Consider the following 282360-nt stretch of genomic DNA (forward strand, 5'->3'; position numbering starts at 1 on the left):
CTTCTGAGGATTAAAGCTGGAGGAGCTGCGTGACATTTTCTGACCCTTTCAAAGGTAAATGCAACAGGAACACCTGTAAAAAATGAGAAGCCATTGTGGGCAAGTCCAACAGGCACTAATCCTGCTGCTGCCTTGGCTACAGACAGGCGAGGTGGAAGGAAAGAGGACCTGCAAAGGGCTAAAAAACAGAGAAGGAAAGAAGTTATTTTTCTGATTTAAACGTCTTTGGCACAGGGGGAAGAAGAGCCTTCTTCTCCGACAGCCTCCCCTTAATAGGAATGCGAAAAGACCAGCCTCAACAGCTCTTTAGATCGGGCCCCTCCCTCTCCGTACAAATTGCCCTCCCTTCTCCTCTTTCTCACTCCCCTTCCTTTCAAGTTGATGCAAAACTCTCCCACCAAAAATTGTATTTATTCACGGCCGGTGGTGCAACTCCGGGGAGGTTTCTGCCAGCCTCCAGCTGCCAGGCAAGGAAGCAAGGAGCTGGCCGTTTTTGGAGAACCTGCCCTGCCAAAGGCTCAGCTCAAGAGACAGGGGGTCCGTGGGACATTCCCCTTGGGGGAATGTGCTCTAGGGGCTGGTGGAGAGAGAGAGAGAAAATTCAGGAGAAAAGCTGGTTTGGAGGGGAAAGCGTTGAATGTCAGCTTGTTTCTTAGGTGGCAGAAAAATTCAGGAAGGATTTGAGAGGTGTTGGTTGTTGTTTTTTTCCGGTCTTGCTTTTATTTATTTATTTTTTGATCAGTGGGAAATTGTGGACTTTTAAGATCTAGGACATCCAGAAATGTGATTTTTTTATTATTAGTATTATTATTTTAAATCATCAGTAAAGTAAACAACTCTGCCAAATTTCCGATCTCTGGGTAGATTTGAGTGGACAGCTTCAGATATCTGCACGTGGGACCTCAAAAAGGCTAGCAGGAGCCCAGATATTCCCTCTTCCCTTCTCCTGCACCTGAGGCCCCTGTTTCGAAGGGGCCTCTGCCTGCAACTTTTGACTCCTTTATTTTTTTTGCCCAAGGAGAAGAAGATGAAACGGGGAATGCCGGTCGACCTTCTCCTCTGAGCTGGCAGTTAGCTCCAATTTTTTGTTTTGAAGAAGCTGCTGGCCGAAGGGGAGTGACTTCTCAACGGCGGGTCGCTTTGGCATGGTGGACGTTCAGCGGGCCAGACTGCTGGCAAGGGTTACATGTTGCTTGCAAAGGAGGTTAGCTTGGGGTGACTAGGAGAAAAGTCCGTTTGCAGAAGAGACCCAGGAAAGGCAAAGCCGGCATCCCAAGTCTGATCCAATTCCTGATTTCCGTCTTGAGAAGGTTGCCTCCATCTTGCTTGAAGATGAGGTCTCCGGAAGAGAGGAGACGATACTGGGGTTGGTTTGTTCTGGCGATGCTGATCTGCCAAGAGTTCCCGAATTTCCCGCTGTTGGCGGCGGCGGCCAAGAAAGAGCGGAAGAAACTGAAGGAGCCTAACCAATACACGGAGACTCTTTCCAACACCACTCTTTCCAACAGTGAAGAATTGAACGGACACGCCAAGGTAAGGGAGTGAGGAAATCCAGGGGATTTGGGTGGAGTTGCTTTTCCCACGGGGGACCCCCATGGGATCGGGGTTTCCCCAGATGAGACGAGGGAAGGTGGGGATTCCCGAGACTTTTCTAATCCTCCTAAAAGATAGCGGTTCTGCCAAACGGAGCCCCGGTGGTTTTCCACAAGGGCCTTTTCAGCACAACGCGGGATTGGAGGGGGTGACGTTTTTGAGGTCTCTCGTTTGATGACATTCAACTCTGCCAATATGCGGAGGGTTGTTTCAGCTGGGGTGGAAGGGCTGAGGCGGCTGTTAAGCTTGGAGACCAGGAAAGCAAGCTTCTTTTATCCAAGACAGCAGATCTGACATTGGCAAGACCTCCATCGTACCCTGCTTGTAGGATTTTCCCCGTGATAATCCCACCGGGTTGGAAATGGGGACAAAGGAAATTGCTCTGATCAACCCGAGCAATCTCGTCATAACTTTTGGAGAAATTTCCTCATGACCCAGAAACCTGAGCAGAAGAAGGGGAGGGGTGGAGAATTATAATTTCTATGACTCTCCTTTTGCCAGGGTTGTTGATGATGATGGCCAATAAAGAATTCTACTCTACTCTACTCTACTCTACTCTACTCTACTCTACTCTACTCTACACTAGTCTATTATTCTATTCTATTCTATTCTATTCTATTCTATTCTATTCTATTCTATTCTATTCTACTCTATCTACTCTTATCCTTATCCATATAGAATAGAGAGTTGGAAGGGACCTTGGAGGTCTTCTAGTCCAACCCTATACCACTTCAAACAAAGGGTTATCCAACATCTTTTTAAAAAACTTCCAGAGTTGGAGCATTCACAACTTCTGGTGGCAGGTTGTTCCATGGATTAATTGTTTCTTTATCCTTATCCTATTAGCACAGCCATTGGGGGCAGCTCTCTGGGTAGGGAGTATTCCATAACTACCAGCCCCCTCCCCCCCTCCAATCCCCATAGGCCAGGCTGTTAATTCTAGCCCGCTGGACTACAAACTCCATACTTGTGGGTCTGATGGGAGAGGGAATCCAAACCGTCACAAAAGGCAGGTTGAGAATGGAAGGGATGGGCGGCTTAGAACAAGTGGGATTGATTCAGGGAGGGAGAGGTGAAGGGGAAGATTTATAACATTACAAGCCCTCAAGGTTTGTGTTAAGCGTGCAAAGGGCAGAAGTAACTTCACCGTATCTTTCTGGCAGCCCCTCCCAAAAACCAAGCTGCCAAAAAATAATAATAATAATCAGAGTAGACAGAAGTGCTTATCTGCATCCAATGTTGTTAGGGGCTCCCTTCAGTTTACCTGAACTATGCTTCATTCACCCCCTCTAGTTTCATTTGCTTATATCTTGCTTGCCTAATCTAGCCGGCAGTCCCGTCCCCCCGTCCCCCCGAATCCTAATGGAAGTCCCAGCGAAAGGAAGCCAAGGCAAAACAGCAGCAGTCAGCAAAGAGAAATAATTGGCCAACGTGTCAGGGGCTAAGCCTGGCTGGGAAGAGAGTCCCTCCAATTTTACTCATCCAGGAAGAGGAAAACTATCCCCTTAATTACAGAAAAGAAACCACCTATAAGACCAAAATGAAGTTAAGAGGGATGGAAGCAGGAGGGGAAAAAAATATCAATCAATCGCAAAGAACTCGCAGGATTCAATCGTGCCTCTAAAAGTTCCACTCCTTCCTAAAAAGGAAAGTTTTCACGGAGCAGCTGGAGGCCCTCAAAAGGAAGATTCCTATTATTTTACTTCCATTCCCTTTATTTCAACTTCCCAAGGCGACTTGTGTGTTTAAATAAGAACAAAATTTACATTAAACTTAGACAAAGTTTAAATAGAGTTGGGTCTGTCTGGGGATGGATTGCTAAATGCTACGTGCATCCATGGTCAGATGCAGTCTATCTCTAAATGGGATTAGGAGATAGGATTCGAAAGGGGTTTTTTTTCTCCCCCCCCCCCCCACCTTGTCAAATAATTTTCCACTCCTGAAGTTGATGATAGCAATGAGTGTTTTATAAAAGCATTTCTTTTTTTTAAATAAAAGAGGATTTAACAAGCAGAGAAAAGTTATCCCACCCTGTTTGAGATCACTAGATTTCTGTTGCCTTTGTGAATGATGAACTGGCCTTGAATTGCAAACTCTAATCCTGCACTTAAGACCATAAAAGGCAAATGGATTTCTGGACGATTTGCATAAATCACCGAGGCTTTTTGATTTATCATCCCACACGGGGGCTACATTTATCCTGCTGAAGCTCTGGAAGAAGCCACTGCAAACCCTGCCCACAGTCATATATACACCGAAGAGGTCTTTCATTGATCTGACTGTCAGCAGAAAAGAGACAGGCGGTTCCCAAGATTGGTGGTCCTTACCCCAAAACTGGTACAACGGTTTGCAACAGGGGTGGGATTCAACCGGTGCTACAACCGGTTCGGTGAGAGTGCGTTGTGACCAGAAAGGTTGTCGCAGCGAACCGGGGTTTGGTTTCAGCTGCTCTTTGGAGCTACCGGTTCTATAGAACCGGACCAAACCGGTAGCATCCCACCCCTGGTTTGCAAGTGGCGATCACGCAACCCTGGGATGCTGCAGCCGGCATCACCTGGTTGCCGAGCGTCTGAATTTTGATCGTGTGACCTTTGGGAGGCTGCAATAGCCGTAAGTGTGAAAAAAACGGCCACAAGTCATTTTTTTTTACAACGCTGCTATAATTTTGAATGGCCAAAATGGTACCTAAGTCAAGAAGCACCTGCGTTCTGACCTGGCTCCCAAACACGACAAACCCTCTGTAATTAACTAAATGTCCCCTTTATTAGAAACACCAACAGCCCCGGAAAAAAAAGTCTGTCCCTCCCTCTCTCCACAGGCTAACAAGTCTGTCTGGCCGGAAGATGAATAGTTGTCTGCCACATCTCTTCATCTCCGCCCCGTTCCTTTTATTCCCTTCACTAGCAGCAGTGGCTCTTTCGTCCCAAGGGCCAGCCCATAGATTTCCACTGCCCTCCTCTCCTCTGCCTTCTGTGCATCCATGCGTCAGGCACTGGACCCAGCTGTTCCTCCTCTTCCTCATGAGTCACCTCCAGACCTGGGGGCTGTTGACTCTCCATCTGAGGGCTGACAGATGGCCCAGGTTCTGCCTCTGTCTCTCTCTCTCTCTCTCCGTCCTCTCTCTGTCTCTGTCTCTGTCTCTCTACACACACATACACACACACACACACAGAGGCTAACAAGTCTGTCTGGCCGGGAGATGAATAGTTGTCTGCCACACCTCTTTATCTCCACCCCCTGCCTTTCATCCCCAGAGCTAGAGTGGGGGCTTCGCTAGCAGCGGTGGCTCTTCCGTCCCAAGGACCGGCCCATAGATTTCCACTGCTCTCCTCTCCTCTCCTCTCCCTTCTGTGCATCCATGCATCAGGCACTGGACCCAGCTATTCCTTCTCTTCCTCATCAGCCTCATCACCTCCAGACCTGGGGGCTGTTGACTCTTAACCGGAGATGTGGGAAAAGCTCCGCCAACCAGGTGCTCTTGTCAGAGAACCAGAATGCTTTGATAAGGAAGGTTTCTCGTCCTCCGTTTGAAAGGCCACCTCCGTTTTATTGAACGGCACCACCCAACATTGCAAAGTTGCAGAGGATGTGGTGTCCCACACAACTTGCAGGTGCTGTGTCTCTTGGCCAGCATGGAACTGAAAAGAAAAGATAATTCCCCAGCTCCGAGGGGTGCGATCACAATAGTAGCAGTCTTTAAAACCCCTAATAGGTCCTTTGTTCTGACAAGAGTTTCGAAATACTTTAAAATGCCATTTATTGTTAAGCTGTGGTTGTCTGTGCAGAACTAGGTAATTATCCCCGGTGGTTAATTAACTAACTGGGGTAGGATTGGGAAGTAATTAACCTCCCGGAGGGGAAGGCAGGACGTATTCTCTAGACAGCCATGAAAGGCAATTTTGTCTACTGTACTTAGAGTTGTGGGTCAATTGCTTGGGAAGAGTGTAGTTTTATAACAACAACATACTTTTCCTAGATCAGAGACTGAGTTTTGCTTTTCAGGATGGAGCTTATACGTGCGGTGAAAGGCGCTGTGAGCCAATGGTTGGAGAGGAAAACTTAGCAATAACAAAAGGGCCTGGTTATATTTATTTTGCACTCGGGTATGGTACCATCAGTTGCAGGGGAAGCAAGGTTTCTGCTAGATCAGAGAAAAGAGCTTGTGTGAATTCCAGCTTCCACAAGCTTTCGCCAACATGTCAACATTGAAGGATGATGGGATTGGAGTCCAGGAACAACAGTTCTTGGGAGGCTAATCTAAGTAGAGACGAGTTTTTGAGAGGCACGAGTATTAAAAGTTTTTTTTTCCCTACCCCTCAATCCAAAGAAGAAAAACACACTGGCAGACTATAACTATTGGCTAAAAGAGTGTCCATCTCAGGCTTATCTCAATTGACCAGAGTGGGGTCCCCTCTCCTCACTTCTCTCTCCCTCTCTTTCTCTCCCTCTTTCATTCTCTCTCTGTCTCTCTCCCCCTCCCTCCCCTTCTCTCTCTCTGTGTCTCTGTCTCTTTCTGGCTGCTGAAGCCAACATTTGCCAAGATAAAGAGAGTCTGGCACATTTATTCACTGGATTGCTCATGCGGGGCCAAGAGGATTAAATAATACTGCCACTAGGGCAGAGCGATCATTTTAGCCATCCATCATGTTGCTGGTGGGGCAGTTGGGCAGTGGGCTGGCTGCAAGCAAAGGAAGCTAAGGACAGCAAAGCGGGCAGGCAGTCACCAGCCATCCGGGGTTCCCAAGCTCTGCCAGCCCTTGTCAGGGACACCCTTTCGGCGTGGCTCAGGAGCCCAGTTTTTGTTAAACAGAAGAGCAGCTGCTTGGCTCATTTTTGCTTGTTTTCCCAATGCTGTAACCCCCACGTTGTGTAAGGGAGAAGTTGTGTGGGTTCTTCCAACAATTTTGCAAAGAAAAAATAGAGTTGAGATGAGCCCCATACCACTTTCTTCCTTCTTCCAATTCCTTCATTTGTCTGAAATGGTACAGGTATATATTCTGCATTCTCTTTTCTTCTCCTCTTCTGCATTCTATTCTATTCTATTCTATTCTATTCTATTCTATTCTATTCTATTCTTCATTCTACTCTATTCTATTCTATTCTGCATTCTGTTCTATTCTGCATTCTATTTTATTCTATTCTATTCTGCATTCTGTTCTATTCTATTCTATTCTGCATTCTATTCTACTCTATTCTATTCTATTCTATTCTGCATTCTATTTTATTCTATTCTATTCTGCATTCTATGCTATTCTGCATTCTATTCTTCTTCTTCTTCTTCTTCTTCTTCTTCTTCTTCTTCTTCTTCTTCTTCTTCTTCTTCTTCTTCTTCTTCTTCTTCTTCTTCTTCTTCTTCTTCTTCTTCTCCTTCTCCTCCTCCTCCTCCCCACCCCCCCGTCCCCTTTTGCCAAGAAGCTCATTTCACGGATAGCAATTTGGGGTCCCAGGGAAAACGGTAGAGAGACTTGATCCCGTGCCAGCAAAATCTGCCTGGCTACAGGGTGTGCCTGACGGATCTAACATTGACACTAATTATTCAATTACCGTGGAATGTGCTTAACGCTCCGCTGGAAGTGACTTGGGTTCCCCTCTTGGCTCACCGTGCAGACAGCTGTGGTTCCGCAAACATCTGCCTGGGGCAACAGAGGCCGAGGAACCCGGGGATCTCTTACAATTGCCTCCCCCAGTGGCCCTTTCATTTATGAAAGGGGAGGGGGGACGGTGCCTGAAGGGGCTATCAGAATCCAGGAGTTGAGGACCGTATCCAGTAGTGGGATTAAAAAAATTTTTTTACTACGGTTCTGTGGGTGTAGCTTGGTGGGCGTGGCAGGGGAAGGATACTGTAAAACCTCCATTTTCCCACCTACCCACCCCACTCCTGGGGGAAGGCAACGGCAAAATCCCCATTCCCTCCCCACCCCAGTAACCTGCTTTCCGGCTCCGTTCTCCTATGCAGGGCAACCAAAGAAGAGCCAGCCGATCAGCTGGGGACTCAATGGGAGGCGGAGAATAGAAGATGGGGTTGGCGGGGCCAGTTGGAGGCGGTATTTGCCAGTTCTCTCAACGACCCAACATTTCCGCTCCCGGGTCTCCAGAACCGGTCAGAACCTGCTGAATACCACCTCTGACTGTATCCTTAGCAACTTCTCAAGTGGGCAAGATGACAGGAACTGTACTGAAAATGTGAAGAAGAAGCAGGATCTTTTCCCTGTCTCTCAGTGTCTGGCTAATCAAACGTAGGTTTTAAGATGACATTTGCACCCAAGATAGCAATAGCCCTTAGATTTATATACCGCTTCACGGTGCTTTACGGCCCTCTCTAAGCGGTTTACAGCGTCGGCCTCTTGCCCCTCAACAATCGGGGTCCTCATTTTGCCCACCTCGGAAGGACGGAAGGCTGAGCCAATCTTGAACCTTGGTGAGATATTTTTATTGAAGAAAAATAAATCTCATTTTAAGTTTTCGAGACTCTCCAGTGCTTCTCACTGGGGAGCTTCTGCCTTCTGGTGTCAATCCATTTGCCTCCATCCTCACTCGAGAACAAAATAGTAGCAGAGTAACAAGAGTTGGGAGGGACCTCGGAGGTCTTCTAGTCCAGCCCCTTGTTTAGGCAGGAAACCTTATACCATTTCAGGCAAATGGGTGTCCAATCTCTTCTCGAAAAGTTCCAGTGATGGAGCATCCACAACTTCTGGAGGCAAATGTTAATTGTTAATTGGTTAATTGTTCTCGCTGTTAGGAAATTCAGGTTGCTTCTCTCCTTCATTTCTTACCATCCATTGCTTCTTGGTTCTGCTTTCTGGAGAATAGATTGATCCCCCTCTTCTTTATGGCAATCTCTTCAATATTGGAAGACTGCTCTCGTCTCACTCCTAGTCCTTTTTCCTCCCCGTTAAACTAGACACCCCTAATCTCTCTTCTGCTGGCTCCCCTGTTTTCCCCAAGGAATGCAACCCTGCATTCAAGCAGGCGTCCTTTCCGCTCCTTGGTTATTTCCTGCACATCTGGGATTGCTGCTTCGTGGATTGTCAGCTGACAATTCCGTGACAGACATCCGGCGGGGAAACTGTGATTGAGTAGAGCCTGTAGGCTGGTCTGTGGGCGCATCCAGCTGGCAGAAATGGATGGGATTGGTTTGAAACCTTCTTTAAAGCAGACCCTGGCCTAGCCTGGGGTTAGCTTAAACAACATTCCCCAACCCCCCAACCCCAATTAGTAAATAAAATAGCAATAAATCAATTGTTGGACTACAACAACGCAGTTCTTCACAGAAGCCAGCCTAGATAATGGCCTGGATAATGATCCTTTAAGATAAAATGGGTAGCGATTTCCTGGATCTTTGGGACTAGCAGAGCCAATAAATGAACCAAAGACCAAATGCAAGAGACATTAGGTGCATTTGCAAAGTCCCAGCAAATTGATTGGAAGCCAAATGTAGTAGATGTTGAGAAAATGTTTAGATGTGGTCGGTTAATACGTTTAGCTGCACAGATAGTATCTTTTTCATCTATGCTTAGAGACTTGTGGTTGTATCTTATCTTTTCATTGGTTGGATTCTTCGGTACACCATTATATTTTGATGGCTTAATCAGAATTGCATTATGTCCTAAGGAAGCACATATGGTTTGCTCGTTTCTTTTCCTGGTCTGTGGTCCAGTGGTCTATCGTTCTCAAATCTTGGTGTTCCCCAGCTGTGTTTTCTTTTTAAGAGCACTGGTACAAATCGCTGTTTTGTAAATGGATACAGCCACTTCCGTACGTCATGGCTGGCTTTTAACTCCCATGCTTCTTTCTATGGAGCGATCGCCATCTTACTTTTCCTCTTTCATCACTGATCCTTTTTCATTCCCACGGAGATGCAATTAAAAAAAACAACAGAGAAAAAGGACAGGGGTGGGAATCCGCAGGCTATAAATTTCATAACCCCTTCTTCCTCTGTGGAAATTTTGCTTCTTGGATTTCAGATCCAGAATTGGGAACAGGAAGGTTCATAAGGCAATCAAGGGGGTGGAAAAATCTTTCTGCCAGCCTGAAGAATCTCACTGTCGCTTTTTTTTCACTCTTGCTTCCTTTAGATGCTAGAATCCCCAGACCCACGCATCACCGATCCACGCAAGACATGGATTTCATTTGTACAGCGTCCAGGTGATGGCAGCAGCTCCAAAAAGAAATGCAAAGGGAAAGATAAAAAAGTAGGTCCTTTCTGGAATCTTTTGGCTTAGCTGGGGATGATAATGGTGACCAAGATGGTTGAGGCATTAAAACGTTGCAGCGGGGAGGTTCTTTGGACTTTCTAACTAGCCAGATGAGCAATTGTTAGCTATCCGTGTTTCCCCCCAAAAATAAGATCAGGTGTTATATTAATTTTTGTTCCAAAAGACGCATTAGGGCTTATTTTCTGGTTGGGTCTTATTTTCGGGAAAACAAGGTTAATAATCAGTGTCAGACGGATGATGTAGGATCTGCAGAAAATGTTGCCGCAGTGAGTGATTGCCCTTAATACGACCCTCCATTGCACGCTAGAGCTCCTTCCTTAATTTTCCTTGCTGGTTTATTTTATCTCCACGATCTTTCCATGATCCAGGGTTTTCATGGGCTCCTTCTCTTGAATATCCTCTTTCGGTCTCACGTGGAAATGCATGCGCACAAGAGAAGAAGGTCCTTCCGCCTTTCCTGCAGTCATTAGTCAGGAGGCACTGATCTGATTCCCAAATGACATTTCCAATGTGAATCTGGTTTGTGGCAGATCTGTGAGGTCTCTTTTCTTCAAGGAGCTGTCGGCGCTACGCCAGGGTTCTTTTGGTCGATGCCTTTCTGCTCATTTTTCTCAGCCGTGATTTCAATCTGTCTCATTTCCGTTTCCATTTGAGAAAACCCCACACCTCCAGAGAAGCTTTCTTCCCAATACTGTATACAATTTCGAGGGATGCAGTTTTGCTTAATGGGCCGTGTGGACAATTTTCTCCGAAATGGGTGCTATTTTCTAAAATGGGTGTTTTTTCACCGTTACATACGTGTTAGTCTCCAAAAAAAAACCACTTTACCTAAAGATGGAATCAGCAAAAATAGCATGGATGAAGTCACCAAATTTGATTTTACTCAGATTAAGGGGAAATATGTTCAGAATGGAAGCTTTTTCATGAAAAAAAAAAAGAAGGGAGGGTTTGTATGCACCATTACTTTTCTTCCGAACATCTAACAAAGCTGCTCAAGTTTACACTTTTCTTTTCTCCGTTGTCCTCATCTTTCCCTAGATAGATAGATAGATAGATAGATAGATAGATAGATAGATAGATAGATAGATAGATAGACAGACAGACAGATAGATATATAGATGTAGGGAGGGAGGGAGAAGTAGGTAGGCAGGCAGGCAGAGGCAGATAAATAAATTATAGATTCAGATAGATAGATAGATAGATAGATAGATAGACAGACAGACAGACAGACAGATAGACAGATAAACAGATAAATAGATAGAGGGAGGAAGGGAGGGAGAAGTAGGCAGGCAGGCAGAGGCAGATAAATAAATTATAGATTCAGATAGATAGATAGATAGATTGATTGATTTTTGGTGTTGCCATGCTGCTCCATTATGCTATCGATCCCAGCTGAGTCTTTGGCCAACTCTATGCCCAAACAATCCCTGACATTTTGTCATTTTCCCAGCTGGGTATCCTGTATGCTGTGGGGAAACACTGCAGGAAGCAAGCAACGTTGACCGATTCCCTGGAGAATGGTTCAGAAGCAGTGGGGGATGATCTTCAAAGTCTTTGGCCCAGCTTAACAACGTCCCTTGATTTTTTTTCCGAACAGGTCCAAATCAAACCATGAATTTGGCATTTGACTAATGAAACGGCAAACTTCTCCTTCGGCATAAGAACGTTTCTGAACATCTTCTATTTCTCTGCGCTTTTCTTTTTTTTTTCCCTAGCGTGGTCTTGCCGGACCTCCAGGGCCGCCAGGTCCTCCAGGGCCCCCTGGCCTTCCTGGGGCTGAAGTCACCCACGAAGTCTTAATGCAAGAATTTAAAGACATGCTAAAAGGTAAAGCAGTTCTTTTCCGGCTCTTTGACTTTAACTAGAAAGGGAAAGATCAGTTCCGGAGTAATTGCAATTGCAATTTGCCATCCTTTTCCTTCCAGAAGCTACCGAAAGGCGGGCATCTCCAGTTCTCCCATCCCATCCCAGTGAGATGCCGGTGATGTTGGTGCCCCTGGAGGAGCTGTCTCTCTACCGGCGAGTGGAGGAAGCCTTCCATTGCAAGCTCAAGGGTCAAATCATCGTGGACAAGAAAACCTTGATGGAACTCCAGAATTTTCAGATGGTGAGGTCAAGCAGGAGCCCTTATTAGTTGTTTGGGGAACACACACACACACACACACACACACACACACACACACACACACCACAGGGCTTGATTACAATGCAAATAGATTTGGAGTCGGCTAGTAAGACTAGGGAACGCAGTGGCTCAGTGGCTAAGACGCTGAACTTGTCAATCAGGAAGGTCAACAGTTCGGCGGTTGGAATCCCTAGCGCCGCAGAATGGAGTGAGCTCCTGTTCCTCGTCCCAGCTTCTGCCAACCTAGCAGTTCGAAAGCATGTAAAAAAAAATGCAAGTAGAAAAATAGGGACCCCTTTGGTGGGAAGGGAGCAGCGTTCCCTGCGCCTTCGGGGTTTAGTCCTTCCGGTCACATGACCACGGAGACGTCTTCGGACAGCGCTGGCTCTTCGGCTTTGAGACAGAGATGAGCAGGGGCTGGGAATGAATGTAATTCGCAGCATTGAAATAAAAAGAGAGTTGTTGGGACTCAGCGTGGGCTTAATTACGGTCTTAGGAAGCCTTGGTCAGAACAATCCTAGAGTTGTAGACAAGACTGGGTGGTCGGAAGTAAAAAGTCTCCAAAAAGTCAGTGGCAACCAGTTATATAATGTTGCCAAAAAAAACACAACCTCTCCACTGTCTGCATATCCATGTGGTCATCAGCAATCAAGGTTGCCCAGAGAAGATTTGTGGTAGGACTAATAGGAAAGCTGTGGAGCTGTATTGAATGGTGTTGGCTTCTTCCAACATTTGTTCTCTTTTGTGTGCCAGTTACATTTTGCCCTCCCTTTGTATGAGTTCTTATGAAAGATAGAGCCTCTGTTCCTGGGCTCTATAGCAGCTTAGCCTTTAAAAAAAAAAAAAGAAATATATGGTGGAGTGGAGATTAGGGGGTGGGGGGGGGGGAAGTGTCTCTTGGAGTCCAGGCGGGGTCAAAGTTCTCTCCAAGGATAATGTTGGTGCCACTCTAATTGGCGTGGAGAAGACATCTTAATAGCCATCGGCGCACAGGCGAAGGTTGAATTGAGGCAGGCTGTGCTTTTCTAATTGGGCTTGGCAGATTTCTCAGACGCCTGCCCTGCCAGCCGGCACTCTTCGTGCCATCTTCGGCGCGGCTGAGCCAGGTGGGTTTTAGAGCATTTTTTTTTACAATGAGGTATCCGAGGCACGGGCTGCCTGTGGGCCCAGCCAGCCCGACGACAGAGTCCTGGCTGGTGGCGATGAAAAGAAAACGAGGCCTATCGTCACCCTTTCGTCGGGTGGGCGCATCCACAGCCATCACTGCACAGGACTCTTACTGGGCGTCTGATCCTCCTGCATCAGCGAACTGCCTTTACGAAGTGCAATTCTGATGGCTTTGAAGTATGTTTTCTCCTAAGCCACCGGGACAACATCCCTGCAAGGAGACCACCTGACTGCCCAAACTTAAGAGAGGGGTGACAACCTTCATTCAGGAACGGCGATCTTTTAAGTCACCAAAAAAAGGGAACCGTCTGAAGCACGCGGAGAGGAATATCGGGAACTTAGCAGGCACCCCAACATTGGGAAAAAGAGTGTTTAAAACCAAAATTAAGCAGGAAGGGTTTCATATCTGATGCATAACAGGGAGTTGGACTACTAGACAATCTTCTATATCACTTCAGGTTCTAGCATAAACGGCAGCCACCCTATTATACTGATTTAATACCACTTTATAATGTTAATAGCCGGTTAATACTACTTTATAATGCCTTGGTAAGATCACATTTGGAATATTGCATGCAGCTTTGGTCGCCTGGATATAATAACGATGTTGAGACTCTAGAAAGAGTGCCAAGAAGAGCCACAAAGAGGATTAGGGGACTGGAGGCTAAAACATAGGAAGCAGAGTTGCAGGAATGGGGGATGGCTAGTTTAATGAAAAAAGAATGAGGGGTGGTATGATAGCAGTCTTCCAGTATTTGAGGGGCTGCCCCAGAGAAGAGGGGATCAAGCTATTCTCCAAGGCACCAGAAGGCAGGACAAGAAGCGATGGATGGAAACTAACCAAGGAGAGAAGCAACCTAGAACTAAGGAGAAATTTCCTGACTGAGAAGAAGCAATTGGAGGAACGAGTTGCCTCCAGAAGCTCTGGTTGCTCCGTCCATGGAGATTTTTAAGAACAGATTGGAGAGTCACTTGTCTGGAATGATATAGAGTTTCCTGCTTGGGGGGCAGGGTTGGACTACAAGACCGCCAAGGTCACTTCCAACTCTGTTATTCTGGTTTTTTTTTTTCTGATTGTGCTCAGTTGTGAAATCTTCAGGTGGAGGAGGACGGGAAAACTGAGCTTGGTATGTAATGCTTTGAATAAGTGTAAGATAGCTGGTAAGAATTCTCAACAATGAATGTTATTCCTATTGTGATAGAAGAAGAATTAAATTGCATTCTTTCGAAGCAGCACTGAGAGAAGGAATCTTAGCTGACTTGGAAGTAAAGTAAAGTATCAGAATTCAGTAAGGGAGGTTTAATGCCACCTTCGCGGGACACTTTCAACCAGTCCTATAATTGAGGAAAATGAATATTTTATTCCACCCTCAGCATATTCTACCCTAGACCACTGGACCACCGATTCCAAACACCAACATGTCTTTGTCTCTCGGACATGAAATCAAAAGATGCTGGGGGTTTGACCCTGGGACAGATTAAGAGCAAAGCAGATAACAGATAATCAGAGTTGGAAGGGACCTTGTAGCTCATCTAGGCCAACCCCCCGCCCAAGCAGGAGACCCTACACCATTTCTGACAGATGGGAATCCAGCCTCTTCTTCAAAGTCTCAAGTGATGACGCTCCCACAACTTCCAAAGGCAACTTCTGTTCCATGGGTTGATTGTTCTCCCTGTCAGAAAGTTTCTCCTTATTTCCAGGTTGAATCTCTCCTTGATCAGTTTCCCATCCATTATATTTTACTCCTGAGCGACAAACCATGGAAAGAATAGCAAAGCATTCTGGGACAGAGGAATGAGTTAGAAGGCAAGGATGGCTCCAGGCTGAGATCTGATTTGTGCTTCACATTTTCTTCCTAAGCGCTGGGGAGTTCTTAAAGAGAAATCAGCGAGGAGGTGGAAATAAGGAAGAATTTTTGTCTTGTCCCTAGGCCAGAATTAAACAAAGGATGGCAACTCCTTGTTGTAGTGTTTGAACCCAAAAAGATTCGGTGCTCCAAATGCAACAAGTTGTGCACTTGGAAGTGGGGGGCGGGGGAATGTTCAGGGAGGCTCACATAAGTATCTCATGGCTGTATCCCCCTTCCCCAGCTATAATTAAACCAATTTTGCAATCTTTGAGGCTTAAGGGCTGTGTCAGGGAAACTGGCGGATTGTTCTAACCGGCGAGCAGTTTAACCTATTAGCGTATCACGATTAATTCCATTCCTTCCCAGAGCACCACATTAATTCTTTCTCTTTGTGAGTGTGTTGAGAGACCGGGAGCGAGACGTGAAGAAACAGGAATGTTTTTTCAAGCGGCAATTTACTGGTGCCGGAAAACTGCTTTCTGTTTTCAAGTCAGCGGTTTTGAGGGGAATTAAGTCACTGCCTTCTGATTTTTTGTTTAATTGGTTTTAATGAAACAGGCAAAGGAATTGGAACTGTCAGAGAGCACTGCCATCTCCAGAGAAGAAGGGAGGAGTGAACCTTAGACGGGGATCAAAGAACCGTGAGGAATATTGAGACGGAGAAGCCCGAGTCTAATTTCTTCCTCGTCCACTTTCTAAACCAGTATTTCTTTTTTTAAACTTGGCCACTTTTGAGATATGTGGACTTCATCCCCCCCAGAATTCTCCGTAATGGCTGGAAAATTCTGGGAGATGAAGTCCACTCGTCGTAAAGTTTCCAAGTTTGAAAAACACGGATCTGAGCTTAGGCCTTCAACGCAGGAGCCTTTCCTGGCCATCGCGCACATCCGTTGTAACCTTTTGGCAAACAGGCATTATAGATTGTTTTCAGACGTCTTTTCTCACTTTTTTCCCCAACAAAGCAAGCCCAGTTCAGTTCAGGATCAAGAGGCAAGGAAAAGAAATGGGGTTGAGCCCGAAATTCTTGAATACCCAACCCCGTTTTTCTGCTCCCACTAAAGTGCCCCCCAAGTCTGCCATAATGTCCTGTAATCTTCCCCAGTCTGATTGCACGCCACTTCATATAATGGCTAAACAGTAGTTAAGTAAATATGATCTAAAAGGATAAAGTGAGGGGTTTGGGGGGAGGAAAATAAGGGGAGGCAGAATTCTGCCTCTGCCTGCCAGCATCCATTGGTATTCATCTGGCTAGCGTTCTGTCAAATGTGTGAGAGAGTTGAGGGCTGCTGGGAAACTGAAACAGTATTTGCCGTGTGAGCAAGAAGGAGACAGTATGGAGCCTCGGTGTGGCTTAACTCAACTGTTCTGTACTAAAGCTGCTTGGTGCCCTCAAACTGAAACTGAAACTCCTCTCCTCTGCTTGTGTTTTGCATTTGGAAGAGATTTCTTTTCAGGTGGGGAGGGGGAGTAGAACTCCTTAGCATCAGAGCGTGTTAATAATAATAATAATAATAATAATAATAATAATAATAATAATAATAATAATAATATAGGAAATACTCTAAATGCTCTGATGGTCATTTTGAAAAATCCTTTCTTAGTGAGCAACGGTTCTGGAGATTTTGTGTTGATGCGTGAGTGGTCTTTCGCTTTTATATATATATAGATTATTATTAATATTACTATTATTGCCATGTCAGAATTGGCGAGGGGGCAGCGAGACTAACTTGGCAAGGTAAAATCATGCCTCTCTGCCGCCTTTCCAATTCTTGAGAGGGCAATCATAAGATGCCAAATTCATAGATTTCCACCACCTCCCCGCAAAAAGTTCAGTAAAGTTCATTTCTCTTCCCCACCCCCACCCCAACTCCCGAATTTGAGCCAAACCCGCATCGCATGAGCCAAAACTAACAATAAACATGCCACGCTGGGTTTATTTTAACTTAACTCCGATAATCTTCCCTGCACGCAGCCTGTCTAGAATGAGTCGCTTGTCGGGGAGTTGCTAAACCAGTGGCTTTAGGCCTGCTCAATTGCCCCAACCGCCTTTTATAAAATAACAAAGACCCTGAGCTTTAGGCTCTGCAGAAGAAAGCAATTTAGGTTGCTTGGGGGAGGTGTGAGATTGCCTGGAGCGCTTTTGGGCTAGTCATCTTTTCTTTTTAAAAAAATAATAATTTTTTTTTTTTTAAAAAAAGACTTTTTGGGGGCCTCCTTTTGAAATCCCACAGATGTTTTGCAGACATAAAAAACAACAACAGGTCTCCGAGTATTTGTCCATTTGGCTCTGCTGTTTTTCTTTCAAAGGTTTTTGGGGGATTTTACACCCCCACCCCCCTTTCCTTTCCTTTATCCTTCTTAAATTGGAAATGTTGGTAATTGAACCTGCAAACCTTTGAACATAAAGATGTTCAAACCAATGAGGTAAAAATCCCTCTCTGTGCGATGACCCAGAGTGTACCACCAACGTAACAAAATCCAAAACGTAAATAAATGTCCTTTCAGGCCTCCAACTTGGCCCCACTGTTCAATAATACTCAGTTGGAGATAAAACGGGCTCAAAAATAGTCTTCAAAAGAAACCAATGCAGTCTGAATTTAATGAGCAGATAGAGGTGAAATAAAAAACCAAACAAACTCCAATGATGAAATTTCCACAACGGAACAGAAGTATTTACCAAATTCAAAGCAGATAACAAGGCACAGTCTGTTGGAAGGACGCCAACCAAGATAACTTCAGACCAAAATAAAACACGCTTTGTTTCCAGCGTTCGCCAGTACGCAGGTCCAAACTCTTACGGAGTTCTCACACCTACAGCCCATGAAGAGGATCAAGGCCCTCTCCTCCCGAGTAGACCACATCTCTCCCTTATCCTCTCCTCCCTGCGTGACCTAGGATGGATAAGGGATGGGCCTGGGTCCTCCTCTGACTGCCCAGCCGGCCTCTGCCCTTCCCCAGCCTCCTCACAACCTCCGGAGCCACACTCCCACTCCCTGTTGGCTGTTCCTCCTCTCCCTCAGAGTCAGACTCCACCAGGGGCATGACACTCTGCGTTAGCTGAGAGAGCTCAAGGCCAGGCTACAGGTGATGACCCTTTTGTAACGCACAATAAAGATCTTTCCAAAGTTCTTCCAAAAAAAAACAAAAATTCACCTAAGAATGTGCAAAATCTTGTTTTCTCTGACATGTTATTGTCCTGGGTTGCTTGACTGCATGGATTTGTCAGCTTCTGAAACAATTTTTAGAAAACTCAGTAGATTTGTTGCCCTCAATGTCAACGCAAGAGCGAGAAGATGGATTGTGGATAGGAGACCACCCGGAAATCATCATGGAACAAAACAACAGGAAATCACTTCAGTTCTGTTGCTAAGAGGTAGCTCGACACCATCATCAGAAGTTGAGTTTCAGGGTCTTACCTGTTCATGCAACACCGGTTACTCTTTTCCCAAACAAGGCAACAGAAAACTGAGAGGAAGCACAACCTGGTTTTCCAAAATTCATATAAATTCTGGGTGGGAATTTGTGACCTGCTGCCATTCTGTCAAACTTGATGAAACAATAGAAGAACGGAATGGCACAATAAGCAACGACAGTTCTGCTAAAAAATATTTCCAGTCTTTTTCCTTCAACTTTACTGAACGTACATTGTTTTGCATTTTTTCCAGAGGACAGTTCTCATTTCTGAGGTTCTACTTATGTAGTTATGAAAGTGACTAGGAGGGGCAGAGAATCTCATGACAGGTTCTGTCAGTGTACAATTCTCTCTCCTGAATTTTGCAGCCTGCTAGTCTCCAGAGGGAAATATATGTGGACTTTTTTTTTTTTAAGATCAGGAAGCATAGAGACTAACAGAGAGCAGCCATTAGCAGTCCAGACACTGACAATAAAATAAACAAAAATACTTCAAGAAAATTTGAAAGAAATTTAAAAAAAACTTGCTTTAAAAAAAAACCCTCAGAAATTCCTTTTGCACAGGAATATAATTTTCAGGAACTTTAAAGGCATTTATTTTTTTGTGGGGGGAGAGAAAATTGGAAAGGCTGAAGACAGACACGATGTATATAAACCTAGCTGACTACACCTCTTGCATATTATGGAATGGGAATAAAGACTGGTTGAACTGGTGGGAATATTAATAGAATAATAATTCTGTTTTTCCCCTCCTCTTTCTCACACAGCCTTTAGCCAAAGGATCTTTTCTCCGAGGATCCGGCTTAAATTTAACAACTGGGAGGTTTACAGCTTCAGTATCTGGCATTTATCAGTTTTCAGCCAACGTCCATGTAGGTAAGTGATAGAATTTATTTATGGTATGGGTTCAAAAACTATTTTTTTTTTTCCATAGGCAATTTTCTGGTTTAAAAGAATGAATATTACCCCCAACCTCCCCCCCCACAAATCTATGCCGCTAAAGATCAATGGCCAGAAAACACAAGATGTCTTTTGCTCAAAGAATGGACAGAATAAAATCAGTGGAAGAGTCCGGTATACATTTTACACTCCAACACACATTCAAAATTCTTCTGCTGGTTTATCCTGCATCATTATTTTCAAATACTGATAATTATTGGCTGCTGCTGATAATCACGGGCATAAAAAGCCTTACTAGCTACAGATCCTAATACATTTAAAGCTTGGGTTTTTACTACCAGTAACTTCTATGTTTAACAGGTTGCATAAAGAACCTTTTGTGGACAAGAAAAGAAACAGTGGCTAAATTTGTCCACTGTTTTCCTTTTCAGAGAACAGTGAGGAAGCGTACGAGATTAATTGATGGCGAAGAGGGCCAAGCAGACCCGATTCATGCGCTAGCTTAGTTACACAATGCTGTGGTGCTGAATCTTCAGGACCTTGGACAGCTCCAAGCATACAAATAGCCAGGCCTGTTTTATCCTTCTTGGGCAGTTTATAACAAAATGGTTAACATGAAAAACAATAATAATAAACATATAAACATATAAAAGTAATAAGAATTATGATTAATAATACAAGGCAAGATTGAAATTCCAAAAGCCCCTGTTTGCAAACTGTTATTGTAATCTATATATATAAAAGCAAAATACCCCTCACGCATCATCACAAAATCTCCAGAACCGTAAAGCCTACAAACTTGAAATTTGGCACGTTATGTTCTTCTTGGCTTCTAGGTGCTCACTAAAAAAGGATTTTTTTGAAATGACCATCAGAGCCATTAGTATTTCCTATATTATACACGCTCTGATGCTAAGGAGTTCTACTCCCACTCCCCACCTGAAAAGAAATCTCTTCCAAATGCAAAACACAAGCAGAGGAGTTTCAGTTTTAGTTTCACAGCAGCAAGCGGCTTTAGTACAGAACAGCTGAGCTAAGCCACACCCAGGCTCCTTGCTGTCTTCTTCTTGCTCACACAGCAAATACTGTTTCAGTTTCCCAACAGCCCTCAACTCTCTCACACACGGACAGGATGCTAACCAGATGAATACCAATGGATGCTGGTAGGCAGAGGCAGAATTCCTCCCCCACCCACTTATTTTCCTCCCAAAAAACTAAGCCCGATCACATAGTTTCATAGCGAAGCACGGGTATCCAGTTAGTCAATTCATAGAACATTTGCCACGGCTTCAATCCCAAATCATTCCAAATATTAACCCCAATTGGTCCCAGATGGAAGATCCATGTTTGTTTCTTAATTCCATCTCTTATCAATTGCTGATTAATTCAATACAATAAGTCCAATCTCCAAAGTCCATCTATCAATTGGCTTTCATCCATCCTCAGCCTTCCATCCTTCCGAGGTCAGTAAAATGAGGAGCCAGATTGTTTGGGACAATATGCTGACTCTGTAAACCGCTTAGAGAGGCCTGCAAAGCACTGTGGAGCAGTATATAAGTCTAAGTGCTATTGCTATCTTTCCTCCGCAAAAAAGACAAATAAGATCATTCCTCAATATTACATTTAATTTCTCACTCTCCTTCAAGACCCTTAAAAAGAAGAGAAGGACCAGAGGAGACATGAGAGCAGTCTTCCAATATTTGGGGGGCTGCCCCAGAGAGGAGGAAGGGGTCAAGCTATTTTCCAAAGCACCCGAAGGCCAGACAAGGAATAACGGATGGAAACTGAACAAGGAGAGATTTAACCTGGAAATAAGGACCATTTCTTTCAACCGGGCCAAGAAATTGTGGTCAGGATGTAAAACCGATTGCAAGGCCAATGCTGGAAAATCCATTCCTTGTGCACTGAACGTTCTTGAATGCTAAAACAGAAATGCTTCCTTTTCAACCTTTCTTTCTTTCTTTCTCTCCAAGACCACAGTGAGCTGAAAAGTAAACTGCAGCTCCGAGCAAGAGATAATGTCCGAATCTTGATCTGCATTGAATCCCTTTGCCACCGATATACGTAAGTATATTGAAGTGCTTGAATTGTGGGTTTGTTTTATCCAGGAACACTGGAGCTCTACCACAAATTATCTTTGACATTTTTATTCAGTTCCTCCTGCCTCTTCTTTCCCAGGTGCTATGAGATCTTTCTTTATATACTGTTCTATTTTCGTAAGTGTCCTCTTCCTTATCCCATGATTCCAGTTTATTCCTTCCCTCCAATCCTCTGTTTTTCAGCTTTTTTTCAATCTCTTTAGCCTCTTAGCCGAATTCATTGGGCCTCTTTTGGCTCCATGGCCAAATGAAGGAATACATCACACACTTAAAAGAGTTTTATATTTCCGGGTTTTCACTAGCCTACTAATGTCTCTCTTTTGGATGCTGTATTTTAGTAAATACTATAGCAGCCATTATCTGGAAGTTACAGACAGGAAAATGAGAGCATGAGGCAGAGACAATCAAAGATGCTCTTTACAATGAAACTGAAATCTCCCAGTTAAGAATCATGGTTTAGAATAGAATAGAATAGAATAGAATAGAATAGAATAGAATAGAATAGAATAGAATAGAATTCTTTACTGGCCAAGTGTAATTGGACACACAAGGAATCTGTCCTTGGTGCATAAACTCTCAGTGTACATAAAAAGAAAAGATACATTCGTGAAGAATCAAGACTCATAAGGTACAACACTTAATAATAGTCATTGGGTACAATAAACAATCAAATCACACTAGGAAACAGTCAATATAAATCGTAAGGATACAAGCAACAGTCATACAGTCACAAGTGGGAGGGGATGGGTGATACGAATGATGAGAAGATTAATAGTAATACTAGTGCAGACTTAGTGAATAGTTGGACAGTGTTGAGGGAATTATTTGTTTAGAAGAGTGATGGCATTTGGGAAAAAACTGTCCTTGTGTCTAGTTGTTCTGGTGTGCAGTGCTTTATAGCATTGTTTTGAGGGTAGGAGTTGAAACAATTTATGTCCAGGATGTGAGGGGTCTGTAGATATATTCCCAGCCCTCTTTTTGACTCGTGACATATACAGGTCCTCCATGGAAGGCAGGTTGGTAGGAATTGTTATTTTCTGCAGTCCTAATTCCTCTCTGGAGTCTGTGTCTGTCCTGTTGGGTTTCAGAACCAAACCAGACAGTTATAGAGGTGCAGGTGACAGTTTAATAGCGACACGTACAGTATAGTGCTTATTAGCATCTTTAAATCTGTTGATCCTTGATTGGCCCACAGTAGGTGGCAGCTCCCGTCTATTCACCTTAATTGATTTCAAAGCCAAACAGTACCAGGCCTGACTAATATTTGGATTGGAGACCACTTGGAAATCTGAAGTTTAAAAGGGAAGGCCGAAAACGTTCCAGAAGAAGGCCATAGCCAATGATTTCTTTACAGTTGGCCAATAATCAAGATGGGCTTGTCTTGAAGTCCCTGGGAGCAGGGTTACTCTTCAACCCAAAGACCTGATTTATTTTATCCCTCAAAAACATTTCCCCCCTTGGCTGAAATGATCCCAGGGTGGTTTGCTAGATTGAAAGGAAATGAGGGGGAAAAAAATCAATTTGTTGGAAGAAGGAATGAAAAAAAAAAACAGCGGTGGTTTTTTTTTTTTCAACAGTCTGATATCTACTGTAAGGCTGCACTGAAGGTTGCAAATGCCCAGATTGCTCTTATGAGAGGAGAAAAATTGGATTGTTTCTTTCTTTGAACTATTTTTGTGCAATGTTGGCATCTTCTACCCTTTAAGACCAAGACAAAGACAACACAGCTTAACAGTTAATGTTGCCGAGTTTATACATCTCTGCTCAGAAACAAGCCCCAATGTGCATAATAAAACTTCTGGCCAGTTTGGAAGAGGCTCCGTATCTTTTTCCCCAAACGAGGCTTGTAGAAGCCTAGGGCAGAATCCGCTAAAGAAGTCGTGAAGGGGAGAGGAGAACAAGGGTTTATAGTACTTCAGTAAGTACTATAGTTTACCAGACTGTTGTAATCTGTGAAATATGGCCGGCTTTGTCAATCTGAGACCCTCCTTCTTACTTGATGTCATCTCAGTAGTTGGATCCTGGCCAGAAAATGACTGTCTCTTTCATTTTGTCCCTGCCTAGATCTTTGGAGGTTATCACTGGGCTGGAAAGCAACAGTAAAATTTTTACCGTTTACGTTCATGGATTGCTCCAACTCCAGGTAAGGATTATGCAACAGACGGTTCAGATTAATTCTGAGATTTCCAAGAATTTTGCCCCCAATCTGTTTTCTGTGTCCAGTTGTCCTGTCCAGCGAGTCCAGTTCCAACCAGGACATTCTAGGAATTTACACTAGCTTAAAGGCTGGGTGTCAGAGGACACCGGGGTGGATGGTTATGTCAGAGATCTTTTGTCACCAACTGAGTGAGACGTCATCAAGATTCAATTAGTTCTTCTGGGACACTGCGCAGGGTCCCCTGCTTGAGAAAGGGGCTGGACTAGAAGACCTTCAGGGTCCCTTCCAGCTCTGTTCTGATTGACCGTCACAAATATGAACCAGTTGCCAAGCACTCAAATTTTGATCCCATGACCAATGGGAATGCTGCAATGGGCACAAGTGTGACAAATGGTCATTAAGCCGTGGTGGCCCAGTGGTTACAATGCAGTACTGCAGGCTACTTCTGCTGACTGCCGGCTGCTGGCAGTTCGAGTCTCACCGGCTCAAGGCTGACTCAGCCTCCCATCCTTCCGAGGTGGGTAAAATGAGGACCCAGATTGTTGGGGGCAAGAGGCTGGCTCCGTAAACCACGTTGGAAAGCACTGTAAAGTGGTATATAAGTCTATTGCTCTTCCTTCCTTCCTTCCTCCCTCCTTCCATCGCTTCCCTTCCCCTTCCTTCCTTCCATCCATCCATCCATCCTCCATCCTTCCTTCCATTAGAATGCAGTATTGCAGGCTAATTCTGCGCGCAGCCAAGAATTTGATCCTGACTGGTTCAAAGTTGACTCAGCCTTCCATCCTTCCGAGGTCAAATGAGGACCTGGATTGTTGGGGGCAAGAGGCAGACTCTGTAAACCACGCAGGGTGGGCTGCCAAGCACTGTAAAGCGGTATATAAATCGAAGTGTAACTGCCATTGCTACTGTTATTAAGTCACTTTTCCCAATAATGTTGTAACGTCAAACATTTCCTAAATGAACGCTGTAAATTGAGGATTACATGTATACGGTTTTCTGCTTGAGGACTAGATGACCTCCAAGGACCCACCCAACTCTGTTATTCTGATTTGTTGATTAAGCCAACGGAGGTTTGGCACCCATGTCCTGTACGGCGCATTCATTTTCCCTCTTCCTGTCTCCCGTTTTCCTTTGGCATCCGCGGCACAGGCTGGACAATACACCTCCATCTTTGTGGACAACAGCGCTGGGGCCCCCGTGACCATTCAGAACGGATCTGACTTCATGGGCATGTTTGTGGGAGTCTAATTCCCAAGACAATCTGCAAGGGAGAAAGAGGGAGGGGGGGGAGAAAACGCACCCGGCCGCCTGATGGACAAGCTTGAACTCTGAACCCTACCTGCCCACCTTCGCTCCGCCATCAACGTTCTGCAGCCAAATGAAGCAAACGTCTTCTACCCCCCCCGCCTCCCCCAGGAGGCCTAGCAAACAATCCGAGAGAAAGGGAGAAGATCGTTTTCAACGCGGAACCCAAAAAGCCAGATCTACTTTCCTTCCATGGACAGATTCCAGATTTTCCATCTCAGTCCCGAGAGCCAAGGAAATCTCTCCCTCTCTGATTCCAATAAGGCGGCATCGGAGTTTATTGGTAGAATCAGTGTTTCTCTCCTATATTGCATGCTCAGGGGATCTGCCTGGTCCTTGAAAAGCTGCTGCCAATTCACGTCGACAAGTTGATGGACTAACACTCAAGTAACGTTGCTTATGTTCCCCAGCTTGTGTTCCAAACCAGCCAACCAGATGGTTGTGAGAAAGGCGTCAGTAGGACAGCCAAATCCTCTCCCTTTTCTGATCCCCAAGGAAACGAATAGTGGGTGATACGCTGAGAATGGCCTCAGAATTCTTCTCTGTTCCAATTCAAGGCAGGTCATTTTCTGATCCTCTTCTCATTAAGAGTTGGGACCCTTTTAGATTTACCTTAATATTTACAAAAGGCTTGCAACCTAGGGCCAATTTATACCTGGGCGAAGAATTCTTCCGGTAAGTCATTTTATTAGGAGCAGCTAATTTGACCTTGAGTGCTTTCTAAAGGGGTAAGGGCCTTCCATAAATGCCTTGGAAAGGAAGTGGCTTGGTTCTGCTACTTTGGTTGCAGAAAAACCCAGTTTTAATTCTCAGATCTCTGGAAGGGCTAGCAAAGCTTCTTACCCAAAATTCTGGAGAGCAATCAAAGTGGCTCAGAAAAAAAACAAACTGTTTCTCTCCAAAGGAAGTCTGAGATATAATGATTGAAATAATTATACCGGCCAAATCTAACCTGAAAAGGTTTATTTTGATTTTGGGTTAGGAGACAAGACCGTGTCGATTGAAAAATGACATATCCACGCTGGCATAGCTTAAGTAGCAGATTCTCTCTTCTCACATTTGTCATTTGTGTTACACTCTTGATACCTGCTTCCAGTGGTTTTTCACAGTTTACTCCCATGCCTTGGTACCAGGGTGGGCCGGCGTGTGTGCTTTTAAACGGACCCTCCTTAATTGTTATTATAATGGAAAGACGTGTATATTATTTAAACTCTTCCTGCTTGACCTTAAGATCCCAGCCTTAGCATCGGAAGGGTGTGCCAAACCAGATCAAAGCGAAGCTTCAACCCGAACTGATTTCTGTTGAGACAGAACCGCTGGCTTTGTTGAGATCAACTGCAAGTGAAGGGAGAGGATGAACACGATTCTCTGCCTCGCACAGACCCCCCAAAAGATGGACACACATGTGCACGAGAACTGCAGGAGCGAATAATCCAGTCTCCCTTCTTTAGAGAGGGCTGAAATCAAGTGTACAACCCTGGATTGTTGGAAAGGGACAACGATGCGAACTTGGGAGGGTGATAAAAAGAATGGCAGGCAAGCCACCCCATTTGGACTTTCGTGGGATTTAAAGGGAGTTAGGGAGCTGGGTATGTGTTCCTTTTCCTTTTCTTGGGGGCTGCTGGACATCTTGAGAAACACACACTGTTGTCAGGATAACAGACGGAATTGTAGAAAGAAGGATCCACGGACATTAGGGTCCCCGTTCTTTTCCTATGTTCGGTCCTGGACTAGATGATCAAAACAACGGACCTTTTTTCCTGCTGGCTGGGTGACACTTTTTTATTTGATTTGATTTCGAGGTTGAAGAAGATGTTAAAAAAAAAAATGGAGGCGGGGGGTGGGTGGGAACACATTTTCAAAGCGAGTGCGACCATTATAGCAAAATGTCTTGGCTTTTCTTTACTGTCTTATGTTTTAATAAGATGCATAAATAAATCTGTATATTTAGCCGCATTGTATATACACTGTAGTCTCCCCTCTTCCCCTCTCTCCCTGCCAGGGTGAGTCTAGAGAGTTTTTAAACAGATCACAGCACCACCAGGTTGTTTGCCAAGTGGTCTGGCACGATACAAGCCGGCTGGCAAGGTCCATGTTGACTTTTCATGTAAGGATCCAAGAGGGCAAGGAATTGCAATTGTGCTGCTTTCAAGGAAGCCTGAAGCTCCGCGTAGGAGACGGGATCCTGGCTAGCTTTCCACATCCCTTCCGAAGCCTAGAGATCCCTTGTGAGATTCAGACTGTGTCCGCTCAATGCCGCCTCTTGCGCGTGGTTCTTCCCTCACTTGAATTGAGACGGTAGCAGGGATTCCAATATCTAAGGGGCTGCCGCAAAGAAGATGGCCGGAGGGGCGTTCTCTCAAGGAGAGAAGCAGTTTAAAACTAAGGGCGAATTTCCTGACAGCAAAGACAGCAATTAATCCGTGGCACCGCTTACCTCCAGAAGTTGTGGAGGTTTTTAAGAAGAGATTGGACAACTGGAATGTACGGTTTCCTGCGTGATCAGGGGGGGTTGGACTAGAAGACCTCCAAGGTCCCTACCAACCCTGTTAATGCTGTTAATGAAAGACGAGGCTCTCAAACCCCACCCCACCAACAGCAACTCAGCTTAACAATAACAGAAAAAGTATTGAAAAGGTAACCCCGGAGAGGCAAAGAAGAGGGTTAAAAGAGGGATTTTAACTGAAAAAGAATTTCGAAATGAGGGAGGGACCACGATATCCAGGAAGCTACCTGCTCATTCCTTGTAAACCTCCTCCACAAATATCGGTGGGGAAACCCAAGTCACTTTGTCACCAAACTACCTTAAAAGGACGCAGGGCCTGGAGCCTGCTTAGATCACCGATGGCCCACGTGAGAAGGATCCTGTGGGAGAATGCGAACCTAAAATGCTGGGAGCATATCGGGAGTTGGTGCCGTTTGGGGTTGTGGGATTCGTGGGCTTTTCCCGTTTTCCCAGGCTGGCAAGGATCAGCAGCGACCAGTCTGGCTGGGAAGCATAGCCAGGTGACATCTCCACCTGCTCATCCGTGACCCGGATGAAGTTTTGTTTTTGTTTCAAGCAAAGGAGATATTTGGACTGAAGAAGGCTTGCCTACCATCAAGCCACGGATGGATTGTAGCAAATGAAAGCGAACAAAACTACAAGCGTGAGGAAGGTGCAATTCTTTTTTTTTTTTTTTCTGACGTTGCACGGATGCCTTTAGCATCTTAGGTTCCTCTCCTTCAAATCAGGACTTGCTGGCCATGTTAGAAATCAAATCAATACGAATACCGTACAGCTTACCTATTAGACAGTTCACCGTTGCTAATGCCACCATCAACCCATTTTAGTACTCTGACAGCTCCCTGGCTCCGCTCTCCTATTCTCCCTGGCAGAGTTTCGAACAAGTTACATCGTTTTTAAAGCCCTTCTTCAGATTTCAGGGTTTGGGGTTGTTGTTTTTTTTGTAAATGAGTTTGATGCCACGTTCCAGACTGACTCCATGGGTATTTATGTTGGATTAGCAGCGGTTTTCTGCCTTCCCTCACCAGAGAAAAAGAGACGAAAAGCAGTGGGTATATAAACTTCTTCTGAGTGGCAGCGAGTTTAACCCTTTCTAAAAAGAACTCTTTCCCTATCTTATTCATAGTTTGCAAGGAGCAAGTTAAGAAGTACTGATCCAAGATAAAACCGTGCATCCCCATTGGAAGAATTGAGGAGCCCCTAATTTAAAGGCACGCAACTTACACCTCTGTGCACTGGGTGTTGCAGAAACTGGAGTCGTGAGCTTCAGAATCAAAGAAACTCCCCAGATTGCTGGGATCTTTTAAGCCAGATTCTTGCAGTGGCTCACTTCACTACTGTTTCTTTAGCCCAGATCTCGGGACAATTTCCTCCCAAAGAAATTAGTCTCCCCTAATTGGCAATACTGCTTCCCCTGCTCCAGGCATTTTGATTCGGTTAAATTGAAACAACTAGCATGTATGTGTGAGGGGAACCTTTTCCTTTACATCTACCTTTATGCTGAAATCTAAGTGGGGAAATGCATGCGTTAAATTAAAACAAGCGTACATTTGCTAAGCTACAGCTGGCAGTTGTACAGACAACCAACCTGAAGGCAGCTGGCGACCTGCAGGTTAGCTTGCCATCTTTTCTCCCACGGATAGAGGCTCTCCTGCCAGGAATGCTTGCAGTTCAGGCAGGAATGTTAACACTGGCCAGCTCATTCTCCTGCTGTAGCTTGCAGGTTCCCAAGCTGCCTGCAAAAGAAATCAGACAACTATTTTTATCTCGGAGCTATAAAGCTAAGCATTTGTATATTGACTGCCGTCTGCGGCTTCCTGATTGATTGGAAGCCTCTGTTTGCCAAATCCGCCATTTTTCAGTGCTGAGCCACTCCGTGCAGGAAGCAGGAGAAAGATTATAGACTGATCCCTTTTTCTTTGTGACACTCCCTTAGATATTGGAACACTACTATCATGTCATCCCTCGGTCATCTTCTTCTTCTTCTTCTTCTTTTTCTTCAGCGTTTGTCTCGCGCTCGGGCGAGGTCCGCTAATGTCCTTGAGTACTGCTTCCACGCCTCTCTGTCATCCCTCGGTCATCTTTTCATTAAAACTAGACATACCCAGTTCCTGCAACCATTCTTTGTATGTTTTAGTCTCCAGTCCCCTCATCATCCTGGTTGCTCTTCTCTGCACTCTTTCTAGAGTCTCCACATCTTTTTTTATAGCGGGGACCAAAATATTCCAAGGGCGGCCTTACTAGGGCATTATAAAGTGGTACTAAACTTCTATTTCTCTGTTAATTCAGCCAAGCATTACATTGGCTTTTTCGGCAGCTGCAGCACACTACTGGCTCATATTGAAGTGATTGTCCACTAGGATTCCAAGACCCCTCCCACAATTACTACTATTCATCCAGGTCCCACCCATATTATACCTGTGCATTTTTTAAAATGTAGAACCTTAGTTTTCTCACCACGGCATTTCATTTCATTGATTCTTGACAAATGTATCTTTTCTTTTTATGTACACTGAGTTCATAGGCTTCAAGAAAAATTCCTTGTGTGTCTAATCACACTTGGCCAATAAAGAACTCATTCATTCATTCATTTTGTTAGTTAGGGCCCGGTGTTCACGTCTGGAACGGAGCAATGAAAAGGTGGAAAGAGATGGGCTTTGGTGTGGAATTGGAATAAGTGGCTTGTTGCATTCCTTGTCACTCACTTAGTTCCTTTTCTTTCACGCCCTGCTTATACAACACACTGCATGTGTGTTGCAACAAACACAACGATCTCCCTTCGTGTGCCAAAGGAAGGGAATGTCTCTTCCAAAATGACTCCTGCAACAGAAGAAGCATGCTCCCAGCATTTATTTCGGGATAAATGCTGCCTTCTTTCTCATCAATGAAATAAGGGGGTGTCTCTTTTATTGCAGTAGGGGCTTCGAAGGGGCATTTTTTTTTTTGTGGGATAAGGGGAAGAAATTCCTCTTCTACAACTTATGCCGTGGAAAACAACAAGCTGCCAGGCCTGGCTCTCTTTCTGACGGTGCCAAACGTGGTCTCTATCACCGTAAGCAGGTTATTCTCCTGGCAAGGAAGAATGGTTTTGGGAAGGGTGAACTGAGATGAACCAGCCCGGCAGAAAAAGTTGAGCAACCGCTCAGCTGGCATATCGTTTTTCAACACAATCTCATAACCGCATCTGGGTTTGCTCTCCACCTCTGATGACCTCCTTTGCAGGGAGTCCTTCTGCAATACGACGCCACCAGGGCTCAAGCCCAACTCTGACGGATCTTTGTAGGTTTGTTACGCGCGGAGACCATGGGAGTCAAAGCGGGATGCAAGTGTGGTGGCAAGGCTCGCTATGACCCGGTTCCGATTTCTCTTTCTCTGCTCTTGAAGACCTCAATATTCCATCTGGGACTTGGGTGCATTTATTTTTTCGGTCCTGTTGGATTATTATTATTTTTTTTACAGTTCAAAACAGACTTTTTAATCTGCCTGGAAGGAGAATCAGGAGGTGAAGGAGGAGGGGAGGAAAGATAGAAAAATATTGGCGGGGAGCGGGAGGGAAGAGAATAGGCCTTGAGTGAATTATTTGCCTTCTAAATTAGCAACCCTGCTGATATGTTGTTAAAAGAAGCTGTCTTTGCCTCCCAACATAACATTTATGACATACTATAGCTCTGAGGCATTTGGTGTGTTCTTGCTTACACTCTACTTACACACACATACATGGGCTTATTTCTTGTTCCTCCCAAAATTGTTTTTCTTAAAAAAAAAAAAAAAGGCATTCCTTCCTTCCAGTGACATGTCAGGACACATAGTCCCCAGGAATGACTCAATTATAAGCGGAAGGCTACATCCTCACAGCCAAAACAAGGTGCTTGAAATTTAGCTGCATGTTTTTCTTGCAGCGGGGAAATTCAGTTGCCGCTGATATCATCAAGTAGGAAATGAAGACAAACGTCCAGCCCTCAAGCAGATTAATTTTGAAGGCAGTAAATGACCACTTGGGGCCTGCTTTAGATTTCAACCTAGAAGGTGACTATTTTGAAACCCTGAAGGTCCTTCCATCTTGCTCTCGATTCTCACCCAGTTCAAGCCGCTTCAATCCAGCCTCATCCCAATTGAGCAGAATCTAACGATCAAAGAAGCCAAATGAAACAAGAGGAGGTCAGATCAGGAGGTGGCCCGAAAGGATGAGCAGGTGTGAAAGAACGGAAGCCTGCTATGTGGAAGCAGAGAAAAGACTATGCTTGTTGGAAAAAGTAATCCATTTGGAGTATAATGTCAAACCAGCATTCTGTAATTAGATGTAACTTAACCCGTGTGCCCAGTGCTGGCTGAAAAATTGGAAGATATAATCTCATTGTATCTGGAAACCACTAAACTGGGGAAAGACTTAAGAGTTAGAGGTTATTTGTTCCCTAACAAAAAATGTGCCACCATTTGTCCTTTTTGATGGTCTCTATTTAGCCACAAGAGGAATCAAATATGGTACTCAAAGATTCCTCAAAGTACAAGTCAAGCTAATCGGGAAAAAAATCCCTTCAAGGCAGGTCAAGAGAGGCAAAATCCAGTTCAGAACCTTGGTTAGCTCCCCATTGGCCCTTACTGACTGAGTTTGGGGGAGATGTTGGCTGGGTTTAGTTGCCACACCAGACCATCATGTGGCTTGCTTGGATTCTACATTCTGTGTTGTGTGAATCCAGCCATGGTGGTTTGTAAATTAAGATTAGGTGTGCTGTCCAGACAGTTTATAGTTCATTGGGAATTGAGGTAGTTAGTTAGGAATTGGGACTTTCAACTCCCAGAATTCCCTAGCTAGCCCATGCTGGCTGGGGAATTCTGGGAGTTGAAGTCCACATATCTTAAAGTTGTTATGGTTGAGAAACATTGGTCTAGCAGGTATTCATCATCAACTTTTAATGACCCTATAATCCCTTGCCGGGTGGAGTCTGGGCACTGAATGGAGCTGAGTGTTTACTGGCCGGATGCCCTTCCCTGTCGTCAATGTGGAGTTTTTTCCAGCAGATATATTCTCATTGTGCCCAGAAATATCTGCCTCTACCTAGGATCGAACTCACAGCCTCCTGATTGTGAGACGAAAGCTCCACCTCTAGGCCACCGTACCATGTTGATGTATCCAGCCGATATTAACACCTGATTCTTTTTTCCCTTCTTCAGATAGGTGCAAGGGAAAGCTCTCCCATTCATGACACATCAAGGCCCCATGCTTATACATTTCAGGCATTGTATTGTGTGTCATTGGAAGCCTCTTTCAGATTTTTAATATATAACAACCATAATAGCCTTGTGCCAAAGGCTTATTTACTAGGCTGCATCTAATTATCTAAAAGTCATTATTTCTTAAGAAAAAACAAATGAATTATTTCTCTGTGTGTGTATGTGAATCCATTTTAGGGGATCGCTGAGGCAGGCTTGTACTTTTTAAAAGAGAAAAAATCGGAAAACAAGAGGGGAAGGAGGGGAGAAAACCAATCTAAATTCATATTGTAGGCTCCAACCGTGGAGCGGGAGGGTGAAAATCCACTAAGGCCAGCATAATTGGGTCCAAGCCCTTGGCTGAAAATCCAGAAGCTGGATGGATTTATGGCTTTGTGGGTAAAATTAATGAGTTCCCTATAGCCTAGCTCCTAAGTGCGTTCTCTAACCAATTTTGCTTCGCTCAGAGCCACACGATGGAGGCCAACGTCTTCAGATTTCACAAGGCTCCCCTGTGCCCTCCTGGCTTGGCAAAAGGGTATTTTTTTTGTTGTTGTTAAGAGAAAGACACTTTGTGTTCTATTCCTATTCCTATTCCTATTCCTATTCTACTCTACTCTACTCTACTCTACTCTACTCTACTCTACTCTACTCTACTCTACTCTACTCTACTCTACTCTACTTCTATTCTTGTTCTATTCTATTCTATTCTATTCTATTCTATTCTATTCTATTCTATTCTATTCTATTCTATTCTATTATTCCATTCCATTCTATTTTCTATTCCATTCCATTCCAACCCATTCCATTCTGTTCTTATCCACCCTCACTTGGGTTCCCCGGCCAGTCCATTAAAAGAATTGGGTGGTGGGGGCAGACGGTTTAAGGCAGGGGTCCCCAGCCCCCAGTCTGTGACAGGCTGGCACCTGTCCATGGCATGTCAGCAACCAGGCCACGGAAACGAGTGAAATCCCATCTGGGGGATGCAGGCAACACACAAAACCACATCCACCAGTCTGCGACAAAAACTCTCTCTACGGAACCAGTCCCTGGTGCCCAAAAGGTTGGGGTGGGAGGCGCTGTCTTAAGGCCAAACACAAGAACTGGATTTGGACTTCAAACTTTTGGGACCCTCCTTATCTCGTAAGGATTGCCCTTCAATCAAAGAGGCGCGACCTCTTCTCCCCGGACTTTCCCCGATTTCTGTCCCTCTGTTGTATTTGCTTTGAGTTTCAAGACCCAACGAGACCCCTCCAAGCTGCGGTGGCGAGCGACTCCGTAGCTCAGACTGCAAATCTTTCAAGGGATTAGGGTTTAACTTCAAATAGAAGAATGTAAATGTGTCTGGCTCCACGGTGGCTGGAAACTTCTCGCCGGAGCCAAAGTTGGTCCATACTTGGCGAAGACGAGCCGTTCGTCTGCCTACCCCGGTTGCATTCCAGCTCTCGGGGCTGGAAAATGTTTTTTAAGACGGGCTGTGCCTGCCCACGGATGTCGTGCGACAGATCCACGGGCTGCAGAAAAACAGGGAGCAAATTCAGGTTTGGGAGAGCGGGCCTGGAACGGCGTTTCTGTGAAGCAGATTGATGGCTCTGTTAACAAGCTAAAACCGTAGGTCAGGCCACTGGGGATTCAGAAGATGGGGACAGGGCCAGCCTGATAGCGTGGCTGCCTGGAGAGGAGGATTTAAAATGCCGTTCACTGGCTTTCCCCAAGTGTCGAAAGCTTCACTTTTATTTTATTTTATTGATTTATTTGATTTGTCAATCGCTTACAAGATAATGGGTATAAGGATAAACATAGTTGTGAATACAAGAAATGAGTACATATAAGAAAAATAAAAGGACTAGGGGAGACATGATAGCAATGTCCCAGTATCTCAGGGCCTGCCCCAAAGAAGAGGGAGTCAAGCTATTCTCCAAAGCCCCTGAGAAGGCAGGACAAGAAGCAACGGGTGGAAACTAATCAAGGAGAGAAGCAACCTAGAACTACGGAGGAATTTCCTGACGGTGAGAACAACGAATCAGTGAAACCACTTGCCTCCAGAAGGTGTGAAGGCTCCAACACTGGAAATTTTTAAGGAGAGATTGGACAACCCTTTGTCTGAAGTGGTGTAGGGTTTCCTGCCTGAGCAGGGTGTGTGTGTGGACTAGATGACCTCCAAGGTCCCTTCCAACTCTGTTATTCTATTTCAATATAGGACATGCGGATGATGGGGGGGGAAAGATGTCGTTATATTCGCTTTTCAGAAGATGCATTTGGCCCTGGCTGTTCACAAGGGATCAAGCTCAGCCTTCTGTTCTCATTGATGGAGGAGTCTGTAACGTTTGGGACCACTCTAAAGAATCAACTCTCTTGTTAACTGTGAACTATCCTGGACAGGATTCCAGAACCATCGTGGACAGGATTGAGCTGAGTACCCAGAACAAGCATCTTGGAATTGTCTGCTTCTCGGAATTTTTGAAGGGGTCCACTTGCCAGCACGGAAGGGGTGAAGCTCCCCCCGCCCGCCCCGACACACACACACACACACAAACACACCCATCTGCATGCAAGTCAGCTCCAAATGTTGGACAGGAGTCTCCCATTTAGGTCAGGCTGGACAGCTTTACGAGAGGCTGGACAGAAACCACAGAGCAAACCAACTGAGACAGAAGCTTTGCAACCAGTGAGGCTCTATGCCAGCCTCCGCTTTGGGGGATCTGGCTGGACGAGGCTACCTGGACTGTTCCAGCTAAATGCAATTTCTTTCCCTTTTTTTTCGCTGCGATGAATCAGTTACAAATAATACCTTGTGACAAACCAAGTTTCGGGTCACGTGATTTTGAAATCAAGGCCAAAAAGCAAACAAACAGATCCATCTAATCCAGCTTCCTATTTCCCACCACAGCCAGCTAGCTTCTTTTAGAAAGCTTGCAAGCTGGGTTGTCCCCCTATCCTTTCTCCCTGACATCTGAGAGAGAGAGAGAGAGAGAGAAAGAGAGAGCAAGAGAGAAGAAGAGGGAGGGAGGGAGGGAAGGAGGGAGAGGAAATTTCTGAAGGTGGAGGTATCTCAAGGAAGCTTGTGATTAATTTAACTGGCCTAGTTCTCTCTTCACCACCATTCTGGTTTGTGGCCAGCATCCCTAAGTACAGATCTGATTAACTGTATCATGGGGTATATTTTTTCGTGCACGTGAAGGAACTGATTCTAAACTACCAGCACTTCGACCACCCTAAGCCAATTATTTTCTGCCAATGTAAGGTAGAAAATGTGTTTTCTTCTTGTCCCTCTTCTTTCTTTTGGTGTGTGTGTGTGTGTGTGTGTAGTTTTAATCAAATGTCTTCAGTGTTGTTTTTACTTCTATCTTTCAGTCCAATTCTCTCAAATCTTTCAGGAAGAAAACGAACCCTACCAAACCATATTTCAAACCTTGCAGCTAAACATGCGAGGATGGCTCAATTAGGATTTGGCAGACTTCCCTGCGGCCCAAGGCCTCCCCCCCCCCGCCCCCGCTTTCTCCAGCCACTGTCTCCTTTTCAATGAGGGAAAAGGGGGTTTGGTAACATCAGCTTCCAGCTGCCAAGGAGAAGCTGCCCACGGTGTGATGAGGCCGATAAGCCTTGGAGAACCTCAAAGAACATCTCCACTGTAACTGTGGAGATGCCAAACCTCAGTAGCATCTCCCAACTTTGGATATTCAATAATTGACCTGCTTTGCACCTCTGTCTTCTGCCAAGCCATCTGTTCACAGTGTTCTCTCAAGGCTAACTTCTGATATCGCTAATTTCCCAGGAAAGTCAAGAACAGAATGTTAGCTGCTTTTTTTTTTTAGTAAGGTCAGGTTTTTGGCTTGATTCTTCCTCAACGGACCCCTCCAAATTCTTCTGATTCCTGCCCAACGAAGAAAAGGATAGTCTGTGTTCTTCAACCTGGTGCCTGTGGTGTGGCTTTGAAGCCGATTCAGTTCCTGGGTTGGACCCCCCAAAAACAAGCAACGTGGGACGCTGCGCTGCTTGACCAGTTGCAACGCCCGAAGAAGTACGTACCAAGGGATGTTGGGAACGAAACTCTGGCAACGTCTAGAATATTCGCCGTCGCCTAGTCTGGTTTGGGATGAAGCTTCGAAGCATGGAGGGTTCCAGGGATATTGGGTGAAGGTCTTCAAAGGAAGATCCCCAGGGAAAGGGAGTTCTGGATCCAAACAGTTAGAAGTGTGCAGGATTCTAAGACTTTCTCCTATTAATGAAGTCTGCAAAGACTGTCTTCCTAGGCCAAATAGTCAAATTTGCTTGCGAGCGCAGACTTTTCTTGCTCTGCAGAGCTCAGTCTGCGTTTCTACAGGCCCCCTTAATTCTTCTCCTTTTACTGCCATGTGTCTGAGATCAATGGTGGAAGGGGGACCGAGCCTTCAGAAGGAGCAGCCCCCTCCTCAAAGCTGACAGCAAATCCACATTAAACAGGATTAAAAGTGTCTTGAGATGGCGTCATCCTTGGCTCCCCGAGTGCTGAAGTCAAGCTGCCCATTTTTTTTTTTTTTAAATGATAGCCTGGAATTTGATATAGTTTCTTTGTAAAATAAACACATCGTCTTGTTGCGCATGGCCTTCTTTTTCATCTGGGCAAGATCATCAAGTCAGGCATTTTGAGGGGGAGAGAGGGAGTTACAACACCGGAGGAATATCCTTGGGCTTGGATTACAGAAATGGCAGCCTGGTCTGAGTTTTCCTAATTTTTAAATCCAGGGGCCTTCATCAAGGTGGCATTACGGACTAACCTTGATTCAGATCAAAGGCCACTGCAGTCCATGCGCCGTTTCTCATAATTGTCAACCAACGGCTTCCATTGACTAAGCCCTCAATTGCTCTTACAGCTGTTGTCAATGACAACTCTATTGAGCTACAAATAAAAGCTGCCTAACTGCCAGGATCCTACATCCAAGAAGCACCTGATGCTCATTAGAATGTCTGAGCTCTGCTACCTGGTGTATCTCTGGAGGTTCTCAGTCCTCCAGATCAGGGTTGTCCCAAAGGTGCTTTTTTTATCCCAAAGGCAACTGGACTTCCTTGTTTCGTTTCTTTTGAAGACGTTTCACGTCTTCCGTACTTTATATACCCCATGGGAAGACCCTCCTCCACCACCACTGCACCCCAAACAGTAGCTTGCTACATGGAAAGTTGGCACCAGGAACACAGCATGGAGTGTGAAGACGGGGAGGAGATACAGATGGACCAACTCTCATCAAGGCCTTCACTATTCGGTTGCCAAGAACAGCTGCAGCGTCTGAGTGGTGTCTCTTGGCAAACGAGGTTCCCCCGTTGGGGTGCCGTCTTGGACATTTGAGCAGAAAGACAGCTGGCTGGACCCCCTGCCTCGGGTTCTTAACCTTGCTGCCAAGGCCCCCTCGGGAACACAAGCGTGGCTGGCAGTGACCAAATGCTGTAGGTGGACATTTACAAAAAAGGGAGTATTTTCGACCAAGAGAAGAGGACAAAATCCTGGCACTGCAAGTCTTCTTCATTTTTTTTCTCCCCCCCTCTGTGCATTCCATTTCTGCAGTCCGTTTCTAACCACGCAAAATCCACCGTAGCACAGATGCTCTGGCAAAGATCTACTGGTTACGTTTGTCCCCAAGTACTAGGTTCATCCTGGTTTGCATTTTTGTGGCTCCCGGTTGTGTGCTGAACCCAGAATAACAGACCTTGGAGGTCTTCTAGTTCAATCTTCCGCTCAAGCAAGAGACTCTGGCCTACATCATTTCGGACAACTGACTGTCCAGTCTCTTCTTAAAAATCTCCAGTGATGGAGCCCCCACAAGTTCTGGAGGCAAAGCTGTCCCACGGATTAATTGTTCTCATTGACAAGAACCTTCTCCTTAATTCTAGTCCTTCTCTTCATTGGACTAGACAAATCCAGTTCCCTGCAACAATTCGCCGTGTGTTTTAACCTCCAGCCCTCTAATCATCTTTGTTGCTCTTCTCTGCATTCTTTCCAGAATCTCAACGTCTTTTTTTGGTATTGTGGTGACCAAAACTGGACGTGGAATTCCGAGTATGGTCTTACCAAAATAGTATCGTTTGGTTGGGATTCAACCCCCCATTGTACAGAATCCGAAAATGGTTCAGTTTGGGAATCACTTTCCGTTGTGTGGAGCTTGTCCCAACTCTATTCAGAAATGAGTGCTTTCTTCCGGCATGGAAAGTAGGCACTGAAATTCTATCTCTTTTGCTCCCACAGAAGCTTTTCAGACAGAGGTTTGGGGTCTCGACAGTTTCTTATTTATGAGAACTCAGATTGCATGGTCGGGGTCCAGGCTGGGCTACGTTGGCGACGTTTTGCTTCATTTACATTAAGATCACTTGAAAGTCTATAATAATACCGTGAGTTTATGTTGCGTTTTTCAATCACAACAATCCATAGAGACTTGGTGGAGCCGCGCTGCTCTTTGTAGACGAAGGGCGAAAGGAGACAGATACTGCTGGGAGCCCACCAACTTCTCGGTTGATAACTCATTTGTTCATGCTTGAGAGGAAATTTGGATGAGTTGACTTGCAAACCAGGGGGGCTCATTAATCAGACCTGTCAAGGGGAGCCAGCAGAGCAGTGGTTCGTCCTCATCTAAACCAAGGCTAAGCAGCCTTCCAGAAGGCAGGGTTTTCTTTACTGGACTGTACGGCCTTGGCCTAACTGGATTCTCACATTACTGGAACTCAAACCTGTGGGTTTACATCGTAATTTGAATGAGAACAAGCTGGGTTTATATGAATGTAGCTGACAGGCTTATTTTGCCAAATCAGAACTTCTTACAAGTCTCTGTGCAGAAACTTGGTCTGTAGTCACATGTGATATATAGCTAACTGAGTTAATTCTCTCTTTCCCACCTGCAGACTTTCGTCTGTACACCAGCAGCACGCGACCCATTCAGTTAAGCATCCCAGACGTATTTAATAGGATAGCAGAGTTGGAAGGGACCTTGGAGGTCTTCTAGTCCAACCCCCTGCTCAAGCAGGAGAACCCTATACCATTCCAGACAAGTGGCTGTCCAGTCTCTTCTTAAAAGCTTTAAAAGCGATGGGAAGCCATTCCACATGGTTAAAGAGGATGAGAAATGATGTTTTTCCTTTCCTCTTTCTCCTTTAGTGAAAGAGATGGGGAAAGAGAACTCCACAGTGGTACAGCTGGAATCAGTGCCAATCGGAAGGCTTCCTTCAAGAGTGGTACGGTGGCCTAGAGGTGGAGCTCTCGCTTCACAATCAGGAGACTGTGAGTTCGATCCTAGGTAAAGGCAGATATAAAGGATGAGAATGTATCTGCTTGAACATAGCTCTGCACTGGCAACAGGAAGGTCATCCGGGCAGTAAACACTCCGCTCCATTCAGTTGCTCAGATTCCATCCCGCAAGGGATGATGGGGTCGTTAAAAGATGATGAGAAGGCTCCTATCGTGCCCCCGGTGGAGTCTGACTCTGAGGAAGAGGAGGAACAGTCAACAGGGAGTGGGAGTGTGGCTCCAGAGGTGGTGGAGGAGGCTGGGGAAGGGCAGAGGCCGGCTGAGCAGTCAGAGGAGGATCCAGGCCCATCCGCTATCCATCCTAGGTCACGCAGAGAGGAGAGGATCAGGGAAAAGCGAGGTCTACTCAGGAGGAGATTACCATGATCCTCCTCTTGGCTTGCAGGTGGGAACTATGTATATAAGTTTGCAACTGCGCAGTTAGAATTGCTGGAGTCAATTAGTGTTTACCTTGAAAGAGGTTGTAAAGCCGCCGTTCTTCCCATGGACTTTTCTCGGTTATTTTTCTGGAGTTTATGATTAGTTATCTCGGCTTGCTTCGGAACTCTCATCAATGCAGTTTGTTTTAGTTTTCTGTTTGCCTCCTTATTTACTTTTGTGACTTTAAACTGCTTAATAAAACAGTGAAGTTAAGTTGAAGGCTTTATCGGACTTTAATATATGGAGTTTGGAGTTATTTTGAAAGACTACGGGGTCATCACAGCTCCCTTCAAATTCTCCGCACTCTGGCTTTGAGATCTTCCAAAAATGTAAAAATTGGCAAAGTTTTGGATCAACATCAGCCTAGGAGCTGTCCAAGATCCTGCAACAACCCCAAATCTAACTCTTCAGGGTAAGTTTGTGGAGAGGAGGAGACTCCACCTGAAGTTACAAGAGCTAAAGATAGCATTGCGTTTGGCAAAGGAGTCCGATCAGACCATCCCCTGCAAAGTTAGAGAGACTTCACTTGGCCTGCCTCGGCTGAGAAATACGTGGCTTGAACGCAGAGAGAAAAAGGTGCAAAGAGTCAGGTATATGGAGTTGCAAAGAAAAACTCCCCAGGAGTAAACATCTATTCAACCGAAAGGTTTTGCTTCTGGGCGACCTTTCTATGAAGTTAGCTTTGATCAACAGTAGCTGACAGTCCGTGGAAGTATAGTTTTTCGAATTGGAAGCAACTTGTTTCTGGAGCTTTCTCTGTGATATTCTTCTTCCAATGATTCCTCATTCCCTGGTCTTTGGTTTGCCTGGTTTTATAAATAGTGTTTCCTGCTGCTAAATTTGGTCCTGGTTGCATCTCTGTTGCCCTAAGGCAGCATTTCTTCTAGTTTATAAACTTTTAACTGTTGTTTGACTCCTGAGTTTCTCATCCTGAAATCCCCTATAATAAAAATCCTCGCTGCTTTGAAATGGTGTGCAACAATTTAATTTTGAGGCCTTCTTTCTACACACTGGCTCTGAATCTGTTTCTTCCATTCATCAGTCACAGGGCAAAAAGTTGTTTCCTGGACAACCAGACATGTAGTTGTATGTCAGCAATGGAAAGCATAATCGCTGAGCTACATCTTAATGAATTGTACACCTACCTCTGCCTCCTTTCAAAAGCCTTTTGAAAAAGATCAGTTCGGCTCTCTGAGAAAAACTGTGGTTCTGTGGTCAGAGCAGAGGTGGCCTGCAGGAGGTGAGAAGGGGCTATGTTTCTCCTTCAGTGGCTCATTAAAGTTGGAACAAGCTCCTTCTCTGTGTTGCTTTTAGGCAGTCCAACAATGGGCAGCTTGCATGCATATTCGTCTGCTCCTCAGCAGATCTGTAGGGGTCGTGCATGAGCGCACCAACGTGCCTACCGCCCCTGTCCTATTGTTTCTCTTATTTTTATTTTTATTTATTTTTCTTATATGTATCCATGTATTTATAACTATGTTTTTACTTAGACCTATTATCTTGTAAGCAATTGACAAAAATAAATAAATAAAATAAACTGCTTGAACCGGTAACTACAATTGCTTTGTGTGCCAAGTTTAGTCAGAGATGTTGAAGGGTATGAACAACTTTGGACAAGGCAAAATTTGCTGTTGAGATGGGTATGTTACAAACCCTTCCAGCCTGTTAAGAAACACTTTGGAAAGAAAGCAGCAGTTTGACAATGGAATGGATTACTGAAGAAGGCGGTGAGTGTCAGGTCATGAATCGGAATAGACATGGTAACAGGTCAGCCAATGGAGATTGTTTGGTGACCCAGACAGTTTGGAGCCTGGGCGTGGCTTAGCTTGACTAATTTGTATATAAGAGTTGCTCTGTCCTTGCAATATGGCCTCTGTATTTATATTGCTTCTGTGTTTATATTGCTTCTGAGATTCTGAGTTCTGCTGGTTCTGGCTTCTGCTGCATGGGTATTGTGCACATGCATCATGTTTCATATTATTGCATATAAACAAGTTTCTTCTATAAATGAATCCTGAATTATTTACTTGTGTGCTGGTTTGGATTGCTGCAAATGTCGACACTGAGTTCCCCTTTATTGGGTTCGTTGAGTTTTTAAATTTGAATCTCTACCCTGAACAGGAGGTTGGGCCTGATGGCTACAACAACCCCTCTTGATGCTGTGAAGAAAACTATCCCACCAACTCTGGCCAAGCAAGACTGGTGTCAATATTCAGACGGCTTCAACAAATGGGACTTTTTTTTTGAGATTGAGTTGAAGTCTTGCCACTTCCCTCCAGTAACATACTTTTTGGCGTCAACCCTGGTCCCGTGGCTGATAGCAGAGCATCCAATTCCAGACATTGTTAAGCTACACTTCCCAGCATCCCTGGGGACAGTGTTGTTGTTTTTTTTAAAATGAAACAAGTACTGGCTCTTAAAGTTATGATCAGAATGGTGGTGGTGAGGGAACAAGAATTTGAAAAGAAGGGTACTAGTTATCAGTTGAGTGAAGAGAAGAAAAATCTAAATACTTTCATTCCTCCTAACACAGCCTGATGGAATCATGGCAGCTTGAGGAGGTTCCCCCGCAAACCTGCTGCCTAGAGATACAATCTTGACATCTTTGCTCTGCTTAAAGTCTCTTTTTTGACATTTGGTGAAGAGAGACGAGGGTGGGAATGGGGGGAGGGGGGACACACGATGAGATGGAGACGATTCTGGGACAGACATTTGGTGTCACAATAGATATCCATCCTTGAGTTGAGCCAGGAGGTATCTTGCTTCACTGCTCTTTCAGCCAGCTCGTCTCCAATCATCAAGGTGTCCCGTCTCTCTGTCTGCTGGGGAGGGGAGGGGTGGGGTGGGTGGGATGAGTCATGTTTACACAAATTAATTTAATCCCCTGCTGCTTCTGGAGATGTCATCGGGCCAAGTGGAATGCAAGTGAATAACGGGGGTCTCTAAAAGTTTGTGCAAAGACAAGAGTGAAAGCTTCTTCTTTTGCTTCCAGTGACGGCTTACGTAGGATTTCTTCTATCAGAAGATGCATTTCCAACACAAGCAAGATGTCAGTTCTCTCCATTCTCTCTCTTTCTTTCTTTCTTTCTTTCTTTCTTTCTTTCTTTCTTTCTTTCTTTCTTTCTTTCTTTCTTTCTTCTTCTTCTTCTTCTTCTTCTTCTTCTTCTTCTTCTTCTTCTTCTTCTTCTTCTTCTTCTTCTTCTTCTTCTTCTTCTTCTTCTTCTTCTTCTTTTTCTTCTTCTTCTTCTTCTTCTTCTCCTTCTCCTCCACCTCCTCCTCCTCCTCCTTCTCCTCCTCCTCCTCCTTCTTCCTTGTCCAACAGCTCATATAATGTGCAGAGAGGTGCTCTTCAGTTCAAGGACAGCATCAATTCACACCAGAGGCACCTGCGTGAAGGCCCACACGTCCATGTAGTAGGATTCTGTCCAACTAGATGTGTGATGTGAGGGATCACACCTGGTGGCCACATGTTGATCCAACAAATGTTGGTGGTTGCAACTGGGGAGGTCTTTATTTGGGATGATAACACCTCCAGAGGACTACGGAGATGGGCAGAAGTGGTAACTGAAGTCTCCTTGTTGGTCTTCCTCAACAGAGCAGCTTTGAATAGCCTCCCAAGGTGTAAAGCTTTTCTCCTCCCCCTTGAACCCAAACAAGCGACATCTGCCCCTCTGCAAACAGACTTGTGCTTTTCTGTTATTCAATTATTCTTGGCAGCTCATATGTTTCTCTTCATTAATCGTCTCAGTCAGCTAAGAAAGGTCAACACTCAACACTCTTGACGTTTTCACCCCAGCGTGGAGGGATTTGAGCAAGTTCTGGAGAAGGAGAGGATCACGCTTTATTTATTGGCTAGAAACTTAAACCTGAACAGTTCGGTTTCTGTTTTTGTCTGTGTTTGCGCATCTCAGCCATATGCCCGGCCTCAAATATGGCATCAGGAGGGCAAAACACCAGCTTCTACCAAGTCACAAATATAGACAGCTGCCTTAGTGTCTTGTTACATCTAGTATGATGAAGCTCTTCTGCAGAAAAAGCCACCTGCTTACTAGCATTTTTAGCTGAAAATGATGGGGATACGCTAGCATCCCCTCCATGTATCGCTGCATTTTGATCCGTCCCACAGGTGAATCAATCCCTCTGCTAGAGTTTACATCAATAGTAGAAAGTCAATGGTTCTCTAGATATCGTTGACCTGTAACTCTACCGTCCTTGACATTGGCCATGTCCAATGGGTTTACTGTTCAATGTCAGCTGGAGAGTTGAGTCTTTGCTTTGAGTTGTCCAGTAGGCATGGAAGACGTTCTAAACATTGGATTCTACCCAGATGATTCATGGACCACTCTGGGTTGCGAAGGCCACTAAAAAGATTTCATGGGTGACAATGCCATTATGTGCAGCTGTGATCACCTCACTCAGTGGCAGGACCAAGGCGATATCTGGTATCGTCATTATCCCATCAACCTCATGCTGTGCTATTTTATTTTGGTTAAATGACTTGATTCCCATTATAATTTTGCATGATCGTTCTAAGAAATTAAAAAGGGAAGTGGTGCAGTGGCCTAGAGGCGGCGCTCTCGCCTCACAATCAAGAGGCTGTGAGCTTGATCCTAGCTAGAGGCAGATATTTTTCTCCCTGGGCACACTGAGAATATATCTGCTGAACAAAACTCCGCATTGGTGACAGGAAGGGCATCTGGCCATTAAAACATTCTGCTAGCTTCATTCAGTGGCCCAGACTCCACCCCGGAAGGGATTATGGGTCACTAATAGATGATGATGATTCCAAGAAATTAAAAAGGAAGCTAAACTCAGCTGTCCAAGCTATTTGGATCTCCTTTGTTTTAGGCAAGCGAGACCACTACTTAGTGGAAAGTCTCACTAGAAAAATGTTTTCTCTGTAAGGAAAAATATCTGGGTGAGAGGATAGACTCTTTGCGATATTATTCATCTTTCCCAAGGATTATTAAAAGAAACAGTTCTGCTCCGCTTTTTCTTGTGTTTTTTTTTTCTTCTTCTTCAAAATTTTCTCCCTTTCTATATTTGTTTCTATCTAAGCTGGTTTGCAGATTAGTTAAGGGGGAAAAGATATGTAAGCTTCTCTAATCTGTGGGGTTTTGCACAAGAGGTGTAAACATGTACACGGGTGTTGAATTGCGAGCTAGATCTTAGCATTCAAAGGCGTTACTGATGTTCCCTTTTGCGTACGTGTTTTGTAAATTACAAAGAGAGTTTCTTGGTGTTTTGTCGTGAGCCAAAGGAAGATCATTTGTTGACCTCACCCCGTTCCTAAGAGGCCTGCAAGGGGCACGCATAAGCGCACCCACCTGCCTATCGTCCCTGTCCTAATGTCCCATTATTCGTACCCATTGCATGTACTCTTAATCATGTTTCCAATTATATCTGTTACCTAAAACATGCTTGACAACATAAAGAAATAAATAAAATAAAATAAAAATAAATTTGCTCAAAGGGACCAGAAATGCACAGAAAGATCAGGTGAGGCGTCTTATGTCATTCCTGTCCTTCATCGACAACCCTGCACTAGCGATGCTCTTTGGCGATACTTGGCCTTGTGTGAAGCCGAGGGCTCACTCTGCAAACCTGCCTACGTTTTCTACACCATAAACGTTAAATTGGTTCCACTGTCCTTCCCTCCGTCCCCAACACACACTGAGAATTCCCCAGTTACTAAGCAAACAAGGGTAAATTCAGCAGCCCCGCTGTGCTAGAGGGGTGAGATCACTGCTTCCTCCAGTGAGCTGTTCACAGTCCTTCTGTTCTGTGCCCGTCTTCAGCCAGGGTGGGTTTTGCAGCCAGACATCTACCTACTCGTCTTACGCAGTTTTCTAGTCGGTCAGCCAGAAACGGCTCTGCCAGGAGTTTTTTTTTAAACCGATCTCCTCTGTGAGCTTTTGGGGGGAAAAAAAGCAGCTCTGTAATTGAAGGCGAAAGTGTTGGCCTATGGCAACGGCCCATGTAAAAGCCATAAAGCTCAAAAAACCAGCAGGGACCTTGGCCACAACACCGTGGGTGTTTGCCTTCTCCTGCCCCACTTGAAATATTATTTTCCAGTCTAGTGCTCCTAACATTACTAATGGATCTCAGGGTGGGAATTATTTTAAGTGCAGCTGGGCCCCAGACTCCCAGGGCCACCCAGAGCCCTGTTTGGACCAGTGGAGAAAGTGAACAAGGAAAGGGCGTCTGAGCCAGAGATCTGCTTAAAGAGGGATCCCGGACCCACAAAGAACCCCTATGCAGCGACGCAGTGGGACCCGCTCATTTTAAGACCCAAATTGATGGGTTGGGTTCTCACTGAAGCACAGCAATTTGTAACCCACAAGGACTGGATTTATTGGTTGCACCGAGCCAACAGCCAACAAACCATCTTATGGCTTAATGCAGCCCTGCACACAAACATTATGTCTTAACATGCATTTTGCTTTCCGTGTCTGCATATACGCTCCTTCAGGTGCGGATATAAATGATACGGGAGGCCGTTCAGTGTTGTGGTTAAGGCAGCAGGCTAGAAACCAGGAGAGGGTCGAGTTCTTGTCCCACCTTAGGCCGAAAGCCAGCTGGGTGACCTAGGGGCGGACTCTCAGCCTGAGGAAGGAGGCATTTTTGAAAAACTTTCCCAAGAAAACGGCAAGGGCTTGTCCAGGCAGTCATTGAGAATCAGCACAATTGAATGGAAGGGCGGGGTGAGGGTGGAAGGGTATGGATAGGAATGCACACATGCATTCTCCTCTCTTCTCTCTATCCTATTTTCTATTCTATTCTGTCTATTCTATTCTATTTTCTATTCTATTCTGTTCCGGTTTCTATTCTATTCTATTATCTATTCCATATTATCTGTTCTGTTCTACTCTACTCTATTCTGTTCTCTATTCCATATTCTATACTATTCTTTAATTCCTCTCCTCTTCCGTCCATCCTATTTTCTACTATTCTATTTCTATTATCTGCTCTATTCTATTCTATTCTATTCTATTCTACCTATGGTATTCTCTATTCTATTCCCATTCTATTATCTGTTCTATTATCTGTTCTGTTCTGTTCTACTCTATTCTGTTCTATATTCTATATTCTATTATTTAATTCCTCTTCTCTTCTATTAATTCCTCTCCCCTTCTCTTCTTTCTATCCTATTTTCTAATCTATTCTATTTCTATTATCTATTCTATTATCTGTTCTGTTCTACTCTATTCCGTTCTATATTCTATTTTTTAAATTCCTCTTCTCTTTTCTTCCTTGCTCACCTCTGCTCTGCAATGCTATTGGGTTTGCCCTGTGGAAACGTCTCAGCCCCTGTGTGCTTGGCAGCAACTTTAAGAGATATATTGTCATTGACCCCCCTCCCTCCACACACACACACCACCCCCTTTTCCTCTGGAAGCAACAGGGTAAGAAAACACTTGTGAAAGGCAGCCAGATCCCGGAGGAAAGAGCACTGAGAGATGCACAAAAGGAGCTCTTGCATTTGCGCAAACCCTAAATCCGCCGACAATCATTCCAGGAAATTTTGTTTGTGTTCACCGGATAACTTAATTAGCCATGGAAGAAGCCCTAATTACTCCCTCTAAAAAAAGGAAAAAGGGCCCCCAAAACATCACCCACAGCCAAATTCTTGTTCTGTTGTTTCTAAAATAAACAGGGAGGATAGATGGATGTGCGTTTGTCCTTGTTTGCGCGTGTGTAAAATATTACAAAATCTAGATGAAATACCTCAAAAGGAGAATGACAATAACTCATTAAGCAGTCCTAAATATTTCTGTTCTTTCTCCCCCAGGATAAACTTGCAGGCCAGTTTCTGATGTGAATCTAGACTTTAAAAAAAAAAAATTACAAAGAAGCATTTTAATAGTGGAGCAGAAATAAAAATAAACTTCTTCCAGAAGGCTTTTAAAATTTAATTAAGATAGCACTGTAGAACTATTTGCGCACTCTGATTTTAAGATAATTTAAATCTTTGTTATAAATTGTTATTATTTTTGCACCATTGGATTATGGGCGGATTGAAAGTTTTTAAGTCTAGATTGCTGGAAGGACCCTTTGCAAGATGTCTCTGGAGATTCTCAGTCATCCAGGTCCAGGTCGTGGTTGTCCCAAAGGTGCTTTTTCAAGAGGCAAGTGGATTTCTTTGTTTTTCCTTGAAGATGTTTTCCCTTCTCATCCAAGAAGCTTCTTCAGTTCTGACTGAACTTCAGTTAGAGCTTGAAGAAGCTCCTTGGATGAGAAGCGAAATGTCTTCCAGGAAAAAAACAAAGAAAGTTCCATTGCCTTTTGAAAAAACACCTTTGGGGGTATTTTTTCAGGCTTTCTCTTTCCCTATCTTACCAGATCTCTTTCTCTGCTGGCTTTGCACACATTACTTGGTCTCTCTCTCTCTCTTTTTAGTATGGTTGGACAAAAGGAACTGAAGTGTAAGGAAGGGTGTTGCGTGTAGAAGGCTGAGTCCGCCTAAATTCTGAATTTGGGAGTGTGTGGACTGTCAACTCTGCTTCAGTCTGGCACCTGTTTTTTTTAACCATTCATTTTATCATCCCTCTCAGTCTGTTTGCAGAGCACTAGAAGGCGCTTCATGGGATATCATTTAAAAAAAACAACAACCCATGACTCCCAATTAGTTGCTTAGCTCTGTGATAAAGCTATGACGAAAGAAGAAAGGCACTTACCGGTGAATATCGCAACAGGTGCATGTCCACAATGGCCAGGCTAAAAGTTATTAGCCAGTTACTCAATTCAATCTTGATTCGGTGTGGAAAATATCACAGCACAGGTCCCACTTCCAAATTAACTGGGGTCCTCAGAATTTTTTGCCACGGTTCTTGAGGTTCTGCAGCCTAAAAAAGGGGAGGGAGGAATATTTAGAACCACTCGAACACAATGGCCCAAATATTCCCCTATCCAGCCAGCAAAGAAGAGAATCCCAGGTTTACACTTGACGTGAGAACCAAATAAACAGGAATAGCTTCAGGTGGCTCTTAAAAGTTTGGAAGAGGGAAGCCATCCGTCTGCCAGGCCCTTTAAGATCAGCCTTGTCTACATGTTTCCCACACTGGGAGCTCTGCAGTTATGTAACCATTTAGTCACCCACTAATTGCACAGAAATCCAGAATGATGAATTTGTTTTCTAAAAGGTCAGGCTGTGGTCTGCTATCAAATTGATATGGATGCCCGCCCGTCTCACAAAAAGCAGTGCCTGGCCCGGCTAGGCCATTCATAAGCTGTGGCTTTTTGTGACAACTGCTAAAACAAGCCCTCTGTGTGTGTGTGTGTGTGTGTGTGTGTGTGTGTGTGTGTGTGTGACAAACCAGAGGTTCATCTAGTCTAGCCTTCCATTCCCAAACAGAAGACTCTAAAAAAATGACCCCACAACAACAGAGTTTGCTATAGCCGCTTCTATAAACTGCCTCTTATAGTGGAGCTAACACACAGGCAGCAGAATTACTAGTCTGAATGGAATTCTGTATCCCATCGCTTGTTGCTAATTGGTGATGGTGGTGGTGCGGGAACTGGGTCTCAGTTTTGCCTGTTGTCCAAGATGCACGACACGGTCCTAACACAGTCCTCCTTTCCGCGCACACACACACACACCCAAGCATTCAGTGTTCAAGCCCACGAGCTCCCTCTCTCGTTCAAAGTGAATCTGATGTGACGAGCCCCTCTTTTTAATCTTACGACATTTTGAAAATGGAAAACAACATATTCCGATGATGGTTTAGGCGAGGAGCTTGAATTAGGGGGTCAATTTAATGGAAAGAAGTGGGATTTCTTAAACAATGGCTGGGGATTATTTGGGCGCGCCTATTTCCTGCAGAATGTCTTCAGGCTACCGCCCTCAACCTTTATGGAAATGTCGAGAGAGGGCCCATCTCGTGAAGCCATATGGTACCCTATTATGATGGACGTTACTGTTATACGATTCAGCCTCCTGGTCTCTTAGGGAACTTCGAAGCTAAGGGTACAACATCTGTTTTCTACTCTACATCTGGCCAGTAGAAGCTGTGCGTGAAGGCTCAGGTCTCCTGGAAGAATCTGATAGGTTGAGCGGAAGAAAGCTGTTAGACCTTAATAATGAACTTGTTTTCTGCAGGAAGGGAGAACGCTGATGCAATCGAAACAGTAGGGGATATCCAAATAGCCACTGACAACAGAAGGAAAACATGAACAATGAAGTGTCAAATCCAGAAAGAGGACAAGGAGTGGTCTTATCTTTAAATGTTCTTAAATTTTTGAGTGTAGAAGTTGGCATTAGGCACCCCTCTTGGTACAGTAGCGATTGATTTTTCCTTTTGTGCAACATCCTTCTTTCTGAGTGTGGATAAAAAAGGCTGCACACCCTTCCAAGTGCTTCCCTTTTTTACACACTTAGAAAGAAGCGTGTTGCACACAAGACAGGTCAATCTGATGAAAGGAAATACTGTTTCTAGACTGAGGGTCACATCCTTACTCTTTGCTTCTATGCATTTCCTCCCACTTGAATATTCTTATTCTCTTCTCTGTGGTTTCTGAATAATATACCTGTTCTGGTTAAGCCAGAGCTGAAATTCAAATATCCTAATTTTCAATTTGGTGTTGCAAGCAAGAGGTAGAGTGAAAGGCTTACAATTCTGAGAAGTCAACTAAATTAGGGCAGATAAGCTGTGCAGAATTTCTTTTTCATTTTCTTCCTCACATCATCACCCCTCAAAACTTATTTTACCATTTTTTTAAAAAAAGCAGATAGCACTGGTGGTCGCTACTCCCATCACCAGCCCCAGAGCCTCCCAATGACCCAACATCTGGGTACTTTTGAGGAAAAAAAGTAAAAATAGCTGTCAAGATTTCTGCCACCAAACAAACTGCTAAAAATGGAAGTTTTTGCTCGCCTGCTGCCCCCACCCTTTAAAAACACCCGTTGTTCTTTTCCCAGAAATAGATCAACAAGACGGGAGACATTAGAATTACCTGATAGTCAGAGCTAGTAAATATATTTGTAACCCAAAATCCCAGCATAGGTGAAACCAGAGCCAACTCAAATGCTGGAAACATTCCACAATAAACTGTTTGTAGTCTGGGGAACATTTTGTTTTACAGTCTCAGATGCTAACCATGCAAGGCAATGAATCCAAAAGATTCATAGATGCTCCAGTACAATATCTCTTTGGTGGAAGGCAAAATAAAGGCAGCCGTAAAATCAACTGGGAACTTAATCTTGGGCCAACAGACAATATTTATGTTTTATTTACTACTCTCCGGGATTTGTATTTTTGGAGCAATTAAGCTACTTGGGTGAAGCAATCTTTCAAATTTGGTTTGCCGGATGATTTTTAAATTACATAAATATCTTCTCCTGGAAGGCATATTTTATGCACACTTTTCTCCAATTCCCGAAAGTTTTGCAAGTGTGTATTTTATGTATCTGTTACTGCATTCAGGGTTCTTTTTTTAATTCACTAACCCAGTGAAGTTGCAAGCTGCATGGCTAGATGTCAAAAAAATTGGTTTTTCTTATTTATGTACGATGGTTTTCCAGAACATTTGGATGGAATACCTTTTTCATAGATTGCTCTGTAAGCCCACTGTTTGGTTAGTTAACTCTCTGGTTAAATAAAAGGGGCAGATTGCACCTTTCCCTGTGAAGTGGCAGAGCAGAAGAAGCCACCAATCTGAAAATCACATTTCCTCACTGATCAATTTTGAGGAGGTGACGGGGGAAGCATATCTCATGGATGCCCTGAAAAAAACAACCCGGATGTCACTATTTCCTTTGTTTTCAAGTCTCTGTTACAGCTCATTTAGCTGACCAAAGACAAGAAAATTGCTCTTTGATGGCTATAAGGAAATTAAAAAAAAAAAAAAAGCCAGAGGCCAAAGAGGAAAGGCATAAACAAACTCTGATAACATGGAAGTGGGAGACGATAATGTATTTGCTTAGAGAGAAAGGTCAGTGAATCACAAATTGGCTTCAATCAGCAGGGAATGAGCGTGTCCAGAACCAGTTCCATGGAGCCGATCCACTCAAAAAGTTCACCCAAGGCTGAATGACTAAATATAAGACTTGGACTGGGATAAATGAAGACCCTGGAGTCTTTCCTATTAAAGAGACCAGGCCCGGTTTCAATATTCTTTGAGGGTGCTCTTGCCTTCCACAAAGTGAAGCATGCGCCAAGCATACATTTTGGTGGGATTGCAACAGCAATCTTGAAAGATCCAGTTTTTTTGGAATAAGCTGTATACAGGTAGTCCTTGATGTTCTCAGTCCATTTAGAAATGGTGTGGGTCTGCTTGGATAAGGGGGGTGGGGGGTTGGAGTAGATGACCTACGAGGTCCCTTCCAACTCTCTTCATCTATATCATTTAGTGACCGAAGTCACAATGGCATGGAAAAAAATGACTTATGACCATTTTCCACACCGCATCCCCACGGTCATACAGCTTACATTTGGATGCTAGACAACTGTTTCATACTTATGACCGTAGCAGTGTCCCAGGGTCATGCCGTTGTTTTTGGCGACCTTTGACTTTGACCAAGCAAAGTCAATCGGGAGAGCCAGGTTCGTTTAAAAGAACTTGTTTCTAATTTAACAACTGCAGTCATTCCCTTAACAAACGTGGCAAGAAAAGCCGTAAAACGGGGCGAAGCTCACTTAACAAATTTCCCCACAACATAAATTTTGGGCTCAATTGTAACAGTTAGTCGAGGACTATATGTATCCACCACACCAGGGTTTGGCTGGGTTTGTACCATGTAATGCCAAAAACCATGGTCCACCAATCGTTACATGCATTTGCAAACCAGACTAAGCCATCAAGAGCTAAGTATCCATTTGCAATGGAACCCCATGCATGTGAAATATGGGGAGCAAATGGAAACAAATATATAAAAGAATGACATTCCTTCCTTCTTTCTTGGAATTGCACCTGGCTTACCTGGACATCTCCGCTGCTTTCCCAAATGATGCAATGGCAATGTTGAGAACTGAGGAAAGAAAAGTAGAAATGTGTGTTTGATGGGACATCTTTGGCCTCCAGTACCAGAAGGTCTCCTGCTGAAGCAGGGGTTTGGACTAGAACAGTGGTTGCCAACCAGTGGGCTGGGGACCACCGGTGGTCCGTGATAAAATTTGAGTGGTACGCAGAGAAATGTTAGCCCCAAAGCACCCCGCAAAGCAATTAATCCAGGCAGCATGGGAACACAAGGCTTGCATCACTTGCATTGTGAACATGAGGTAGTGAGGGGAGGGAGAAGGGGCAGAGCGGGGGAACTTGCCCCACTCACCCCATGCGCCTCACCAGGCCACTGGGCTGCTTCTTTCCACTTCTTTCTTCTTCTGCTTTTGGCTGCATACAAGGAAAGCAGCAGAAGTCTTTCTTTCTCTCTCCCAAATTCCGCCAGAAATGAGTCTTTGGGATCCTGCAAGGCATCCTGTTCCAAGAGGCTGCGCTAGCATGACACATCTCACAAAGACTCATTTCTGGCGGACTTTAGGGGAGAGAAAGAAAGACTTCTGCTGCTTCTGCTACTTTCCTTGCATGAAGCCAAAAGTCTCTCCCCCCCTCCTCCCCCCCTCCCAAGAACGGAGCTGGAGACGTTATCCTGAAATCCCAAATAAAGAAAGATTGATTGGTAGGAAAAACGGGGTGGGGAATTTTCCTGCAGACTTTTTTGGGGATTTTTCCCAGGGTCTGTGGTCTGCAGGATTTAAAATTATGTGTTTGGTAGTCCCTGAGGTTCAGAAGGTTGGCAACCCCTGGACTAGAAGACCGACCGCCAAGGCCCCTTCCAACTCTGTTAATTCTATGAAAGAGAATAAAATCAATCTGGAGGCAAAGCAAGAATTAAGCTGTCTTTCTCAGGCTTATACTGGACCTCACTTGCATACCTAGGACAAACACTGGTCCAGGAGGATAAATTCAGAGTCAAGAAAGTGATTAAATGCTCATAGTGACATCGCTGAGTTTTTCCTTTTTATACAATTTAAAATTTGGAAGCAGGCTAGAACCAATGAGGATTCAAAACCAAGAATGTGCCTTTTTGAGGTCTGTCTGAACCTCTAGGACTAGCAGGGCCCTACTGACTGAATTTTCACTGATTATACTTGAGTTTTACAAATGAGGCCTAGTAGACAGAATATGGCCAATAACCAAGCCTGAGGCCTTAAAGGAGACGTTCTCGGTGGCAGCTTGGAAGATAATAAGATAATAAGCAACATAGAGCCGCTGTAGCCTGGGACCTAGCTGAAAGTAGGAAAGGAGGCTGAGGACTAGATGGCAGGCCAAGCAGGTTGGACGACATGACTGAGGCCTAGTCTACAGGCCTGAAACCTGGTGGGCTGAGAGACATGATTGAGGCCTACTCGGAAGGCTTAAAGCCAAGGAGGGCTGAGGGACACGACTGAGGCCTAGTCAGCAGGCCTGAAACTGAGTGCGCTGAGGGAAGCAACCGAGGCCTAGTTCTCAATCCTGCTGCAAGGTTTTGAGGCCTAGTCATGAGCTGAAAGGCTGAGCGAAACCTACTATAACGGACCACTGAAATATCCAAAGGAAAGGAATACCTAATTTAACAGAAGAGAACAAGATGAAGCCATTTCCAGTAGCTCCGCCTCCAGTTGCTTGAGCCCATGGCGTCCCAGGTTTTCTGAAGGATTTTGGTCTGAGGGCCTTGAAAGGGATGGCAACTGAGGCCCTTGCAGGCTAAAAGGCCCCAGTGCGGCCTAGATGATTTCCCCTCCTCTGAGAAGCCCTTGTGGCTCCCCACAGAAAACCTCAAGATTTAAGTTGGGACTTAAACCTCCCTTTATTTCAAGAAAAGCCTTTTTTTTTTTACCACCACCACCACCACCCTTCTCAATTTTTCTTCCTTCTCCAAAGCTGCTTCGGAAGTTGGTTTTATTCCTCAGGCTCGCTTAACATTTTTTTTCAGTGCAGCGAGAACCTCCATCCCGGCTTGCATCTCCTTCGGTCTCTTGCAAAAAGGGCTGCCCCACCTGGCAAGGCAGATTTCACCTCACCCACCAGCTTTTGCGAGCCGCGGCCCTTAATTGGTCTCAGCTTTTAAGAATTTATTTTCAGGGCCATTGGCGTCTGGCCCACCACCCCCAAGTTGATCTTATCGGAAACCATTACAAACACAGGCCGGTCTGTTATTTCTACGAAATCAGATCCAGGTTGTTTTAAGGCTTCTCTTCGCCCCTGGCTCCTCTTCACATCTCATAAACTTTGGAAACCCGCCTTTGGTGAGGCTTTATACGGGAGCTCCCTCGGATTCTTATTCTAATAAGGCCATAAGTGGACTTTCAGCTTAGGGGAGGCTCGCACACATGGTGAATTATCCCAGGCCTTCCACCGCTGCCCCCCTGCAAATGGCCGCCCTCTGGAATCCGTGGGAGTTTTTGCAAAAAGCTTTTTAAAAGCCAATGATGGAGGAGATTTGAAGGTTTCCCAGTGTTTTACAGCCCTCTCTAAGCGGTTTACAGAGTCAGTTTTATGACCAACAATCCGGGTCCTCATTTTAATACCCTCGGAAGAATGGAAGGCTGAGTCGGCCTTGAGCCTGGCGAGATTTGAACCGCCAAACTTCTGCTGACTGCCGTACTGCACTCTAACCGCTGCATCACTACAGCTTTTTAAACAAGTTTTATGGACAGTCACGGATGGGCATGCATATATATGCACATCCTGCATCAAGTTCTTAGCACAATTCACGAAAAGCAGCCATCAGGGCCCCAAAGTGGATTGCAATACCCTGGCGTGGCCTCTAGAGGGCTGCAATGGGTCTCATAGGGTCTCTTTGCAGCCATCTGGTGGTGATTTCGATTTTTGCAGCTCGGGATAGCATGAGTTCAAGAGAGAGAATGATGGTTTGTCTTCTTTGCGATTGTAGGAGCTGAGCTAAGAAGAGGAGGAGGCATGCACCAAATCAGATTGTCTTCATTTTCTCTAACCTGGTTCAGAGTCCTAGGTCTTGTTCTGGGCACCCCAGTTCAAAAAGGACAAACTGGAACAAATTTAAAGGAACCCCATCGAGATCAAGTGCCAGGAGGAACGATTGAGGTATCTGGGGTGCGTTAGTGCGGTGTTTTTCAGACAACCTTAAGATGTGTGGACTTTGATTCCCAGAATTCCCTATCCACACATCCTAAAGTTGACTTAGTCTGAAAAACACTGCACTAGATAATGCTGAACTATAAAATTCCACCAAATGTGCATGTAGCACTCTTCTATCGCTCTCTGCACAAAACCCTCATATTTCTGGGCCTAATTACTAAGGTTGCAATTAAGCTTCCACAAAAGTACAAATTTATTATTGCCAAAAGTTTGTGGTGCTTCAAGTCAGTGCCCACATCCGATGCAAATAGTTGGCTACAGAAACATCCCTCATTATTGGGTACTCTTATTTTAATTTATTTTAAATGCTCTGTTCAGGTTGTCTATGGGCTCCCCCCGCCATCTCAAAGTCAGCATGTGTGTACAAAAATAAGAAACAGCCACAAGAGGGAGACCGCTGTTTAAAATGAAACAGATCCATCAATTATCATAAAAATGGTCTGAGCCCAATATATATATATATATTTCATGACAAAGATGGGATTTAAACTCAGTCTCCTGGCTTTCTAGCTTGATGCCTTAACCACTAGGCCAAATTGGCAATATAACTGTAAAGTCTAATAAAGAGTTCCAAACAAATTGTATTCCTAGCCATAGAAATATATTATTATACAAAACATATTTCTCCTCCAAAAAGTAGATCTTGCCATTAAAATACTTTTGGTTTCCCATGAAATCCAGACCCAGACGTATATTTTCTCATCCAAATCTCCACAGAATTTAACGTGCAATAAAATTTAACATTAAAATAAATGAAGGAGGAAGTGAAACGGGTTGGTTTATCTTTTTTTTAGGAGCCCAGCAGTTCAGAAAACGACAGCAAACGCCTCCTTTGTGATTTTAGAGGCCAAAAGTAAACCTCTTAAAGTACAGCAGTGTAAATCAACTGCTGTGTTTTGAGCTATGTTGATAGGAATAGAATAGAATAGAATAGAATAGAATAGAATAGAATAGAATAGAATAGAATAGAATAGAATAGAAATGAGTTGGAAGGGACCTTGGAGGTCTTCTAGTCCAACCCCTTGCTTAGGCAGAAAAACCTATACCACTCCAGACAAATGATTATCCAATCTCTGCTTAAAAACCTCCAGTGTTGGAGCAGTTACAACTTCTGGAGGCAAGTTGTTCCACTGATTAATTGTTCTAAATGTCAGGAATTTTTTTATTTTCTCAACATTTGAATTAATATGTTTAACAAAGAGAGAAATTAGCTTAGTCGCTTACGGAGTGAGAAGAGTTGCTTTCTTTATCATTTTTCAGCCTTTTCCTTTTTACTTGTAGTCCTCTATTTATGCCGACAATGGAGCCTAAAGTTTCCATGGCTGGGCAATCCAGCTGTTAAGTGAGTTTCACCCCATTTTACGGCCTTTCTTGCCACAGCTGTTATATGAATCATTGCAGTTGTTAGGTTAGTGACTCCGAATTCCCTATTGAGTTTGCTCGTCGGAAGGTCACAAAATGTGACCCTGGGACACTGCAACCATCATAAATATGAGTCAATTGCCAAGCTTCCAAATGTTGATCATGTAACCAATCATGGGGATGTTGCAATGATCGTTCTTAAGTGTGCAAAACAATAACAAGTCCCTTTTTTGAGTACAGTTTATAACTTTGAATGGTCACCAACCAAATTTAGGTAGTCGGGGACTACCTCTATCATATCCTACACCTCCAGCCCTTTTTCATGCCAGTCCCCCCTTCGTCTATTCTATTGTCAGACATAAGACACCCCCCCCAATATCACTTAGAATTGCTTAAAATTCTGTGGCACAGAGAAAGGGCCTTCCCTGCTTTCTGCAAAAGGGACAGAGGTGTGTTTAATTAAAACCAATCGTAATTGTCAGAATAAATGGGATGCCCAGCTTGGCCAGCTGCTGCAGAAGATGGAATTAAAATTTAATCTCCCACTGAATTATTGAACCAAATGGAAAGCTGATCTCATACCTGGTACAATTGCGGGGCTCCGGGGGAGTTTGCCTGCAGGCGTCAGGACAATGCTGCATTATAAATTCCTAAGGCACCGTTCCTTATTTCTCCATTCTGGGGTTTTGCTCTTCACATTTTTGGAGAGATTTTTAAATCTGCGTAACCTGGGAGTGCTGCTGCAGATTAGTTCATTTATACTGAAATCCTCTGAGAGCTCCATTCAGTTTAGACAAGAGAAGGAAGACAACACACAAACAGCTTATTTAACACATTACTTCAGACTGCCAAGGTTTTCACTTCTATCAAGCCTCAAGGCTCTTGGAGAAGGGGGGAGAATTCACAAGTAGGGGAGGAACATGGGCCAGTCCTGGAGTATGGGAAAGGCTCTGAGGAGTGCTCTGAGTCGAAGGCAGAGATGGGACCAGGGCCGTTTGACAGTTATCAGCTGCCTTCGGAATTTGGAAATCAGTGGGGCAGAAGAACAGCTGGAGCCTGTTCCCAATGTGCGCATGCACAGAGCTGTCAGGAGAAAGGAACAGTTAAGGAACAAGGGTCGACTCGGGAGTAAAAGCATAGGTGGATGGTGAATGGCCCCTCCCATAGGGAATAAAGAGGAGCGAAAGGGGAGTGGTGTTTGCAGGAGACAATTAGTTCCATTCGTTAGGGTGAAGATCTGTCCCTGACTTTTTGTCAAATAATTTCTGCTACAGCGTGGCGTTTGCAAGATATTGGCCCGGCAGCTCTCCAAGCCGGATAAAGGTCTGTAGTTGTGAAATCTCATGAAAGACTGTTTGCCGGGACTTTGCTGGAGAAGAATTCAGTGTAATCTAAATAAAAGGGGTTTTATCAAAACGAGGCGTCTTGCTTCATGATCTTGGAAAGCCTAGATCAGAACACCTTCTAAGGCTTGGCCTCGTGCAGACTGTTGTCCGTGACGATTTGGAAAAACTGGAGATATTTTCCACCTCATCCTGTTTACTGGAAGTGGGGGCTCAGAGGAAGCACCCAGGCACCTTCCTAACGGGTACGGGAGGCGGGGAAGCAAAGGGCTCTCCGTGCATTATTCATCCTGCCTTCTAGCAAAGCCTCTCTTTTAAAATACGAAATTGAAAGGACATGCCTCGCCCAGGAAGGAGATGCGGTGAGCAGATTTGGAAAACCAACTCTTTTCTCCTTCCCCTAACCTTGGTTTCCTGAAAAGAGGTTGAGAAAAAAAAGGTTTCGGGGAAGGACCGGGCTTTAATCTGCATCCAAACGTTGAGAGGAAATCAAAGGTATTCGTTTTCCTCTCTGCTCTTCCCAGCCTCAGGCTATCGAGGGCTTGCAAGAATGCACTTGGCTGGGACTTACGACTCCTCCGAGTTTGGGTGTATATTACATTTGCAATTCTGAACAAAAGCTCTCTCTCAAAAAAAAAAAGAAGGAAAAAAAGTACAATAGATCGGAAAAAGATGTTTTGAACATTCCAGGCGTATTCAATATCAACGTCTGGGAAGATTCTCAGTCATCCAGGTCTTAGTTATCTCAAAGGTGCTTTTTTTCCCCAAAACTTCTTCCAAGGAAAAAAAAACTGGACTGTTTTTTTTTTTTTACCTTGAGGAAGGAGGAGAAATTTCGCTTCTCATCCAAGGAACTTCATCGGTTCAGAACCGACCGAAGCTCCTTGGATGAGAAGCGAAATTTATTCTTTTACTTCCTCAAGGAAAAAAAAATAATCAAATTGCCTTTTGAAAAAGCACCTTTAAGGTATCAAGTCAACGGCAAATCTGCACTCGCATGAAAATTCGCAGCTTTTGCATGGCTAATGGGGAAGATGGTGAAATGAATATACGCCCAGCCGCATGCACACTAATACGTTAATTAATTTGGGCTCAGTTGCTCATGAACTAGGTCCATTTCGGGGCGTGGTGGGGGGGGGGAATTTAAAATTTGCTATGAGTAAGGAGAAAACCTGTGGCATTTCTGTGTTAACACTTTCTCCCCCTCATTCTGCTGAGGCTTAAAGTGGGTAGCAAATTATGCCCAAATCTTTGGCATCTCCTTGATTAAGCAGGTGGAAAATGGCATTTGGGTCTCAAGGCAAAGCGTTGCTGAATTATTAATTTCTTGGTTTAAAGTGATAGGACATGGCTTTTATTTATTAAAACAACTCTTCACTGACACCACTTTAGTTCAGCAAATTCTTCAGCAATTATAAGTACTTAATACAGATGTCTAAACTCCCCTGAATGGCTGATCTAATTAGGCCGTGGCTATTCATAATTGCATTGCTCTCTCTTTTAATGCTATTTAGGAATCTGGTTCATGGATAAAAGCGGCTTGAGAGAACTTCCTACTTGCTAGAGAAGTTGTCAAGGTTTTTGTTTTTTTAAAAAATAAAGCTTATGGCTTTATGCTTTGCTCCTGCTAAAGCCGATGAAAAATATCTATAGCTTGATGCTGAAGCTCTTTGTATTCCAGAATATAATATATTCATTGGCCTCCTTTAAATGTAGTGAAATAATGCCAGTTTGTACATAGGTTTATTTGGTGTGTGTGTGTGTGTGTGTGTGTGTGTGTGTGTGTGTCAAATCTGCACTCCTTTTGCTTAGAAAAATCTTAAAATTTCATAAGCCCTTGTGCCCAGAACGAGAGGTCTGCTTTCCAGCTTTGAATCAGTTATAAAAACCCCTATGAAAAGTCACGAGCAATACCAATATGAGCTTCCCACTGTCATATTTCATTTGGTATCTTTTCATTTCCTTCCCCCCCTGACGTTTAAAAATCCAATTGCCGTAGAAGAATTAGGATAGTGGTATGTATTCTTGCGCAGGCCATTGTGTGCAAATATATGGAGAACCGGGCAATTATAAATCAGAATCAGCAATATTTAAACAGCTTTCAGAAGCAGTAATATTTCAACTGAAAGGATCTATCTATACATTCTTTCATGCGAGTTCCAGAGATAAACGCAGCAGAGTCTGAATTAAAAACCAGCACCAGAAATTTTAAATTAAAAACGTGCAGCAGAAAAGAATGGCATTTGATAAAGGACCATTCTGAGCTTCAACACATTCCTTTAATAAATTAAAATTACTATGACATTCAACCATTTTCCTCAGGCCTGAAACTATACACAGTACATTTACAGTATTTATAAATAAATTATCACTATTATAAGCACATAATTTTACATGTAATACTAACTCCCCTGGGAGGGGACAAATATTTTCAATTGTTTCCGGTAACTAATTTCTCAAAGGAAGCTTGGACAACCAGTGAGCTGCAGCATGGCCAGCAGTCCATTGTTAAACTAATTTTGCCCCCTGTAGCAAAGTAGCAGCTACTGTTTGGGCTAAAGTGATCTCTGAAAAAAACGAATTACGGTCGGTCTTGATAGAACTCGCATGGGAGACCACCAGAGAAAAAAAATAAAAATGTAATTCGGCTACTCTTTCCTTAAAGCATGATTGGATCATAATCTTCTCTCAATTCAATCTAAACATAAATAGATATGAATGTCAGATTCTCTGCTATGAGTGCTTTGAGAATGAAAAGCAGATTAAGCCCTAAGGTTCTTTTAAGCTTTCAGGAGAGAAACATAGTTCAAATATCTATGGAAAAATGTAAATATTTAGAGCCAGGATTATTGTAGACATTGTAGGAAAAACAAACATAGTCAATCGACCCCCAACAATACAAAAATTAGGAGTCCCTCCATCCAACAGGGCACAATTCATCCCTAAAAAAGAAACAATTCCATCCATCTATTAGATCTTTCCAAAAATCCTTTGGTCCAGAACACTTAACACCTTCGGCCTCATGGTCACAATGAAGCTTTTTGAGGTGATTTTGACTGAAGGCTCTCCATACTATCATCACCAGAATGGAAGTGACAGCTCATAAATTCTGGGTGAATTAAGTCCTGCTTGTCAAAACTAGGCCTGCTGCAAACAACCAGGGCGTGCAAATGAAATTATCATTATTTGCAACCTACTTGCTCTCAAATACTTCTCTTAAAATAAATTGATCAAGGAAGGCATCCCAATTTAGTCATCTCCCATTTCAGCTCACCATAATCTAGAGTTATAGCTCAAATGCTTGTCCCCAAGAAAAGGACATAATCCCATTTTAATCATCAACGGTATATTTGAAAAAAGGTTAACAGCCACAATTTTAAAAACATCAAATTCCCTCAGGGACAAAGCACCGTGGATGTTCACAATGAAGCTTCTCTTCTTCAGCAATGAAGCGACCACTTAAAAAGTAGCTGATCTTCCCCAGCCATCCAATAGGCCATTCGTAGTGCATAATGGCGGCTCCAGCATCCGATCAAGTGGATCCCCCTGAAATGCTGTTCTTACAGATTAAAGCATCCCCCTTTTGAGTAAAGGGAAAGATGATTCAAAGAGCAGGCTGCAGCAATCAGGAAGTGGAAGATGTCGTAATAAACGGACATTCAAGAAATTATCCAAGTGAAACAGAAGTCAGTCGAGGACGTGCCATTTTTAAAAAATTTTAGCGTGGGAGAAGTTGCTACTTCAGTTCAGAAATGACATATATGATTGCAGCACCTAAATTTGTAATTCCATTGGGGTTCATGTCTCAATTGCTTTCCTGATAAGGGAAACTTTTCACGCATCAACAGCCTTGGTAGGGAAAAAAATCTACATCCTTTTGAAGTAAGGAATAGGAGAGAAACGGTCCCCAGTACCAGCATTTTCCCAAAATGTACATGTATTGTCATGGAGAAGGGCTGTGTCACTTAACACAGGTTTTTTGGAACTCTTTTTAAAAAAATGTTTCACATCCCATCGAATGATGTCCCCTTTATGAATGCATAATTTAACAGTCCTAAGTTTTGGGGAAGCGCAGAAGGCTCAAGTGTTCTTCCATAACTTTTTGTTAAGTCAAATGAAAATAGGATTACTCTGAAGGTTTAAAAACGATGAAGTACGATTAGGCATATTGGGTGTAAGTTCAACACAGGGAGAGCTTGGAGTGTGACACCTGTCCTTCCCTTGCGACCCGCCCCTCCCAGTTCAGCTTCCCTTCCTCCCTTCCAGTCCAGGGTTTCAGGGTATGCCATCTTTTCTCTGGCAGCACTGGGAAGGAGGCACATTCCAGTCGTACACGTACGAGAGTCGGAGTTTCACTTCCTCCTTGCAAAGCTTCCCTTCTTTGGCCAGAGTCTGATGCTTCTCCAGCATGTCCTCCAGGCTCTGCTTGTGCGTCACCACGTACTTATTGTTGCAACCGCGCGACTTGTACTCAGTGTCGAAGCGAGGGTCATGAATCCTCTTGACGTCCACGGGGGCCAGCCAGGCCCCCAGGGAGACATCCTCGCTCTGCCAGAGGTTGAGATAGTCCTGGCTCAGGCGCAGGTAGTGCACCAGGTCGGCCGAGATGACGTAGCCACCGCCCAGGGCGTAAGGCAGGTAGTAGTCACACAGGAGCCAGGCGTTTTCTTTCCATTTCCCGCCCGACTTCACCCGTCCGCGTCCCGAGAAGAAGCCCCAGTAGAGGCGGCGCGGCTCCTTGGACCGCAGTTCTTCCGCCAGGACGTCCAGGCGGACAAAGGTGTCGTCGTCGGCCTTCAGGACGAAGCGGAAGTCCAGGTGCTGGTCCAGCCAGACGTACATGGCTAAGACTTTGGCGGTCAGGTTCTCGTAGGAGTCCCACAGGTCAGGGAGGAGGAGGAGGTCATGGTGGCGGCTCTGCTCCAGTTCCAGGCCATGCTGCTCCTCGCTGCTCAGCCCGCCGGTTCCCACCACGAAGCGGCACCACAGGTCGTTGTGGGGCACCCGGCCGGCCGCCGAGAACCAGGTGCTCCGGATGATGCTCCGCCGCTCGGTGTACTTGGGCCCACTGACCACCAGCACCGCCAGAAAGGTAGCCTCCTCTGGAGGGGGCGGAGGAGCTGCCGCAGGGGGGTGAGGGCCGCCCAGGGCCCCTCCCCGGGCAGGCGGGGGCTGCTGCTGCTGGGGTAGCCCCCACCCCGGGGAAGACTTGAGGCCCTCCGAGGTGCACCTGGCCAAGTAGAGCAGCACCATCCCAAAGAGGGACAGGCCCCCCAGCAGGGTCTTGTGTCGACAGAGCAGGCGCACCAGCTTCATGGCCCCCTCAGCGCCCTCTAGTGGGCGGGAGGAACGGGATGCTCCTTTTGCCCCCCACCCCTTCTTGGAGAGGTGCTGAAAAGTGGCTCCTCCCCCCCAGAAGGCGGCGCCAACGCCTCGGGGTTTGGTCTCAAGGCTCAGCCCCGCCTCTCCGCGGAAGCGATCCAATCCCTCGGCGACCGCTCGCCAAGGCTGGGTGGCGATTGGTTCAGAGCGGGGTTAGTCCCCGCCCACCGTCCCTGCGGGGCGGGCCGCAGGCTTGGCCACTCCCCTCGGCCAGGCCCAACTCTGCCTCGTTCCCCCGTTCTCCCCCTCCTCCGGCACTTCGCCTCAGGTTTTGGGGGGGAAGGTTTTTCCCCCTCCCGGCTACGGGCGGCGGGTTGGGACACACCTCCTCAGCCTGCGTTCGAAGATGCCGCCGGGTGCCTGCTGGATCGCCTCCAGCGGAAGGTTCATTGTCTTCTGGCGGCTGCTTCGGGTCAGCCCCGGCGAAAGCGGTGTTCTCGCCTGCGGCGCATGCGCGCTCGGGTCCTGACGCGAGTCTCTCCTGGAAGGCCTCGCTGCCTCTGAGGCGGAGAGAAAATGCGAAAGAGCGGGGTCTTGCAGCGGAGGTGCGGGGGGCAAGCACGATCGCACCACGTGACCACTTCTCATTTCCTTCAATCGTTCCCCTGCGAGGTGGGGGACCCCGTGTTCCTCACGCCATCCCGTCTCAGGGCACCTGAGGCTGACGTCAAAAGAGGGCAGGCTCCCCGCCATGATGAATTAGGGCAGCGCAGGTCTGGGGGTTTTTGAGACGCGGTTAATGCCAGCCAGTAGGATAGCGGAACGGTGCTGGAGGGAAAAAAAGTCCCTTTTTAAAAATGCCCGATTGTGGTTCCAGATTTGGGCACGGCCGCCTAAAAGATAGGGAAAAAGAAGGGGTTGTGCCCGAAAGAAAGATGGCTGCTCCGGGTTCGCTTGCCGCCCAGGACCGCTTCCAACGGCGAAGCTCCCCGTCTCCTTTGCCTCCGTTGAGGGTGTCTAGCTGAGCGCCTGCTGGTTCCGTACATTTTAACTTAAAAGATAAAACGTTTCATATTTTTATTTATTTTATTTTTATTTCGTATTTTATTTAGTGAGTCGAGGAGGGGGAAATAAAACCGACCCGCTGCCTGCTGGGACTCGCTTCCGCGGGACGGGCGATTAAGAGCATCCCCCGGGGGCGGAAGAGGCGGGGCTCTGCCGGTCCTCACAGCGCGGAGTGAAGCTTCCGGCTTCCGGTTTGAAGCCGAAGAAAAGTCGCCGCTGCCCCGGCGTGGGGTCAGGCATGAGGAGGTTCGGCGGCCGATTGAGAAGGTCAGACCCCTCTTGGACAGGAAGGGGGCGGGGGGAGGGAACGGCCGTCTCTGAGCATGCGCAGAGTACATGGATCCTGAAGAGAGCGCTTCCCTTGGTGTTCGGGCGAAGGTTCCTCTAGGCATATGCGGAGTGCCGCCCTTTCAATGTCCCTTTTCACCTTGCGGGGAGTTCCCAGAGCTTCTTCGAGGGGTCCCTGGGGGCTTTTCTGCCGGTGGGGAGGGAGGGCGGAGGATTCTGGGGCCTATCTGGGGAGCCAGGTTGGATCCATTAGGCAGTACAGGTACTCCTCGACTTACGACCGCCACTCAGCCCTTGCAGGGGGTGAGTTTTTTCCCCCCGTTTTACGACCTTTCTGGCCACAGTTGCTAAGTGGACAACTCTCCGTTCCTTATAGTGAGTAACAATGGCTTTCCCACCATTGACTTTGCTCGTTCAGGTCGCCAAAAGGGACATGACCCCCAGGGAACGGTCATAAATATGAATCACTGTAAGGCAGGGTCTTATTTTGGGTGTCTGTTTCTCAAAATGGGACTATAATGCTAATCGTCTGGCCCTTTTGCCTCTCCCCTGTCCCCCCTTCCAGGTTATCCAGACATCACACGGGCCCTTCCTCCCGCTGACCTCCTGAAGCCATGGTTTCCAAGCGGGTCTTCATCTGCAGCCTGGGCTCCATCTACCTGTCCCTCCTCTTCGTCTTTTTGCTCATGGATGTCTACGCCCGGCCGGCCAACAGCTCCGTCCTCAAAGAGAAGGCGGCGGCCGACAGCAAAGACGAAAACGAGATCCTCCCTCCGGATCACCTGAATGGGGTCAAGATGGAGCTGGACGGGCACCTCAACAAGGAGTTTCACCAGGAGGTCTTCCTGGGGAAAGAGATGGAGGAGTTTGAGGAAGACTCAGAACCGTGGAGGAACCGGAAGAAACTGGTGGTGATTTTCTCAAAGTGAGCCCCTGTTCTTCTAAAATAGAGGGGAAGGGAGGCCAGCATTAGTACGTGTAGGATCAATCCTGATTATGGCTTATCTGTAAGCTGTGATTGCTCTAAGGATCTTAGAAAGTGCCCTCCATTTTCTAGGAAAATAAAGGGAGGAAATCTGCCTTGGATTCTCGCTGCTTAAGTGAATATGCTCTTATTTATTCCTTCCACTGCCACGGGGCTTACTGCAAAGGTTCAGTTAGAATGGAGCTGGAAGGGACCTTGGAGATCTTCTAGCCCAACCCCCTCCTCAAACAGGAGACCCCATTTCAGACAGATGGCTGTCCGGCCTCGTCTTAAAAACCTCCAGTGGCAAGCTGTTCCACTGGTTAATGGTCCTCCCTGTTAGTAAATTCCTCCTTAGCTCTAGGTTGCTTCTCTCCTTGATTAGTTTCCATCCGTTGCTTCTTGTCCTGCCTTCAGGTGCTTTGGAATATAAGTTCTTTGGGGCAGCCCCCTCAAATACTGGAATGCTGGTATCATGCCTCCCCTAGTCCTTCTGTAGACTTGCCATACTCAAATCCTGCAATTGTTCTTCGTACGTTTTTGTCTCCAGGCCCCTAATCATCTTCGTTGTTCTTCTCTGCACTCTTTCCAGTCACAAAAAAATAAAAATAAAATGTAATGTGATATTGTGGGATTGGCAACGGCCGAGCCGATATCTTGCCCGCAAAGAAAGAAGAATTCTTGTTAAGGGCATATCAGGGAAGCAAGTGGCGGTAATAACATGGAAAAGCCATTGGCTGGGTCGATGGTCTTCCTTCATTGCTCTCCATCCTTGATCACCTGAACATGTAGGCTGGTTGTTTCTTGGCTGAGCAAAGGCAGGATTTCTCCCTTTTTGCCGGACACTGGGGATTGGGAATCCTTTTTTTTTTTCCCCGCTGAACTTTTGCAGGGTTGACATCAACCGGGACAAGAAAATCAGCGCCAAGGAGATGCAGCGCTGGATCATGGAGAAGACGGAGGAGCACTTCCAGGAGGCCATGAAAGAAAACAAGATGCACTTCCAGGCCGTGGACCCGGATGGCGATGGTAAGAGATGGGGCAGCCATGGGGAAAGAATCTCTCTCTCTCTCTGTAAAAGCGAAAGACCCCTCACGCATCATCACAAAATCCCCAGAACCGTAAAGCCTACAAAATTGAAATTTGGCACGTATGTTCCTCTTGGCTTCTAGGTGCTCACTAAGAAAGGATTTTTTGAAATGACCATCAGAGCCATTAGTATTTCAGATATTATTATTATTATGAACATGCTCCGATGCTAAGGAGTTCTACTCCCCCTCCCCACCTGAAAAGAAATCTCTTCCAAATGCAAAACACAACCAGAGGAGAGGAGTTTCAGTTTCACAGCACCAAGCAGCTTTAATCCAGAACAGTTGAGCTAAGCCACACCCAGGCTCCTTGCTGTCGTCTCCTTGCTCACACAGCAAATACTCTTTCAGTTTCCAAACAGCTCTCAACTCTCGCACACTGACAGGATGCTAGCCAGATGAATACCGATGGATGCTGGTAGGCAGAGGCAGAATTTTCCCACCCACCCCCTTGTTTTCCTCCCCAAAAACTGAGCCCGACCATGTACTTTTGTAGCTAGTCTGACTTTACGATTGACTGCATGGAGGTTGTTGAAGCTTCTCCTTTCGTTTTAGGCCACGTGTCCTGGGATGAATATAAAATCAAATTCCTGGCAAGCAAAGGCATGAACGAGAAAGAGGTGGCGGAAAAGATTAAAAACAACGAAGAGCTGAAGATTGACGAAGAGAGTGAGTGTCTTTTTTTCCTGAACAGGATTCAAAGCCCACAGGGGTACTTCCCTGTGAAATTTAAAATATATATGCATATCTATCTATCTATCTATCTATCTATCTATCTATCTATCTATCTATTTTCTCTTGGTTTTCCAAGGAAGGCTTCCTAATTCTCGCTTGGCACAATGTACAGGGTCACCCACATCCCTCCCCTCCTTCACCCTGGCAACTGTATTGCTGCTATATTTTAATCTCTCAGGGATTAGTTTAATCTAGGTCACACAACTGAGATAAAGGAAGCTTTGTGTGTCCTTCTGGGAGGCCTGGGGTAACGCAACCGGTTTAGTGGTGTGTTGGCAAGAGCTGTCATGCCCTTGTTGGAGTCTGACTCGAGGGAGAGGAGGAACAGCCCACAGGGAGTGGGAGTGTGGCTCCAGAGGTTGTGGAGGAAACTGGGGAGGGGCACAGGCCAGCTGGGCAGTCAGAGGAAGACCCAGGCCCATCTTCTCTTCCTCCCAGGGCACGCAGGGAGAAGAGGATGAGGGAGAAACATGAATGGTGTGGTCTACGGGGGAGGAAGGGGCCCTGATCTCCTTCATGAGCTGCTGCTGCTGCTGTCAGGACTGTTTATAAGGACAAACTGCGCATGGCCCACTGCTGGAAGCAAAGTGTGAAATAATTCTAGTCTTTCAGTTCTTATCTGAGTTCTGGAGTCCTTCCCAGTGTGTGTATTTTGATTTCTGTGGGTGTCTTTAAGCCCTTATCTTGCCTTTTCTCGCTAATTGAGTGTGGTTTGTATTGGTTTATGAGTGAAGCAGGGCATACATTGAATTAAATTAAACTGTTGAACTGCTTTTGGGGCCTTTAAAATTTGCCTGGCCTCCCCATGTGTCTGGAGCCAGGATTGATAAAAAAAATTATTGAATGGAAAACTGAGATTTTTCTAAAGAGTTCTGCAGAAAAGTGCCCCATTCTCTTATTTTAATAATCCTCGTGGGTTGTTCTCAAGCCCTCCTCACTTCTCAGGGATTAGAGTGTCTCTTTCCATTGTTTTTCCTGACTTTACCAACCTGACAGAACCATGGTTCTTTCGAATTGGTTCTGTGGTCCTGAAGAGGACAACCCCTTGGTGGTAGCCAACAGAGGTGGTTTCCAAAACTCCCGGCCCACAAATTCTGAAATCTGTTTTAATCATTGGTGGAAAACAAACAAATAACGTTATGTCTTAATTGGCCAAAATCTCCAACCAAGTTCTCTTCTTGTCCGTTTTAACCAGGATGGTAAACACCTTTTAAAACCTGGACGTGGGAATTCGCTGAACCTCTTTTTTTTTAAAAAAAAAATCTTTTCTACCCCACAGCCCAGGAAGTGCTCGATAATTTGAAAGATCGCTGGTACCAAGCCGACAACCCGCCGGCCGATCTGTTGCTGAACGAGGAAGAATTTTTGTCTTTCCTTCATCCGGAGCACAGCAGAGGAATGCTGAAATTTATGGTCAAGGAAATCGTCCGGGATTTGGGTACGTCCTTCCTCCCCAGTTCTTCCAACTCGGATCGTCCCAAGCAGATAAGATGGCACCGAGGCTGGGTTGGCTTTGATGTCACTCACCCAGGGGGGAGGCTGGGGAATTCTGGGAGTTGAAGTCCACCGTCTAGTTTGCAAAAAAGCCTCTTTTGAGTTCAGATGTTCTCACCGGGGGCCTGTATGACTTGAGTTGGCCTGAGGCTTCTCAGCCCAACTCTGGATTGCTGGGATGTTGGTGCCCAGGAGGGGGTGCTCTGAACTCACGTTTGATTGTGAAGACTGGCAATCAAACCCAAGATTCGTGCCAGGAAGTAAAAAAAAAATGAGATCTTTATCCAGTTGAAAGGGGAGGCAAGCTTGCTTCTCTCCAGCTTTGAAACCTTAAAAATGGATTCCTCTTATATTTTATTGGAATTCCCCCTGAAAGAAAAGAAGGAGAAGGAAGGAAGGAAGGAAGGAAGGAAGGAAGGAAGGAAGGAAGGAAGGAATGTTTGCGGGAGATCGGCAGTTTAATTGAATGAATGAATGAGGAGAGAGAGAGGAAAGAAAAAAGGAAGAAAAAAAGAAAGAAAGAAAGAGGAAAATAAGAAAGAAAGAAAGAAAGAAAGAAAAAGGAAAGATAGAAAGAAAGGAAGGTGTGTTTCTAAATGTTTGCCAGATTTTGATCACATGACCTTGGTCATAACTGCAAGGACCTTTAAGTCACTTTTTCCAGCCCTGTTGTAACAGCCACTAAATGAAGGCTGGTTAAGTCGAGGACTACAGATACGCTTTGACTTATGACCACAATTGGGCCCCAACACTTACGTTGCTAAGGGAGATATTTGCTAAGTGAGTTTTGGCTCATTTTAAAGCCATTTTTTTTTCCAGCGCCGTTGTAACTTTGAACAGCCCCTAAATTGAACCGTTGTAAGTCAAGGACCCCCTGTGCTTGTAATCGCCGAACGGATGCAGCTTGGGCTAGAAGACGTGCCCGGCGGAGACAAAAGTAGAAGCGAGAAGATTTCAAAATCGTTTCCCCCCTGCAGCTTGTTTGATTTTGATATTTATTTATTTTTTAATCTCCCGTCACTTCTCGCCCCAGATCAGGACGGCGATAAGAAGCTGACCCTTTCCGAGTTCATTTCCTTGCCGGTTGGCACGGTCGAAAATCAACAAGCCCAGGATGTGGATGACGACTGGGTGAAAGACCGAAAGAAGGAGTTTGAGGAAGTCATCGATGCCAACCGTGACGGTATCGTTACCATGGAAGAGTTGGAGGTAACCAAGCCGCGGCTTAATGTGTCTTCATTTTTCCCCAAAATTACATGTATTTTTTTTTCCTCCCTATCCTGCCGCGAGTGCCAGGCTAGCAATTCTTGAACCAAGCTGAAGCTTGCTAGATCAAGCTGACAATTGTCTGGAAACGGTCCAGACTTGAAGAAAAAGAAAGAGAGAGAGAAAGAGAAAGAAAGAAAGAGAGAGAGAGAGAGAGAGAGAGAGAGAGAGAGAGAGAGAGAGAGAGAGAGAGAGAGAGAGAGAAAGAAAGAAAGAAAGAAAGAAAGAAAGAAAGAAAGAAAGAAAGGGAGAGGGGGGGACAGACTGCATTACTTTTTAAATTTCCTCCTCCCACGCTCCGCTTTCTCACGGCAGGTGAGTAAACGGATGTGTGGGCACGGCCTTCTTCTGCAAAGTTGGTTTGCCGTTTCATTTTTTTTCTTTCTTCCAAGTTAGCAAAAGGAGGAGTGAGCGAGAGGAAGGAGTATTCAATATGTTCTTCACTTTGAGTTAAAGGCTGGATGGTAAATAAAATAAAAACTCGAAGGCTGTTTAGTCCTCTCTTGTTCCGCAGGATGGAACACCTCCTTGATTAAATAGAGATACTGGCTGAATGTTAGGCAGTTGATTCAGACAAAAACATGGGTGGTATATAAATGTAATAATAAATTAAATAAGACAGTGGAAGCCCTTCCCTGGAGAGTTATTAATGTCTTTTTGAGGATGGAGTGCGTGGATTGAAAGCTGAACACCCCCCCACCCCACCCCCCAATGTAAGATAGTTTTACCTTGAATTGCTGGTCATGGATTCCTCCGCTCGCTTTCCTCTTAGGAGTACATGGATCCCATGAACGAGTACAACGCCTTGAACGAAGCCAAGCAGATGATCGCCGTGGCGGACGAGAACCAAAATCACCACCTGGAGCTGGAGGAGATCTTGAAATACAGCGAGTATTTCACCGGCAGCAAGTTGATGGACTACGCGCGGAACGTCCACGAGGAATTCTGAAGGCGCGGAGCCCTCGGGCGCCCGTCGCGCCGCCTCGTTTCCCCCAAACACAACAAGCGTTTTCCTTTCGCTGCCGGGCCTGTTGTGTTCTGTGCATCTATACAGTGTGGTGTTCTGGACTTTTTTCCTTTCAAAAGCCCCGTCCGTGTACACTTAAAATAATGCCAAATGTTTTTTTTTTCCTGAACTCGCCAGGATAGAATCTGGACACGTTCTTGATTTTTGCAGTGCCGGTTGAACAGCATTCACTACGGTCTCCGAAGACTCCCTGTTCCGATTCTTTGGTTTTTTTTCATCGGCGAACACCACAGGGGAAAGCTGGCAAAACCCTGGTCCTTGATCCCTGGAGAGGGAGGGAAGGAGGGAGGAAGGGGGGAATATGTTAATTTTAATATCAAGTTAAATCATGGTGCGGTTGTGTAGCTCTTGTGATTGCTTGAAAAAGAATGTTTCGGAAAACATCGATTCACTGGAAACTGCTCCAACTGTGGTGTCTGTTTTGGAGGGGGTGGCCTTGACAGGGTTACTGGGAGTCTCCAATTGGAACCGGGAAATTTGTTGTTAGGCAGCGGGGTCCTAAAGGGAGCTATTTCATGACCCTTTTGGGAGCATGGTCATTAAGCGAGTCAAACGGCCGTTGAGTTTGAATTCCTGGAAACAATGCCAGTGATGATCGCATGGCAGAAGGTCTGGGACTTATAATTGCAAGCCAGTTGCCAAGCATCCAAAATGTGAATGTGGGAAAGTATGATGGGCGTAACTTGGAGGAGGGAGACGGGATAAGTTAGAGCCATAGTTAAATATTCATAATGGGGGGGTGGGGGTGCGTGTAAAAACAAGACCAAATCTCAGGCAAAACCTGCCGTCTCTTGCCATCTCTCTCAGTCACTGTGGCCTCCAAGGAATAACAAAGGCCATATATACACAAGGGTGTCAAACTGGCAGCCCACCGGCCAGATGTGTCACCTGGAAGCCATGCCCACCCCACCTGCGGAAAGGCAAAAAAATATTGTGCTATGTCACATGACGTGATCGAACACCAGTGATCCTATAGCACAAGGTATGAAAAGAGTGCCCTCAGGTGGCCATTTGGGATATTTCAGCCTGGCAGGGACTACAAAGACCATCTATAGCAAAGGGAATAAAAACAGTGCCCTCCGGTGGCCATTCAGGGTATTTTTGCATTGCAGGCAATAAATACACAATCTATAGCAAAGGAATGAAAACAGTGCCCTCCGGTGGCCATTCAGGGTATTTTTGCGTGGCAGGCAATAAAAAGACCATCCATAGGAAAGGGAAAAAAAACGGTGCCCTCCAGTGGCCATTCAGGGTATTTTTGCATTGCAGGCAATAAAAAGACTATACCACAGGAAATAAAAAACAGTGCCCTCTGGTGGCCATTCAGGGTATTTTTGCATTGCAGGCAATAAAGACACCATTTATAGCAAAGGGAATAAAATCAGTGTGCTCTCAAAATTATAAAATGACAATGTCAACAGCATATAAAGAAAATTTGTATAAGATGTTTTACAGGTGGCATCCCCCCCCCCAAGAATAGCAAGAATGTTCAAGAATAAATCCGAAAAATGTTGGAAATGTCATCAGATACCTGGCTCATATTACCATATGTGGTGGACTTCTGTGGATGCTAAAAATACTGGACTAAAATCCACACGTGGTTGGAAAAAATGACAAAAAACATAGATTTGGAACAGAGATATTTTTATTGGGAATTTTACCTGAAATATAAAGACTTGAAATACCTGATTGTAAATGTATTAACAGCAGCTAGGATTGTATTTGCTAAAAACTGGAAAAGTAAGAAAATACCATCACAGGAGGAAATCATTAAGAAAATGTTGGAATGTGCTGAAATGAGCAGATTGACATTTGAAATTAGAGAACAAGATGATAAACAATTTTATAAAATTTGGGATCTATTCTATCAATGGTTAGACAATAAAATATACTAATGAAATATGTAGACTTTTAGAAAATAATAAATATATAAAGATGTATTCTTTTCTTATATCTACAAAATGATTCTAGGATAGATCTGGGATGATAATATGAATTGTCAAAAAACAAATTAAGTAAAATATTTTGTAAAACATGAATGAATAAAAGCATAGCCAAATGATTAATAATAATATTAATGTATTTAATATTTGATTGAAAATACAAGATTATATACAATGTAATCATAATTGAAGACTATGAAATGGAAGCACAAAACATACATGGAAGATGACTTGATGTTTTTATGTTTTGTTTGTTCATGTTTGTTTTAAAAACCAATAAATTTTAAAACAATAAAAATAAAAGATATTAAAAAAACAAAAAAACCCACAAAAAATAATAATAAAAAGATAATAAAAAACAAAAAAACAGTGCCCTCCAGTGGCCATTTCTGCTCGGCAGGCACTAAATAGAGCATCATAGCAAAGGGAATAAAAACAGTGCCCTCCGGTGGCCATTCAGGGTATTTGCCTGGCAGACAATAAATACACCATATATAGCAAAGGGAATAAAAACAGTGCCCTCCGGTGGCCATTCAGGGTATTTGCCTGGCAGACAATAAATACACCATATATAGCAAAGGGAATAAAAACAGTGCCCTCCGGTGGCCATTTCTGCCTTGCAGGCACTTAATCAATAGTTAAGCCACGCCCACCCAGCCACATAACCACCAAGCCGCGCCCATCCTGTGACATGGCCACCAAGCCACGCCCCACCCGGGCACGTGACCCCCCGCGAGCCACGCGCGCCTGCGCAGGGCGCGCCCGGCCTTCGGCGCAGCTGCTGGGCGGTGGCGGTTGGTGAGGCGCCTCAGCGAGCGGCCTCTGGCTGCCTTCCCGGACGGCCCCGAGGACGGTGGAACTCGGGAGGCGCCTGGAGGGTTTCCCGGCCCCGGTTCCGGTAAGGAGGCCTCCTCCGTCCCGTCCCCTCCCTCTGTTGGCCAACCGGAGCCGCTTCGGGGTGGCGGCCTGGGAGAAAACGGCGCTGCCTCGCCTGCGTCGTTTGGGGCTGGCGGGGTTTCTCTGAGGGGGGGAAGAGAGAGAGAGACGGAGGGCGGGAAGGGCAGCCGCGCCAGGAGGAGGCGGAACGGGGCCGGTGGAAGAAGGGACTCTCCCCGTTTGGCCGCCCCTAAAGGAGGGGGGGGGTCCTTGGGGCTGCTTCCCCTCCCCCCATTGCTTCCTGGGGGAGAGGAAAGGAAGAGAGGCAGGAGGGGCCCCCGTTGTCCTGCAACAGCCGAAGCCTTCCAATGGGTCGGTTTCCATCCATCCATCCATCAGAAGGGTCCTTGGAGGTCTTCTAGTCTGACCCCAGCTCAGGCAGGAGGCCTTCGACCCTTTCAGTCAGAATAGAGCCGGAAGGAGGTCTTCCAGTCCAGTCCTGGGCAGAACCTGGGACCCCCATGAGATCTAGTCACCTGGCTGGCGGTTTTGTTTTTTTTTTTTGCAAGGGGGCCTGATGGAGTTTGGGTACATTGGCTTTGCTGGGGTGGGGGGGGGACAGAGAGAGAGGGGGGGCATGCACAGGGGTGGGGCTGGGTGGTCTTTGCAGGAGCTCCCATGCCAGGTGGACGGTGGTGGGTGAGGTGGACCAGGGGCCCTGTGTGTGTCTCTGTGTGTGTGTGTGTGTGTTGGGTCATTTCTTCTTGCAGGCCTTGTCCAAGGGATGGTGGGTTGTGTGGTGGTTGTTTTTTTGCAGTTTATGGATCATTTGGCCTGTTGGAAAGTTGACTTAAAGGTATTGTGTGTGTGAAAAGCTTTGCAAACTTGGAAATTGGTTATTTTATTAGCAGTCCTTATGGAAACATGGCCTGGGAAGGGAGTGTATCCATTTTAAAGTAGAAGTTAATGTCATATAGCAAGTCCTTGACTTATGACCACAGTTGAGCCCGAAAATATCTCTTGCTTAAGCGAGGGACCCATATACACTTAAAGAAGTAACACCCTGGCCCATTTTAAGAGGGAAGCGCATGCTTCTAAATTCACCTCGGTAGATTGCAACAGGTCACCCAGAAACATTTGGAAAGGAGCCCAATTCCCCCCTTATTTCTAGGATGTGAGTTTTGGAAGCCTTTATAGAGTTGTTGTCCCCCGTCCCCCCAACAAAATGGGGGGAAAGGGGAAATAAAAATTGTCTTCTCCTTGATCCTCCATCCCCATTCTAAACACCCAAGTGCTTTGGTTTATTTATTGCTTTACTTATTAAACTTGTATCCTGCCCATCTCCCCATTTCCATCTTGCCCCCTCCTGCGCCCTGCAGACAATCCTTTAATTAGCACTGGTGATTAACTAGCACCCTTTTTGTGCCCCTCTTTGAGGTTGGATTGACACCCCTGTTTTTCTTCCTTCCTTCTCAGGAGGCGAGAGGGCCGTGCCCCAACGGAGTCACCGCCATCAGAAACCGCTGCCTCGGCTGGCAAGAGGAGAAGAGGACGTGGTGGAAGACTTGGATTTTTCCGATGGAAACTGATGGATGGACAGATTTTGGGGGGTGTAACTGGACAGCTGTACCCACTTGTGGAGGGCCGAGGAAGGGGCTGCATTGTTCCAGCTGGCCCTGAAGCCCAGTTGATGCACTGAAGGGAAATGCCAGAAAATTTTATCCTCCAGCAGGGAAGCCTATAAAGATGATGGCTGCAAAAAAAAACCCTGCCTCTTTAGAATAAATAATATGGATTCTTAAAACCATCTCAAAACAAAACCTTCTTTAAAAAATAAAAAGCCAGGCCAGCCTTCAATGCTGCCCCTTCCTCTTCTGGAGGCCAATCCCACCCACCCAGCGCCGGAGACGCAGAGATGGAAGACCAACGTGCCACCACATTTTGTGGCTTGGCTCTTTTCCTGCCAAGTGACCTTATTTAAAACTCTTGGGACCAAACAACAGCAGGAAGAGTTGGACTGGCGGCACAATGCATGCTTTGAATCCCCACTCCCCCAATTCCCTATTTCGATTTCTGTACGGGAAGGGATCGTGTGTGTCGGTTCTCGGCTTGTAAAACAGCCTCTTGTGCATTTCTTTCGGAGGCCTGGATCGCTCTGCACCGAAGCCGCAGCGGGCAAAACGGCCAGATCCCGGTGGAGAAACGTTCTTCCCTGCGGCTTTTACTGCACTGTGACCCACGCACGCCTTTCTTGGCCCCCCTGGGTGGTGCCCACCAGGAACTGAGACCCCCCAACACACACACACTTGTTGCTTGAGGTCACCAGACAGATCAGGTCTAGAATAAGGAGTTAGTCTTATTGTTGGTCGTGAGTGGATAAGGAGTTAGCAAGTGTTACTGTTGGTTGTGAGTTTATCCCCAGCCTAGCCAAGATCTCTATGTAATTTGCAAGTTAGGTGAAGGGAGTCCTAAGTCTTCAGATTGGCTAACAATGTTCGGTGGTTTGTGGAGATACTCTTGAGGGCCAAGAGCCCTTAAGTGGTAAATTTAAGGGGTAAGTTTTAAGCTGTGGCTGTTAGGGTCAAGGAATCGTGGCTGTTGTCAGCCTTTGCCTTGGATAAGGACCATGAGGGTTTATCTGGTAGGATCGTGTAGTTCAGATGGTAGGACAGAGTTGAGGTGTCAGAGGAACTTAGATCAGCGTTTTTCAAACTTGAAGGTGTGTGGACTTCAACCCCCAGAATTCCTGAGCTAACACAACTGGAGGAGGAATTCTGGGAGTTGAAATCCACAAGTCTTAAAGCTGTCAAGCTTGAAGACCCCCATTTTAGGGTCTCCAGTGGTTCTTGGCCTTGGCAAACTTGGGTGGGTGGACTTCAGCTCTAGTTAGACGTCTGCACAACTGAAAACTTGTCCAAGTTGAAACCTTTTTATGTGTAAGGTCTTCTTTGTGCTTCATTGGGTGTCATGCATGCTCCCTCCCCCCAATCTTCCCAGCAACTAGGCAGGTGAGCCAGAAAACCCAGGTGAGTCAAGTCTGCAGTTCCTCCCCTTGTTCTAAGCAGGTGTGCACAATTTATTCCAAATCTTGGAATTTAATTTCAAATAATATATGTGCATGCCTACTTAGAGCAATGGGTGCACAGAGAACATCTCTCTGTGCATGGTGGGTCACCCTCAGGAGTGGGGGGAGGAGAAAGGCCAGGAGCAGCCATGGCAACAGGGAGGCTGGCAGGGAGGCCCTAGGAAGGCCTGGGGCATCCAAGCCCCCCAGGGCAGCCCTGGGCACCCCCAGAGCCTCTCTTGCCAGCTTCTCTTGTGCCACGGTTGAAGTGAAGGGTTGGTGGGGGCTGGGGAGGCCGAGGGGGGCTGGGCAGGGCTGGGCAGAGCGGCTGCCCCATGTCCTGGGCTCTCAGGGTGGCAGTTTGGCCACTCCAAGCCGAGGGACATTGGGCGACTGTTCTCTGGCCCATCCCACCCACCCCATGTCCCATGGGCCTCCCTCAGCCCCCACCAATGCCTTTGACTTCAATCCTGGCCCAAAAGGGGCCTGGGGCGGGGAAGGGGGGGTCCTGGGAGGAGGGGGGAGCACATATCCCCCCTTCCCAGGACCTCCCTCCCCTGGGCCCCTTTAAGCCAGGACTGAAGCCAAAGGGGGGGGCAATGGGAGGGGCAGGGGGAGGAGGGGGTTGGGGCGGGGGTTCAGGGGGGGGGGGTGGGTGGGCTGGGGATCAGAGGGGGTGTATTGCTTGTTTTTTTGAACTTTAATAAAGTTTTTCTCTTCTGCATTCCTGGGTGTCTTTTTCCCCACACCTACACCCCTCCCCCCCCCCACCCTTCCCCCTCCATTTCCCTCCCTCCTCTGGCCCCTCCCATCTGTGGCCCCAAGGGGAGGACCAGGGAGGGGCAGACCCTGGGTGCCCCCCAGGTCTACTGAGGCTGAGAGGCCCCTCCCCATCTCCCCAGGGCTTTCCTCTCTCTCCCCCCCAGGAGGGCTGCTGGAGGTGGTGGGCAAGGCAGGCCCTGGAAGGAGGTCAGAGGCCGGCTGGGGAGGGGCTCCTTGCCCCCCTCCTCTCCTCTTCCCAGCCCCCTTGGTGCCATGCTGGCAGAGACTCAGCGGGGAAAGGGAGGCCCAGGGGGGGGGGGTGATTGGCAGGCTCTCCCCGGCTTTTCAGGGGAGGCCTTTGCCCCTGGCCTGCCAATCTCCCCACCCTCCAGCCCAGGACCTCCCATTCCCCCCATTGCCTGGCACCAGGGGAGCTGGGAAGGGGAGAGGGGGGGCCTTGGCAAGGAGCCCCTCCCCAGCCAGCCTCCAACATCCTCCCAAGAGCCTTCCTCTCCCCACCTCCACTTAGCCCCCAGCAGCCCTCCTGGGGAAGAGGGGGGAGGAGGAAGGGGATGATGGCCCTGGGAAGATGGAGGGGGCCACCCCAACCCTGCAGACCTGGAAGGGGGGCACCCAGGGCCTGCCCCTCCCTACCTCGGTCCCCCCCTTGAGGCCAAAGATGGGGGGGGGCAAGAGGAGGGAGGGAAATGCAGGCGCTGGGAAGATGGGGGCTGCAGGCAGGCCAGCTCTTGGGGGCTCTTGCCCACCCACTCTGGCTAAGACCTGCCTGCCCCCATCTTCCCAGCACCTGTGCCCTCTACTTACCTCTACTTACCTGTTCTCACCTGTCCTCGTTGTCCTCTGGTGGTTCCATCAAGTGGTTCCCATTTATTCATACTTACCTTTTGCTGGCTGATGAGGCCAGGATTTCATCTAATAAGCTGGGCTGTTTACCCACCAATACCTTAATATTAGTTTCCCCACCCACCCAAAAAAGGAATTCTAAGTTCCGAAGGATGCACCCCGACACCCAACCTGTTTTACAGAGTGAATTCTCTTTTTTGTTTTTTATTGTTATTTGAACTGCTTGGTGGAAAGCCTTGGGATGCTTTTAGCAAGAAGCTAAGGTACCAACTGAGCTATCTTGGATTAATGCACCAGGGGAGGGAACAAACACAGACACCGCAGGGGTGTCTTCAAAATTTGGCCCCTGCATTCTTTCCCCCATCCCAAATTGGGCAAACACACAAACACACACAGACACACATTGGTTGGAAGCTGGCAAGGGCTCCATGTTGGTTGCCTGGGTCTGGATTCCAGGGAAAATGTGCAATTCTGTATCCTCACCCAGGCTGCCCTGCCTCAAAATAAATCACTGCATCCTTTGGGCACAAAATCCAATTAAAAAGGAGCTTACCTGTGTATTGTATGCATACACACACACACAAGAATACAGTTCAGGGTTGAACTGTGGGGTCTTTGGTGCTCTCCAAACTTGGGTTTTCTGGCAGGCGTTTAATCACCCAGCTTGGTAATGTCATCAGTACCCTGATCACCCCATCCTCACTGCACTGATGATGTTACCTAATTGGGTCATGAGACGTCTGCAAGAAAACCAAGCTCAGAGAGCACCAAGGAGACCCCCCCCCACACACACAGAGACTTCCAGAAGGGAAGCAATGGGTTTCCCCCATTCCCCCCAAGCACAACAGCCTTCCTGCTTCCTTTCTGCCTCCTTCCCAACAACTCCCAGGCAGCCAAACCCGCGGCTGATGGGCCTCCCTGCAGCCTCTAAGCTGCAATAGCACTTAAAAAGACTTCTATGCCGCTTCACGGGGCTTTTACTCCCCGTCTCTAAGCGGTTTGCAGAGTCAACAATGCATTGCACCCCCCAAACAATCCGGGTCCTCGTTTAACCGACCTCGGAAGGACGGGACTCTAAGTCAACCAAATGCCCAGATGGAAACAAACAAGCGAGCGAGCAAACCAACCAACGATGCCCATCAAAGACAGAAACCACAGGAAATCAAAGGAGAGAACGAAAGAAAGATAAGAAGACAGCCCCACACAGACAGGCTGTGCTCTACCATCCAAATAAAAATAATAGAAATTTAAAAAAGGACATGGAGTTTGGAGACTGGATCACTTTGTCGGTCTCAAAAGCTGCTAGTGATGCATAGACCTCCCCCCACAAGAAAAGAACACTGTACCGGTTCCAGCCAGGGAGGTGTCCCCACCCCTGCAAAAAAGGAAGAGGTGGGGTCCTTGACCCCCTCCATGGCTGGTTTGCAGAGCCGTTTCTGCTTCCCCAAGTGTGTCTTTCTAATAAATAAATTTATAAAAAAAAACCCCATCCCACCGAGTCTTTATTTCCTCCCCCCAATACGAATAGTTTAGCAGATTTCCACAGGCCTCCTTGGGGAAGGAACTTCCTTCTTCAGTAAGATGTCCGACGGCGGAGAATCCAGGCTCCATGAATGGGGCTTGGGGGCATCGCCCAGAGCCTCCAAGAGAGAGAGGTCCCATTTTCCTGCTTGGGGGAGACCCGGCTGGGGAGAAGCTTCCCTCCGTAAGGGGACGAGGCCACGCTTCCGGTGGAGGGGTGGGCGAAGCTCCACGGGAGGAAGGTTGCACTGGGGAAGCCGCCGGGAAACTGGCTGTATGCAACACCCGGCCCACCTCTTGGCTACCTGGAGGAAAAAACAGCAAGGAAAGCAAATGAAGCACCTGGGGGGATTCGGGCCCAGGGCCGAGAGCCGAACCAAGCGGAGGGTGCAAACCATTTCAAAAAGAAAAGCTGAAATGCTACCTTTCTTCCAGAGCACAGAGGAGTTAACAGCCCTGGCACTAAGGAGGAGCCCGCGTGGTACGTGCCACGGGCTTTAAAGACTTACGCGTGGCCCCTGCAGGACGGGAAGCTTGATGGGAGAAGAGGGAGGAGCAAACCTTAAGGGACTCAACCTCCAAGTGGAGAATGAGAGAAAGTATCGATAGGACGTCGACAGAGCTGAAGAAGCTTCTTGGATGGGAAGTGAAACATCTTCAAATAATCTCTGAATCTCTGTCTGGTTTTGTTGAGGGGTGGAGAGGGACACGCAAAGGGACGGAGTGAGGGGGGAAGCGGGAAGAAATTTGGAAGCCGGAGCATTTAAAAAGAGAAATAAAGAGGTCAAAAACAACCAGGAAGCCCTTTTTTTGGCATGCAGAGATTGGCTCAAGGCACCTGCCCGGGTGGGTTTTAACAGCACAGAAGAAGAAATTGGGAGTGTGGGGCAAAGGCCTTGAAGATTTGGGGGGTGGCACCCTGAGAAATTCAGTCTTAAGACACAAAGGGAGGCCCTTCCAAGGTTTAAACCCAGACCAGACTACACCCACCCCACCCTAAGAATAAGAATAGAACTAGAATAGAATTAGAATAGAACAGAACAGAATTCAGGAATAGAACAGAATAAACTAGAATATAGGAATAAGAATAGAATAGAGCACAAGAGAATAAGGGCCCTTAATGCACTTGCCATGAAAAACTTTCCATTTCTTGCCTTTCTTCGATGACCCAAGGATGTCAACCATGGTTTCCCTCCCTTGTGTGTTTCCACCACCACCCCTTTCTAGTGTTTTATTTCCCTCCACCACCACCCCGTTTTTTAAAGGCTGCCCTGTGCATGCAAGCTGTTCACTTACCTCTATTTGGCCCCGAAGCCCTGGAAGAAGATTCATTCAATAGCGGGTTCTGGCCGAGTTCATTGCAGCTTTGCACCCCGCCCCCCAAAATAAAATGGCAATTTCGACTTGATATTCGCACCTGCAAAAGAAAAAAATAAAACAAAACTCATGCCCAGGGGCGGCAGAAGCGGCTCTGGCTCAAGCAAAAGAAGTATCGCTTTGCAAATGGGGAGCTTCGCCCCTAAAAAATGCCTTTTCCCCCCTTTTTGGGCCTTAAAAGTGGATTATGAGCGACGCCAGTCAAACTCCCAGCTGCTGCCTTTCCCCGTAATAGGACTTTTTCGACGCTCTAGGCTGCTGGAGAGAAAGGCCCCTTGCAAGGAGGTGTCTATCCGATTGCCTGTCCCGCTCGAATACACTTTTAGCTGGACCGTTTTCAAACATATTTCTCTCTCGCGTGATGCTGGTTTCCCTTCCCCTCCTCCCCGGGCCCGGCAATTGCATATTTTCCCTGCCCCAACCGGTTGCCCCTTGCAGGCAGTCAGCCGGCCGCCTCAATTCGGTTCTATTGGAAAAGATAGGGCGATTGCAAGGGGGCCTAAAGGGGGAGACGTCGCGCCTTGATTGCAACTTAAATGGCGGCCAGCTTGCGATTTCTTCCCTGCACCTGCCATAACGAAAAATGGCCACGAGATGGCAGGCTATTATTGTTAATGCGATTTCCCATAGACTTTGAAAACCGCCGTTTTCATGTAATTTGAGGTCTATTTTCACCCCGTTTCCCCCCCCTAGAGTTATGGGGGACGCAGAGTAAGACCCCACGTCGGATATCGCCACATTTGTAACCTGATTATTTTTATTTATATTACCTTTTGCGATTACTTCCCTGCACCTGCCGTAACGAAAAATATCCACCAGGGGGCAGGCTGTTATGGCGGTGCAATTTCTGTAGTTCACCTGCCATGCGCAAAATGGCCACGAGATGGCGGGCTATTATTATTAAGTTCTTTTCTCCCCCTGCCATGACGCAAAATGGCCACGAGATGGCGGGCTATTATTATTAAGTTCTTTCCTCCCCTGCCATGACGAAAAATGGCCACGAGATGGCGGGCTATTATTATTAAGTTCTTTCCTCCCCTGCCATGACGCAAAATGGCCACGAGATGGCGGGCTATCATTATTAAGTTCTTTTCTCCCCCTGCCATGACGCAAAATGGCCACGAGATGGCGGGCTATTATTATTAAGTTCTTTCCTCCCCTGCCATGACGCAAAATGGCCACGAGATGGCGGCTATTATTATTAAGTTCTTTTCTCCCCTGCCATGACGCAAAATGGCCACGAGATGGCGGGCTATTATTATTAAGTTCTTTCTCCCCCTGCCATGACGCAAAATGGCCACGAGATGGCGGCTATCGATTAAGTTCTTTCTCCCCTGCCATGACGAAAAATGGCCACGAGATGGCGGCTATTATTATTAAGTTCTTTTCTCCCCCTGCCATGACGCAAAATGGCCACGAGATGGCGGGCTATCATGATTAAGTTCTTTCTTCCCCTGCAATGACGAAAAATGGCCACGAGATGGCGGGCTATTATTATTAAGTTCTTTCCTCCACCTGCCATGACGCAAAATGGCCACGAGATGGCGGGCTATTATTGCCAATGTAATTTCCCATAGACTTTGAAAACGGCAGGTTTCATGTAATTTGAGGTCTAGTTTCACACCGTTTTTCCCCTAGAGTTATGGGGGATGCAGAGTAAGACCCCACGTCGGATATCGCCAGATAAAGGCCCCTTGTAAGGAGGTGTCTATCCAATTGCCTGCCCCGCTCGAATACACTTTTAGCTGGACCGTTTTCAAACATGATATTTCTCTCTCGCGTGATGTTGATTTCCCTTCCCCTTCCTTCCCGGGCTCGGTAGCTGGATATTTCCCTGCCCCAACCGGTTGCCCCTTGCAGGCAGTCAGCCGGCCGCCTCAATTCGGTTCTATGGGAAAAGATAGGACGATTGCACGGGGACCTAAAGGCGGGAGACGTCGCGCCTTGATTGCAATCTAAATGGAACGGCGGCCAGGAGCAGGAGGGGGCTGATTTTGCCGAAGGGACTCGTGGAAAATTCTCAGCTTCGCGGAAAAACGCCCAATTGAAAACGGGGTGAAAATAGACCTCAAATTAAATGAAACTCGCGGTTTTCAAAGTCTATGGGAAATTGCATTGACAATAATAGCCTGCCATCTCGTGGCCATTCTGCGTCATGGCAGGTGGAGGAAAGAACTCAATAATAATAGCCCGCAATCTCGTGGCCATTTTGCGTCATGGCAGGTGGAGGAAAGAAATTGCATAGCCATAACAGCCTGCCATCTGGTGGAGGTTTTTCGTTATGGCAGGTGCAGGGAAGAAATCGCAAAAGTCAATATAAATAAAAATAATCAGGTTACAAATGTGGCGATATCCGACGTAGGGTTTTACTCTGCGTCCCCCATAACGCTAGGGAAAAAAACGGGGTGAAAATAGACCTCAAATTACGTGAAACCGCGGTTTTCAAAGTCTATGGGAAATCGCATTGACAATAATAGCCTGCCATCTCGTGGCCATTTTTCGTTATGGCAGGTGCAGGGAAGAAATCGCAAGCTGGCCGCTATTTAAGTTGTAATCAAGGCGCGACGTCCCTCCCCCCTTTAGGCCCCTTTGCAATCGCCCTATCTTTTCCAATAGAACCGAATTGAGGCGGCCGGCTGACTGCCTGCAAGGGGCAACCGGTTGGGGCAGGGAAAATATGCAATTGCCAGGCCCGGGGAGGAGGGGAAGGGAAACCAGCATCACGCGCGAGAGAAATATGTTTGAAAACGGTCCAGCTAAAAGTGTATTCGAGCGGGACAGGCAATCGGATAGACACCTCCTTGCAAGGGGCCTTTCTCTCCAGCAGCCTAGAGCGTCGAAAAAGTCCTATTGGGGAAAAGGCAGCAGCTGGGAGGTTGCCTGGCGTCGCCATCTCGTGGCCATTTTGCGTCATGGCAGGTGGAGGAAAGAACTTAATAATAATAGCCCGCCATCTCGTGGCCATTCTGCGTCATGGCAGGTGGAGGAAAGAAATTGCACATTAATAGCCCGTCATCTCGTGGCCATTCTGCGTCATGGCAGGTGGAGGAAAGATATTGCACATTAACAATAATAGCCCGCCATCTCGTGGCCATTTTGCGTCATGGCAGGTGGAGGAAAGAAATAATAATAGCCCGCCATCTCGTGGCCATTTTGCCTCATGGCAGGTGGAGGAAAGAACTTAATAATAAAAGCCCGCCATCTCGTGGCCATTTTGCGTCATGGCAGGTGAAGTACAGAAATTGCAGAGCAAAAACAGCCTGCTACCTGGTGGAGGTTTTTCGTTATTCAAACTACCGAACTGCCAACCTTTCTGATTGACAAGCTCAGCGTCTTAGCCCCTGAGCCACCACATCCATAATTAAACTAGACAATACCCATTTGCCCCCTGGCATTTTTTCCAGTGCAGAGCAATAGCAATAGCACTTAGATTTATATACCACTTCACAGTGCTTTTTACAGCCCTCTCTAAACAGTTTACAAGGTCAGCCTCTTGGCCCCAACAATCTGGGTCCTCAGTTTACCAACGTCGGAAGGACATAAAGCTGAGTCAACCATGAGCTGGTGAGACTCGAACTGCTGGGAGCTGGCAGACAGCAGAAGTCGCCTGCAATATTGTGAGTCTGCATTAGTGCCGACAAGCCCCACACTGGGGGAGGCGCCAAATTGACGCAAACTTCTCACCTATGGTAAAGCACCTGATATTCAAAGAGATCTCAGATCTCTGAAGAGGCTCATGAAAGTCAGAGGAGATCCGGCCTTGCGGTGCTCACACAGGATTGTGGGTTTTTCTTCCTCCCCCTTCAAGCACAGCAGCGTTTGTGAGTTTGTGGCACGGGACATGAAGCGGAGTTTGGGGTTGATTTCACTGGCTGTGTCTCTTTGGTCCTCTCTGGGATGGGGGCTATCGTGTTCGAACAAGGAATATCTCCTCCCAAATGTGAAATGCTGCAAATATTGTCCTGCAGGTTAGTGACGCTGAAGATTTTGGGGGGCATTTGAACTCAAATCCTGTTTGAATCCACCCTTTCTGCATTTATGGGTTCCCGGGCTGTCACTTTAGGAAATATCCAGTTTTTTTTTTTTATCCTTTGCATTCTGGGGCTGCTCTATCCAAAATGGTTTTCAATTGTTTGCAAAGGGAAGAAAAAAAATTCAGATTTTTCTGGCTGGCATGGGGGTAAACTTGGAGGTGTCCTTGATTCTCTAGCACTTTAAAAAAAAAATACTAATTTTAAAATTGACATCCAATGCTGACTCTCCTGTACTGACATTGTCCTGGATGTTTCTCAGCCCTCCCAGTCTAGCTTACTCAGTTAGAAACTCCTGGTGGTCTCCCATCCGAAGACTCTTGGGTGGCAGTTTGAGGAATGGCCCCAAATTAATTGGATGCTGTCTCTTTATTTAATAATCAGGCTTGGTGTGGTTTGAATTGCAATGTTGATTTCTTCTGAAAGGTTCAGTCAAGGGGTACGTACCTCACCGGGAGGGTGTGGGGGAGAAATTCCAGTCTGGTCAACCCTCCTTTGTAAGACTCTATAAAATCAGGGAGAGGCTGAATTTCTCCATTTTTCCCCCCACGTAAATTTTCACTGTTTTGTCCTCATGAATATGCTCTCATTTTGAGTTTGGTGTGTGTGTGTGTTGTAAGAGAGAGAGAGGGGGTCAGACAGAGAGAGAGAAAGACAGCGACAGAGACAGAAAGAAAAGAGAAGGGAGAGAGACAGAGATAGAGACAGAGAGGAGGAGAAAGAGAGAGACAGAGACAGAGAAGGGAAAGAGGACAAAGAGAGAGACAGAGACAGATAGAGAGAAGAGAGAAGGGAGAAAGAGAAAGACACAGAGAGAGACAGAGAGAGAGAGACAGAGAGATAGAGACAGAGGAGGAGAAAGAGAGAGACAGAGACAGATAGAGAGAAGAGAGAAGGGAGAAAGAGAGAGACAGAGAGATAGAGACAGAGAGGAGGAGAAAAGAGAGAGAGAGAGAGAGAGAGAGAGAGAGAAACTGCTGGGCTGGGGATTACAATTCCCATCCTCCTTAACCATGATAACTGACAGGTCTTCAGCAGGATGTCTGGCCAAATAGTTCCGCTGTTAGTCAAAGTGTCCAGCTAGCTGAAGAGGGCCCTGAGTTCTAATCCCTCCTCAAAGGAAGGTTGATGACCACTCAACCTACCTTGCAGGATTGTTTGGAGGGTGACACGGAGAGGGAAACTGAGCTTCCCGGAGGATGGCCTGTCATTTGGGGGCGAGGGGGGGGTTGCATGAACGAGGCTCCGTTTCCATCTGCAAACATCGTCTTGCCTTTAGGAGAAGAACTGGTGAAACGCTGCACGGTGGCATCCCCGACCAAGTGCGAGCCTTGCGATGAGAATTACTACAACGACGCCTATACCTACTCACGGTGTAAACCTTGCACCGACTGTAACACTGGTAAGGCCCCGTCGGCAAACGAGACCACCGCAACCTCCTTCCTGGCTTCCTTCGCAGGAAAAAGTGTTGTTTTGTGGTTTGACAAATGGTGGCTTAGGTCTGGGTTGGTTTTGAATGGCTTTTTCCTGTGTTATAAATCTAAAACTGTATGTATGTATGTATGTATGTATGTATGCAGAGTTTGGCCCTGAAATGTTGCTTTCTGAGCTATCCAAACCACACTGAAACTTTTCCCATTTCCAGGAAGCTCCGCTAGACATGGTGCCCAGAAATTATCCGAAATCTCACTCTTTGCAGTCCAGAATTGATGTTTTATTTCTCATAGACCGAGGCCTCCAGGAGATAAGACCATGCCAGAGGACTTCAAACGCTGTCTGCACCTGTCTTCCTGGCCATGCTCCCAAAGAAAACCAACTTGAGGAGAAAAGTAAGGACCGAGGATGGCGTTTCAGGGAAGAGAGAGAGAGAGAGAGAGAGAGAGAAATGGGCCCATCCAAAGTCAAACCTAGTGGGATATATCAATCATTGCCCAGGGTGCTGTTTTGGAAAAGGTGATGTTTTTTCTCAAATTTGTTCCCAAATAGGCTTCTTGATCGGTCCTTTTCTTCCCTTGGTGTGGGGAACATATATCTACCCAAGAAAGGGCGCAGAGAAGAGCAACAGAGATGCTCAGAGGCTAAATTGTACGATTGCAGTGTGAACCTGGGTAGGTCTGGCCTAAAGAAGGGTCCGATGTCAACTCGTAAAGCATCCCTGGCCTGCTCTTGAGTTGCCATAGGCAGGAGGGGGCGGGAAAACTGATGGAGCGGCATGGCAGCCACCACCAGAAGCACATTCCATGCATACCTTCTTCAAAGCTGTATCCCAGGCTACCGGGACCAACCGCAGAGGTGTGAGCTCTACAGCCCTCGAAAGTGCTCCGGTTGGAGAATGTGATTTATGACACACCCTGGGGGCGGGGCGGGGGGGGGAAAACAGGGTCATAACAACAGGGTGTAAATTACATGAAGCAGAGCTGGACTTCATTTGGGGATGTGTCGATATGTTGCTCTCCTAAAATAACTGGATTTCTTTTGAAACTTGGCTCGAGGCTCATGCTTTAATTAGGGCATCCGTCGGAACCCTGACATTTGGGGGGGGGCATGAGCAGGTCTTCTGGTGCTTGAGGGGGCTGTCACAGAGAAGAAGGGGTCGACTCATTCTCCAAAGCAGCAGAGAGCAGGATGAGAAGAGAGCCAGCGTAGAACTAAGGAGAAATTTTGTGACCGTGAGAACAATTGCAGTTAATCCTTGACTTCCAACCATCCGTTTAGTGACCGCTCAAAGTTGCAACGGCACTGGGGAAAGTGACCTGTGACCCTTTTTCACACTTACAACTGTTGCAGCATCCCCCGTGGTCACGTGATCAAAATTCAGAGGCTTGGCAACTGGCATGTACTTGTGGACGGTTGCAGAGTCCCAGGGTCCCTTTCTGACAAGCAAAGTCAGTGGGGAAGCCAGATTCCGCTCCACAACTAGGTTGCTAACTTATCCACTGCAGTGATTCACTTAACAATGAGTGGCAAGAAAGGTCGTAAAACGAGGCAAAGCTCATGTAACTGCTTAGCAATGGAAAATTCAGGCTCAATTGTGGTCGTACGTTGAGGACGGCTTGCAATCAACGGAAGAGCTTGTTTCCTGAGGTTGTGGGTGTGCTCCATTACTGGAGGTTTCCGACAATAGACCGGACAGCTTCTTGACTGGAATGTTAATAGATCTCCTGCCTTGAACAGAGGGTTGGACTAGAAGACCTCTTGAGGTCCCTTCCAGCCCTCTATTGTTCAATTAAGATGGATTTCCTGGCCCAATTAGAAGGGTGTGTAGGAAAGCTGGGATATAAATCAAACACACACACACCAACAAAATAGCCACAGTGTCTCAGAGTTGGCTATCTGTCAGGATTCTGGCAGTTACTCCAATTAAATCATGAGCCTCGAGCCACACTCCCAAAACTAACAAAGATTTATTTGAGGGTAACATTCTACCTCCGGCATTTACCTGGGCGTAGCCAACTCTGAGATACGTAACTCACTGTCACCCTTGATCCCCCACCCCTCTGGGTGTATCACGTCCACAGCTAAGAGTGGAATGCTCTCCAATTAGATTTTTGCGCCTTCAGTCATCTAATCGGCGTTTGAAGAAAATATGAATGGAATGTACTTTCGATTCCACACTGCCGCCTGCTCTTTCAAACTCCCCCCGCCCCACACCTTTCTGTTGTCAACTATAAAACGTGTATACAAAATGTTTTATGAGTTGACACACAGGGGCTCCTAGCCAATCAGCAAATTTTGTTCAAAGCTTCATTCGTTTCTCCTCTGCGTCATTTTGCAGGATGCAAACCCTGTCCCAGAGGGTATTTTTCCAAAGGAGGGAACATGAAATGTCGCCCTTGGACCAAGTATGTATTTCCTTAAATGAACCTCGCGTGAATGGTGCATTGAATGGAAAGGTGTGTGTGTGTGTGTGTGTGTGTGTGTGTGTGTGTGTGTGTGTGTTAGCTCTTCCAGGTAGGCCAGGTGGAGAAACCATCCCTGATTCACCCCAATTGGAGTTTGTTGGTTTTGATGCATCCTTGGCTTGGTGGGACTTGTTCAGAAATAAGGAGAAACTTTCTGACTGGGAGAACAATCAACCCATGGAACAGAAGTTGCCCTCAGAAGTTGTGGGAGCTTCATCGCTGGAGGCTTTCAAGAAGAGACTGGACTCCCATCTGTCAGAAATGGTGTAGGGTCCCTTGCTTGGGCAGGGTGGGGTTGGACTAGATGACCTACAAGGTCCCTTCCATCTTTGATATTCTGTAGTCAGTGAAACAGGAGTTGCCTTTGGAAGTTGTGGGAGCTTCATCCCTGGAGGCTTTCAAGAAGAGACTGGACTGCCACTTGTCAGAAATGATGTAGGGCCTTCTGCTTGGGGTGCGGGGTTGGACTAGATGACCTATAAGGTCCCTTCCAACTCTGATTATCTGTTATTTGTTATCTGAAGTGCATCTTGGCTTGGTTTAAATCAGAGGTCTCCAAACTTGGCAACTTTAAGACTTGTGGCCTTCACCTCCCAGAATTCTCCAGCCAGCTATGCTCCTGCCAACTATGCTATGCTGGCTGGAGAATTCTGGGAGGTGAAGTCCACAAGTCTTAAAGTTGGCCAAGTTTGGGGATCCCTGGTTTAAATGGAAGTTTGAATGCTGGGGAGGAAATGCCGTTGGGTGCAGCTGTTCCTTCATGGGTTTAGAGGTATTTCGCTGTTGCCCGATGGCAAGAGAGAGGCCGAGTGAGATAAGGTGGGTGCCAGATGTGTGAACGCTGATGTCAAAACGGATTCAAACTTTCCCCTGTATTCTCTTCGCTTGATAAAAAATAGGAAGTGGGGGGTGGATTGGCAAGCAAGATGGGGGTGGGTGGGAGCAGGTGCCACAGCGTAACCGGCTGGTTCCCAAAACAAAATGAATGGAAGTGATTGGTGGACGTCATGGACTGTGGGTGGCCAAGCAGGGAAAGAGGGAATGAACTAGGCCTGCTTTTGCGTGGGAAAACCCAGAGCTGGTTTTGCTTCTTCCGTGCCAAAGTGGATTTATTCAATAAAGCTTTATACTCTCGGAAAAAAATAATGTCCCGGAGAGTTTCTTTTCCTGGATTTCGCCAACCGGGCAGGTTGATATCTGAAAAGAGAGCGCGAACGAAATCTCAAGCCCTTGGAAAGCGAGAAGTGTAAAGGAAGAGATTGCAACCTGTGGGGTGTTTTTTTAAAAAAAAAATCTCGGGGACTGTAAGGCCTGTGGATTTCAGCTCCCAGAATACCCATGCTGGCTGAGGGAATTCTGGGAGTTGAAGTCCGCAGGTTTTGGCCTAGATGTAATCAAGAAATCCTGATTTGAAACTAACCACCCTGGATTCTTTTTGGCACAAGACAGGACGAGTAGCAATTTCTACAAAGTGTCGTTGTTATTGTGATTGTGATAATGATGATGTTCAGTAACAGCACCGCATCCTTTTGTCTTGAAATCTGGCTGCAAATGATTCCTTCCATTTTGTAGTTGCACAGCCAGCGGCAGCCAAACCCTACGGCCCGGGAAGCAGGATGAGGATGCGATTTGTGACACACCATCCAGCAAGATTCCCACCCAGGGCACCATCCCGCAACCCACTCCCTTTCCAAAGACCCCTGTCCTCACCATGGAGCTGGATTCCTCTCCGACGGTTGTGCCTACAAATCCAGGTAAATTACCAGGCATGTGTGAAGGGGCGAGGAAGTTTACTCCTTAAAATTTAGAAAGTCCGCAGGGGGAAAAACAGCAGAGGTGGGGGCTTCCTAGAATGTGGAATAAGAGAGCTGAAAGGAACCTCGGATGTCATCTGGTCCAACCCCTTGTTCAGGCAGGAGACCCTATATAGAGTAGAGTAGAGTAGAGTAGAATAACAGAGTTGAAAGGGACCTTGGAGGTCTTCTAGTCCAACCCCCTGCCTAGGCAGGAAACCCTACACCACTTCAGACAAATGGTTATCCAATTTCTTGTTTAGAACTTCCAGTGTTGGAGCCTTCACAACTTCTGGAGGCAGGTTGTTCCACTGATTAATTGTTCTAACTGTCAGGGAATTTCTCCTTAGTTCTAGGTTGCTTCTTTCCTTGAGTTTCCATCCGTTGCTTCTTGTCCTGCCTTCTCAGGGGCTTTGGAGAATAGCTTGACTCCCTCTTCTTTGGGGCAGCCCCTGAGATACTGAAACACTGCTATCCTGTCTCCCCTGGTCCTTCTTTTCATCAGACTAGACATACGCAGTTCCTGCAAACTTTCTTCCTATGTTTTATCCTCCAGTCCCCTAATCCTCTTTGTTGCTCTTCTCTGCACTCTTTCCAGAGTCTCAACATCTTTTTTACATCGTGGCGACCAAAACTGAATGCAGGATTCCAAGTGTGGCCTTATATAGACAAACGGCCGTCCAGTCTCTTCTTAAAAGCTTCCAGTGTTGAAGGACCCACAACTTCTGGTGTTGAGCCGTTCCACTGGTTAATTGTTCTCCCTGGCGGGCAATTTCTCTCCTTGATTAGTTTCCATCCGTTGCTTCTGGTCTTGCCTTTTCTAGCTTGCAAAGAAATTGGGGGAAAGCAAGAGGAATGAACGCTTCAATCGGACTTTCCTCTTCGGTTTTATTTTATTTATTTTAGGATTTGTATGGATTCTGATCACCTTGGTCCTCCTGCTGGCCGTAGCTGGGGCCTTGGTCCTCCTGTTCTCTTATCGCAGGACGAAGAAAAAGAAACTGGACATTTTGCGCAACGAGATTTATGCCATCCCTTGCAAGGGTGAGTTTGGGGCTGGCGCCGAAAGGCGGGTTAAAAATGTGAGATTGTTGGCTTTGAGGGACTCCTTTCAAGGCCAGATAGGGCTGAATATAAGCCGACGAATTACTCCCCTTTCTTATTTAATAATGTTTCTCCCCTTTTTATATTATTAATATGAGGAGCAGGAGGAGGAGGGGGGCGTTTTACTGCAGTTGGCTAATTGTTTTCTAGTGAAATTTGTTGCCATTCCTGCCAAATGACGAGAAGTCCTCGATGTACGACTGTAATTGGGACCTGGCAGTTGTTAAGTGAGCCACAGCCAATTTTAAGACCCCTTTTTTTTGGCATGGTTGTTGGGCAAATCACTGCAACTTTTAAGCGAACCACGCTTAAAACCAGTCGTTAAGCAAACCCAGCTCCCTCATTTAACTTTGGCTTGTCAGAATTAGCTGGGAGGGTCACCAACGCAGGTCATATGACCCCAGGATGCTGTAACCATTGTAAACCCAGGCCGGTTTACTAAACGCCCAAATTTTGATCACGGCGGATGGACATAAGTGCAAGGACTGCCCCAGTCCCCCGTCCGTTGTGGGAATCAAAGCGTCTTTCCACGTTCGTGCATAAAGTACACTCGTTTCCATCAACACATATAACATCAAAGGTGAGCTCCAATTTCCCCCCACCCCCAAAGCCTCTTTCCATGAAACCCAAAAGAAAAGTTTCCGGTTTTATCTTTACTGTTCACTTTGACAATCTTCTGTATCAGGATGCGAACCTTACTCACTGTGGATATTTCTTTGATGATGAAAAAGTCCCTTCTTGGCATTTCCAGCTGGTTGCAATTGGCTGCAAAAGTTGAAGGAGTTAGCAGAAAACGGCTAGAGGGGGCCGTTCTGATGAAAGAAAAGAAAACAGAACAGACAACCACTTTTGTTTCTGCTTGGAAATTTTTGTGCCTGGGGTGGGGGAAAAAAATGAAAACTTTTGATTTGGGGCTTTGCTGGTTAGATAAATTTGTTGCTACAGAAATGACTACTTTACATGATTAGGCAAAAGTTAAAAAGTTGAGGTTTGGTGTTATTATCTTATTCTGCTGCACCCAACACCGTCTCTTTCTTTCCTTCCCTCTTTTGCTACACTTTTCCCTTCCCTTTCTCCCTCCCCTCTTTTTCCTATTCTTTTCTTTTTTATATATTTTATATTATAAACTAATCAGCCAAAAGCATAGGTACGAGAACTGGTCGTACGTCACTTTTTTCAGACCAGTTGTAACTTCTGGCGGTTGCTAAACAAATCTTTGCAAGTCAAGAACTACTTGCAGCTTCGTTACAAGCTGAGAAATGAGTCATTAAAGATTATGCTTAAATTGCAATTTTCATATCATCTTTTGATATCTTTGAAACGTAATTTTTCCCTCGTCTTCTTCTTTCAGAAGAGAACGATTTTCGAATGCCAATCCAAGAACAAGAAGTCGGGGATAAATCCGAATTTGTTCAGGGCTGACCTACGAAAAGGAACAACAGCGATAATAATAATTTTAAAAAACCCGAATTTTGACTTCTGAATCAGAAATAGCTCAGAGTTCATGTTTTTCAACCGTTTCTTTTTTTTTATTCTGAATGAATCAGCGTCTTTTCCGTATCATTTTTTTTTTCCGTTTCTCCCACCTGATACTGTTTCCATTTTTCTTCTTCTTCTTCTTCTTGTGGTTCCTTTTGAAGAACCTGCCCGAATTTATATATTCATATATTTTTTTCACAGCCTTCTTTGTTTTAAAAAAAGAATGTGAAAAACTGCTTGCAAATCATTTTATTCTTCCGTTTTTATTCATCCAAGGATAACAGGAAGACTCATAGTAACCCTTGATTTCTTAGGAAAGTTGAGGCATTATAATCAGAAACCTAAGAATTATAACAAGGAAGTTAGATGGGCCCAGCTGATATTAATATAATTATTACAATAATGTAATAATAATTATTATTATTAATATTTGTTGTTCAGCTTCTAATACTTCAGGCTGTAAATGAGAGCAAGCAATAGTGATTTTTTCAATTTACATCGCGGAATGCAACAGAATTCAATTAAAGCCAAACAAGCTTTGAAGTTAAAATACTTTAAAAAGAGAAGCTGGCAACAGATATCAGCTTTTATAAAAGCAATATATGCCATGTTGTATTTTTTTTAAGTTGAATACCCTTCAACTTTTCGCTCTGTTTCTTGAAGGAAATATTAACTTTACTCCCCAAAAGGGAGCCTGATAGGCATAAATATATATAGATGTAAGTCCTCAGTTAGATCCACTGGATCTCCATGGCTATTCAGGGGATTTTATTGGCACATAAAATGCCAGGGCTGTAATACAAAGATTGGGGTTTGATCTTGCAAAAGACCATCTTACTTGTAGGTGAAATGGTAAAAGAGGTTGTTTTTTAAAAATAAAAATAAAAATTAGATTTGCCAGGCTCTTGGTCAAAACTAAGAACAGAGAAAGTTTTCCAATTTAGGGCAAACTTGCCCAGGGAACTGTACAGTTCACAAATAAGGAACACTTATACAATTTGTTGCACTGTAGAATTTGTTCTAATTTCATTAGATGCTGCCTCCAAATGTCTTTAAGTATGACTTTCAAAGGGATCTGATTTTTGAAACGTCTGTTTGAATGGACTATTTTAAGATTCCGCCGATCATTTTTTTTTAATTCACCCACACCCATCTTGATGATACAAAATATTTGGATCTCCTTTGATTATTCTCTTGCCCTTCTTCAACGTTTTGAAGAGAGGAAGAGGAGGAGGAGGAGGAGGAAGAGGAGGAGGCCTGAGACCTGATGTAAAAATACTATTTTCTTTTTTATTACATAATGTTGAACTGTAAATGTGGTTCCTTTGCAAAATCCTACAAATGCTTTTCATGTCTGTTGGTCTGTTTCTGGCTAAGCTTGTGGGGTGGGTGCGCGGCCAAGTACACTGAAAAACAGGATGGAAATGTCCCCAAATGGAACATCTTCTGAGCTTTGGACCAGAAAGCAGGAGAATGTGAGTTCAAATCTCGCTTTAGGCATGAAAGCTGGCAGGGCCAAACTCCCTTTCTCTCAGCTCACCTCACCCCCACAGGGCTGTTGTTGTGGGGAAAATAGGAGGAGGAAGGTGCCCTGGATATGTTTGTCACCCTGAAATTATTTGTAAAAATAATAAATACAGGATATAAACTGTGTGAAATTTTCTGTGCTTCTTTTTCTTCGCACAAGCATAAAGGTGTATGTCACTTTGGCTAAAGCCAATCTTCTTTTCCTTGATCATCTGATTTTCATTTGCTTCTAGTAATGCTCCAAGCAACCCTAAAGGTTTGTAAATGAACCTCTGAGGTCATCTAGTCCAACCCCCGTGATTCAAGAAATTGGCTTCCCTAAATTCCTGGGCAGATAAGCAAATAACTGGCTTCAAACTTCTGAAAACCCATCACTTCGTTTAGCAGACCAGAATCTGTAAAGCCTCTGACTTGTTTAGCTTTAGCTCTTATACCCTCCACTGGCTGAGGAATTCTGGAATTGAAATCCACACATCTTAAAGTTGCCACGGTGGAGAAACCTTGCTATAGAGTCTTCATATCAAGATGCCTTCTGGGAATTTAGCTATTTTTGAAACCCATCTGGTGGCTGGGAGTTCCATAAGGTAACTTGGGTATAGAAAGACATTACATTATTGAATGGCTTAAATCTAACTTCAGAGAATGCCTCCACATTCTCCTTGTAAATCTGTTTTCCTCTACCAAGATTAGAGAGAAAGAAGAAAAAGAAAGAAAGGAGGGAGGGAAGGAGGAGGAGAGAGAGAGAGAAATAGAAACAGAAAGGGAAAGAAGAGAGAAAGAAAAGGAAGGAAGGAATCTATTGATATGGAAAAAAAATGTGATTTTCTTCCCCAGCTTTTGAGTTTTGACTTCTTCAACCTAAATTTCTTCAACTTAGCAAAAGGCCATTTCTCTCTTAAAATAAAGCGAGAATCGTCCGACCGTTTCTTACAGTTTCTTAAAATTGCCGCAAGCTTCCTGAAAACTGATGGGCCATTTTCCTATTTTATAACAATTTTCCGTTCTTCCTCCTCACACACACACACACACCCCCTTTTTTTTTTTTTTGGTACAAATGCTATTTGGTATAAATCTGAAAAGAATATTTTGAAATGTCAACAAACCAATCAATGGCAGAATATATTTTAAAGAAAATAGGGAATTCTCTCTCTCTCCTCCCTTCCTTTCTCTCTCTCCCTTCTCTCTCTCCCTCCTTTCTCTCTCCTTTTCTCTCTCCTCTTTCTCTCCTCTTTTCTCTCCCTCTTTCTCTCTCATTTTCTCTCCCTCTCTTCTCCTCTTCTCTCTCTCTCCCTCTCTCCTCTCTCTCTCTCTCCCTTCTCTCTCCCTCTCTTCTCTCCCTCCCTCTCTCTCCTCTTTCTCTCTCCCTCCCTCCTTCTCTCTCTCTCCCTCTCTTTCTCTCTCCGTCTCTCTCTCTCTTTCCAACGATTTTCACAGCCCCTTTCACTCCTCTGATGAATCATACCCATAGTCATTAAGTAACAGACAATCTTCAAGATTGTATCACCTGACTTCTTTTCAGACACCAAACAAAAATAATTTTAGAAAAATCTGCATATGAAAGAACCTTTGCATATTCAGAAATAGCTGAGGCATCAGTGCTCCCTTCATACTAATCGGTTTTCCGTAATTCATTGCAAGAAGAGGGGGGACGGGGGAGGGACTTTCCCTTTCAAAGATGCTGATGCTTGTAAAATCAATTCTGCTCTCCTAATCCAGTTTTGTTCGGGGGACCTTAGTTCCAAGTTTATCCTAGCTTGGCTCTTCATGTCTGAATCCAGTTTCTGGTTAGGATAACACTAATAAAGATTAAGACTGTATTTAATAAAGGGTAGTTGTTGTTTTTTACTGATCAGGAAGTGACTGGTAACTGGACTTCTTTTCTTCCATTTAGCTCTGCCTGGATGACTTGAGAATATTAATGGACAACTTAGTTATTGTTATAACTAAAGGAGTATTGGCAATACTCTCCACCCAAATCATATGTCCCTTGGCACTAATTCTGACCGATTGTGACTTTCTTTTGGTCAGGGTATGTTAGTAGGTAGGTAGGTAGGCAGGCAGGCAGGCAGGCAGGCGGGAAGGCAGAGAGACAGATAGATATAAGAGAAACAGAGACAGGGGAGGGAGGGAGATGGAGAGAGAAAGGGAGAGAAAGAGAGAAAGAAAGTGAAAGAGAGAGAAAGAGGGATAGAAAGAGAGAGAAGGAGAGAGAGAGAAAGGGAGAGAAAGAAGAAAGAGAAAGAAAGTGAAAGAGAGAGACAAAGAGAAAGGGAGAGAAAGAGAGAGAGAAAGAGAAGGAGAGGGAGAAAGGGAAAGAAGAGAGAAAGAAAAAAGCGTGAGAGAGAGAGAGACAGAGACAAAGAGGGGCAGAAAGAGTGAGAAAAAAAACAAACCAAACCACAGATCTTCCCCTACATTGAAACCCAGTGACAGGGTTTGGCTGGGAAGGAAACGGGTAAAAACTCACATGAAAAGCCCACAGGTGTGTGTGGAGGGGCACCTGCAAAGCCAAGCCTTGTGTTTGCTGCTGAATTCGCACAACTACCCCCACCCCCCTTTTTTTTTGGCAAGGTTTCGCAGCCCTTGTTGTATTTCCTGCCTGCTGCCTTTTCCCCCCCACCTACTTTCATCCGAAAAGTCAGCCTTTTCGTGGCCGAGCTCCACCGCGTCGCTCAGGGAATGTCCCTTGTGATGAGGGCGGCGTAGGTCCCCACGCTGCAAACCGAGAGATAGTTTGAAGGAAGATCAGGGAAGGCCTACCTTTAATGTTGATCTCTGAGGCTATTTCCAGTTTCCAGGATTCTGCAACCTTATTTGCTCCGTTGTGAGCTTCCATATCGGGCTTTGCATCGTTTCTTCCCTCAACTGGCTTACAGAGGCAGGGCCTCCCTTCGGTAGACGTTCCACAACTTCTAGCCTCAGACACGGTGGCTGGCCTTTCAGAGAATTAGCTCTGCCACATCTGAAGGGCTTGGGTTTGTCCACATGTTGCATGCTACCCAGTCCAGATGTTGGAGCGAATTGCAGCCCAGTAACTTTGGAAGACATTAAGGTCGAGGTGGTTATAACGGCGACTGCTGAAGATGCTACAGTTGAAGCTTCAACATCCTAGATTAGCTATGGAGTCCTGGGCAAACTTCAGGTTGACTCTGAGTGTTCCTTGCATTTTCATGACTGGGATTCAGAAGGTAGATCCCGCCAGCGATCTCCTTCTATATATTTTTGATGTGTTTCTCTCTTACAGAATCCAAATCCATTTATCCTCCAGACCTGCTAAGAACTCAACTGGACCCAGAAGATACCTTCAGCTGCCAGTTCCCAGAGGAAAAACGTGGGGAGAAGGTACTACGAGATAACTTCTCATTGGGCATCAGTGGTCCACTGAAAGCTCAGGCTAGTTGGCAAATGAGCGCAGGCGCCCAAGTATCACAGCTTACCTCTCTGGGACGTAAATCTCTTCTCCAGATTCGGGTGATGGGTGAAAACGAACGGTTGGCTTTTAAGAAGCTTAAGGAGGTCTCTGTGGACATTTTGGCCCCGTAGAGAAAATTATACGCCTGAGTCACAAGTGAGCCCCATTCCTGTCCTTGTTTTCAGAGATGAGAACATTGAATTTTTCTGTTTCAGAGTAGATCTGCTAATTGAGGATTTGAATAAACAAAACAAAACATCGATCTCCTGACTTGAGGCCAGAGTTGGAGTCACAGAATAGGGTAGATCTCAAGAAGAATCTGATGTGTTGAAGGCTAAATTAAAATGGTGTCTGGATTTTATTCTTCCCCCCCCCCACCCCCCCAACCTGGATTGTCTCACCGTTTTACCAGATAATATGTTCCCACAAAACCGTCTCCCTGTGCAATTTTCAACAGCACGAATATTTCACGTCCCAGTTTTATTTCTAACAAAGTTAAACAAGTCAGCTTGGAAGTCCCTGAAAGATGAATCAACCAGCTTTCCTAAACACATTTTTTTTGTTTTGCTCCAACACATTTCTTGAAATGGGTTGCATTTTCATACACACACACACACACACACACAAACACCCCTTCCGTGTTGGCCTGTTTTTTTTTTTGCTTTCAAACGTGGTCGCCCTGCCCCAAAGGAAATGCTAATTTCTGAAGCTTTGCAGAGCTACCCTTGGGACGAAGTAAGAGCCTCCTTGTCAAATAAACAGTAAAAAATGTTAAAAAAGGAGTGTGGAGCTTTGATTTTTTGTTTGTGTGCCTCCTTTACAAAACCAGACAGACTTTGATTCCTGAAGTCTTGTTTTGCTCTCCTTTGGGGTGGTGAAGCTACAAACAGGGAGATTTGTAGAGGCAAATTGTTCCTTTTCTGAATGTCTTAGCTTTGCAGGAGAAGGGCGGCCTTCTAGGAATAAAGAGCCTAATTTGCACCAATCCCAAATCCTTCAGGATTTAGCATTGCAAAGAGTTCCTTGGTGTTTTGGGTGTTTATTAAAATCACTGCACCCAATGGGTTATTGTCATGGGTGTAATAAAATTTAGGAGAGATGGACTCACAAGGATGAAGGAGGAAGGCAGTTCAAGGTTTTTAACCTCTTGATGACCGCAGCTGCTTACTTCGTCCCTCATGGATGATGTATAGAGAGATTTCTAAAGGTGATTGCGTGAGCTAGAATAACCACATACATTCTTTAGCGGGAGGCGAAATCTCACGGAAAGCTCATTTTCCCACGCGGGAGTTGGGAATCTTGGTTGCCTTCACGCAACTCTTTGCAAACTGGAACCTGCGGCTGGATTTGCAAAATCAGATTCCACACAGGGGCGGGGAAAAGGTGGAGAGGCCAGGAAGATGGTGCCACCAATCATGATCCTGCAAGGATTGGGAAGGAGGGCTGGAATCGCCAGTTGTGTGAACTGCCGCGAGTCTCTCAAGTTACGTCTGCCTGGGCATCCCGGAATAGTACCTAGCACATAGGGAGCATGCTGGGAGCAGGCCGAACCCTGGATAAAGCACCGGGAAGGGTGCCCAACCTCTGTCCCAACACTGCAGGGCAGGCTGTAGCCTTTTGGAAGCTGGCCTGCAAGATCTTTTTTGGTGGTGTTGGTGGTGCGGGAGCTGAGGATGAGGCAGAAAAAGAGAAGCCAACTCCTAGGTGGCACAGGAAGGAAACGGCCAATAATTAGAAGACAGTTTGTTCTGTTGGTGGCTCGTCCCACAGACTGGTCTTTCAACCCACTTCATGAAGCAGATGGTTGTAGCCATTGCCAAAAGGCCTACTGAAATAAACTGGATTCTGGGCATTTTGACTCCAGTTTAGGATACAGTCTATTATTATTATTATTATTATTATGGGCTGTATATTATTCATCCATAATGGTCTCCAGTATGTGACGTGATTTCCCCATAATGCATCATCACCTACCAAAAGACCTCAGTCTGGTATCTTTGGAATGTCTCATATCCAGAACTGGAGAATTGGACTGGAGAGAGATCATCGTCCAAAATCAAATCTTTGAAGCCACCCATTATTTTGGTCTTCCTTGGGAGGATGGGAATTGTTAATCGAGCCCATTTGTGTGGCCGTAAGTCTTGGGGTGGGGGAGGGGTGTGTGAAAAAAATAAGGGGCTAAGTGGGGGAGGGGTAGAAAAGCAGAACCCAGAAACCTCTCCGAGGCTCAACGGATTAAAAAAAAAAAAATTAGCTATTGGCTTTTAGCAAATACAGTATTTCTCCCTGTGGTTTTTTTTCTGAGAAATGTTTTAAGAGGCCCGGATAAAAATAAAAATAAAAGACGCCGTGCCCACCCACCAGACCTTGCCAAGAAAAATGCTGGAACACATCAGAAAGAAAGGTATTTTCTCTGGCCTTCTTTTCCTTCCCGATTTTGTTCTTTATAAGAAAAAGAGAACGAGGACTTTGGGGAAACAACACCAGCAGCGGTCCGGCGTTTTTTTAAGAGCCCCGGTGGGAGGTTTTTTTCTCCTCTGCGAGCGATTCCCGGCAACTGTGGCTGCTGGCTAGGACCCTGGTCTTGCTCTCGGCCGCGGCCGGCCTCTTGACGCTCACCACGAGTGGGGAGAAGGACTTGGGGAAGTCCGGGAGGAGCAGGCCGCTGGGCGGCAAGTCGGACTGTAGATGGAGGGAGACCATCTGGGAGCTGGTCAAAGGGTTCTCGGCGTCGCTGTGGTCGCTGGCCGGAGGCAGCTTGGTCCCAAAGGTTTGCTGGAACCAGGTGGTGTAGGACTTATCTTTGGCATTCCCGCGGGAGAGGTTGAGGGCCTTGGCCTGCTCCTCGGGGCCCTCGGCTTTATCCGGGGCGGCCGGAACGGGTTTGATGATGTACTGGTTGCCGCTGGTGCAGACCTGATGTCCCCGGAGGATGGCTTTGACGGAAGGGCAGCAGGTCAGGCTGGGGACGATGGAAATCTGGATCTGAGGCATGGGGAGGGGATCTCGCCGGGCGCCTTTGCTGGGGGGCGCAGCCAGCCCTTCGGGAGCGCCAGAGGGCTCCCCCACGCTGTCTCCCTTGCTATCCGCCTTTGGCAGCTTCTCGGGGATTTTGGCGGGCGGCTGTTTGTCCAGCGGAGGGCTGGGCAGGCCGGGGCTGCTGCTCCTGGCGGCTTTCTCCAGGCTGGCCCGGGGGATCTTGAGAGAACAGAGGGACGTCTTGCTTTTGGCTGGCTGGGGGAGCCCGTTGTTGGACGCCGTCCCATTGTAGAGGAGGCCAAAATGGCAGAGGGAGTCCAGAGGGAGGATGCTCTGGTTTTTCTGAGCCTTGGTGAAGATCTCGAGGGTCAGATCTGAAAGCGGAGAGGAAATCAAGAGGGGTGTGTGTGTGTGTTGGTCAGGACTGAACCTCTGCTTTGCTTCTTTCACACCGAATGCTTTTCAACTTGCCAAGGGAGGGGAGGGAAAAGGGATGTGGAGAATGTAGGCAGAGATCCTGCTCAAGAAAGAGGGGGACGGTTTGCACGACAAAAGGCCCTCTCATCATGGGGAATTTTAGAATAGAATAACAAGAGTTGGAAGGGACCTTGGAGGTCTTCTAGTCCAACCCCCTGTTTAGGGAGGAAACCCTACACCACTTCAGACAAATGGTTATCCAATCTCTTGTTTAAAACTTCCAGCGTCGGAGCATTTACAACTTCTGGAGGCAAGTTGTCCCTCTGATTAATTGCTCCAACTGTTAGGAAATTCCTCCTTAGCTCTAGGTTGCTTCTCTCCTTAGTTAGTTTCCATCCGTTGCTTCTTGTCCTGCCTTCTCAGGTGCTTTGGAGAATAGCTTGACTCCCTCTTCTTTGGGGCAGCCCCTGAGATGTTGGAAGACTGCTATCCTGTCTCCCCTGGTCCTTCTCTTCACTAGACTAGTCATAACCAGTTCCCGCAATCGTTCTTCGTATGGGTTTAGCCTCCAGTCCCCTAATCCTCTTCTCTGCACTCTTTCTAGAGTCTCCACATCCTTTTTCCATCGTGGCGACCAAAACTGAATGCGGGTTTGATCAACCAGGGGTGGGGGAGAAGGAGAAAGGATTGTTTTTAACAGGGCAAGCGTTGGGTGCAGGAAACCAGAGCTGGTTTCGATTCTTCAGCACCAACATGGCATATCCAATAAAGTTCGGCAACTTACCCAGCGTCTCGTTCACCACCGTGGGAATCACGGTCCTCAACGCCGTGCAGTTGCTGTGCAATGCAGGGTTGGCGTTCATTTCCAAGAGCCACACCTGTGAACGTAAATACTAGTTATGTCTATAGGGAGATTCTCAGTTGTCCAAGTCACGGTTGTCCCAAAAGGGCTTTTTTCTTTTTTCTTTTCCCCAAGAGTTAATTGGACTTCCTGGTTTTTCTTTGAAGACGTTTTGCTTCTCATCCAAGGAGCCTCTTCAGCTCTGACTGAAGGGTGGGGAAACCCTGACCATCCAGTCAGAACTGAAGAAGCTTCTCGGATGAGAAGCAAAACATTGTCAAAACAATGACGACAAAAACCCAGAAACTCCAGTTGCCCCCCGAAAAAAATCCCCTTTGGGTGACACTGGTTAAATTGAGGCCTACAATACCCTGAAAATATTTTGTGTTGTTTTTTTTTTTGCCACTGGGTGACGCTGGAATTCCACTCCAATTTCTGCTAAGTTTTTGTTTCTTTGGCTAGCAAGAGGTAAGTGGGAAGGGGAAAAAAATTAAGGGAGATGATGATCTTTGCAGAAACAGGTGGTGCCTTTGGGAAACCCCCATCCTTCGCCCCCGAAATGTCCCCATAGGGCCAACTTAAGCTGATAACAGAATGGACGTATTTTCCTGGATTTCCACCACACACAAGACAAAAGGCGCAAACCAGGCTGGATGGATGCAAAGCAAGCAGGCACCCCTACCCACGATTGTGTAATGAGTTTGCAACTCGGCGAAAATGAAACGGTGCTTTTTCATCGGTGGCAATTAATCCAGAATAACAAGGAGATCTACGATTACTAATAGATCTTGGGGAAAAAAAAGAGGACCGTAAAAGAGACAGATTGACTCTCCGGGGAGTTTGCAAAGCGATTAATTAACCACAGGGGAGATAAAATCTAGCTTATGCAGTTCACTTTTATATGTTTGAAGATGTAGAGAAATTGTCAGGGATGGGAGCTGGGGGGGCGAGGGGGGATCTTTCCTTCCCCAAATTGCAGGTGGGTACCTTAAAATCTTCATCGATTAGGAAGTCACAGCCGATGAGATCAAAGAAACCCAGTTTGCACTCCAGCTTGGACTTGACGGAGAGAAAACACTGTAACATGATTTCTTTCATTCTCTTCTGCAAAGCACAGGAGACAAATATTGGAGGGGGGGTGGTGCCCCTCAAAAATAGAGCCTCCCTTTTTGAAGAAAATATATTACCCAAGACTTCTTTTCCGGAGAATACATTTGCTAAAGGTAAGGGGTGAAAAAAAAACCCCAAACCCAAACCCAAACTGCAAGATATAGAGCAGTTATAAGATTTTTTCCAACTTGGCAACTTTAGGATGTGTGCACGTCAACTCCCAGAATTCCCCAGCCAGCGTGAAAACCCCCATGTCCTACATTTTGCCAAATTGGAGAAATATTTCTCTAAAACTGTCTGTTCCATTGATTTTTTTTCCACCCACCCACCCACTCCTGGGAAACGTTCATAGAGTCGGGATGAAATACGGATTTCAATATCCTCCACAAATAAAATGGTAAGAATAATCCTGGCTCACTTTGTAATTTTAGAGTTATACCCATTTTCTCAGGAAAAATCTGGGAGTGATTTTCTGTGGGGGGTTTTTCGGCCTTCACAATCTAGTTCAGAGGTCTCCAAACTTGGCAACTTTAAGACTTGTGGACTTCAATTCCCAGAATTCTCCAGCCAGCATAGCTGGGAGTTGAAGTCCACAAGTCTTGAAGTTGCCAAGTTTGGAGACCTCTGAACTAGTTTACAGATCTGGTCTTTTCTGGTGGTCTCCTTTTCAAGTATGGGATTCTCAGATTCTTAGGCCAGACAAGTTCGGCCTGAGGCTATCTTCTGTTGACACTCTCAGAAAATAATCATTTCTAGATCTTCTATTTAGTCTGGTTTCCCTCCTAACTCTACCCAGCTACCTAAACTAAGTTAATCCCATTCCCATTAGGCGTTCTAGGAGAGAACGGATGCACCTGCCTTTTTCCTCTTCCTTCCCCAGCCACCTTTCCTTGTGTGCTATGCCTCCCTCGCCACTGACCTTAACAAGCAGCCCAAGGGAAAAAGTAAGGATGGATTTAATCAACAAAAAAACTTACGGTAAAGCTGTTGAAGACCCAATCTCTGGGGAGCCCCTTGGCTTGTCTGAACTTCTCGTTGACGTAGTTGTTGAAGCGCTCCATCAGCCATACCGTCTCCTCCTTGACGTGGGAGTAGATGGGGCTCTTCTTTTGCACGTACTGAAAGTTGAGCGAGGGAGAAATTAAAATAAAAATAAAAATTGTGGCTCGGATAGGTGACTGCTCAGGTCAAGCCTCAAGGCCGAATTGACTCTGGGTTTTCCCCTTTTCTGCTATCCATTCATTTGTCTATATGGCACAAGCATCGCCGGCTTTAAAAAAAGATGTTTTCCTTTTTTTTCTCCTGTTTTGCCTCTGTTCCTTGATTCCAGTTGGAGGATGCACAACCACAGCAAAGAAAGAGGGTTGCATTTACTTTGGGTCTCTGCCTGGACACTTGCTAAAATTACACGAATTTCAAATGCTCTGGGTTGTGTTTTTTTTTTTTTTTTTTGAGGCTTCCCAGGGAGAGTTTGACTAACAGGCAGGCTAGAAACCAAGGGATGATAAGCCGGGGGAAGTTGATTGAAAAATCTCAGCTCTTGCAAAAAGAAAAAAAGAAAAGACAGAGAGAGAGAGAGAGAAAGAGATTGAGAGATGGGGGAAGAGATAGATAGATAGATAGATAGATAGATAGATAGATAGATAGATAGATAGATAGATAGATAGATAGAGAGACAGGGAGAGGGAGAGGGAGATATTTAAACAGGGAGACTTCTTCAACTAGCTGCATTTAATCTTATTAACTATTTAACTTCTTAATTGAGGCCAAATTTAGTATTTTCCCCTCTTGCTTAGACTGCTTTGCTAAATTCCGCAGAGGACAAAAAGCAGAAGCTAAAAAAAACCCCCCCAAAACCCAGCACTTTGCTTTCCAAATCCATTTCCACTTCCCTGGGCAAAGCATTCAGCCTCTGAGAAGAGAAGCCAGATCCAATTGCAGGGAAAGAGAAAAGGGATGGAGGGAGAGGAATAGGGAGTTTGTCAGCCGCTTGGGCAAGATTTCAAACCCTGCTGGATTCCAGGAGATAAACTTGGTCTCTGGGGAATTTTAAAAAAAGAAACAAATAAAAAAGACAAAATAAAACCCAGCAGAACATCTTTTTTGGGGGCAGGGAGCCAGGAGTCTTTGCGGAGCATCCGGTGCCAACGGCTGTCTTTAACGCAGAGCCAAACAACAAGCCGTCTGAATTGGGCAACACAAAGGCAATAGCTTGGTCACTGCAACAGGTGCCCAGAGACAATGCCTAGTGGGCAGAGCTGAAGGAAACCACACCTGCTCCAGATGGCTCTGTTTGCCAGTGATGTCTCTTTTTTTTTGATCTGGTGTCTCTTTTTTTGATCTGGCACCTGGCCCCTTCAGGAAAAATAGTCTAAAGCAGATATATACCTAATCATTCATATTATTACAGCTGCAAGATTATTCATTGCCCAAACATGGAAGTTAAAAGGAATACCAAACAATGAAGCAATAATAGGAAAAAAAAAAATTTTTCTATTTTTTTCCTATTCCTATGTTCTCTTCTGTTACGTTCTAAAATGGTGAGATTCCGTGGTTGGGTCCAAGGCAATTCCCACCTGGTTGGTCAGGTGAGAAGTGAGATCATTGGATTTGGGGTCGTAGTTGAGGCAGGTGAGGCGGACGTAACCGTGGCCGAAAAAGACCATGTACGGCATGGTGCAGGCGATCAACAGGTAAGAGCGGACGTCAAATTTTTTCCCCTCCAGCAGCAGCGGACGGTCGATGTACCTGAGGCGAAGGAAGGGCAGGTGAGCTGGCCGAAAACAAAACGGTTGTTTCTAAGTCACCTGGACACTTAACTCCCTGGATTGTGCAGGACTACAACCCCCATGGGGCTGTTCTTGGTGCCAGGTGCCCACCAGTTGGGTTCAGGGTCCCCGTGCTGTTTTTCCACAAGGTGCAATTTCTTTTTTTCCACAGCAGCGATGCCAAAGGATTTGTGGTATTATTATTATTATTATTATTATTATTATTATTATTATTATTATTATTATTATTATTTGTTCTCCCTTTCTCCAATGCAACCCTGGCTCTCCTTTCCAAAGGCTATAATTAACCACTAAAAAGGGTTTTCTCTGGAATCTAAAATAGCTCCTGCATCCAAAAGGGTTTGAGGCAGCTGCTGCTGCTGCTGCTGCTACGTTCAATTCACACAACGCAGCCCGTCGGCCTCTTTGAAGCCCTCCACAACTTCCAAGATGGAAATTATCTTTCAATTATCTCCTGCTTTTCTCTCCCTACTTTTCCTAGTCAACGTCAGTAATACTACTATTAAATTTGCAGGTGATACAATACTGATGGGACTCATCTCTTGGGGGGTGTGGGTGGGGGGGATGAGTCTGCTTATCGAGACGGACTGGGTGCTTTCGTGGTATGGAGAAAATAACTTGGTCCTCAACACCAATAAGACCAAGGAGCTTATAATGGACAGAACAGATCAGACATCCAGCCCTGGCTTATCAATGGAGGCCGAGGGGAGCAAGGGGCCAGTTTTAAGTTTCTGGGTGTTCCCCTAAAAGAGGACCTGACTGGGGTGCCCACATTGCAGCCCTGGTCAAAAGGGCCCAGCAGAGATGATACTACCTGAGACTGAATGAAAAACTGCTGGCGACCTTCTACCACTGCACCATAGAGAGTATTTTAATTTACTGCACACCTGTGTCTGGTTTGCTAATTGCACAGTGGCAGATAGGAAAGCACTCCAGAGGGTTTAACGTCATTGCCCAGAGGATCATGGGTTGCCCTCTCCCCTCTTTGGAAGAGCTTTATAGTTCCTGCTGCCTCAAGAAAGTTCAAAACATCCTTAAAGATCCATCTCATCCTGGGGACCCTTTTTTTAAACTATTACCATCTGGCAGGCGGTACAGGACAATAGAAACAAGGACAAATAGGCTGAAAAACAGCTTCTATCCCAGGGGCAGGAGCTCTGTTGAATTCTAGTGCAATATTAATGCAGTATCGGGGTTTTCAATTCAATTGTTTTCTTTTCATAGTTTTCTTACGTGCGATGTACACTGAAGATGGCACTTAGTTTCATTGTAGGAGGTGCAATGACAATACAGTAAAACTAAATAAAGGCTCAGCCCATGGGCCTCATTCGGTGACGTCTTTCCCCACCGATGGGCTGGGCTGCCTCAGGAGACGGCCCTGCTGTGTCTCTTGCCTGAATTCCCCCCCAACTCTGGGCCGAGAAGGGCTCCGACGTCGCTCACCAGCCGGGAGCTGGATAGCTGGGCGGGCTACGTGGAGGATGCTCTACCTTTGGACGATTCGTGCCTGAGGCAGTTTGTAAGGGAGCTTCTTATACGTTGGCTCGTCCTCCATGCTTTGGAGTTTGGCTTGCAAGGTTCGGACCTCGGCTTGGCTTTTCAGGAGGAAGATGCCTCGGCCTTGGTTGGAGCTGGTGGGCTTGCAGATCCAAATGTGAGGCTCTGCGGAGAAGGAGGAAGCGGCTTAAGTTGCTAGTCCCTGGGGTTTAGAGCCCGAGAAGCTGGCAGGATCACGCTGGGGGGAAAAGGCAGCCGCCCAGCCTTGTAAGAGAACAATGAGGTTGCTCTTTGGATGTCAAATTCGGCATGGGAAGACCCAGCTTTGTACAAAGGCCACCCAGGGGTGGTCAAAAAAGTCAAGATGGCAGAGACAACCACACCACTGAAGTCCTGGCATGAGTCAAAGGAGGTCACTCAGAACAGCGCCTGAATTTTTGATTGCGCGACCGTGGGGATGCTGCAACGGGTGTTAAATGAGAAATGTCTCTTTTTTCAGGGCAGTTGTACTTTGGACGGTCATTAAGCGAACCGCTGTAAGTCGAAGGCTACCTGTATTTTCTTTCCACCTGTTATTTCGTCTTCTTGTAACAAGAGAGGTTGGGGAGCAAAGCAGGACTACCTGTGCCTTTCCACCCGTGACGAATGCCTGTGACATCCCAGGAATCACGACATCATCAAGCAAATGACATCACCATGTAGGTGATGTCACTCCCTTGACTTGGCCCCTCCCTCTGGGCCACATTTGAATAACAAAATCCCAACCCGCTCCTGCCTTTGCTTGCAGAACCCACTGTTTGAGATAGAGTAATGATCTTGGAAAGGGAGACAGAAGAACCACTGCTTTGGTGTTCACCTTTGTAGATTTCAAAGAAGATTTCTCTCTCGTCTTTGGTGTCCAGGCGAAAAGTCTCGGGGAAAAAATCTTCCATTTTTAACAATCTGCAAGAAAGGGAGAGTGGGGTGAAAAAATTGAATAATAATAAGCTCACACACAGACATGCTTTAAAGAATTTATAGCAATAGAATAGAATAGAATAGAATAGAATAGAATAGAATAGAATAGAATAGTTGGAAGGGACTTTGGAGGTCTTCTAGTCCAACCCCCTGCTTAGGCAGGAAACCTTACACCACTCCAAACAAATGGTTATCCAACATCTTTTTAAAAACTTCCAGTGTTGGAGCATTCACAGCTTCTGGAGACAAATTATTCCACTGATTAATTGTTCTAACTGTCAGGAAATTCCTCCTTAGTTCTAAAGTCACTTCTCTCCTTGGTTAGTTTCCACCCGTTGCTTCTTGTCCTGCCTTCTGGTACTTTGGAGAATAGCTTGACTCCCTCTTCTTTGGGGCAGCCCCGGAGATATTGGGACACTGCTATCCTGTCACCCCCTAGTCCTTCTTTTCATCAAGACTAGACGTATCCAGTTCCAGCAACCAGCCTCCAGTCCCCTAAACAATCTTGCCAGAGAGGCCAGCCATCATTTCTGTCATGTGCACTCGGGATACCCGTGCCTCCTTCATATGGACTAACATTCTTTCTCAATCTAATTTTGGCTTGCGAGAGACAGCTTGGTGTTTTCGGCTGAGAACCGCATATCAGCTCAGCTCAGCAAGCCCCCAAATGGCTCATTCACAGTTTAGAAAGGGAAGAAGGTGGTTGTTTACCTTTTGAAGTACAGTGTTGATTAAAAAAACAACAACAGAATAACAAGAGTTGGGGGTCCTCTGGTCTGCCCTCTGCTCGAGCAAGAGACTATAGCATCCCAGACAAATGGTTATCCAACCTCTTTTTAAAAAACCTCTGGTGATGAAGCACCTACTTCTGAAGGCCAGTCGTTAATTGTTCCGCGAGGAAATTTCTCCTTAATTCTAGATCGCTTCCTTCCTTGATTATTTCCCATCCATTGCTGGGGGACATAATTTCAATATAATGTTTAGGACATAATTGGACATAATTTCAATAGTGTTTCGCCCTTCGTTAGGAATCTTGTTCATTCTCGGCGTGTGGATTATTGAGTTTTAAATTGTTATGTTATTTTATGACACTGTCAATAGCAGCCATGCCAATACATCACCGGCTCTCGGACGTTAAGAGAACAGGCACAGAACTTGAAAGAAGTTTTTCAAACTTTCCTGTTTGGCTTCATGGATGATGGTGTCCTTGGCCGTTCAAAAATAATGCAAATTTTCAATTCTAGCCTACGTCTCCGGGTGGTCTCCCATTCGAATTTTAACTAAGCCAAGCCTCAATTTACAAGCACAATTGAGCCTAAAATTTCTGTTGCTAAGTGAGTTTTGCCCCATGTTGCAACCTTTCTTGCAACACGAATGAATCATTGCAGTTGTTAAGGTCATAACCTGGATGTTAAGGGACTTTGGTTTTTGGAATGTTGCGAAAGGGAATTGTGTGGCCTCTGCCAACCGTCATAAACAGGAGTCAGTTGCCAAGCTCCTGAATTTTGGGCTCAATTGTGGTTGTAAGTCGAAGACCACCTGTATGAAACGTTGGTGAGCCACTGTCCCTGTTGGGAGGAGGCATCAAATAGGGAATTAGCCTGGACTCCTCACATAGACATTAGAGGGCGAGGTCTGGCCTTTGAGCCTTATCTGGATGAATCTGCCATTCTGCAAAGATTCCTGTAATATAGACACAGAACAATAAAGCGCAGAGTTTGAACTCTACGCATGTGGATCTGGTTGTGTATGCCTAACACTGAAGGGATTTTTTTTCCAGCTGAATATTGTGCTATCTCCTTTGTGTCAGCACATGGTGAGTTTTCTGTCCATTTTGGAAAATCTAACACACACACACACACCCGACCTTTGAGCTTCAAGAACTCTGCGATGAATGATGGCCGTCCTTGGGCTTCACGGGAGAAAACCAGCCGTGAAGCTTTCTTTTCAAGAGATACCCGAAAGGTTGAGAGAGTGAAGGGGCTCACTTGGCTGTCTGGCCGACCTTCTTCATCACCCGCTCATATTCCCGGAGGTTCATCAACAGGTTGATCTTTGTCGTCAGGATCTTGTTGTTTGGGATCTGGTAGAGAAGCTGCTCTCCTGAATGGGCAGAAGAAGACAGCAAAGAGAAACCAAAGGCTCGGGCAGCAGAGGAGATAAAGAAGGCATTCTAGGCCTGGCTTTAACGACCGGTTATGACGGACTGATGTGCTTCGAACTAAAAAGGTGACCTAGTTGGGTAATGAACGCCTGGGAGGAACACCGCTCAGCTCAGAGAGCCCCAAGGGCCTCCTCCACCTCCATTCCTCAAACCCCACTCCATTCAAGCCCTGATGATGTTACCTAGTTTGGTAATGAAATGTCTGCAAGAAAACAATCAAGGATGCCCCAATCCTCCACCCTGAAAACCTCACTCTCCCTTCCAGTACTGATGACGTTACATAGTTGGGTTAGGAAACGCCCGCACGAAAGCAACCAAGCTCAGAGAGCACCAAGGATCTCACAGTCCTCCTCCTCCACCTCATCTCCACAAACCCCACTCCCTTCTGGCACTGATCAGGTCACCTAGTTGGGTCATGAAATGTCTTGAAAGGAAACAGCCAAGCTCAAAGACACCAAGGACCCCAGCAATCCTCCCCACTCCCTTCTAGGCCTGATGATGTTACCTAGTTTGGTAATGAAATGTCTGCAACAAAACCCCCAAGCTCAGAGAATACTAAGGACCCCGCAGTTCAACTCTGAGCTACAAATATATATTTTTTTTTCTATCGGAACTCTGGCTCCTTGACCTCTAAAAATCCTGAATCTGCCATTGTTTCTTCCAGCTTCTCTTGACCGGTAACCTGCCCCATACCTTCTCGGAAGTTGCAATAGGTGTCCCGAAACTTGGTCTCGCACCATTTCAAGATGTAGTCTTCCCTTCGGTTGTCATGAATCCTTTGCCACCCTTTACTTTTGCAGTAATTACTCAGGCTGTGGGAGAGAAACCAGGAGGCCTTGTGGCGAGAGACGAAAAGATAATCCTCTAGAAATGCAGGCAGTCCTCAAACTTATGACCACAACAGAGCCCGCCCCCCTTTTTTTTCCCCATGGCTAAGCATTTCGCAGCCCTTTTTGCCGCCTTCCTTAAAGCGAATCGCTGCGGCTGTTGAGTGAATCCTGCCGTTGTTAAGCGAGTCGGGCTTTTCCCATTGTCTTCGCTTGTCGGAAGCCGGCAGGGAAGGTTGCAAAAAGCCCAAATTTAGATCACGTGATGTAAAATTTTAAATTGTGTTGCAGCACGAGGATGCTGCAACCCAATAATAAGTGTGTCAACAGGGGATCAGTCACGTTTTTCTCAGTGCTGTCGTAACTTCTGTCGCTAAACAGGTTGGCTGTAAGCCGAGGACAACCTGTAATAAGCCAGTCGCTCCCCAAACCTTTCTCTTCCTAAGTTCAGGCTCCTACAGCTGAGAGGGCTCCGCAAAGGCCATCTAGTACACCCCCCTCCTTGATGTAGCGTTCCCCACCCCCGACCCCTCAAGGGCTGCGGGTACCAAAGGCTCTCTCCTTACACATCAACCCCATTCGCTCCGCCGATGTAAAAGAACGGCCCCGATCCTGGGCCTTCTTCATTTCTTCTCTCTTCCAGGTGACTCATTCGGAGCGCTGCATTCAGGATGGCTCGGGGCTTCTTGGATCTGAATTCATATGTGAACCTCCCTTCGGCGACTCTGGGAACCCCTGGAAGGGAGAAAGAGGAGGTGTAAACCCTCTTAGGTCCAGCTAGGCCATGGGGAAGGGGGGGCTGGAGAGGGGGTGGTGGGGGAAAGCTAACTCTTTCCCACCCGTTATTCCTTGTCTGGCCTTCGGGTGATTTAGAAAATAGCTTGACAGCCCCTCCCTCAAATCTTGGAAGACGGCTCTCCTGTCTCCCCTGGTCCTTCTCTTCCCTAGACTAGCCAGGCCCAAGTTCCTGCAACCATTCATCGATTGTTTCAGTCTCCAGTCCCCTAATCATCTTTCTTTCTTTCTTTCTTTCTTTCTTTCTTTCTTTCTTTCTTTCTTTCTTTCTTTCTTTCTTTCTTTCTTTCTTTCTTTCTTTCTTTCTTTCTTTCTCTCTCTCGCTCTCTTTCTTTCTTTTTCTTTCTTTCTTTTTTTCCTCCCTCCCTCTCTCCCTCTTTTTCTTTTTAATATAGTGGTGACCAAAACAGCATGTGATATTGTGTGAGTGTGGGAGGCGCAAGGGATTAAGGATCCTTGGATCAAAGGTGTAATAGCGGGAAAGGTACAGCTGGCAGGTATACAATGGAGGACACCACCCCTCTTGCCCCACCCGCTATGCAGCTGAGGGCTAGGCTGTCTCTTATCTGACCGTTCCCTAGGCAGCATCTCTTCCCCAGGCTTCCCAAGGTCATTCTCACATACCATTACATCAACTGCAGCCCACCCTTTCCCCAAATATTAAGTGGGGCCGGCAGCTCAGTAAAGCACTGCTCACCCCTCCCCTGAAACCTGGGGGGGTGGGGGCTCTTTTCCTCCCCAAAGCTAGGTTAGTGCCAGACTGGAGAGATTTTGGAATCTCACTCTCTATCCGAAGCGGGTGGAAGGAGAGGGTGGTGGGAGGCACCAAATTCTTACCGCTTTGCTTGTATGACTTCCACTGCTTCAGGGCCTGGCTTGGAAAAAGAGCTCTGTATTTCTGCCTCCTGTTTTCTACGGCCTTGTGATCTGTGGAAGAGAAGACGATTAGGGTCCCGCCAAGGGTTATCCCTGGGTTGTTGTTTTTTTTGTACGTCGGTCGAAAAGATCAGGGAACCCTAGAACTGGGAATGTCCCAAGAGATCCTCTAGTCCAGGGGTCGCCAACCTTTTGGACCTCAAGAACCACCAAACTCATAATTTTAAATCCCACAGACCAGAGACCCTGGGAAAAAAAATCCCCCCCAAATCTGCAAGAAAATTCTCCACCCTGTTTTCCTACCAATCAATCATTCGTTATTTGGGATCGCAGGATAACATCTCCAGAGAGAGAGAGAGAGAGAGAGAGAGACTTTTGACCTCATGCAAGGAAAACAGCAGAAGCAGCAGAAGTTTTTCTTTCTCTCCCCCCGAGGAAAACCTACTGTTCCAGACAACTTGCTGAACTATCCCAGTGCTCATCCTGGTCGAGGCTGCTAGCTATTGTAGTTCAGTATTGTGTCTGGCTGACCAGCCATTTCAATTAATGCAGCATTTTTTTTCCCCCCAACTCAGCAAATTGAAAGGGTGTGGACTTCAACTCCCAGAATCCCCTAGTCAGCATGCTGGGAGTCAATTCCATGGGTCAGTTCACGATCTCCTGTCTAAATTTCCCACCGTTTTCCCCTTGGCTCTGTATTTTTCAGTCAGCCCAAAGCTTCCTTTTTCTGCCGTGTCTTTTCTCGCCCTGAATATTGAGAAAAATGCTCACTAAACAAAGCGGCAGCTTTGATACGGTTATACGTTCCAATTTGTAGACAGTCATTCCAAGCCTGTTATTTACAGTATTAGCTTTCCCATTATTCTGGGTGGCTTTCTATGCTGCCGTATTTATAATATCGACACAGCAGTACATCAAGTGCAATTATGGTTTAGTTCTCTGTGGGTTTTTGTTCTGAGGGCACAGATACCCGACCAGAAGTTAAAACATGCCCTGCCCTTTGAAATCTAGCCCATCAAGGTGATACGCTTTTCCCCTGAGCTGCTAGATTTCTCTAGCTTTCACATCCTGGCTCGCAAAAAAATCTTATTGGTTGGGGGAAAGCTGGAAATAAGGGAGAGAAGAAGGAATCCTGCTAGAGGTAGTCCTCAATTCACAACTACAATCGTGCCTAAAAAGTATGCCGCTAAGTGAGATAACTGTTAAGTGAGTTTTGCCCCATTTTGAGTTTTCTTGCCATGTTGTTAAATGAATCACCAGCAGTTGTTAAGTTAGTAACACGGTTGTTAAGCAAATCTGCCTTCTCCATTTGACTCTGCTTGGCAGAAGGTTGCAAAAGGGAATCATGTAGCCCTCGGATGCTGCGACCGTCATAAATATGAGTCGGTTGCCAAGCGGCTGGATGTCGATCACGTGACCATGGGGATTCCGCGATGGACGCAAGGGTGAAAAACGACCATAGGTCACTTTTTTCAGGGCCGCTGCAAGTTCGAACGGTCTAAACCAGCAGTTCCCCATTCTTTCCAGCTTTGCAGACCAGTGGGAGGGGCAGAGAGAGGATGATCGCACGCGAGAGGCAGGCAAGCGTGTGTATGTGTGTGTGTGTGTGTGTGTGTGTGAGCCGGATAGGTGTGCCAGCTGCTTGCGTAAATGGAGCTTCATGCGTGCCCGCCTACCACTTCTGCAGCCCTTCTCCAACAAATCAAACATAATCCAAAAGGAACAGAAACCTTTTAATGTTTCTGCAAAATAATTAGCTGTGATAAGCACAAGCCTTGCCAAACTGTGCAAGACTTGCCAAAGGATAACAGACAAGAAATAATTTGCAATACAAGAATCTTCAAATACAAACTCAGGATACTGGAATGTCCACGAGGCTGGAGTTTCAAAATGTCTTTGCCTTCTGCAAAGGTTAGTTTCACAGCTGGCTTTTATCTTCTTGAAGGAGGGGCCATTACCTTGCAGCCTTACTCCCGAGTCACCCGTACTGCTGTAACTGCTCTCTCCTATGAGCAATCCTATGCGCATGCGCACTTGCCACAGGCTCCTCGGGAACCTCCTCATCGCTGCTGCTAGCCCCCACAATCTTTGAAGGCAGCAGCCTACTCCCTAGGGGTCCTGGCCCCTCATCTGAGTCCTCGCTCTCCTCAGCCATCCGCACCTGCTGCCGGCTAACCACAACAACTGGTCCCAAATGGACCACAACCCCTGGTTTAAATGAAGTGTTGTAAGGTGAGGACTATCTGTGCTCTCTTTCGATCTATGGATTCACTCCAGCTTACCCAGTTCCCTTTTTGGAATCTACCCCCAAAACATGCTCGTGTTGTCAGCTCAGATTAACCAGGTTAGTTTACAATCATTCCATTCCTCTTTAGTCTCCCCGTGCCTTCTTTGCTCAAAAAACAAAAACAAAAAAACCCAATCAGCCTCACCTCCTTGCTGATGGGTTGTGCTGCTTTGAATCCTTGGATGACTCGGGCGTTTTTTGGGCAGCTTCGTTGCCCGTTGGGCCTCGTCTGCTTCGTTGTAGTATGGGAACCAACGGAAGCCTAAACGTAGGGCAGCTGCTCTTTCATTGCCATCCAGCGGTCTTTCGCTCATCCATCCTAAAAGCCAAACCATCCTCGATCAGTAACAGGGGGGTGGGGTGGGGTGGGGATCAGATTTTAATCTGGATTTCTCTCCCGATTGCACCCGAGAGAAATCAGCTCGAAAGCAGCATCTATGATGGAGGGAATCTGGAACTGGATTCTAAAATCAACCGGGCGCGTCTGCCTTCTCCATATGGAGAAGTGACCCTTTGAGAAAGGACCGACGCAGACGGATGGATGACAGTTAGAAGACTCCACCATCCGGGTCAAAGGGTGCCTAAAGGTTGAATCCTGGCAACTGGACCAAACGTGGTGAATCGGAGGCGTTGCGTCGCTCCTCCGAGCGACTCCATCAGTCGGAGCAAAGTTAGCTAAAATGCAAGGCATCTTCGGAGTTTGCCATGCCAACTTTAAGTAGTTTTTGAGAAGTGGGATTTGGTATCGTCTGGTCTGCCCTTCCTGAGGGACTTCACAACCGTCCTGAGATAGGGGCTCGTCCCTCGATCGCTAGCCCAGTTGCCCCTCGGCACAACAGGCGCCTGTTGACTGTCACTGCCTAGGCAATTTTGGGATGGACATCCCTCCCAGTGTTAAAAGTTCCTCCTAAGTTTCTCCAAGTCCCCCGTCCCTGGTTTTCTCCCTCATCTGGTTTTTGCACACTCGCCGGGTGTGCCCACAACCTCTTTCCTGCCTAGTTAAGAGAGGGGCACCTGAGAAGCACAGAGGTCTTCGGAGAGTCAAACGGGGCGGGAAGCTAAGGAGTTTCTTCTTGCAGATCCTTGGGTCCCAGCGAGTCGGTGTAGAAACTATTTCCTGCTCTGAAGCCATACTTCTGGAAGATGACTTACTCCCAGGTCACAATAGAGAGGCTGTGATGTCACGTTTTGACACGCTGGTCAGTTGGCCAACAGCTACAGAGCAGGGGCTTGTAGCTCAACAGGTGAAGCGCGAGCTCGGCAGGAGGGAGGCCTTTGATTCAATAGCCAGAACGTCTAAGGCAAATAGGTTTGGGTGGCACCTGTTGTGGTGCCAGTGCAGACGGCAGCGGAATCGGACAGTGGGGAAGAACGGGGACCAGTCTGGGAGTCTGGGGAGGACTCGGACGAGAGTCCTGCGCCCGATGCAGAGATGGGGCCAGGACCATCTGGGAGTTATGTGCTGACTCCGGAGCCCCTGGAGTCTGGCAGCAGCTAGGAAGAGGATCCAGGGGAGCCTGTTCCCAATGCGCGTGTGTGCAGAGCTGCTAGAAGGAGAGAGCAGCTGAAACAGAAGGGGCGACACGGGAGTAAGACTGGGATGTGATTGCCCCTCCCATAAGAGATAACGGACAGGCCAAGATTATGAAACCTTTGCAGGAAGCAAAGTAGTTCGACAGATTCCAAGTCCTCCTTGAAGCTCTGCGTACTGTGGTTGGTTTTTTTCTGGTACTTCGGTTGGTTTCTGTTATAATTAACTGGATAGTTTTGTTTTGGGCAGCATTCCACAGCACCGAAAGGCGAGTGCTTATCTTAGGGAACTGTTTAAGATAAGTTCTGACTGGGAATGAAAGCCATTCCCAGCATTGCAATAAAATAGGCTTTGCTTTTAAAACAAGTTTGTGTTTCATTACGTTTGACGAAGCCTGGGTCAGAACAGCAGCAGGAAAAAAAAAGAAAAAAAGGTCTCCGGATGCTGAATTTGTAAAGTGGAGAAGCAGACGTTTTGCATTGTTTGGCCACCAGTGTAATCTCACAACTGTTTCTTTCCCTTCTGCAGGACTTCAAACTATCGATTTCACTCTTTTTAAGCTTGGAAATGTGGCCTCAGGTGTCAAAAGAAGCAGCCACTTTCGATGTGAGTTTGGCTCACTTTCTAAGATCTCTCTCTCTCTCTCCTCTGAGTCAGCGTTCGGATTCAAAGCCATGGCTTGCACACAGCTTGGCAGGGGCTTTGACCAAATAGTCGCTTTGACGAAGAGAGGCTTTTCGGAAACCAGCATGGCTGCATGGCAGAGATTTGATTTTTTTAAAAAAAGTTGCAGTTTCAAGATCGAATTCAGAGCAGAAGTGTGAGGCCCCTTCAGAGTAGAAGTTGTGGCGTAAATAAAAATTATATTTTTTTCTGGAGTTGTTCTTTCCTCCGTGGACTTGAATGTCAAGAAGGATAAAATATAAGGAAGAGATTGTTGTGGAACTGATGAAGCCTGATTGCAGCCAAGCATCTCCGAAGAGATTTTTAAGAAATCAGCTATAAACTCTGCGGCTATTTAAACATATAAACATGCCACCTTAATCTTATTTAATTTAATATTGCTTCTTTGGTTATTTCAGTGTGCATTTTTAGATTAGTTGAGATTTGGGGAAGCTGGATTTTCCCTCCGTTTGAGAAGGCTAAAAAATGCTTGCTAATTCTGCCCTGCTGAACTCGCCAAGTTCTAGGAAAAGAGAGAAATGCATTTTGTGAGAGGCTGGTGGAAAAGTGGATTTATGATGGAAGACCCCAAATGGAGAAGAAACGTAACTGTCGCAAGATATAAAGATGAGTGTTTAAAATTTTAATGGGCTCCAAAGGGCATCACTGGAGGGTTTTAAGGATAATCGTTCCCTTCTGAAAAAAAGTCAGCCTTTGATTAGTTTATTTTATTTTTTCAAAAGTATTATTTGGGCAGCTGAGTATCTCAGGAGAAGAGGCAAAAAGACACGGAAGGATCGTGGCTGAGAATTTCATTCTTTTCGTTGATTGTTTTCAAGGGCTGGTAGCTTATGGAGTTTGTGTTAGGAAAAAAAACCCCACACACATTGCATTTATTTTATAGGTAATCCTCGACTTGTTGACTGTTCAAAGTTACAACGGCACTGAAAAAAGTGATTTATGGCAGTTTTTCCACACCTAACGTCCATCGCAGTATCCCTATGGTCACGTGATCACAATTCCGATGCTTGCAACCGACTCATATTTATGACGGTCGCAGTTACGATCCCCTTTTGAGACCATCCCTCTATTCAAACATCAGCTTTGCTCCATATGTACACCTGTTTTTGCCATCCCAAATTTATTGTTAGGGCTGTCATGGGACAATTACCAATTGGCAACGCCAGCAAAAAAAAAGAAAAGAAAAAAAAAGCACAGGATATTCTCCTCTCTCTAGCTCATATTTTTATAGCATACAAATATTTGTGTGTTTACCTTCCTCTTCCACTTAATTTGCTCTTATTTTATGCAGCTGAGTTTTGCCCCCAGCCAAATTGCCTGCTAAGGGAGCCAAGGTTTTTATAGGTCTTTCATTTCCCTAATTTCTTCTTTTTATGAGATTCGCCAGGATGAATTCACTTTAACCGCCTGCTTGCAAGAGAGAGGGAATGGGTACCCTCTGTTTGGCTGGCCGTGGAATCAAATACCTTTGGAGTACAGGCAGTCCTTGACTTATGACGACAATTTCTGCTGTTAAGCAAGACATTTGTTAAATGAATTTTCCCCCATTTTATGACCTTTCTTGCCAGTCACTAAGCGAACTGTTGTAAGTTAAGGACTACCTGTAGACCCTCTTCAGGTGAAATGTTTGAGGCTGACCTTAAATTTAATTTTTTTTTAAAAAAAAAATTAACCAGTGGACTAGGTATTTCTACAAATCCGGGCACCTAAGAAAAGTTGATACAAATAAAGAGATATTTGCCTTGTGCTTTCCATGTTTATTGTTCTGAAAATTCCCCAGCAGGACAAATAGTGGCATTCAAAATACCACGTTGATTTACAGAAGTGACGAAGCCAAGAACGGCAGGGAGAAAACTGTTGAGTTTTGCATGAAGTTGGAGGCTAAGGGGAGATTTATTTATTTTTTTTCCACATCCCAGACTGTTTTCAAAGACTAAGACTAAGCACCCGGCAGGATGGTTAAGTGGCTGGCACGACCAGATTGTAAAGGCCTGGAGAGGGGCAGGAGACAATCTCTGTGCACTACTCAGAGGTGCAGGAAGGGGGAAAAATGAAGTAGCCAGGGAGAAACCAGAGTTTGTTGTTTTTCCTATCAGGTCGTCCCAAAGGTGCTTTTTTCTCAAGAGGCAAACTGGACTTTCTGTTTTGTTTTGTTTTCTTTGAAGACGAAGTTTCGCTTCTCATCCAAGATGCTCTTGGATAAGAAAATGAAACATCTTCAAATAATAATAAAAAAACCAGAAAGTCCAGTTGCCTCTTGGGGCAACCATGACTTGGATGATGGCGAATCTCCATGGACTTTCCTACCAGGTGGGTTTTTCTGCAGTTGGACGTGAGAGCCAACGAATTCATTGAACATTAGGTCCCATATTGGGCTGAGCAAGAGGTGGACTACAGCTCCCAGCAGCCCCTCATAAACAGAGGGTACTGTAGATAGGGATGCTGGGAGCCGTAGTTTGGCCACATCTGGAGGCTCAGACATCTTAGTTGTCAACAGTTCTCAGAGGATCCTGCTCTTGTCAAGGCTTCCTTCCTAGAAGCTGCCCCTGTTCATTTTCCCAGAATATCACATGGATTAATGACTCTAGGGCCGTGATGGTGAACCTAGGGCACACCTGCCAGAGGCGGCACACGTGAGCCCTCTCAGTGGGCACAGGTGCCATTAATAGCTGCTCTTTGGGTTTCTGGCGAGCACGTGTGTGCTGGCCAGCTGGTCTCCCAAAACAGGGCATTTTTCACGCCGTTTTCAGGGTGTTCTTAGGTCGTTTTCTGGAGCATTTTTCAGGCCGTCTTTTGGGCTGTTTTGGCCGGAAAAATGGTTAAAAAACAGGCCGTTTTTCCGGCCATTTTCAGGCCAAACACGGGCTGAAAAACAGCCTAAAAATGGATAAAAACGCCCCCCCCCAAGGCATGCGCACACCCACTAGCTGGTTTTTGGTTTTCCGGCACTCTGGCATGCGCACACATTCTGGTTTGGGCAGTCGGGGCTGAGAAGGTTCGCCATCACTGCTCTAGGGCCTTGTGGGAAATGGGAAGGCAACAACATGGAGGGAAGGGAATGCGCGTCTCTTTCTCAAATAGGGAGAGGAGTTGGGTTTTGGTGGGCAGCAGGCCCACAAGTCAAGCCAGCCTTCTCCTAGCTGGGAGGAAGGCTGTCGGATTCACCTGAGGCTAGTGGTGGAGGTGGAGGAGGTCCATCAGGGCACAGAACGTCTCGAGTTTTGGACTTCGGGTTCTTTTTCCGTTTTCCGACGTGGCCCGTTAAGACCCCGCTGGAGTTTACCTTGCAACTGGAAGTCTGGGCCAAGTCGCTGACTGAGTCCGGAGTGTCCTGGCTCGGATCTTCTGGGAGGGTCTTCACAGGATCTGCCTCACCCCCTTCTCTCCAGGCCAGTTCTCCTCCTGCCACAGCCTCACCGCCTGCTTCCTGGGAGCCTGGGGCTTCCTCCCGACTTTGGCCGGACTCCACACCTTCATTCGTTTTCTCCAGGGTTGTGCTAGGGAGCTCCGAGCGCACATGAAGATCCGGGGCTCCCACCTGCTCGCTACCACTTGGTCCACAGGTACCGAGAGATCCTGCAATGGATGCCACCCTGACCGGCATGCCTTCATTCGCGGGGGGTGAGGGAGGCTGGCTTTGGGAAAGCCCGGCGTCCTCTTCTGCGGGTTCATCTTGCTCACTCGGTGGGTAGAAAATGGATTTTTTCTTTACCTCATCCCTGGCTGAAGCCCATTTGTGTTCTGGACAATGGCTGCAGAGGGGAAAAAAGCAATGGGAACCAGTATTTAATAGAATAGAATAGAATAGAATAGAATAGAAGAGAAGAGAAGAGAAGAGAAGAGAAGAGAAGAGAAGAGAAGAGAAGAGAAGAGAAGAGAAGAGAAGAGAAGAGAAGAGAATTCTTTATTGGCCAAGTGTGATTGGACACAGAAGGAATTTGTCTTGGTGCAAATGCCCTTGGTGTACATAAAAGAAAAGATATATTCGTCAAGAGTCAAGAATCATAAGGTACAATACTTAATAATAGCCATAGGGTTATATAGTCATAGGGTACATAGTAAATAGAATATAGTCATAGGGTAGCAATCAAATCATACCAGTAAACAGTCAATAAAAATCATTAGGATCACAAGGTTACAGTCATGCAGTCACAAGTGGGAGGGGATGTGTGAAAGGAGTGATGAGAAGATTAATAGTAATAGTAATGCAGACTTTGTAAATAATTGGATAGCATTGAGGGAATTATTTATTTAGCAGAGTGATGGTGTTGGGGAAAAAACTGTCCTTGTGTCTAGTTGTTCTGGAGTTGACACAGTTTGTGTCCGGGATGTGAAGGTCTGCAGATATTTTCCCAGTCCTCTTTTTGACTCGTGCAGGACACAGGTCCTCCATGGAAGGCAGGTTGGTAGCAATTGTTATTTTCTGCAGTCCTTATTACTCTCTGAAGTCTGTGTCTGTCCTGCTGGATTGCAGAACCGAACCAGACAGTTATAGTTATAGAAGGGTAGATGACAGACTCAATCATTCCTCTGTAGAACTGGATCAGCAGCTCCTTGGGCAGTTAATTCAAGATTTCTCCCAATTTCTTTAGACAACTTTAGCCAAGTTCTTCAGGGGAAACTCGGTCTTTTCGGGATTGGAGCGTCTGCATTGGGGCATGACCACGTTTCAGACTTGCAAGTGATTTCGCCCATTGGGAATGAACTTGGTTTCAAGGAGGCTTGTAACTAAGGTTAAAAACCAAGTGGGATTAGCAGTGGATAGATTTTTGACAGAGTTCAAATTTGTGTTGAAAGCTGAAATTGCGCTGGGATTTTTGGGGGGTACGCTGCAGCTGCCCCCCCCCAAAAAACCAATGCAGTCTTAGACTGCATCACCAGAGGGACAGAATCCAGATCATGTGAAATGTTAATACCACTTTATAATGGCCACACAGGGAATATCGCATCCAGTTTTGGTCACCACGATACAAAAAAAAAAAGAAGAAGAAGAAGATATTGGGAATCCTAGAGAGAGTGCAGAGAAGAGCAACGAAGACAGTTAAGAGGCAGGAGGCTAAAACATACGATGAAAGATTGCAGGAAGTGGGTATGTCAAGGCCCATCAGAGAAAGGACTTGGGGTGACATGATAGCAGCAGTCTTCCGGTACTAGAGGGGCTGCCCCAAAGAAGAGGGAGTCAAGCTATTCTCCAAAGCACCTGAGAAGGCAGGACAAGAAGCAACGGGTGGAAACTCATCAAGGAGAGGTCCAACCTACAAATAAAGAGACGTTTCCTGACAGGGAGGACAATTAATCCGTGGAATGGCTTGCCTCCTAGAAGTTGTGGATGCTCCAACACTGGAGGTTTTTTTAAGGAGAGATTTGTTCAGAGCGGTCTAGGGCAGGGGACTTCAGACATGACAGCTTGAAGACTTGTGGGCTTCAATTCCCAGAATTCCGCAGCTAACATGACTGGAATGAAGGAATTCCAGGAGTTCGAAGTCCGCAAGCCTCGAAGCTGTCCAGTCTGAAGAGCCTTGGTCTAGGGTCTCCTGCTTGAGCAGGGGGTTGGACTAGAAGACCTCTAAGGTCCCTTCCTCCTCTGTTATTCTGTGGATTTCTTGAAAGCACTAACTGCCACCCAGTTGCTCTTTGGGGAGGTTGTTTTGAACCCACCCTCACGCCACCCCACCCCAAGGAAGGAGGAAAAACAGAAGTAACCGAAGTCTAACCTTGGCTTGGCGTGACCTACATGCTTGGAGAGGGCTTTAGAGGGTGTGTTTCTCAGATCAGTCATGATGAAACTTGACAGGGCTTTCACAGCAAATGCTCTCCTGTCTCCTCAGCCGGGTCTCCAAGCATCCAGATTCAGACAGCTGTGTTTTCCCCCACCCGGGGAGGGTGCAGGCAGCCTTGGGTGCTGTCAACAAGAGCCCGTCTCCTAGTAACGGCTGCTTGGAAACCGTTGCTGGTGCCGGGAGAAATTCCCGCCGTGGAAGTCGGAGCCCGGTCAGGTAGAGGTGTGTGAACCTTCCCCCTTGAAGCAGCCGGAGAGAGCATATTCCTTCTCTGTCTCTCCCTTTGGCTCCAGTCCTGCCCCAGTCGTGGTGGGGCGTGTCTCTGCCTCTCTGTGGGGGCTTTCCCACAATGCTCCCGTTCTGGGGGCTGTCAGGGGCATTGTGGGAAATCAAAAGCAGAGCAGGGCTCTTGTGGATGCGCAGCTTTTAAAGGAGCCATGAATCCTTGCAGTGGGAGGTATTGAGCTCTAAATAGGCAGGGGGTGTAAAACAACCCCTTCGGTACAGGTGTGGAACCGCCTGGTATCGCCGGCATCGTTTCCATCTGGTTATTTGGCTTTATTTTTATTTACAGAGTTATATTTATGTACTATCAGACTTGAGCTGACGGGTATCCAGTTAAGCTAGGATTCTGGGGAAGTGAACTGCAGACCAAATCTTTGGAAAAGGAAGGGGGAATTGGATAAGGTCGTCCTGGCAGGACTCAAGCGTGTTCAAGTGTGCTGTCAAATAAGACCAGGGGGAAATACAGATGGGGGAAACAGGCACCTTAGAAAGGAAGATTGCCTCCTGTTTAGAGCTCCCTTGATGTGGAATTTTTTTTTTTACTCATTTCAGTTTTAAAAATCTCAGGTCACTGATCTGTTCCAAAGTGATTTTTTTTCTTTCCCAGTGAAAGATGATAAATAGGTAGGTAGATAGATAGACAGATAGACAGACATATGAGATAGATGATGGAGGGATGAATGGATGGATGGATAAATAGAGGGGGAGAGAAGGAGATAAAGAGAGCGGGTAGATGTTCTCGAACGGGGTGCCGAATGTGTTAAAGGGCCCCATTTCCTAATTTTATTACTAACTGGCCTCTTTGTGTATTTGTTTTGGATGCTTCTATTGTTTTTCATTGTTTTAAAATGATGTCAGGATCTTCGTTGTAATATATTTTGTGAATTTTAAGCCACCCAGAGTCATTGACTGAGTTGGATGACTATAGAAATTGAACAGATGAGAGAGAGAGAGAGAGAGAGAGAGAGAGAGATATGATGATGATGATGATACAGAGAAGTAGATAGATTAAATAGATGACAGAAGTGGTGATGATGATGAGATAGATATGATAAATAGATAGATAGATAGATAGATAGATAGATAGATAGATAGATAGATAGATAGATAGATAGATAGATAGATAGATGATAGATAGATAGATAGATAGATAAATAGATAGATAGATAGATAGATAGATAGATAGATAGATGATAAATACTGTAGATAGATGATACACAGCAGTAGATAAACAGGTGACAGAACTGATGATGATGAGAGAGATATGATAGACAGACGGACGGACGAACGGATGGATTGAGATAGATGTTAGATGGATGGATGGATGGATGGACGGATGGATTGAGATAGATGATGGATGGATGGATAAATGGCTTGCAGATATTCTCTTGATAAGGTGTTCCGTATTCCGTGCCTGGATCTCGCCCGCCTGCCTCTGACCAATCATTATTCACTGCTGCCTTTGTGAGTGGCTGTTCAGGCGAGGCCTTTGAAATCGTAATGATACCTTTGGATTTCACGCTGCAGATGAAGGCCAGGCGGAGGAGAAGGAAGGCGGGACGAGGACTGGCACATCTCAAATCGCCAGGAACAATGGTGGGCGTCAAACATTCCCAGAGGCGCCAGCAGAAGAGAATTACATGGCAGGGATGCCAGAAGAATGACAATAGTGACTTTCAAAGGGATGCCTCTGTATATACATGGAGACACACACATACACACACACACACGTAAAAGTTCTATTCTCGAGCTTGCGAATTCCGAATTTCTTTAGTACAACAGTCTGAGAGAGATGGAATGGCAGACGCAAACGTTCACCTGACACAAACGCCCTGCAGCCACGTCTCAATGGACTTGAAGTGGTATTTCATGTCTCCATAGGAGCTGGAGATGAACCTGTAGGATTCGAAGACCTGGGCTCGGCCGCGCTTCCTCCTGGCCCCCAGGCTGCGTTCTCCGTCCCCCAGCCAGATTTCTACATGGACGATGTCGTGGGGTTGCCTCTTACCTGCAAAGGAAGGGACACAGTGACACCTGGTCAGGCAGCACAACCTAGCTTGGCAAACGTTCCCTAGTTTGTCCCAGGTGTAGATGGGAGGGCAGGGAAGCGAGTGGGTCCCCACAGAAGGGCATTTACGTCGTGGGTCGAAGTAAACTCCCGAGATGAAGATGAGATCACCGGGCTGCAAATGATCCTCACTGGGTAGGGTCACAGGAAGGGTGTCATACTGATAGGCTTGGTTGCCCGAGCCCATGTAGAAGCCAAAATCGTCTGCCAAGTCTCGCACTGCTTTCCGGATGAACCCACAACAATCCAGGAAAAGGGGAGACTCGTATTCAGGACCTGGAACAGGCAAAAATTAAAGCGGGCGGGGAGAAGGTCATCAGAAACTTAACTAGAGGGGGAAGGTGAGAAATTCCCCCCTCCCCTCGCCCCCAAAAAACCCCCTCTAGGTTTTTCAACCAACTGTCCCAAAGCTCCTGTCTTAGAAGGTTTGGCAATGGCAGTCCCGCTCATTTGGAGGGCAGCAGCTTCGGGATGGTTGAGCACAGGATGGTTGAGCACAGGAGAAAATCGAGGGAGGGGAGAACTGCTTATATTCACCCTCTAGCTAAGGAGAAAAATAGCACAATCTAGCTCCGACCGCAATGGAGCCTGAAATGTACGTGACTAAAGGAAACATCGGTTAAGGAAATTTTTGCTCCGTTTTACGACTTGCTATGGTTTGTTAAGCAAATCCGGGTTTCCCCGTTGCTTGTCAGACGGTCGCAAAAGCAGATCACGTGATCCTGAAATAGGAACCGCTTGCCAAGGGCCTGAACTTTGATCACAGGGCCGTGGAGATCCTGCAGTGGTTGTAGGTGTGAAAAATGGTGGTTTTTCGGTGCTGTCGTTAACTTTTGAACAGTCACTAAATGAATGGCTGTAAGCCCAGGACTACCTGCATCTTGGCAAGGAAGACGGACGCTTCTCCAATGGTGGAGATCGAAATGCCCACCCAACTGCCCATGTTATGGGCATCATCTTTTGCCTGTTGACTCCAGAATATGGTTCTTACTTCCAGGCTGATGGTATTTCTTGGCATACGGTGTACCAACGTAGCTCTGGGCCTGCTGGAGGAACTTCATGCGAAGTTGCCACCTCTCATCGGGTTGCTGCAGCCTTCGGGCCAGCGTGTTTTTCTTCCTGGCTTGTCTGAATTCCTCCTACAGCCAAAGGGAAGGATGGAAAAAAGGAACCTTAAATAAATAAATATATATATATATATATTCTATTTGCACATTTTTCTTTAACATAAATGAGTGCTTAATAAATAGTATATTGTGTGGGTCAATTTACTTATACAAAATATCAATTATAGTAACAGTATTTACTTGTACATAGTGGTATTCCTCCGACTTCTAATTTCTACCTTTATTGTCTAACCATTTGTAAAACAAATGCCATGTTAAAAAATATTCTGTATCTTCTTTAACCTTTATCTTTAATGTTAACCTATCCATTTCCGTATAAACTAATATTTTTTTAATTATGTTTTCCTCTGTAGGAATTTCCTCATTTTTCCAATATTGTGCAAATACAATTCTTGCTGCTGTCAACAGATGTCATATTAAATATACAACCCCTTTGTCATATTTTTCTGGTAATATACCTAACAGAAATATCTCTGGCTTTAGATCTACATGTTGCTTCATCGTTTTCTCGAACCAGGTATGTATTTTGCTTTTGAAATTCTTGTCATAACAGCAAAGGAAGGAGGATGAAGAGGGAAGAGGAAAAATAAACCCATTAGACATGTTGGACAGAAAGTTATGGTAGGTGCCCATCAGGTCAATGTTGACCCTCCGTGAGGATCTATCCTTAACAGTCTTTATGGATCAGGTATTGATTGCAAAGGGACTAGTAGGAAGGCAAAGGGAGAAATCTGAAAAAAGCCTTTATTATTATTATTTATTTTTATATTTGCTATATATAGAAAGAGCAACTGTTTCAATGTCTAAATAAACAGCGTGTTATCTTGTTACAGTTAGTTGGAGCAATCATCATCATAATAAAATTCATTAGTAGTAGTCATATAATAACAGTGTTTCCTTGTCATGATATTAATTCTTGTTGATTATTGATACTAATTCATATTAATAATAAACATGTCATAATAAGCCCTCATAGTGAAGTTAACCCTTCTCTTATAATTTTAAACATTCTAACTTCCGATCCTAGTAACTATTGATAAAACGAATGCCATATTTCAAAATGTTCCATGCCTTCTCTTTAATTTCAAGTATTAATCTACCCATTTCAGCACATTCTAGTATTTTTTATTTATTTATTGTCTTCTCTTCTGTAGGAATCTCCACATTTTTCCAATGTCGTGCAAATATAATTCTGGCTGCTGTTGACACAGGTAATATTAGATATATAGTCACTTTATTATCTTTTCCTGGTATGATGTCCAACAGAAATATTTCTGGTTTTAGATCTACGTTCCTTTATCATTTTTTTTCTATGTATTGGACAAAGTCTTAGTGAGACTGAGGTTGCAGGCAGGAATTAATGATCTGTGTCTGGTGCCTGGCATTTTTTCAGTGAGACTTTAGAACAAACAGAAAAATGTGGCTCTGCGATTACCAACAGCAGGAAGAATGAGGAAGAGAATTCAGGAGTCCTTCCCCATCGCTGCTCCTTCTCTCTTTCTGGTCGGCCGCAATCTTGGGTGGGGCCACCCTCCCCGGCCTGACCTCATCCCAGATGCCATCAAGGAGCCCGAGAAACGGGCACGAGCTTGCCGCGGTTCCTGCCCAGGGCCGAACTGCTTGCAAAAGGCAGACACTGGACTCCTTTTGGAGAAACGGGCGGAGCGGTTTATAAAGCGGTGGATCATTGGTTGACTTTGCCGTAGGGCCGGGCTGCGGGTCTGTCCACCTCCCAGAAGGCTTCATGGGAAATATGGCTTGGCCCTTCTGAGGGATATAGAATAGAATAACAGAGTTGGCAGGGACCTTGGAGGTCTTCTAGTCCAACCCTTGGCTTAGGCAGGAAACCCCCTACCACTTCAGGCAAAGGGTTATCCAATCTCTTCTTAAAAACTTCCAGGGTTGGAGCGTTTACAACTTCTGGAGGCAAGCTGTTCCACTGATTAATTTCTCCTTAGTTCTAGGTTGCTTCTCTCCTTGGTTAGTTTCCACCCATTTCTTCTTCTCCTCCCCTCAGGTGCTTTGGAGAATAGCTTGACTCCCTCTTCTTTGGGGCAGCCCCTGAGATATTGGAAGACTGCTATCATGTCTCCCCTAGTCCTTCTTTTCATTAAACTAGACTGCAACCGTTCTTTATATATTTTAACCTCCAGTCCCCTAATCTTCTTGGTTGCTCTTCTCTGCACTCTTTCTAGAGTCTCAACATCTTTTTTACATCGTGGTGACCAAAACTGGATGCAGGATTCCAAGTGTGGCCTTACCAAGGCCTTATAAATGAGATCAGCCTGGAAAAGGCACAGCACGGAAGGAAAGTGGATGGGCACGGACGAGGGGGAGGGGGGAAAAAAAACTCCCTTTCACATGCCACAATTTTTAACTTGCAGGAGGTGAAATAGATTTGGGGTTAACAAACCAGAAGTGAAAAGACGGTCGGAGAGAGAAAGAGAAAAGGAAATGGTCCATAAGAAGAAAGAAAGAAAAAAAAAAGCAGACAAGGCTAACATAAAGCAGAGGTTTATCCTAGTCACCTCTTCATTCCAAATCATGAGATCTAGAGCCTTGCCTGGCTCCGGCAGCTCTCAGATTAAAACAGCCAAGATGATTTTTGTGAGTGTTACTTCTTACCTGCCAAGACCGGCGAAATCTTGACAGTATTAACTCTGAAGTTGGCAAAACAGGAGAAAATAAATATTTACAAGGGGGGAGAAAAAAAAAATTGAATGGAAGCGAGGAGATGGATCTCCACCATGCAACTAGCACAGACATCATCAGCCCCGGAAAGCCGAATTAAATAGCAAGGGGTTAAAAACAGGAAAGCAGACCAGGCATGGCGTCACTCTCAAAAGGGGGCCGGCTGGCATTCCTTAAAGTAAATCATTGGCACGGCTGAGTTCGGCTTACCAGCAGGCCAACATTGAGATGTTGGAAAAGAATGAAAGGTAGAGATGGATGGCCCTTTTTCCCCCCCACCCCCTTCACCAGGCTGATTAATCTCTCGATGAAAAGCCCATAGCCAAAGACCCCGCTGCTTGCAAACTTCACACAACATCCTCTCACAGGCTGTTTTTTTTTGGGGGGAAGCAAAGCCAGCCATCTGTGCCGGCAAGGGCCTGCAGCAGAGGGAGGCTTTTAAAATCGTTTTCCGTCGGCCCGGCAGGGAGAAAAAAACTTTCAAGGTAAAAAAACAAACAAACCTGCCCACTTCTGCGATCAATTGGGGATGATGGGATGCTGGGCTTTGAAGCTCTGGACCTGGGTCCCAAAAGAGGCCGAGTTATTGATGGAGAGTTTCCCACAGTCCTCAGTGGTTAATAACTAATTGCCAGCCAGCGTTGACTTCAAGCAGACGGCTGGCTTGTAAATGAAATTAAAAGCCCCCTGACCTCTCATGTAACAGTGGTTTAATGTTTCTCCCCGGGGACCTGGTCTCGGGTTTCCCAGGCTGGTTTTCCTTCTTCCCACCAAGGGGTGGAGTCCGAGCCTTTAGGGGGAAGTCTTTCCTTCCCATCTCGGTTTACAAAAGCAGCCACCATTCTTTGCAAGGCTATACAGTATAGGATTCCGCAAGGAAGGAAGGTGGGAGGGTTACCTGCTGTTGGGAGAATTAATCCAGTTTTTTCTTTTTTAATTTCAGCCTGGAATGGAGGACAGGGCTTTTCTGGGCAAGCCAAGCCAACCCACCCCCCAATTCGATCCCAGGCCCGGCTGGAAAACACCCCGCCCCCCACCCTTGTGAATTATTTGCAGGCTTCCTCATCACCCAGTATCATGGTTTGTTTGCACAAGCCCCAAGGGGGGCAGGTTCCCACAGTCTGTTCCCAAAGCCACCGTTTGCAAACAAGGGCGCCAGAGGTCAAGGCGAGGCACCTGGAGAAGGGAGAGTGACAAAGAACGCCCCTGTTTGGCAGGAAGCAAGGGCCATGGGATGAAGCCACAACGGGGAGGCGTTCAAGGGAGGCGGGGGGGTCACGTCTCCTGGAGTGGCAATCCCGACTTCCTGGCTGGCTTTTGGGGGCCAAGGACGGTCCAGGAAGGCCGGTCCATTGGAGGGTTTGCAAATTCTTTTGGTTCTTGTTTTGAATCCAAGGGTGTCTAAATTGCAATACGTTGGTGGAAAAGGTTTGCCCAAAAAGGACAGGTTTAGAAGAAGTGGGAAAGGGTGGGAGAACATCAGCAGTGCAAACACGAGTGCAAAGTCTGTTTAGAATAGAATAGAATAGAATAGAATAGAATAGAATAGAATAGAATAGAATAGAATAGAATAGAATAGAATAGAATAGAATAGAATAGAAGGAGAAGGAGAAGGAGAAGTAGAAGTAGAAGTAGAAGTAGAAATAGAATAGAATAGAAACAGAATAGGAATAGAATAGAAATAGAATAGAATAGAACAGAAATAGAATAGAATAGAATACCTTTATTGTCATTGCATTCCACGAATACAATGGAATTTGAAAGCTACTCCAGCACAGTGCCCCAAACACCACATCACAATCACACAAGAACAAGAACAAGAACAAGAACAACAACAACAACAACAATAATAATAATAATAATAATAAATCACAAATGCACTGTTTTATTCAAGACAATTACTGCCTTGGAAAAGAAACTGTTTCTCAATCTATTAGTCCTCATTTTAAGACACCTATAACGCCTCCCTGATGGTAACAATTCAAAATATGAATGTCCAGGATGAGAAGGGTCTGTGGAGATTTTTAGTGCTCTAGAGAGAAGTCTGGTCTTTGCAATCTTTTTCAAAGAAGAAAGAGAGCAACCGATGATTTTTTGTGCTGTGTTTATAACTCTCTGGAGCATCTTCTTATCCACTGCAGAGCATCCAACCTACCACACAGTCACACAGTAGGCCAAAATGCTCCCGATGGTAAACCAGTAAAAAGTAACCAACAACTTCTCACCCAGACCACTCTTTTTCCAGCAACCTCAGAAAGTGCAGGTGCTTTGGGGCCTTCTTTGCAGTGGCCATAGTGTGGACCGAGCAAGTAAGGTTGTCGGAAATATAAGTTCCTAGAAATGTAACTATGAACTCTTTCCACACAGTCTCCATTGATATATCGTGGGAGAGGCTTAGGGATGGGATGGGCCAAGAACAGAGTTGGAAGGGACCTTGGAGGTCTTCTAGTCCAACCCCCTTTCAGGTGCTTTGGAGAATAGATGCACCCCCCCCTTGGGGCAGCCCCTCAAATATTAGAAGACTGCTATCGTGCCACTCCTAGTCCTTCTATTCACTAGACTATACACACCCAATTCCAGGAACCATTCGTTGTATGTTTTAGCCTCCAGGCTCCTAATCGACTTTGTCGCTCTCTTCTGCGCTCTTTCCAAAGTCTCAAAGTCTTTTTTTTATGATGCAAAACTCGATGCAATATTCCAGGTGTGCCGGCCACCTGGACGATAAACATTTGGGGTTTTGTTTGCGGCCATGTCTACAAGAATAGAAAGCGCATTCAGTGTGAAGGATGTGTCTGACGTGTAACAAAGTGCATTTCCACCAACGTAAGAAGAATCTTGGGGTCGTTCTGAGCCCCGAACGGTGTTCATGAAGCCTCCTAGTTGAGTCATAACCTTTGCACTCCTAGTTGTGAATGTGAGGTGGCTGTAATATTAGCGGTGAGTGAAAAATGCCCGGTGTGGTTTTTCTACCCCAACAGCATTCACCTCCAGCCCTTAGGTAACTTTGAATATACTTGAATATGAATATACTTTTCCCCCACCCCATGAAAACTACACCCAGGTAGTCCTTGGCTTACAACCACAGCTGAGCCCACCATGTTCTGTTGCTAAGCGAGACAGGTGAATTTTGCCCCGTTTTATGACCTTTCTTGCCACGGTGGTTAAGGGAATCGCTGCAGTTGTTAAGTGAGTCACACGGTCGTTAAGTCATTATGTACATTAGGACTGTGAAAATAAACACAAACACACATCCTTCACATTCTATACAATTGAACTGAAACACACACACACACGATATTGCATTAATATTGCACTATACATTAGGATTCAATAGTTACTGCCCTGGGATAGGAGCTGTTTTTCAGCTTGTTTTTAATTGTCCTTGTACCGTCTGCCAGATGGTAATAGAATAAAAAAAAAGGGTTCCCAGGATGAGATGGATCTTTGAGGATGTTTTGAACTTTCTTAAGGCAGAGGGAGCTATAAAGCTTTTCCAAAGAGGGCAACCAATTTGATGTATAAATGAAAAATTATAGGGATAGAGACGCCCAACTGCATTGTATTACAGTACTTCTGCCAATCACCATCTCTACGCTCCTAACAAGAAGAAAAACAGCCTTTTATGTGGAGGTGTTTTTTTTTCCTGTTTGTTTGTCTGTGTGTGCATAAATAAATAATTCAGAGGCAAATTAGAAATCCACGTCTTTTTATTAACATCGCATAAACAAGAAACGAGAGCATTTTCCACGCAGCTCTAAATAAAGAAAGGAGGAGGAGAATTGAGGGAGAAAAAAGAAAGCCCCGACAACTTTACTGCGGTTCTGCCAGGAATATAAGTCAACACTGACATGTTTGATTTGCACAGCCTGGCAAAGGAGAGATGATAAAATATCGCTGGGGATCTGGGTGGCACCACGTTGCGGCCGTCCGTACGAAGGGTGGCAATTAATTGTGAGCAAAGACACAAAAAGGAAACAGGCGGTTTTTATGATTCCCAAAATGCTTCCTCAACCTGCCCGCTCACCTTCCCAAACTGGCTGGGCCAGAGGTTTTCAGGAGTCACCTGTGGGGAGAACGGTGGAGGTTCTTTAAGGTAACACACAAAGAAGAAATAATGTTAGGACAGGCAGCCAATTTAGAATAAAGTAGAGTAGAGTAGAGTAGAATAGAATAGTATAGAAAATAGAGTAGAGTAGAGTAGAGTAGAGTAGAATGCAGAATAGAATAGAATAGAATGCAGAATAGCATAGAATAGAATGCAGAATAGAATAGAATGCAGAATAGAATAGAATGCAGAATATAGAATAGAATAGAATAGAATAGAATAGAATAACAGAGTTGGAAGGGACCTTGGAGATCTTCTAGTCCAACCCCTTGCTTAGGCAGGAAACCCTATTTGCTGGAATCTTCAGGGGGTTCCCAGGGATTAAATGTGTGTCTGTGTGTGTCTGTGTGTCTGGCAATGACCTGGGCCTTTTGCAAGGTATGTGAGTGATAAAGGACATATGTGATATAGTCACCTGGGTGTCCCTGTTGCCCACCTGTCTGATTTGCATAGGGGACCTATCTTGCAAGCTGCAATGGAGTTGGTTGGCGTTAAACCGCCTGTCTGGCTTTTGGTGGGTGGAGCCTGGAGTGAAAAGGAGGGGCCTAAAAAAAGTGGGGGGGGGGGCAGGGTTTCACTTGCCATGAATGTGGACCCCCGCAGCATGCAGAGTTTGCAAAGGTGTCTCCCGTGACTCCCATCCTCTCCTGAGGGGTGAAAGGTAGACCTGGAAAGCCTCCTGCCTGAAGCCCAGGAGAGGTAGGGACCAGGTTCGCACACCCTATGGAGCCAAGAGCCATGTGGAGGAGGACTTGGCTTTGTGTGTTACGTCAGCCCAGCCTCTGGGGCTCGAGTTCAGGAGCTCCTGACTCACTTCCTGCTATCTTCTGACTTAGGCGGTTCTCGTGCTAAGTGTGGGAATTTGGAGTCCAATCTGAATGGCACCCATACTTTCTTCTCTTCCTCCTCCTCCTCTTTTTCCTTCTTCTTTCCTGACCACCATCCCTCCTTCTCCTCCTCCTCCTCTCCTCCACCACCATCACTCCTCGCCTCATCCTGCTCCTCCTCTTCCTCTTCTTCCTTGTCTTTCTTCATCCCTCCTCCTCCTCCTCCTTTTTCCTTCTTCTTTTCCTGCCCTCCACCACTCATCTCCTCTTCTTCCTCCTCCTCCTTCACCGCCATCCCTCCTCTTGTCTCTTCCTGCTCCTCCTCCTCTTCCTTTCCTTTCTTGTCTTTCTACGTCCTCTTCCTCCTCCTGATTAAGTGCACAATCCTGGACTGATTCCAAAGATCTTCAATAACCCCCCTTTTGACTCTCCCATTCAGGGGATGGCATACTTTTGTTTGGCTGCTCCTCACGGTCTGGGGTGCCCATACACGCTCAAAAATGCTTGAGGTTTTAGCCTGTGGGGGTGGGGAGTGTGTGTGTGTAGGGGGGGAAGCGGGACAAGTTTGAATCATGCATTTCTCGGGCCAAAGCAACCCCACCCCAGAGAGAAATGCCGGGAAATGGCCCACAAGCCGCCTTTGTTCCCAGGATAATGGCAGGATTCTCTTTTGTCTGATGTGCCACGCATACAGGGACAAAAATCACAAAACTCACGTGCTCCTGCTTGGAGTGGAAGGAGGGAGGCTTCAATTTCGGCCTAAATTCGCAGGTAGGGAGGAAGGCGTCTTCCCTGCCCTGCACCCTACTTCACAATTCAACAGCCGGCTGCCCAACCGTTGCAGGCAGAAAATAAAAAAAAATGGCCCTTGTGTTCTCTGTGGATGAGGCAGGAGACCGGAAGCTCAATCAAGACTCCACTAGGACTAGGTTAAGGATCTGCAATTCCTACCTCCCAAACAGTCCTCGGCTTATGACCCCCGTGGGCACCAGACTTTCTGTTGCTAAGTGGAGCAACTTGCCTTCAGAAGTTGTGAGTGCTCCCAATGCTGGAAGTTTTTCAAGAAGAGATGGGAGAGCCGTCTGTCTGAAACGGTTACAGGGTCTCCTGCCCAAGCAGGGGGTTGGTCTAGAAGGCCTCTGAGGTCCTTTCCAACTCCGTTCTCCTGTAAGTTCAGGGGGTTATTAAGTGAGCCGCCTCTGGTTGCACGATCCTCTCTGCCATGGCGGGTTAAGCGAATCACCTCTGCTGAGCGAATCCCGAGGGAATCCAGTTTACCCCCCCACTGATCTCTTGCATTGGAAAACAGCCTGGAAGCTCACACATGTCGGTGCTGCAACCATCACAAACACACGCCCGCCTTTTGCTCATGTGACCGTGAGGATGCTTGATTCCTGGGTCCTTTTTTCTCCCCAGTGCCGTTGTTAACGTGATCACCAAATGAATGCTTCAAAGTCAAGAACTGTCTGTGTTGTCCAGATACGGTCTACAAGGCCATTACTTCTGACCAGTGGTGGGATTCAGTTTTTTTAACTACCATTTCTGTGGGCGTGGGCATGGCAGGGGAAGGGTACTGCAAAATCCCCCTTCCCTCCCCACCCCACTAACCTGCTTTCCAGCTCTGTTCTCCTGCGCAGGGCAACCCAAGGAGACCCAGCCGATCAGCTGGGACTTAATGGGAGGCAGAGAAGAGATGGGGTTGGCGGGGCCAGTCAGAAGCGGGATTGGCCGGTTCTCCAAACTACTCAAAATTTCCGCTACCAGTTCTCCAGAACTGGTCAGAACCTGCTGAGTTGCCACCACTGCTTCTGACCCATAAAAGCCCCCTCAGATGGCCTTCTCACCAAGTCAGGTTTCTCCTGGTCCTGCTAATTCCCGCTGGCCTCTTTCAGACAACCCTTGTTCCCAGCAATACTTGGGAGACACCGGACGCTAAGCCGGAGATCTTGCGCACGAGAAGAAGGCGCTTTGCTGTTTGGTTAAGGGACTTGGTTGTTGGCCAACTCTCTTAATGTCCCCAGGAGGGAACCAGGAACTAAGTTCAGCGTGGCTGTTGACAGAGCTACATTTTGCCTTCCCGAGCAGGGGCTACGTGGTCGCAGCAGCAGCAACACGGACAGGTGTTAAACCCACGCAGCTTATCAAGGTTGATTCCTTCTCCGTAGGGCCAACGTCACGGCGATAAAAGCAAGACTTTGAACCGGATGGAGCCAAACAGGCATCTGCTGAGCCGCACCCAGGCACCCGACGAAACCACCCCGTCGGTCAACCTTATGGCTTTATGCAGAGAGGCCATTTTGGTGTGTGTGTGTGGCGGGGTTGTTTCCATGGGGCGAAGACAACGCCAGTGCAAATCGACGGCATTACCAGACAGTATTAGACAGTGATAGATTAAGATCTAAATTTGTCTGGTAAGACAGCGATCGGCCGGCAAGCAGGCAGGCAGGCAGGCAGGCAGGAAGGCAGGCAGGTGTTGGGCCATGCTTGGTCGCCATCTGGCTCAACCGTTGGAAAAAAAAAAAGATAGAAAGGACTAGCAGCTTAAGTCCAGGTCATTCCCTTTCTCTCCTCTCCCGCCCTGAGCCCCTCCAAAAGGCAACTTCAGCTCAGGGTGTGTCGGTGCTCACTGGATCCCATCTGCTCTAAATGCAATTTAGATTAGTTTTCACTTTAAAAAAAATAAATAAAGGTAAAAACACGAGTTAGAAAAAAGGAAATGTTTTATTTTAGTGAGATGCCCCTTTCTTAGAAGATCAGAAATGGCAGGTGCTTTGAGTGGGATTGAAATAATTGGCTTTGGGGGTGGCTGCCTGCTGTATCCCTGGGCGAGTCTTTTGAATTTAATCTCACTTATCTGGGTTAGTGAGAAGGATCTTGGTCAAAAAAGGCCATCGTTTTTACGGTGGAAAATTAAAGAAGGACACACACACACACCCAATTCAATTCCTGGCATTTGCAGGACAGGTGTGTTTGGAACCTGCATTTTAACAAAAACCCTTTCTCTGCCCAAAACTTTACTCAACTTCCCAAAATTTTGTGAAAATGTTCGTTCTTACGGCAACATGGTTGATTAACGAAGCACAATACAGAGAAAGAGAGGGAGGGAGGGAGAGAGAGAGAGAGGGAGAGAGAGGGAGGATGTTCAGCAGGTTGTGAGTTTTAGTAGCAACTGCAAGAGATTTTTTTTTTAAAAAAGGAGAGTGGTTTTCCTGTTTGATAGGGGCTGCCAACTGACCGGACCTCTTGAAGGCTCTTCTGCTCTTTGAAGCTCCAAGGCCAATCTTACATTGGCTTTCTCCCCCTCTCCTCCTTCTCAACCCACCCCACCCAATTCATACAATTCCCCCTGGCCTGGTCACCAGCATTGCAAGACAATAGCAATAGCACTTAGACTTATACAGCACCTTGCGGTGCTTTACACGGCCCTCAGAAGGATGGGAGGCTGAGTCAACCTTGAGCCAGTCAGGATCGAACTGCTGGCGGTGGGCAGAGTCACCCTGCAATACCGCATTCTAACCACCGCACCGCCATGGCTCAAACTCTGGCGAAGGCAAAGCTCACTGAACGTCGGGACCCCGAAGAGGACAAACTTTTCCGGTGCAAAATTGGAACCGGGGCCTTGGCTTGGGGATGTCCAAACACCCAGCAATGAAGCAAGGAAAGGCCAAGGGTAGGAGAGCTTGTAATAGGGGACCGGAAAAGGAGAGATTGTCTCCTCCAAAATGCCCAGGGGGGGGGGTTAATTTAATTCCAACCCGCTTTCCAAAGCAAGCACGCTCGGCCCGAGGAGTTCCCCTTGCAGCCCCCACGGCAAAAGTCAATTTTGCGGTTCCGCATTTCCTCAATCAAGTTTCTGCCCGGTTAATCAGTAACCCCACATCCCCGTCTCCCGCTCCTTGGAATGATGACGACCAAGATAATAAATCTAAGGAAGGAGGAAGAGGGAAGCCAGTTTGGTCGGCGGCAAAACCGTGGAGCGTTCAAGCGTTCACTTTAATATTCCAATTCGCGTCCGTTGAGAAAGCTTGGTTAGAGGACGTCAGGGGGGGGGGGGAACTGAAGAATTTCCCCCCCCCCTCCCATAACAGGAAGAGGAATTCCTCAAACTCTCTTATCTGGATCAGGCCTTCTTATGATGGCCGTTTTCTATGCCGTTCCTCTTGAATGGGAGAAAGAGCATCAAAGCCATCAGTGAATAATTATGAAGAAAAAGCTATCACCGTGAACATCGTTGCGGATCATTCATGGCTTCTCGATAGTGCGCTTTCTCAAAGGACGACAAGCAAGGGCTAATGGGGCCACGCGAATCGTATTGACCAGGATCTAGACTGTAAATCTAGATGACTCAACGCCTGAGGTGTGGGGTTCTAGATCTTCCAAGTCCTTTTTCCAAAGGGTGGTCCTGGTTCAGTTGGAAAGGTCCAACGGGAGGATGGATGGCCTAGCCTGGCTTACCCCATCTCTGCTTCTCGACTGGGCCAATCGGGACTGAGCTGGTTGGGCTTCTGGTGGGATGCGAATCTTCATCATCTTTGAATGACCCCATCACCCCTTGTGGAATCTGGGCAGATGAATGAAGTTAGCAGAGTTTTTACTGGCCAGATGCCCTTCTTGTCACCAATGCAGAGTTTTGTTCGGCAGATATATTCTCAGGGTGCCCAGAGAAGGAAATCCCCGCCTCTCCTGAGGGTTGAACTCACAGCCTCCTGATTGTCACCCAATGATGTACGAGAAATGCAGAATCCCTTCGTGAGGTTGGAGGCCTCTGTGAAATTGCCACGGGGTGAGAAAAACCCAATCAGGAGAAGGAGACCCACCATGGAAGAGGTTGTAGGTTCTGCGTTCTAGGTCTAGGCGGGAAACTACCCAGCCACCCTGTATTTTGAGGCATAGAGAGGGGGGGAGAGAGGGAGCCAGAGAGAGAAAGAGAGAAGAAGGGGGGGGGAAGGAGAGAGAGAAGGGGAGGGAGGGAGGGGGAAAGGGAAAGAGAGAGAGAGATGGGCCACGTGGCTCTGAGGTCAAGGATGGGAAGCACACGGTCCATGTTCCCCGTCCCAAACGGTTGCTTCTGTTCCAGAAACACCCGGCCGGATTCAGGCTAGGATGCCTGAGGATTCCAGGGTGGAAAAGTTGAAAAAGAGCCAAGCTATGGAGAAATCAACTTGGGTGTGACCTGACATGACTCACTGGGCCGGCCGCTGAGCTCAAGCTGGCGCTGCGTGCAAGACATCCCTTCGCCTCAAAAGTTAAACAAGGGTAGGGCAAAACCTCCCCTCCCTTTGAGGAAGGAACTGCGGGGGCAAGCCGGGTGAACGTCGAGGATTGTTATGAGGAGTGTGCGATTGTTGTTACTCCGTTCCTTGGAAAACAACAGAACAACAACAACAGCAACCCAAGGGCGCGTAGAGAGAGAGTCTCGTTTTTTAAAAAAAAAAATCTTCAAAGTAATCCCTTGCAAGGTTGCCTGAGCCGAGAACGATGATTCGATTACACCAGATCCCCCCGTAATAAATATAGATGTATGCTCGATAATAAATTCAGCGATCTTTCAACCACAGTTCTGATTCTCTCTCTCCCATAATCGCCAGTTTAAGAGCCTGCTGGTGCTTTGCTGCCTAAAACTTTTCGTTCCTTTTGCTGCGTTCTTCTCGAGTGCTTTCCTTTTACCTTTGATCTTTTATATGTTCTTTTTCATCCATAGACTTTTACTCAGCCTCCTTTATCTCCCCTCCCCCCCCCATTCTGAGGGGCCAGAAAATTTCCATGCACCAATTTCCCCTTCCTCAATCTTAAGGAGTAAAAGACGGAGCATGCATGCAAGTGGGAAGAGCATCAAGGCTTGCCAGCCAGACATCTCACGTAAGCAAGCCAAGCTGCGTATCAAACCAGCAAAAAGACAACCCTGCAACCCCTTTTCCAATCCTATCCTTTACCTCCTCCCGATGGGCAGTGTAATTTACTTTCCCCAGAACAATGTTTCTCAGCCTCGGCAATTGAAAGAGGTCTGGTTTTCAACTCCCAGAATTCTCTGGGTGGCTGGGGAATCCTGGGAATTGAAGTCCACACACCTTAAAGGTTGCAAAGCGCTGCCTAGAGCGACAGTCGAACCTCAGAGAAATTCGGCTCTGTGGCTCTCGCCAGCCTCTGGACCCGTTTGCACACATCTTACTTTTTTTTAGCTAGCCTGGATTCGGTTTCTTGCACTTTGAAGACTTCCGGGCAACGAAGTAGTTTGGCTCGCTCTTTAAACATCGTTACCAGACAGTGTTAGAGTACACTGACAAAATCCAGCACTGTCTAGTAAGATGTCCACAGAGGACCACGATCTGAAAGTTGTCGGCACACCGGCGAATTGGAAAGAAAAGTCCGTTGCTCGTGAAACAACAGCGTTCAGAGACGCCTTCCGAGGCTGTAAAAATCATATTTATCAGTCCGAGACAGTAAAGAAAAGAGCAGGTGGAACATTCAAGAGAGGCGGGAGAGAGAACGGCAAGATTTTCGAGGAACAAAGGGAAGGAATCTTCCCCGTTGAGGTTTTTCGGGAGGCGGCCTGGTTTCTGGAGAAATTTCAGGAGACCTTTTTGGCAAAACTAAAGTGGGCGAACAGCAAGAGTCTTAAGCAAGGGGTGTACATCTGTGTGTGTGTGTGTGTGTGTTTCTGTGTGTGCAAATATGCATAAAAAATAAACAGGCCAATTTTCAGCAAGACCCCACTTTCTTTGGCACCTGCCAGGTGTGTGCAAGCACCCCTATAATATTGAAATACCTTGCGGGCACAGCTAAGCTGAAAAGATACGGATGGGAACATTATTATTGTTATTATTCAGGTGATACAGACACCCTTCCAAAAATTTGGGGTTGCTCTGCTTGCAACATGCTCGTGTAGCGCATCAGTTGGCCGCCCCAGTTGAGAAAGAAAAGCCAATCGGGTGGGGCAGAAGCAAACCCCACCAAGGGGATTCTCCATAGGGACTACATCCTAAAGATGGAGAGAGCTTCAAATCTTGCCTCAAAGATTACGTTCTCGATCCCATCGTCCAGTCTTTAGACAAAAAAAGGAAAAGAATATTGGTTCTCCTTCCCGAATCCACACCGTTTCCTCTCCTTCTTCTCCAGTTTTGGCCACAAACGGACGCTTTTTTTTTCCCCTCCCCAAAGTGGGCCCAAGATGAACGGGAGGAGCCATCAACATCTTTACCAGGCAGTATTAGAAACAGATAAAACATCCAACGCTGCCTAGTAAGATGCCAATGACTTCTCAAAATGGATATTCTGCCTGAAAGGAAGGGAGGAAAGCAAGAAGAAACTATTCCCAAAATATCAGCCCTTGTCAGAGGGTGAGAATTTTCCCCTCTTCCTCTCCCTGGTTCAATACGAGGGTAGGCGCCAAGCAAAACCACATGGAAACAGAAAGAAACGGCAGCAAACATGAAAATATTTGGGGTGGATTCCTATTTTTTGATCGCAATCCATGTAGTCGGAGCCAGAAAACCGAGTTTTAAAGGGTTTTTAAACTACACCTGGTTTGTGCACTCTACCGGATGGAAGCTTGCTTAATCCTAGTTTAAATCCAAAAGGATAGCCCAAGATGTTAAACTTCTAAGCCAGGATTTATAAGCTACAGTGGCTCCAGAGCTAAGCCAGGTCTTTAAAAAAAACAAAAAAACACATGTTCTGGTTTATTCTGATATCTGAACGAGAGAGGTTGATTCTGTCAAAAGCTTGAAACTGGACCAAGAAACCCAATTCAGCTCCAATGAAACACTGCCAGCATTTTGGTGTGGGGGGGGGTGGGGGGCGGGGAGTCTATTGGTTTTTATTTCCATTGCTACCACGCGTTGGAGGCCAGGGAAAAACGCCAAGATGAGAGAGGGCTCCTTCAGTCGGAGCTGGCACGGTGAGGCTCACTCTTCAAAAATGCAAAACTTGGGGAGGAAAAACCCCCACAAAACACACCTTGCATCGTTTTCAAATCCATAGGAAACCTATGCAAAACATTCATCCCCTAAAACTACGCTTTGCAATAATACGAATTACGCTGCTAACTTATTAAACAAGGTCAATGTTTAATTTCTCTTTCTCTCCCACCCTCTCCCTTTTTTTTCCTTCCCGTCTCTCTCTCTCTCTCTCTCTCTCTCTCTCTCCAGATGGAGCCAGTGCTGGTCTTTGCTTCCAGTAGAAGAAAAAATAGGAGGTGGGAAACAAAATCAGAGCAATTGGCCTAAAGGTCCAAATAAATGCCATCTTAAAAAAAAAAAAAAAAAAAAAAAGGGAGCAGAGACCAAGCCATTACAAAGTTTCTCTCTCCCCTTGGCAAGATTTTGGAAAACAAATTGCCGTGTCGGGTGGATAAATTACAGGCAAGGTTTGGAAGCCTGGTTCCAATATTTCTCTCCCTTTTTCTCTGCCTTTGTGTGTGTGTGTGTGTATGTGTGTATTTTATATTAATTAAGGTCACAAATACCTCTGCTGGATTAGTCACTGGAAGGAATAAAGGAGGTTTTCTCTCTCTCTCTCTCTCTCTTTCTTTTTAAGCAATTAACTCCACAAAGTTTGCCTGAAGGAGTGTCTGTTTGCTTTCACAACCCGGATCACCCGTGCAACACAAGACAAAAATTCCCGTATTGTCTTAAAAGGAATTAAGAGACTTCCGCAGCCGAGGAAAAAAATGTTTGACAAACAACAGGTAGTCCTCAACTTACGGCCACAATTGAGCCCAAAAATTCGATGTTGCTAAGTGAGAAATTTGTTTAAACAAGTTTTGCCTATTTTCTTTCCTTTCCACTTTTGTTAAATGCGTCACTGTGTTTCTTCAATTAGGAACACAGAGCTTTTACACCCCACCCCCCATTGACTTCGCTTGTTGGAAAGTCGGAAAAGGGCACTACAACCAGAACACTGCAACCGTCGTAAATGTGAATCAGTGGTCAAGCATCCAACTGTAAATCACGCGACCCACAGGGATGCTGCAACGGTCGTTAAGTGTGATAAATGGTCCTAAGTTACTTTTTCCAGTGCCGCTGTAATGGCCTAGCAGTCACTAAATGAACTGTTGTAAGTCGAGGACTGCCTGCATAATTCTGACTTTGGCTCTTCGTGGACTTGTCCTGACAGAAGGCAGGAACCCCAAAATGCAAGCCAAAACTCAAAAAGACGCAAAACTCTGGCAGGTTTTTTTTTTTCTCTCTCTCTTTCTCTCTCTCCAACTACAAGGCTTAGCAAAAACTAAATTTATTCATTGATGGGAGCCAGAAAATTTGAGGCTTAACAATCGTCGCTGCTTCTGAACATGGAAAAAAATGTTGATAATAACATATTTTGGATGCATGCTTCCAAGGGGCAGCTAAATTATTAAAATTCTGCATTTGAGAATTGGCTCTGGGCTGCCCATCAAAGACCTGCTCCTTATATTATCATTACTGCTATTGTCATTGTTATTATTGTGCTGTTCCTCCAAAGAAGACAGCATTAAAGTGAGCCGGATCTCCAAGTGGAACATATCTAAAAATCCTTGGTCGGCAACTAGAATACTAACTGGCCACTTTGGCAAAAAAAAAAAAGAAATCTGAGAAATGATGGGCCAATTCCATAATTAGCATTCTTCCAAATCTGTTGCTTTCAGGCACGGGAACTTTTAGTGCTAGGGGAAGAATTATTATTATTATTATGTGGCTGCTATTATTCAGAAGTCTCTGGTGGGTAGAGCCCTTTAAAGTGTAAATCCTACTGAGTAATAGAGATTACTTCCTGGAAAAAAAAAAAAAGAGAAAACTAAACTGCCTCCTTTGCAATTGCTCAACAGCCCTGCTATGTCACCAGGGCCTGGTGATATTTTCTTTTTTATTGTTGCTAAACCACGATTGTTCCATTTCTTCTTCCGAGCCCACCTGTTTACAAAGGGACCTATTCAGTCTTTTGCGGGCTTCAATAAATGTCAGATCAAAAGTAGATTGAGGGCCAATTCTGGCAAACCGAAGCCTAGGATGATAACAAAGCTTCGTTTGCATGAAAATACCCAAGTAAATTTTCTATTTTGAATGCCTTTCCTCTCCAAGCAACGGGTTTAAAATGAACCTTTTCCCCCTCCCTCTCTCTAAGCAAGCATTCGGAAGCTCATTTCAAAATCGGCATGGTAGGAGGGGTTTTTTTTATTATAAGAAGCTCAAACCTGGGTGTGCAAAATTTGGACAGGTGCAAAGGGGTCTTTCCAATCTTTGCGATTACTCGTGTCTCTATCCCTCTTGGTTTGCAGGGGTCCAGAAAACATTTCCCAAATCCCAAAAAGAGGCCTGGATAACGGCTACATTAAGATACAGAAGGGAGAAAGAAATTCTCCTCTCTTTGTGAAAACCGTGCGTTTGGCTACAAGGACATTTTCTTTGCTGACACCTAATTGGACTCATCTTTACTTCTTTTCCCCCGATTATTAAGTAGCTGTCAAAAAGGAAAAAGAAAAAAGAAATCGAATCCGGCTGACAATCGGGAAGCTTTCATTTAATCCATACAAAATAAACTGCTGTCTTTTTATCTCCCACGCCTAAACTGCTCCCGCCAAACCAGCATTTGTGGATTGACAAAGAAAGAAAAAAAAACAGAAATAATGAGGGGTTTAAACCAATGGCTGCTTTCTGGCTTTAAAAAAAAATAAAATCCCTATTTTAACAGCATGTTTTGTTTTGTTTCCAGTGCTTCTTTTGAAAGTCTCTGATGCAAAAACAGCAAAAATGGTTTAGACAAAGCCCAGAAGTCGGTGACAAATAAACTGCATCGCCAGAGACTAAATCTCTGAATTGGTGCCTTTGTTTCCAGGTTCTTAAGCAGAACGGCCTTTCCAAAGGGCGGAGTCTGGAGGACAAGGTTACCTGGAAGCTCCACCCCTTCTCTCTAAGCCACCTCCCTCCTACCTTTCTAAACTAAGCAGATCAGAAATGATTTGGGACACCACAAGGAAGGGTGGGGAAGAAATCTGGAAACTGACTCTATCCCAGATGTTGCTTTTCTGGGCTGGTGGGCCTGTTTGCAATTTGGGGAGGCGGTTCTCATAAAATTGGTCGCCCCATCGCTGCAGAGGGGACCCCTGAATGGCAAAAGTCAGATAACCTTTTCCAACGTTTTCAAATTAAGACTTTTTGGGGGGTTCTCCATCAAGAGTCCGAGCTTGGAATGCAAGAGCTGGAGAAATCTCCGGGCCGCCTTCTTAACTGTGGTTTTGTTTCTTTCGGATAACAAAGGTGAAGGACCAAACCCAAAAGGCTTTGCCACTTAAGACTGGGGACCCCCTAAGAGGGCCACTTTATGGTGATTATTTTTGCATTGTGGCAAATGGAAAATACCCGAGAGTCAAAAATCTCAGGTTTGGGGAGGTGGAAGGAGTTTTGCCTTGTAATCCAGGGAAAGGTCCGTGGAGGTTTTAGGACTGCTTGCTCTTGAGAAGGCCTTTGCTTGGTTAATCCAAAGGCTTCTGTCCATCTTGGAATGCCAACTTCCTGTCAATTTTGATCATAAAATGTTGGCTAATTTTCATAATGTTTGGCTTTAAATAGCCCACTGCCATTAGGATTGGGGAATAGTTTTCTCAACTTCTATTTGCAGAGATTAATTAAGGGCATATCCACCAAGACAAATTCCTTGTGTGTCCAATCACATTTGGCCAATGAAGAATTCTATTCTAATATTAGAGATTTTGAATAATTTCCATGTACAGTGTAATCTTCTTTCCTTCCTTCCTTCCTTCCTTCCTTCCTTCCTTCCTTCCTTCCTTCCTTCCTTCCTTCCTTCCTTCCCTCCTTCCTTCCTTCCCCTCCTTCCTTTCCTTCCTTCCTCCCCTCCCTTTCTTTCCTTCCTTCCTTCCTTCCTTCCTTCCTTCCTTCCTTCCTTCCTTCCTTCCTTCCTTCCTTCCTTCCCTTCCTTCCTTTCCTTCCTTCCTTCCTTCCTTCCTTCCCCCTCCCTCCCTCCCTTCCTTCCCCCTCCCTTCCTTCCTTCCTTCCTTCCTTCCTTCCTTCCTTCCTTCCTTCCTTCCTTCCTTCCTTCGTCCGCCCGCCACATGCCAACACTATTAGGAATTTTACAAAAAGGTAGAATTTGGGTGCTCAGAATAAACACACCTCTGCTATTTATCATTTCGTAGGTAGCAAAAAGCACAATTTGACAAGAAATCAACCAGCTTCTACCAGATAACAACACTATTTCTATCATTTTTCTCAAAGATCTTTTTTTGTGTGTGTGGGGGGGTGTATTTTGATTAGCTTATTTGGATCACTCTTCAGCAACCCACAACCATCTTTTCCCACATGGGTCCTCTTCAGCAACGCATTCAGACCCATAAGCCTGAGTTAAAATAAGATAGCAGAATTCCAACACTTAAGGGGTTGCCACAGAAAAGAGGTGTGTGTGGGGGTCAACTTATTTTCCAAAGTACCTGAAGGCAGGAAAAGAAGAATGAATGCAGAGACAAATGAAGGAGAGAAGCAACCTAGAAACCAGCCAGTTGGGACAATTAACCAGTGGAAGGACTTGCCTTCAGAAGTTGCAGGTGCCCCATCAATGGAGGCTTTTAAAGAAAAGAGCGGACAGCCACGTGTCTGGAATGGGTATCAGGTTTCCTGCTTGAGCGGGTGGGTGGGGGTTGGACTAGAAGACCTCCAAGGTCCCTTCCACCTCTGTTAGTCTATTCAATCAGGCCTCAATCAGGCTCTGCAACTGCTGTTTTTCTTACTGCTGCCAACGGGGCCCACGGAGTCTCCCATCCCAAGGGCAAAGGGAACATTAAGCCAGCCTTTCCATGTTACAACTCCCTGTGCCGAGATGATCAGCCACAGGAACGCCACGTTCCAAAGCTTGGACTCCAGGCCATGTCCTGAACCGCCAACAGGCTCATGGGCCATTAAAAACACCCACCCAGTTACTGCTCAAAGGGGCTGCTGGTGGGAAGGCGGGGGGAAATCTCTTTAAAACAAAGTGGCAACCTGGGAGCCTCTTTAAGAAATGCCCCAGCCTCAAATTTTCTCCTAAAGTAATAATGGATGGGGGTCACTTTCTTAAAGTTGGCCCTTCTACAGAGGCAAAAGTGGGGGGAAAGAGGAAAAGAAAGAAAGAAAGAAAGAGAAAATGAAAGAAAGAAATTGGAACTGTGCCCCCAGCAAGACAAGAAAACAGCACGCTGCCTTTGTTGCAGGTAACAGAAAAGCAAACGCAGAACCCCCTCTTTCTGTCAGCGGTTCTGGAAGCCCATAATTTCCAGGCGTTAGTTACCCACAAAATGCAAATCTACCTGCACTGTTGTCCAGGTGACGAGTCTTTGTTTGGTTAATCATCACCCCTTTGGGCCAATGCTTGAGCCGGAGGCAAAGAGGCAAAAGGGAAGTGGGAGCAAACAATGAAAAGACTGAGAAGAAGTAGTAACTTTCTTCTCTTTTCTTTCTTTCTTTCTTTCTTTCTTTCTTTCTTTCTTTCTTTCTTTCTTTCTTCCTTCCTTCCTTCCTTCCTTCCTTCCTTCCTTCCTTCCATCTTCCCTCCCTCACTTCTTCTCCTCCCTCCCTCCCTCTCTCCCTCCCCTTCCTCCTTCTCTATTTTCCTTTCTTCTTCCCTCCCTTTTTTTCCTCCCTCCCTCCTTCTCTATTTTCCTCCCTCCTTCCCTCCCTCTCTCCTGGAGTAGCAGACACACCGCGTTCCCAGTGGCTTTTACAAAGACATACATCCCTACTCTTCCAAACTGGGAATGCTGTGTTACTGGTTTCTGATCCAGGTTGCTCCAGGCCTCGAACGGAATGTGAGCCAAGAGGAAAGGAACAAAAAAAACACAGCTCACTTCTTCTAACTTGTTAGTTAACCTGCCCAGCTAAGTCTTAATCAATAGCCAAAGAGGCCAAGAAGAACAAAGAATGAGAAAATAAACCTCTTATCTGGAAGCGTCATCAAATAAATAGCTTCTGGAGTAGAAAGGGACAGGTTGGCCTTGTTTGCTCGTGGTTTTAAGGGGGGAGCTAAAAGCTCTTTCCCCCTCCTCATGCATGCTTCAGTGATAGCATCTTTGCCCCATTTAGATTTTTTTTTTTAAATAGCAGCCTTATTGAGAAAGGAAAGGGGTAGACATTTCAATGACCCCTTGAAGACTTCCTGGGAGCATTGAAGAGGTTAAAAACCAAGTCTCTTCATCAACAAAATACAGATGACTCCTTCCCTAAAAAATAATAATAATAATAATAATAAAAATCCTGTGTCTTTCTTTATACCCTCAAATTCATCCCCAGACTTATTGTTAACCACTTTTGCTGCCGTGTCTAGCATGCAGCTCAGAATTTAACCCCACCAATTTGGCTCGGCGGGTGCCATTTTTGTTGTGATTTTCACCCCCGCCCCCCAAACTCACTAACAAGGCCCTTCACAAAACAGATTTTGGGACCTTTGAGAAGAAGAAAAAGTCCCCAAACCAATACAGAGCTGTCAGAGGTCTTTTGCGGGCCTAATTTGGCCCCTCAAAGCAATTTGGGAGCGCTTTTGTCAGTGAGGAGACAAAAAGTGACTTTTTGTCATCCCCCCTCTCTCTCTCTCTCTCTCTCTCTCTAAATTATGATGGAGAAGTAAGTAGTCCTTTCAAGGTAGGTTTTCTGTTTTTTTAAACAGAGCAATTCTCGGCTTTGGAGTCTTAAAAAAGCCGTGCCATTTTCCTCTGCACCTGCTTTGCACGAAACCCGGCTTCGTGCCAGAAGACCTAAACATAAACCTCATAAACAAGATGGGGATCGCCCTGCACAAAATGCTGTTTTTTTTTTTACAGCTTCCTGAAGTTCTCTGTTTGGTTGGGGAAGGTGAACCCAGAGGGCAAATCTAACCCAGGTGAAAATAAATTTTCCCTGTTAAATACAGAAAATACGGGGCGAAATCCATCTAACAACCAACCCTGCAGGGATTGGCTTACGCACTTAATTTTACTTCTCGTTTTCAGGGTAGGTTGCTCAAACATTTCCAACAATAAAGACCAGGAAACGGGCAGAGGCAGGACAGAAAGAAAAAAAAACCCAAAACCAAGGATACTTATAATCCAATGAATATATGGAAGGATTTCCTCCTTCCTGGTGGCTTGGGGAGGAGGCGGTGCGCTCAACGGTCCTGAAGACCTCGCAGAAACCAAGAGGTTGGGATTCAATATTAATTTTATTCCAAATGCCGAGAACATCTGGAAGGGAGAATTAATCGTGCAGGCACCCTCCAAACGACTAGATAAAAATTATTAAGGAAAGACATCAAGATGGAAACGTGCCTGGCACGCGTTCAAATCTTAATACTGGTTCACAAATATTACAATCCACCCGCGAACAAGTTGCACAAAGCCTGTATCACCCAATAAAATGATAAACAGGGCGCATAAGGATACATAAAACCTGTAAGGAGGTACATAACCCAGATATCTCTTTCGTTTCGATCAAACACTGTTCACTTCGGAGGCCTGGCTGAAATGACTGGCTAAGGAGCATTAAACTTCAAGAGTCTTGTAAATCTTATTTTGCCCGTCTCTTAATTGCTAACATTTATTTTTCTGCTTAATTTCCCTTTTAACAGCCAGTATTCTTTGGAACTGCTTTGGAAAGCCTGCATATGTGTTGCCTTTCTGTAAACTGGGGAGGTCTGAAACATCTGTTTATTTATGAATTTACTTGTTACTTTTTTAAAAAAAGAAAGGTTACTTTAAAAAAAACATCCGAAAGGCAGACTCATGCCCAGGATGCTGTTGGAAACATCTGAAGCTCAAGAGGGCAATTCAAATTAACTTTTTTTTAAACTAGGAGAAATTTGGCTCTCAACGTGATTTGAGGCGACTCATACCGGCCTCTGTAATTCTCCAGCCGAGGGCACATCTGGATTTGTGAACAATAAAAGTCCACTTATCTTTACTCCCTAACAAAAACTTTGCTAACTCAAAACTATGCTGGCAATTGCAGCTTCTGCTGGTGGAGTCAGGCGTGAGGAGGGACAGAAATCTTATTAAAGGGTTTCCAATGATTTGGAAAGCACCTTTTTCTTTTAATTGTTTGTGGGCCGACTTCAGGGTTGCAATACCCACCCAAACAGCATATTTCCATTCAATAAATAAATAAATAACAACCCCCAAGAAGCAAAGCACAGCCTCCTACCCACGCAGCAGAACAGGTAAACAAACCAAAAAAATAAATAAATATGGCTTTTCCAAAAGGGAGGGCCACAGGGGAAGCGTTCAAGGAACTACGTTATGGACAGGTGGAGGCTAAGCAAAGGACAACTTCTCTAAAGTCAACCCACTGCTTCCTGCTTAGTCCCTCACCCAACCCAACGGTCCTTGACCCAAGGCCAAAATTCAGGTGCTGCCAGGGAAACGGCCATGTTGCTCAGCCACCGTCCTCCCGGGCGGATGAGCGGGAAGACCTCAAAATCCCACCTGATGATGGGGTGATGGGAGAGGGGGAGGCTTCCAACCTGCTCCTATGGAGGTCTCCTTCTCAGGGGCCAACCGGATCCCGCGAGTAGAGGCAGGTTGAGTGTGGCAGAGAAAGCGATCTCGGCCAAGCGAGAACAGGAAGGAAAAGCCTCCATTACGTTCCCTCCAAGCAGGACTTGCAAATGGTTCAAGAGAGAAAGAAGGAGAAGGAGATTTGCTTAAAATGGCCCCTCAGTTCTGCCGCAATCCTGGAGAGAGCTTCACCCCTGTCTTCTTCGGTTCTACTCAAAATCTCTACTTTCTCCATCATCTGCAGATTCCGATTTACAGCTCGGAGAGTCCCCTAAGATCACCCCAGTAATGATGGGAAGGATCTTCCCGGTTAATTGCTTCCTCCCCACCCCCCACCCCCAGTAATCGGGGATCAGGCCAACCGAGTTCCTATGGAAAAGACCGAACCAAACAGCCAAGAATGGAAAAGCCGCGATCCGACAAGAAGAAAAGGCGTTTCGAATCCAACCACCGTTACAAACCCAGGCCTCTCGCTTCCTTGTCACCTCCTTGTCCCCCATGGAAGGTTTTCGCCCACTCGGTTGCCCCCCACTCGCCGCGATCCGCAAACCTGCCTTCTTTGTCAAGATTGGAGAGGCTTACCTTTCCTCCTATTGGCTGGCTCAGATTGGATTACCTGTCTCTATGCCTCTACCTGCCCCGACTGGTTTGGCTAGTTGTAAGGTGAATGTTTGAATTCATGAAATTTCAGCCTACTCCTCACCCACCCTTCCTCCCATATCTAAGTAGACAAAAACCTGATCTGCTTCTACAGAACTTCCTCCAGTTTAACCTGGGGAAAGAAAAGAGCCAGAAAGAAGGAAGGAAGAAGAAAAAAGCAAAAAAGAAAGGAGAGAGGAGAGAGGAGAGAGGAGAAGAAGAAGAAGAAGAAGAAGAAGAAGAAGAAGAAGAAGGAGAAGGAGAAGAAGAAGAAGAAGAAGAAGAAGAAGAAGAAGAAGAAGAAGAAGAAGAAGAAGAAGAAGAAGAAGAAGAAGAAGAAGAAGAAGAAGAAGAAAACACACTAAGATGAGACACGTATGTACCAGCCAACCGGAACACCACTTAAACTCCCATTTTACGCTGATCCGACATACGACGGCAGACTTCTTGCAGGAAAGACGCTAACAAAGGCAGCATCGCCACTGAAATGATTCGGCTGTCAGGCAAACAGGAAACCTTTTTTTTTCCCCACCCAAGCATGGGAAACCAATAAATACATGAACCAAGCGAGTCGAGGCAGGCCTCTGGCGAACGACTTCGGCCTTGAAGCTTTCCACTCCGCGACACTGTCAAGGTGGGATTTTTCGCGGGCGAAAGAGTGCGGAGGACACGGCGTCGTCGGGACGGGACGGACGGGCCTTCACCAAGCCCGCCAAGATGGTGGAAGGAGCTCGGTAGACTTGAAACGGCAAGGCCGGGAAAGAAAAACCAAATGCTTGAAAAAAAATAAAAATAAAATTTTAAATAAAAATTAAGTAAGCGAAGAGAGGCGCGTCATCGCGGGGTGCTTGTCGGAGCCTGGAGTGTCTGGCTTGTTGAAGCTGGAATAGGAGAAAGACAGAGAAAGTCTAACAGCTCCACTTACATGTAGCTCCTTGACCCCTCCCTGGGCAGGTGGATTTTCCACGCCCGACCAATCTCTTTGCCTCTAGCCATAAACAGGTGTGTCCTGCCATCTTGGGATACGATTGGGATGGGGGAAGGGTCTGATATGATCTAACGGCAGACCCTACGATGGCTTTGAAACCTGCCCACCACAAAGGGGGCTCTGTTCCAGCCCTGGGAGGAAAAAGGAAAGGGGTGGGGGGAGGAAATTTATCCTGGGTCGAAATGGGTGACTTTTGTGCCCACAAATCCCGTGTGAGTCGCAAGCGCAATTCCCTTTTATTTGCTTTTTTTTTTTTTTAAGCAGGTTAAATGGTGGGTTTTTGGTTTTTTTTCCAAAGGGGGAGTTTGTAACCTGGGTGCAATCTTTGGGCAAAACCACTTTTTTTTTAAAAACAAAAAACAAATTCTCATCCCAGCCAGCTACATCCTGGCTGCAAACTGGAAGCTGTGTAGAAAAACGGGGCCATCCGTTCCGTGGTGGGTGGTGCCCCAAGTTTTCGCTTAAGACAATCCTAGAGATTGTCGTGGTCGATTGCTGTTTTGAAGAACGCAGCGCTTTTTAACGGCGAATATCCCAGATTTTCTGCAAAGCAAGCATTGGCTTTTGACCTCAGTGGCTAGAACGGGCTCCAGATGCCTTGGTTTCGTAGGGGATTCGAGGCAGTTGGGCCAATTTTTTTCCCCAAACTGAGAGATAGGCAAGGCGCCCCTTCGATTTATGCCTTGGAGAGCTAGTCGAGGGCTGCTAAGATGCAAATTGCAAGAGAGAGATGCTGAAATGTTTGTGGGACAACACCGGCAGAGCTCATTAAATAATTTTGGGGGGGGGCTGGGGCTGGGCCAGAAGGAAAACAGTGGGGTTCCCGAGGAGAAGAAGGTCAGAAAAGGCAAGATGGCTGCTGCAGCCCAACAATCAAAAGGGGGATGGGAGGCCTAAGGGTTGGGGGTCTCAACTGCACTGCCAAATCCTGCCATTTGTGGTTTTTTACACACACACACATGCTGTGGATGTCGGTATTTCGAACACAGGAGGCAGATGTCGGAACTGAGGCTTCAGGAGACCCATTTGGGCTGCCACAACCCAACTCAGAAAAAGAACCGCAAAAAAGAATTTGAACGCAGCTTCTTTTAGGCTGAGCTGAGGTTGGAGAGGTAACCTGTTCTTCTCTGCATGAGTTTCTGCTCTGGATTTGCCTCCTGTTTTCCCCCCCCTCCACTTGACAAGAGCCTGGCACTCTGCATTATACCCTCCAATATTACAGGCAGTCCTCAACTTACGACTGTTCGTTTAGTGACCGTTCCAAGTTACGGTGGCGCCCCCCTCCCAAAGTGACTTAGGACCATTTTTCACACATGACCCTTGTAGCGTCCCCAGGGTTACGTGATCCAAATTCAACGAATGAATGATTGTTGTGAAAAATAAATCAGAAGGGTTCATTTAAATTACAATAGTCTTTTCGGAAAAGGCAGAGAGAGAGAGAAAGAGAGGGAGGGAGAGGAGAGAGAGAGAGAGAAAGAGAGAGAGAGAGAAGAGAGAGAGAGGGGAGGAGGGAGAGAGAGAGAGAGAAGAGGAGGAGAGGGAGAGAGAGAGAGAGAGAAGAGGAGGGAGGGAGGGAGAGAGAGAGAGAGAGAGAGAGAGGGAGGGAGAGAGAGGAGAGAGAGAGAGAAGAGAGAGAGAGAGGAGAGAGAGAGAGAGAGAGAGGAGAGAGAGGAAGAGAGGGAGAGAGAGAGAGAGAGAAAGAGAGGGAGAGAGGGGAGGAGAGAGAGAGAGAGAAAGAGAGGGAGGAAGGGAGAGAGAGAGAGAGAGAGAAAGAGAAAGAGATGGCAAGGACCAACGTATTTTATTTTCACTCCTATACAAATACAGGCCTGCAATGCACATTCAGCAGTGCAAAATGGATTTATATTTTCAATAAATCCAACCCTTATGGCCGCCGTGCAACAGGCTTTGTTTTTTAAGAGTTGTTTTTCCAAAAACAGGGTCCCCAGCTTTGCTCGCAAGGTGTTGCTTCATGAAATGATCAATTATCACCGTAATTAGATCCAGGCATCTGGAAAAAAAAGAATCCCAAAGGATGCAACCCAGGAAGAGGTAAACCCCGGTTGCCGCCACCACCACCACCACCACCACCACGAAACCCACAACCCTTTCCTTGCTGGTTTCCTCTCCTGCCGAAGAGGGAGGGACAGAATGCCGAGAGCAAGGTAGAAAGTCAAGTCGCCGGATCTCAAGCGCCGAGTCGTGGCTGGGGAAATTAAGCAAAAAAAAAATGGCCAGAAAATGCAGATCGGGGGATGCAGCCTTGTTGCATCGTATGGCCCTACCCACTTAGATAATGTTCTTTTTTTTGTTATCTTAGTGTGCAAATCCATCCTCCATCCTTCAGCTCTCAGCATAAGAATTCACTACACCTGCTTACTATTCTGTGATACCTGGATGACGCACTCACGGAGCCTTCATATAAACTCACTGCCTTATGATGGCATGAAGATAGGCCCGTGGGGGTTTTTCAGCAACAGGTGTGTGGGATATTCAGCAGCCCATCACATAGGATATAGAATAACAGAGTTGGAAGGGACCCGGGAGGTCTTCTAGTCTACCGCCTGCTTGACTAGGAGACCCTATACCAGGGGGCTTCAGACTTGACAGCTTGAAGACTTGTGGACTTCGGCTCCCAGAATTCCTCCTCCAGTCCATGTTTAGCTCAGGAATTCTGGGAGTTGAAGTCCACAAGTCTTCAAACTGTCAAGTCTGAAGACTCTGGCTCTATGCCATTGCAAATAAATGGCTGTCCAGTCGTTTCTTGAAAGCCTCCAGCGACAGAGCAACCAGGGCTTCAGGAGGCAAATAGTTCCACTGATTGCTTGTTCTCCCTGTCAGAAAGTTTCTCCTTCTTTCCAGGTTGAATCTCTCCTTGTTCAGTTTCCATCCATTGTTCCTTGTCTGGCCTTCAGGTGCCTTGGAGGATAGATAGACCCCTTCCTCCTCTCTGGGGCAGCCCCTCAAATCTTGGAAGGCTGCTCTCCTGTCTCCCTTGGTCCTTCTCTTCCCTAGACTAGCCAGGCCCAGTTCCTGCAATCGTCCATTGTATGTTTTAGCCTCCAGTCCCCCAGTCATCTTTGTTGCTCTTCTCTGCACTCTTTCCAGAGTCTCAACATCTTTTTATATATTTATTACCCTTGGATGTATTCCAAGTGTGGTCTTAGTAAGGATTTGTAAAGTGCTACTAGAACTTCCCATGATCTTGATTCTATCCCTCTGTTAATGCAGCTTAGGATTGCATTGGCCTTTTGGGCTGCCACCGCACACTGTTGCCTCATATTTTAAGCGATTATCTACTAGATCCCTATCCCAGATCCCTCTCGCAGTTACGGGCATCGACATGCCTTGTGTATAAAAGACTCCGGGTGGAACTGGAGCCGCACAGTTGCCCAACCCTCACGTAGGATATCCTGCCTGAGCAGGGGGTTAGACTATGAGACCTCGGGGGGTCCCTTCCGACTCTGCCATTCTGTATTCCATATTGGGATGCTCTGAACGAAAACACCACCAGCCCATCCAAAGGAATTCTGGAAGTATTTTCAGCCCCACAGCAGAGAGAGGCTTATCTCAACCATCTCTGGGTTTTTTGTTTTTTTTTCCTGGTTGGTCTTTCTGCTTTTGGCCTTTTCTTTTTGGCACCAAGATGCGTTGAACCGAGAGCTTTGGGACCTTGTGATGCCTAGGGCAGCAGATGCCTGGCTTTGTTAAGGAAAAATGACGTCGGGTCACGCTGACCTCGGAAGAGATGACAAGGCTGGTTTGACTCACAGCAAAAAAACGTCTCTCTCTCTCTCTCTCTCTCTCTCTTTTTTTTTTTTTTTCCAATAGGGAAGAACTAGTTGATTTACTCCAAGGAGTTGGCATGCACAGATCCAGGAACTGATTTTGGAGGAGATCAATCGTGGATCAGGCCTGGATAGAGGCAGGGATGAGCTAGCATGGGATAAGAAACGAAAGCTGAAGAGCAACCAGGATGATGAGGGGACTGGAGGCTAAAACATTCGATGAACGGTTGCAGGAACTGGGCCTGGCTAGTCTAGGGAAGAGAAGGACCAGGGGAGACAGGAGAGCAGCCTTCCCATATTTGAGGGGCTGCCACAGAGAGGAGGAAGGTGCTCAAGCTATTTTCCAAAGCACCTGAAGGCCAGACAAGGAATAATAGGTGGAAACTGAACAAGGAGAGATTCAACTATGGAAATAAGGAGAAACTTTCTGACAGGGAGAACAATCAACCCATGGAACAGAAGTTGCCCTCGGAAGGCCTTGAGACCTTCAAGAAGAGATTAGACTGTCATCTGTCAGAAAGGGTGTAGGATTCCTGCTTGGGGGTGGGGGGTAGACTACATGACCTGCAAGGTCCCTTCCAGTTCTGGTTATCTGTTATCTGGGGGTGGGGGGGGATTTGGGAAGGTTTGCACATTGCAAGGGGCCACTGGGGCAAAACACAGGGGTCCAGAACTCCAGGCTCACCTTTTCTAAAAGGGGAAAAATTGATCTCCTCTTGATTTTCAGGAATTGGGCTTGTGTCACTGGGATGTTAACGTGTAGTAAAGCTTTGGCAGTGTTTTATAGGATCAAAGTTCGGCTCCGAGCTGCACCTGCCCTTGGAGGGTAAGAACTCAGAGCTGCTGTCAGTGTTTATCCATGTTAAACAACTTGGGTGGAAGGAGAGAACGGAAGACAGCTAGACAATTTTTGAAAAATGTTCAAGGAATAGGTACATCAGCTCCTGAGATGGGTAACTAATGGCACACAGCAACAATAAAAATACAGATATACAAACAGAGAAAAATACTCAACGCACACACTGTTGGATGGAAGGGAAAGGAAAGGAAAGGAAAGGAAAGAAAGAAAGGAAAGGAAAGGAAAGGAAAGGAAAGGAAAGGAAAGGAAAGGAAGGAAAGGAAAGGAAAGGAAAGAAGAAAGGAAAGAAGAAAGGAAAGGAAAGGAAAGGAAAGGAAAGAAAAAGGAAAGAAGAAAGGAAAGGAAAGGAAAGGAAAGGAAAGGAAAGGAAAGGAAAGGAAAGGAAAGGAAAGGAAAGAAGAAAGGAAAGGAAAGGAAGGGAAAGGAAAGGAAAGGAAAGGAAAGGAAAGAAGAAAGGAAAGAAGAAAGGAAAGAAAAGAAGAAAGGAAAGAAGAAAGGAAAGGAAAGGAAAGGAAAGGAAAGGAAGGGAAAGAAGAAAGGAAAGGAAAGGAAAGAAGAAAGGAAAGAAGAAAGGAAAGGAAAGAAGAAAGGAAAGGAAGGAAAGGAAAGGAAAGGAAAGAAGAAAGGAAAGGAAGGAAAGGAAAGAAGAAAGGAAAGGAAAGGCCAGGCATTTCTTTAGAAGGTGCTCCCTCAGTTCCCTGGGCTCCATCCAAGGCTCTCCACACCTATTCCCTGGGCCACTCCCGTCTGGCCGCCCTTTCCCCCAGTCAAGGTGAACAAGGTACGGTAGCTTCTGCTTTGACTCAGCTCCTTGGCACCTACTGCTCCCCGTGTGCCCCCTGCCAAAACCTGCTAGGCGGTGGTGCCAAGAGCAGACTCGCTCCTGGAGGCCCCGTGGCCTTTGTTCCTCCCCCGGAGGCTGTACCTGTGAGCAGGTGTTGCCTGGCTTAGAACATCCCACCTCCTCCCCTTGATGTCTTCCTTCTCGCCAGCTCGGCTCCGTTTCCGGCCCACAAAAGATGGAGAGAGATTAGCAGCCAAGAAAGGCCGAGGCACAGAAGGAGGCGGGGGGGGGGGGGAGGGAGAGAAAGCAAGAGAAAAGGATAGAGAGAGGCACAGAGAGAGAAAGAGAGAGGGAAGGAGAGTGGCAGAAAGGGAGGAAGAGAGGGGGGAGAGAGTAGGAGGAAGCGGGAAAGAGAGAGAGGGAGGAGGAGAGGGAGTGGGAGAGAGAGAGAGACTTCAGAGAGAGAGAGACTTCACTGAAGTTTAGCCCAAGCCAGACACCTGTTTCGAACCTGCTCCCTAATCTGTGCGAACAAGAGAGTCCCTGCCCATGTGGCGATGGCCCCACCTTGCCTGTCAGGCGGCTAGGATCAGTTAACACAGCCTGCTAAAGCTAACCGAAATTCAAATCTTTTCAACAAAGGCCTCAACGGAACTTTTTAACTGACATTATTAAGGGGTGAAGGTGGAAGGGCCCCTTGAGGCCATCGAGTCCAACCCGGCTGGCTCTCTGAAAGAATCACGTTGGGATTTCTGGGTCCAAAAGGCCGCATTTCCCCCCCCCCCCAAAAAAAAAAGAAGCTGTGGAAAGGAAACGCCCGGCTTCTTTGAACCGCTCTCTTCCACGTAGGTGGGGAAACAGCAGTCGGATTACAGATCCCATCGCCCTGAGCCAGGCTGGCTGGAGCAGATAGCTCAGCGAGGGGCTTCGCCGCCGATCAGATATAAAGAAAACCAACCGGGACGGTTTGAAGAGCGAACGAGACCAGAGGAGACAACCGAATTAGAAATTGAATCAATAAATAAAATTTAAAAATAAAAAAGTAGGAATGGGCCTGGATCTGGTGCGAATGTGCCAAAAAGCCCTTCGGCGGCCTCGATGGGACCCCCCACAAAGCTGGCAGCAGGCAGGATCTTTGAAGATCTGGTCGGGCAGGAGAGCCTCAAAAGCTTCTCCAAATGTCATCAGCGTGTTTGGCTGCTGGGTTACACATTATTGGGGGGGGGGGGGGTGAGAGGAAGGGGAGCCTGTACCGCTGCGGTGTGACTCTGCAAAATATATATATATATATATCCCTTCCTGTTATCCTCCCGCCAGAAACCGAGAGTCGTCCCACCGGTTTGTCTGCCTAGGGAAGCCTTCCAATGACCCAGCTCCAAGCTTGCTGGGTGCTGCTGGAAGGGAGGAAAAGGACTCACCGGGGAGGCCTTGAGTCCATCTTCCCCTTGCAGCCTCTCGATGGTCCCCAACATTCAGAGGCTCGGCGACTGGCTCGTGTTTACGACGGTCGCCGCGTCCCTGATCCTAACCGCCTGACAGGCCAAGTCAACGGGGAAGCCAAGGTCGCTTAGCGTATTCGCTACTCGTTTTTAACAACGGCAGGGATTCCCTTAACAAACACGGCCAGAAAAGTCGCAGAATGGGGCGAAACTCACTCAGGGATCGTCTCGCTTAGCAACAGAAATGTTTGGACTCAACTGCGGTCGTAAGTGAAGGTCTACGTATATGGGAGGGAGGTTGTCCAAGGAAAGAGATAGGCTGAGCAATTCAGGGCAGGGGAAAGACACGGATTGGTTAAAGGAGGTCTTTGGAACTCCCTGCCACAAGACTGAACGCGGAGTCCCGAAATGGGAAGAGGCAAATATTGCGGCCCGGATGAATTCAGATGATTCTTTTCCCTTTGGTCAAGCAAAGGAACTATGCAGGATTTCCTCAACGTAATTGATTATTTCTTGACATCTCCTGATGATTTTGGCTGCTCTATGAAAAAAGATACGGAGGTTTGGAGACACATATCGGACTTGGAAAAGAGACCACTAGGAAATGCCAGAGGCGTAGGCCAGATTGGGAAGTTAAAAAAAACTGGAATGGGATACAATCGATTGGCCTTTTTCTCTTCTCTTGATCAGGGTGTTTGCGAGGTCTTTGCCATTCAGTTCTTCTAGATATTCATATTTTTAAGGAACTCTTCGGAGGAATTGCTTCAGCAGGCAACATGGACAGTATCTTGTCCACCACCACCTCCCAAAGTGTGGATTGGGATGAACTCTAGGCAAGTGGCCATCAATCCTACTAACTTGACTTCCCTAATTCGAAGCTGAAACTCACACAGATTTCAGTCCTTCGGCTTGTTCCTGGGAAACCGCAGCCCTTTGGACTTGCGACATTTCGCTCCTTACCCCAGCAAACAAATAAAAGATTTTATTTTTTTTTGATCCACGCCCTTTCTTTCTGGCCCTTTCTCCTCCTTTATCATACTTCCTGAAGATTTGCAAAAAAAAAAAAAAAATTTTTTTTAAGGGAGAGCTGATTTCCCATCCAACAGCCTCCCTCTCTCTACAAAGGAGGAAGTTTTAACGGCAAAGCTTATTTAGGGGAAAGTTATATTCGAGCGGGTCGATTCAGGGAGGCTTAAGTATCTCTGAAGTAACCTAGGTAGATTTGAAGGGCCCAGTTAATGCTCCTGTCTGTCGCTGGTTGTTATTTCCCCATGGGGATATAAGCTAAAATCCAACTTTTTTCTTCATCAGAGATCAACAGGTCAGAAGGGAACCAAGGGGCTTCAAACATTCAGGGAACCAGGAAGTAAAAGTAGAAAATACTTGTAGCTCGAGTTTCAGATTTTGGCAAGGGTTTGCTCTCCAATTGAGTTTCTGAACGTTTCGTGACCAAACTAGGTAACATCATCAGCAAGCTTGTCTTCTGCTTTCCTCTTTGGCTTATGATATATGTCAGCTACTCAGAATTTAAATATCGCTCCAAACGAACAACCAATTGCACGACCAACTGACCATGCAAGACGGACGTAATAAGCTAAAGAGGGATAGGACAAGAAAATCCTGCTGATGACATGACCTAGTTTGGTCACAAAACGTTCAGAAACTCAAAAAACGGTTGCTGGAACTGGGCATGGGCTAGTCTAATGAAAAGAAGGAATAGGGGAGACACGATAGCAGTGTTTCAATATTTGAGGGGCTGCCCCAAAGAAGAGGGAGTCAAGCTATTCTCCAAAGCACCTGAGAAGGCAGGACAAGAAGCGATGGGTGGAAACTCATCAAGGACAGAAGCAACTTAGAACTAAGGAGGAATTCCCTGACAGGGAGGACAATTAATCAGTGAACAACTTGTCTCCAGAAGTTGTGAAGGCTCCAACGCTGGAAGTTTTTTAAAAAGATGTTGGATAACCCTTTGTCCGAAGTGGTGTAGGATTTCCTGCCTAGGCAGTGGGTTGGACTAGAAGACCTCTAAGATCTCTTCCAACTATTCTATTCTATTCTATTCTACTGAAACAAGCGTGGAGAACAAACCCCTGCCAAAATCTAAAAGTAGTGCCAAAAAAACCAGAAGCAGAATAAGGGAGCTGGGAATCGTGGCGGATAAAAGTGGCTTGGAATCAGAGCAGGGTTTCGTTTTTGGAGGCGGAGCGCCTGAAAATTGTGAACTCACAACCAAAAGGAAAAAAGGAAGAAGTATAAGAAGCAGGCTTGAAGCCATCGTTAGATAGCGAGGAACCGAACGGCGGCAAAGCGGCTGGATTTACAATGTCTCCCTCTCTCTCTCTCCCTGGCCTGCTCAGCAACCACGTAAACGAGCTGTAAAATACAAACTTAGGCTGAAATATATGAAATATCTGGACGAACCGAATGACCAGAGACCTCACAAACACCCTGAATTTTATCAAGGGAAGAGAAAAAAGGCCAAGCTTTTACATTGGGCGTCATCATCTCACTCGTGGGGACACCTGAAACAGGATGTCAGCCAGGACTGGGGCGGGGTGTGTGTGTGTGTGTGTGTGTGTGTGTGTGTGTAGAGAGAAAGAGATTATGGGACTCGAATGGCAAAGAAAAGAGGGCTGGACAGGATGGCAAACAGCACCAACTGCCTGGCGCAGGTGTACCCAGAACAATGCAACCAGAGCAGCTTGTTTGACTTAAATTCAGCCAGACTGCATTTACGGCACAAATATGTTTCTTTCCCTAAATGAACTCAAGAGAGCTTTTTTAAAAAAAATAAAAAAATAAAATAAAAGGGAAGGAGAACAAAGCAAAGCTGCTTCTTAAAATATCCCTCCCCCACCCCCCAAAAAATATTGGCAGGGTTATTTTCAAAAAGGCAGAGCACTACACCTGCTTCTTAGCCAGCAAACAAGAGAATTTTTGCAAGCTAAGAATTCATGCATTTTCGCCATGAATAGATTCTCTTTGTAAATTTAAATGGGGGGTGGAGCAGGGGAGGGCAGGAGGAAAAGAAAAGTAACAATACTTTAAAAAATCCAAAATAAAAATAAAAAACATTAGCGGAGCAGAGTAAAATGCCACAGAATGGGACTTGCTACAGGTAGTTCTCAATTTAGGATAGTCCAGCACAAAATCAACCACAGGCTTGGGGGTGTTGTTGAGGACATCTAGTCCAGCCCCCTCTCAGGGCTAATCTCCCCAACAGGGAAAGTGCAGGGAGCGTAGTTTCCACGCGGGGTCCTGTTTACTCTTGCAGAGGAAAAAAAATGCTTTTTAGTAATCCATTAACCGGTGAAAAATGACCCTCTGAGGTTTTAAGGTGGCCGATAGGAGACATGGTCCTATTAAAATTTAAAAATGTTGCTAATTGGGGAGATGCTTTTTTGAGGGTCAAAATGTTCGAAAGGCGAGAGACCACTCCCCACCTGGTCAACCTGTAACTTTAAAAGCAGCTGAAACCCCAAGGCCAAAGCTCTGTCTTTTCCCACTCTAAATCCGGACTTTAGTCTCAAGTGATTTGAAACCAGCTACATTTGTGACATGTTGATACTATCGATACTATTTTCCAAAGAGATACTTGGATACTTTCTTTTTTCTTTTCATACTCCCAGTTTGTGGATGGATTAATTTCCAAATGAATTTCCTCTTGTTTTATTATTTATAGTTTTATTAGCGGTTTCTCTGTTTAATTGTAAAGGTTGCTTTTTAAATGGTTCAATTTGATTTTGTTTTGTTTTTTTTTTTAAAAATTACTACCAACCTGCCTTCCATGGAGGACCTGTATCCTGCACGAGTCAAAAAGAGGGCTGTGAAAATATTTACAGACCCCTCACATCCCGGACATAAACTGTTTCAAGGGGAGTTTTTTTCCTCTATGCCATCACTCTGCTAAACAATTAATTCCCTCAACACTGTCCAACTATTTACAAAGTCTGCAGTACTATTACTATTAATCTTCTCATCACTCCTTATAACCCGTCCCCTCCCACTTGTGACTGTATGACTGTAACTTTGTCGCTTGTATCCTTACGATTTATATCGACTGTTTCCTAGTATGATTTGATTGCTTATTATACCCTATGACTATTATTAAGTGTCGCACCATTCTTGATGAATGTATCTTTTCTTTTATGGACAGCGAGAGCATTTGCACCAAGACAAATTCCTTGTGTGTCCAATCACATTTGGCCAATAAAGAATTCTATTCTATTCTCTATTCTATTCTATTCTATTCTAATCATGTGCACCACCAGAGTCACAAGCGTGAGTCAGGTGGTGGTATGAATTTTAGAAAGGCATTAAAAAGACCCTGGGTGAAAATCCAAAGACATTTAAAATGCATATTTTGAGCGCCTTTTCATGCAAAGCCCTAACCTTATAAAAATCTGTGCATTCCTACGCTGATTTGTCACAAACTTTGAAACCGGCTTTTGACCCTTAACTGCCCCGCCCTATTCAAAGGCAGCAGTATCTCAGTTTCTAAATTTGCAAATACTGGGTCCAGGCAACCCTGCTGGACTGGACAGAGAAGGAAGAGAAAGAAAGTTGGTATGGGTTCCCACTCGGATACAAGCAAATTGACTTTTGGCAGGATGGAAAAAAAAGAACTAGCCATTTGTTTTGCATGTCTCATGCAAATCGGGGGCAGCAGCAAGCTGGATTCATTTGGAAATCAAATCAGCTCTGGGTGGCCCAGGGAAGCAGATTCGAGTTTCAGTCAGTGGTTGGAAATGTGCTGTTTTTGTGTGTTTTCTAGTGATCTCCTTCTAGTTGCTGTTTCATGCAAAATGGGAGCAACAAGGGGCGTGCATAAGCGCACCACCGTGCCTACCGTCGCTGTCCTTTTGTCCCCATTTATTTGCACCTATTTCCTGTATTCTTACTCATGTTCATACTTATACCTATTCTCTTGTAAGCGATTGACAAATCAAATAAATAATAAATAAATATGAAAACTCCCTGGCTGCAAGTTAGTAGAAACTTGCCTCTTGGTCTCCTGAGTGTGTGTCTGTGTGTGTAGGAAAATACTTCTGCCACTTTCCAGCCTGATCTGTTTGCAACCAAAAGCAACAGTGGCTCTGGAGTGGACTGGTGAGTGTCAGCGATGTGAAGATTCCTTTTCAGGTTTAACAGATGTTCAGTTAGAGGGAATATGCCAAAAAAAAAAATTGTATTTGCTGGCTAGTAAATGAGAGAAAAGGTTACCTGGAATATTTCCACCACTGGGATACAATTATGGATCTCCTAGTTGAGTATGATCTAGGCCAGTGTGTGTCAAACTTGGCCACTTTCAGTGCTGCTGGTTGGGGAATTCTGGGAGTTGAAGTCCACGCATCTAAAAGCAGCCAAGGTTGACAAACACTAATCTTTGCTAACCAGGCACTAACCAAAGATTTAGGTTGAAACTTTTCACCCAAGCCTAAATGGAAGGATTAAGCCTGCTAATATATAACAGGGCTGCTAATACCGGTGGTCCTTGGCTTAATGATCACAATTGAGCCCAAACATGTTGTTGTTAAGCAAGACAGTTGCTAAGTGAGTTTTGTCACATTTTATGACATTTCTTGCCCCAGCTTTTAAGTGAATAACTGCAGTTGTTAAGTTAATAGCCGGTTGTTAAGTCTGTGGCTTCCCCATCGACTTCGTTTGTCAGAAGGTTGCAAATGATGATCACAAGACCTCAGGATACTGCAGCCGTCGTAAATATGAGTCAGTTGCTAAGCAGCTGAATTTTGATCATGTGACCACGGGGGATGCTGCCACGGTCTTAAGTCACTTTTTTCAGTGCCGTTGTAACTTCGAATTGCTACTAAATGAACTGTTATAAATTGAGGGTTGCCTGTATATTTCCTTTTTAAAACCAGCTGTTTGGGGAAAAAAAATCCTCCTCACTCTTTGCCGGGTGCCAGTAAAACCATCGTCTGCAGCCTTCAAGTCTAGTCGAATTAATTTATTTTGCTGGATCCAACCTTGGTTGACGAGGGTGAGGCAAAGTCAGATGCCGCAGACCCCGTCTGTATGTCGTCCCCGGGGTTGAGCGCGGTTGCACAAACGCTCGGCAAAACCCAAGGCCGAGTGAAGGCCACGGGCGTCATGGATGGTGGAGATGACTCAGCTCTCCCAACGGTTGATCTTCACCAGTTTTGGCAGTTTGAGTAGGCAGGGTGAGTCAGACAGCTGTCGCTTGGACCTTGAAACCCAAAGCGACCCAACCTGACCAAGAATAACAGGCAGGTCTGAGCAAGACCTCTGCGGCAGGAGAGGTGGATTCCCCGCGGATGCAAACCATTTTGTTGAAATCGATGGGAGGATAAAGAGACCAGGACAAAGAGAAGCAGAGAAGGGCAGGGCGAGAAACGACTCTCGGCTCCCTCTTGTTTTCTTCCGGAATCTAAAATATCGTCTTTGAGATGATGGGTGAAGGAAATGGACCTGCTGCTGTGGAGAGGAGCTGCAAATGACGAGGAGGAAGAAAGGTGGCTTGATGAGGAGGGGGCCTTCCTGAAAGGGGAAGCAATCTTGGATGGAAGCGGGGTGGATTCGCCGTCCTTAGATTGCTAAGCAGGGGGCAGACAGAGAGGAGGAAAGAGAGGTCAAGGGACCAGGAAGAAGCTTCATAAATCCAAGTTTTGGGGAAAGGCGAAAGGGTGTGGGACAGAGCGGGAGGGCTGGCAGGCTTCAGATCTGGAACTTGGAAAGGAAGGGTGGGGGGCGATCAGAAGGTGTCCCGAGTGCCAAGCCAGACATTCCTTGACCTAGACTGGTCTTGTCTATGTTGGCAGTTGGTCCACTCTAGCAGTATTGGGACCTCTTGACAATCTAATCGGCAGTGTGTGCCCTAAGGAACCTTGTGTTTCTGAATAAAAACCCGGTTCAAATGAAGGCCCCCAATGACCAGCAGGTCTCTTTCAGAATGTCCAACGGAACTCTTCCCAAACCTTCATGGATTCTGGAGCTGAAATCTTCTGCTTTTAAAGTAGGAGCATTAGCGGCTAAACCCCAACGTAAGGGCCTGTTTTCATCCATCTCTAGCCCCCCCTCCCCAGACTTCTATCCCCCCCAGAAGCAGGCCTTTCTCTTACGTTGACCCCCTAAGAACCCAACAGACATTGCCCCCTTTCTTGTAATACGTTTGGTCCACAAATTACTTCCCCCACCACGGATTTCTCCCCTAGGTTTATCATCCTTACATGCTTCTCTGCTTAGAGGTTTGCTCATTGGGCAAGATGTTATGGGTCAGGAAAAAAAATACTTGTTTGACAGCTACGTCTTGTTTCCATGCTCGAGGGGAAGCCACCTGGGGGCAGAGCTGGCTGGGAAGAAGGCGGGGTGGTGGGTGGGTGGGAGGGAAGGAGGGAGGAAGATTTGCTAGAAGCCCAATTAAAAGACCTCCAAGGGATTGATGTCATCCTACTGGCTCCAAAACAACCTTGAACAAAAAGGGTCATAAAATATCAGAAAGTAAGCCCCGGCCGTGCATGTCAGAGCAAGGAGGAACGGAGGGGTTGGCAGGGCAAGGATGCCACTCGGCCTGCAGTGGGCTTGGGTGGAACATCTGAACGGAGTGGATCAGCGCTTTGATGCTCATAAACACCACAGCTTCCTAGATGGCATGGACATACCATGGCCAGCATCTCTGACCAGGACTGGGGGAGGGAAATGCTGAGAGCTGCAGGAAGACCATGGGACCTTCAGAGGGAACACCTGTTAGGAAGTGGGGAGACCCTCTCGCTGTGCTCAAATCCTCCACAACCTTGACACACCAGGGTTTTACAGTTGGCATTTGCTTCCCCAAGGGGAGCTCCTGTTGATACAGGAAGTATCTCAAGTTAGGTCAAACATTTCTGCTAGCTATGCACGGGGCAATCCCATCCCTGCCCAGATAAAACTGGGATTGTGCTGCTAGTCCTTGTCATTTAGACCTCTGCTTAACCACAATGTGGAGATTAGGCATGGTTATATCAGACATCTGGGTAGCAGGATAGAGCTGGTAGGTATTCTACCCTGCTGTTCAAGCAAGGAGCCCTATATACCATTTCAAACAAATGGTCATCCAATCTCTTTTTAAAAATCCGCCAGTAATGAAGTACCCACAACCTCTGGAAGCCAGCTGTTCCCCAAGGACAGAGTCAGAGATAACAGGCAGGCATACTTCAGGCATATTTCACTAACCATAGCAATCCCTTTTCATCTTGTTTTGTCTCCAAGAGCTGTGTAATTAAAATGCATTTTTTTCCACACCGTACATTTTTGAGTGAACTTTGAAGTTGGCCCAGTGGCTTTGCAGTTGCAAAAGGCGCCAAAACGTAGCTCGCAACAGAGAGCAAATCAACTGCTCTCCAGTTTTAGTTTTAAGAGGATGCCGGCACAACTTTATATTCAACATTGGCACCTCTTTGAAAAACGTCTGCTCTTTTTCCTTCTCTATTGGGCCGTTGTGTTGTGTTGTGTACAATCGTGGGAAGGCAAAAAACCGAGCTGTTTCTAAATTCTTTGGTTGTGCTGTTTGGAAGGGGGAGGGCGGGCCAATTTCAGAATGGGACACAAATACACTTCTTTCTTTCCTTTTCTCTCTGCGTTGGGAAGGCTGAGATGCCATGCCGTCTCCCCACAAAACTTTATTTTCTGTGTGCCTTCCCACAGCTCTTTTCATTCCCCCCACCCCCCCCACCCCAAGTTTCTATTCTCAGCCTCTCTCGACTGCTGTTTGAAACAAGTGTCAGGGACCTTGTTTGAATCCTCAGGTGTGTATTTATATACTGTGTGTTTGCTGGGGGTAAAGCACGAGGAATATCTAACGAAGAGAAAAATGTCCTCGCGTGTGGGAGAATTCGGATGGGAAACGGTTCAGCCATCCTGTCCGTCATCAAAATGCAACCCTGATTCCAAATCCAGGCTGCATCCAACTTCCTTTCTTTTTTTCTCCACCCACACAAAGCAATCTTTGGAATTGAAACCAACATAGGACTAGTTGTCTTGTTTTTTTTCCAGTGCCGAGCGGCTTCTGCCACTACCTCCCTCCGCCCAGCCGGGCCCCTGTTTCATCATCTTGGCCTCCTGCTTCTCTTTCCATAATTTGTTTTTCTCTTCTGCTGTTCCCCGAAGAGGCAGCCTCTTAGGAACGACATGTTTTCGGCTAAACTCAGTGACGCCTCCTGCCAATTTGCTTTGCTGTAGTGTTTCCCCTGGAGCATACCTACATACACCTGTCTGCTTGTAAAATAAAAATAAAAGTGGAAATCTAGCTACACACACACACACACACACACACACACACACACAGAGGCTTTGTCGCTTTTTGCACAGCTAGTCAGATCAATAGGATGCAAATGTCGCAAAATCGCATCCATCTAGGCACGCTTGGCTTCAGGACATCACAAAACAAAGGCCTGGTTTTGCTCAACGGTGGATCGTCGAAGACGCCGCAATGGGCTGAGAGTCATGCCTCAAAGTACTTAGCTGAAAGCCAGCCGCTTCGAAACCACGGTAGAGGGATTCAAGCCATGGCGCAGACAAACAAACCATGTTTAGCGTAGCGGAGGCGCGAACCACGTGGCCTTGAGAGGCAAACATACCAAGTGTCTTGGAAACATCTCGGTAGTTGAAATTTAGAAGTCCTTCAAGAAGGAAGACTCTCTGCCTTACGATGCCGGCTTTCATTTGCCAAGGCAGGAGGTTGTCCTCGACTTACAGCCATTTGTTTAGTGACCCTTTGAAGTTATGACGACGCTGAAGTTACGACTCTTGCAGGATCCCCCCACGGTCACCTGATCAAAATTCGGACGCTTGGCAACTGGCATGTATTTATAGACGGTTGCAGCGTCCTGGGACCTTGTGATGCCCCAAGCAAAGGCAATGGGGAAGCCAGATTCACTTAACAACCCTGAGACTGACTTAACAACGGCAGTGAGTCGCTTAACAGCTAGGGCCGGAAAGGTTGTCAAGTGGGGCAAAACTCACTAAACGACTGTCTTGCTTAGGGGCAGGAAAGTTGGGTTCAACTGCGGTTGTAAGTCGAGGACTGCCTGTTATCAGAAGAGATCTTCTCAAGGATTCTTCTGAGGTTGGGTGGCGTCTGCTTCCAAGAAAGACCAAACTTGGAAAATCACGCACAGGACTAGTTACAATCGGGGTACTTTCCATGTGGAGCTAGGGTTATGGGGACATGATTAGCTAGGTAAAAGCAGAGAAACGAACAGGTTCCTTTGATTTACTTCTGGGAAACTAGATATTGCTACTACAAAGCAATGTTTTTCTAAAAGTCCTCCCCTCACTTACATTTATATTTATTCGTAAGGAGCTGCTGTCATATACACACACACCTCAAGAGCCTCCTACTGCGATATTTCAGAACACAACTAAACAAGGCTGAATCTGGTCATTTTTTTTTAATCTAGGGCAGCGGTCTTCCAACTTGGCAAGTTTAAGACCTGTGGACTTCAACTCCCAGAATTCCTGAGCTAAACAGGGACTGGAGGAGGGATTCTGGGAGTTGTAGCCCACAAGTCTTAAAGCTGTCCAGTTGGAAGGCCCCTGCTCTAGGCCCTCACTAGGACAGAAGAGCCGGAAGGGACCTTGGAGGTCTTCTAGTCCAACCCGCTGAACAACCAGGAGACCCTATGCCATTCCAGACAAATGGTTGTCCAGTCTCTTCTTAAAAACCTCCAATGTTGGAGCAGCGCCCACAACTTCTGGGGGGAGGCTTTTCCACGGATTAATTATTCTCACGGCCAGGAAATTCCTCCTTAGTTCTAGGTTGCCTCTCTCCTGGATGGGTCGCCCGCCATCTGTTGTTGTTTCTTGCCTTGCCTTCCCGTGTTTTGGAAAATAAACGAGAAATATTCTGGGAGAAAGCAGAGGCAAGAAACTTGCCTCGATAGGATCATCAGGAGTCAACTCAGCTTGAGAATAACTACCCTTTCCCATCGTGGAACTACCTGGGACATTTTCCTTCGAGAGAAATGCGGGTTGGCAAAAACTGTCTTAGGAAGACAGACTTTTTTTTTTTCTCTTTGAACTAGAAGTCGCTGGACTGAGAGTTAATTCCTTACCAGGGAATGGAAGAATTTTCTCACCCACCCAAACTTTGGTGCATGATTAACTTCCCACCCTGTTGATACTATCTTCCCATCTCACAGCTCGGCAGGCAGCTGTCTCCTTAACTCCAGTTTTTAAACTGCTATCCCACACGTTTCTTCCAAAGCATCAGGGAGACAGGGAGAAGTAAAACCACCATCACTACAGTAATAATAATTCCCAACGTTCCCAAATGGGGTATAAGCAAAACCCTGGTAGAAAATCAGTTAACAGTTTATGGGGTTTTCTGCAAACAAAACAGTGGCTGCTTAGAAGATAACACACCAGATATAACTTGAAAAAGAAAGCTGAAAAGAAAAAACAGTAAACTTTTGCAAATGCAGCAATTACCAGAGAGGATCGGATCATGCGAAAGCAACTATGGATTTTACAGAAGAAAAAAAAAACATCTTGCTGGCCTAGGTTAAATTTGACAAAGTTCCTCAGATAATTCCCAAGTTCTTGAACTAGAATTGCCAAAGAATACCAATCATTCTTTTGTTTATTCTTTTATCCTGTGTTGCTCTTTGAGGAATACAAATGACCCAATCGCCTCCTTTCCTTTTTCCCATTCTGTCCTTTTCTGCTTCCTCCTTGTGAATAGATTTGACTTCCTGCCCTTAACTTGGGGTGTGTCTGTGTCTGAGGACTCTACTCCGCTTCCATCCTTTTCCCCCTTTCCTTTCTCCTATGGTCTCCAACCCTGCTTATCCGCAGCCCCTTGGAGCACAGTGCCAGGAGCTGAGAACCAGGTCCAGCCCAGGTAGTCAGGGAGACACCTGAGCTTCCAGGCTGCACAACCAATCCTGAGCCGGCCGCATCGAAAGGAATGCCCAGGAAGTGACCAGCTCGTAGGTTGACCTTCCGACTCCCAATGTCTCTGAATCAAACAGGAAGAGAGAGAGACCTCTGGTTTAGCTCCTTTGAAAAGAAGAGAAGAAGAGAGGAGAGGAGAGGAAAGAAGTCCTGGCAGATAAAAACAAAAGATCTTAACAGAAGGAAGAAAAGAAAAAGGAGAAAAAGGAAGAAAGTTGGAAGAGAGGAGAGGAAGGGAGGAGAAGGGAAGAGAAACGTCCTAGCAGATAAAGAAAAGAAAAAAATTGCCAACACTTTCAGCTGAGCTTTGGGGAAAGGTTTGGGGAGGCCACATTCACTGGGTGCCAACCTGAACCCCCTCCAGGTGCTTAATGTATTTTTTTAAAACTGCAACAGGCCCAACCCGGGGAAAGGATTTGGCTGGGGGCTTCCGGGCTCCTCTAACAGCTCTCTGCCCCGCGTGGAGAGGGCCATTTCCGTACAGCGAAGGGCAGGGGTGGGCGTGCAAGCAGAGAAGACGACGTGGGGGTCAGCCTTGTTCCATAGCGCCTTTCACTGGTACAGACTGACCTTTTCCCTTTCTCCCCCCCCCCCCAAATAAAGACAGATCAGTTTACTGTTTGAACAGGGATGATTCACCTCCAGGAGGACAAAACCAAGGGGGGTGGGGTGGGGGAAACGGCCCAAGGCTTCCTGCATTTGGTTAACCCCTTGCCTTCTGCTTGTTAGGGAATGGCTAGGAATCCAACCCGGCAAAAGGTGATTTAACCTCCTGCCTCGACTTGAACTCGGGCTAAAGGGAACCCATGGCTTGTCTTCACAGGATCTACAGCCAAAGGACCATATAGGGGTGTCTGCAAGCTTTCAAAAAGGCCGAACCAGCCGCCACAATGGTGTGTTCGAAGCTCTTCCAGGGGTTTTTGTTTTTTGTTTTAATGCGTGGCACAGAAGCAATGTGCACACAAAAAACCCAAATAGCTCAGATTGCACTGTTGTGGCTGCCATTTTGACTTTTTTGACGCTCCGGGGACTCCTTAACATCAACGTTACAAGTTTCCCCTCCCAAATCCCATTAGCTCCAGGATCTTTCTTCTCTGGCCTCATTAAAGCAGTTTTTTTTTTCTGGAGCTGTTTTAAGACTCATTTGGATTGGAATAAATGAGGTTTTCAGCTCTTTAGAAACCACACCGGCATCGTTTCGGCTCTCCAAAGGAGACACGCACACACAACACACACACAACACACACACCCCAATCTCCCAAAGCTCCAAAGTATTTTCACCGCCTGAAAATTCAATCCCAAAGGAGCTTCAGCACAGGCCCGGACAAAGAGGAAGGGAAGGGAAAATGTTTCGCTCCGCAGAAAGGAAAGAAAAGGGTTGATGGGGAGGGGGAAAAAGCCATTTTCTTCCTGGTCTATTCACTGGGTGCGGCCCATCATCATTATTATTATTATTATTATTATTATTATTATTATTATTATTGGGGGGTTGGTGCAGGGAGGAAATACAGAAGGCTGGGTTAGACAGGACCGACTGAGCTTGGATTCCTTGGCCCGGAGGCTTTAAGCAAAAGAGGCCATTTGCCTAATCGCAGGTTGGAATCAAGAGACCTGCTGACCCCACCTGGGATTTTCCTGGCCTGGTTCTCCACGCACCTTGGGCTCCCTCCTTCCCTTCGAGGAGGAGGAGGAGGAGGAGGAAGAGGAGGAGGAGGAGGCAGTGGGGAAAAAGGAGCTGAAGGAGCGATCCCGTTTGAGCGAGCAGGCGTGGGGCGCGGGAGACAGACAGTTGCTCACCCTTGCTCCTTTTGGAGGGTGGGTGAGGGGGAAGATCCACCCAAGATTGCTCCTGGCCCTTCCTCCTGAGGTGGAAAGGTTTGCAAAGCAGAGAAGAAGAAACTTTGCAGGGGTGGGGGAAAAAAGGAGCGCGAGGAGCAACAGCAGCAAGTTCTGGAATATTTTATTTCTCTCTCTCTCTTTTTATGGGACTGTACAGGTGGTCTTCGACCTACAACGGTTCATTGGAAGTTACGACAGCCCTGGGGGGAAAAAGTGACCCGAGGGCGTCGTCCAACGCTTACGGCCGTCACAGCGTCCTCAAAATGAAGGCAACTGACTCGCAATTGCGACCGTTGCAGTGTCGGGGAGTAACGTGGTCACTTTTTGACGAGCCAAGCCGGATTCGCTTCACAACCACGTGGCTCAACTTAACCACTGTAACGGTTCACTTAGCGGCCGTGGCAAGAAAGGTCATAAAACAGGGCGGCCACTTTGAGCGACTGTGCTCAGGGCGGGGGGAGAGAGAAAGGGTAAAGGGAGCCTTGAAATAGCCAGATGAGGCACCCCGATTTATGGCCGGTGGGACACCCCAAGGTCACCTTGGAGCAAAGGATCGTAAAGGGGAAAATAAGAGCCATACAGGAAGTCAGTCCAGGTGACTTTCCAGTCATCTCTGCAGGGTTTTTTGGGGTTTGTTTTTTTTTGCCTCAAGCCTGCCCTACTGCTTCGAAGGAGGAAGGGGAAAGACACGCCTGACCTCTCTTGTGCAAGAGTCAGAAAATGAGGCAACAAAATTCAGGGAGTGGCTAGTGGCTTCTGCGGGGGAATCTGGGGCTGTTTTGAGGAAAGGGGAGGCGGCAGGCCGGTACTGGCAGAAAACAAATAGTTTGAAGTTTTGGTGTCAAAATATCTAGTTGTTTCCAACAACAAAGGCCCGCTGGAGGCTCAGATAGGGCCTGCGGCCGTCTAAATCAAGAAAGGCCAACGAAAAGATTTTTCCAACGGGAATTAGGTATCGTAGGATGGGGTGGAAAGAACCAGCGACGTGGCCAGAGGGCTGTTCCCTTTCCTTCCTTCGCTTCTCCTTCCTGGCTAATCTATTCCCTCCTCCCAGATATGTTTAGGGGAGTTTAGGAAGTGGCGTAAGGGTACAGTTTCTCAACCTTGGTTTACTTTAAGGTGGGTGGACTTCAACTCCCAGAATTCCCAAGGCTTTTTTTTTTTTTCCCCCATCCTCCCTAATGCTGGCTGAAGAATTCTGGGAAGATTGAGAAACATCGGTTGAGAGTCGTGTTTCTCAACTTTGGCAGCTTTAAAATACGCGGACTTCGAAGTCACAGAGTAGGACTGGCTGGGGAATTCTGGGGGGTTGAAGTCCACCCATCTTGCTGAGGGTGAAGAAAGGCTGGCGTAGGAAATTTGGGAGGAAAAAAAAAAAAAGAAGAAGAAGAACACTTCACAGCCTTCCTCCTTTCTTCTTTCCAAGGCAGGGGCTGATTTCTCCAAGAATTGGACCGCTGGTACAAGATGCAGCCTCAGATGCCTCTAAGTTGAATTAATCACAAAAAAAATATAGCATTCTAGTTCCTAAAAAAAATCTGGACACAGCAGGAAGGGACAAAAAAACTCAGCTGGTTTCTCTCCCCCCCCCAAAAAAAAATTGCTTGACTTGGAACAAAACCTGCGTTCTCACAATTTCTTTAATGATCCTTCAATCCTTGGGAAGGATCCCAAGGTCAAAAGTCCCCAAGGCAGCCGGCGCTATAGAGTAGAAGACGTTTGTAAACAGTCATAATCATTTTCATGCTCTTGAAATCTCCGCCTCTGAGCTCCACGCTCAGGTTTTCTCGTTCCCCACGCCCCCCCCAAGAATATCACCGTCATAATTATCTTGATGGAACAGAAGTTGGACCATCTGGCAATCGTGAAACCCAGTTTGCGTCATCTCACCGTTCCCTCAACCGACCTCTCCCCCTTTTTCAGGAAAGTCTGCCGAAGTTTATCCCGAAGGGGTTAATGGAGCAACGGAGAGAATTCAGATCCGAGACCTTGGGAAGGGTTTTTTGGCTTCTTCTGGGCGGGTCCGTGTGTTTGTAGGCCTGGAGAGGGTTGCATCAGGATCGGGGAGGCTCACCAAGCGGGGAGATAAAGGAGAGATCGGAAAGGGTGGGGGGGTCCTGTCGCTAACTTACAAATTGCAAAGGGAGCATTTCAAAGCGTTTGAAAAAAAGAAAAGAAAAGAGAAAAGAACCAAGATTGTGTTGCGTTCTCACAGCCAGATGTGCCTTGTGAGCACAGCACAGCAGGGGAAGAGAGGAAAAGGTAGAAGTCCGCCTTCCCAAACTTAACGCTTAAGCCGCAATTCAAAAGGATGCCTCCGAATGAAATGCGCTATGAGGTTCATAAGCCAAACTAGGTGGCCTCATCGGGGCTCAGAACTGGGAAAAGAGCACTGATGACGTTACCTAGTTGGGTCATGAAACGTCTGCAAGAAAACAAGCCAGCTCAGAGAGCACCAAGGAGCCCTCATGTCGACCCTGAGCTGCCAATGTTTTCCTTTCTGTGGTAAAATGAGTTAGTTGGAAAAGGTACCGCCAGAGTGAACAGAATAAAAGAGTTGGAAGGGACCGGTCACACAGTCCCAGCCACATCAAGACCCTCCTATTTCAGAACACAACTAAACAAGGCTGAATCTGGTCATTTCTTGTCTAGGCTTGGGGATCCCTAGGACAGAATAACAAGAGTTGGAAGGGACCTTGAAGGTCTTCTAGTCCAACCCCCTGAACAAGCAGGAGACCCTATACCATTTTAGAGAACTGGCTGTCCACTCTCTTCTTAAAAACCTCCCAAGTTGGAGCACCCACAATTTCTGGAGGGAAGCTGTTCCACTGGTTAATTGTTCTCACTGTCGAGAAATTTCTCCTAATTCTAGGTTGCTTCTTTCCTTGAGAAGTTTCCATCCATCCCTCAAGTCAGGGACAAGAGAACAGATTGACCCTCTGTTCTTTGTGGCAGCCCCTTCCTCTGCAGACTAACGTGGCTGGCCTCCATTTTACGACCTTTCTTGCAACAGTTGTTCAGCGAATCATTGCATTTGCTGAGTTTGTGACAGAGCTGTCAAGTGAATCTGGCTTCCCTGTTGACTCCACTTGTCAGAAGGCTGCAAAAGTGGATCGTTGCATCAGCGTCCCCGATCACCCAGGATGCTGCGACCGTCATAAATATGAACCCGTTGCCAAGCACCTGGATTTTGAACATGTGACCATGGGGGTGCTGCTAATGGTCGTAAGTGGAAAACGGTCCTAAGTCACTTCTTTCAGTGCCTTTGTAACTTTGAACGGTCGCTAAATGAATTGTTGTTAAGTCAAGGACTATCTGTACTCCCTAAATAAGCAGCTAATCAAGAGGTAGATCTCCATTCCCAAGGCCAACATTTCGAGGTGCGTTGAAATGCACCCCTGAAGTTTGGCCAAGCAACCCACCAAAGGATTAGCACATTGCAAGGTGCAAGAGGATTTGGCCAACCGGCACCTTGTCCTTGCAGATGGGCCTGGCATCAAGAACACCGTCTGGATCCCAGGTAAGGTGGATGCTACTGGCCAGCCAAATCCCATTGGTTCCAAGAGGAGGAAGGAAGCCTGTTATGGACCAACGATAGCCCCGGGCACGGTGCCTGTTGAGTGCAGGAAAGTGAAGGCTTTAATTAAAGGGGATCGTCCGGTTTTGCTTCATTCTCACTCCCACCCCAAAAGCGATAAGACAGCCTCACTGGGTCAGGTTAATGACTTGAACAGCTAGTCCCCAAAAGAAAGAAATTTAGAGTTGGAAAGAAAACAAGGCTTTGAAGCAGGCTATAAATCACCAGATCTAATGATGCTGGAGGTCAAATTAGCTTTCTTTTGTTTTGAATTCGGTCAGAGCCAGGTTTCGGAGACATCCATGCCAGTAGACCCCGAATGGCCCATTTCCCTTCCTGCTCCCCATCCTCCCGTCTCTGGTTGACAATCTCTGGTTTGTAGGAAGCCGGCTAGGAATACAGACCCATAAAATGGCCGCTCAGCAAGGCTTAATAGAGGGATAGAATCAAGATCACGTGAAGTTCGACTACTCCCTTTTGCAAAGCCTTAGTAAGACCCCACTTGGGATACTGCATCTAGTTGTGGTCACCCCAAAACAAAACAAAAAAAAGATGTTGAGGCTCTGGAAAGAGAGCAGAGAAGAGCAACGAAGATGATTAGGGGGGCTGGAGGCTAAACCTTACAAAGGACGGTTTTAGGAATTGGGTATGTCTAGTTTAATTTTTTTTAAAAAAGCACTAGGGGATGATATGATAGCGGTCTTCTAATATCTGAGGGGCTCCTACAAAGACGAGGGGGGTCAAGCTATTTTCCAAAGTACCAAAAGGCAAGAAAGAAACAATAGTTGGAAACCAACCAAGGAGAGAAGCAACCTAGAACTAAGGAGAATTTCCTGTTAGGACAATTAACCCGTGGAGTGGCCTTCAGAAGTTGTGGGGACCCCATCACTGGAGGCTTTCAAAAGAGACTGGACTTGTCTGGAAATAGTATGGGGGTCTCCTGCTCCAGCAGGAGTTGGATTACAAGACCTCCAAAGTCCCTTCCAACTCTACTGTTCTATGTTCCATGAATTTAAAAGTGGATTGTACCTTACATTACAGGGTCAGTTAAGTGACCTGGAGGGCTTTGTGCAGACCAGGAGGGGTCTATTCTCTGGAGAGGTGGGGGGATTTTCAAGTCGGATATAAATTATTGGGGAAACCAGGTTTTTTTTTAAAGCTCCCATCTGGGCAGCCCAGCTATACCTGGAAAATGCATCTTCGTGCTCAAGGCCAGTTTCTCACATTAAAAATGTGACTTGCTGGGGGTTTTTTTGGAGTTGGTGGGGTGACAACCAACAACCGAGTGGAAGGGATGGGGAGGCATGGAGCATGAAGCCATTTCCTCCCTTTTTGGTAAGATGGCTCGCTTCTAAGAGTCCATTAACTGAATCTTTTTCTTTTTCTGCCTAAGGGCAGAAAAAGGAGGCGGGTGCCAAAGATGAGAATGTGTGTTTTGCAGTCCTGAATTGGAAACTGCCCTCCTAATTTTAAACAAACCTTTCTGGAAGATATATTCTATATCTTACAACCTGGGGCGCTTCCCAGCTTGGTGGACTCCAACTCCCAGCATGCTCAGCGTCACTTTGGAACTCTGGGATGGCCAACGTCGCTGGTTTGTTTTAGATCCAGATTCCTGGGGATTACAACCTTCCCCTTTCCAGAAAGCCCAGCTCTGGCTTGGGGAGAGAAAGGAGGTCGTTCCTTACCTGTGGAAAGGGAAACTGACAAGGTGGCATTGCAGCCGGTTCCTGTTATGGCCAAGGGGGCATTTATGGGTGCCGACCACCTGAGGATCGAATGCCACGGATGAAGACTGGGGCTGTGCGGGGAGGAGGTGGCCAAATCTCTTTCTGTGGATGGAAAGGAAGGAAGGGGGGAAACTGGGAGGGACTTCCAGGTGAGAAGTGGCGAGCATCAACCCGGCCGCCACACCTGGCAGGAACCGGAGACAGGTGTTGGGTTTCAAACCGACTGGGAGCTGCTACACGCTGGCTTCTCATTGGCTGCTTGGGGGTGAGGGGGGCAGCAGGTGTTTTGAACCTGCGGGATGCAAAGAGGGTTTTTGTTAACCCCCTGAAGGCCAGGGCCTCCCCACCGGGCTTCTTATAAGCGGCTTATCGGCAGGAATAGGAAAAGCCATCGGCCTTAAACTCTTAGCACCACCTGATGATCGGTTCGGTCAGGATAGTCGTGATTAGGAGATAAATAAGGCCAGCGTGCATCGGTCTGTAGCTGGAAATGCCCTTAAAATACAACCATAGAGACAACAATGCCCTTAAAGCACAACAATAGTTTCAAAACAAAATTATGTCAGCTGCCTGCACTTTTAAGCGGAGAGTGATTCACTCAAAGGGTTTATTCTCGGGAACGGGCTGCTTCCCTGCCCCAGAGCCAGACTTCTTCTGAATGGGCTGCTCCAGAGGTATTTGGATTCCAACTCCCATCATCCATCACCCTAAACAATCTCTTGAAACGAAGGGATTGGTGGCGTCCAAGTGAGAAGACCAGCGGGGTTAAAAAAGAGGAGGGGGGTAAGGTCTTTGGTCTCACCCACTGGCCTTTGCCCCTCCCACCCTGGGCTTTGCCCCCCCATCCCTGGCTCTGGTCCCAGCCATTCTGAATGGGAGCAGGCAGGGGATTATGGGAAGGCTTCGGCCTTCGCACCAACAGCCTGGGGAGGTAGCCAGTGATCCTAGGCCCGTCTCGCAGACTTTGGGTCAAGCTCGGGCTGAAAGAAGCGAGGAGGAGGAAAGCCTAGTCCCTGAGCAATGTCACCGTCCTCTTTGCACAACAGACAGAAGTTTAAATCCCAAACTCACGCAGGAGGAGAGCAAATGGTGGCGAGGGGGAGAGGAGGGGGAAGGTTAAGCATTCCCCCCCTTGGCTTGAAATCGCTTTGCCTGCTTTAATTCACATTGCCTTTCATCCCTTCGATGAAAACGGTTCTTGCCTCCTAAGGATCAAATGAAGCCCATTTTTTGTTGGGCTCGGATACACCTTCACTGGGGGAAACGTCCTTTTCCATCTTGGCAACAACCCTGCCAGGTGGGCTAGCCTGGGCCAAGGTCTCCCTCTCTATGAGTGGCTGAAATCTATTTGCACCTCCTGTGCTTTTGAGGGTAATACCTGGGATGGGAGGGGGGGGGTCTTCAAACCCAGCCAGGTCAAAACCAAAAAATGCATTTACATCCGATAAGCATTCAGATCATTAAGCCTATCCAATAAAGAGGCCTCCGTCCACTAGGCCGCACTGCACGCCTCCACCGTCCTCCCTCCCAATCTCCACTCCGTCTGCTTCTCCTTCTTTGACCATCTCTGGCGTTTGGTCTACCCCCAATTTATTAATTTATTCATTCGTTCGTTCGTTCCATTCCTGCAGCCTCCCAACTCAACCCAACGATCCTCGTCAGCTTAGAATTCTAAAATGACAGAACAATTAAGAACAGGAAGGCGTTAACGCAAACACCCAGAAAATGAGCACAAACAGGCAGCCGAGAGATAAATTAATCAACTAAGAGTGAAGCCAAGATATTGACGGGGGTCTCCAAAATAACCTCCCCAGGATTCCCAGGGGTTTGGCCCGACCGTAACCCAAGCGGGAAGGTAAAACCACCTCTATCCCCAGCGCCCACCGTTTTGAGGGGCCGTATCCTAAGTGATGGACACGCTAGGGTGCCACCTGCGGGAGTCCAATTCAGGCCCATTTCAAGACCGGGGAGTCTTCAGGGCATCTTTGGTCTCTGCAAAAGACTCTTGAGTAAGGGTCTCCTCCTACCTTGCCCGGCCTACCCAGGAAGACCGTCGTGATCCACCATCCGCGCTTGCCGAAGTCGCCGGCCCATCCTTGCCACTGGACAGCTCCTGTTTTATAAGTTCTCCGGGGGAGCGGCGGGGAGGGGGGGAAAGGCCCCAACCGTTACATTCATCGCCAGGTGATTTGTTAGGGACGGAGGAAGGTGGAGCGTGGGGAAGACTGGCATTCCTGGGAATTTTTCTCCGTTTGGCTGGGCTCGGGAATCCAGCGCGCCTCGGTGCCCAGGTCAAACTCTGCAGCCCTCGTCCAGTTTTCTCAACGTTCTTCTTCTTCGTGGGGAAGAGAAAACAATGCAGAATTCTTTGCGAAGGGCAGCCGGGCTTAACCAAAATAAATCAATCGGCTACTTACTTGGCCTTTGAAGTGAAGGCAACCGAGAGGAGGAGGACAGGAACTCAGCCATGGGGTGGTTTAATGATTTGCATCTTTTAAAGTGCCCCCCCCCCTTCTAGTTAACACCAAATATTCATCGCTCTAAGGGCCGGGGAGCATCTGACAATATAAAAGGCCGGGGGTGGGGGGGGGGAGGAAAGTGGGTTATAATTGGGGCGTGGGTGGAGAAAGGTAGAAGATGAACTTCCCAGCCCAATCTAGGAGAAGAGAATTATTATTCCAAAGACCTGCGTAGAATCTTATCTTGGTATTGGCGAAGGAACAGAACGGGCGGTGAAAATCTTCGCCTGGTACTGGCCTGCAGGCCAGGAATCTTGCCTTGAATAATTTTTAACTTTCTGCCCTCGCAAAGGCGGCAGAGAAGGGAGGAGAAGAGGGTTGGCTCGTCTGGCCGGCTCAGAATTTCTGACAGGGAGACCTGAGACCAAGGTGGGAGGAAGCCCGGGGGTGTGTGGGGTGGGTGGGGGGAATGGACACCCAGGGACTCACCCAGGTGTGCGAGGTGTGTGGGAAGAGGGCCCAGAGGTCTGTTGGATGGGGAAATGGACTCGGAACGGTAGGGAGGTTTTACGTCAGCTTTGGCGGGCGAGTCGGCAACATATTGCAATTGGGAGGAAAAAGAAAGAGAATTTGCGAGAGCTCCCAGTTTTTCTCGACTCTCGGGGTGGTTCCCCGTTCCTAAAACCCCAAAATACATTTCGCTGGTGAAGGTGTCCATCGGGCTGGGCTGACCGCTCCCAAATAGGAAAGGCATTGGCTATGGAGGCTGCAATGGTTGTAAGTGTGAAAAACGGCCATAAGTCAGGTGTTGTAACTTTGAACGCTCGCTAAATGAACGGGTTGCAAGTGGAGAACGACCTGTATTGCAAAAGGGAGCTTTGCTTTGTGGCCCATTCTTGGACGATGGCTCAATTTTGCACAGAATATATGTGACACAAAAATGCCGAACTGTTATTACAAACACACGGGGGGGCTTTCGGTGTGCCTTCTGCCACGTTTAATGCTGTGGTAGCACCATTAAAGTGTATTAACGTTCTGCTATTGCAATTACCGGGGATTATTTAAGCACAGTTAATGTCACAATAAAAATAGGGGTGGGGTGTTCACAATCCCGCAGTTCCTGGGCTGCTCTCGAAAAACTCAAGCCTGTTGAACACACGCCTTGGTTCATCTGATTTCCAGCCATCAACCTTGTCCAAAACACAACTATTGATACCCCAAACAAACTACGAAGGCCGGCAAATATTATCCTTCCAGAGAAGCCCCGCAGCTACTATGCGTAAGATATCCACTGTTTTTCTCCTGCTTTGAAGCTGCCTTGCTAGAGAAAACTGGCTGGGGGAAAGTCCTCCTGGAATGCAGCCAGCTCAGGTTTACAGATCCAGCCCAGGCCAGAAGCCCGATTCCCTTCTGAATTCCCGTGCTGTTGCTTGAAATGGTTGATGAAGAAGCTTCTCACAAAAAGGATGGAAGGGAAGGAAGGAAGGAAAAAGAGAGGGAGGGAAGGAGAGAGGGGGACAAAAGGAAGGACAGGAGGAGGGATGGGGAAGGAGGGGCAGAGGACACAAGGAGGAATGGAAAGAAGGAAGAGAGGTAGCGGGCGGAAGGAAGGAAGGGCAGGAGGAAAGGAGGGGAGGGATCACTTCTACACGCCAGAAATACTTTTTGTGTTGATGAAAAAAAGTATCAAAATCTGCTTATATTTACCCCCCCGATATGCAAAATGGCAGGTAACACAGTCCACCTATATTGCACCTCAGCCCTAGATGAAGTCCTCCTTCCCTCGAATCGGGGACCTCAGATCACACTATCCGGAAAATTGAGACGGGTGATCCCTGTGTTAATCCCAAACTTTGGAATACGTGTGCTTGTTTATTATTTATTAAATTTAGACGCCTCTCGCCTCACAGTGCAGCAACGCTGCTCCATTTTAGTTGCCACGCGCCCCTTCTGAGATGCTTCCTGCTGGAGGGACCCCTTGGGCCCAATAGCCTTTATATTAAAGGATGCAGTGGAGGCGGCGGCTGGAGGCAGCCGCAGGGCATCGACCCTAAATTGGATTTCCTTCCTTCCTTCCTTCCCTCCCTGTCCTTGACTTGTTTTATTAGAAACCATAAGTAAGCCCCTTTTCCGGCCGCCCAATGTCCAGAGGAACTTCCTTTGATCTGGCCCTGGGATGAATAAAAACCAATCACAAAGGCCCCCTGATTTGCCCCACAGCAACCATAACACAAATCAGCCAGCCCCAAAGGTTCAACCTGAATTGCTTAGAAAAACAACCCCCGGCCTTTCGAGCATTGCTAATGGCACACCGGGCCTTAACCCTACCCAAGTCGAGAGCCAGTGAAAGGTATTTTCTTTAAAAAGGGGGGAAATTTTGCCAGGAGACCAACCCGGGGGAAGAATCTCAGCTTCTCTGCAATGCTTTTCCTAAGGGGAAAGGCTTTCTCCAAAGGCTGGGATTAATCTCCGCGTCGGGAATTTTCTGGAGCCTGCACTTTTCTTATCTACTTTTGTTCTCTCTTGTCCTGGGACAAGTTTGGAGGCCCTGGAATAAAAGCCAGGAATGAAAAGGGAGCCAGGCCTGGAGGCCTAACTAGGCACCTCGTCGTGCCTACCCTGGGATAATGACTTTAAGAGGCCGGAGACAGGATCAGGCTGAAGGTTCATGTTCTCCACGCTTCTGGGGCATGCAGAGGTCAACCAGTGGTGCCCAGGGAATGCCCCTGGTGGACCAATAGGAGGAGGTCACCCTTTTTCACCAGTCTGGCAATTGGGATTGAAAGGCTGCTGGGGGAGAATTCAGGAAGGCATCAAAACCAACTGTCTGTTGATTGTGCTAATAAAGGAAGCAAGCTTCATTCAATCCCTCCCTCCTTCCTTCCTTCCTTCCTGAATTTTGAGTGACTTCGTCATTTTTCCGGACATCTGGATCCCAGCCCACCAATTTATCTTGGATCATCATGGGCAGCTTTGTTATTGGCAATTGCGCACCCATCCCTTATGAATAACAAGGGCCGCTTGTATTTTTTGCACGCTTTTCTTTCGTGCGATAATTACTCCACCCACCTCCCAACCTGCCTATCTGCTCAATAAAAGCACCGGGGGAATGGCTGCCCAACCCAGCTCAGAGGCCAAATAACAGCCTAGCCGGAGAATTTGCATGGGCCTTCAGTTATTCCTGGCATTTTGTGCTGTTGTACAAACCTCCTTATCGAGTAACCTTAGGGGGAGAAGTTGAAAAGGAAGGTCATTTTTAAAATTCCTCCTCCTCCAAATTATTTTCCTCCTACCGGGGCTTACAGGAAATCAGGACCACACTAGAGGATTTAAAAAAAAAAAATCACAAGAAGAGGAAGGTTTTTGCAATGGGGTATTGAAAGGCCCCGCTTGCCTGGAGGGACCTCAGAGGACTTCTAGTCCAACCCCGTGGTCAAAGCAGGCGACCATAACCATCCCAGCCGAACGGTTCTCCAGTCTATTTCTGAAAACCTCCAGAGTCCCTGCAGGTGGAAATCTGTGTGCATTAACACAGCTAGGAAAATGCTTGTGGTCTTCAATTCTCAGATGGGTTCAGCAAAGACCCAATTAGGGGCACCAACTCCTGACATCATGCAGGTAACCTGCAATCCATGTCAGGCTTCTCTTAGGGCTGATCGAATAAGGGAAGTTTTTGGAGGGGTGGAGACTGAAAAGCAATGGCCATTAAGGAACCCGCCCTCCCTGATCCTGGGAGTAAACAGGGGAAAAGCCATCAATGAAGTGAGGATCCTGCTTGACCTTTCCCGCTAGCTGCTCAGGCAAGGCGGGAGTTGGGGAAGGGGCCTTTGAGGGCATCTAGTCCACACACACATACACCCACCCCGCGCTCAGTGCAGAGAACCCCAAAGGAAAACTTCCTGGCTTCTCTGCACGCTAGATCCAATCGGTCTACGAGGTAAACTTTTGAAAGGTGCTTTGTTATAGCAGAGCCTGAAGCCTGGCTTTGGGGTCTCTCGAATGGGACTTTTGCAAATCTGGTGCCCTCCAGCGGACACAGGATCATTTAAGCCAAGGGATGTCCAGCCTTCGCAACTTTCAGGCTTCTGGACTTCAATTCCCAGAATTCCCCAAGGAATTCTGGGAATTGAAGTCCATAGGCCAAGGTTGGACACTCCTGATATAGACCCTGCCCACCCTCTCTCTCTCTTTCTCTCCCTCCCTCACTCCTTCCCTCTCTCTCCCTCCCCAAATGCTGCAAGCTTTCTTTGATGCTGCTATTCCTAGGACAGCTTTTCTTGTTTTTACAGGACCGCAAATCCAAAGTCAGCCCGCCCAATGTTTTCCTATTCTTTCTTATTTATTTTTTTCTCCTATTCTCTTTCACTCTCTTCCCACTCTGCCTCGACTCCATCTCTTCTGCCCTCTTGGCTGAGCCTTTCCTGCTCCCCTTCTTAGGGTCTCTGGACCCCCAAAAAACACATCGAGACCCCTGATGTCTATGTCTCTCTCTCTTTCTCTTTCTCTCTCTCTCTTTCTTTCTTTCTTTCCCCACTTCAGACCAAATTGCAAAATAAATATTTGCGCGGCTGCATCCTGCCTTTCAGACTGCAGGAAGCTAATGTGGAACTGCGACCAATATCAAAAGGTTTCGTGGCACCTTGGAGGCATGTTATTTATCTTTTTTTCCCCCCTTCTCTCTTCCCATTCAAAAAAATAAAATAAAAATAAATTAAAGAGTTCAGCTGGGATCCCAGGGCAATCGTTCTTTTATCTTCCTCTGATCCATCCCCATGACAACCTGTTTATTCCATGCATTTTTATCCTTGCTCTTTAGCTCGGGGAAAAACCCTGATGAACTGCCTGCGAAATGAAAATTGCAAAGTTGCGATGCAAAAGGAAAAAAAGAGCAGAGGAGGGAAGAGGAAAAAAGCAGGTGATTCGTGGTAGGGTATTTTGGGATTTCCGTGAGCTGCATAAGTAGGTTTTGGACCCTGGTATAGTGCAATCTACCTAGTTAGGCATCAGCAAATAGCTGAGGTTGAGAACCAACGATGGTCTGAACTCCTTCATGCTTGGATAGGAGGCCACCAGGAAATTCAAGGACTGTCCCAAGCTTCCATTGGAAGTGAAGGTGTAGCTGCTCTGCTATGACAGACGGAAAAATCCATCCGTTGAGACCTTCGGCCACATCCTATCACCCGGATCAAACCTCCCCCGTGCTTCTTTCACCTCTCTCAAGCTCTTCTTCTCGGGAAGAACCCAGCAGGTTTTGGGGTTGGGCTGTTCCCATAGGACAATCTCTTCATCAGTTGGATTGTGCTCTCAGAATTGCATTTTGGCACGGGTCAAGAAGGCAACAGGACGGGAAAGGATAAAGGCTCCTTTGGACCAGACCTTGGAAAGGAGATCACAAGGTGATTCCCCCCAGGCTGGAGCAATTAAAAAGCCCCACATCCCTATTGCCACCAAGAAAACTAAGCGGCCTGCCTCCACCAAGTCCCCGGGACGTATTTTGGGGCAGGCAAAATGAGGTGGCGCTCTGCCTTTCCACGACAAAGCAAAGATCTTCTTTTTCAAGAGGCAACTGGACTTTCTTGTTCTTTTTTTTTTTTCCTTTCTTTTGAAGATGTTTCGCTTCTCATCCAAGAAGCTTCTTCAGCTCTGGAGAGCTGATCCTTTGCGAAGACCAACATGTGTTCGGTGGGTGGGGGAGGCGAGGGAGGAGATGAAAGCCGAGACAGGGCAACGCAAGAGAGAGCCTGCCGAATCTCACACTTGTGGGGGCAGGGGCAAAACCTTGCGTGGAAACCTAATCCCGGTTTTTTAGCCTGGGGGTGGGGGGGGCATCGCTAGGTGGAGAAGCCAGAGAAGAATTTGAGATCAAAGCAGAACGTGAGCCATTCGGGTGGAGTAATTAGTTCCCTCAGGATCGGTTTTCTGGCTTCTGGCTGGTGATCAGCCCTGGGGAATCGGCCTCTCCGCGGCTTGGCAAGGGGTGGGAAAGATTGCATCACCCGCCCCTAGTCTCTTTCCCCTGGGGAAATAAAAAAACCTGCCTGGGGTGGGGGTGGGGGTCACTCCTGGAGTCCCACAGCATTTGGGGCACAGTGGCTGCCCTGCCGATGTGATTTTAAGCGTTAAAAAATCAATATCGATCAGTGTTTCTATCAACATTGGGCTAACAGGGAACATTTACCTATCTGGCAATCGGCCTAGATAGGTAGGAGAAGAACCTCCACCTGCCAAGGCATTATATCTTTCAACACCAGGTGGACTTCCCCACCCACCCACCCCCCAGATCTTACTATTATCCACAATAATCCAGCGCAGAAACAGCGATTGTGGAAAGGAAAGTTGAAGAGGCTCTCTATCTTCAGTAGACCTCTAAATCTGACATGCTCAGGGGTAAGGAAAGCACCTTCCACTCCTCTTCTCAAAGTAACTTCACAGCTACTTTTTCCTCGCTTTTTCTTCCCCCACCTCTGCCCTCCCCAGTTCTTTTCCTTCCGTGCCGTTCCTCTTGGCTTACATATTCGGAGGCAGGGCCTGGCCTTTAGGGTGGCAAGTCACCATGGGTGTTGCGTGTTGTCTGTGGCTGCTTTAGCCTAGAGGGAATGGAAAGGGCCACCATCTCCTTCCTTATCTGAGGGAGACCCCTCCTCTATCTCTGTACAGCCAGTCCCCATCCACAAGTACGTCCATCCTCCCTGCAAAGGTGTTGATGCCCAACTCAATACCAGGAAAGGTGTTACCTGATCTCCACCTGGAACTTAACAAACACAAACACTGTAATTAAGGTGGTGGTTTTTAATTGCAGGGTGCTAATTGCACCGGAAGGGGAGGGGAACCCTGTTTGTCACCCGCCGGGGGCTCCCCTGAGCCACACAGCCAGGGGCTCAGGCATCACTGGGGCTGATTAGTGGAGGGTTTTGTTTTATATATCCCCTGGTTTATTCGTTAACTAAAAGAGCCCTAATTTTGCACAGACATTTTTCCTCTTTTGCTTTCTTTTTTTTTTCCTCCACCCCAGCTAGATATCTATGCTGAGGCTGCCCAGGGAATCCTGGCTTCTTAAGGTTCTAGTCCTCTATGTCCATCTGGCATTCTTATTTTAAAAATTTGAAGGAAGGGCAGAAAGCTTTTCTCCAGAACGCATCCTGGAGAGAAATCACTGAGATCCGCTAAGTTGTCTTCAATGGGCCTGAAAATCCAACATCCCCACCCCCCCCCAAAAAAACATGCTAGCAAATCCTTTGACTCAACTCACCCGTTGGGTTTCATGACTCACGCCGGTGCCTACAAGTCAGCGGGTGAGAGCCAATCCAGGCAAGAAAATGGGATGATAAATAGAAGAAAGACGCAAGAGATATTTCGTTCTGGCCTTTTTAGAGGCTGACATCTTTTTCTTTTTTTTAAAGGAAAGGTCAAACAGGAAGCAGTATCTGTGTGCAAATTATACAGAGCTGTTCTTTGCCAAAAGGAACGGGGCATCTCCCAAAGAGGCGCTATTAAAGCAGGACATTAAGCAGCCACTCTCCCATTTAAAAAAAAATTGAATTTCATCGCCTCTTCTTCCATGCAGCAAGCTCATTTGTTCTCCTTCCTTGCCTGATTTAGTGTGTGTGCGTGTGTGTGTGTGTGCGTGTGTGTGTGTGTGTGCCTGTGTGTACATGTGAGTGCACAGTTTTGGGGGGTAAAGAGCAAAGAAACTTTTCTGCATTCACTCCGAGGATTCTCTAAACTCAGTTTCCCCCATCCGGATTGCTTCAAGGGCCGAGTGCGAGAGGCTTGGCTTGTGTTTTCTTCCTCCAGCTTGTAATTATTCTGTTCAAAAGCACGCTGGCTTTTGAAATGTCTTCCTGAGGGGACTGGGGTGATGAAGCTTTTGGGGTGAAGCCTTTGGGGTGCTCTAGTCAAGGGCAATGCACCAACATCCCTTCAGAGGTTTGCCAACTGCATCCCTTGCAATGTCTGATAGCAGGGGCATTATAAATTAGATATTCTTATAAACAATAATTTTATTATGTATGAAATTGATATTATTGCACACACACACACATACAAACACACACATTAATATCATTCATATATATATGTTTTCTTAAGTTTTCACAGTTATTTATATTTATGGTATTCAGCTTTGTTCGGGTATTTTCCGAATGAACACTATATAGAAGCCTGATGATGGCAGATGAGATTCTGCTGAAACGTTGCTACAACTTTAAAAGCACAACTACAATGACGTGGGAAAATACCCGAACAAAGCTGAATACCATACATATAAATACCTGCAAAAACTTAAGAAATATATATGTATATGTATATGTATATGTATATGTATATATTTAAAGTTATATATACAGAGAGAGAGACAGAGAGAGAGAGGAAGGAGGGAGGAAAAGGAAAGGAAAAGAAAGGGAGGAAGGGAAGAGAAGAGAAAGAAGGATGAGGAAGGACGGAATGGAAAGAGAGAGAGAGTGGGAGAAAGGGAAGGAAAGGAAAAGAAAGGGGAAGGGAAGGGGAGGAAGGGAAGGGAAGGAAGGGAAAGAGAGAAAGAGAAAGAATGAAAGAAAGAAAGAAAGAAAGAAGGGGGGAGGGAAGGAGGGAGGGGAGTCCCTATTGTGGGGAGGAAAGAAGCAGGTGGCAATCACCCCACAGCAGGGTCTCCATTCCACCCCAGGTGAACTGATACCCCTGTTTATGAACAGCCTGCTGGCACAGAGGCGACACCTGCGATTTCTCGCAAACAAGGACATGAAAGAAACCAACCCTTTTGTCTTGACAACCCACCTGGACAAGGAAGGGAAAAGGAAGATGGCAGGTGGGGCAGGAGAAAGAGGAGTGGGGGAACCAAGGTGACACCCCATGATAAGCAGGTCTGTGTCAGCACCTCGGCTGTAAAAGTCCACTGACATTTTCCTTTCTGTGTGCCTGGTGATTTATCCCTTCCTCCTCCTCCTCTTCCTTTCCATCAATCTTGTACCGGCTCTGGATCAGAAATGGAGATAAGGCGAGGAATTATACGAACCATTGGTTCTAATTGCGCGATTGTTGGAGGACTATTTACCGGCAGCCTACAATTCCCTGGAGCTCGTCTGATGGGGTGTGTGGCAATGTTGGGTTAAAATCTCCTGGGCCAAACCTGCATTCAAGGCTACACAATCCCGACCTTTTCATTCCCTCCTCTCCATCACCCCCCCCCAAAAAAAAACCAAGAAGGAAGGGGCAAGCCACTCTGAATTGCCATGCTAGATCTTTCTTCGATTATTCATTTATTTATCAAATTTCGACACTGCGCGAGTATCAAGTCCTCCGCTCTGGAAGAGGAGACTGCAGATCATGCAAAAACGAGTGCTGTGGTTTTTTTCCCCCTCCCCTGGAAAAAAAAAATTGCATGGTGTCAAAACCACACACACAAAAAAATGAGGATGAAATGTCTCTAAGGAAGGCTCGGGTGAGTTGTGTATGTCAGAGATAAAAGGCAGGCATAAGAAAGATTCCCTATTATTATATCTGGGGGAGGGGGAGCGGGGTGTCTGTGAAAATGATTCACATGCCTGGGCAATTAACGTATCGTGGTTTCTGGCGGAGATATTTGCAATTGGTTTTGGAAAAGCTGGCATCGGAGGGACCTCGCTGAAATTTTCTCCTTTCCTGGCTTAGACAGCAGGTGTCTTTCATACAGACAAATCTGCTTTCAGGGGAGAAAAAAAACGCATCTTCAGCTCAGTTTTGTGGAGACTTTCCCCGAGAGGGGAAGCAGGAAGCAGAAAACCTTGCTAAAATCTCACTTATTTGCTTGTTTTCTTGATCAAAGCACATAGCAGCACGCTGTCTGTCTTCCCCCTGCCTTTGGTGGGGTTTGCTGAGAGAGAGAGACAATGAACACAGTGGCCTCCAGATGGCGCTGTGTCCCCGTGCCAATCTGCTCTGGGAGACTCATGGTACCTGGCCTTTTCCAGATGTGCTGGACTACAATTCCCATTCTCCCAAACGGAGGGCACCGAGGGCCATCTGAAAGCAGAGACTGTCCAGAGACAGCCCGACAAGAGGTCAGGCTGCAAACTCAGAAACGAACGGACAGCCTCATCAGTCATTTCTGTCCAAACAAAAACGAGAATGATGAAAGGATCGGAATGGTCTTCCCCCCCAAAGGTCATGTAGCCTGACCCCTCTGCCTGGGTGGAAAAAACATGAATCAGATGTTTGAAATCCACAAATATGACATACTGGTAGACAAGGATGGTTCCCCTCCAGAGCTGCTTGAAGTTCTGGAGTGGGGAGACATTTGGAGGCCTGCCAAAGATGACCAGGGGGGTCAACCAGCTGTGGCCTTTAAAACAGAAAACAAGCCATCCCTGGCCCATGCATGGGTCCCTCCTCCCCTTCTTTGCAGGTCCTAGAATTCCCAAGAAGAGGCTATCAATAAAACAACCATTTCCTGAGGTTTCAAATCTTCCTTTTTCACAAATCAAACCCTAACATAAACGGCTCCACTATCTGGAACATTCCGTGCTCCTATTTTGAGCAACAGCTCCCCGGGGGCCATCATTTACTATCTAATTCTCCCCCCCCCCCCCACTCCTCTGATGGAATCACAGTTACTGTCATATTCTCAGCAGCCTTCCGACGCCAATTAAAGGGAGAAAAAAAATGCACTTCACATGTGCTTTTAAGCATCGAACACACAAGCATGCCTTTAGCATTTCAAAGCTCCTTTGCGTCAGCTAGTTGCAAAACACAACTGTTTCGGCACTGCCTGACCACACAGATCAGGAAATGTGTGGAGATGTGTGAGGGGATAGGGGGGCGGGGGGAATGACAGCTAATAGCTACCGGCAGTCGATGCTCTTTGACCCCGCTCCCTCCCTGTTCTCTCCAATCCCGACCTTGCCAAAAAAAAGGGGGATTGCCTTCAACGTCAGCCTCGCCTCTCTTTTTTGAAATTTTCCCAAGCGACGGAAAACAGGGCCAACCTATCAAAAATTCCCAGGGCCGGATGAACATCACGCCTGTAACGTGCTGTTGGCTGGCTGGCTGGCTGGGATGGAGGGAACAAAATATCTCTAAAACCAAGCAATCGGGGATGGCCGCAAGGGTACGATGTCCTTGGGGCGGCTGCTGTGGGCTAATTTATTGCCATTACCCCGATATGTAACCATCAAAAGGACACCAGGATGCGATTTGGCATCTTCATAAAAGCTTAATTTACAACTTCATCTTCCCAGCCCGGCTCGGCCCACAAATGCTTTCTGACATGCGGGAAGGCTGGCTGGCGCTCTGTGGAGAAAGACACATTTCCCTTCCGCAGCCCCCGTACCCGTTTATTAACCCCGCAGCTAAATATTTGGAGCGGCAAAGGGAGGAAACGGAGTTTGAAGGCCACGTGTGGCTCCCAGGGTTATTTCCGGTGGCCCTCTTTTCAAAGGTTTTCTCTCTCTCTGCAAGCCGTCTCTGCTTGGGCTTTGGAGGGAAGGGGTGTCTTGGTTTCCAGGCTAATGTCAGTAGGAGGAAAAAAAGGATTTATTTATTTTTTTAAAGGAAAGGAGTAAATGCATAGCAGAAGAGTTGCTCTGTATAGCGAGATGGGCAGCCACGTACGTAAATTTAATCAGTCAATAAAATAAGTATGCAGAGAGAGGGATGCAAGATCAGTGGGCTTCAGTCCTGGCCAAATGTTCCTCCCGGGGGTGACACCGTCACGAGATAAAACCTGTCATTTTTTGTTTTGTTTTGATGCTCCCAGAAATGGATCTGAGAGAGAATGAAGTTTTCAACAGGAAGTGAAAAATGGTGATGTCCAACTTTTTCTCATTTGATCTATTCTAGATCAAGGTGCCTGTCTTCCTCCAATCTCTACAAGGAGAATCGAAAGGAGAATCGAGTGCTTTATAACCTCTTCAGATTAGATTTGAGGTTTTAGACTTTTCCTTCATCCCACCTTTATTACTTTATAAGTAACTGTATAATTATGCACTTTCTTTCTCCTATTTTCCCCTGTGGTTTGGGCCAAGAGAGAGGGACTGATCCAAACTCAGATTTCATGCCAAAAGGGGAACTAGAATTCCGAATCTCCTGGTTTCTGGGCCAACGCCTTAACCACTAGACCAGGCTACTTTTCTTTGGGGAATGATGGAATCTGTTGCTCCTCTTTTGTTGGGTTTTTGTTGATGTTTAATAATCTCACAATACAGATAGTCCTCGACTTACAACCATTCATTAGGTGACTGTTGGAAGTTACAATGGCATTGAAAAAGGCGACGTACGACTGCTTTTCACACTTAATGGGTGTTGCAGCATCCCCCAAAGTCACCTGATCAAAATTCAGATGCCTTGGCAACTGACTCATATTTATGACGGTTGCAAGAGTCCCGGGGGTTACGCGTTCCCCTTTTGAGACCTTCTGACATGCAAAGTCAATGGGGAAGCCATATTCATTTAACAACCAGGTGACTAGCTTAACAGCTGCAGAGATTCACTGTGGCTAGAGAAGTCATAAAACGGAACAAAAACTAACTTGTCTTGCTTGGCAATGGGAACGTTGGGCTCAGTTGTGGCCTTAAGTCAACGACTGCTTGTATTATTTGGCTTCGGTTTGGTCGTCACAACAACCCTGTGAGGAGGGTTAGGCCGAGAGACAGAGAAGTCTCACTGGATCTGTTTCAAACGGGCAGCGTCCGATTTGACGCCGGTCTCCCTGCTCTTAAACAAGCCAGGATCCTAATTTGATCGTTCTCCTGCAAACGTTAACTGCGTCTGAATTGGCAACGATAAAAGGACAGGCTGAGCATCTTGAGAGATGTGAATCTAAATATTATTATTTCAATTTAACATTAGGAAAAAGGTTTTGGAAGCCACAAAGCAAACAAACTGAGTGCACAGTCTCCAAAAATTCTTTCCCCCCAACCCTTCTGCCTGCTCTTTTTTTGCGAGGCTCTGGGGGTGGCGAGGGGAGGATGTGGGTGGGTGTAATTTTGAATCACCCATGCAGCGGTCCAAAATCTTACAGCGGAATATGCTTGCTGTCTGCTTTCTCTCCCCTGCAGGCATTTTGCTTTTGAGGATGAGATGCCGAGGCTGTCACCCGCGTTCAATAAATAATCAAGACTCGGAGAAAGATTTCTCCCCCCGCCCCTTTCCAAATATTCTTTACTGCTTTTGCTAATGGTCCATGATGTTGGCTGAAAACAAGCCATTTGAAGGCTCCAGTCAATTCTGGTTCTTCGAGAGCTCTGTTTCTTTCTCTCTACCCACGCTTATCTTTACCCCACCAGTAGTCCAGGGTGCTGCAAGCAGCATAATCCGAATTCATCTCGTACACATACGCAGATGTATGCGCACCCACTTGCAGGAAAGGGTGTGTTGCATCGAGAAGGGAAAGAGAATGGCTCAAAGCTCCTTTCAACACTACCAAAACCCCTCAACACAAACACACCCAGGGAGGGGGGGGGGGCGGGGGCGTCCCTTCCACCCCACAAGCAACACATGGAATTATTTTTCCAGATAGACCATTCCCAATACGACACGGGAGGCTCTTATCTGAAGGAGGAAGCCAGCCAGCTTTGGCCATCTCATCATCACCACCTCTTTATCTGTCTCCAGCGCACAGAAGGTTGTCCCACCAGTTCCCTGGGACCAGTTGCCTTGTTAGCTCCCGTAATTGAGAATTTAACAGGAAAGAGTACAACAACCTTCCGTTTTTCATTGCCAGATGTGACCCCTTCCTGTGGCCACGCTGTATACAAGCCTCCCCATCCATGCCTGCTGTCAAGGAAGTGAAGGAGCAGAGCGAAGGAGGGAGGAAAGGAAAGGATTAAAGCAGTTAGACTGTTCAGTCATTTCCTCTGTCTGGGGGAACCTCACGAGCTGAAAACGGGAGTGAACCCCCCAAAGGGTTTTTTTGAGGCAGCACTTTCCTCCTGCTTTCAGTGATGTTCTTGAACTCAGGATCGGGAGGGGAGTTTGGCACAGGAGACCCGTCTGATTCTGGGCTCCCAAGGGGGTGTTATTTGAACTTCAAACACCGTATTTCAAACCCAAAATACTACTGGAATTGTTAGATCTCTTGAGGCAAGATCGGGAATCCCTGTTTTGCAAAAACCATGCAGACCCCTCATCCTAGCCTCCCAGGACTACTTTCTCCTCCTTAATTCCGAGCTTGCATGTTCCTCTAAGCCTGCTTGACTTCTCCTCCTACTGAAAAACCCACCCGCATCCAGACTTTTGAAAAAAATCTATCCCATTTCTTTCTTTTCATTACTTCCAGCATCTGTTCTGCACATTTGGTAACGATAGCTCTGAAAAGGTGGGCTGGGTAGAAACGGTTAAATTATTAAACCTATTCCTTTTTTAAAAAAACCCAACTTAAACTCTCCCAAGGAAACACACTAATGAAGGCATGAACTTAATGAGCTTAAGCAGTTGCCAAGGCACACAGTCAAATCCAAACGTACAACCCTGAGCCGATACAATTTTGCGGTTAGGTCTTTCATCGGTAATGTAAATCTATCAGAGAGAAAACAATCATTAATTTTAATAACACCTAGCATTGCTGTGCATTGAGTGGAATTTTCAGCACCGAGACAAGGGTTTCCCCTCCTGAGAGATATCAAAAGCAAATTAAAAACTTGCTTTCTTTAAATATGAATGGGAAAAATGAGCTTGCCTAGGTTTTTTTCAAGAGGCAGCCAATGTTAGCATAAGGTAAGAGAATATTCAGCTTGTTTTTCAATGGAATTAAGTAGATATTTTCATTTGTCCGCCTTTGCAAATCTGGCCTAATGTGTACATGAATTGTGGGCCTCTTGTATGGATTTTTAATGTTTATTTTCAACCAAGAAATCTCTGCCTTTCGAAGTGGTGATTATCTTAAAATTGAAACCATTTTCCAGACTCCTGTTAACACGCCAGTGACATTAATTCTGTGCAATAAGAATAACCCCATGAAATAAATAAAGAAACATAACCCTCCACCACATACAAATAGTCATTTTTGATAAAAGAAATGCCAGTGGTTTATGCCCGGTTTAATAAAAGGTAGGTTTCCATCCCGCCTCCCACGACAACTCAAATTGGTCTAAAAAATAGAAAGGTACAAATGAAAGCATCTTCGCAAGAATCCTTCAAATACAAAAAAACTAAGCCAAGTACACTGAATGAAAAGGGGAAGATCAAGAGAAACCAGAGGGGATTTTTCTGTGTTCTGTCTACAAAGAATGAATAAGGTAAAATGCATAACCTGACTGGGACATTGGTAGTCAGGAATTCATCCTACAAAACTGTTTAGACTCGCTTTCGCTGCTCGTATTAATGGTTAGTTGCTTGCTGGCTTTTCGTTTCCTTGACTGTTAACAATAAATCATATTCAACCAACCAATTCTTGGTGTGCAAACCATGCTAACAGTGAGCAAGCTTGTCTTTTGCGAATTTATTCACATCTCAGCTTCTTCCCTTTACCCAATTGCAAAGGTTGATCTATCCAAGTTTGGGGGACTTGCCAATTTCACTCCCCCCAGTTTAAAGTCAGTTTTTCAGTGACTCATTTTTCTCACTCCTGAGTTTAATTGGCTCCCGTTCCCATAGTGGTCGGAGCAGGTTGTTTCCAAGTTCACATTCACACCTTTGTATCCACTTCTGGTCACGTTTCCCCCCACACTTGTGAGCAATTCCTACACAACGCACACCGTTTTTGCACACGCCTTCTTTGAACGGAATGCATTTCGGACATCAGTTTTATGAATATATGATTTTTCTTTTCTTTTTTTGCGGATGGATATACCCCTTTCCAAAACTTCTCCCAAAAGGCTGTGTTTGTTAAAAAATGCAAAATTGGATCGTTTTTCATAGGAACCAAATGAAGTCTTCCCGCTCAAATCAATCACCCTTACCTGTCGCCGTCTTCTGAATTTCTCAAAAGCGGCCTGCATGGTCTCCCTTTCTGCTCTCTGAGGCTTCTCTTCCTCATCTTCCTCTCCAAAATACACAGCAAAAGCGCAGAAATTTCTTTTCCTCTCCTCTTCCATGCTGCTTGCAAAGAGTTCTCTGCAAAAAAATAAATAAATTCAACATTCACCGGTTGGAAACATCACAGTTTTTCAGCCCCAAACAGTTTGGATTCAGGTTATATATATTTTTTAATTTAAAAAATATTTACAATTTCATTGCATAATTTTGAAGTACATCCTGGTGATAATGCTTGCACAGTGGCTGTCAAGCCGGATCAATACGAAGTAGGCAAGACTCTAGGCCTTCTTAGTGATGGCCCCAAAGCAGATTGCTGTGAATCATCATTTAAAAAAAAGGAGAGAGAGAGTCTAACATTAACTGCTCATCTGTTTTCCAGGTCTTGTCAAATATCTGAGTGTATTGCTTTGTTCCTAACCTTATGAACAATATTGTTTTAGAAAACCAGAGGATTTTGCTGATATACTTGAGCAATGCCTGGCTTCTAGGCTTCACCACTGCTGATCATAACACAAAATGTGGGAGGTGGGTTATGTGTGAGAAGGAACAGCAATAAGGGGGCTAGAATGGCCTTGGGATCAGGACAGAAGTTCACTGCTTAAGTTAATGAGATAAACTATCTTCCTTTTTTTAAAAGCAGGCAGAAAAATACTTAAACCGATTTGGGCCCCATTATACAGATAATTAAAATTTCACCCAGTTGAGCACAAGACCAATAGACTAGTTTATTAAAATACCTGGAAAACAGTTGTGGTGTATTCTCCAAAGATCTTAACGGCATTTTGAAATACCTAAACCACATTGCCAGGCACAAATATTATGCATTAAAAATGTGGGTCAGGCAGATTTGTGGGAAAGGGACTATAGTTGAGATGACTTTGGGCCCTTTCAAATCCCAAGCCAATAATTTCTGTGAAGTTTGGCTTTTGTTATTTCAAACTTTCTTCAGCTCTTTTACTAATTTGCAGAGCTTAAAACTCAATAAGGCCAACGTATTTCCATCGTGCAGTGTTTTTTTTCTCTCCTTCCAATCATTGGCGTATATTTCAATTTGTTTTGCCAAATAAAACAGAACATTAAGCAAATCTTGCTCTTTGCTATTTTCTGATTTTTTTTTTCGTTTGAGGGAGAGATTTTGTTCCTTGCTGCAATATTGAATGGTCTTTAGCCTCTACAAAATTCTGAGCCATTCAACTGCCAGTCAACTCCAAATTTCAGAGCTGTTTGCTGTAATTGTAAGTACGGAGAACCTGGTTCAAGAACACCCTCTGCCACAGAGGCTTTGGACCAGTCACTATCTTGCCATCTCTGCAATTTTCAGGAGTTTTATGAGGATAATATTAAAAGCGTGCTCCACATCACAACCTTGAATACCTAAAGATAAGGCAAGATCTATACTTAATACGCCCATACATTTATTTACAGAGAGGTAGTCCTTAACTTACGATCACAGTGGGACAAGAATTTCCTTTGCTAAGCAAGAAAGTTGTTGAGTTTCACATCAATTTATGACTTTTTTTGGCCAAGACTTTAAGCAAATCACTGCAATTATTAAGTGAACCCAGCTTCCCCACTGACTTTACTTGTGAGAAGCCGATTGACAATTAGACAACCTTGGGATACTGCAACTATCCTACATACTGGTTGCCAAGTGCCTAAATATTGGCCACGTGGTCGTGAAGATGCTGCAATGGTTGTAAGTGAGAGGACTAGTCATCAATCACTTTTTGCAGTGACATTATAACGTCAAACAATCGCTAAACGAATGGTACTAAATCGAGGACTCTCTACATAATATACATTGGTCCAGTGAGCAAGCAAGAACTGAGGTTAAGAGAGGGAGGAGCCTGAGATGTTGTGGGAGGAGCCAAAGCAGAATGGGTGGGCCCATCGAATCAGGGCAGAGTCAGAGGTTCACTTTTCCTGGCCTTTCCCTTTCAACAGGAAAAAAATGAGTCCGCCTGAAAGGCATCTCTAGGGCCATTTGTGAACAATCTTTCAACTTTGAAGAAACCAAGTTGGGGAGAAAGGCCTGGTGGCTGAAGAAGAAGTCGCTGGAAGTAGAGAAACTCAAGCTTGCAAGGGGAGGGTGTCCCTCTCCAACTAGGCTTCACAAGCTCATCCGTCCCCAAAAGTGTGATACTCAAATGGCATGTCAGGTGACAGGGCTGACCCCCATTAAATGAAAACTAGCAGCAGTGTGCCCACCCAGCCAGAAAACATGTCTCTCTTGCCAGGCTAGAGATTTCAACCGTACAGTTTAAAAACAAGAGTATAACCTTTGTCTCTGATGGCACCAGCTGTTTGCTTCCAGCCGGCAACATACGTTTTCCAGGTTGCTGTGTGGATAGCTCTGGCTCAAAAAATAGAAACTCTCTATTATAATCTATGGATTATACAAAGCCTCGGCATGGATAAGGTCTTAATTTTCAAGAGGACATCTGTTGGAGGCTGTGGAAGTCCTGGTCCTTTGAGAGCTTGTCCTAGACTCCAGCTTCTATTCCCTTTGCATCCAAAACACTGAAAATATCTGACTTTGGAAAAAAATTTGTATTGAGATGCTCTGCTGGGCAAATGTTTTAAATATTTTGCATTTGAAGGTTGGCTAAAGATATGAGCTGGAGGAGGTTTGCCAGCCCCAAATCCAACCAGCAAATGGAAAACATCTGGGGGAGAACAGCCCCTTTGACAATTTTTAAATTTCATGCTCCGGTCTTTGTAATCGTGGCTTTCCACACCACTCCGATGTTATGGAAGCAGACAGGGTGAGTCAAAAAAGTCGAGCCATAATCACATGAGGAAAGAACTCCTTTTAGATGTGACACTAACCCCCCCCACCCCCACCCCAAAAAGCAGGGTAGCTCTGGCTAACATACCCTCCAGAAAAATGTGATGCCTATTTGATTGTGGCACAATCATAGAAGTTGGCCATCTCTGTCTATGACCTGCATAGGTATTACTCGGATAAACATTTGCAGGAAAAAAACATTTGACATATGAATCTTATAAACCCCTAAATTTTTGCCTATCAAATTTTATTATTGTTTGTTCATTTACTTGGTTTTGGGGCATCCCCTTCTGACCTCAGATTTATTTATGCCGGAGGTGTCCAACCTTGGCCACTTGTAAGACCCGTGGACTCCAAATCCCAGAATTCCCCGACCGGGAGTTGAAATCCACGGGCCTCAAAATGGCCAAAGTTGCACACTCCTGATTTATACATTTAATTATGGCCTAAAAGGAAGAAATGCAAACCACTGGGCTCAAAACAACCTCCCTTTAAAAAAAATGCTAACGTTTGTGTATATATAGTAATTATAATATGTTCTGTTATATTTCAGTATATATAATATTGTATAATAATATTAGAAGTTGAAAAATTACAATTATGTATATCTAAATAATAATATCATTAGAATCGTATGTAAAGTATATTGACCCAGACATACACTGTCTACCAGGTATTTATGGATGTTAAAGGAAAAATCATAAATAAAATTATATTGGGCCATGGATTTTTTATATAATTTTAGTATATACCAATTTTATATATTGGTGGGGACCACAAAAATTTTTTTCTGCTTTCTGAGGAGGAAATTTTTTTTTGGGGGAATGGCTCGGCTTTAAAAAATAAAAATATAATTGCCTGCTAAACCATGAAAGCTTATCATAGGATGCCATTCTTTTGCACATGGGGAGGGCAGAATCCATATTGCCTCATTTTCTGACAGAATTTTGGGGAAATTGTGGCCTAAAATTGGAGTGGCCTCAGGTAAAGGATGAGGGTTACAGGTGTGCAGGTATATTGTTCCTCGCCTACTTTTGGGAGATGTTTAAATTGGCACAGGTCCCAGAGCTTTTAAATTATATTGTGATTTAAAGCTGAGGTGAATTTATGAGGCACAAAAATTGCCCCCCAACCCCCCAAAACACACATAACCCCTTCCCCCTCTTTCTCTCACCTGAACCCTTTGCCTCAACTAGAGGCGTCTGGTCTCCTAGCAACCTCAAGATGGCCTCCCCCGCCCGGGCGGATCTCTGGTTCTTGTAGTCTCCGCGGCCTAACCCTCTCAGCATGGCGTCCCAACTCGGAACTACATTTCCCGAGAGGCGCCGCGGGGGGACGAGAGACGCGGGGCCAGGCGGGACGGCGTCTACCTGGGCGAGGTGAGAGGCGCCGCCGCGGGGGTCGACGGGAAGCGTAGTTTCCTGCCCGATGCGCGGGCGGGCCGCGGCGGGGCCGGCGGAACTACAAATCCCAGGGAAGAGCGGGCGGACGCGAGGTAGGGCCACCGTCTCAGGGCGGGGGGTACGAACGGGAGCCGGTGGCGCGGTTGGCGGCCGCGGCCAACGGCTGCTCCTGCGCCCGCGCGCTCAGGTGAGACCGCGAGGGGGGGGGAGGCGCGGTGGGCGGGGTTAGCGGCGGCCCCGCCCTTTGGGGGGGGCGACATCGCGGGCGATCTCGGGTTCTTGAGGTGGCTTATGGGGACAGGTGTCCAGCTCTGGCCTTGGGTACCCCCCCGAGGTGGGATGGCATGTCCGTTTCGCCTGCAAGGCGCGGGATTGCAGCACCCAGCATCCCCTGCCCCCCTCCAGGGTGATGGGGCTCCTGATCCCCGCCAACAGGCGTGCAGAAATCGTGCTTATGCAAGGCTTTGCACATGCGTAGGAATCAGTACCCATCCTCCCCTGCCAGCTTGGTCCATTTAAAGCTTAGCACCCATCCTCCCCTGCCCGCCTTTCCCAATGCCGTGCCTTCTAGATCAGCGGGACTACCATACCCATCCTCTCCTTCCAGCAGATGCAGTGCCTTCCAGATCTGGGGGAATGCAATACCCATCATTCCCCACACCAACTCATCGCGCTGCTTTCTTAGACCACTCTGCCCATCATCCCCTATCAGCACGCCTTGGGCCGCCCTCCTCTGCTTTCCCATTCAGGCCTGACCAGAAGTACGTTTCCCATCGCTCCCAGCCAGGCTGACCTGGGAGTTGTAATTTTACGTGTAATTTTATGCTTCTGATGGTCACTTGGAAATTCGGCTCTTGGTTGTCTTTTAAAAATCCTTGGCGATTTTTAATTCGGGCTCCCAATTTTTAGTTCCTTTTTATAGGGGAGGAGGAGGAGGAGGTGGTCTTTGTCGTCAGGGTGCAGATCCCCCTACTCACAGCCATCTGAGCTGCTCTAAAACTTGATCTGGGCTGAAAAAAAGCAGAAATAGGAAGTTGCCGCCAGAGAACGAGTGACCTTTGCAGCAGGTACACAAAAGAACTAGCTAATCAGCGGCAAAAAAAAACATGAAAAATTCCCCCCAAAAATGCAACTGGCATCCTAAGCGTGCAAAGTTACACTTCCTTTCCCTTATGTGGCCAAAGGCCACCTTAAAGGAGATGCCACCAGACTTCCTGTAAGTTAGGGTGGTGGCTTCTTAAACCGCTTTTGTCTTCTAAGAAAACAATCAGGCAGTGCCTTTTCTCTGGCGCGCCTGCTCAAGGAACAGTTTTCCCCATTGATTTCGCTTTGGGGAGGGCGTAAACCTGTAGTTTTTAGGCCTTCCTCCTCCTTCCCTGCCTTCATGAGAACCAGACGGAGCAAATGCTGGGTAGAACAACACAGGATCTCAAGGTAGCTGGTCACAACTTTGCTTGCCTCCAGTGTGACATTTCTAATTGTCAAAAAAGAGCGCTAACGTATCCTTTAGTACACCAAATAAAGATGAAGTACTATTCTGTAAAAAAAAAAAAGAGAGAGAGAGAGAGAGACTTTCCAACCGACTGCTAAAATCCTCTGTTTTGGGCTCCCCTTTAGAATTTCCAGCTAAAATGGATTTTTTCCTTCAGGGAATGAAATTCCTGAATTGGTCAAAAGAATGCTGTTTGGTGTCCTCAAGAGAGGGAAAAAATTGTGGAATTGGCAAACTAGAAGAATCAAGAATCAGAACAGAGCTGGAAGGGACCTTGTAGGTCATCTAGTCCAACCCCCTCCTCAAGCTGGGAGACCCGATACCATTTCAGAACCTCCAGTGATGAAGCACCCACAACTTCTGGGGGCAAAGCTGTTCCACTGCTCTCCCTGTTAGGAAGTTTCTCCAGGTTGCTTCTCTCCTGGATCAGTTTCCATCCATCGCTTCTTGTCCTGCCTTCTGATACTCTTGAAGATAAGTTGACCCCCCTCTTCTTTGGGGCAGCCCCTCAAATACTGGGGTACTGCCATCACGTCACCCCTAGCAAAAAAACCCGGGGGGATAAAACCCAGGGTACATTTCTGTAGCAAGGGCCTTTATCGCGTCTCTAGATTGCTTGGGAAAATCCTCTCTTATTTAATGGAAGCTCGTGCAGCCTTTGGGTGTCTTGGAGGGCGAAAAAGAGCGAAATTCTCTCGGTGTCCTTTGAACTCGTTCCTGGAATGACTCAAGGAAAGTGATGAGTCAAAAACCGGGCAGGGTAACCAGCTCGGCAGGTTCTGGAAGTCTGGCCAAACGTTGTAAGAGAAAGGACATCTCCAACCAGCCTCCAATTCTAACATGTGGTTGAAGTTTCCAAGGTACCAATAAGCTGCTTCCCCTCTTTGAGATTTTGTTAATTTTTAATAAAATGGAACTGGTTTCTTTCTCTTTCTTTCTTTCTTTCTTTCTTTCTTTCTTTCTTTCTTTCTTTCTTTCTTTCTTTCTTTCCTCGGCTGTTTTATCACCCCATGGGTGCTATGAGAATAATTTTTCTAGCCCTACATGCCGGCTATCAGATCGTCCCTGATTAACGCTCTGCTACCTAGGAATTTGGCAAAGCGGGGAGACTTGGCGTTTGCAAGCTTTTGCAAACTTTCCAATTGGTTGCATCCAGTCTGGCCCTCGGGTCATGAAGGAAGGAAGGAAAGAAGAACAGCCATGGCCCAGAGAGATTACCTGTGACTTTGACAACTTTTGCTAGACAATTGAAAGATTGTGGGGGGAACAGGTTGGTTTCGTGCCTTTTAAAGATTCAGGGGGCAGGAAAGGCTGTTGAATGACGCAGCTTCTGGGCCGTGCCTTCCTTCCTGGGCCCTGCTGCTAATGATCCTCATTTATATTCCAAATTAAATGTATACATTTAATCAGTTTATATTATTTCCTCTGATTAATTCCCTCGCCCTCGAGTTTTGCGAGGTGCGATGACAAAGGAGCTTTTTTTCCGGCGTGCGTTTTGAAGCAGCGGCTTTGATGTTCCCGCTTGTTGGAGTGAAAAGATTTCCTTTTCGGTGGCGGTCAAAAAAACTCAAGAGAAGTGAGTCTCATTGATTGGGGGCGGGTGAGGAGGAAGAGCGGAAGGATGCACCCACCTCATTCGTGGGGGATGTAAGCCTTGGAGTGGGAAGAGTGACTCTGAGAACGCGCAGAAGGCGACAGAGGAAAGGAAGTGAAGGAGGGAGCAGCAATTCCAGGGTCCAGTCTGGCCTCACACACACACACACACATACACACGCACCAGTAAAGAACAAATAGCCTGCCCAAGTAGTTATTCTCCTTCCCTGTGCTACACCAACACATGCCGTGCCAACCACAGTTTTGACACCAGTTGTCTGGTTGGAGAACCGCGCATGTCTGGACCCTTTGGAAAGATTCGCTTCCTGCTCCGGCCTGAGTTTTTAACACACGTCTGGAAAAGCTTATTTTATAGAAGCCGAGTTGCTGCCAGTGTGTGTGTTTTTTTTAATTGACGAGCAATAGCCTGCTTTGATCGCCTTGCCTCTTTAATCAGCTTAGCTATTAAAGTATTAGAAATCTTCACCCCTGATCGGGTGCAGCAGCTCGGCTGAGTGGCTGCGCCAGAGAATGTTAAGCACAATGGGGGGGATTTGCTATGGGGGGGGGAGAAGTGTGGAGGCAGGAGCTGCGAGGCCCTTTGTGAAAACTCAGTGGGCATAATTTTCCCATTTTCGTGGCCAATTCACTTGGTTCTTGGGACTATTAAAAAGAGAAAAGGATCGATGCGAACGGTCTAATTTATAAATTTATACGTTAAGAGGACTGTTTGGGATCCAAACCGCGCTCTCTTTTCGTTTCTCCATATCCTGTTATCTTCCTGAAACTGGCTAGAGGCAAGCCAGATACCAGGCACAGCTTTGTTAAAATCTGGTGCTCTGCCTTGGACTAGACAGAATAACAGAGTTGGAAGGGACCCTTGGAGGTCTTCTAGTCCAACCCGCTGCCCCTATCCCGATCCGTAGGGATTAGATGTCCCTACAAGGTCCCTTCCAACTCTGTTAATCGAAAGCCTTCCATTTCAGCTCAGCTCTGCGCCGGGCAGCCATTCTGCCAAGCGGATCCGTCTCCTCGAAGGCGCGAGAGAAATATAGGCTTAGCCAGGATAAAAAACATCAGCAGCTCAATCTTGAAAGGAGACAGATCAATTCTCGTGCCCCGTAAAGGCAGATAAATGCCGGCCCAGCAGCCAAGAGTAGCAAACGGTTCTCGGAGCCTCTCTTTTACAAATTTGTGGCAGCGGAGAAAAATCGCCCCATAAATAATTCTTGTCTGGCTAATAAGGACATGATCAAAAGAGCGGGGCAGGTAGGGAGGTGACCCGTCTCTCTAAGCCCCGCATCCTTCCTACGAGTTTTTCTTCTTTTCCAAACCAGACGGAGGTGAGAGATCCATTTTTGGCACCGTGTTAACAGCCGCTCGTGCGAGATGGATAAGACAGGGTAGGTTGCCAATTCCCTTGAGACGGCCTTTCTCATTTTTTTTTTCAGCCAAGCCTGGCTGGTTTAAGAAGAAACCCAGGTTTCCAAATAAACCACCTTGCCCCCAGATGAGACCGTCATAGCTGGCTGGTTTACGTTCCAGATTTGGAGAAGGATTCATCAGCCAGAGCCTCCGTTTAATGATTTTTGGCTAGCTGGAAGGCATGAAGATTATTATTATTTTTTTCCCTCCTGCCCAATATTGACAAAACCCAGATGTTCGCAGCGATGCCATTATGTAGTACAGTGTTTGTCAACCCTGGCAACTTTGAAGAGGTGTGGATTTCAGCTCCCAGAATTCCCCAGCCAGTTCTGGGAGTTGGAAGTCCACAGCTCTTAAAGTTGAGAAATACTGACCTAATTCCAGAATCTGAAGAGGTGGGAAATAAATAAATGTTTAGGATCACTTACCTGTCCCAATTTAACTGAAGATACTAAGATGTTCGACAGGTGAGTACCTGCTCGACCAGGAAGGGTTATCTTCCCCCCAGCCTTTAGTCCAGGTGGTGCCCTTAGAGAAGATTGGAGTTCTCCTGCATCACCCTTTTCCAAGAAAACATATAATCATTAGGTAATTAGGAAGTTGCTATTGGATTATAAATACATCAATATGCAGTATATCTTTATGTAGCTATGGCAAGGAAGCCTGGATCATCTGCTGAGGAAGAAAGGCAGGAAGGGTCTTAGGAACTCTCCCCCACTTGATATTCCCACACGCAGCCCCACCCGGTTCTTCTATAGCTCCTTGAAGACCAAGGAGGCGTAGAAAGCCAATAATGATCAAAGTGACAGAGAAATCGCCAATCTCTGCTCATGTTAACCAACCTCCCCGATTTCCATGGATTCTAGGTAGAGGGGTGTTATTAGGATGATGGTTGGTCGCACGCTCGAGCCAGAAGTTCAGACTGGATCTGGCCTTTTTTAGCCATCTATCGAGTCCTTGCCAAGGACCTGGAATACGCAGGTGCGGGGGTTTGATGTGGGTTAAAAGTTTCATCACAGGATGTAAGCTGTTCTGAGTCAAAGCTGCCTTTTTGTAATTGACCGATGGGGATTGTGTCAATGCGGTTCCAAGCAAAGCTGCCTTTTGTAATTGACCGATGGGGATTGTGTCAATGCAGTTCAAGGGTAGTAGCATTGCCCCCCTTACCGGAGTGTTGTAATGACGGGGCAGTCGAGTTGTTTGATCATGAACAACTAAATCATGATGATCTTTATTGGAGTCTAGTCTCGCATTTATACACCTTTCTAGTTATCCTCCATCACTGGTTAACTTTGGTTACTGCTTAACTTTCATTACTGTTTAGCACAGTAATTATCTCTAGTTAAAGTCTAACATATGTTTACTTCCTCTCTCTAATCCTCCTTTAGGTTAGTGACTTTGTTTACCTGAGTTGTATTTGCTTGGAAACATTCTTTATCTGAGATTTGCCGTCCGAGATTGGAACATTCCTGCAATTACAACTCTACACTGGAGCTGCTGAAGTTTAAAAATTGGGGATCATTCAGTCCCTCTTAGTTCATTCTCTTGCCCGTTTGTCTTTCATAAGGACGACCCATAAACTCTTCCTGGTTGGATTCTATTCTTTGTTGGCTTCCCAAGTAAGGGTAACTTAATTTGGACCCAGGTCTCCGCAGAAAAGGGGGTGAGCTCAAAAGCAGACCAAGCCTCCGCTTTGCAAAAAATAATAATAATAATCACCCCATCTGCAAGATGTGGGCAGTTGAATCCTAGAACAGAGATGCTCGTCTATTTAAACCTACATATCATGATCAGATGTAAGGCTGATCTGAGCTAGTGGCTCTCTGATCCTAGGAATGCAATGGGTTGCATCAAGAACCCTTTTCTTATAGGAAAGGAAGGCTTGTAAAATGAAAATTTGTATGCCTCTCAGTTTGATAGGCCAGATTAAGAGGAGGCCTTGCCATTTTCACAGACCCGCAAAGCTTTGATGTGTCTCTGATGTGACAGAGGAAATGGTGTAATTTCTATCAGTTCTTCGCTCTCCTTTAATATGTTCGCTTGGTATCCGATGCGATAAATTCTCGGGAATAAACAACGAAAGCTCGGCTTGGGTTAAAACCGACGGATGTGAAAAGCTTTCATTCCTACTCTCTGTGCTTTTCAAGCTGTATTTAGTATTTTATTATTATTATTTTTTTAAGAGATTAAAAGATGCTTCATTTTCTAAGGCTGGGAGCGAAAAGGAGGTTCAATTACCACTTGAAGGAGGCGCGTCCTTTTTTTTTCCAATTTGGGCTTATCAAAAAGCCAATTTGTTCTGTGTACTTCATTGGATTCCTTTTAGCTTTATTATTATTATTTCTTTCTTTTTTTTGCCGCCCGCCCGCCCTCCTTCTTTTTAATTTGATCAAAATTGCCTTTTATGTTTGCTGGAGTGTTCTCCCAATTGTGCATACCAAATTAGAACTTAATACAGCCTCACGAATGGCTTCATAAAAGTTATTATCGTTCTCGGAGTTTATAAGACGTATCTCATTTCGCATCCCTTTGGGTTGCTAACGCAGGAGAAGGGTGGAAATGATTGGGCTGCCAACTGTCAGAAATACTTGGGCGGGGAGTTGGGCTAGATGACCTACAAGGTCCCTTTCAACTCTGTTCATCTATATAATTCTCTACCCCGGTTTGGCTTGTGGCTGTTTGCAAACCCTCGGCTTGGCCGCACTACCCAGGGTTTTTCAGCCCTCTCAAAATTGCTTTTCGTAAAACTTAGGTTTAAATCTCACCTGGAAGTTTTGCTTCCTTGGGATTTGACCAAGATTGATTCATACAAAATTGGTAAAAAGTAAATCCCCACCCCCCCTTATGTTTAAATTCTGCCTCTGCCTACCAGCATCCATAGATATTCGTCAGGCTAGCGTCCTGTTGGTATATGTGAGAGAGTTGAGGACTGTTTGGAAACTGAAGCAGTATTTGCTGTGTGAGCGAGAAGGAGACAGCAAGGAGCCTGGCCATGGCTTAGTTCAACTGTTCTGTACTAAAGCTGCTTGGTGCTCTGAAACTAAAACTGAAACTCCTCTGTGTTTTGCATTTGGAAGAGATTTCTTTTCAGGTGGGGAGGGGGAGTAGAACTCCTTACCATCAGAGCGTGTTAATAATAATAATACAGGAAATACTCTAAATGCTCTGATGGTCATTTTGAAGAATCCTTTCTTAGTGAGCCCCTAGAAGCCAAGAGGAACATATGTGCCAAATTTCAAGTTTGTAGGCTTTACGGTTCTGGAGGTTTAGGGATGATGCGTGAGTAGCATTTCGCCTTTCATATATAGAGAATAAAGATATTTATTTTCTTCGTAGGTTGTGCTCCATCTCCGACATGGCGGTGCCCTGTGTCTTCCTTCTAACCGTGCTGGGAGCAGAAGTCACCAGCAAATCCACTGACAGCTTGGTAGGTAGGGTTTGTGGCCATTGGCCAAAATCGAAAATAAAAAGGAAAGAGATTAAAAATAAAAGAGAGAAGCTCAGATTAAGCCACCACACCAAACCCCGTGACAGGAATTTGATCAGTAGCATAATCACTGCCGGCTCATCGGCTTGCGAGTTGATTGACGGCTCTCCTCCTTGGGTAAGCTATGGCTCTAACAAGCCACATTAGGTCTAACTTTTCCTTACTCTGAGGATGCTACGAGGGAGGTTCAGTCCCGGAAGCCATCTGTTCCTTCCAGCGAGTGGAAGGCCGCAGCGTCTTAATCCTGATTTCCAGTTGTGATTACTGATCGCTCCAAATGATATTAGTCTGTAGATCGGATCAGCCTGGATTTGTGAATGAGGAAGCTGGTGTTTTTTTTAAAAAAAAAAATCCACTCCCCCTCCCGTTTTCTGTGAATGCTGGCTGGGGAATTCTGGGAGTTGAAGTCCACAGACCTTCCAGTCCCCAAAGTTAAGAAACACGGTTCCACACGGACGAAGCCTGCCTTAATCCCTCCCAGTATGATTTACAAAGGCTGAACTATACGTTCTTACTTTTCGTCCCTTCCACCTGCTTGTAGGTGATTCACTGTATTAACCGTGATTTAAAGCATCTCCAAATTTCTGTTCGAAGAACCAATTCCCAAAGCCTGTAACTTACAGTCTGCTCTGAACAAAACCAGTTCTCGTTTTTTTTTTTTTAATCTAGAAAGGCAAGAAAAGATTTCTTTCCTGGTCAGAAGTTCCTGGCCTGGGAGAACTAATTTTTTTTTTCTCCTTCTGCCCCAGTCATCCATCCATCCATCCATTAATGCATCCATTCATCTATTCATTGATTGATTCATTCATTGATTCATTCGTCTCCAAATATGAGCTCCAGCCGGCTCAACAACCTTTGAACTCCCCAGCTCAAAGATTTGAAAGATTGCAATTCAGGATGACCATTTTAAAGAGGTTTCTGACAGCGGTGCTTTTTGGCTACAGTGAATAATTGGAGAAAACTAGTGAGGGGTTTTAGCTCCCAGATTCAGAAGCATCCAAGTCGTGTTTACTTGCTGGTTTCCCCATTTTTTTTAAAAAAAAAAAAACCTTAGATGCTTCTTTTCTCCTGTATCTAAATGAGTTCAGGATAACCCAAATTAAGTTTAACTAATTTTTAGCTAGCATCGTCTTTTAGGCCACAATTAAAACCTTCCGGCAGCCCAAGATAGGAGCAAGAGATTACCAGACAGGGTTGGTTCTAAGCAAACAAACTTTGGAAAAAAAATGGTTTTGTTTTTTTCTCTCTTTCCTTATGCTAGGAATCGGATGCAGAATGCTGCGTCGATGCAATGGAAGCTAACAGCACCTGCCTCTCCAACAGCCAGTGCACTCCAGGTAGGCAGTTAGTGTGGTTGGGGCTGTTGTCGTCCACTGGCAGCCCGTGGAGACAGCAACAGAGTCGGACAGTGGGGAAGAACATGGGCCAGTCCAGGAGTCGTCCTTCCTTCCTTCCTTCCTTCCTTCCTTCCTTCCTTCCTTCCTTCCTCTATCTGTCCTTCTGTATTTCTAATTCATTTCCTTCCTGCCTTCTATCCGTCCTTCTGTATGTCTAATTCATGTTTTCCTTCCGTCCTTCCTTCCTTTCCTTCCTTCCTCTATCTGTTCTTCCTTATTTCAAATTCATCTTCCTTCCTTCCTTCCTTCCTTCCTTCCTTCCTTCCTTCCTTCCTTCCTTCCTTCCTTCCTTCCTTCCTCTATCTGTCCTTCTGTATTTCTAATTCATTTCCTTCCTGCCTTCTATCCGTCCTTCTGTATTTCTAATTCATGTTTTCCTTCCGTCCTTCCCTTCCTTCCTCTATCTGTTCTTCCTTATTTCAAATTCATCTTCCTTCCTTCCTTCCTTCCTTTCTTCCTTCCTTCCTTCCTTCCTTCCTTCCTTCCTTCCTTCCTTCCTTCCTTCCTTCCTTCCTCTATCTGTCCTTCTGTATTTCTAATTCATTTCCTTCCTGCCTTCTATCCGTCCTTCTGTATTTCTAATTCATGTTTTCCTTCCGTCCTTCCGTCCTTTCCTTCCTTCCTCTATCTGTTCTTCCTTATTTCAAATTCATCTTCCTTCCTTCCTTCCTTCCTTCCTTCCTTCCTTCCTTCCTCTATCTGTCCTTCTGTATTTCTAATTCATTTCCTTCCTGCCTTCTATCCGTCCTTCTGTATTTCTAATTCATGTTTTCCTTCCGTCCTTCCTTCCTTTCCTTCCTTCCTCTATCTGTTCTTCCTTATTTCAAATTCATCTTCCTTCCTTCCTTCCTTCCTTCCTTCCTTCCTTCCTTCCTTCCTTCCTTCCTTCCTTCCTATGTTCTTCCTTATTTCAAATTCATTTCCTTCCTTCCTTCCTTCCCTTCCGTTCCCTTCCCTCACCCTTCACACCACACAGGCTGCTACAGGCGGTGGAACGAAGACGGCAGCAGCAGCTGCGTGAAATGTGAGAACGAGACCCTCCCTGCGGCTCCAGCATACAACCTGACAGACTGTCAAAACGGTGAGTGGCGGATGCTCTTCTGGTCCTCGCCTTTGGGGCAGAGATAATCACGCTCTCACTGCTTTTCCCCTCTCAGCCCAGCAGAGGGCGGGAGAGAGGCATTTGAAGGTTCAGGATGCTGGGGTGAAAAACAGCCCAAGATTCTAGTCCTCCGAAAATAAGACTTGTAAATAATTCTTCTCTTTTTGTTGTGGTCCGCCGGCAGCCTGTGGAGAAGGCAGCAGAGTCAGACAGTGTGGAGGAACATGGTTCAGTCCGGGAGTCTGGGGAGGGCTCGGATGAGGGAATCTGTGTCCGACACAGAGATGGGACCAGAGCCATCTGGGAGTTATGTGCAGACTCTGGAGCCTCCAGAATCTGGCAGCAGCGAGGCAGAGGAACAAGGGGAGCCTGTTCCCAGTGCGCGTATGCGCAGAGCTGCCAGAAGGCAAGAGCATTTAAGACAAAATAGGCAACTCAGGAGTATGGCTTGGAGGTGATTGGCCTTCCCATAACATATAAAGGAGGAGCAAAGGGACAGGGATCTTTGCAGGAAGCAACTATGTTTGTATTGGTGTACTAACATGTGTTTGTTAGTGTCTCCATAAGACTTGGTCAGAACACTTTTGGACATTCTTTCTTTCTCTCTTCTCCAAATGTATGGCTTTTTTTCTAGATGCAGCCGGAGAACTGAACTCTCTAATCAACATAACCACCCTAACTCCAGAGACCCTCGGTGTAGGTGAGTCAGGCCGAAGAGGCGGTTGGCAAGACCCTTGCCTGCCAATCTAAGGATTAATTTGCAAAGTTAGGAAAAAAAAGGACGTTCCCTTTGTGAGATGCTTCTCCGTTTTGTTTTGGCTTCATCTAGGAGGCCCTGAAGTCGCGGCTTCCCTAATTTTTGGCACCTTTGTCATCAGCCTCTTCCTCATCCTCTGTGTTGCATTCTTCTTCTACCTCAAACGTGCCAATAAACTCCCCAATCTCTTCTATCGAAGAAGCAAAGGTAGGTTTGTCTGCCGGCTGTCGCAGAGACGATGATTAGCGGGGCGGGAGGCTAAAACATACGAAGAAAGGTTGCAGGAATTGGGTATGTCTAGTCTTAGGAATAGAAGGACATGACATGAGAACAGTGTTCCAATATTTGAGGGGCTGCCCCAAAGAAGAGGGAGTCCAGCTCTTCTCCAAAGCACCAAAAGGCAGGACAAAGAGGCAATGGGTGGAAACTAACCAAGGAGAGAAGCAACGTAGAACTAAGGAGGAATTTCCTGACAGTTAGAACAATTAATCAGTGGAATAATTAGTCTCCAGAAGTTGTGGGTGCTCCATCAATGGAGGCTTTTAAGAAGAGATTGGAGAGGCGTTGGTCTGAAATAGCAATAGCCCTTAGACTTATATACCGCTTTATAGTGCTTTCCAGCCCTCCCTAAGCGGTGTACAGAGTCAGCCTCTTGCCCCCAACAATCTGGGTCCTCATTTGACCCACCTCGGAAGGACAGAAGGCTGAGTCCACCTTGAGCCTGGTGGGATTTGAACTGCCAAATTGTAGGCAGATGGCTGCAGCAGAAGTAGCTTGCAGTACAGCACTCTCACCACTGCGCCACAGAGGTTCCTTATGGTATAGGGTCCCCTGCTAGAGCAGGGGGGTGGACTAGAAGGCCTTCAAGCTCCCCTCCAACTATGCTATTCTGTTATTCCAACCCCCCAGGGGGGGAATAAAATCACCTTTGGGTGGTTGGAAGAATTTAAGATTCCTCTCCTTGGCATTTCACTTGGGTAGGGAAAGCAGCCTTTTGCTGTCGGTGCGCGTAATTGAAACAAGACTTCTCAAACCATCTTTTATTTATTTTATTTTTTTTCATCCCTTTCTGTGTTTCCCAGGGTCCATTGTACAGTCTGCTGAATCAGTAAGTACGGATCCACCTTTGGGGGTTTTCCAGGAACTTGCAAAAAGCCTTACAAGGAAGCGGCTGAGGATGATGGGTGTGGAAGCTGCCACTGGCGGGAAGGTCCTAGATGTCTCCTTCCTCCGATCTGTTAGCAAACTTGTGGTTTTTTTTTTCTTAGAGGGTGGTGCTTTTGCAATCCAAGAAGACACAGCAGAATTGAAATGCCCGCACCGGTGTTTTTCAAACCTGCGCATTTAAATTGCATGGATTTTAATGCCCAGAATTCCCCAGCCAGAATGCCTGGGGAATTCTGGGAAGTTGAAGTCCGCACACCTTCCAGGTGGGCACATTTGAACAACACCGGTCTTGATAATACAATTCCCAGTAAGAAATTACGGGATGAGATCACCATCGATCCCCTTTTTTCCCCCAATTACGGGTAGAATCGGCAATTTTCCGGGAAAACGGGGACACGGGAGGGGGGGAGGGTTATCCTAATGAAAGGCTGACTCATTTCCAAACTTCATCTTGATTTTTTCTTTCCTTTATAGGCATCCATGTTATCTCCACCTTCTTCAAGTAAGGATTTCTTTTTTTTTTTTCTCTCTTCCATCTCTTGCGTGTGCAAAATGCTTTCTCCGGATGCCCTCGGTAGCAAGGACTTCTTTCAGCATGAATAAGTCCTTGAGTTGTATCCAGAAAAGGAAGATTTAAAGAAAAAAAAAATTATCCCAAGAAATCTCTTCCTAACAAAAAGCATCTCTTTGTTTCCCCTGGCCCAGGCATAACTACGACCGCTCGTAATGGTTCTCTCCCCGTTTCCACTCCCCTAAATAGTGAAGGTTCTTTTAAAACAGACCGAGCAGTGCAAGAGTTTTACAGGAATGCTTGGAGGGGTGGCGGGTGGAGGGAAGCATTTTTTGAGCGTGCCTTGCCGCCTCCAACAGTTCAATCTGCCGGAATAAATTCCCAGGTGGCTCGTTTTGGGTCTCTGCAGACTGCAAATGTGTGCGCTGTTTCGGGTGGCGGGAGACTGGAGCAGAAAAAAATAATTACAGTTGGGAGGGGCAGCGGGATTTCTCCCTACCTCCTGTTCGTCAACAAAATTGCCTTAATAAGCATGTGGAATCGGAGGCTTACACCGTCCCCTAGGGAGGCCCTTGTTTCCCAAATCAAAATAGTGTGTACTTTTTGCATATTGTTTTTAAAAAACCAATTTTTCTTTTATTTTCTTTTCTTTAAAAAGTGTGTGTATGTGTGTGATGGGATGAGCCGATGTTGGAAGAGAAAGATACAGAAATCTGTTGTGGCCCACCGGCGGCTGACGGAGCTGGCAGCAGATTTGGATAGTAGGGAGGAGGTTGGAGAGGAACCTGGGCTGGTTCTGGAGGCTGAGGAAGGCCTAGAGGAGGAGGCAGGGATGGGGCCAGGGCAGGCCGGCAGTCAGCAGCTGCCTTTGGATTCAGTCACCATTTAGGCGGGGAAGCTTCTGGAGCCGGTTCCCAGCCTGCGCATGCGCATGATTACCAGAAGACCGGAACAATTGAGAGAGCAGGGTCGACTCAGAAGTAAGGCCACACCTCGGAGATGATTGGCCCCCTCCCATAGGACATCAAAGAAGAGTGAATGGGATGTGAGCTTTTGCAGGAAGCAATTAGTTTGTCTGGTCGATCCAAGCTTTAAAAAGTTCTGTTTGACTCTGTGTCAAGTTTGGCCTTGCTCTGCATTTGGCAATTAATTCTCTGGCCGCATCCCAAGTGCGATAAGGTAGGTGTTTATCAACATTCCCCTGAAAGACTGTTTGTGAAACCTGGCAGGCTGTGAATGAACGTAATTCACAGCTGTGGAAATAATAGAGGTTTTGCCTGGGATTAAGATTGTGTTTTATGCTTTCTAAGGAAGCTTAGGTCTGAACAAAATCCTTTGACTGAATGTTAAAGCCTCTTTTGTGAGACTCGGGATAGAAACTAACTGTGTCTCTCTCTTTTGGCTCCAGTCCGGAAACCTCGTTACGTCCGACGCGATCGTTCGCTCGCCTCCTCTACCACCAGCACGACTCTGTCCGCCGAGACCCGGGTCAGCAACGTGTAGCTGTCGGGACTTGTTAAATACTAGGCCAGCCATCGAGTCACCGAGAAAGCGCCTAAGTAGAGAATCGGCAACAGGAGCCATCCGGCTTCCATGCGACGAGTGGACTCGTTCCAATCGGCGGGAAATGGGGACTCTTAACACGTTGGGTTAGCTTTAGGAGAGAGAGAGAGAGAGAGAGAGAGATGTTTCTGGCGACCCGGATGGGACGCCAAATTTCATTTTCCTGGTGGCCAAGCATCTTCAAGAAGTCTCTTTGCTCTGGACCCTGTGATTTCCATGGTTGGGATTGAGGCCTCCTAGCCGGCGAGGAACCAACTGCTTTGAGGAAATGGCCATGCTTCAAGGGAAACTCAAGTGCCATATTTTGGAGGTTGTGTATGCGTTTTTTGGAAACAAAATGGCATTGAAAAGGCTTTCCAGAGGGGGGGCTGTTTCTCTCAAGATGCGGGGTAGGCTGCTAGAAAGCACACTCCCTTCTTCCTGTTGTGTAATTTCTTTATTTTTCCTAGAGTTTGACCGAGGCCTTAAGCTCAGGGCAGCCTTGCCGTTTTTTGAGCATCCAGATAGGTTTGATTCTCCCTTTTTAATCTTCTTCGCGCCCGAGAAGGACCCAGCCAGGTTTCCCCTTCTTTTAGTAAAATCCTAGCCTGCTCCCTGAGTTTTTAGTGTGTGCGTGTGTGAGTGTGTGTGAGTGTATGTGCGTTGTGCGGCCAAACCCCCACCTTGGATAGGCCTGGCCCATTTTGGAAGCCCTTTGGACTTAGTTCTTTAAGGGGTCAGCAGCTCACCCCATGGTCTCCGCTCGCCAGCAGCTAGAAGAAAGGTGGGTGCTTGGGAACACAGCTAGTCCTTGACTTACAATGGTTCATTTAGTGACCGAAGCTACAACGCCACTGAAAGATGTCACATTTATAGCCATTTTTCACAACTTTTGTAGCATCCCCAGGGTCACGTGAATTACATTTGGAGGCTTGGCAACTGGTTCACACTTACGACCGTTGCGGTGATCCCCTTATAAAAGTGACGGATGGAAAATAACCAAGGTGAGAAGCAACCTAGAACTAAGAAGAAATTTCCTGACAGTGAGAACAATTAGCCAGTGGAACAACTTGCCTCCAGAGGTTGTAAATGCTCCAACACTGGAAGCTTTTAAGAAGAGATTGGATAACCCTTTGTCTGAAGTGGTGTAGGGTCTCCTGCTTGGTTGGGGGATTGGACTAGATGACCTCCAAGGTCCCTTCCAACTCTATTACTCTATTAAAACCTCCAAGGTCCCTACCGACTGTGTGAACCTTCTGGCAAGCGAAGTCAGTGTGGAAACCAGATTCACTTAACACTCAAGTTGCTAACATCAATTGCAGCGATTTACTATGCCACAGAATGAGGCAAAACTCAACAAACGTCTCATTTAGCAACTGGAATTTGGAGCTCAATTACGGTTCGTAAGTCAAGGACTACCTGTCTTCTCTGGACGTCCAGTTTGGTGCTCCGTAAAAAAAAACAATCTACATCCTTCAGGAAGGGCCCAAACCCAACGAGGGGTTTGTCTCTGCTTTCTTGTCTCCACTTTCCCTCTCTCCCACCTGCGACCTGTGTGGATGTCCTAACTCGAGCCCGTCCTTATGCAAATCGAAGCAGGCCACTCCTTAAAACTCTCCAAAGGCCACGCCAAGAAATCCAGCCACTTTAAATCCCCCTGTCGGAGAGTGTCTTCAACTCTCTTTTAATTGGGGGTTGTGATCTTGATGCGAGGGAAGCTAGCTAGGATCTAAAGAGCAGCGGCCCCCATTCCTGCGTAGGCCAAATGTTTCGGGCCCAACGGGCGTTGTGGTAGCCACACGCCTTCCCTCCGAAGGCAGCGTGTCCCTAAAGTAGGACGCTGTCTTCTCCCTGCCTTGCTTTCCATCAAGGCTGCTTTTTTGGGGGGTAGGGGGCCTTCCTGAAGTTGTCAGAATAACACAACCCCACCCTTAGCGTTGGTCACGCTAGCTGGGTTTACGGGGAGTTAAAAATCCAGAAGGCTACGGCCAACCGCAGGTTTCTCCACTCTTGCGATACGTGCACCTCCCATCCCTTTAAAACAAAGAAAACAGAACTAGTGATTATTTGTGTTACCGAAGTTGCATGGTTATTAATTTAGGGTCCTTTCCTTCCACGGGGAAGGAAACTGGGAAACTGACTTGGGAAGTTGCCTGTGGATGTCCTGGAATTCTTCTGTCTTTTTTTTTTTTTTTAAACTCCTTCTGAACTGACCGAGATTCTATGCAATGAAACCACGCAATCTCCTTACGCACCGAAGCCAATTTCTCTTTCCTCCCTGCGGCATTTGTGGCTTGCTTTTAGCTGGGGTTATTATTATTATTATTATTATTATTATTATTTTTAATTCCATCCTCTCCGGATGGGATTTTAGCCAAAAGCCACTGCTCTTCGTTTTGTTGCCTTGTCGTGCATTTCAGCCCTCAAAAAAGGACACCTCTGGAATCCTCGACCCATTTGGGATGCATTTCTTATTTCAAGACTGTACTTTTCTTTCAATTGCACCCAGACTGAACTGCAACCGTCTGTAGAGGGTGGAAATGTGTTTGCTCTTTCGTCAGAAAGGGTGAAAAAAAAAAATTCTGTCTTTGAAGTGAGCCATTGAAACCAAAACACTGGAATAGATCAGTTGTTGTAGTTTTTTAAAAATCCCTTCACACCATCGTGTCAAATGCAAAATGTGTAGCTTTGTATTATACATATTTTTTTCACTCCGTCCTCTTTCACCAATCCCCTCTCCCCTGAATAAAAGCACACCGAATTTGACGTGGTTTTTTTTTTTTTCATGTTCAGAGATGGCTGATCTGGTGCGTTAGTCACATGCGTGGGCCGATTTGGAATTACTAACCTGCAGGTCGGTTTTTCTTAGGAGGCTGCCCCAAAACTCGGTCTTATCGGCATCAATATCTGCACAAACAGAGGGAATAGAATCAAGATCACGTGAAGGGTTAATAATATCCCTTTATAAGGCCACACTTGAAGTACTGCGTCCAGTTTTGCTCGGCACGATGTAAAAAAAAGGTTGAGACTCTAGAAAGAGTGTAGAGAAGAGCCACAAAGAGGATTAGGGGACTGAAGGCTAAAACATATAAAAAACGATTGCAGGAACTGGGTATGTCTAGTTTAATGAAAAGAAGGACTAGGGGAGACAGGATAGCAGTGTCCCAATATCTCAGGGGCTGTCCCAAAGAAGAGGGAGTCAAGCTATTCTCCAAAGCACCTGAGAAGGCAGGACAGGAAGCAATAAACGGATGGAAACTAATCAAGGAGAGAAGCGATTTTAGAACTAAGGAGGAATTTCCTGACAGGGAGAACAATTAATCAATGGAACAATTTGCCTCCAGAAGTTGTGAAGGCTCCAACACTGGAAGTTTTTAAGAAGAGATTGGCAACCGTTTATCTGAAGTGGTGTAGGATTTCTTGCTTAAAGCAGGGGGTTGGACTAGAAGACCTCCAAGGTTCCTTCCAACTCTGTTATTCTATTTCTAATAAAAGCAGAATATCATGATTTATTATTATTATTATTATTATTATTATTATTATTGAGGCCGTTGGTTGTGGGCTATCCTTCCCTCTGCTGTCTGAAGGAAGCGATTTCGGCTTTCTCAAAACTGCTTCCCTCTTCCTGCATAAATCAAGTTTACAGGAACTGGGCCTGGCTAGTTTAGGGAAGAGAAGGACCAGGGGAGACAGGATAGCAGTCTTCCAATATTTGAGGGGCTGCCACAGAGAGGAGGAAGGGGTCAAGCTATTTTCCAAAGCACCTGAAGGCCAGACATGGAATAATAGGTGGAAACTGAACAAGGAGAGATTCAATCTGGAAATAAGGAGAAACTTTCTGACAGTGAGAACAATCAACCCATGGAACAGAAGTTGCCTTCGGAAGTTGTGGGAGCTTCATCACTTGAGACCTTCAAGAAGAGATTGGACTGCCATCTGTCAGAAATGGTGTAGGGTCTCCTGCTTGGGTGGAGGGTTGGACTAGATGACCTACAAAGTCCCTTCCAACTCTGATGATCTGTTACCTGTTAAGTTTTCTGAGCTTGAGGGCACCAAATGAAGGCGATAGAAATTTCCATACTCCTCCTGGCCCCTAGAGGGAGCCTGGTCTTCTAAATCTAAAGCAAAACACGAATTACGGGTATTCTTCGATTTACAACTGTTTTGTTTAGTGGCCTTTAGCCCCTTGGCTGAACCCCTCCAAATGAAATGGTAGAAGATCTCCGGCTTGAGCATGGGGCTGGACTAGAAGACCTCCAAAGTCCCTTCCAGCTCTATTCTGATTCTGAAATGGGCCCTTGGCCTCCTTTGAGCTGCCCTCCCCCTCGCCATTCACAGACCTGTTTTTTTTTTCCTAGATTCCAACCTAGCTTACCTGGCTTGGATATTGCAAGCAATTCACCTGGCCCAACTTTTCTATAAAAGCGTCCTGCCTGGGGAATTCTCCGAGTGGAAGTCCACGCAACTTTAAATAAGTTGAGAAGCACTGCGTTAACCCAACATCGTCACTCTTGATAGTATCTCCTAGCCACGTTCGGTATTGATGGGAAAACCGGGGCCTTTTTTGAAAGACCCCCCACCCCCCTCTGCTAAAGGTGCTTGTTTGATGCAATTGAGGCCGAACCCCAAAACTGAAGCGGCAGGGGCGCAAAATGGGCACGTTGGTTGCATTATTTGATACTACAGCATATGACTCCAATAAAGTCCAGCCAATCTGCGGCTTCCTAAGGTTTTGAGAAAACGCCAAGATCAATTCGCATTTGGAGGGGCACAATTCCTTGTAGAGTCTTCTAAAATCTCCACAGGTGTAGAAATGGAAGAATCATCAATTCACCAAGAAAACCAGGAAGAGCGATGCCTACGTAGACAGTATATAATGTGCCTATATATAAATAAAGTCTTAACAACTAAAGAGTGTATTTAACTGTAGCAGGAATGGACAGTCCCCCTGGACCAATTAAACTCCACTTCCGTATATAACTAGCCAAGAATAAATACTTCAAGCAAAATAAAATATAATTTTGTTTTGTTTTTTGTTATCCTGGCTTTGCTTCCAGATAGCTGCTGTTCCAAATTACTTGCAACAAGGTTATAACCATCTAGGATTTCTCTCTCCTCAAGGAAAATCGTTCAGAAAGATAGAGAGGATGGTGCATTGCCTTGGTTGAACCTTTGCCACTGGATTCGGGAGCGAAGGAGGAATGACGGTGGCCGTCGGGAAGGAATGGAAGTCGCTTCTGCCAAGTCATGGGGTGTGTTAAGATGGATTTATAAACAGTCGGTGTGTCTACGCAACCAGCTCCACAAACTTCCTAGCCCTTTTTTTCCATCTGGGATCCTTCCGTTTTGGCAACGGACTGCCGAAGGAACGGAGAGAAGGGGAACAAACTGAAAAGTTTCGTTTTGTTTTGTTCTGAAAGCTGGATTAGCGGAAGAAAATTTTGTGGTTTGGTTTGACCCCCGGTGATGCGTCTTCTGTTTTGCTGGGAGATTGCAGCCTTTGCTGGCTCCTTTTCTTCTTGCCTGTCCTAATTTAAAAAGAAAAAGAAAAAAGGACATATATTAAGTTTGCATATTTCACTTTTTGATTAAACAAACAATAGGGATGCTGACATTTCCAACCATCAGCCAGCCTTGCCCTTTCCCAGAGAACTCCATTCCATACCCTCCACTCTCCAGTCCATCAATTCCCCAGGGCTAAGGAGGTCCATTTCCCCCCACACACACTTTTTTTTTTGATGTTTTGCTTATTATATAAGAAATTAACAATTTTTGCTTTCTATTTGTGCACGGCGCTTTGATGCGTTTGGCTTACTCCTCCAGGAGTAGAGAGAGAGAGAGAGAGAGAGAGAGAGAGAGAGATGTTGATGATGATGGGGATATAAAATTAAAGGACAGAAAGAACACAAATAATTTAAGGGATGTGATTTTGAGCCTAGCCTAGCCCTGGTTTGCTAGATTTCCACATGCAGGGATTGGTGGCATGGTAAATTCGCTTGGCTCAAAAGCAGCCAACCAACTCAGGGTTGACAAATTACACCCACCCAGTGAGAAAAATCTAAATGATATCTCTTTCAAGCCATCAGGAGCTGACTTGAAGGGGACTTCACTTAAAGGCAGGGGAGACACCTGAAATCCTTCCTTACATGAGCTACTAACAGTTTTACCCAACTTTGTTTTTGCCGAAGATAATTAGAGCATTTCACGCTCGCTTTGACAGCTAGTTCTGTAACTGAACGATGCTGCGCTTACAACTTTATTTATTTATTTATTTAATCGCTGTCTCCACTCAACAGGATCAGCCTCTCTCTCTCTCTCTCTCTCTCTCTCTCTCTCTCTCCCTCCCTCCAAGAAAGGACATTATTTTAATAATGGCTAGGTAGCAAAAGCTCCTGCTAGGAATATGGGAAACCAGAATGCATAAAGATAGTATAGAAGGAAATCTTTTCTTTGGTCTTTCTAAGGTTGTCTCCATCACCGAGACCATGGAGATACCCTGTTTCCCCCAAAATACAATCTACCTCGAAAGTAAGTCCTACTTGATTTTGACACGTGCACCCAATATAAGCCCTACCCCCCCAAAATAAGCCCTAATTAAGATCCCGCCCAACCCAGGGTGGACAGGTAAAAAATTAAGTTAGGGTGGGGATGCAGGGTGGTGGAGATACTTACCTTTGGACAGTTGTAGCCAAGCCTCGCACACCCCGACACCTGCCTTGCAGGCCCGTTTCTTCTGCAGCCGGCAAGGCTAACAAGGCTTTCCTGAAGGCCTCTGTACCTGGTAACAAAGCTCTGGATCGATCCAGAGCTCTGTTATCAGCTGCAGAGGCCTTCAGAAAAGTCTTGCTGGCTGCAAAAGAAGTTCCTGAAGCGAAAAGGAGGCCAGGGAGAGGCGATGCGCGCAAGCGAGGTTAGTCAGTGGATGACATCCCCCCAAAATAAGACCCAATGATGCCTTTTTTGGTGGCAAAAAATATATATAAGACAGGGTCTTATTTTCGGGAAAACATGGCAGATAGTCTCTTCGGAGAGAGGATAATGGAGAAGAAAGATTTTGCCTCCTGTGGGAGGAGAAACATGAAAAGCCCAGAACCACGGCTTATCTTTCATTGCCATTGCAAAATAGCGAGACGCCACAATTTTTAAACTCTCCATCTTTTGGGACAGGAAGTCGAAGTCGGAAGGATAGAAAAATCGGGCCCTTTGTGTTGAGCACCGGCTTCCTATTACTATTAAAAGACTGGAGTGGGGGGGGAGAATGGATTGCGTTTTTCAATTATTGCAGAAAAATCTTTTAATTAGCATCCAGCTTGTTTCAGCCAGAGAGGAATTAAGGCTTTAAAAAAAAGGCGTAAAAAAATAAAAAAGACGCTTCCATTTCGAATAGCTCCAGTTCTTCCTTGTGATGCTTTGAAATATTTATGTCCCTGTGGGGACCAGAAAATCCGATCGATGGAAATGATGAGCTCCTGATTTTTATTGCTTATTTTTTAACGATTTGCAAAAGGGAAAAAAAATCCAAAACAACCCTTCCCTATTCCTCATTGTGGCTCCGGCGAGCTAGGAGCGTGAGATACAGTTGCTAAAAATGCAGGAAGCATCCTCGACTTACAACTGTTCGCTTAAGCGACCATCCAAAGTCCCAAGGATACTGGGGGGAAAAAAGTGACTTCGTGTGAAAAAAAACTGACACCTTTTCACACTTACGACTGTTTGTTTGGCATCCCCGTGGTCAGGTCAGGTGAGCAAGATTCAGACACTTGATCATGGATTCACATTTAGGACGGTGGAGAAAGAGAAGAAGAGAGAGGGAGTGAAAGAGGGAGAAAGAAAGAGGGAGTGGGACAGAGAGGAAGAGAGAGGGGGAGGGAAGGAGGGAGAAAAAGAGAAGAGAAAGAGGGAGAGTGCAAAAGGAGGTTTCTTTCCCCGTGGGGAAAAAAAAAATCTTCCTTTTGAAGCTTCTCTCTCTCTCTCTCCCTCCCTCCCTTTCTCTCTCCCTTTCTTTCTCTCTCCCTTTCTCTGTCCTCCTTTTCTCTCTCTCTCCCTTTCTCTCCTTTTTCTCTCCCTCTCTCCTCCTTTCTTTCTCTCCCTTTTCTTTCTCTCCCCCTTTCTCTCTCTCCACTCTTTCTCTCTCCATTTCTCTCTCTCTCCCCCTTTCTCTCTCTTTCCCTCCCTCTCTCCCTTTCTCTTTCTCTCCCTTTCTCTTTCCTCTCCCCCCTTTCTCTCTCTCTTTTTCTCCCTTTCTCCCTCTTTCTCTCCCCCACTTCTCATTCCCAGGATCACACCGTCCTCTTTTATGACCTTCTGACGAGCAAAGTCAACAGGTTCCCTTAACATCCGTGTTATTAAGTTAACAACAGCAGCGATTTGACTTGAACAATGGCGGCAAGAACGGGCACAGCGCGGCGCAACGTTCTCTTAACAATCGTCTTTGTTTAAGCAACCGACAATTTGGGCTCCACTGTGGTCGTAAGTCAAGGACTCCCTGTAATTGGCGCTTGTGCTTCACTATCTATTTATCTGGGAATCAATAAATTACCCTTCCGGGTGACGTGTTCGATTCCTAACCCTATCCAGCCAATTTATTTTATTTTTATTGCCCAAGGGGCAATTTTGACCGGTCTAGATTGGGTTGGCTCTTGTCAATAAATTTCTCTTCCCTGTTTGCAGCCAGGCGAAACCCGATTCGACTGCCCCAACATGTGTCTGGTGCATGTGTGCTTTTGTCTGCCAGAAACGACCGGTTTTTCCTTTATTTAATTTCATTTACCTGGTTTAAACTTCAGCAGAAATCATTAAGGAAGGAGAGCGCCCTTATCTCTCTCTTCAGCCAGGCCTCCTGGCCAAAAGAACAAGCCTCCACTTTTAAAGACGGCAGTAAATCTTCCCTCCCTCCTATGCAAGTGACATCTGCACCCAGCAGCAAGTATGTGGAAAGACCAATAAAGGAGTTTGCCGTGGCTTATAAAATAAAAAATAAAAAGGGAGGAGGAAACAAAACAAGCTTTCTAGGATCCAGATGACCCCACCTGGAAAAGAGAATTTGCCAGATGGAATCTCAAAGGGCATCTCCAAGGACATCTAGTCCAACCCCCATCACCCCTTTGGCGATGCAGGGAAAACAGCCTTAGGGCAATAGACGTGGCTGGAGAGAGGCAGCTCCGGGACATTCCCACAACACTGAGTCCCTTATCAAACCGACTGAGCACTGATCCTCCGATATGAATTTTTCCTTAATTTATTATCTCGACCTTATTTGGAGCAATATTATTCCTGACTGAATTAAAAAAAAAAAAGATTTCCCTTCTAGGTTTTAGATTTTCTATGCAGGCTTAGGAACATATGCTTGTTTTCCTTAACCATATTTTATTATAGTTATCCTTATTCATAGATAGATAGATAGATAGATAGATAGATAGATAGATAGATAGATAGATAGATAGATAGATAGATAATTAGATCAAGATAGAGATATATAGATGATAAATGATGGATGGATAGATTCATAGGTACATACATACAGGTAGATAGATGATGGATAGGTAGGTAGCTAGATTGCTGTAGATACTGGTAGGTAGGTAGGTAGATGGATGATACATTGATACATAATTAAATAGAGATAGAGATATATAGATAGATGATTGATAGGTAGGTAGATACCTGTAGATAGATAGGATGATACATATACATAATTAGATATATAGATGATAAATAATAGATGATAGATACATAGATAAGATACATAGATAGAAACATAGATAGAAATAGATAGATAGATAGAAAGATAGATAGATAGAAATAGATAGATAGATAGATAGATAGATAGATAGATGATAAGATAGATAAGATACATAGATAGAAACATAGATAGAGATAGATAGATAGATAGATAGATAGATAGATAGATAGATAGATAGATAATAGATAGAATTCTTTCTTGGCCGCGTGATTGGGCACGCAAGGAATTTGTCTTCCGTGCATAAGCTCTCAGTGTACATAAAAGATATAAGTGAAATATTATTCTGTTACTGTATAAAGCCCATTTCAGGATACCTGATAAATCCATGTCTTGCCTTCCCAGCCTCAAACAGGGACGATGTTTGCAAGTTTTGGGACCAGAACGAGCTCACCCTGTTTGAAGCTGAGCGCAAACCGTCTCTGCCCCCATCCCTGAAAGCCCCTGCTTGCATCTCCAGAAAGGAGCACAAGAGAGGCTTGCCTTCTCCTTCCTTCCTTGCCTAATGAGCTCGGCTGACTAATTCTGGGTTATTAAAGCAGGACCGGTGTCAGCGGTTGGTTGCTCACGGATGCGTCGGGCGATCACAAGGGTTACTCTCTCTCTCTCTCTCTCTCTCTCCCCATCTGATGCGCATTCCCTCCATAGTTCAGAAAGCAATTAGCATGTCCGGGACTCATGCGCTCCTGAGTTGGCACCGGGCCTCTCCACGCGCATCCTTTTCGGAGCTGTGTTCAAAAGGCAACGGGGAGGCAGGCCAAGTTTCCCTTTGATCTTGGATTACAAGTTTGAATCGGCCAGACTATCTCAATGGGCTGGCCGGATCGGTTGATCCTGCACCCAAGTCCCTGGTTTTGATCCGAATCGGAGGCTGGGTGGGAGCTGAATGCAGGCCAGCCGAGAAGGGTTTTGATTTAAATCTTGCCTAGAGCAAAAAAAAAGCCATCTGCTGTAAAATCTGGCCTCTGGGCATGTCAAAAGTTGTTTGTTTTTTTTCTCCTCCTCCTCCTTATGTCCGATTAGCAAAGAATGTGGCAGGGAGACAGATAAAAAGTACATTCTTTGTGGTTCCAGCCAAATAGGTTCACCTCCAATTTATTGCTTCCCTCATCCCCAAATTCTGGTCATGAAGCCTCACCGTGGAAGGGCCTCTGGGTTTAGGAAGGCCCACACAGCCTTGACTGCTTAGCCTCGGGCCAGCCCTTGGGGGCTGAATCCCAAGATAAAAAGGACCTTTGGAGTGCAGGAATGTGAAACTAGACAAATCAAACGAGGGCCAAAGGAATCCTCCCTGCGGTCTGTTTCTCCCCCTCCCCAACTGGCCTTATTCAAATGTACAAAGCGCAGAAGGACAGAGTTGAAAGGGACCTTGGAGGTCTTCTAGTCCAACCCCTGCTCAGGCAGGAAACCCTATCCCATTTCAGACAAAATGGTTGTCCAATCTCTTCTTAAAAACCTCCAGGGAGGAGGATGACTCTTTCGTGGGGCATGGATTGTCCAAATTCTAGACACCGATTGGAGGGAAAGTTAGGTTTTAATTTATTTACAAGATTTATTCGGCCACCCCACTTACTTTCAGCGACCCTGTAATGGCTTACAACTAATAAAAAACCCAATTAAAAAAAACCAAGAACCTCCCACCCTCTTAGTGACACAATCGAACAAGCCTCTTTATGGGCTCTGTTCTACTCTGGGTTCCTCAGGCCCTTGGGCAGGACCAGGTCTTCATGGCTTTACAAAAGAGTCTCTAAGTGGGGACCAATCTCATCTCTGTGGAGATGATATTCTAGGGAGCCACCACGGAGAAGGCCCTTGCAAAATCCCTAGACCCGGGATGGCGAACCTATGGCCACCACTGCGCTAGACAGAAAGCCGGCTTGGTTGGAAATACACACAGCAAAGTCTGTGGAGATTCTCCGTCATCCAGGTCATGGTTCAGTGGTGGGATTCAAAACTGCTTACTACTGGTTCTGTGGGCGTGGCTTGGTGGGTGTGGCGTGGCGGGCGTGGCAGGGGAAGGATACTGCAGAATCCCCATCCCACTAACCTGCTTTCCAGCTCCCTTCTCCTGTGCAGGGCAACCCAAGGAGACCCAGCCGATCAGCTGGGACTCGATGGGAGGCAGAGAAGAGATGGGGTTGGCGGGGCCAGTCAGAGGCGGGATTGGCCGGTTCTCTGAACTACTCGAAATTTCTGCTACCGGTTCTCCAGAACTGGTCAGAACCGGCTGAAGGCCACCTCTGTCATGGTTGTCCCAAAAGGGCTTTTTAAAAAGACAACTGGGCTTTCTCTCGGGTTCTTTTTCCTTCTCCCCTTGAAAACATTTCCGCTTCTCATCGGAAAAAGCATCCAGAACAGAATGAAGCTTCTCGGATGAGAAGCGAAACCACTTCATGGACCAAAAAAAAAAAAAAAAAGGTGGCTTTTGAAAAAAAAAGCACCTTTGGGAGACCCGACGAAGTGCTCCAACATTTCAAGCTTGGCCCAGGCCAATCCTTTAAACACTGGCCAGGCAGAAATTCAACCGGGGCCTTCAACTGCAAAGTCTTTTTTTTGCTTAGTGGTTGCAGCGTCCTGTTCCTCCGTTCATCCGGGAGCCGGTCATCATCGGCTGACTTTTAATCGCCTGGGAAAAAGAGCTGACATCCACCCCGGGAGAATGCTTGCTATTCCTAAAATTGGGAAATGAGGTGTGTGTGGGGGGGGCGGGGGCGGTGACTCATCCCTTAAGCAGCGAAGGTTTGGCATGACTTCATCGGCCTTGTGCCTGCCGAGCCGGCGCCCGGTAATTCTTACATAATCGTAATGGCAGCAGGAGCGCAGCCAAAGACGAAGGCAATTTATTTATTTTTTTTAAAAAAAGGGAGCTTTGCCGGGGTTGTAGTGACTTTGCCGGCAGAAATGCTGACTCAACGCTTCGCCATCTCAAAATCGGTCGGCTTGTTGGAAACTGGTTCGCCGCTTGCCTCTTCCTTTAAAATGGGCTCCCCTCCCAGAGGGGTGGGGAGCGGGGTCTTCAACTCCCAGAAGCCTCACGGCGGTAGAGAACGCTGGGAGGCGAAGGAGGTGTGGCTCTCCCAGAATCCTCTTCTCCAAGCTGGAGGGGATTCTGGGAACGGGAGGCTTCCTGAAACTCTCTGGCAGTTAAAAAAAAAAAGAAAGAAAGAAAATGAAATCTACAAAGCAGCGTGGTCTGAGATGGCAATGCCCATCATCCTGAGCCCCGAAGTCCAGATGATGGTGACAGGGACACCCCAGTACCATGGAGAGGAGCCCTGCATAAGAGAATTCAGATTTTATTCCCCCCACCTCCCAGCTATGTGAGAGTCCTGGAAGCAAGGAATAAATGCTCCCGGGTCATTCCTGTTTCATGGGGGTTTGAGGGGCTGCCAGAGAGAGGAGGAAGGGGTCAAGCTATATTCCAAGGCACCTGAAAGGGGGGGGGGTTGGACTAGATGACCTTCAAGGTCCCTTTCCACTCTGATGTTCTATATTCAATGGAACGGAAGTTGCCTTTGGAAGATGTGGGCGCTTCATCGCTGAAGGCTTCCAAGAACAGACTGGATTGCCATCTGTCCAAAATGGTGTAGGGTCCCCTGCTTGGGCAGGGGGTTGGACTAGATGACCCATAAGGTCCCTTCCAACTCTGATTATCTGTTATCACGAACACAAAATTCATGGGGGCTGCTCGGTTCGGTGAATATCCTCCCCAGATGTACGAACAGCTGTTCGGAAAGCCCAATGCCTCCTCCCTAGATGGATATGCCTTCAGGGGGGCTCTGGAAAACATCAAGGCCCTAAATCAAAGAGCTTCTTTGATGATCTGGCAGGATTTGGGGCCTCTTTAGGGGGAACAGACCCCACTTTTTTAAAAAAATGTCTTTTTTTTCCAGCTACAAAGAAACGGATGCAAGTGAAGAGAGATTTTGATAGAAGTCACAGGAAATCCAAGGGAGGTTATCCATGGGTTGCCTGTTTGTCCTGCCAAAGGATCCGGGGACGATCAGAGAATAGGACAAATCAATAATCAATAATCAAATTATCTCAGATAAGGGCCCTTGGGTTAATAATGCTGAGCAGAGTTAGGAGATGGAGAGGAGGCCACTAGGAAATCTACCAACTTGCAGGCTAGATCAGGAAGCCACGATAAATAAAACCCAGAAACAGACTGTGTCAAGCTGCAGCTGGTCCTCAGCTTACAACCGTTCGTTAAGTGACCGAAGTTACAACGGCACTGAAAACTTGTGACCCTTTTTCACATTTACGACCATTTGCAGGTCACGGGATCAAAATTCCGACGCTTGGCAGCTGGTTCGTGCTTACGACGCTCACAGTGTTTCCCCCGGGGGTCACGGGATCCTCTTTTTGCAACCTTCCGATGAGCCAACGGGTGAACCCAGATTCACTGAACAACCGTGTGACTGACTTAACCAGGGCAGCGATTCACTTAGTGGCAGGTGCAAGGAAGGTCGGCAAACGGAGCAAAACTCACCCGACCAATGTCTCACAGGAATCTGGAGCTCTGTTGTGGCTGTAAGCCAAGGACTACTTATCCAATAATTTACTTTCGCAGGACACGGTCATCCTAGCAAGCCAGCTCTTTCCTTCATGTTTTTCCTCTCTCCCCACCACCCTGTTTCCTTCCTTCTCTTTTGCGTGTGAAAGAACAATTTTAGAAAGAAAAATAAATATATTTCCGGGCTGAGCAGAAATCACAGCCAAAGGGGCTCGGTTGGATTGGATTGAAACCGATTCCTGGGACGTTTCCTTGACCAACGGTGGATCTTATCTAAACCGCTCCAAACAGGATCAGGCCAGCTGCCTGCCTGGCCTTCATTTCTCTGATCTTTGGAAGTTAAGATTTACTTGGGATTTTTCGCGCTGTCGAGGAGCTGCTCCAGCCCAGTCCTGTTTGTCAACATAAGAAGCCACGCCCCTTCCTCGGGAGCCAGCCAATCCGAAGCCCAGCAGCCACACCTGGCTGAGACAGGTAAGAACCATCCAGTCACCTGGAAGAGCAGAGGCTATAAAAGATTTTCTCAGCCCAGATGATGTGAGCAGTGCTGTTTTGGGGTGGATGAGGGATTATCTCCTGTTTCCCCATGTCTTAGAATGGAGCTGGTTTTTTCCTTGTTTTGAAGGAAAAAAGGAAAATCAAAAGAAAAAAAGAGCCAGGAGCTTAAACATGCAGTGCTGCTTCTAGGACCTCCCAATTCAAGGACAGGTGAGTTTGCTTTTAAAGTGGCTTTGAGCAGGTGGGAAGAGGAATTCCGCAAATTTCTGCGGAATTTACCAAAGGATAGAGAATGAGAACGAAAAATGTTTTGATTTGTTCCGCAGAATATTCTGTTTTACGTATTATTCTTGCTTCAAGTTAAGTGCCTTTCGGTCATAAATCTTAAAAAACTCTGATTAATAAACTTGTGTAGCCTAAAACCTGTCAAAATCTGTCTCCCAAGTTTTATCCTCGGGAGTCCCCGCTTGGGCTTAGATCCTAATGAGTGGATTTTTATTTCTTAATGCCTGTGACTTTTTCAGGAGGAATTCACTATTTGATCGATAACTTGGTTATAAGACATCCAGGGTTTGTGTAAAAGCAAACGGTTTGCGTTTTTTTTAATGGCCTGCAAAACTCCAGATGACCAATAGGGGCAGCAGAGAGATATGGATCTCGAATGCTTTTCAGCCCCCTAGTGGCTAGCTGGAGTTTTGCAGCACAGAATCCGCGTGGGTAATCTTCGACTGACACCCATTTTTTCAATGACTATCATTATAATACAGCTGGGGGGGGGGGAATGCAACTTAAGGCCAGTCCTTGCATTTATGACCCTCTCTGTGGTTACACCAGCGGTCTCCAAACTTGGCAACTTTAAGACTTGTGGACTAGCTGGAGAATTCTGGGAGTTGAAGTCCACAAATCTTTAGGTTGCAAAGTTTGGGGACCCCTGGGTTACATGATCAAAATCCAGTTGTTTGGCAATCAACGTGTATGTATGATGGTTGTAGCATCCCGGAGCCAAATATGCTTTGTGAGCACAGCAAAAATGTTTGCAAAAAACCAGACCTGACTCATTTTAATGACCGCCTCGCTTAGCAAACAGCAAGCTCTCCAAGGTCCAGTGACCAAATCCGTAACTCAAGGACAGCCTGCCGTTCGAATGAAACGCGAAGAGGCATGTGAGGCTGGTTGAACAACGGTGATAAACTTCAACCACTCTGAGCATTATTATTATTATTCTTTTTTGAGCATGGCTGTGGAATGACAATCTCGGGATAGCTGGGAGGCGATTAAATCCACCTTCGGCGCGTGTTTCGATCACGTTTGCTGCAAGGCAAAAAGGCGACGCCTCTCTCCGAAGGAAAAAAAATCCTCGAGTGTTAAAATAGTTTGAAGGCTCCACCTCCAGACAAGGGCTTCTGACAAACATCCGGGCTGGGCTCGTGGGGACTTAATCATCCTCCCAAGCATGGCAATTGAGTGACTTCAAAGTGGATGCGGATAAGGGAAGGCACGGGGATTCATGCAGAGGCACGCCAGCACCTGCCAGTAGCAGACCTGGATCTCTGGGGCTTTAGGAACAAGTGAAAAGGTTCTGCTTTTATTTATTTACTTATTTTGGAAAAAAGCAAGCAAATCCTTTTTTAAAAAAAATTTTGGCTCACCGCAATGTAAAAAAAAAAAAAGGAGGTTGGGACTCTGGAAAGAGTGCAGAGAAATCAAGAGGATGAGGAGACAGGAGGATAAAACATATAAAGAACGGTGGCTGGGATTGGGTTTGTCTGATGGAAAAAAGGACTAGGGGTGACAGGATAGCAGTGTTTCAATATTTGAGGGGCTGCCCCAAAGAAGAGGGAGTCAAGCTATTCCCCAGAGCACCTGAAGGCAGGACAAGAAGCAACGGGTGGAAACTCATCAAGGAGAGAAGCAACCTAGAACTAAGGAGAAATTTCCTGACAGCTTGAACAATTAACTTGCTTCCAGACGTTGTGGATGCTCCAACACTGGAGGCTTTTAAGAAGAGATTGGACAACCATTTTGTCTGAAATGGGATAGGGTTTCCTGCCTGAGCAGGGGTTGGACTAGAAGACCTCCAAGGTCCCTTCCAACTCGGTTGTTTTGATTCGAATCAATTTAGAGGCGTGGATTTAATATCCGAAGATGGATAGATGAAGCTTTGAGCCCCTGGAGGACCCCATGGTTGGTGGTGGTGGTGGTGGAGGCAGAAGGAGACCTCTTCTTGGAAAAAGGAAAGGAGGGGGGATGGGTCGCAATGGAGTATCCGGAAAAGGGGCCTCCTTCTCTCCGATGGAACTGATGGCCCAAACCAAGGCCAGTTGATTCAAACTCCGCTTGGGGGAGATTTTGAGATGGGATCCAGGAGCAATCCTCCCCGCTCAGCCCTAAAACTTTTAGGAAACTTTGGATGGCATCCCAAGTCCAGCATGCTTTGCCCCTTATAAATAAATACCTCTCCTTCCACGGATCATTTTGAAGAAAAAACTTTGGAAGTCCACAGCAATGCTGAAAGCATTTTCCTAGCAAAACCTAGCATGACTCCACCATCTGAATAAACATCGCCCCAACATCTTTGGGGAAATGGCTGGGGTGACTCACGTTTCTTTAGGGTGACTTTAAATTCTGCAGAGCAGCCAGATTGAGAAACCAGTTTTACTGGTTTTGGGGGCAGCATCTGCACAAATTAACGTGAGTTACCTCCATTATCTTGCCACCAATTTGGGCTTAAGTCCACACTAGCTTGCAAAGTTTGTTTGCGTGTTTCCCTGCTTTTCGGATCACGAGATTTTGGCTTCTGCCTTCTCTGCATTTGCCCCTCTCAAGTTCTTAGAAGTTTTTTCTCTATATAAAGTAGCCGTTTCCCATTTTTTAAAAATAAAAGAGTTACGTTCAATTCCTGATAACCTTATAAAACTAACCGACAGAGCCTTCAAAGTTTCTTGAGAGAAGTTTGTCGGCGTTGACTTCCCAGCTCAGCCCCTGAATTTCCTGGGGTTTGGAGGGACCAGTTGGAGGAATCCCAAAATAAAAATAAGGATTTTTTTTTTTTTAATCCCGGCATTCGTCTTTTGTCCTGACGTGGGGCAGGCACGTCCCTTAGACAGGTGCCAAGTTCTGAGAAATTAAACACGTCATAAATAAAAACCAAGCGGTTAGCGCAATTGGCTTGGGATTTAATACTTCCTATTAGGATGAGATAAAAGCAGACCTGAGGTGAGATTATGCCGAGATTATGAGAACCAGGAAATTCCCCTCTGTCATTTTTTGCTAGATCACGTTTGAAAAGTGGAGGAGAAAAAAAATCAACAAAGCCAAGTTAAAATAGGGGACCCATTTGCTAGGAGGAAGATCTCAAAACGTTTTTCGCAGGGGGCCTGAGTGTTTGCTTGCAAGCCAACGGTGGAAATAACATTTATTTATATTTTTGGAAGGCAGGTCTCTTGTAGAATGGCCCAGGGGTGCTTTTCCCAGGCCTGGGGGTGGGGGGATGTAAATCTCTTCGTGGGAGAATTAAAAAAATTAGTCCTCATTTAAGGCAGATCTCGAATCTCCGTCCCCTTTGGCAGCTCGTTTTTTCCTTCAGCCCCTAAAGCAAGGGTCTTCCAACTTGACAGCTTTAAGACTTGTGGACTTAAAACTCCCAGAATTCCTTCTCCAGTCCATGTTAGCTCAGGAATTCTGGGAGTTGAAGTCTTTAAGTCTTAAAAGTTGCCAAGCTTGAAGACCCTTGTTCTATTCTATTCTATTCTATTCTATTCTATTCTATTCTATTCTACTCTACTCTACTCTATTCTATTCTACTCTACTCTATTCCTATTCCTATTCCTATTCCAAATTCTATTCCTATTCTATTCCAGGGGTCTTCCAACTTGACAGCTTTAAGACTTGTGGGACTTCCAACTCCCAGAATTCCTCCTCCAGTCATGTTAGGACTCAGGAATTCTGGGAGTTGAAGTCCACAAGCCTTAAAGTTGCCAAGTTTGAAGACCGTTATCCTAAAAACACAGCAAAGGGAAGGGCAGATTGCGTGGAAGTTTAGCCACGCTGGCATCCGCTATCTCCGTACCCTGAAATGGACTCCTATTCTGGTTTGTCTTAGGCTTTCTGTGCGGCTGGCCAACGCTGCTCACCCCCACCCCACCCCCCCCAGCAAACGAGGTCTCTTCCTGGGACCACCCCGAGATCCCTTGTGGATTTCATGGAGACAGCAACACTCCTGCCTTCTCATTTTAGGAGAAGCACCGGCTGGGGTAGGTGTGAATTTTATTTTATTTTATTTTTCCTCTTTGCATGCAGCTCCCTCCTGGAGTTTTTGAGGAGGGAGGGGAGTTCTCAAGTGTTGGGGGTTCCTTTGTTTCTAAGAGTTGCTATTCTGGGCGTGTGGATTTTGGTTTAAGGGAGATTTGGGGAAGGAAAAGGGGGTAGGGTCTTAGAAAGATTTAGGAAATAAACCAATTGTCGACTCGTAACATATTTCGATGGTCTTTTTAAGAGTTACCAAGGGAAAGGGAGGTGGGGGGGGAAAGGGGTTTGAAAGAGCAGTGCGACAGCTTGGAAATCGAAAGCGCATTCCATAAATAGTTTTTCAAAGATAGTAATGAGGTGACTGAAGTTTCTGCAGCGCAAAATCCTAACTGGAGAACGTGATTGATGACTCTGGGCTATGGATGTGTCCCATTGGAGAATATGAATTACAATACTCCCAGGGGGTGTTTGGGGGGAAAACCAGGGTCAAGGGTGACAATGAATTGTGTGTCTCAGAGTCGGCTACACCCAGGCAGTGCCGGACATGTTAACTCCCAATAAATCCTTTGGAAGTTTGGCTCGAGACTCATGATTTAACTGGGGGTAACTGCCACAATCCTGACACCAGTATTTCTCATCGTTGGAAACTTTTAAAGAAGGGTGGACTTCAACTTACAGAATTCTGGAAGGTTGGAAGTCCACCCTACTTAAAAGTTGTTTGACTGAGAAATACTGATGTAGCATGACTCCATGTTGGCTTAATCCTGGTTTCTTATTTCTCCCAGGTACCGTTATGTCCTGCTTAACCCAGGTCTGGCACACCGAAGTGCCAGAATCTCCCCCTTCGACTCCCCAAAGTCCTATCCCGGTGGACGCCCACGAGAGACCCATCCCACTCAACCCGATCGTCATCACGTCTCCCTCTGTGGAAAACAGGCCCGCCGTCTGTTCTCCCGTGGGGTCTCCATTGAGCTCGCCCGTCGATGGGAAGACCAGGCTGGGCTCCCCGACGGAGCGGCCCACCTCGCCGATCGAATGCTCCATCTGCTTCAACACCTACGACAACCTCTTCAAGACGCCCAAGGTGCTCCAGTGCCATCACACTTTCTGCTTGGAGTGTTTGGCCCGGCTGACGGCCGCCTTGCCGCCCAACCGCGTGGAAGACCAGCTCCCGTGCCCCTTCTGCCGGCAGCTCACCGAGATCCCGCTTGAGGGCGCGCCGGGTCTCCAGACGTGCAGAGAGGTGATGGCCACCTTGCCACCAGAGCTCCGGAAGGAGAAGGCCCTCTGGATGGAAGGCACCAAGTTGTGTTGCCGCCAGTGCTCCGATCCCGAGAATGGCCACACCTGCGTCACCATCGACATCGCCCCCAGCAAGCCAGAAGTCCCCGAGACCCCCACCGAGGGCTTCATCGGGCGCCTCTCCCGCTGCTCGATATGCGACGACTGGAAACGCGTCGTCCTGCTCTCTATCCTCATCATCATCCTCTTCTGCATCATCCTCTGGCCCGTCCAGTGTATCGTCAAGACGGGGAACTTGAAGTGCCTCAACAAGTTGGGCTACCCGCGGCCGAATTACGTGCCTTACCACCTCACCACCCCGCCTCCCGCGCTGGACCTCACCAAGTTCACGGAGTGATTGCCGGGGGCGCGTGCATGGTGTCCGTGTCCGTATGGGTGAGGCTGGTCATTGTGGAGAGGGGGAAGAGAAGAAAGTCCATGAGAGTCCTAGTTCTCCTCTGGAAGGAATCGGGAAGACAGGGGTGGACTTCCCTGGCCCGTTCTTGAGGATCGTGTTGGGTTTGACGGGCCATCGCGATGCGACTCCAGGGAACACTTGGGAGTCCACCATCTTGGCCACGTCGACTCGAAACACTCACGTGCCCACTTCCACAGCCTCCCTAAGTGGCTCAATGGTTGGCCAACCTGCTTTGTTGAGGCTCAACTCCCAAAGTCCATGCAGAAGGCCACCCCCGTTTTGCACGTATGGATGAACACACTCCACCCCAGGGAGAATCGTGACTGTGGCCAAGAGAACCAACCAGCCAAACTTTGCATACTCTGCCCTTTCGTTGAGAGGGTAAAGGGCTGAGTCTCCATGCTTTGTCTCTACCTCCGGCTTCGTTTGGGCGAAAGGAAGGGACGCTTCATTTTCTATTGTTATTAAACATTTCAGTTTTATACCGCTGAATTACGCGTGGTGCAGTTGTTGTCATCGTTGTGATATTTTCCCCCCACCCGTTCAGATCAGAAAGGGGGAGGAACGATATTGGGCAACTGAGATTATAGATAAAGGTCAGAGGGAGATACTGGTGGAGCAAGGAGAGAGGCTCATACAGGGGAAGTCCTCGACTTACAGCCCCAATGGAGCTCGACGTTTCTCTCACTAAGCGAGACTTTCTTGGTGCAGCGGTTAAATGAAAGGTTGCAAAAGGGGAATCACGAGCCCTCACCCCGAGGAATGCTGCGACCGTCACAAATATGAATCAGTTGGGTTTTGATTATGTGACCATGGGGGATACTACAATGGTCGTAAGTGTGAAAAAATGGTCATTTTTTTTTCTCCAGTGCCGTAACTTTGAACAGCCACTAAATGAACCGTTGTAAATTGAGGACTACCTGTATCGTATTAATCGGGGACTTCAGCTCTTGCCTGCCTTTTGTTAAAGACCAGGACATGTTCAGGCATAAGAGAATTTGCAACCTTATATTACGATTGATCACGGCAGAAAATCCTGAACTACGGGGTCCTGCCAGTCTCGGCTCATGCTGAGGGATGCTGGGAATTGTATTTCGGTCTCTACGTTTTGCTAGGCCCTGGGTTGACCTACCTGGGCCATGCCCCAAAATAGTGGGAGCGCGGGGTCACAATGCTTCTTTAGCATCAAACTCTCCTTCTGGGATTAAATTTCTCAGCCTTAACAACTTCAGAACGAGTGGACTTCAACTCCCAGAATTCCCCGGCCAACATGAGTGAACTTCAACTCCCAGAATTCCCCGGCCAACATGAGTGAACTTCAACTCCCAGAATTCCCCAGCCAACGTTAGAGAACTTCAATTCCCAAAATTCCCCAGCCAGCATATGTGGACTTCAACTCCCAGAATCCCCCAGCTGGCATGTGTGAACTTCAACTCCCAGAATTCCCCAGATGGTATGTGTGGACTTCAACTCCCAGAATTCCCCAGCTGCAGTGGTGGGCTACAAGTGGTTTAACAACCGGTTGTGTGAGCGCACGCTTCACGCTTGCTCTAAACAAAGCCACTTATTAATTCACTATATATATATATATATTTCTTTTATATATATATATATATATTTATATATATATATATATATATACACACACACACATACATACATCCCCAATTTGTAGCCTCTGTTACAGAGAGCCAGAGACCCTTGTGGATAAATACCGTGTAGCAAGAAATGGAATTTTATCTTGCCCTTTGCATAAATTAGACCCAGTGTTTTTCCACCTAGGTAACTGTTTAAGTTGGGTGGGCTTTGATTCCCAGAATTCCCCACGCAGAAAAATTCCCCAATCAGCAGGTTGGTGGGAGAATCCTGGGAGTTGAAAGTCCACCCCCTCTCTTAAAAGTGGCCCAGGTTGAAATCCACTGAATTAGACCATCAATTGGTCTTACGAGACGGAGGCTTAAACTGGCGTTCGGGATGGAAAACCCAGGTGGGAATTAAAACATGGGAACTGCCTCAGACCTGGAGGAGGTCAACGATATAAACCTTGGGACGGGAATAAAACCAGTGTCCTTTTAGAGCGTGCCCTGTTTTTAGAAACCAATATATTGGAAGCTTGTACGAGTTGGATCATAAAAGCCAAGACGGAAAAGTGTGCAGTTTTCCCGTTTTTTTCGTTCCTCCCATCCCAATGTGGCGCAGTGATATTTAAGTCTACAAGAAAAATCATCCTGAAATGGAGTAGTTGGGAGGAACCGAGTTTTCAAACAGGGCTGGGTATCTGGAGAGGAAGGTCCTAACGGTGCAGCAGCGCTTGCTGATGTGTGATCCACCGGCCTTGTCATCTCAGGAGACATAAAATAACACACCTGGGACACATTGCCTACCTATTTTATAAGCCACCTGCCTGCAATCCTGCTCTATAGCTACTATCTTCCTGAGTTAGTGTACCCTGAGACCTTGGCGGTTTTGATACTCAGGTTTTCGTAGACGGAGGTCGTTTCCTCGTCAGCCACTCTGCGGAATAAAAAAGGAAGGAGAATCAGCAACCGGCCTTCAACCCCACCAAAAATCGAGCCAGGGCAGGGAATTTTTGAACCCATGCCAAAATCTGAGGCTTATACCGGGCAACCCGCTTAGTCAACCAAATGTCAGGATTCCAGCAACCGCCCTAATTAAATCACGATTCTCGAGCCAAACTTCAAAAAGCTTCAAAGGATTTTATTAGAGGCGACCTACTGGCCCTGCCCTGTATGAAGCCAACTCTGGCCTAGGTCATTTACAGTCCCCTCTGACCCTGTTTCCCCCCACTCCCCTGGGTGTGTCATAAATCAGATTCTCCAACTGAGCACCTTCACGGGCTGGGTGTCATCAATCACATTCTCCAATTAAATATATTCGCGATCAAAAACTTGGGTATTTGAATTACAATCTTTTAAAGATAAGAGTTAGAATGTATGTTCGCTTTCAAATGGCTAAGGACCCTTGGGAGGGTGAAAATGGCCTCCCCCGGGCTCTGGAGGCCAACCGGAAGCCGGAAACAGGAGGTTCTCGTAGACCCCGCCCACCCAGCAACCGGGCAGCAAACTGGTTGCTGGGATTTCTGAATCCCACCCCTGATATTTCCTCCACCTATTCTTCCAATTACAGGTAGTCTTCCACTTATGGCCAGAGTTTAGCGACCGTTCGAAGTTATGATGGCGCTGAAAAAAAATGACTTAAAATGGGTCCTTGCAGACAGGACCGCCACCGTGTCCCTGCGCTCCCGCAATCAAAATTTGGATGCTTGGCAACCGGAATGGATTTCCCGTGGTTGTCCAGTCCTGGGGTCATCGGGGTCATGAGCTCCCCAGATAGCTTTGAAACAAGCAAAAATCAATGGTGGAAAACATGATCCACTTAGCGTCCGTCTGCTTCACTTTAACAAAGACCTTAACAACCACTGACGAGAAAGGTTGCAAAATCAGGCATGACTGGCTTAACGACCCTCTCGCTTAGCAATGGGGCGTCCAGTCCCAATTTTGGTCGTAAGAAGAGGACTACTTGTAATCTTGGCATTGCTGTAGGGGTAAGGGGGAGGGAGGGAGGGAGGGAGGAGGAGGAGGAGGAGGAGAGAAAAAAGGATCTTACCCTATCTGGAGCCGAGGTGAAGGAGGGCGAGTTTTGGCTCTGGGTTTTTCCATCGGCAAGTATCGGATATTTAGGTAACCCGTGTCCTTCCGTAGACATCTCTGAAATAGCAGGGAAGAATTTCAATGGTTTTATGACTATTCATGATAGCAACATTCCAATATCTCAGGGGCTTCCAGGAAGAAGAGGTGGTCAACTTATTTGTGATGACCCGGGACGTGGCACAAAGGCAACACAGTCAAATAAGCAATAAGAGTCCCTTTATTATCTCCAACTTTGCCCCCAATGTACCTTCGGGCTGGAGAAAAACTCCCCCAGGAACAGCCTTTGACTGCAGAAAATTAAATCCAAAACATGAGCAACACAAACTGTAACTTAAAATCCAAACAAACCAAACTGAAGTAATTATCTTGACAGGGGAGGAGAAGGACTTTCAGACTTGAAAGCACAGCAAAACTCACACAGTTGGGAAGATGCCAGGAACACAGATAAGCCTCGACGATACCAGATAAATTCATGATTTGCTCCCAACAGCTTGCTGAATGGAGTTTGCCTTTTTTATACACTCTCTTCCCAGCTGTGACTAATGAAGGGAATCAGGGCCCTTTCCTCCCCCGTAAGCCATGCAACCCACGTTGCTCCCTTCTCCAGTCCTCCCTGCGTGCCCTAGGATGAAGAGGGAGTGGGCCTGTGTCTTCCTCTGAACTCCCTCTCCCTTGTTCTACCTCTCCCTTGATCTACCTCTCCCCTGCTCTGCCCAGCTGGACTTTGCCCTTCCCCAGTTTCTTCCCCAGCTTTCTTCCACAGCCAATGGAGCCACACTCCCACTCCCTGTCAGCTGTTCAACTTTTTCGTCCGAGTCAGATTCCGACATTATTCTCCAAAGCACCAGAAGGCAGGTCAAGAAACAATGGATGGAAACTCATCAAGGAGAGAAACATTAATACAATTGAGAGTGTCCCAGAGATATTTCACGAGAAGAGTCCACCACTCCTCTACTTGCAACAGAATATCTTATGCCACCAGACCTGAAATTTTAGGCTTAAGACAATCTAGAACTATGCCGCCTTTGGTCCAACCTAAGTGTGGTACATAAAATTATTGCACTGTCCTACCTGTCAATGACTACTTCAGCACACAATAGATACAAACTCAAGGTAGACCACACCAAACTCGACTGTAGGAAATACGACTTCAGCAACAGAGTGGTCAGTGCCTGGAATGCATTACCTGACTGTGGTTTCTTCCCCAACCCCCCCGAAATTTTAACCTTAAACTGTGTACTGTTGACCTCACCCCATTCCTAAGTGCACCAGTGTGCCTACCGTCCCTGTCCAATTGTTTCCTTTTATTCGCATGCATTTCATGTATTCGTAATCATCTAACAGACGCTTGACAAAATATATAAAATAAATAAATACTAAAAAAAGCAACCTGAACTTGAGGAAAAACTTCCTAACAATGAGGACAATTAACCAGTGGAACAGCTGGCCTCCAGAAGTTGTGAGCGCTTCAATACTGAAGCAATGGCGGGATTCAAATTTGTTTACTACCGGTTCCGTGGGCGTGGCTTGGTGGGCGTGGCAGGGGAAGGTTATACTGCAAAATCCCCATTCCCTCGCCACCCCCCTAACCTGCTTTCCAGCTCTGTTCTCCTGTGCAGGGCAACCCAAGGAGACCCAGCCAATCAGCTGGGACTCGATGGGAGGCAGAGAAGAGATACGGGGTTGGCGGGGCCAGTCAGAGGTGGGATTGGCCGGTTCTCCGAACTACTCAAAATTTCTGCTCCCGGTTCTCCAGAACCTGCTGAAGACCGCCTCTGCACTGGAGGTTTTTAAGAAGAGGCTGGACAGCCACCTGTCTGAAATTATATCATAATTTTCATAATCAGAGTTTCCTGCCTGAGTAGGGGGTTGGACTAGAAGACCTCCAAGGTCCCTTCCAACTCTGTTTTCTGTTGCTCTGCTATTTTTCTGTTGTCTTTTCTGTTCTGCTCTATGATGACATCCTTATTTTCAAGTTTGGTGTTGGAAGTTGTTGGGTAATTGTTGTGCAAGTGCCAGTGGAGGCTTCCCAGTTTTGAGCCCTTCTGGCTGATAAGTGAGGAAGGTGACATGCAACAGCAACAGCACTTAAGACTTATATACTGCTTTACACCCCTCTCTTAAGCGGTTTACAGGCGCTGGGCAAGGGGCATTGGCAATGTCCCCCGGAGGCGTCACAATATCTGTTGTGACCCACACCCTGAATGAGCCGAAAGGGGTCTTGGAGGTCTTCTAGTCCAGCTCTCTGCTCAAGCAGAAGACTCTATAGAACCATTTCAGATAAGTGACTGACTCTACTCTTCTTAAAACCCTCCAGTGATGGAGCCCCCGCGATTTCTGAAGGCAAAGCTGTTCCACTGGTTAATTGTCCTCCCTGTTAGGAAGTTCATCCTTCATTCCAGGTTGTTTTACCCTTCGGTTAGTTTGCAGTCCCTCACCTGTTCCTCTTCTAGCTCCTTTTGCTGCATGGCGATGAACTGTTGCACAGCCATGTAGACAAATTTGTACTGGGCTTCTGTTTGCACCATGCCCGACCTCTGCCTCCGTACCATCTGGATCGTCTTCGGGATGTCGATGTCACAATCCAAACCTATTGTGAGTTACAAACAAAGAGACAGAGACAGAGACAGGGAGAGAGAGAGAGAGGGAGAGAAAAGGTGTTTATCAAATTGCTAGGCAGGCCAGTCTAAAGTAGAAGAGTCAGTTTGCCCACATTAAATGCTTACACTCATTATTATTACTATATAGCCCTGGTGCCTAACCTTTTTGGGCTCCTGTGCCAAAAATTGTGTGTGCGCTGGCACTTGTGTGCCAACACCCAGAAGGCAATGAGTGCCCCCCACACCCTCTGCGCATGCAATCCCCCCACCCACTACCTCTTACCTGCATTGCGCCTCACAGCTGATTTCTGGCTGGTTTGAGGCCTTTTTCGGCCTCCCAGAGGCTTGAAAAAAGCCTCTGCAGGCTGAACAGGCCCGTTTCATCACTTCCTGTAATACCGGAAGTGATGAAATGGGCCTATTCGGCTGGAAGAGGCCTTTTCAAGCTCTGGGAGGCCGAAAAAGGCCTCAAACCAGACCAAAATCAGCTGTGAGGCCTGGTTTGAGGCCTTTTTCAGCCTCTCGGAGTTTGAAAAGGCCTCTGCATGCCGAATAGGACCATGTCGTCACTTCCGGTATTACAGGAAGTGGTAAAACAGGCCTGTCCGGCCTGCAGAGGCTTTTTTCAAGCTCTGGGAGGCCGGAAAAGGCCTCAAACCAGGCCTCACAGCTGATTTTCGGCTGGTTTGAGGCCTTTTTCGGCCTGAAAAAGGCCTCAAACCAGCCGAAAATCAGCTGTGAGGCAAGTGCAGGGAGATAAGTTTGCCTGCGGCTCGTGTGCCAGCACAAATGGCTCTCCCTGCACCTGTGGCACACATGCCATAGGTTTGCCATCACGGCTATATAGACTTGCAACCACGATGGGGACTGGAAACTTTGTTTTGAGTGGTGCAATCCTTACGCATCCGACTTTACGGCCTTTTTTCTGGCCATGGTTGTTGAGGAAGAGATCCCTTACTCCCTGTGCAAAATTAAGAGAAGGGGCAAGGGGGTCTACCTTGTCGGTGAATGGTGTCCACCAGCATGTCTATCACGATGATCGTGCCCGTTCGGCCTATCCCAGCACTGGAAAAGGAGAGAAAGGGAAGAGGTCGAAGGACAGGCACACGACTCTCCCTGCCCAACTCAAATCACCACCCACCCTATAGTCAGAAAAAGTATATAGGTTCTCCTGCTCAAGCAGGGGGCTGGACTAGAAGGCCTCCAAAGGTCCCTTCCAACTATTATATTGTATTCTATTCCCAATTTATTCTATTCTATTCTATTCCACTCTATTCTATTTTCTATTCTATTATCTATTCTATTCTATTCTCTTCTCTTCTCTTCTCTTCTAATTCTATTCTACTCTATACTCTATTCTATTCTGTTCTATTATTCTTCATTCTATTCTATTCTATTCTATTCTATTCTATTCTATTCTATTCTATTCTATTCTACTCTATACTCTATTCTATTCTGTTCTATTATTCTTCATTTCATTCCATCTATTCTATTCTATTCTTCATTTATTCTATTCTATTCTATATCCCTCACCTGCAATGCACCACAATTGGTCCCGACTCAGGAATACTTCTGTGAGCCTTGTTGATTTGGTCCAAAAAGCTGAGGACGCCGCCTGGTTCATTAGGGACACCATGATCAGGCCAGCTGAAATACTGGAAGTGCTTGATTTTTCTGGGCCGCTCCTCCTGGAGGGAAGGATACAGATAATCAGAGTTGAAAGGGAACTTGTAGGTCATCTAGTCCAACCCCCTGCCTAAGCAGGAGACCCTACACCACTTCTGACAGAGGGCAGTCCAGTCTCTTCTTGAAAGCCTCCAGTTTGCCACAACTTCCAAAGGCAACTTCTGTTCCACGGGTTGATTTTTCTCGCTGTCAGAAAGTTTCTCCTTATTTCCAGGTTGAATCTCTCCTTGGTCAGTTTCCACCCATTATTCCTTTTCTGGCCTTCAGGCGCTTTAGAAAATAGCTTGACCCCCTCCTCCTCTCTGGGGCAGCCCCTCAAATATTGGAAGGCTGCTATCCTGTCTCCCCTGGTTCTTCTCTTCATTAGATTAGTCAGGCCCAGTTCCTGCAACCATTCATCATATCTTTTAGCCTCCAGTCACAGTCTCTTGCTCTCTCTCCCTCTCTTTCTCTCCCTCTTTATTTCTTTCTCTCCTTCCTTCCTTCCTCTTTCCTTTTCTTTCTCTCCTTCTCCCTTCCAATATTGGAAGACTGCTCTCCTGTCTCCCCTGATCCTTCTCTTCCCTAGACCAGCCAGGCCCAGTTCCTGCAACCGTTCATCGTATGTTTTAGCCTCCAGTCCCCTCATCATCCTGGTTGCTCTTCTCTGCACTTTTTCTAGAGTCTCAACCTCTTTTTTACAGTGTGGTGACCAAAACTGGACACAGTACTCTAGGTGTAGCCTTACTAAGGCTTTACAGAGTGGTATTAGTACCTCACTTGATCTTGATTGTGTTCCTTTGTTAATGCAATTTAGGATTGCATTAGACTTTTTGGCCACTAAATCAGGTAGAAATAGTTACACATCACCGTGACGGAGACTTCTCCGATTTGGGAGAAGTTGGTGAGGGGAATTGTGAAGTGCGATGACCGGCAAAGCAAGTCACTGAGGATTAACATAAACAGAAATAGGTAAATATTTGCATGCTGCCCACGCGATGGAAATAACATAACCCCCGGCCCTGCGGTCGCGTGCTTCTTTCCTGGAACCTCTGAGTCACTTGGTGTTTGCAACCAGAAAATACGACAGCGGAGAGAAAGACCCCTGAAAGGGTGTGAGTCATGTGAAACCACTGAAGGAAATGGGGCTGGCACAACCACATGTCAGAGGGATGAAATGGTGAAAGAGGTTGTCAGAATAAGACGACTGGGGCAGGGAGAGACGACTGGGGCAGGGAGAGACGACTGGAAAACACGACAAAAGGGACAGAGAAACTACCCAAGAAAAACATGCTGAGAAGGAAAAAATAAAATTGCATATCGGAGACCCACATTTGAAACTGCAAGCACATGAATTATCTGAAATAAAATCCCCTCTTGGTTATTCTGCAGCTTTTTACGATGGCCCACAAATTTAAGGCAATGTGTTGAAATGACCAATTAACACACACACACACACGTTTGCTACCTAGATGGGGGAGTCTCCAACCTTGGCCACTTTTAAGGCTGGAGGACTACAACTCCCAGCAAAGCTGGCTGGGGAATTCTGGGAGTTGAAGTCCACCAGGCTTAAAGTTGCCAAGGTTGGAGACCCCCTGATCTAGAGCAGGGGTCGCCAACCTTTTGGACCTCAGGGACCACCAAACTCATAATTTTAAACCCTGTGGACCACTAATATGAATTTTGTCTGACAGTGGCTTGCTAACCTTGGTGGGAAAGTCGGTCCCATATTCCAGAGCTGCAGGAGTCACAGGACTGGCCCTTTGGTCATCCCGGAGCAGCTGCTCCTCCACCCGGGTGCACCGGCCTGCTGTAGACTAGAGGAGCTGCTACTCCAGGATGACCAAAGGGCCAGTCCTGTGACTCCTGCAGCTCTGGAATATGGGACCGACTTTCCCACCAACGTCAGCGTGCCACCCTGGGACGGATTTCTCTCCCCCGCCGTTGGTCTTACCTTCCAGTTCCAACTCGCGTGGCTCTACTCAAGGTAAGGTTTGTGCGTGGCTTAAGGGTGGGAGCCAGCGGGTAGGCGGGCCATGTGGGTGGAGCAACCTTGTGTTCCCACACAGCCTGGATTGATTGCTTTGGGGGGGGGACGACATTTCTCTGAGGACCACCAACATTTTCTCGCAGACCACCAGTGGTCCCCCGGCCTACCGATTGGCGACCACTGATCTAGAGGATCGATCGATTTCCACAAAGGCTCTTTATAGGGCACCAAGAGGACTAGAAACACGGCTGCATTTCAAAACAGAAGAACACCCCCCACAATCTACCCTGTCTATCCGTGCGATCTGTAACTCCCGGATGTAGTAACCCTGACACTCTCGCTCCCCGATATTCTGCACGCCGATGGGGCCGAATTCCTTGGTGCAGTTTTGATCCGGCCAGTAGCGAAAACACTTGTTCTGCAAGAGAAAGCAGAGAGGGAGAGGGAGGGAGGGAAGGAGGGAGGGAGGGAGAGAGAGAGAACGAGAAACTCAGTTTGGTGAACCCCAAAAGCAGTTTCACAGTGGGTTTTTTTTTTTAAAGGTGTGGTGGGAAGATGGCTTGTAAAGGAGGGTTTAGCGCATCCTGGGAATCCAGCCAGTTAGAGACGGACACGCAAATGACATCACAGGCTTTTGATGTGACAGGGAAGGGCCAGAGGTGGTATTCAGCTGGTTCTGACCAGTTCTGGAGAACCAGTAGCGGAAATTTTGAGTAGTTCAGAGAACCGGCCAATCCCACCTCTGACTGGCCCCGCCAACCCCATCTCTTCTCCGCCTCCCATTGAGTCCCAGCTGATCGGCTGGGTCTTCTTTGGTTGCCCTGCACAGGAGAACGGAACTGGAAAGCAGGTTAGTGGGGTGGGGGAAGGAATGGGAGTTTGCAGTACCCTTCCCCTGCCACACCTACAAAGTCACACCCACAGAACCGGTATTAAAAAAAAGTTTTTGAATCCCACCCCTGGGAAGAGACCCAGGAAGGGCTCACCCTGCCTCGCTCGACTTCCTTGGTGGTCATGACGATGATGTGGGTGTTTTCCTGGTAGATCATGGTCCAGAAGTCGTTGACGGTGCTTTGGAGGCAGCCCTGGGTGGCGATGTAGACTTTACAGTGTTCGGCGCTGCAGCCGTCTTCGAGAGTGTTCTGGAACAAGGGAGAGAAGGGAGGAGAGAATTAAGGGAGAACAGGTGGCTCCTCTCCTTGCTTAGTTTCCATCCATTGTTTCTTGTCTTATCTTCCGATGCTTTGGAGAATAATTTGACCCCCTCTTCTTTGTGGCAGCCCCTCCAATACCGGAAGACGGCTATCATGTCACCCCTAATCCTTCTTTTGGTTAAACTAGACAGACCCAATTCCTGCAACCGAGATTATTGTTCTCATCTAGCTTTAATTTGCCATTTAGGAGATGAACCTCCAACTAACGCTTTAATTATTATTATTATTATTTTACATCTGTATTTCTTTTTCTGTCATTTCATCTCTGGAGGTCTTCACAAATGGATTGAATAACAGAGCTGGAAGAGACCCCAGAGGTCCTCTAGTCCAACCCCACCCCACCCCCTCAAGCAGGAGACCCTAGGCCATTTTAGACGAAGGATTGTCTGGTCTTTTCTGAAAAGCCTCCAGGGTTGGAGCCGTGCTGGAAAGCTCAGCTGAACTAAATTCTACCAGCCACTGAAGCGTTCAGCGCATTATAGGCTCCTTCATTAGAGCTCATTAGACTGTCTGCTTTTTTTTTTAAATGAGCTGATTGGATTTAAACTGCAGTTGGAAGTATCCCGCCCCATGTAGGCCAAATATTTTCACAACGAGCTGCATTTATTTTCATTTGTTTTTAACATGCTGCATTTATTTTCGTTCATTCGTTCTTTTTTTATTGGTTACACATTAATATTGGACACCGTGTGATCGTCATTTCTGCCCTGCGTACTAAAGTATACGATGCACTTCTTATATACATATACTGCTGATCCAGTTCTACAGAGGAATGATGGAGTCTGTCCTCTGCACCTCTGTGACTGTCTGGTTTGGTTCGGCAACCCAACAGGACAGACACAGACTCCGGAGAGGAATTAGGACTGCGGAAAATAGCAGTTGCTACCAACCTGCCTTCCATGGAGGACCTGTATCCTGCATGAGTCAAAAAGAGGGCTGGGAAAATATCTACAGACCCCTCACATCATGGACATAAACTGTTTCAACTCCTTCCCTCAAAACAACACGGTAGAGCACTTCACACCAGAACAACTAGACACAAGGACAGTTTTTCCCCGAACGCCATCACTCTGCTAAACAAATAATTCCCTCAACACTGTCCAACTATTTACAAAGTCTGCACTACTATTAATCTTCTCATTACTCCTTATCACCCTTCCCCTCCCACTTATATGACTGTATGACTGTAACTTTGTTGCTTGTATCATTATGATTTATATTGACTTTTTACTAGTCTGATTTGATTGCTTATTGTGCCCTATGACTATTATTAAGTGTCGTACTTTATGATTTTTGACTCTTGATGAAGTCTTGCACTACAATTAATCTTCCCATCACTCCTTATCACCCCTCTCCTCCCACTTGTATGACTGTAACCTTGTCGCTTGTATCCTTACTATTTTTATTGACTGTTTCCTAGTATGATTGGATTGCTTATTGTACGCTTGGACTATTATTAAGTGTTCTATCTTAAGATTCTTGACTCTTGACGAGTATAGCTTTCATTTTATGTACACTGAGAGCATTTGCACCAAAACAAATTCCGTGTGTGTCCAATCACACTTAGCCAATAAAGAATTCTATACATTTATACAATTAACTTACCCAGTATATACATTTATATTATCTTCTATGCTATTTGTTTTATATCTGTTGTATTATCCATCATATTCAATTATAATTATATCTATGTAAAACTGTAATCTCAATCTCAACAGGGCCCCAGCCTTCTCTTCACGTGCACAAAAATGTGAAAAATAATAAGTTGTTCTGCAATGTTGGGAAACGTGTCCCCAATGAATCGTCTTAGATCTACTCCCAATTGCCTGCCACTCACCTTAATATAATTGGCATTGATGTAATCGGAACTCGGCACTCTGGGATCGGCGTTCCAGAGAGCCACTCGGGTTGTGTCAACTGCAAAGGGAGTGGAACAGCATAACTGCGAGAGAAAAAAATGAGCCTCCATCTTGGAAAATATTTTAATTTACTGCCCAGATTTATATACTGCATGGGTTCAATGATCCTCTCTTTTTTAAAAACCCTTAACAGCTCCCTGCTTCTCTGCACAACAACCCTGCAAGGGAGGCACGCCGGGCTCAAACTGGGTGAAAGAAGGCTGCCATGCCAACCTGCTAACCTCTTTTGGGCCCTGAGTTCGAAACTCAGGGTGAATTTCTGATAATTGCTTAAAAGTAGGAAGCGTGCAAGAAGGAGGGGGAAAAAGCCACCATCAATCATTCTATTTTCTGCCATCATTTCCTGCTTTAAGGATATTTCAGAATTCTTACACGGAAGGATATTTTTGTAGCGATTTTTCGCCTTGTTCTCGACTCGCTGCCCTTCCTTCCTGGGATAGAGAAATTTGCACTCCTGTTGTTGTAACATCTGCGGGGACCAAGAAGTTGGAAAGGCATCACTATTTTCATCTTCCGTTGGGCTTTAAAACAAACCCCATTATCCCCAGCGACGGCTGGCCTAAGCCAGGATGATGAGGAAAAAAATCCCACCCCAACTTTCCATATCTGACCCAGATGAAAATTCCCAGAATTCCCCACATCTCATGCTAGGAATGCTGGGAAATCTTCTCCCCAGGCTGGAAGGAACAAAAGGAGATTTGATTGGGCCCCCTTTTTCCCCCATTTACCTCAAATTCCTCCCAGAATCCTTGCTTCGCCTTCTCGCTTTGGTCGGCCATTTTGTTCAGCTCTTTGACTCGGTTCTCGATGTTGGCCGCGATGATCCGGGTGGCGTTGAAAGGCTGTCGAAGGCAGAATATTCTCTAGATGTTTGAAGGAGAGAGGGACCTCCCCCCCGTCTCTTTCCCCCAGTTAAAGGCTCGGCACAGGTGACCGACGTACCTGTTTCAGGTGTACCACGACCCCTGACTTCTCCACCATGGGGTTCTTCTTGTAATGCTCCACCAAGTCCGCCAAGGTGTCGAATCGCTCTCCTCCGCCCACGTCATACTTCCCATCCAGCTGCCAAAGGAGAACCAGGAATAGCGCTAGCCCTTAGACTAGGCACAGGCTGCTGAAAACCAACTCTGAAGTTTCCCGCGGTTTTTACCTCATTAAAAGTAAACGTTTATTCCCTTCCCCAATCAATCAGTCACATGGCCCAATCAAGGTGCCGCCCGGTTGCCTAGTAACTTCGCTCCTCCTCTCTTCGGCTCCCTGTGGGAATGACCTTGGTTCCAGGAGAAAGCATCTTGTTTTCGATCTCTACTCCCCGCCTCCCTATCCCTCAGATCCAGTGTGGCAACACTGAAGCCTCAAAATGGCCTCGGTCAGGTCAGCTTCAGGGTTGACCCCAGCTTCCGAGAAGTGAAATCAACGGGGTGTGTTTGTGTCACAAAAAAAATCAGGGAAAGTGACACTGCAGTCACCCAATGTCTTGCTTAACGGCCATGGTAGAAAATGCAATTTTTTTTACTACTGGTTGGTTCTGTGGGTATGGCTTGGTGGGCGTGGCAGGGGGAAAGATACTGCAAAATCTCCATTCCCTCCCACCCCCACTAACCACTCAGAACCTGCTGAAGACCACCTCTGAACCACACTATTTAACAAAAGGGGTTCCAGTCCCTATTATAACCCTACATCAAGGACCGCCTCTAGATGACCTCCAAAGTCCCTCCCGTTCTATCCTTTTACAACCGCCCAAGAGGCAAATTGAAAGAAAGCGGGAAGGCTGCAGATCCTGACCTGATAACGGATCATGATGTGGGTCACGCGGGGTTTCCGGTCTCCCGTGTCGGCTTTACCCTCGTTCGTCAAAACGGACAAGACGAAGTCGCCCGGTTTGCTTTGACTGCTGCGGACCAAAAAGCTGCCGGGTTTGGCTTTGTCGGTGAGGAGCTTTTCGGCTTCCTTGCCGGTCAGGTGGCCATGATACCATCTGAAAAAAGGCAGGCTGGCTTTTCAATGGGAAGGATCCAACTCCCCTTTGCCACCACTCCCCACTCAATGTAGAGATATTATCTACTACTGCTGCTGCTACTACTATCATCATTGTCATCATAATTGTTATTACTATTATTGTTATTGTTAATTGTTATTATGGTCAATTGTTATTATTGTTGTTATTATTTACTTTTATTATTGTTAATTTTTATTATCATTAATTTTTATTATTAATTTTTATTATACTTTTCCATTTTTACAAACCTCATTCTCATCTTTAACACCGCTGTTGCATCATTATTACATATACAATCTCTATATACTGTGTTTCTATTCATTTACATACATTTGTCTGTGTTTTTCTTATCTCTATTATTCTTATTCTTTTTATTCAACCATTCGTACCAATTGTCCCAGACCTCATAAAACTCTGATCCTTCTTTTCTCATTTAGCTGTAGGGTGAGTTTGTCCATTTCAGCCCCTTCTAATATCTTTTGGTTTTTCTAATTCCTCCGGTGGCATACAATCCCGCTTCCAACATTGGGCGAATGCAATCCTCACCGCTTCGTTGTGTGTAATGTCATACATTTGGTCTTTTTAATACACTTCCCCATTATTATTCCTGAAAGGAACAATTCGGGTTTAAACTCTGATCTGACATTTCACTATTTCTTACAGCCAGCTCTGTATTTTGACCCAGTATTTTTGAGCTTCCGGGCATAGCCACCACATATGGAAGAAGGTACCCTGGTCCTGTTTGGAGATATTACCTCTTTAAGTGCATGGGGCTTAAACCCCAGGGACCCCTTCCCACCCTTCTCCCTGCTACTTTTCTCGATTTGCCACTGAGGAACAAAATTTGCACATTATCTCACCTGTGGTACTGTTTTGTATAGGGTTTACATGTCAAAAATCAATGAGAACAGTCCCAGAATGGTGCATTTCCTACTCTGGCCTCTAGAAGGTAGGTTGGCTGGATTCACCCACCCACCCGCCTCCAACTTACCTTTCTGAGGTGGGATCCTGGCAATTGAGTGGGAATCGTAACTCAATGGTATTGCTGTTCTTCTCGCGGAGGAGCCCTTCCTGCTCGGTGTAGTACTGGACCAGCTCCGCCAAGGTGGCAAATTTCTCCCCTCCGTAGAGGTCGTAATAATCGCCCGTGTTTTGGATTTTGATGTGGGTCACCTCATCGTTCCTCCTGCAGCCACAAGAATCAGGGAGGACAAGGATGGTGGTTGGACGTTGCCGATATAACTCCGATTCCCCCCCAGGCAGCTTTCAAAAGATGTCCCAAAATGAAAAAACAATGATGGATTCTGACCCCAGCGGGGATGAAAACCGATAATATACTGCATATACATTTGTTAAAAGTATAAAGGCAGAAAATGAAGAAATACTCAAGTTACAGCAGTTCATACAGTCACCATTTGAAGTGACAAGGCAACTGAAGAAAAGAAAAAAAGACTTATGTGGTTTCACACTTACAACCATTGCGGTTCCCCATGTCAAAAATTCAGAGGCTTGGCAAACCGCCTCGTATTTATGATGACTGCAGCATCCTGGATCCTCTTTTGCAACCTTCTGGAAAACCAAATCAATGGGGAAGCCAGATTCACTTAACAACCGGGTGACTAACTTAATTGCATGGATTTACTTAAGAACGGTGGCAAGAAAAGCCGTCACACGGGGCAAAGCTTGCTTAACAACTGCCTCCTTGAGCAATAGAAAATGTGAGGCTCAATCATGGTTGTAAGTCGAGGATTGTCTAGAATACCCCGTCCTCCGTTTGCAATTCAATTCTCGTTGCAAAGGGAAAGACCTGAAGTCACTTTGAACTCTTTTGACTTTTCCTAAATTTTAAATTGCAGAGCTGGTGGCAGACTCGGACAGTGAGGAAGTTGGAGAGGAACAGGGGCCAGTCTTGGAGGCTGAGGAAGGCTCGGACGAGGGCTCTGTGTCGGAGGCAGAGATGGGGCCGGGGCCGTCCGACAGTTATCAGCTGTCTTCCGAATCAGAGATCAGTGGGGCAGAAGAACAGCTGGAGCCTGTTCCCAGGGTGTGCATGCACAGAGCTGCCAGGAGAAGGAAACAGTTAAGGAACAAGAGTCAACTTGGGAGTAAAGGCTCAGGTGAATGGTCCCTCCCAGAGGGAATAAAGAGGAGTGAAAGGGGAGTGTGGTTTTGCAGGAGACAATTAGTTCAATTTATTGGGGTGAAGATCTATTCCTGACTTCTTGCCAAGTAATTGCTGCTACAGCGTGGCGTTTGGAAGATATCAGCCTGGCAACTCTCCCAGCCTGATAAAGGTCTGTAGTTGTGCAATCTCTGGAAAGACTGTTTTCTGGGACTTTGCTGGAGAGGAATTCCCTTTAACCTAAACAAAAGGGGTTTTATCGGGACGAGGAGTCGGCTTCGTGATCTCGGGAAGCCTCGGTCAGAACACTTTGTGAGGCAGAACTCACAAAAAAGCCTCCACAGCCTTTTTAAAGGAAGCCAGGAGACTCTGCTCACATCTTTCCTAATTTTGGAAGAAATATTGCAAACGGGCGGGCCACCGGCAGAGCTGTGGCAAGAAAGAGCAAGGATGAGTCACCCTAAAGGCACAAAAAGATATTGTTGTTGGGAATCCACTTCCTGTTCTCTCAGCCTAACCTCCAAAAAGAAAAAAAAATAAGTTTTCTTCTTTTCATAAAACTTTAGCCCAACGAGCATCTCCCTCTTTCAAACCACATTTTGAAGTGTGCCTAACCCTGGTCCAAATCTACATTTATATATCCCATCGTATAGAAACTCAACCAACGCAAGCATTTTAATGACAAAAACACCAGCTCAGTCCACTAAAGCCCATTAAAACCACCAGCATGAAGAAATCATGGGTAAAAAGATGGAATGATATAGCCGTGAATTAGCGCAACTGAATTCTGGAAGGCAGGTTTATATGCCTTATTACTCGCTCCAGAATAAATTGTGCAATGATCGGGGTTTTTTTTAATATTCCTGTTTTATTGTGGCGGATGGCTTTGCAAGGTGTTTTAAGGAGGCTGTTGGGTTTGTCCAACAATTGCACCGAGTTTGAATTATTTTATTTTTTAAAAAAATGTTGAAAAGGAAGCTGGAATATTGCAAAGCAGAGAGAAAGGAAATTGAACGGCGGGTGAAATGTTTTCTAAATTGCACAAATCAGTCAGATTTCAAGATGAGGCAAAAAACAACAACAACCCCAACAACCTTCAATTGATTTGCCAGAAATTCTATACAACTGAAAAATAAACGCAGCATCCCCCCAGAAGATGTAGTCATAAATAAAATCTTTGAATGTGCGGAAATGGATATGCTCACATTTGAAATGAAGGAGAGAGAGAACTCCGATTATTACAACGTATGCCATAAATGGTATGAATGGTCAGAAGACAGATATAAAATAATAAGAAAATAGAAAATGTAATTATTACAAGAGACCTTAAGAAAATAATAGGCTAGATATATAGACTATAAGGTATATAAGATAAATGTCACTATAGATAGATACAATAGATACTGTGGATTTATAGAAAGAAAATGTATATATTAAGATATATAAAATGTATATTGGTCGACGCCGAACCATTGTCAAAAACCGTATATGAGATTTGTATTTGTGGAAAATATAATAAAAATCTATTTTAAAAAAAAGAAAGAAAAATAAACACAGCATCCATTTCTTTTTACACCTGGGTTAAATATTTTTCTAACCCCAAATCTGGGTTAGATCTTTCTTTCTTTCTTTCTTTCTTTCTTTCTTTCTTTCTTTCTTTCTTTCTTTCTTTCTTTCTTTCTTTCTTTCTTTCTTCTCTCTCTCTCTCTCTCTCTCTCTCCTAATTTGTGTAATTCTTTTGGGTTCCTTGGCTTTATCTGTCTTTCTTTAAAGAGGCAGAAAAACAAGAGCTTGATTAAGAAATGGGAGAGCTGGTTTTTCTCTGACCAAACTCATCCATCAAACATCTGGAGTCTGGTTGAGCTCAGTAGGTTAGACTGTCTCCAAAGTGCCTTTAAAATGCAATTAACGGAGTCTTGAGAATGGGCTCTTGGTGAAAAGGAGCAGCATTTAACTGGGCCAAATAGAATTAACCTTCCTTGTGCTGGAGAGAACATTCTTAACCCTCTCTCTCCCCATCCATCCAGGAGATACCCTTAAAAAAAAGCGGGGGGAAGGGAATTAAATATTAAAAGGGCCCTCAATTAAACATAAGCAGAACGCCTGCAGCATTAAGTTTTCAGAATATAAACCTGGAAAATATTCTAGGCTTCATGGAACGAGAAATGGGATTCCTCATTACTGTTGTGGTCGAGAAATGGGATTCCCCATTACTGTTGTGGTTTGGCCTGAGGTCTTGGAGAGCGAGGACTCAGGTGAGGGGCCTGCGTGTGAGGCAGGGATGGGGCCAGGACCATCAGGGAATGGAGTGCTGCCTTTGGAGCTTGTGGAGGCTGGCAGCAGTGAGGAAGAGGCCCCCGAGGAGCCTGGGCCCAGTGCGCGTGCGCGCAGGGCTGCTCGAAGGAAAGAGCAGCTGCAGCAGCACGGGCGACTCGGGAGTAAGGCTGCAAGGTAATGGCCCCTCCCTTAAGGGATAAAAGCCAGCTGAGAACCCGGAGTTCTTTGCAGGAAGCAAAGACGTTTTTGCACTCAAGCCTGGTGGACGTTTGGACTCTCTTAGTTTGTGTTTGGAGACTTTTTGCGTTTGAAATATTTCTTAGTAACTTTATCTCGTGTTCTTGGCAGCCTTGCACCACCTTGGCAAGGCTCGTTCTTATCAGAGACGGTTTGAAACAGCCTTTTAACCGGGGAGGAACAGAATTCGTAAAGAATCATTAAAAGGTTTTGCTGTTACCTCTGCTTGGTGTTAGTTTCCTTGGAACAAGGTTTGGGTCAGAACAGCGAGGGAGTGTTAAGCCGAGAGAGGCTCAAACTCTTTCCATTCAGCGAGCCAAAAATAAAATAAAAAGTGGCAGAGAATCTCATTTAGGATGGAGGGGGAAAAAAGAAGAAGCTGAAATCACAAAACGTCTTTTCAAGAAACGTTTCTCTGCCCTGCGTGTCTTTGCAAGTCAAAGCGCTCTTTTAAGATAAGAAAGGGAAGGAGGAAAAAAAAAAAACAGGAGGAAAATAAGAAGTGGACAACTGGACGCCTTGAACTGGACTTTTTCAAAATTTAGACATATAGATGCCAAGATTTTCTGTAATTTCCCCCTTTTCCCCCCTCCATTGTTTATTAACTGCATTTCCTTTGGCTTATCGTTTGCTTCCTTGTGATGTCTTCGTTGTTTGTTTTTAAAAACTTGCAATAAAATAAAAAGAAACAAAATGAGCAATAACCGTGACAACAACAGATTATAGGTTAACAGAGCTGGAAGGGACCTTGTAGGTCATCCAGTCCAACCCCCAACCCCCACCCCCCCCAAGCAGGAGGAGATCCTTCACCATTTATCTTGAGAAACTTCTATTTGCAGCTGGGCATTTTAAAAAATGCAGCCCTCTTGTTTTACGGCGGTCTGTTTTAAGCAAACCTAGTTGCTAACCACGAACAAAACTGACGGAAAGACAGAAATAATTCTCCAATATTTGAAGACCTCAAGTTTTTGCATCGGCTTTTATCCCTTTTTAGAATTATCCGCTCTATGAAGCTCAGAATTAGTAAAAAAAAAAATATATAACAATATTTGGTCCAAGCCTAAGGGACATCCCCTGGTTAAAGATAAGTGTCTGGATTGTGAAAGCATTGTCATTTGGTTTCGTTTTCCTTCTTCTTTGCATTCCTCAAATCTGTGTGTTAAACTTTAAACCGAGGATGCAAAATGCAATCTTGAATTCTAGCAAATATTATTAATAAGAGCGTTAGCTATTAAGAGGGCTAGGAAAAAAAATAGCTATCCTGACAAGAGCGGAGGAAAACCTCGTTTGCAGAGTTTCCCGGCGACAGCCAAGATATATTTTTCCATAGAAATAAGTTTTGTTTCTCAAACGAAGCTCCCACGTGAATATTTTTGGGAGCATTATGGACGTTCGCCACCCGGAGTTATTATCAAAATAATAAAGGTGGGATGAGAATCAAAACAAAATAAAAATAAAAAGGCCTTTTAAGGAAGGGCGGAACCACGATACTGATTCTCGGTCCATGGGTTACAATTCTAAATGGACGCTTTTGTTCTTTTCTTCCCAAAAATGCTAATTTGGAGGATTTGGCCATGACAAAGAGGTCATTCTACGCCCCGGTTTGTTTGCAAATAACCCTGGGGGCCTCAGAAGCAACAGGGCTTCTGAGCACAAGCAGAGAGCCTTCCTCCTGCTAAGCTCAACCGTTTCATTTAACGTCTGGTCAGCAAAGAACTCATCCGGGGAGCAAGGGAATGTGCGTGATCAACCATGGTTAGGTGCATTCCCACAATGTCCTGTGTTGTGGTCCGCTGGCAGCCTGTGGAGACGGCAGCAGGACAGTGGGGAGGAATATGGGCCAGTCCAGGATACAGAGATGTGGGACCAGGCCATCTGGGAGTTGTGTGCTGACTCCGGAGCCTCCAAAATCTGACAGCAGCGAGGCAGATGAACAAGGGGAGCCTGTTCCCAGTGTGCGTATGCACAGAACTGCCAGAAGACAAGAACAGCTAAGCCAAAAGAGGCGACTTGGGAGTAAGGCTTGGAGGTGATTGGCCCTCCCATAAGACATAAAGGAGGAGCAAAGGGACGGGAATCTTTGCAGGAAGCAACTTTGTTCATACTGGTCGGTGTGAAACCTGAAGCTTGGTGTTGAATTTGTGCTCTGTTTTGGCCTCATATCACTAACTGGAAATTTAGTCGTTGGCAGCATTTCAAGGAAGATAAAGGTGAGTGCTGATCAGACTTATCCTGAAGGACTTGGGCAGATTTCCATGGGACTGTGCGAGACTCATTACGGGCTGTGAATGACTAAAATTCACAGCCATTGAAAAAAAAGAAAAAAAAAGGTTTTGGGGACTAACATGTATTTATTAGTGTCTCCATAAGGTTTAGTCAGAACACCCTGGTTAAACCACACTGTAACTTGTGAATGAAGCAATATCCAAGTTTAGAGGGCTGGATCGATCTGTTTTTTGTTTTTTTTCCCCCTCCTAAGTTTTCAACACTTACCTGACCGATAAGGTGAAATCTCCAGGGTTGCTTTTACTCGGGCGGGCCAAAAAACTCCCATGGATCCCCCTGGTTAGGAGCAGCTTCTCTGCTTCAATCCCGCTGATATTTGGATGGAACCACCTGGAGGGATTGGGGGGGGGAGTGGGAGGTGGGGAGATCAAAAGAAACACAAGAACACCTCACTATTAATAAGATGGGCAGCTGGGCTCCTTCACGGGATGCAGGAGGTGGAGGGTGAGCTTAAAAGGTAATTTAGTCCAACCCTGTTTGGGATTTCGGCAGTCATCTTCTAGTCCAACCCCGTTGTAGGAGAGGACCAGGCTGAGCCCAAGAGAGGGAGGGGTGAAACGCACCATCGGTTATGAATTCCTTCGTGTCCATAAGAAATCTAAGTCCAGCCCACCGTGAATTCCTTATCTGCCTCCAAATTGCTTTGACTGTTAGTAGTTTGGATTCTTGTAGAGAGCTTAAGCTTGCAGTAAATCTTTATAGTCATTTGAACTGCCTGGGTCCCCTGATTTTCCCTGGATTTTAGCAGTCATCTAGTCCAACTCCGTTCTGGATCTCAGAGGTCATCTAGTCAAAAGGTGGTATATTCAGCAGGTTCTGACCAGTTCTGGACAACCGGTAGCGGAAATTTTGAGTAGTTCGGAGAACTGGCAAATACCACCTCCGACTGGAGATTTTACAGTATCCTTCCCCGACCATGCCCACCAAGCCTCACCCATAGAACTAGTAGTAAAAAAAATGTGAATCCCACCACTGATCTAGTCACAACCCCATTTCAGATCCTGAAGGTCATTTAGTCCAACCCATTTTGGATCTTAAAGATGGTCTAGTCTGACCCCGTGTCGGGCTAGAGTTCTAAATGATCCCCAACAACTATTTGAAATCCTCATCATCATTGATTTTCATTTATAGGCTGTTTTCCTTCCAACAAGTCCTGATTTCGCGCTCCTTACATGAACGATTCACTATAACATTTTATGGGGTATCTCCGATTTTGGCTGAGTGAAGCTGAGCCACCTATGCCGTTGGCCTTCCTGGCTGCCAGACCCTGAGACCAAGCAGTCTCTGGGATTCTTTCCCCGGGACTCAAAATTGCAGGCAGGTTTCAAATCAAATGCAATCGAGCAGCGCTGTTTTTTGCAATTTGGTGGGCTGGCTACATTTTTAATCCCTGCCCATGATATTTGCTGGCACGGACGAAGCAGACATCTATCCAATATATTTAATAATTAACCAGGGCTTCCCAAGAGATATTTGACTAAAATTTATCTCCATCAAGTAGCCCGACAATACGGCCGGAGAGGGAACCAAGAGAGAATAGAAATAGCTACGGGCAGCATTTTAAGCCCATTAGTGGAATAAAAGAACATGACCTGAAGGCACGTACGCAAAAAAAAATGTATCTTAACAATTAGCCAAGAACTCAACTAAGATAGTAATTACATTTTTTAAAAAAGGGAAGGGGGATGGATAACCATTTATAAGGCCTTTATAGTCAGGTTTCTCAACCTCAACTTTGAGACAGGTGGACTTCAACTCCCATAATTCCCTGGCCAGCAGGCCAGGGAATTCTGGGAGTTGAAGTCTGCATGGCATCTAATTCTAGCTGAGAGATCTCAAATGCTCTGCCAGTCAACCTGAACAGGATGAACAGCAAGAAGGAAGGAAGGAAGGAAGGAAGGAAGGAAGGAAGGAAGGAAGGAAGGAAGGAAGGAAGGAAGGGAGGGGAAGGCAAGGGACGGAAAGGAAGAAGAGAGAGAAGGGTCGAGAGAGGGAGGGAGGGAGTGGACAAGAAAAGAGATTTTATGTATGTATGTATGTATATTTACTTGTCTAGGAGGCATGTCAATAATTTTCTGGAGACGCAAAGGAATGATGTAAAGGGAAAACATTAGAAACCACTCCACTGTAGTGGTGAAAATCTTGCAGGGGATATTATCTGGGGCAAAGAGAGAAAACCCTCCAATATAGGGAGGACGTGCTGTTTGGTGACTTCAGAAGCCAAGGTACAGGTGCTGCCCAAAGATTGCTGGTGCAGCCCTGTTTGCAATCCAACCACAAATATTTTTAGCACATAACCACATGTTTATCCAAACCGCAGACTCTTATCTGGGCAGAGTCACCCAGCAAAGAAAAACACGATGGGTTTTCCTAGGGCCCCAAAACCGCAGAGGAAAGCCTCTTCTGGCTTTTTACTCATGGAGCGTGAGAACCGATGCCTCCCACCCCCGTGTCTCAAAAGAGAAAGGGTAACATGAATGCGCTTCATCAGGTTGCTAGACCTCATGGAGGCCTCTGCAAAAAAACAAAAAAAACCATGCAACGAATTGTGATGTCTCAGTGTCACCCAAGCAGAAATACAGCTCGGAATTCAGGAGAGGATTTTCTTCTCTCTGCAAAGGGGAAAATAATACCGGTTGGATTCAAAGAACGTCGAGGTTGGAAAAAAGAGGAAGAAAAACAGTCAAGAGAGAATTTTGGAGGTGGAGAGATCAGAGATAGACTCCTAAATGTGACTTAAAAATACATGATAGGATAGGATAGGAATTAATAGAACAGAATAGAATAAATGAAGAATAGATTAAATGAAGAATGGAATAAATAAATAATGATAAATAATAATGGAATAAAAAAACAACTGTTTTTTTTTTTACTGTGGGACTGGTTGTAAGTGCGAGGACCAGGTTTAAGTCACCTTTTTTTTTCAGAGCCACTGTAAACTTGGTCTCCCACTTGGGCGGGGAGAGGGGTTGGACTAGATGACCTACAAGGTCCCTTCCAACTCTGATTATCTGTTATCTATTACCTGATTGTTAGCAGAGGATATAGTCTGCTCTTTTAATGCCTTCAGCCTTATTCCATCCAATTTGGGGGGGCTCTCAAAGTTGATATCAGGCATTTATCTGCATCCATGCCAGCCATTTCCCCCTTTCAAACAGGACGCATTCCTTAATTTTTATTTTTTATTTATTAAAAGAAAAAAAAAACGGCTTTCTGGGCTCAGTCAGAAAGAAAAGCATCTCCATTGTCCAAGGATGCTTACAGCCCAACCCTGGCAAACATCATGACCTGCAAATCTTTCACGGACCTTCTGCCCGGAGAGCAGCTAAATTTAGAATTGCCGACGGAAGTAGACAAAGGAAAAGGATAGTCGAACCATTACAAGCTCTGCATAATTTGGCCCGTTATGTTTAATAGTGTATTTGGCATTCCCGGGAGGAAAGAATAAACTGGATGGATTTTCTTCGCCCGATGAAGAGAGGGGGGAATGGAGAGAGGACGTACACGCTCCCAGAATCCTCAGCGACAACCAGGAGAGCTGGGGAATTCTGGGAAAATGAATGCTAACGTAGGCCGTTAGAATAGGATGTGCTGTGTGCTGTAGGCTTTCATTTGGCAGAATGGTATTTTGGAATTTGAAGACATCCAACATCTGAGTTATTGGTCAGAGGTAATGGGTGGATGGAGAGGGAGGAAGAGGGGAAGGAAGGAAAAGAGAGGGGAGAGAAAGAAGGGGAAGAGAAGGGAGAAGAGAAGGAAAAAGAAGAAGGAAGAAAAAGAGAGGAAGGGAATGAAAGGGAAGGCAAGGAAGAAGGAAGGGAAAGGAAAGGAAAGGAAAGGGAGAGAAGAAGAGAAAAAGAAGAGAAGAAAAAAAAGAAAAGAAAGGAAGGAAGGAAGGAAGGAAGGAAAAGAGAGGGAAGGGAAAGAAAGGGAAGGGAAGGCAAAGGAAAGGGAGAGAAGAGAAGAAAAAGTAAAAGAAAGAAAGGAAGGAAGGAAGGAAGGAAGGAAGGAAGGAAGGAAGGAAGGAAGGAAGGAAGGAAGGAAGGAAGGAAAAGAGGGAATGGAAAGAAAGGGAAGGGAAGGCAAAGGAAAGGGAGAGAAGAGAAGAAAAAAGTAAAAGAAAGAAGTAAGGAAAAGAGAGGGAAGGGAAAGAAAGAGAAGGAAAGGGAAGGGAGAAGGGAAGGGAGAAGGGAAAGGAAGGGAAGGAAAAAGTTGGGGAAGGAAGGAAGGTGTGCAGAATCCAGGTTTAGGGAAGAAGAAACGATATACTCTACTGAGGACTGAAGAAATTAAAGAGATTTATACAAAAATTATTCCAGATTTGCAAGAGGCTAAACCCAACACGCATCATCAGCAATCTTGCCAAAAATGAAACTCTTGTTTTACGAATATTAACAAGTTAAACTGCCCTTCTTAAAAAAAACCACCACCAAAACTTTGCTGAAATTTGGAGAAAGATACATGAAGCCCATGCTGAGCAAATATTTTGGCATTTTTCTTTAGGTCCAAAAATCTCTTCTGGGAGATGGTATCCAGAAACCTCGGTGGCCTGCTTGAATTTCTTATTCTCTGCTAAGGATTTGCAGGCCTGAATTAAAAAACAGCTGCATCTTAGATGATATTATATCCCACTGGTTCTCTCTCTTAAAAAAACTTCCCCCAAAAAATCCCCTGGTTCGAAATAAGCCCACCTCCTTACCTCATTTTTTTTTTTTTGGTAAAAAAATCAAACAAAATGGAGAGAAAAAAACGGGGGGGGCGTTGAATCTTATTCAGGATGTTATTCTAAACAGAGGCGGCAAAAAAACATCCAGATTTGCAAGTCGAGTTGTGCTCAAACTCCTTCTGCCTGTCGCATCTAAGATACGCTGGCTGAAACCTCCTCTAAGACCTATGATATTTCCATGCAAGATGAAACTGAAAAGGAGATTTGTGACATCAAAAATACATCACTGGGTGCAGAAGATCTGAAAAGCAACCTCTGGCCAGCTGCTTTGAAGGCTGAATATATTCCCCAGGGGAGTAACCAGCTAGGCCAATGTCCTCCACTGCAAATATTCCGGACTACAGTTTCCATAATCCTTTGCAACATAAGGCGTTACGGCAATTTAAGTCCTGGACAGCCAGAAGCCTGAGGTCACCTATCCCAACCTGAGAACCGAGCAGTAATTTGGAAGTTTAGCAAGTTTGTAAAGTGGGAGAAAACTCACTTAACAACTGTCTTGCTCAGCGCCAGATATTTTGGATTCAATTGTGGTTGTAAGTCAAGTCCTGTGTATTTCTCCTGTTCCTTTGCCATTGTGAGCTCCTTGAGAGCCAAGACATTGCCGTTGAATGCTTTAATCATAACACAATAATTGTTGTGGCCTGCCAGCGGAGGTGGTGGCCGACTCGGCCAGTGAGGAGGTTGCGGAGGAACATGGGCCAGTCCTGGAGTCTGGGGAAGGATCTGACGAGGGCTCTGCATCGGAGGCAGAGATGGAGCTAGGGCCATCCGACAGTTACCAGCTGCCTTCAGAGTTGGAGATCAGTGGGGAAGAAGAGCAGCTGGAGCCTGTTCCCAGTGTGCGCATGCGTAGAGCTGCCAGGAGAAGGGAATAGTTAAGGAACAAGGGTCGACTTGGGAGTAAAGGCTCAGGTGGACGGTGAATGGTCCCTCCCATAGGGAATAAAAGAGGAGAGAAAAGGGGAGGGGTGTTTGCAGGAGACAATTAGTTCGTTTAATTAGTGTGAAGATCTGTTCCTGACTTCTTGCCAAGTAATTGCTGCTACAGCGTAGTGTTTGGAAGATATCGGCCTGGCAACTCTCCCAGCCTTATAAAGATCTGTAGTTGTGAGAGACTGTTTGCTGGGACTTTGCTGGAGAGGAATTCACTTTAACCTTAAATAAAAGGGTTTTTTAATTGGGATGAGGAGTCGGCTTCGTGACCTCGGGAAGCCCAGCTCAGAACAATAATCATGCTTTAATTGTAACCCAATAATCACGCTGTCACATTCACGGCCTTGTTTTTGTTTTTAAAATGTTATGCCTTGCTAGTCATATCACACCATACAGCCAAAGATGCTCCCGTCATGCATGTTGTAGCCTTCCATCTTGTACAGAAAAACCAAGCTGGAATGATATTGTCAGACATTTTCCTCCCAATTCTTTTTTTTGGGGGAGGGGGGGAAGTTTTGGGAAATTCCGTTTTATAAAAGTGAAATCAGCAGGGATCTAATCCTCTGTCCCCCATCCCCCCCCCCAAATTTGGTTATGGTTCAATCACCCTCACAGCGTAGGGGTCCCTTTTCGTGTGTGCTTAAAACAGAGGGGATTCTAGAAGCAAAGCCATTTCCTGATTTTGGGGGCTGGAGGTCAGCAGCAGGCTTTTTGGACTTCCTTTCAGGAAGCCGACCAGGCAAGCTGATTCCGTTCAGAACTATTTCTTTGGGAAACTAACAGAATAACAAGCCTTGGAAGGGACCTTGGAGGCATCTAGTCCAGCCCACCTCTCATGCAGGGTGCCATTTTAGACAAATGGTTATCGAGTCTTTTTTTTTTAAAGCCTCCCCCAATTTCTGGTTCTATTGGATTGTTTTTACTGTCAGGAAATTTCTCTGTAGTTCTAGTTTTTCTTCTCTCTTTCTTCAGTTTCCATCCATTGCTTCTTGTCTGGCCTTCTGGTGCTTTGGAGAATAGCTTGACCCCCTTCCTCCTCTCTGTGGCAGCCCCTCAAATACTGGAAGGCTGCTCTCCTGTCTCCCCTGGTCCTTCGTTACACTAGACATACCCAATTCCTCTAGTACGTCTTCATAGCCCGCTAATCATTTTGGTTGCTCTTCTCTGCGCTCTTTCCAGAGTCCTCAACCTTGTTTTGATATTGTGATGACCAAAATTGCATGCAGTTTTTACCAAGGCATTATAAAGAGGTAATATTATTTCTCGTGATCTGGATTCTATCCCTCTTGTTAATGCAGCCTAGGATTGCATTGGCTTTTTGGGGCAGCTGCAGCACGCGGCTGGCTCGTTTTTTAAGCGACTGTCCCTAGAAAAGGGCTCCGCAAATTGACTGGCACCCCTGAACGGGAGGCTGCTTCTCCATGCTGCAGATTTAAATTCTGGGGTCCTGGCTTGGCCCAAGTTTTGCAAGCCATTGCTAGACTTCTGTGTTTCTGACCAAGGCTTATGGAGACACTAACAAACGCACCTTAGTCCCCAAACCCTTTTTTCATCATTTCAATGGCGGTGACTTTTAGTCACTCACAGCCTGTAATGAGTCTCGCACAGTCCCATGGAAGTCTGCCAAAGTCCTTCAGGATTAGTCTGATCAGCATGCACCTTTATCTTCCTTGAAATGCTGCCAACGACTAAATGTCCAATTAGTTATACGAGGCCAAAACAGAATACAAATTCAACACCGAGCTTCAGGTTTCAAACCGACCAGTACGAACAAAGTTGCTTCCTGCAAAGATTCCCGTCCCTTTGCTCCTCCTTTATGTCTTATGGGAGGGCCAATCACCTCCAAGCCTTACTGCTGAGTCACCCCTTTTGTCTTAACTGTTCTTGCCTTCTGGCAGGTCTGTGCATACGCACACTGGGAACAGGCTCCCCTTGTTCATCTGCCTCGCTGCTGCCGGATTCTGGTGGCTCCAGAGTCTGCATATAACTCCCAGATGGCCCTGGTCCCATCTCTGTGTCGGACACAGATCCCTCATCCGAATCCTCCCCAGACTCCCGGACTGGACCATGTTCCTCCCCACTGTCTGACTTTGCTGCCGTCTCCGCAGGTTGCCGATGGACCACAACATTCTGCTCCTGTGTAGAAGGACTGCCAGGTTAGGGAACCCCACAGAAGTGGCGAGAAGGATCCCCAGGGGAATTGTGCAGCGTGTGTGTGTGATTTTGCACCCTTGCTCTGACGCTAAGAGTTTCTTCCTTTCTCAGGGCTTCGCAATGTAGGGAAATTCAGCGATGGGTGAAACGCACTAAGGAATTCACCGACGTTGAAAAACAAAAAAACAAAAACCCACCACACTTAGTTAGTAACCTGATAAGCTCCTAAAACTCACAAACTCACCTCTGTGAGTTTCCTACGAGTCCCAGCTTCGCAGGGAAATCTAATTGCCATGCCGTTGTTTAATTTTCTGAAATTTAGTCCCAAAACATTTTCAGTTTTTTGGGGAAGGGAAGGTTTTGCAAGCAAGGCTGGGTCAACTTTTCACACACACACACCCCTCTGCGCAGAAAGGAAAGGATCTGTGATCCTATTCAGAGGGCACTGAAAGTTTGTGGCTCTGAGTCACCTCTAGCAACACGACAAAGCCCGTCCGGTTCGAACAGACCCGGCAGCTCGATCATGACAAGACAGCTTGTGTGTGTGCGTGTTTGTGTGCTGGGAAAAACTGACGTTGCTTAATCAATCTGAGCAGGAGGGGAACAGGAGGAAAATCTTCTTCAGTATTGGAAAATATTTAATAATATTGAACAAAATGGAATTCAATGTAGAGAAAAGGAAAGTCCTACACTTAGACAAGAAAAACCAAAAGGACACCTATAGACTGGATGAAACCTGGCTCAATAGCAGTAACTGTGAGAGGGATCTTGGAGTCTTAGTGGACAACCAGCTAAATAGGAGCCAGCCGTGTGCAGCAGCAGCCAAAAAAGCCAATGCAATCCTAAGTTGCATTAAAAGAGGAATAGAATCAAAATCAACTAAGGTACTAATACCACTCTATAAAGCCTTAGTAGGACCACACCTAGAGGACTGCATCTAGTTTTGGTCACCACACTATAAAAAAGATATTGAGATGCTGGGAAAAGTGCTGAGAAGAGCAACCAGGATGATTAGGGTACTGGAGGCTAAAACATACGATGGATGGTTGCAGGAACTGGGCCTGGCTAGTCTAGGGAAGAGAAGGACCAGGGGAGACACGAGAACCTGTCTTCCAATATTTGAGGGGTTGCCCCAGAGAGGAGGAAGGGGTCAAGCTATTCTCCAAAGCACCCAAAGGCCAGACAAGGAATAATGGATGGAAACTGACCAAAGAGAGATTCAACCTAGAAATAAGGAGAAACTTTCTGACAGTGAGAACAGTCAACCCATGGAATAGAATTTGTGGGAGCGCCATCACTTGAGACTTTCAAGAAGAGACTGGACTGCCATTTATCAGAAATGGTGTAGGGTTTCCTGCTTAGGCAGGGGGTTGGACTAGATGACCTACAAGGTCCCTTCCAACTCTGATTATCTGTTATCTGAGTAAATGCTAGACTGTACAGACGTTAAAAATAAAGGACAAAGAACACACCAAATATTACTTAACATGGAACAAATTTTACACGCGGTTAAGAGAGAAGAGGTAGAAATTAGAGGAAGAAAGACAACTGTTACATATGAATTAAATACAGAGGGTTGGTCATTATAAGCATGTTGATATAATTAACAGAAATCTAAATAAGCTAATACAAGAAGAAATTTAGTTCAAACTGTTTTGTTATACTATTATTATTGTTATTAGAATGTATGTTGATACTTCTGCTTGGATTTTCTTTTGCTTTTTTGTAAACGATATGCCCTGACAATACACTGTATTCAAAATATTTATGAATAAAATTAAAATATATACTGAAAAAAAAAAGGAGGAAAATCTTCTCAGGCTAAGCCACACCGGCTTTTTGCAGGAACGAGGGAGGAGAAAAGTTAGGTGGGCGAGAACGGATTGAAGTTGGCATCTTCTGGAGCTAGGAGACACCTGCAGAAGCCCACCAGACGGGCATCAAGGCAAGCTGTTTGGTGTTTAAAGGTAGAGTGTCCCCAGATGGAGAGGCTCTTTTTCCAATCTGGCAACTTCCAAGTATTAATAGTTTTTCTGTTTAGCACAGGGGTGTCCAACCTTGGCAACTCTTAAGACCTGAAGTCCACAAGTCTTTAAAAGTCGCTGAAGTTGGACGTTCCTGGTTTAGTGCCAAATCTTCTGTGCTGTAGATTCTTCAATGATAAGAAACAGGGAGAGAGAAAAAATATCTATTTATTTCTCGATGCACTGGTGCGTCATTCTTCTAAGGAAACCTTCAACGAATTTCTCTAAAGCAGGTGGGCATAAGAATTTCTCAGGGCTTTTCTTTTTGGGTGGGGGCTATTTTTTTTCCTCTTCCCCATCCCATTGTTGTTGTTTCTTTCAAAAGAATTTGCATTCAGATTTTCCAGCGTGGGAGGGAAGACGGTTTTCTGCAAAGATATTTTTTAGAGGAGATATTTCCACTGGGTTTCCTTTGAGCTGTCAATTTTATTTATTTATTTTTGGTTTTTAAATGCCAGCAAAGTTTTATTTTTTTTTTCTATTTTTACATTTGTTGTTTTCCTTCGAGGCCATTTCCAGATCTTAAAAAGAGTGGACTTTTAAGGGAAGCTGCAGAATAATTATTTGCAAATGAGGTGTTTCTCTCTCATTTGCCACCAAGAAAATAAACTCAAAAAGCACAAGTCAAAACTTTTTTTTTTTTTAAAAAAAAACTTAAGTGTCACAAAAGCAAAGCAGAAAAACGTCAAATACTGGTGGTCCTCGACTTACGATCAATAATTGAGCCCAAAATTCCTGTTGCTAAACGGGGCAGGTTTTAAGTGAGTTTTGTATCTGAATTTGGATCAAAGTGACCATAGCGATGGACGTAAAAAACGGCCATAAGTCGCTTTTTTCAGTGCCATCGTAACTTAGAGAAGTCACTAAACAAACGGTTGTAATCTGAGGACTACCTGTAGACACAACTGGCTTGTCCCAGAGGTCAGAGGTTTGGTCTGCTGAAGCAAGGAATTGTTTCCTGAAATGTCGTGAACAGTTTGATACGCCCTCTTTGCCATGATGGTTTCAAACTTTTAACAAAGAAGGAAGCTGGTTTAAGAAAGCTGGTTGCAAACTTGCTAGGATCCTAACCAGGCCGGACTATTTTTAAAAGAAATTTTAAAAAATAATGAAGGGACAGGAGGAATGGGAGGGGATTTTTTGGGGGGTGGGGTGGGGTTATCAATGTGGGTTGCACATAAGATGCAATTTAGCAGTTTTGGAAACAAACTGGATGCAACGGTTACGACAACAAAACAAAAAGGCATTTCGGAGCTGGAAGTGATGTGCACCCATCAGAGCGATGATGCATTGGCATCTTCCCAAAAATCCTTTCTGTGCCAAAAAAACCCATCACATTTTCTCCTTTTCGTCTTCCAAACCTCCATGGCTGTAATTTTAGAAGCATCTTTTGGGGGGCCCTTCTGTACGCGTCTCGTATCTGCACTGGTTTCTTTTTCACGGGGGCTTTGCTTCAACCAAGCGAAGAAGTAACAGATGGATACCCCAATTTCTGACAAAATATTTCTCTCGTCCAAGCACTGCCCTTGGCACCAGGGATTGTTAAACATAACTTCTGTTCCTCCTCTTCCAATTTAGGATAGGATAGGATAGAAGAGAAGAGAAAAGAGAAAGTAGAATAGAATAGAACAGAAGAGAAGAGAGAAGAAAAGAGAAGAGAGATTAAAATAGAAATTAGAAGAGAAAATAGAAGAGAAGAGAAAGTGGAAGAGAAAGTAGAATAGAATAAAATAGAACAGGATAAAATAGAACAGAAGAGAGAAGTAAAGAGAGATTAAAATAGAAAATAGAAGAGAAAAGAAAGTAGAATAGAACAAAATAGAAGAGAAGAAAAGAAAAGAGGAGAATAAAATAGAAAACGGAAGAGAAAATAGAAGCAAATAGAGAAGAGAAAAGAGAAGAGACAGTAGAAGAAAGAGAAAAGAAATAAAAGAGAATAGAGAAGAGAATATAATAGAAGAGAAAAGAGAAGAGAAAGTAGAATAGAATAAAATAGAAGAGAACAGAAGAGAGAAGAAAATAGAATAGAATGTAGAATAGGATAGGGTAGGATAGAGTAGAACAGAATAAAATAAACACAGTTGGAAGGACCTTGGAGGTCATCTAGTCCAACCCCTGCTCAAGCAGGAGACCCTACACCATTTCTGACAAATGGCAGTCCAGTCTCTTCTTGAGAGCCTCCAGGGACGAAGCTCCCACAACTTCTGAAGGCAACTTCTGTTCCGCTAGTTGGTTGTTCTTACTCTTAGGAAATTTTAGATTATTCACCAAGTATTCACCAAAGCAAATTGACCAAGCTTGGTTAGGTCGATGATATCATGTCTCATAAACAGGGACATCCCCTAACCTGGCTTCCTTGTCTAGGTTTCTCACTCAGTGAAATCCCCCTTAAAATAACCAGGATCAACAAGCCCAAGCTTCACAAGTTTGGGAAAAGCAGCTTCTAAGTTGGGACGCTGGTGGAAAATGCCTGGTTTGAAGGGAGAGGCTGACTTGTTGTGTTTCCTTTTCTAATTGTTCCTTTAAAATATATATATATTAAGACACCCTTAAGGGAGCCGGCTCGCCTAAAAACAAACCCGGAGCATTAAAAATAGAGCTTTAAAATAAGAAATTCCCGCCCAGTGACAGTGCAAATTGATTACATTTTTATCTCGCTGTTCCAAGACAAGGTCCTTGAGTGCCATGTCAGGCTAAGCGGTGGCTTCTGGAAGAAGCGTCCATTCCTGTCCTAAACCACAGTTTGCAAGCCATGTTGGCTAGTTTTTCCTTGCCGAAAGCAAGCCTGGAAAAAGCGGGCATGTTTCGCCTTGGTTTTATAGTTGGAGGTACAGGCTGGGTCGATGACAACTGCCAAAGAACTTTTCATGGTACAAAGGGAAGATATTAACCAGTTTCCCACACACTGCCAAGCCCACCAAAGCCAGGATTCCAAGATGAAAGGATTTCGAAGGAAGGAAGTTCATTTTAGGAGAAGGGGCAGAGGTCGGCAGGGATGATGTAAGCCTGGCTGCAGGGCTGATATTTAGTGGATGGGAAGGGAAGGGAAAGGAAATAGAGAAGAAGGAAAAGAATGGAGAGAGGAGAGGAGGAAAAGGAAAGAGAGAGAAAGGAAAGGAGGAAGAGAGAAGAAGAAAGGAAAGGAAGAAAAAGGAGAGAGGGAAAGGAAAGTAAAAAGACGAAAAAAGGAAAAGAAAAAGACAGAGAGAAAGGAAGGAAAGAAAGAGGGAAAGGAAAGTAAAAAGAGGAAGAAAGGAAAAGAAAAAGACAGAGAGAAAGGAAGGAAAGAAAGAGGGAAAGGAAAGTAAAAAGAGGAAGAAATGAAAGGAGAAACAGAGGGAAGAAAAAAAGGAAAGAAAGGAGAAAGAAAGGAAAGAAAGACGGAAAGGAAAGGGAGAAAGAAAGGGAAAGGAGAAACAGGGAAAGAAGAAAAACAGATGGAAAGGAAAGGAAAAAGAGGAAGAAAGGGAAGGAGAAACAGAGGGAAAGGAAGAAAGAAAGAAGGAAAAGAAAGACAAGGAAAGGAGAAAGGAAGGAAAGAAAGACGGAAAGGAAAGGAAAGAGAAAGAAAGGAAAGGCGAAACAGAGAAAGCAAGAAAGGAAAGACAAAAAGGAAAGGAAAGGAAGAGAAAAAGAAGGAAGAATGGATGGAGAGAGAGAGAGAAGGGAAGGAAACAAGAGAAGAGGAAAGAAAATAGAAAGGGAAAGAAAGCTTTTAGATAAAAGCTTTTTCAGAGAGAGCCCTAATAACTAACTCCTTAGAAGAGGAAGGGAACAGTTATTCCTCCTGGCAGGCATCTGGCCCAGAGGCTGAAGCGATCTCAGAAATCCCGGTGGATTTAAATCTTTAAAGGTAGGGAAGGCTTTCAAGAGGAGGAGGAGGAGGAGGAGGAGGAGGAGGAATAGGAAAAAAAGAGAGGCAGGAAACATTGCCTCCGAGCTGATATTTACATTATAACCAGGGCAGAAAGGAAAGGAAACACACGTACAGGATGCGATGGAAAGATATCCAAGAAGCTGCAGCCGGCTTCAACGGAAGACAAATGTCGCTTTTTTTTTTTTAAAAAAAGAAAATATTATTATTATAAAGTTCAAATATTCACGAAAGAGCCCCAGAAGAGGGTTTTCCCTGCCATTCCCCCACAAATAAATTTGCTATCCCTTTTTCCTGCCCCCAATGAAGACCCCCCGACCCGACCCGAAGGGGGTCGGTCTACGAAAGTCTTCTTGTATAAATGGAACTTCCACCTCAGCAGCAGTCTACCTCTGTGTGGCGACACGACCTTTGACTTATTTATTTATATTTCTAAACCGCCCGTCGTCTTAAATAGTAGCTTTGAATCCAGACTTTGGGATAAGAGAAGATGTCTCACCCCTCCACCCACACCCCCAACTAAATTCCAGTGAAACCAATCTGCATATATATCCTTCAAATAATATTTCTGAGTCAATATCCCACCCTCAAATAGTAACTTTAAATCCAAACTTTGGGAGTTCTCACCCCTCCACCCATACCCCGCAAGTAAATTCCAATTAAACCAAAAGAGGCACAATCTATATATAAACTTAATATTTCCGAATCAATATCCCGTCCTTGACCCCTAACCCAGACCTGGGCACAGAAACGCAGCGGACCCAACGTCTCGCTCTTTTTAGAGGAGCCTCCAGCACCAGGAGCAGTTTACCAGCAACTTGCCTCCCACCAGGCATTGCTTGCTGATCGGCGTCCTTACCTGCGGGAAATCATTGCAGCGGCTTCTGCCGGGTTGAAACAAACTCCCTTGTTCCCCGGCCCGGAGGAGAAACACGCGTCTCCCCTTCGGCAGCCCCGGAATCGCTCGCTGAGAGCAGCTGGGAGCCGAAGGGAACGGCCGCCCCAGACAACAGCCTTGCCCCAGGCCGCGCCCCCTCCTCTGCCATATAGGGCAAAGCCTACCGCCCCGTCCCGACGACGCCCGAGCCCCCCATTGGCCGAGACACGCCTCTCCCCCGCCCAGCCGGCCGCTTTGGAAAACCCTCGTGTCAGCCGAGGGGAAAGACGCTTCTGGCCCAGTGACGTCATACCGAAGGGAATCCCCGCTCCGCCAATCAGCGCCGCCTGGCAACAGGCACCGCCCTTAGCAGTGGCGGGCGCGCCTTTTAAAGAGACAGCTCTGGCTTTCATTCAAAATAAAAATAAAAGAAAATAATAAAAGAAAATATAAAAAATGAAAGAAAATAATAAATAAATGAAAGAAAATAATAACATAATATATAAATAATGAAATGAAATGAAATAAAATAAATAAAATAATAAATAAAATAAAATATCAAAAAATCCCACCTGACTGGAGATTTTACAGTCTCCTTCCCTTGCCACGCCCACCAAGCGATGCCCACAGAACCAGTAGTAAAACAATTTCAATCCCATCATTGGACTGGTGGACTTCAACTCCCAGAATTCCCCAGCCACCATCCAGCTTAAAGTGATTTTTGATTGAGAAATACTGATGTAAAACACTGGATTCATGATGAACGCATCTGTGACGACTACAATCATCATTTATCACTTATACCTTTTATGTACCGAAGACAAATTCCTTGTGTGTCCAATCACACTTGGCCAAAAAAGAATTCTATTCTATTCTATTCTACCATATTTTATTCTTCTATATTCTATTCTTCTATATTCTATTCTATTCTATTCTATTCTATTCTATTCTATATTCTGCTTCTTTTTTTATTCTATTCTAGTCTTCTATATTCTATTCTGCTTCTATTCTTCTATAGTTTCTATTCTATTATTTATTCTATTCTATATTCTATTCTGCTTTTCTGCTTCTATTCTATTCTGTTCCAGCCAACATTGTCCCATCTTTCAGAAGCCCTAACCCCAACGGGGAACAACCCTCCCTGGAAATTCAAGGCAGACCCGGTAGCCTCAGATGGCTCAGCTGCTCCCATGATGGAATTCCTCTGAGTTCAAAGCCTTCCTAGGATTCTAACCTGATCTGTAGATTGCTGGAAACTGTCTTCGAGCCAAGAATCACAAAAAAAAAAATTACGCCCAGCACCGATGCAGAATGGCCGGCCGGCTGAGTGGTTTCTGTTTTGTTTTCCTCCTGGTCTTTCTAACCAATCCTTTTCCGCCGGAGAAGCTCTACCTGTTGGAATGAATTCTCGCCTGTAAGCCCTGCAAAGAATATTTTGCATTGGTTTTTTAAAAAATAAAAATAAGAAAGGCACACTTGGGAAGTGGAGAATTTACGTTTCTACCCCGGCTTGGATTGATCGCTGCGTTTGGGGTGGGTGGGAAATCCCCACCTTTGGAAGGGATTCCAAGGGATCTCATGGAGCTATAATAAGGCAAGCTTGGGACTATAGGGGAACCCCAGAAAGGGAGTCGGCAATGAGCTCAGAAGACTATTTGGCAACTGTGATGCCTTCTCATTCTTGACCAGGCCGTAAGCTTCTACCCCACAGGGATCTCTGAACTCTTTCGGCTCAAACTGAGGATCCTTTGTGCCTCCAAACTTCTTTTTTTTTCTGTTCTTAAAAGAGGAAGAGAATAAAATAGCTCCTTTCTCTTATCTCCTTCTGAATTTTTGCAGCTGAGTCACGCAGTCTGAATCGCCCGGGGCTAACCCGGCATGGAAACTGTCCGGAGCAAAAGGAATCTCACTGGACTTCCAGCTTTCCTTCTATTAGCCAGAGTCCAGCCCAACAGGCTATTTTGAACCGTTGGGGTGGGGGCAACTAAGCCACTTGCATTTGGGCAGCTAGTGTACAGGAACTTATCTAGAGACACAATAGCAAAACCTCCCGGTCCTATTCCTATCCTATGAATGCAAACATGCTTGTGAAGAAGGCACAGAAGAGGCTGTCCTGTCTGAGAATGCTCAGGAAGATATAAATCTATCTCAGCATCTACTCTGAGAGTGTCCCGACATACGGCATTCTTGCATGGTATGGGAGCAGTTCTTTAGCGGACAAAAAAGCTCTACAGAGAATCATTAAAACTGCCCGGAATATCATTGGGCTCCAGATATCAGCCCTTCGCCTCTCGCCGTTTGAGGAAGTCGCACGACATCCTCAGCGACTCTTCCCATCCTGCTCACAATCTTTGCGAACTCTTTGCCTTCTGGCAGAAGATACAGAACCATTAAAACTCGGAACCCAGGCATTTTCTGAGCAATTTTTATCCCAGAGCTATAATGACACTTAACAACGAACTTAAGGACCGCCATCAGTGAGCTGTTGGGCAGGATTACTTGGTCTGTTGTGCGGATGCTTGTGTGTTTTTTTGGGGGGACGGGGAATTTTGGCAGGTGGGGTGTGTGTGTTTGGGGATTGTTATGTGTGTGTGCATGTTGAGTCTGGTCTCTGGGTGTTGTGTGAATCTCATTATATGTGTATACTGTGTAGATACGTACAATGACAATAAAGAATTCGATCTATCGAATCCGTCTATTTGAGTGATTCTAATGCGCTTAAAACAAACAATCCGTCAGCCCAAACCAAGGCTTTTTGGAGAAGAAAGCTCAGGACGGAGACTCACGCAGAGATACAACCCTCAAAGGGTGGCATCTCACGCAACAAGGCCCATTTTGGGGTTTTTTTTTTTTTCTAGATTGCAAATTCAGAAGCTATCCATTTTGTCCCCATGTCTCCAGGCAGCTTTGGATGCAAAACATCTAAGATGGTCAAAAGGGAAGAACTTTTTGTCTCGTTTTCCTCCGAGGAAAGAAGACAACGCAAAAAACTTCACTTTTTGTACCGAACCAAGCAAAACAAAAACAAGAGATGGGTCATTAAACGTTCTCCCACTGCCCGTTCTTCTACTTTCGCCCTGGCATGAGCCAGATGTTTTCATCTGATGCCAGCGAGGCCAGCTGCCGCTCGGCTCTCTCCGCCCTGCTTTGCGTCATTCATCACAAAAGAGTGCTTGGATGTTACAAGCTGGCAGTACAAGGCACCCTTTGTTCGGGGAAGCAGATTTTTCCACAAAACAGGCCACCCTAAGTGGGATTTGATCTTAGATCTTATCCTTCAGCCCCACCCAGGTTAAGGGAAGAAGGAAACTTCAGAACAAGCCACCTGCAAAGTTGGAAGCTCCGTTGAGTTCGCGAGACGCAAACGCTGGAGAGAAGCAAAACTCGAGGAGGGTGATCAAACAGGGGTGGGGTTGTGCAGAGGGAAACGTAAAAGGGGGGAGTCATCTCTGCAAGCAGAAAGCTAGCTCTCCTTGGAGCAGAGCTCAGGAAGCTAGCTTTTTAGCTGCGGGGACAGAAGCAGCTGCTTTATGACAATCTAGATGACTGATCTATCTGTCTAGATTCTGCAGGGAGGGAAGTTTCTCCAGCCCTTTGTAGAAATGACTGAAACCAAATCTGGGGCCTTCTGTAATTTTTTCACCCATCTATGGATTTTCCCCCTCAACGAATGATTTGATTCACGTGCTCTTTGTTGCTCATTTGCAAAGCTGGTGCCAAAAATCTCCTGGCCATGTAAAGGCACACATCAAGGTTGCAAAACAGGACTGAAGAACCTCAGCAATCCTATTTTAACACTCTCTAGCTGGACGGCAAGGAAGATTATCTGCCTTGGCCACTTCTTGGATTCGAGTCCTCAAGGATGTGGGTGGACATCCTTTGATGTTTGTCTATCACCCCCCCCCCATTTCTATTTTATTCCGTCACCACCCACCACCCCAACAATTCAACAGGACCCACAAAATGTCCCCAAGCGAGTCGAGTCGATCTGGGTCCAGATAACCACAAGTAGGTGTGTGTGGCACTCCAAAGGCTGCAGTTCATCCCGGTGCCTTTGGCACTATCTAATCTCACGCAAGTCCCTTGAGGTGATTCCCGGAGTTTTGGGTGACAAAATACAATGATTTTCTCTGAATTCTATTCCCCCCCTTCAGCAAACGAGATGCAAATAACCGGAGGAAAAATTAAAGCCAAGTTGTTCTCCGTCCACGCAGATGACACTGGAACCAGATGGGGCAAAGCTGCAATTCACACCCAAGTGTGAATAAAAAGGGGATTGATTTTTTTAAAAAATAAATAAATCCGGAGCCCTTTCCCAAACCAGACTCTTCGCAAATAGCCCCCCAAAGGGCTTCATTTAGTGGAATTGCAAAGGGCATTTTAGCCAGGTTCCAAAGAGCCCTGCGGAGGGTAGAGATTCTCCGCTGCATTTAAGAACCACCCCAAAAGTTTATTTTCCTGGAAATTTCCTGCAGGTGTTGGAAGCCAACCCCCCCCTCCCGCCATAACACCTAGAAGTTGGCTTGGGAGTTTGTCTTGCTTTGAAAAAAAAAACCATGAAGATGCCTTGTTTCCCTTTTCTTTTTTTAATGTTTATTTTCATTTGAAACACACGGCTGTCCTGTTTTCTTGTGTTTATCCCCTAGCACCACAGAAACGTCAGCGTGAATGGGATTGAAATCAGTAAAAGGGGCGTCCCCGGTAATCAAAGAATTCAGTCCCGGGGAGTAACGATTTTTGAGGGTATCTGGGCCAGTTCTTTCACATTTAGGGAGGCGGCCCTTTTTCCTAGCGTTTCCCAGCTGTTTGGGAACATGGGAGTAGCATGGAGCCCAGGCCACACGGAGAAATACGGCCACTGTGTTTTTCCACGGATATTGTTCTCCTCCAAGTACGTCCAGAAGGGCACCCCAAATCCAGTCTTAGAATTCCAGCTGAAGGCATGTCCACACTCGGGTCTCCGGGAGAGGGAAGGAGGACACCAATTGGGACCCTAAATTCAGAGTCACTGCCAAACTAGATGAGGCCAAACTCCCCATCGCATCGGGCGGAAAGGGAAGTGTGCGGCCTGCTCAGAAGCTGTTCGGCCCGTTTGGAGGCTCAGTGGGAAAAATTGGGTTTTTCCGGCCATTTTCAAAGAAGGATAGCAATAGCAAACAGCACTTAGGCTTCTATACTGCTTCACAGTCTTCACAGCCCCTTTCGAAGCGGTGCACAGCCTATTCCCTCCAACAATCTGGGTCCTCGTTTTACCCACCTCGGAAGGCCGGAAAGCTGAGCCAACCTTGAGCCTGGTGGGATTCGAACGGGCAAATTGCGGTCAGCCGGCAGTCAGCAGAAGGAGTCCTGCACTCTGACCTCTGCGCCACCATGGCTCGTAAAATGTAGCATAAAACGTTGGCTGGGGCATTCTGGACATTGAAGCCCACCCATCTTACAGAATAAGTGTTGGAAGGGACCCCAGGGGGTCATCTAGTCCAACCCCCTGCGCAAGCAAGAGACCCTATACTATTACGGACAGCTACCTGTCCAATGTCTTCTTAAAAGCCTCCAGGGATGGAACACCCACAACTTTTGAAGGCAAAATTAACTTTTTTCTCACCATCAGGAAATTTCTACACTGGGCAAGTTTGAAAAACAGGCCGGTAACAACAAGTTTCTATTTTTCAGCGACTTTATGATGGCTGCAATAATTCCTGGGAACTGTTTTGAGTTGGGAGTTTTTTGGGGGAGAGGGTTGAATGACCACAGGGAATAAATTCAAACCGCACCCCCAAGTATCCCTTTCTTTGCCTGAATAACTCACCCAAGCCACAAGCTTTTCTAAGTAGGTATGTTTCAATGAAGGAAGAACAGAGCTGGATTAAAAAAATAACCGAGAAAAGAAGGTCTTGCTGCTTCTCTCGTAAGCAACCAAGGAGGCGAGGAAGAGGAGTCGTATTAACAAAACAGACACAAGACATTTAACAGTCCAAATCCAGCCTCGGTCAGCTTACTTAGTTGCCTTTTTCAGCCAACCTGAACTGGAGTTTGCCAGTTTTCTCCACAATCCAAATTCTAGACGTTGTAGAGCATCCGTGACAGAGTGATTTCTTTTTTGCTTTCTGTGAATTTTATACCGCTCGCCATCCCAAGGAAAAGGAGCTCCAAATTTCCTGCTAAGGACATCCCCCAAATGGAGAGAGGATTTGGAATGTAGGAGAGAGTGTGTGACAAAGTCACCGGATTCTGGCTGTACATATCACACCATAGAAATATATATGTATATATTTATAGATAAGATAAGATAGGTGTGTATTTTTCCCCCCTCCCCGCAAGAGTGTCGTAGATGAGTCATGAGAAACAAACTGGGGAGGCTATGCGTGCGTTATGTACACATGTATGAAACGGGGAACTCAAGTTTTAGGCCTGGCCTACACCTCTCAGGGACGGTGAGGGAAGAACGGTGAAACCTCTGAACGTGTTTTTCTTCCATAAAAGACCAAGTCAACCAGGCAGAGAGGCGCCTAAGACAGCCTGGGCCTGGATTTAACCATGGTTACCGTTCTGCAATGTCTCCAAAATTATTTTGCATGGTGGATGATTAGCTTGGCGTGGTGACCTTAGGTAGTAGCATCGAAGCATCTGGGGTCCGGGCTTATAGATAAAACTTTCCTGAGCCCGTCGCTAGTTTATCTTTTGTGAACGATGAAATCTGGATCAGGAAGGTAAGGCTTGTTGCCTTGAAGGTGTAAGGCAGGAGTCCCGAAAATTGGCCGTTTTATGACTTGTGGACTTCAACTCCCAGAATTCTCCAGCCAGCTATGCTGGCTGGAGAATTCTGGGAGTTGAAGTCCACAAAGTCTTAAAGTGGCCAAGTTTGGAGACCTCTGGTTTAAGGAATCCTGTTTGACCTCCAGGCCACCCACAGCCCTTCTCTCCCCAATTCCTTTGCCTACCTCTCTGAGATCATCTGACCATTCTTTCCTTTCTATCCTGCATCTCTCTGGCAAAGCCGTTTCTCACCACTGCTACCGAGAGCTAAAACTCCTGTGGCTTCTGTCAAAAGAGGACAAAAGATAGATGTGTGTATGTGTTGATACACACACACACCTACACCTACACACTTACATACAAGACACACACGCCGGGCAGTTTGTCATTCTAAGGGCAAGTACCAGAAGATCCTACGGAGCCCAGTTAAGAGCGAAGGACCAAACTGGGCGCTTTGGGGGAATGAAAACCTGAGTCCAGTTTCTTAGAACTTCTGCAGGGAGTTCCCTGTTGGCTTATTTGGGGGGATGTGTGGTAAATCTGCCAACCCCGCCCCCTGCCCCTGAGTTTGTAGGATGGGTTGTTGTTTTTCCTTTGTTCAGAGATGCCGGACAGCTCGGACAACTCTTCTGTCTGTGGTTTTGTTTTCCCCTTGGTGTCGGCCAA

At 46.0% G+C, this 282360-nt stretch overlaps 9 protein-coding genes and 2 long non-coding RNA genes across 17 annotated transcripts in view; 5 read left to right on the forward strand and 6 right to left on the reverse strand.

Annotated features, from left to right (window-relative positions):
* Positions 1 to 1187: 1187 nt before the first annotated feature.
* On the forward strand, positions 1188 to 24805 carry C1QTNF12 (C1q and TNF related 12). Its single transcript, XM_026715715.2, has 8 exons — positions 1188 to 1533; positions 9669 to 9785; positions 11525 to 11636; positions 11735 to 11916; positions 19130 to 19238; positions 21236 to 21326; positions 23426 to 23504; positions 24669 to 24805. The coding sequence occupies exons 1-8, from the start codon at positions 1333 to 1335 to the stop codon at positions 24765 to 24767; spliced, it is 990 nt and encodes a 329-aa protein (XP_026571500.1). The 5' UTR covers positions 1188 to 1332; the 3' UTR covers positions 24768 to 24805.
* A 36489-nt stretch (positions 24806 to 61294) lies between these two features.
* B3GALT6 (beta-1,3-galactosyltransferase 6) lies at positions 61295 to 64963 on the reverse strand. The gene has a single exon (XM_026715714.2). It carries the CDS (start codon positions 64345 to 64347, stop codon positions 63307 to 63309), a length of 1041 nt encoding a protein of 346 aa, XP_026571499.1. The 5' UTR covers positions 64348 to 64963; the 3' UTR covers positions 61295 to 63306.
* A 656-nt stretch (positions 64964 to 65619) lies between these two features.
* On the forward strand, positions 65620 to 72682 carry SDF4 (stromal cell derived factor 4). 2 transcript variants are annotated; one of them, XM_087914902.1, is made up of 7 exons: positions 65620 to 65806; positions 66272 to 66631; positions 67563 to 67699; positions 68314 to 68427; positions 69773 to 69931; positions 71021 to 71196; positions 72026 to 72682. In XM_087914902.1, exons 2-7 carry the CDS (start codon positions 66321 to 66323, stop codon positions 72200 to 72202), a joined length of 1074 nt encoding a protein of 357 aa, XP_087771028.1. In that variant the 5' UTR covers positions 65620 to 65806; positions 66272 to 66320; the 3' UTR covers positions 72203 to 72682. The 2 variants fall into 2 exon arrangements, with proteins under 2 accessions (XP_087771028.1, XP_026571496.1); XM_026715711.2 differs by having other exon boundaries at positions 65620 to 65685.
* A 7304-nt stretch (positions 72683 to 79986) lies between these two features.
* On the reverse strand, positions 79987 to 94237 carry LOC148124466 (uncharacterized). The gene is made up of 3 exons (XR_015739830.1): positions 94221 to 94237; positions 82607 to 82727; positions 79987 to 81615 (listed from the first exon to the last, which is right to left on the reverse strand). It is a non-coding gene; the product is annotated as an uncharacterized LOC148124466 (long non-coding RNA).
* LOC113446225 (tumor necrosis factor receptor superfamily member 4) lies at positions 86435 to 97157 on the forward strand. Its single transcript, XM_087914906.1, has 7 exons — positions 86435 to 86655; positions 87998 to 88120; positions 88446 to 88547; positions 90494 to 90560; positions 92193 to 92374; positions 93320 to 93457; positions 94869 to 97157. The coding sequence occupies exons 1-7, from the start codon at positions 86529 to 86531 to the stop codon at positions 94937 to 94939; spliced, it is 810 nt and encodes a 269-aa protein (XP_087771032.1). The 5' UTR covers positions 86435 to 86528; the 3' UTR covers positions 94940 to 97157.
* A 3158-nt stretch (positions 97158 to 100315) lies between these two features.
* On the reverse strand, positions 100316 to 199087 carry TTLL10 (tubulin tyrosine ligase like 10). Its single transcript, XM_087914905.1, has 17 exons — positions 198937 to 199087; positions 128814 to 128961; positions 127892 to 128098; positions 127573 to 127762; positions 122855 to 123441; positions 117620 to 117793; positions 115149 to 115238; positions 114083 to 114251; positions 113383 to 113501; positions 112514 to 112628; positions 110425 to 110510; positions 109562 to 109733; positions 107859 to 108030; positions 106260 to 106400; positions 105160 to 105276; positions 104116 to 104209; positions 100316 to 103288 (listed from the first exon to the last, which is right to left on the reverse strand). The coding sequence occupies exons 1-17, from the start codon at positions 199069 to 199071 to the stop codon at positions 102441 to 102443; spliced, it is 3564 nt and encodes a 1187-aa protein (XP_087771031.1). The 5' UTR covers positions 199072 to 199087; the 3' UTR covers positions 100316 to 102440.
* Positions 135330 to 154252, reverse strand: LOC148124467 (uncharacterized). Its single transcript, XR_015739831.1, has 2 exons — positions 154078 to 154252; positions 135330 to 135703 (listed from the first exon to the last, which is right to left on the reverse strand). It is a non-coding gene; the product is annotated as an uncharacterized LOC148124467 (long non-coding RNA).
* Positions 199088 to 203146: 4059 nt separating the features above from the next.
* On the forward strand, positions 203147 to 220442 carry C18H1orf159 (chromosome 18 C1orf159 homolog). 5 transcript variants are annotated; one of them, XM_087914908.1, is made up of 9 exons: positions 203147 to 203179; positions 211050 to 211140; positions 212462 to 212537; positions 213574 to 213678; positions 214334 to 214399; positions 214529 to 214663; positions 215539 to 215564; positions 216098 to 216125; positions 217543 to 220442. In XM_087914908.1, exons 2-9 carry the CDS (start codon positions 211069 to 211071, stop codon positions 217635 to 217637), a joined length of 603 nt encoding a protein of 200 aa, XP_087771034.1. In that variant the 5' UTR covers positions 203147 to 203179; positions 211050 to 211068; the 3' UTR covers positions 217638 to 220442. The 5 variants fall into 5 exon arrangements, with proteins under 5 accessions (XP_087771034.1, XP_087771033.1, XP_087771035.1 ...); XM_087914907.1 differs by lacking the exon at positions 203147 to 203179 and adding an exon at positions 203186 to 203295; XM_026715727.2 differs by lacking the exon at positions 203147 to 203179 and adding an exon at positions 203289 to 203390.
* A 12025-nt stretch (positions 220443 to 232467) lies between these two features.
* Positions 232468 to 238874, forward strand: RNF223 (ring finger protein 223). The gene is made up of 3 exons (XM_026715716.2): positions 232468 to 232636; positions 236529 to 236679; positions 237460 to 238874. Exons 2-3 carry the CDS (start codon positions 236628 to 236630, stop codon positions 238311 to 238313), a joined length of 906 nt encoding a protein of 301 aa, XP_026571501.1. The 5' UTR covers positions 232468 to 232636; positions 236529 to 236627; the 3' UTR covers positions 238314 to 238874.
* Positions 238875 to 240747: 1873 nt separating this feature from the next.
* On the reverse strand, positions 240748 to 275238 carry LOC113446178 (tyrosine-protein phosphatase non-receptor type 11-like). The gene is made up of 15 exons (XM_026715708.2): positions 274924 to 275238; positions 260561 to 260683; positions 254423 to 254617; positions 253218 to 253410; positions 252375 to 252494; positions 252161 to 252274; positions 251805 to 251901; positions 251351 to 251430; positions 249286 to 249441; positions 248586 to 248717; positions 246178 to 246332; positions 245642 to 245709; positions 244483 to 244634; positions 242001 to 242101; positions 240748 to 240887 (listed from the first exon to the last, which is right to left on the reverse strand). The coding sequence occupies exons 1-15, from the start codon at positions 274935 to 274937 to the stop codon at positions 240800 to 240802; spliced, it is 1788 nt and encodes a 595-aa protein (XP_026571493.1). The 5' UTR covers positions 274938 to 275238; the 3' UTR covers positions 240748 to 240799.
* A 5522-nt stretch (positions 275239 to 280760) lies between these two features.
* The window catches only part of AGRN (agrin), a 177682-nt gene continuing 176082 nt past the window's right edge, over positions 280761 to 282360 (reverse strand). For both annotated transcript variants that reach the window (XM_087914911.1, XM_087914912.1), the window contains one exon: positions 280761 to 282360. This exon is cut by the window's right edge and continues 636 nt beyond it. The gene's annotated coding sequence lies outside the window, so the exon portion shown is untranslated.

This window comes from Pseudonaja textilis, chromosome 18, assembly GCF_049901715.1.
Source record: "Pseudonaja textilis isolate UNSWEBS1 chromosome 18, rPseTex1.2, whole genome shotgun sequence".
NCBI lineage: Eukaryota > Metazoa > Chordata > Lepidosauria > Squamata > Elapidae > Pseudonaja > Pseudonaja textilis.

Excerpts from the sequence above, each read along its gene's own strand:
- C1QTNF12 (XM_026715715.2), top strand. The coding sequence starts at position 1,333 with ATGAGGTCTCCGGAAGAGAGGAGACGATACTGGGGTTGGTTTGTTCTG. Across the intron at positions 19,239-21,235 it reads TTCAGCCAACGTCCATGTAG|ACCACAGTGAGCTGAAAAGT; the intron begins GTAAGTGATAGA and ends TTTCTCTCCAAG. Across the intron at positions 23,505-24,668 it reads ATGGATTGCTCCAACTCCAG|GCTGGACAATACACCTCCAT; the intron begins GTAAGGATTATG and ends TCCGCGGCACAG.
- B3GALT6 (XM_026715714.2), bottom strand. The coding sequence starts at position 64,347 with ATGAAGCTGGTGCGCCTGCTCTGTCGACACAAGACCCTGCTGGGGGGC.
- SDF4 (XM_087914902.1), top strand. The coding sequence starts at position 66,321 with ATGGTTTCCAAGCGGGTCTTCATCTGCAGCCTGGGCTCCATCTACCTG. Across the intron at positions 66,632-67,562 it reads CTGGTGGTGATTTTCTCAAA|GGTTGACATCAACCGGGACA; the intron begins GTGAGCCCCTGT and ends GAACTTTTGCAG. Across the intron at positions 67,700-68,313 it reads CGTGGACCCGGATGGCGATG|GCCACGTGTCCTGGGATGAA; the intron begins GTAAGAGATGGG and ends CTTTCGTTTTAG.
- LOC113446225 (XM_087914906.1), top strand. The coding sequence starts at position 86,529 with ATGAAGCGGAGTTTGGGGTTGATTTCACTGGCTGTGTCTCTTTGGTCC. Across the intron at positions 88,121-88,445 it reads TTGCACCGACTGTAACACTG|ACCGAGGCCTCCAGGAGATA; the intron begins GTAAGGCCCCGT and ends TATTTCTCATAG. Across the intron at positions 90,561-92,192 it reads AAATGTCGCCCTTGGACCAA|TTGCACAGCCAGCGGCAGCC; the intron begins GTATGTATTTCC and ends TCCATTTTGTAG.
- TTLL10 (XM_087914905.1), bottom strand. The coding sequence starts at position 199,071 with ATGGAAGAGGAGAGGAAAAGAAATTTCTGCGCTTTTGCTGTGTATTTT. Across the intron at positions 115,239-117,619 it reads CACAACCCATCAGCAAGGAG|ATCACAAGGCCGTAGAAAAC; the intron begins GTGAGGCTGATT and ends TCTCTTCCACAG. Across the intron at positions 104,210-105,159 it reads TAATCGATGAAGATTTTAAG|GTGTGGCTCTTGGAAATGAA; the intron begins GTACCCACCTGC and ends TTACGTTCACAG.
- C18H1orf159 (XM_026715724.2), top strand. The coding sequence starts at position 205,536 with ATGTGGTTGAAGTTTCCAAG. Across the intron at positions 214,664-215,538 it reads CTTCTATCGAAGAAGCAAAG|GGTCCATTGTACAGTCTGCT; the intron begins GTAGGTTTGTCT and ends TGTGTTTCCCAG. Across the intron at positions 215,565-216,097 it reads TTGTACAGTCTGCTGAATCA|GCATCCATGTTATCTCCACC; the intron begins GTAAGTACGGAT and ends TTTCCTTTATAG.
- RNF223 (XM_026715716.2), top strand. The coding sequence starts at position 236,628 with ATGGAGACAGCAACACTCCTGCCTTCTCATTTTAGGAGAAGCACCGGC. Across the intron at positions 236,680-237,459 it reads TAGGAGAAGCACCGGCTGGG|GTACCGTTATGTCCTGCTTA; the intron begins GTAGGTGTGAAT and ends TATTTCTCCCAG.
- LOC113446178 (XM_026715708.2), bottom strand. Across the intron at positions 252,495-253,217 it reads ACATCATGATCCGTTATCAG|CTGGATGGGAAGTATGACGT; the intron begins GTCAGGATCTGC and ends CTCCTTTGGCAG. Across the intron at positions 240,888-242,000 it reads TCACCTCGGCTCCAGATAGG|AGTGGCTGACGAGGAAACGA; the intron begins GTAAGATCCTTT and ends TTTATTCCGCAG.